Raw genomic sequence first — 263,653 nt, 5'->3', positions numbered from 1 at the left:
TTGTTAATGTACAGTATTTGTCAACAATTATAACTTCTTCTGTGAAGACATTTTACTATATAATTATTCATAATTCATAATTACTATAACTGTGATATTGTCATTTATTATCTATTTATACACCAGCTTCCAGTTATGGGCACCCACAGGAGGAGTTATAGTTGTTGACAAATGCATGAATAAACACATCTGCATCTGCAGCACAGTTTGTTATAAACCATTTATTAACTCTTTATATACTGCTTATAAAAGCTAAATTGGGGGCTTAAAGTAAAGTGTGACCAATTAATTTTAAGGTGTCACCAGTAAAAAAGGTTGAAAACCACTGTTGTACTTTTTACTCCATCGGTAGTTCGCTTGTTTGTCACTAGTATTTGGAGAATAAACAAACATGAGTGCAATATATAAAGTAATCAGATTATTAATCAGGTTACACATTAATGCATAAACACTCTTGAAAGGGTTAATTCTTTGTAATGAACTTATTTACTTTTGGTGTTAGAAGATCGAGCTGTTTATTCTGTAATTAATTTGGTGTATTTTTCATTGTGTTGATTCAGGCTATTTTCATAATGAGGTTGTTGTTACTTTTACTTTGCATATTTGTAAACAGTTTGCGACAACATTCGGTGGTAAGAGATGTGATCCAATCGGAGGGAACTTCACGAGTGTTTGGTGTTTTGCTTTTCATGCAGGTAAAGTGGCCAAAATACTGCAGAGAACAGTTTCCATGAGTCACACTTTCATAACTAAATACCTTTCATAAAGAGAAGGAGGCTCCTCATTTATGTGAACCACATAGTCCTTAAAAATCCTACTTTTACATGATTTTTTAAATTAAATTCTGACCACACTTTAAATTAAGAGTGTTTCTGTTGGATGATGACATCATTTTTATGATGTAATATTTGTGTGTATGATGTAATACTATATTTTTATGCTGTCCTAAATGCCCTCTTAACTTGGCTGCTGCTTGATGTAATGATAATTTGATAAATATAGAAACTTGTCATTAAACCGACCATAGTCTGAAAATTCTTTAATTCTCAGTTAAATAATTAAATAAAATTAAATAATGATTAATTTCTGTGGAGACTCAAAGTGTTCAATATTAGATAAAAAAATAATACATCAGGCTATGATGGTGATGATGATGATGACTAATAACTATCATAATGAATAATCTTATGAATAAATGCAAAGTAAGAATACATTTATTTATACAGCGCTTTTGTAAAAGTCTTAACATAGATAAACAAAATAGCAAAACAACAACAACAACAGAGCAGCAGGAAAGACACACTGTTAAAAATAGAAAACAGATCCAGTAAAACAGAATAACAGACAAAAACAAATAAAAACTTAAAAATATATTCACCGAATAGAATAATAATAGTTTTGAAATGGGATATAAAACTTGAAATGAAATATTGACTGTACAGAGGAAATATGGACTGAATGAAGTGTATGAAATATATGAAGGTGACAAGTGAAAAAATTAAATATGACATGTGCAATAAATAATCAAATTATATAACAGTGGAGGTTGAATGCAATGCACAATGTTAAATCCAATTTGATGAAATATATGAAAGTGACCAGTGCAGGGATTAAAACAGGGATGTGAAATGTCCAGTTTAGTAATTGAACAGTTATTTAGTAGATTAACAGCTTCTGTGTCTGCTGGTGGAGGTTTTTATGGATTCTTTCAGACGAAACAACAGCCAAAAGTAATACTACTTGAATAAATGATAATATATGTTGTACTTTTTGGTAAATATCAGCTTTTTGTCCTAAAAAACACAAATTAAACAAGTGACAAATTCTGAAACGTGAAGCCAATGCGGAAGTGATTTAAACATGAATTCTCTCTATTGGCCAGCAGAGGGCGACTCCTCTGGCTCCAAAACGAGGTCTGATTGTATGGAAGTCAATGAGAAAATGACCCAATTTCTCACTTGATTTATTACCTCTGTAAACAGTTTACTAATGAGTTTATGGTTTTAATCGCTAGTTTAAAGCCTTATTTAGTACAGCATGATGTTCATTTAGTAAATTATGGTTCCATTTAGAATAAAATAGACGATAAAGCAGTGTATGCGTCAGGGCGTAACTATAATATGATTGACAAATCGTTACCGCGGCAACAACGATGGTTACGTACATTACGTATCGTAATCCCAGATTAGAATAGGAGTGTAGGCGTCGTCGTCGTTTTTTTATTGTGTCTTCAGTTCATGCAAATTAATTGTAACATTTGGTCGCCTAAAAAAGTCTTGAGGAGGAGTCGGATATTGGGTTTTTCCGGTAAGTACATTTTATTCTGCCCGGTTTTCACTAGCCAAAATTAGCATTAGCATTGTCACAGCTAACAATAGACTGTAACCGATATATATTTCCTAGGATGGCGAAGTCATGACCCGCCCTACTCTGCCTCTGATTTGCTTACCCTGATATTCTTACCCTAACCCTAACCAATCTCAATCCTCATGCAGAAACCTAACCAATCCAACCAACGAAGGCAAGGAGTACTAGCCAGCCAGAGGCAGAGTAGGGCGGGTCATGACTTCACCATCCTAAGAATTATTTTTTCTGTCAGACTGCAAATGCACCGTGCAACCCAAACTAGCAGCTAGTGGGTGTCGTTAGGGTCACATCCACGGTGGAAACTCAGATCGTGTAGTAACACACACGTCCAAATATATCACTTTTGGCTCCAAAAATCAAAGATGGCTACGGTCAAGGTGGCGAATTCGAGGCTTCGAAACGGGAGTCCAATGGGTGACATCACGTTCAAAATTTTTTTTACAGTCTAACGGCTTTATTTTGAAAATCTCGAACCGGAAGTGCTTGTCTCGGTTCGGGTCTCTTGACGCAGCGAATTGAAAGTTGCTGATCTCATTTCACTTCATGAAAACACAGAAGACAGAGCGGTGGTTTCCAGCCTCACTCCTCCGGGCTGTCTGTAACGGAAAGCAGCGTCTTTAGCTCCACGATGTCCGGGCACGGTCACGGTCACGGGCACGGTTGCGGCTGCGCGGGGGAGCACGAGCCCGCGGAGAGGGGCCTGGAGTACGGTCTGTACCGGCGGATCGACCTGGAGAAGCTGCAGTGTCTGAACGAGAGCAGGGACGGAGACGGAAAGCTGGTGTTCAAACCGTGGGAGGAGCGGAACCAGCGGGACAAGGTAACGGCCGTCCACAGCCTCTCCCCCGGTCTGTTATCCTGCGTGTGTTCCCGGTGAAACACAGACTCACTCCCGCGGCTCCTGGCTGCATGTGACCCGGGTGAGAGTGTAGGTCTGCGGGGAGTGTCTCTGCATGCGGAGCCTCACTGCGCAGTTACAAAAACAAACAACAACTACAAAACAACTATAAGACTGTATCAGCAGTTTGAATCTTCTCTAAATGAACTCTTAGTCTAATCTCTGACCTGTAACGTTAATTTATTTTACTAATTTGGGGTAATATGGTTAAAATCGTTATCATAATGTTGATAGTTTTATTTTCGAATACCGATTTATAGCACGATATGCTACAAAATGAAGTGATTAAACTGATATTTAAAGTAGACCTGCAGCCATTAGTCACCTAATTGAATAGTTGCCAACTATTAAATTAATCGCCAACTATTTTGATAATCAATTAATCATTTTGAGTCATTTTCTAAGCAGAAAATTGCTAAATTCTCTGATTCCAGCTTCCAAAATATGGAATATCTTTGGGTTTTGGGTTGTGGACTGTTGGTCAGGACAAAAAAAAAGACATTTGAAGACGTCATTTTGGGCTTTGGGAAACAGTGATCAACATTTTCTGACATTTAATAGACTAAACAACTAACCAATTAACTAAACAAAACTTAGACATTTTCAGTTTTTGTTGACATTGTCAGAAAGGTGATGATTCTCCTTCATGTTTATTATTGAGGTCATAGTGGGTGGTGGTGGTGGTGTATTGGAGTGCATTATATTGAAATGTGTTCCTAATATTTTGTCCACCCCAGTAACATAAATGTTTATGCCATAGTCATGTAATAAATATACCTGCATTGGATTATATCTACAAAAACTTTATCAGACATAAAAAGCTTTTTAGACTCTACTGTAACAGGTAAGTGGCCGACATGACAAAGCTTAAAATTGATATCCTGCTCGTACGTTGGTCAACTGTTCAAGCAAAAAATCAAATAATACTCAGTAGACATGATCAAACATACGAAAGATGAAACAGTAGCAAAAACAGTTACGAGAATTACAAAAAATAATGCATGTAAGAATTAACACGTTTGTCTTTCTTCTTAGTTTGTCGAGAGCGACGCAGATGAAGAGCTGCTGTTCAACATCCCGTGAGTCCTAAAATTACACATCATCATCATCATCATCATCATCAGTAGCCTCATCTTTTATCTTTTCGCTTGCATGAACACAGAATATTTAATGTTTTGCTTCGTGTACGCACACTGATTTTAAAGTATAAAAAGGTGAAGATACTTTGAGCACAGCAGTGCTTCTCTCCTGGGTGCCAGCTGGTGCAGTATTCCAGCTGCAGCAGGATACTAGAGATGACACTTTTTTTTATTAACAGATTATGTTAAAAACAAAAAGCGGCAAACTACATGTTTCACATGTTGCTTCGTCAGATTTGCTCTGTGCTTGATTGCCATCAGGTGCTGATTAGAGGAGAATACAAACAGGTTCACATTCACCAATACAAATGCACTTCTAGAAGTCAACAATAGGGGATAGCAAATATAATTCTACTGTACAAAATTAGATATAAATATAGCCGCAAGCAGCAATTCGCAGGTTCAAACCTTTTTGCACTCAACAGAAGGAAACAGCTCAATTGTCCAAAATTAAAGCCGCGAGCAGCAAACAATCGGGTTTCAGGATTCACAAAGGTGAGCAAAGTCAGTTCAGCTACTTTAATTCTGTTTTAAAGGAGTGACACCAATCACACACTTGTTTCATCATCACAAAGCCTGCAGTATTTCAGTATTTGTGCACTCGAAGTTCATTTGTCCCTCCGTCATCGGATTTGAATAAAACTCGGCATGTAAGTTCAAGAGACAATGCAGGACATCTCCAGTGAGTTTAATCAGGATTGCTCAAAGGCATCTTGAGTTATGGGCAAATATTTGATAGGCCACGCCCACTTGCACCAATCAATATTGCGCTTCAGATTTTGGTTAATTCTTGCCCCCGGAGCATGCACACCAGTTTTCATGAAACTCTGTCCACCAGGTTTTCAGATACATGTTCAGGGGTTTGAACCCTAAATATTATAAGTCAGAGTACAAAATACATAGTCTGGCTATTCCACCTCCAGTACTACAGAGGATGAGTTGATCCAGAATGCAGACATTTCCATAAGATAAATATAGAGCACATGAATTTCCTCATAACAAGATACATATTAGAAGAAAGGGTACTATACATAATACATAATACATTCCACCATGATACATTACAAAAGTCGGAGGAGTTATTACAGAGTAGATATTAAATCAACCTGTCTTAATAAGGGAGAGGAAGGAAAGGGGGTTTGTGCCAGGAGGAGTTTAGTAGCTCAACTTTACCTACATACCAGGTTACCTGTAGGCACAAAAGAACAATGTAGGTTAGATATACATGCACAAGTTACAAACATGGACTCAGGTCTAATGCTTCATTCAACCCATGTGGCTCCAAGGAGTTGAGAACATATATCAAATATGTTTCCCCTTTCAATAACTGATCTATGATATTGCCACCTCTAGTGTTAGGAGTGACTCGCTCAATCCCTGTGAATTTAAAGGAGGCAGCAGAGCGGTGTCTTTCCTTGTAGTGCTTCACAACAGCATAATCCATGTTTTCATTTCTTATAGCTGCTTTATGTTCAGCTGTTCTCAACTTCAGATTACGCTTAGTTTGGCTTACATGTATAAAACATGGACACTTCAGCATATAGATGACGTGTAGACAGACAATTAACAAACTCTTTCTACCTCTGTGAGGGTGGCGTCATAAGTGTGAACATCTACCACATCTATAGTTTCCATATATCTCCTCATAGGTTCTCTATACCAGTGGTTCTCAAACTTTTTCACATCAAGGACCCCCAAACTGGCACAAATTAGACCACAGATCCCCATCTGATAAGATTTTTGCTTTTAGATGTTTTATTACAGAGAATGTATGAAACACATGACCAAAGTAGTCACACATTATGTCATTGTGTTACTTATGGATGAAATTATAGTGAAAATAAATTATTCCTCTTTTTGGTGGGGATACCCTGGAACCACCTCAAAGAACCCTGGGGATCCCCAGAGCCCATTTTGAGAACAATTATGTTGTAAATGTATTATGTATTTTGTATAGTATCCTCTTTCTCCTAATATATATTTTTCTACTTTTTTCTACTATTTTCAGATGCATACGGTAGAATGCATCTTATGAGGAAATTCATGTAGTTTGTACTCTGCGATATTTATCTTATGAAAATGTCTGCATTCTGGATCTCCTCATCCTCTGTAGTACTAGAGTAGCCAGACAATGTATTTAGTACTCGGACATTAATTGTATCTCATTATCTTATGGAAAAGGATATGTAATATTTATATCTAATTTAATCTGCCTCCATCGAACTGAGACATGTACTGTTCTCTCTAAATGCACTTTAATGCACTGTGCTGCTAATTGCTCGTTCTTTTTTTGTTTTTTTTTCTCTTGGGATTTTTATGTTTTTATCATTTTTTTAAAGGGAATTTTTAGATATACAGTATATCTTTATCCTTTCTGTTGTTGCCCTGCTGGGAAGAACAGCATTTCGGGGTTTTTTTGTGTGTATGCAAATACACAAGAAAATGACAAACTAAATCTTGAAATCTAATTTTATATGGTAGAATTATATTTGCTATTTCCTGTTATTGTTGACTTTTTGAAGTGCATTTGTATCTGGGAATGTGAACCTGTTGTATTCTCGGCTAAACAGCACCTGATTATTTAAAGACACCTGATGGCGATCGAACACAGTGTGAATCTGATGAAGCAACATGTGAAACTTGTAGTTCGCTCCTTTTTATTTTTAATGTTATGTGTTAGTAAAAAAAGTGTGAATCCTAGCATCCTGGTGTGCTGGAATATTGATTTATTTTTTGTTGGTTTACAGTTTAAAGTATAACTGTAGATGGCAACGCACAGTAAATCAGCGATACCTTGTATTTTACTACAAAATGTTGTTGTTAAGGTACTAATAACACTGAGATCAGCTCTTTGAGTTTGTCTTTAATTACAGATTAAAGTGATTCTGGTTCTAATTTCACTTTTAGTTTTCACATCTCACCATTCGTCTCTCGTGACGGCTTCTGCTTACTTTCCTTTCGCAGCGTCTTATTTTTTTGTCCTGTTGGCGTCTCCTCTCTGTGATTTCGCCCCGTTTTGTCCAAGATAGTAGCAAAAAAACTCTGTGTCATCTCTTTCAGTTTTACAGGCAGTGTGAAGCTGAAAGGCGTCATCATCTCCGGAGAAGACGACGAATCTCATCCAGCCGAGATACGACTGTGAGTGTCTGATGCCGCTTCTTTGATCAGGGGTCAGAGAGGTCATGCAGAGTAAACATCCCCAAAGTTGTTTTACACAACCATATGTGAAAATCTTGCTCCTATAAATTAATTGTCTCCATCGAACCTTATCATGTCACCTGATCATCTCTAGACTTTAAGGTTTTAACATTTAGGAAGGTAACAAGTCAAAATCACTGTGTGACTTTTATCTCAGATCAAAGTGTTGTGAGAGAAATGTGTTTAAATCAAATCTTTATCGTCATATGTTACAGAGAACAGTCAGTTGCACAGTACTTTGCGCTCCCTTCTGGTCACCATAGATAATTAAACAGAGTTGAAAATTAAATATAAAACTATGAAAATTTAAACTATGAGCACAATATATAAAAAACTTTACAATATAAAAATAGAAAATTAGACACAAAGGAAAAAGAACACTTGGATAGCACATTGGTGTGTATATCTGTGCTACGTCCCATTTTTTTTAAAAATAAAAAGCTAGTAGAGGCTAACGTAGCCTCGAGCAGAGATGAAGAGCGGGCTCCAGAGGTCTGTAACCTTTCTTCTCTCTAACTCCACGTCCACTCTTTTTTTTTTTTTTTCCTTTTTCAAACTTTTTCAGCTCCGACCGACACTGACTCAAGTGACATCACATGAAGCAATTTATCAGACTTCCTGCAGCTCTCTCTGGAGCCATAAAAGGCTTTATACTACTTTTTCACATATGCAGTAGTATTCCCCAAGACCTGTAAACAGATTTTGATGTGTAATATCAGTGAAGTTCCCCTTTGTCATCCTGTTTGTCCGTTCTGTAATTTAACTTTCTTTGTCTGTTCTGTACACATCACATCTGTCTGTCTTAGAAGAGAAATCGAATGGAGAATCGAGGGTCTAAGGATTAGAGGATGTTGTATTGCTGTACAGATTGTAAAGACCCCCATGGAGAATTCACAAGTTGTGATATTGGGCTACATAAGTAAAAATTGACTTGACTTTAAAGTACTGTGTGCGTGTTCGGGATTGCAGTACTCCCACCCTCTCCCTCTCTAGAGAGAAGTAATTTCATGAATTTAACCTTCTCTTGTTGTATTTTTTTTTTTTCTAGGTACAAGAACATCCCTCAGATGTCCTTCGACGACACCGGCAGAGAACCTGAACAAGCCTTCAGACTCAACAGAGACCCTGCCGCTGAGCTGGAGTACCCGACCAAGTGAGAGCACAAGCAGGAATACTTTTTAATTTCAGTGTGATTCAGTCCCTGCGGCTGCCGGGCTGATGCTGAAAGCCGCAACCAGCTCACTGCTGACCACCCTTACACTAGGAAGATGAAGACGTTTAGGATGACAGACAGACATTTAATACATTTTATTAATTAATCGCACAAGTGTTGCACAGTTATTTATTTCAAAATTTAATAAGAGGATAAACCCCTTGAGATGCACCATCTTGTTTTCAAGAAGGTCCTCAGGCACAAAACATGAAAGTTAACAAATATTTAAACAATAAACAAACAATTAATACATAATAATAATGATAATAGACTAAACAATCCAACGACACAAAACCATCAGCATGGACATACACATAAGGGCTCTCCCACCATCCCAAACACCCAGTATTAGTTATTAACTCAGATATTAGATATTAAATCTACCTGTCTTAATACCTAGTCTACTTATAAACTAAAATTGAAGGTACATAATCAATCAAAAACAAGAACAAATAGATTTAAGGTAAACAAGCAAAGAAGTCTTGAAGTCATGGAAAGAAGTCATCGATCTGAGTGGTGTGTGATGGTGCTTTAAACTTAAAAACACACCTCCCGGTTCCTTTAAAGATTGTAGGCATTATAAAAAGGTTGTTGAGTGTGTCTGAGTGAATATGATGATCTGAATGGAACTGAAAGCTGCTTTAAGTATAAATGAAAGTTAAAGTAACCGCATTTGAAAACAAAGAGCAGCCGATGAAAACGTCTCCTCGAGTGAAGTGGCAGCCAGTTAAGTGTGTCGTACAGACAGATGTTCCCGGTGAAAAATTTAAGTTTTCTCACTTAACTGTCGGATCCTGCAAAGTCGTTTTTGGAGGGTTTTAAATTCGCCCGCACAAGAGATGTAGAACTGATAGTCAGGATCATTTTCAGAGGCGGGACGAAATATAATCTGGTCAAAGAAGCGTTTAAAAGACTAATGAAACCAAGCATGTGTTTCTCTTTCTGTTGGAGTAATATTTACATACACACACGCGCCATGACTCAGTGTCAACATGTTTGCAACTTCTTAACAGCCTTCCAACTCAGTGTGATGACTCCATCCTGGTTCAGTTTTTCAGAATACACAGTTTTTCTCATATACAGACTGTTTCTTATCGCATCTTTTCCTGAAGTGTCTCTTGTTCTTTCATGATTTCCAGGATCGCTCGTTTCTCCAATGTTCAGCACCTCTCCATCCACGTCTCCAAGAACTTCGGAGCAGAGAGCACCCGGGTCTACTACATCGGCCTCAGAGGAGAATACTCAGAGGTCAGTCTGAACTTGAAACGTCACCAGTGTGCTGAAGCGACTTTTATTTTCTTGGTCTGATCATTTGAAACGTGAGAATTTGTAACATTACTAAAAATCTATCACGTATGTTGTGTACGTGTGCGGACTTTGTTATCTTGACCAGTATATTGTCCACATATTGTCCTCGGTGCGACGGGGCAAACGAGTGTTTCCAGGATTCATGGTTGATTCGCTGTGTGCGTCAGATTATTATATTGAAGAGAAACATTATTTTGTTGCGTCTTTTATCCCGAAGGCAGAAGAATCTTCCCCCAAAATATTGTTGTATCTCTCTGGTGTCTCCCTTTCATCTTCAAAACAGTCTCTGCGTGTTTGTCAGCCAGTGCGATGCTGATATCCATTTCTTTAAGTGAAAGAATCAAAACATGACATTTTTTACAGTATTCTGAAATAGTTGCATCATGCCGCATCGTCCCGTAGCTCAGAGTTGCTGAGATTGTGTGTGTTTTACGCCGGCGGCCACACAGCCGTGCGGCTTTTTAAAATCCTTCATGACTGATCATCTGCTTCAGAGGATCAGTTTGTTCCATATTCGCTCCAATTCTAGATTTTAATTTTCACAATTTTCCAAGCTGTATTTAAGGACTTTGAATCGTTTTATCTCTCAGAAGCTTGATGCCCGAGGTTTTCTCTTCAGCATCAGTAAAAACTGTTTTATTTGATATGGTTTACATCAGCCCAAGACTGGATGGAGTATTTGGGTTTCCCAAGATGGGGAGGTGTAGAGTCATTGCTTTGGGATTATGCATGACCACGGGGCAAAACATTTAAGCAGAGTAAAAGTTAAATTAATCTATAAATGAATGAATAAACAAAGCTGCTCTGATGCTATAAAATTAAGATTTTAAAAGTTTTTGTACACACCTTCCCATTCCCTCAGATGAGAAAGTGTGTCCAAATGTTTGACTGGCACTATAGATATTTAAAGTACACAATGGACAGATTTTAGACAGTGAAGAAAAGACAAACAAGTGATAATCAAATTCCATATGTTGCATATATCACTGTTTAATATAGTGGGACAGCCTTGTGACCTGTTTTGTCTTAAAAACTCTGACAGTTTTGCCAAACTTTTTGTTTTTCATTTACAAAACTTTAAACTTATGAGAAACTTGTGCAAAGAAATATGCAGTTAATGTTCTTGATAATGTTATTTAAATAAAGTTCTACTTGGCTCATTTTATGATGAGTTATTGTCACTAGTTGATAAAAATCAAAATCGATTTACTCGTCTGGGAGAAGCATGAAAGACAAAAAGTTTGTGACGTACTGCTCCAAGGCAATTAAAATGACAAAACATTAAAAGTTATATAGAACATATTTTGTACATCCTGCTATATTCTTAAATGTTTCCTCCATGAGCTCAAACAATATGATCTAAAGCTGAGAAAACTATATTGACATTGAATTAATTGTTTAATTTTTTAAGTAACATGCTGAACATATTGTGGTTTCAGCTTCTCCATTGTGAGGATTTGCTGCTTTTCTTTGTCTTATGTGATACTCAATTGAATATATTTGGGTTTTGGATTATTGGTCCAACAAAACATGCAATTTGAAATTTACCACTTTGAGCTCTGGGAAATATGATTGTCAAAAATTGTTGAATTATTTCTTTTTTATTTTTATGTAAATTTTAGTGCGAATTACCATTTGTTGTAGCCTGAGTACAGTCAACTTTATAGTAGTGCTTCCAGTCCTCTTTTGTGCTTCATTTATAAAGATAACATGGGAACAAATACACTAAATTTTAAATTAAAATTCATGACTTTCTTTGAGTGTAGAGCAGCTCTGCCTCTCTGTGAATGTCCTCGATTTTAACCACAAACACTAAATCGATTAACGTTTGTCCTTGCTGGAAGTCAACCTGTCTTTCTCTCTGCCTTTTCAAGGCTCACAGACATGAAGTGACGATCTGTAACTACGAGGCGTCAGCGAACCCTGCAGATCACAAGGTGGAGAGCATCATCCCGCAAACCAACTTCATTTCCTGAAAGCTTCAGAGAGACGGGAGGAAGAGGAGGAGGAGAGGTTTCAGTGGCGTCTGCTGACTGTCATTGACACAGGTCCAAAAAGTCAAAGATGAGTTCAACGCTGCGTATTGGCAGGTTGGTCGAGCTCGACCGGGACTGAGCACTGAAATCTGAAGACCAGAGAGCTTCAGATGTGTCTGGAAGTGCCAAGTTGTCGCTGTTTTTCTGTGGCAATAAAGAGTGAAGGCTTGAAGAATGTCGGCAAAAAGCTTAATAAATGCATGAAACATTTGACACTCAGATTAAGTCTGTTGTTATCAGTATAACCTGTATACTCTGATTCATGTCAAAAGATATCCACCTCTGCAATAAAGTGACAGCTAAAATAAAACACTGATAGCTGAAAATGAAACTAAGCAATTGTACTTTTTGATTAATTTAACTCAAGACTTTGGTTGTCATGTTTAAACTCTGGATGCATAATCAGCTTCATGTAAAACATGTAAAGCAGTGAAACAAATAGCAGCTCATGGGCCAAAATATGCATGAATATAACTTTGTTACATCGAATACTGTCCTTATATGAACAGGGCATTAAAACCATGGTTGCACCGTGCTATTTGAACAGTGCACGGTGCTGAAATTAAGTCTAATGAACCTGCCAAAATTGAGTTTTACTGTTTTAATTCCACAGTTTAAGATCATTCAATCAAAACAGATTTGTTTTACAAACACAAATAGGTGCTAATCTGAAGAAAATGCTGTGTTTATACCTAACAGTACTTTCAATCAACCATAAATGAAGCAGGCCACTTTATCATGTGGATAACCAGTCAAGTACGTCTGTGGTTTTTAGCCAAATGAGTTTTAAAATAAGCGGTAACTCTGTTAGCTTTCACTTACTAATGTGAAAAACCACATTTGCCCTCAGATACAATCCTAAACAGCATTATAAATCAATTTGATTCTTCAATTAATTAAAATAAATAAAACATAAAGGCCTGTGTTTCCACTGCACTGGTTAACAGCCTCAAATAAATTATTCTCAAAAAACTTGCCTGTGGGCTTTAGGATCTTTCAGTGGCACTTAAACATTTGCAGAAAAGTATACAGGAATGTAAATATACATGCCAATATAATTTCATTATTCATGCCTTTTGTAAAACCAGAATATTGTCTACTAATGTTTGCTGGATGCCTTCTGCCACCTAGTGGTTCATTGTGTGACTGATGTCCAGTCTGAGCAGGACTTGGATGGGTTTCCATAGTCCATAGTGCTCTATGAGTTGATACAGTTAGTTAAATAAATGTGCTACTATTCAGGGAAGATGGAAGTTTTCTAGATAGAGTGTGGTTGAGGTATTAATATAATTTAATATAATATAATATGAAATATTGGGATCAGGGCTTGGACCAAGTCCAAAGTCTTTTGCAGCACAGGTCCGCTCTTTGCAAAAACACTTAAATACAAACATGTCACATTCACATCCATATTGTCATTTTTGAGCTTTTGAGCCAATATTTACTAGTATAAACTCACTGAAAAGCTTCCCGTTAACTCCTCACCTTCCTGTTTTCCCAACAAAGGGCTTATGTCATTCTTGATTTCTTTGCATTAGTAATGCAGCATGACATCATGCAGTATGTGGCAGCCTGCGAGTGCATTTACGAGAATGTGTGCGCTCAGTATGGAAGACTATATGTTTGGAGGGTTTAGAAAATAGGATGTTTGAGCCCTCCAAAAAGGTTGCTATATTTAAAAAAAAAAAAAATCTCACCTGTAGGTGTATGTAGACAATTTTGCTGCTCAAAGCATTTACAAATGATATATAGAGAAATCAGGACCAGTGTGTCTTTACAAAAACAGTCTCCCAGTTTCTCTGGATTATCTACAGGAGCCATAAATACTATTTTCAATGCTGTCAGTGCTAAAATTAAAATGGAATTAAAATGCAACATTAAGCTACTGTATAAACTACAGTTACATTTAGCTTTACAATATCCATGTGTTTCAGACACTGGACCTGTTTTACTAGTTATTGTCAGTACTACTTCAAGGACTTTGTGTAAATTAAACAAAATAAAAAAACTGAAATTTGGAGAACAGTAAAACCAAAATGATCATAGATTTTGAAGTGGGAACATTAAAAATCAAAGTTAGCAATCAATGTCTTTGTTACTTAAGAATATATTGTAACCTAAATGACCTAAATATTCCTCTAAATCTTTCCAAAAGGTAAATGAAAATTCACAATATAGAATAAGTCTATTAATACACTTACAGCTATTATTAAGGTCAATAATTCTGGAAATCACACTGTTACAGGGATACATTGATCATATTGACAGCGGGGGAAGAAGTATTCAAATCACTTACTTATGTAAAAGTAAAGAAGATTTACTAACAAAATGTACTTAGCGTATCAAAAGTATAAGAATTAATCATGTAAAATGGCAGCCAAACATGAGTCAAATGTCAACCCATCAGTGTATTATTGGCTCATATTGACTTTGTTTTGTATACAGCAATGCTGCGGTTGGTCACTGCCTATATATATGTTTGGGTACTTTAAATAATGCATCATTATCTGTACTAATATTATGTTTTTATGTATTTATGAATGAGTCTGAAAAGTAACTACTAAACTATCAAATGTAGTGGAGGAAAATGTACATTTTCCTCTGAAATATTAATATTTCCCTCTAAGTAGTACAAAGTGGCATAAAATGGACATATAGTCAAGTAGAATACTTAATAGTCATTTTCTACCATTTAATATTGATCATATTTGACTATGAATATATATATTTTTGCTACTTATAGTTTTATTTCTTTTTTATACACAAAAAAAACAAAAGACATGACAACTCAAAAAGAGGAAAGTAAAATTTATTTTATTTTTTTTTAAAGGAGGAAAAGCAGGAGGCAAGGGATTAATTTACAGTAAGATTCAATTTAATTTCAATTCAATTTAATTTACTTTAAACACTTTAAATAACTTTACTTACAGTATTTGATATATATGATTATATATTGATTATATATTATATTTATTTTCGTATTCATTACCTCACCTATATAACATACAACTTTTCTACTTTTACAATCCGCAAATCAGGTCATGTTGCCTAAGTATTATAATGTATATAATGTTTATGATGTATATAGATCAAATTCCATGTACTTGACTTTACTTTGTTGTATTTATTACTCCTAGTTGGTTCTTATCTGTTAACTTGTTTCCTGCACTGCTGTAACATCAATAGAGATAGATCAATAAAGTCTTATCTTATCTACTATATGTATATAAAGTAACATGTCTTTTCTTTTCACCATTTAATATTTATCTCAGCACTCCTTGCACTCTTCTTTGCACTGTTTGTATCCTGTTTACAGTCCACAGAAACTGTTTCACCTGTATACAATCATCCTTTGTGTATGTTTCTGAGGATTGTCGTGTTTTCTGTGTAAGTACATCTAGAGCCATTAAACCAGAGTGAAATTCCTTGGATGTGTAAGCATACTTGCCCAATAAAGATGATTCTGATTATCCCATTTAGTCAAGAAACAAACAAACAAAAAAATATCGGGATCTGGGAGTGGGCGTGGTCATGCGCCGACGTCACTACGCGCAGCCCCCGCCCCCCCGCCTGTGTGCGGACAGTAGCGGAAGTTCCGCTCCGTCGTGAACTGGGACAGCAAGCGGTGAGTGTATGAATCTGTATTAGCTAGCGGGCCGCGGTTGTCATTTTTTTAACCACTTTATCGTGATCCAAAGTGACTCTTTTTGGGGTCACTTTGTCGTTAAAGGGGTCACCTAAAAAGTGGGCCGTGTTTGACGTTTGAATTCGAGCCGTAACCTTAGCTTGAAGCCGGCGAAGCGAGACGCCGGTAGAAGACAATACAGTTAATGAGACGTTAGCTAGTAGCTCCGACGTTACTACTAACGTTAGCTCCGGTTATTGTGTGTGTGTGTGATCGTGTGTGTGTATGTGTGTGTATGTGTGTGTGTGTGTCGAGCTAAACCGGGATTAATCCCGACGGTTGGGATGCGGTCAGTCTGTCTTTTTTGGGGGCAGCAGAGGCTTTACACCGCTGAATGCCTTCACTATACTGAGGATGATGATGATATCAACCATTCATTGTCGCCTTCCTCTTCGACACCCGCTTCCCTCTGCTTTAGACTCACTGCCTTTTTTTTTAGCTAACGGGTTTCATTTGGCTCTGTTTGACTGCAGTGTGTTTTAATAGTCGAGCTATTAACCTCCATCAGCAGGCGGAGAGCAAGGTTAGCTGCTGGTGTATGGTGTGAGGAGGAGGAAGAGGGGGAGGAGGACGAGGAGGAGGAGGAGGGGATGCCTGCCACTCACTGCCGCATATTATCCTGTTGTTTGCCAGCCATCCGTAGCCATTGAGCAGAGAGCTGTCTGAGTGCAGGAGCCTGCTGTTTGTGTGTTGAACTGTTTGACAGACTGCAGCTCGCTTTTTTTGTGTGTGTGTTTGTGTTTGACTTAAATGTAATTGGAGTCATGCAGGATGAAGACTCGTGATGTGCTTTAAGTTGGCTGCAACACAAGCGGCATCTTTCTCTCTTTCTTTCTTTCAAGTACTCAGATACTTTATTTAAGTAAAAGTACCAATACAGCAATGTAAAAATACTCCATTACAAGTATAAGTCCTGCATGAAAAATCCTGATTAAGTTAAAGTACATAAGTATTAGTAGCTTGATGTAGTTAAAGTATTGCAGTAAAATAAGTGGTTTTGTCCCTCTGACTGATATATTATTATATATGACATTAGATTATTAATACTGACGCATCAGTGTTAGAGCAGCATGTTACTGTTGTAGCTGCTGGAGGTGGAGCTAGTTTCAACTACTTTATATACAGTTAGCTAGTTTAGTCCAGTGATTCCCAACCTATGTGTGGAGCCCCTCCAAAGGGTCACCAGATAAATCTGAGATGATTAATGGGAGAGGAGAGAAGAAAAAACAAAGTTCTGATACACAAATCTGTTTTCAGTTTTTGGACTTTTTCTCTAATCTTTGATTTTTGCTGAAATATTGGATCATTTGAACATTTATTGAAATGAAACCATGTAAGAAGTCTAGAAGGAAAAAATCACTATTTGGTGGAGCTGTTAACAACTCATAGACATCTGAAATGTGACCCCGACAACACACTGCTTTTGTAAGACGTCAAAAGCCAAAAAGGTTGGAAACCACTGGTTTCATCTTTAACAATGTGTTGTATTTTAAAAGCTTGTTATATTATCCATTGTGTCATATCTTCATCTGAAAAAGTAACTAAAGCTGTCAAATAAATGTAGTGGAGTAGAAAGTACAATATTTCCCTCTGAAATGTAGTGGAGTGGAAGTATAAAGTAGAATAAAATGGAAATACTCAAGTAAAGTATAAGTACCTCAAAATTGTACTTAAGTATAGGACTTGAGTAAAAGTACTTAGTTACTTTAAACCCACGTTTTCTTTCCCTCTTTGTTCCACTCAAAAGTAAAGCTGATAACTTACACTTTTTACCCAATCTGGTCTGATAATTCTCTGATTGCAGCTTCTCTAATGTGTTTTCTGTAACATATTCTTTTTAAACTACATATCTTTGAGTTTTAGGCTGTTCATTAAACAATTATTAATTATTATTCATTTGAAGATGTCACCTTGTCCTCTGTGAACTTGTGACAAACATTTTTCACTTGCATTTTTCTGACTAATCAATTAATCATTGACAGATAATGGAAATAATAGTTAGTTACGGATGGTCCTAATAACAGCCTTTGACACCAGGAGAAGAGTTGATGATATCTCAATGATCAAAATCTGAGATGATGTCCAGTTTCATATCATAGTATTGATATTAGATCATCTGTATCTACAAAATGTAACCATAAGTTTTGAAAGCTTCCCTTCAAATTGAAGACAGCTATTGGAAAGAGTCTCTGAAAATCAAGGAAACGTAAATATGCAGGTTGTTGCTGCATCCATTTAGTGGTGCTGACAGAAGATGTATGCAGTCAGAAATTACATTACGTGACAAATTGAATTAAACTGAATTAGTAAATTGGAACAAGCCCTATTTTCAGTTGTTTTTCAGGCCTAACCTGAATTGGACTGGAAGCTTGTGCACAGCATGTCACTATTTTTAACCACCGGCCTCCTCCAGAAGCGTAGAGAGTGAGCCATTGTTTCTTAGAGCGTGTATTGAAAACCCACACTGTGCTTTATGCTGGTAACTCTGGGTTGTGGATCATTGTGAATCCGTTGAACAATAACAGGTGGAGAGAAAAAGGGGGTATAAAAGTGATTAATCACCTCTTTGCATACGCTACCACTTTTAGAGAGCTTGTCCTACTTTTCCGAACAGATTGTCCAATGTTCCTGCACTCCTCCTCCTCTTAAACCTCCGTGTCTTTTCTTGTTATCTCTTTATTTTCACTCCTTGTGCTCTCTGTTTTCAGTCACAGCGTCTCTCTGGATCTGTGTGTTCCCTTTATTGAGTGCAGCTAAATTACATTTGGTAAAAGAATTTGCCTCCAACACCGAATTAGAATTTGGTGAAAATTAATGCAGATCTTGTGATGCACATTTTAATCATCTCCTGAGTCACATTTTGTACCTGTCGTTTGCTTACAGGACGGGTTCACAGTTTTTCCATGTCTGTCTTAAAACAACAGTCAGGTGCCCATATGAATACCGAAACAGGTTTTTCTTGTTTTAATCATTTCTCCTGTTCATACTGGCTATTAGAAGATCCCTTCATAATGCACTTACAATGTAAATAATCCACAGTCTTCCGTCTGTGTAAAAATGTATTTAAAAGTTTGTCTTAAGCAAATATGAAGCTTCAGTCTTCCAAATAAGTCAAATCAAGAAGTTATCTTTCAATGTTACAGTCTTTTTAGCGCCAAAGTCCCTCTTTTTGTTACTATACTTCCTCTGCAGCTCAACAAGGAAACACAAAGAGGAAATTTGATGATAAAATGACTGTAAATGTGGCAGATATCCATCTGATATGACAAACTCAGACTGCTGAAGCCTTATGTAAGCTTCAGATAAACTTTTAAATGCATTTTTGTGTGGACGCACTGTGGATTTTGGCCTCCATCACTTAAACATTGAAAGCACATTTGAAAGGGATCTTTTAATAGCCAGTATGAACAAGAGGAATGATTACAGCGAGGAAAACCTCTTTCACTATTCATATGATCACCTGACTGTTTTAAGAAGGGGATGCACCGATCCGACTTTTTCAGTCTGATACGAGAGCTGCTCGATAATGCTTCCATTTTAATGAAATGTTTCAATCCACACAGACACGCGCGGGTGATGCTCATCTCACGGAGACCCCCCCGCGTTTTTTTTTTAAAGCTCCCAGTCTACTTCTGTCGCATTTAGTGAAGCGTAATCTGCACAGACATCTGTTTAAGTCACACAACTATCCTGCTGTATATGTGTTTTCAAGGTATTAACGGTATCTACGTTGATTGATCAAAGCTCCCAGTCTGTCTGTGAGCTGCCTGTTTCACTACAGGCTGATTCCCCTCATTTGCTACAGTGGGAGGAGGGATAAAATCAGAGTCAGTATCAGACCAATATCTGATCTCAGTATTGGTATCGATGCATCTCTAGTTTTAAGACAGACTTGAAAAATTGTGAACCCGTCCTTTAAGCAGAGTAAACCTGCAGGGTGTGTCTCAGCTTAAAATGTCTGGTAGAAAACGTGTAAGAAATCTTCCTCCTGACATAGTTTGATGCTTAAAAATGAATGCCAAAGCACGAGACTGTTTCCCAGCGCTTAACGCTGCCCAGTTATTATTCAGCTATTACTCATTTATCAAAGGTCAGGGTGCAGGTTAAAAACAAACTCCCTTTGTCCACACGCTTTAGACTCTTAAATCACACAGTCTACCTTCCACTTCCATGTGCTTTAGCTGCAAATATGACCTTCAAGTGATAATTTGTCACCAGCCAAAGAGCAAACACACAAGCCACAGGCCGATCTGTGCAGAACTTAAGCGCTCGCTCATAGCAGCGGTGGAATTTTAACACCCGTCGAGTATAATCCCGCTCAAGGTTTACACATTAACCTTTGCGTTTCAGACATTTCCCTGTCTCCTCACCGCCTATTTCCCAATCAGGCAGCTCGCCGTCTGACCCCCCTGTCCCGTCTTGTTTCACCCTGTCCCACATCACAAAGTCAAAGGGCATTAAGGAGCTTTTTACTGCTCAACTTTACTATAAAATAACCTGATCTGTTATCGGCGGCTGACTCACTGCAGCAGGATGGATGTTTGCAGCGGATTTACTGAACACAGCGGAGGGAGGGAGGGTGTGTGTTTCATTTAGTTAATGAGTCCCGTCACTTGCTGACTACAGAAACCTGCCCAACACACACAAAGACATACCTCATGACTGCTCTTTTAGGTTCAGCAGCAGGTTCATTATGTGTGTGTGTGTGTGTGTGTGTGTGTGTGTAGAAGCGGTATGTCCAGTTCCGTTGTTCCTGTCTGAGGGCTGAATTGCAGCACTGATAACAAGCCGGAGCTGATCATTGTCATCGCTGGTGTCTAAAAAAAACCCTGTTTAGTCCTCCTAAACTACGTGACAGATTCCACTGTATGTACAGGACGCTGCCCATTACTTGTGTCTGCAAATCCCTGTTTTTAATAAGCTCTACCTGGTTCAGAATTTGAACACATCCTCGTGATTTAACGTTTGATTTTTGACTTTTGTGAAAGAAAATTGTACTCCAAATTCTTTTTAAAGCTACCACATGTCAGGTTTTTGCTTTCAAGGGTGCAGGTTTTGTTTTAGGGGTGCAGGGGTTGTCAACGCCTTAAAAATCCCTTATTTCCAGCATTTATTGCATTTAAATACATTTACATCAATCTAGCAAATGAAACATTAAGACAATGGTAATCATGCTTTTCATAATATTGGTAGCTAGAGCTTAGATTAGTCCATTAGTCGATCGACAGAAAATTAATGTTTCAGCCATTTTTCAAGTGTAAATGCAGAACCTTTGATGATTTCAGCCTCTTACATATGATAATTTACTGCTTTTGCTTGTGTTAAATTAGAGTAAACTGAATATCTTTAGGTTTAAACTGTTGGTCGGACAAAAGAGGACATTTGAAGACGTTACTGTGGAAATTCTGATGGCTGTTAATGAAAATAATTGTTAGTTGCAGCACAACAAAACTTTGAAATTCTATTTAAATGTATGTATTACTGATGCACTAACCTGACTTAAAAGCACATTCAGTTTGATTGAAATTGATTTTATGTTTACGTCTTTACCAAAAGAGCTCTTTACAGCTTTTGATTGATGTTCAATTGTTGTGCCCCTAACTGTAACTAAAAATATAGATTAACTAATTTTCATATACATGAAACACATGGCACAGGAAACAGCCTCCTCCAATCGGAGCGTACGGCAGTCTGTATGAAGCCTGACAAGCGAAACACGGTGCATAAAAATCCACATAGTGCTGACTGCTGCTGTAAAGCTTGTTGCTCTGAGTTTTTATAATTAAAGGCAACTCAGATGAGCATATTAACATTTTTTATCTCCTCTCGTCTGAGTTTTGGCAGCTTGACAGTCAGAGGACGCTGCTTAGAAAGGATTTTAGTGAATACATCAAACAGAAACTGTACACGTATCTTAAAAAATGTGATTTTTTTAAAAGTGAGAGAGATGTTTCCAGAGGAAGTGATGCCCTTGTGAGCTTTATTGAGCTCGCACAGTTCGCTTGTCCTGCAGCTCTAGAAACCAGAGAACAATCTTCCCCAATTTAATGTGATGTAATCAAATGACTCCGAAGCCTGGAGCTGATACATTAGCAGCAAAGTAGACTGGACTGGCGGATTATTTGCGTATGCTGATATCTATTTGTAGTATTAAAAAACATCTATCATGCAGAAACTGCTCCTGAAGATTGTGGTCTCTGTACGAAAACACAGGACTCAAAGATTGAGCTGATTTTAAATAGTTCCAGTTATATCTGCCATGTGAATCATCTCGTGATTAGTATGTCAGGCCTGAAAACTCAAACTGGAGAATCATGTGGAGAAGAAAAACAGGAACATTTAACCAATTGCTCCAAATGTCTGAAAATATATGAGAGTTTAAATATCTTTGTTTGGCCCCAATGCACATGACAACATATTATGTACTTAATGATAATATGTACTTGCAGACTCTCGGATCTGCAGTCAGCTGACGCCTTGTTTTTCTGTCCTCTCTGACTCCAGCACCTCTTACAGTGTATGTGTGGCAACAACATGTCTGTGCCGCTGCTCGCCGAGGCCATGACGGTGTCTGGGGAGGAGAAGGAGACCGCAGTGGTGAGTTAGACCACAAAACCAGACACACTTTTCACTTTTTAAGTCTTTCATGTTATTGATGCTTGTATTTAGAGAGTCTTAACGATACTGAGAAAGACATTTTCAGAGGGAAACATGGGCAGCTGTTGGTATCCAACATGGTGTTTTGGTGATGAAACGTCGACATGGGTCACTGTCCGGTTGTGCTTGATATTAAAGGGATATTACAACTAAAATTCCTTGTCATCCACTGGCCATTTACTTCGGCTACAGCTGATTTATTTCAGAAAAGGCACTTTTAGAAGCCGGACAATCCTTTTCTCAGAGACTTTCATTCATTCAAAGAAGTTTTAATGTCCCTTTATTTGCCTTTGAACATAACTGTCTTATTGTCTGCCTCATTTTAGCGGATATACATTTTGGTAATATTGTGATACTACTGCTGCAATGAGTAATTGATTGGGTGATTAATAATAAATTAATCTGTAACTTTTTAAATCATCGAGTAATAGATTTTTCAAGCAAAATTCCAAGTATTTGATGGTTTTTAAATGTAAGAATTTTCTGTTTTTCTTTATCTTATATTGCTATAGATTGATTATTCTTTGCTTTTAAAAAGTTTGTTATAAGACACCTGATGACATCACCATGTTTAAGATATTGTGATCGCCATTTTGCATGTGATACTGATTTGATTTTTGTCTAAATTGCTAAATCTGTTGTATTTAAATGCTGACAAAATCAGGTGTGATGTTGAAAAATGAAAATGTTCGAGGAGTGTTTAAAATTTAGTTTGACATCAGATTTACCATCAACAGGACTTTATATCGAACTTCAACACTGATCGTAAATGTGTCTCTAACACCCAGTTTGAAAACTGTTAAGTACTTAAAGCTGGCATTTAATGTCTGATAAGATTAGTTGTCTTGTTTACTCATTCTTTAATCAGCTCGTTCTTGATTTAAAGGACCAATGTGTAGGATTTAGTGCCATCTAGTGGTGAGGTTGCAGATTGCAACCAAATGAAAACCCTTCACCCTCCTCCTTTCATATGTAGATAGAAAGGCCTCATTCTAAGGTAACGCAACAATTCTTATTTTCAGGTGATTATACATGAATTAAAACATAGGTATGAATATTATATTCCATTTATGCCAATAGATTTCCCTAAGTCTTACACACTGGTCCTTGAAAATTAAAATTATTATATCATTTATTGTAATAATTATAATAAATTATAATTAAATTAATTATATCAATTTTAGACATTTTTTCTGTTCTTTTATGGCTTCTTGTGATCAGATAATATTTAATATTTGATCATTTTGGCTTCTTTTGTCATGTTAGCAGAAAACAGTTTTTTGAAAAAACATGTTTATATGAAATAATTCATTTTGGTAGTAAAACTCAGTTATCTTATTGGCAATAGCCGTGAAACATTTCAAATACCAAATAAATAATAAATACCCAGCCCTTAGTTAAAGGAACAATCCATAATTCAAAAGCAAGCTAAAGGGTTTTCCCACCAACATAAGACAAAATTGAAACCTGCTATGAAATAATTCACAGCTCTTTTAATGCCTTTAATAGACTAACACTGAACCACTGCTAAAGCTGAGATATTGGTTGTGTCCAGAATCACTATCTGAAATTTCTGCTCTAATGATGCCAATAACGGTATGAAAAGGTTTTGTCCATGACCCGTTCACTACTGTCTGTTTTTTCGGACAGAAATTTGTAATTTTGGACACAGATGGTAATAAGAATTTGTTTACATCACTAATGTTTTTGAACAAAGCAGTATTTTATTTTGATAAGTTAAACAAATTGCTTACATTTCGTCACTAAATCCAACTCTTCAGTTGTCTTTTCACATAAACCTGGAATTTATTTGGTCACAAATTTGCAGATTGGACATTAATATGCAATGATCACAAATTTCATCCTTAAGTGAAAATTTTCTATCATATTCAATTTCGACTAATACAATAGAGATCCATATGATTATCGGACCAACGATTTAAGCCACATTACAAGTCCAAAGTCTAAGGAGTAAGTCCGTTATTCCTTTGTAATGAGAAGTCGCACCTGTAGCTGCACCTGGCACATTGTGTAGATGCTCAGCTGGAGCTGTGTGTAAAAATTAAACACGTTTTTCATTGAGCTGTTGTCAGGTACAGTGCAGGGATTTGTTTAACACCAGGATCAAAGCAAATTCACTGCTTCCAGCTCTGAACCTCATGTCCAACCTTACATGGAAGAAAGTGTTTTGATCTCGGTAAAGATGGCTGAATCTTTGATTTCAAGCCAACAGGCAGTGTATTGCCAGTTCTCTAAATTGTTTTTATTACCTTTCATAGTTTCTCTGCAGGGGAGTAGCGTGTGTGCATACTGGCAGTGAGTGCTTACTTTGGCAAGATCGGGAGTTTGGCATCTATTTTTCCCTGTTTGGGAACAAGTATGCACACTTACCAGTAGGACATTGTGTGCACAAGAAAAGATACAATCTGATAAATTGGCTCAAAGTTCAAAAAGGGTTTTTTGTTCTTTTTTTTTTTCTTGTCATCTGTAAAGTGCAAGATGGATATGAACATACTGTACTGCTCACAGGGAGATCACAAGTTTCCTCCCTTCAGCAACGAATGCGTCCAATGTGATCGATCAATATCAGGAACATATTAAAGTCTTTGTATTTGGATTTAGGGGGAAATGTTAAGAAATGTTCCCAGTTATTTTGGGTGTAGTACGAATATTTATGAGTATAAATTCTGAAAGTCTTATCTGCTGTTTTTATGTTACAGGTGATCTTCCTCCATGGTTTGGGAGACTCAGGGTGAGTGATGTTTGAACATTTAGTCTTCAGTGAAGACTATGAGCCTTACTTCCTTTTCCTATTGCACATTATTGTCAATATTTTAATGTATATGTGAACAACATCAAAGAAGATGTGCTGTGATAGTATCTACATCATCTGGTTCTTTTCATACTTGTTCTCGGCATTGGCAAATTATTTTCCCTGCTTCAGATATTGTAACCGATACTTTTCATGAAAGGTTGTCAAAACTCAAAACTTATTTAGTATCAAAAATTTTCAAATGATACCCAGCAGTATTCTTGAGTATTAAAGGTACCTTGTGGAATAAACAAAGTTTCTGTTTAAATTTAGTGTTGTTGACCTAAAAGCGCCCCTTCCTGCATAGTAGCTGCCATTGGTGTGTGAGTGTCTGTGTTAATGGGTGAACAAGCAGCAAAGCTTCTGACAAAAGCGCTATATAGATGCAGCCATTTACCATTTAGTCTATTAATCAATTAGTCGATCGTTAGAAAATTAATCAGCAGTTATTTTGATAATCGATTACCTGTACTGAGTCATTTTTTAAAGAAGAAAATATAATATAATATGAATGAATATTTTCTGGTTTCTTTAGTCTTCTATGACAATAAACTGAATATCTGGATTGTTGACTGTTGGTCGAGTAAAAATGGGTAAAAAAAAATCTTTCAATTTTAGACTAAATTTGACTGTTCATGTAAAACAAAACAATAAAATAAATGGGATTTTCTGTTGTCCACCAGAGTTACATAGTGTACATGATGCCAGAGTGTAATGTAGGGAGATAAAATTCACAAAAGATAGAGTTAAAAAGTTAAATAAATAGGTAAAATGTGGAAATATGTGATTTTTTTCCTCCCAAAAAAACCAAAGAAACAACTATTTTAATAGGGTTTTTTTGGAGGCTTGAGTTGTGCTGGTGGACTCATGACCACAGTATCTTTACGTAGCTTTCTTTTTTTGTAAGGAAAATATATAATCTGCCCAAGATACACAAAGTGGCAAAGTGTAAATGGGATAATTTGTGCCTACATTCATGATACACTACTGGCAACACCATAAATGATTCATTTAAAAGTACTTGAATCAGTACTTGAAGTCAGATGATTCACTTTAATCAGATGTTTGGTTCTTCGGTTAGTTCTAAAAATAAAATGTGGTAACAGTGCGTATAAATAAAATATTCCCCTTTTTGTGAGTGTTTTTCTCTTTAAGTGCCTAATTGTATCTCAAAAGCAAACATTTGTAACGAGCCACTATGATACTGTACACCGTATTATATATTATACTACACTGTCATACATCTGGGATTGATGCTCTGTGTATCAGTAATTCTGCTTAAACTGGATTAGAAACAAAGAACCTCTTTCTCTGCTTTCTGTCAGGCATGGGTGGGCCGATAGTATGAGGTCGATCCAGCTGCCTCATGTCAAGTTCATCTGCCCCCACGCGTAAGTCTTTTACCTCCCTGATCCGTCTGTCATATTTTATACTTCCAAGGCTATCACTTGTCAGCAGGGAGGAGAATTAAAATCTTCTTACTTTGTGTGGGGAAAAAAAACTTATCACTTTTTTTTCAGAAGGCAAAAGCAGCTTGAAACCAGTAGTTTATCTCCCATCCTGTTTGGCAAAGCGAATAAATCATTTCAGCTGCTGGTGACTGTCATGTTCTCGTTTCTTTCCCTCCCTTTTCCCCCCTTCAGGCCCCGGATTCCCGTCACTCTCAACATGAAGATGATGATGCCCGCGTGGTGAGTTGGCGTGATGAAAGAGACAGCCTTTTTGCTCAACACTGGATGCTATTGTTTCCCTAGAAACCACAATAGGCTCCCATATTGCCAGTGACAATCCTGTGATTATATCTATTGATTTCCTTACTCACTGGCCTCTGCATATGTACAGGTTTGACCTCATGGGTCTCAGCCCCGACTCCCCAGAAGACGAATCTGGAATCAAGAGGGCGGCAGAGAACAGTGAGTTTTTAAATGTCATAGAAATGGCATTTCTGTGGATCAATGTCAGTACTCTTAACATATCAGCTTGAAATGTCTGTTCCAGTTCAGAGTCTGGCTGGGGACCTTAATCACATGTCCATTCCACACTTCCCCTCATGTTTCCTGTCACTCTCTGCTGGTGATCAGCAAATGCAGACAAACATGCCACTAAAAAACAGATATCTGTCTATTCCAGTAGAGCCCAGTCCGACCAGTGTTTTGTCACTGCACCATAAAGATTTAGTACCTCTAAAGTATCAACTTTTTAAGGACTAATAAAAATATTGTATACGTTAACATTTGACATTAAAGGGCTTCAAATAATGTGAGACCATGTAAAGCGGTATGCCTACGCAAGCACTTTTCAAAACCTAAATTATTATGTGCTTTACAGAATGAAGAAAAGAGAAAGAAAGAATATGCAAGCAATATGTAAAAAAACAAAAACAAACAAGGAGAATAAAGTGTACAAACCACAAATTATAAAGTTCTAATCAGGAAAAGGCCAAAGAAGACAGGTGGGTTTTCAGCTGCTTTTTAAAGATGTGAACTGTGCTTCTCAGCACAATCAGCGTCAGTGGATGTACAGGCTGAAAACAGCCCTGCATTAAAACAGTGTAAGGGGTTGTATTGGTGGGGTTGTGTTGCTTCAGACACATGAGACATGAAAAACAATCCCGGAAGTCCGAGTTTGAATAACAGATACATGAGTTTATGCGCAGCGGTTTATAAACTCTGAGACAGGATTTCATAACTCTAAAAAGTTATTATGGCAGCAATTATTTTTAGTTGCCGTGATTGGGAGGTAAACAGTAGAATCACAGTGAATGTGTGCTCGCACGTATTTGATTTGCACAGCAGAAATGAATTAGATTCAGATTTAGATTCAGATCAACTTTATTATCCCACACAGGAAATTCGTTTGGTCCAACGCTCCAGACATAACAGCACCATAGAAACCACAGTAAAAACAATAGACTACCCAGTAAGACCATAGCATAATCATAATAAATAAAACACATTTGATCACACTGAGACAGAACAAAAACAATAAATCAAATAAAAGCAATCAATCCAACAACATTGAATGCAAGTTGATATAAAAGTGTAAAAACAGTGAGAACAAACAAACAGTGGAACACGGACCATGTCGCCGCAGGCGCCACTCGAGAATTACATCGTGGCAAGAGCCGGAGGCCTTTGTATCGGTGCCCGATTGCATCACTGGACTGGCCTCATTTAAATACGTGAAAGACATTTTTCACAAGCTGCTAAAGTCAGTCTGAACGTAGCCTTAGTTTTCGATCTTGAAATAGGACGCAATCCCTCTTCTGACGACCTTTCAGCATCAATACACTTCAAACGAAGTGCTTGTTGGAACGTCGAACAGTGTCTGAAATCTTCTCCTTCTTCAAACACCTTTCTGACTTTGGAAATGGTTGGTAGGATTGTGGGTTTCACAAACTTTTTTATAGGTTTCTGAAACCCACAATCCTACCATCACACCGGCTTTATGCAGAAATTGGCCCGGTGTGCATAGCTGAGATGGTCTTTAGTGTTTAAACTTCTCTCTCACATTAAATCTGTCACTTTTCGTGTTCACAGGTGATTGCAACACTATGAACGTGTTTGAGGAGAGTTTGTCCAAAAAATTTGCTCAGTCATCCTGTGGCCCTTCAGATCAGATATCAACACTTTTGCTTTCAGACGGTTGAAACTTGGTGCGAACTAGTTCCTTTTTAGTTTAGTTTTCAGCTTTGACTCTGAAACTGCCAGAAATGTATTGAAGATCTGAGGCTCCTCCCAGTGGTCAGAGGGCACAATGACTCCTATAAATAAGACACAACAAGTTTATTTATATAGCACATTTCAACAACAAGGCAATTCAAAGTGCTTAACATAGAACATAAAAGGCATCAAGACAGAATATAAAAGCAACACAAGGCAATATAAAAAGACATTTAAATACTATTAAAAAGTTTTATATTGGAAATAAAAAATAAGCTAAAATAGAAGACAGATAAAACAGGAGAATAAAAGTTATAGTGCAGTGTAAGATATTAATCAAAACCCTCAAATTTGGTTTAAAAAAAGGCAGCGGCAAACGGAAAAGTCTTCAGCTGCGATTTGACAGGAAGTCAAACGGAGAGAAGCTAAAACTGGTGTCGTGTCCGTGATCTACGATTTGTTTGTATGCACTCGCCAAGTAAATCCAGAAAAACATGCTTCTTTAGTATGACAGACATTTGTCTTTCCACCATTCGCTCCCCAGTGAGCCAAGTTAGCGTTTAGCTACCTCCCCATTATCACAAATCACTCCCTATTCATAACATCTGATGGTTTATTTGACAATCTGCATAACGTGGCTTCTTTCCACTGAATAACACATAGTCCCTCTTGCTTTCCTCCAGTCAACGCCATAATTGAACATGAGGCTAAAAACGGGATCCCCCCACACCGTATAATGCTCGGTGGCTTCTCTCAGGTAAGAATTTACATCTTAGTTTTCTTTTGATGTTCATATTTGCAGCACAGCATATTAGGAAATGCTTGTTAATACATGGAATAAACTTAGTGTCCTCTTGTTTTTTCTCTCTCTCTGTCTGCTTCCTCCATTCCTCCTCAGGGTGGGGCCTTGTCCTTGTATACCGCCTTGACCTGCCAGCATCAGTTGGCTGGTGTTGTGGCCCTCAGTTGCTGGCTACCACTTCACAGGAGTTTCCCATCGGTACAGTGACAGTTTTATCAGGAACAAGTTATATGGGTCTTCTGCCTCCCTAATTCTAACTTTTTTTAGATGGACTGCCTTTAGTTTCTGTATTGAAATAGTTCCACGCTGCAGAAACCTTGAAACTTTATCATATCACGCTGCCTGAAGTTTTAATAATGTGTGAGATTTAAAGTCCCTCTCCACTTAAAAATGTTCTTCTTATTGTTTCTTCACCCACATGTTTGACCTTCACTGTGCAGAATGATGTATGTCCAGTTTGTTTTTACATTCATCTGTTGAAGGGAAAGTGTCTCTTTGCTCACCTTAAATTTGAGTTTAAGACGCGCACCTACAAGCAGGATTTGCAACATCACAGCTAGTTTGAGGCCAGTCGTGGTCCAGTATGCAGCTTACACAAGTGTGATGTGGAAACTTGAAGCCCTCAATGCACAAACACTTAAAATGGACAGTGAAGTAGGAAACAACTCGTAACCAGTAGTTAAAGTTTTGAAATGAAAAACATTTGTATATTCATAGATTCTGGATTTTTCAATGAAGGAGAAGGACGAAATGTCGTTTAGATAATTTCTAACTAGGAACCTTTTTGTGGAAAAACCATAAATGTCTTAAGACATTTTTGGAAAGGGGCTTTAAGAATACTCCCACACCCAAACAAAAACACTGTTCACATGTAGTAAGAAGAAGAAAAAAAAAAAAAGGACGTTGGCCCATACTAACATTTTTAGTTTGTTTTCATAAAGGTCTCTGTCCACACTAAATGCCTGAACCAAGTAAGAAGGAGAAATATTTTCTTCTTCCTCTCCTTCAGTCGACAAACTTAAAAACTGGGCATCACAGCCGACATCTGAGAGTCCCGTTACTCTGCTGAGTCTCAGCTGGTTAAACCTCCGTTCTGTCTCCACCTGATCTCCTTCATCACTTAAACTGTGTTTGAATACACAGTTTTAACACAGTACTCATGATTTAGTTGTCGTCATAACATACTTTTCTGTTTCTGTTGTCAAGACAAGTGGACTAGCGTTGATTTGATCTCTGGTAATAAATGCTAATTGTTAACCAGGCAAATCATTGGTCATTTTATGATCATGTCTGACAAAATAAAAATAAATACAGCTTGATAAAACCTTTATTGTATGATTAACTATCCAGGTTATAGGTGACATAAAGTTGTCTTTTTATGCCATTGTTTTCCAAAAGATCAGCTTTCCACAATTTATCCACTCTAGAGACTGTTTGTGGGAAAAAGCTAAATTTTTGGGTAAGAAAAACGTTGTCTTAAATGTGGACGGAGGGCCGCGGTCTAAGTCTGTTTTGTCTCTGCTCTGCAGGCGTCTAGCAGCAACAAGAACATCCCGATCTTGCAGTGCCACGGTGAGATGGACTCCATGATCCCGGTAAAGTTTGGTGCCATGACGGCGGAAAAACTCAAATCCATAGTCAACCCTCAGATGATCACCTTCAAATCCTACCCAGGGCTCTCTCACAGCTCCTGTCCTCAGGTACTCTACCACTGTGCGCTTAAGCACGTGTACGAAATCAAAGCCGCATTAAGAGATTTTTGGGTCAAATGACATAAAAGAGTTATTCGATTTGGTGTTCATATCAAAAATATTGCTTAACGCAGGTTTAAATGTTTTACTATTGCTAGTATGACCTCCTGGGTCCAGACGTATTTCCCACAATGTAAATTCCCATTTTAAAGTTTTATTTTAAGGCTCAATATTCCTCAACATAGAAGCCCAGGAGTCTCCTGGATAATGTAACAGTATTATGGGTTTATGGTCAACTTTATATCTGAGAAATCACGTTTTTTTTCTGTTCTTTTTGGTATGTTGGGTGGCTCTAAATACTACAGTACCCATCAAAACCCAACCGAACTCTGCCTACTGAGGTCAGACAGGCCACATCTGTAGTGTCTTTTAAATCTTTGTCTTTATTTGTTTTTTGATAATTATTTGTTCTTTTTCTGTAAAGCACGTTATAACTTAGATAAGAAAAGTTAAATAAAATAAAGTTTATTATTATTATCATGCTTATACACACCTTGAAAGTGGCCCACCCGCCTGACCTTGACTTCCAGAAATCTGAACAGTGGAAGTAATTCCTCCCACTTTTCAAATCAACAACTAGATTTAACTTACTTAAGTTCATCCTGAAAACTTAACTTTTTTCTCCCCTTACTTATGTAGACAAACAGGTATTTTCTTTTTAATGTAGGCTCAGTATTTTTGTACTTTCCATAACAGATAAGACAACATGGCATCCATTTTATTTGTCCACTGTACCAACATCTATTTTTTTCTTCCCTGCAGGAGATGGCGGCTGTAAAGGAATTTATTGAGAAGTATTTGCCCCGGATCTGACCTCACCTCATCCCTACTGTGACCCCCCTGAGACACTGACCTCTCACCCCCGATCTGCCATTCTCCCACAGGAAACAGCCATGAGCACCCCACCCCACCCCTCCCCTCCTCCCCCAACTCCCCCTTTCTTCCACACACATCGACAACATAACAAACACACGCATGATCACGCACCCACATTTTCACAATAAAGATTGGATCCACACAACTAAACAAAACATCTGCTTCTCATGCAGTCCAAGCCAACAACACTCATACTGAAAACAGATCTGTCAAACACACTGATTTGATAATAACATAATTAAGTGCTTGCACTTACAAGTCTTAGCCTTCGGAGGGAGAAACACTGACTCACACAGAACATTCCCTTTGGATTTATTTAAAAACCTGTCTGTCGCCTCCATCCTGACCCTAGTTTTACTCCACTTTTACCTCATTTTGCTTCACCTTTCCTTTTTTTCAGCTGTCACATCCTCCATTGCTTCCACTGCCACGCCTTTCCTTCTCGCCAACACCTACCTGAAACTGTCTGTGACCATACTAACTATGTAACTCCAGTAGAGTTAGTGTAGTATGGTCCCACAGAGTCTTGCTCAGGTGCAGTGAGCGCTGGTTTTTAAATGGTTTCAGATCTGGAGCAGCTGGTTTCCCACCAACCCATCCACCCCACCGCCCTAGCACCCCATTACAAGTACACCGCAGCCTGTCCTGGTCTTGCATTGGTAATCTATGAAGGCTCCTTTTTACTGAAATATCTACAGGAGCCTGACATTTCTTTTTTAAAATGAGTGTGATTAAAATTTACTGCATTATATGAAGAAAATCCAATTGAAATAAAAGAAAACTAATCAATCGATACTTTTGTTACCCTGCGCTGTTTATTTCATAAGCTTCCACACCTGCATGTTAGTAGTTTCTTTCTGCTTTGATTATGTGATTCTTTATGTAAAAGTACCTCAGTTGATTTCTTTTTCTTTCTTTTTTTTTAAATAAGATTGTAGGCTTAAAGGTGAATGACTTTACCTGTATGAGATGCATGAAATAATGCATCACTCCAGATGGTTGCAGACCCGCACAGACTGCACACCACGAGTCTTTTCACTGTTCCTCCCACCAAATTTTCCTCATTTTAAATATTTTTCCCATTCAGGTGCTTCTGTTTCAGCAGCAGCCACCCTATGAATAGCCTCCTCTTCATCCAGTCCCAGTTGATTTTTTTTTAAAATGGTTTTGGTTGTTTTAAACATGCTTATGGGTTGTTATATTGTTCCATATCTTTATCCACAACACCAAAGCAGTTTAAAACTGATGGAGACCATTTATTTCCACTGTAATAAAATAAGGTCACCTCCCAGCTCCCTCCGTTTGGCAACTTATTATACTGTAACCCATTAATAAAACATAGAAGGTCAGATTTAAAGTGATACCCCACACTATTAATGTTCACTTCTTTTAAACAAAACAAAAAAAAAGGCTAAACAATGGGAGAGCTTTGGCAAGAAGCTGTTCCAACATAACTGAAGAGTGATTTTACAAATAAAAAAAAAGTTAACCTTGAACAACTTGTGATCCTTGGACATAGGAGTGTAACTCTGAGGAGTCGTGTGTGCTTAAAAAACAAATATATATCAGGTGTTCTGCATTTTCCTTTGTGAATGTTAATTTTTCTCTCCTCATTATTACCTGTTCTATATTGCTGTTTTTCAAACCTGATTTAAAAACAGTGGAAAAGGAAGAAAGACATCTGATTTGATTGTTGTTCAGAAATCAATGAATGTCTCTCTTATCTCCTTGAGTGCTTTTATATTTTCCCGTTTCTCTAAATCTCTGATGCAGCCCTGTGTTCTGTGCTTAACTTGATTTAGCTTTTTTCTCCTCTTTGACACCTTCACCTTTTTTTTTTCTTTTTTTTTTAATTATTCCAACATTTCCCCCTGTGTGACAACGTCGCACTGTCTTGTATGTTTTCCTGGGTTGTATGTTGTCATTGGTTAAACTTTTTACATATGTGTTTTTGTTTATTGGATTTATGTTTCATTGTGTTTTGTCACCGTTGTCATCTCATCCTCTTTTGTGTGCGTTTATAATGATGACCATTAATTAAACATGTTGAGGTGAGACAAGTGGTCTCTCCACTTATTTTGTTTCCAAAACACCTGTATGCGGAATAAATGACCAAAAAAAAGTCCATATGAGTCGAGTGTCTTTTATTTTCCATTTTACATATTTTCCTTGATATAGATCAGAAGATCAATAAACAGAGTGATAGATGGGTATGAGGAAAATTTTAAAAAACAAAAAAAGCAAAACTATAATTCAGTAAACACCACAGGTTTCCTTTAATTGAAAACAGTGTAATCAGTGCTTCAATTAACATTGTCAAGTGTTTTTAACAGGTAGGAACAAGACCTTGTTTTTTTAAATCAAAAAAGTCCTAAATTTCTAAATCTGTTTGGTGCCACTTCAGCACATTAACACCAAGAGACTAATAGTGAAACATGAATGCAAATCATGAAAAGAAATAAATTTGTGTTTATTACTTCCACATTTATTCCATAACCGTGGCAGGGTATCAGATTTTTAAAGTCAAAAGGCACATGAAGTCCAAGTGGAAGTCATCACATTTGTGATTGGCTGCCTATTGGTCTGCAGTCAATTTGCATATTTCAGGTTTACCCAATATAAAAAAGAATGTACAAAAGGATAGCAAAAAGTTGAGTTGAAATGGGAACACTCATTATTAAAACTCTGTTTACTCAGATGACTTAAATATTTATAGTTGATCATTTTAGTCACGATGATGGACATTGATCACAGTGAGGTATTCTGCCCAATTCAGATAAATGTTACAGCAATTTTCATGTTTTGCACTGTTTCACTACTAGTCTTTTGGTATTAATATGCTGAAGCAGGAAGACAGTAAATGCTGAGGCTCCTGCTGAACGAATGGTTCATTTTGAACAGATATTTTGGCAAATGTAGAAAATTGTTATTGTTGTATATCTTAAGCACCAAGGTGACAATCTCGATAAGATCACAAGTACAAAGCCAAGCCCAAAGTGAGCTGTCTTAATATTTCAGACAAAGTACGCTGGACACACTTTTTGTTCATATGGGGGGAGGAGGGGGCGGACAAAGAAAGCCAGGTATAACAGTTTCAGTGGAGGAGGCCAAACGAACCGATTCCTTGAAAAGACTGTAAACGCCCGTGGCCGCTCCTTCCGCTGAGCGGACCAATCAGCGGTGCCGGTGGCTCTCATTGTGCTGGAGAAAGAAGGACCCTTCTTTACGCAACCGTTGATCGCCATTTTGAGACGTTCGAGCTGCAGTACACAAGCACAGGCGGCTGTTACGCAGCAAAGCTAGACCGTTTTTTGCTATTTTAATCATATTTTTCGGTAATTAAAGAATCAATGTCTCGATTTAACAATAATCGCGGCGGCCTTGGGATGAATCATTTTCAGCCACGCAGAGGAGGTGGACCCGGCGGCCCGATACGGGCTGGGTTGATGGGAAACCCAAATTTCAGGAATCATCCTTTTCAGAACCAAAATCGCAGGGGAGGAAATAACTTTAATAGGCCTCCTCACCAGGGGGCTCAGACGACTCCCCAGAAGCCACCGCAGAACCAGGGATTACCAATCATCCCTCCGCCGACTCCCGGCCCGGCGCTCACAATGAAAGGCCCGATGCAGCAGCAGAAGCCGGCGCAGGATGAGAAACAGACACCGGCAAGCCCCGCGTCCCAGCCGAAGATCCAGTCACCACCGCCGAAACCAAACATGACCTCTCCCCAGCCTAACCAGGATAACAAGAACCAGAACCAGCAGCTTAAATCACCAGCAGGTAATACTAACGGACAACAGCAGAAGCCGCTTCCGAGCCCCAAGTCAGGGCCCCCGCAAGGCCAGAGGACAGGCCCACAACAAGGCCAGAAGACAGGTCCGCAACAAGGCCAGAGGACGGGTCCCCAACAAGGCCAGAAGACAGGTCCACAACAAGGCCAGAGGACAGGCCCGCAACAAGGCCAGAAGACAGGTCCGCAACAGGGCCACAGGACGGGACCACAGGGGACTCAAAACAAGTCCAAACAGGACCAGGAATCGGCCTCAAACGACAACGCAGACGGAAGCCAAACGAAGGTCTGTAGTATTATTTGTGACACATTTTCTGCCCAGAAATGTGTCGACAGTCATTGGTGTTAGCCAGCATTAGTCACCTCGGCTATCCGCCATCTTGTGTATAACTCGTGCATTCGCAAAATTTGCATATAATAGTAAAATCTGATGAAACAAAGGTAATGCAGTGTGTAGTGTTTGGTGAGCGCCGATGTACAGCGGCTTTCCGCGTGTTTGTTAGTTGCCCGAAGATTTACCTCAAAATGTAGGTCAAGTTTTTTTTTTTCTTCCTGCCAGCACACGGAGCTGATGGGGGATGGGCGGGTTGGCCAGGGAGACGAAGGCTGAATGAACGCTAACGTTACCACAAAAAACTAGACATAACAAAAGTTCACATTTTCGTTAGCTCTTTGTCTTTTGTTCTTAAAGGGCCCCTGTGTGTTTTTGTCGTCTGAATCTAAATAAAATTATTTGGTTTGGCGTAGAAGTGAGATTTCTAATCCATATTGTTGTTTATTTATCATTTAAAAACAGGAATTCAGGGCGACACTGTCCATGTTGCTGAAACCCGGGGAGAAGACGTACACACAGCGGTGTCGCCTGTTCATCGGCAACCTGCCCAACGACATCACGGAGGACGAGTTCAGGAAGCTGTTCGCAAAATATGGAGAGCCAAGCGAGGTCTTCATCAACAAAAGCAAAGGCTTCGGGTTCATCCGATTGGTAAGACTGTTTATCCAGTGTCGAGATGGACACGAGTATCATAGTTGTGGTGTTGGAGTAGTAATTGCTACAGTAACTGAGGTTCAGTTTTACATCGACCGACTGAGATACTGCAGCTAATCATTAAATTAACCAAGTTAAAATAGTGAAATGCTGCTTACTTGGGATGAATGAATCCCTAAATATTTTTGATTTCTTGCAGGAGTCTCGTGCACTCGCAGAGATAGCAAAGGCAGAGTTAGATGATACACCAATGAAAGGGAGACCCCTGCGTGTCCGATTTGCCACACACTCTGCAGCTCTGTCTGTGAAGAACCTGTCACCGTTTGTTTCTAACGAGCTCCTGGAAGAAGCTTTCTCACAGTTTGGAATGGTTGAAAGGGCCATCGTCATTGTAGATGACCGTGGGCGATCCACAGGCAGGGGCATTGTTGAGTTCGCTTCCAAACCCGCTGCCAGAAAGGCCCTGGATCGATGCAATGAGGGCGTCTTCCTGCTCACAGCGTAAGTTCAGAGTTTGGAAGACACACATTTGCATTGAACATCATCAGTCAGTACACCACCATAAAAGACACTTTGCTTATTCCTCTTCCTTTTTTGTGATCCCGTTCAGGTCACCCAGGCCAGTTATTGTGGAGCCTCTCGACCAGTTTGATGATGAAGATGGTCTTCCAGAGAAATTGGCACAGAAGAACCCCAGATATCAAGCGTAAGCACACCATTTTTTTCCTTTTCCTTGTTTTGTATCGTTCTGTTAAGTCGATGCAATGCTGTTAGATGAGATGTCTAATCATTAGATTGAAGACAGCTGATAAAGGGTGACCGGTTGTATTGACTCCCCTTTTCATCTTTATTGTACAAATGGTTTTCTGAGCAGCAGATGGTGTAATGTGCAAGTGGGGGTTTTGCAGTGGTAGTGGGGGAGGTGGTTCAAGGTTTGCAGCTGTTAAAATCAATCTGCTATGTGGAGTGGCAGATGTTAACCTGTGTGAGTTAAGGGGAGGAGTAAGAAAGTAGCCTTAAACACCCCACTGACTAATGATAGACTGAAAACGAATTATTGTACTGTTAAAAGAAATTGTGGTGTTTTCATTTGACATGGCCATTGCTACTACTACTTTATTTTTTAACCCTGGTGCAAACACGATCGCGCAAGCCTAACATACTGTATACTTTGCTGATTTTGTCCATAGAGAGCGGGAGGAACCCCCTCGCTTTGCTCGTCCAGGCACTTTCGAATTCGAATACTCCAAGCGCTGGAAGTCGCTCGATGAAATGGAGAAACAGCAGAGGGACCAGGTGGAGAAGAACATGCGTGAGGCCCGCGAGAAGCTTGAGAGCGAGATGGAGGACGCTTACCACGAACACCAGGCCAACCTGCTCAGACAAGGTAAGCACTGTGGTATGCAGCTTTTTCTGTGGGAAGGATTTGGTGCATCTAATGTTGAAGATCCACAATTAAAACCGGTTTCGCGTTTCCTTGCAGATCTACTGAGGCGACAAGAAGAACTGAGGCGCATGGAGGAGTTGCACAGTCAGGAGATGCAAAAGAGGAAGGAGATGCAGATGAGGTATTTATGTTCAACAGAATTCTGTTTGGTTGTTGATTGAGAGAGATGTTAGTCACCATGGCATCTTCTTATAAACACAATACTTGTTTTTTCCCCTGTCCATGGATGGTACCTTACAGCTGCTCTGTGTCTGACTTTTTTCTCCCCCTTTGTGAACAGACAAGAGGAAGAGCGTCGCAGGCGAGAGGAGGAGATGCTTCGCAAGAGAGAAATGGAAGAACAGATGCGCCGCCAGCGTGAGGAGAACTACAGAATGGGCAACTTCATGGATGTGAGTTAAATAGGAACAAAACATATGCCATGCATGTAATGAAGTGAGTAAATGAGATATTGATTATCATATGTTGTCTGGTTTAATGGTTATTGTCTGTTTTCTTATTACAGAGGGACAGAGAGATGAGAATGAGTTCCGGCGGAGGATTGGGAATGGGTGGTAAGTTATCTACTCTTTATTTAATTGAGATTATTTAATTTTTTAAGACCATGAAGGTCACAAAGGAAAAAAATAAGGCACCAGGAGTGGGCTCCACTCGATGTAAATTAATGACTCTCAGTGATCATTTACTAAATATTAGAAACACTTGTCAGTATAACAAAATACAATTAAACAGCTCCACAAGCTATGGGCTCTAAACTGATCATAAAGTTAAATCAGCACCTCTTTCAAACATCTTCAACAAAATTAACATTATAACTTTGATAAAGGTAGGATTTATTACAGGGCTGTAGTATCAGACTGCGTTACTTTTAGCTACGTGGACCAAATGAACTGGCAAAGGAGTATTTATTTCGAATACTACACCCATGTAGTTTCTCTGTTTAACAGTTGTTTGATTTCCTTTTTTAAATGTGATTGTAGTATTTCCTTTATAATTATACTAGGTAAGCCTTGCCGTCAAATGATGTGACTCAACTGATATTAGTATTTTGTCTTATATGTCAATTTAAAGTATGGGTACTTGACTTATTATGGTGTTCTGTTAGATATGCCCTTCGGTGGGTCCAACCAGAAGTTCCCTATGGGTGGACTGGGCTTTGAGGGACAACAGGGAATGGGACCATCTTCAGGAGGCTTGATGAACAACGAAATGGTAATGTATCCCACTTTGTGGAAGATCAGTAGTTGATGTACATTGTGTCTGGCTTTCCCTTTTGCTGGAAAGTCTCCCAGCTGATTTTAACCTTGAAGGCCAGGTGGCTAAGCAATGATTTGTGTTCCCAGCTGTCTCCGAGTGGCTTGCTGTTTGTTGACTGCGACAGATATGCTGCCTGCCTGATAGGATTTTTTTCAATGGCAAGCCAAGCCCCCTCAGTTATATTCACCAGAGTTTACCGCTTCCAGCTAACAAACCATCAACCTGCACTAAATCATATATTGTTCACCAGTGTGCTCTCGACAGACTTCAGTGGCTCTACTCTCTCCTCACACATTTTGTGTAGTGGACTGCTATTGCAAGCCCTGTCTCATGTGAGCTGGACAGGCACTTTTTCTTGACCGGAAGCAGAATTTCACCAACCAGTGTTTTTATTCACTTTAACTGTTGACATTGTGCTTATGTACCCTTTTAAATCACTTTTCCATGCAGTGCGAGCAGTTTCAAGCATCATCCGTCATGAGAAGAAATCAAGCTGTATATGAACAGGCTGTATTTTTGGGTGGAAGTGTGAAATCCTGTGTAAAGCTCTTTTTTTTGTGTAGGGATTTAGTCCATCTTCTGGACCAACTATTACCTTATCAAACTTTTTTTTTGTATGTGTGCATTTATAGTCCATTTAGTGCAGGTTGATGGTCTAAGGCATTAAATCATGAACCAAAAATTCTGAAATTATAGATCACTGCAGGATTAATTGATGGGGGCAGGCACAGCCTTGTGACTTTGTGTTTAGGTGAATACTGGACTATGAAAGTTCTAATTTCATGTACAGCTGGAGATCTATGCCTCTGGCAGGCTTGTAGTCCCAGTGTTTGCTTGGTACAATTACAGTTGACAGAGTGGCTAGATGTGTGTTAACACTGTAGGTCCTCAATGAAAATAATTTTTGCAATACATTTTTATCAGGCTTTATTCTTAAATATGAAATTTAAATGGTATATGTTGTATATACTCTGACTTATTGAATTTTTGTATTTGAAATTGTTTGCGCGACACATTTGTAGCTTTTGATAAATCAACCAATTATGTTTACTCATGCAAATATTAGCTTGGCATTATTCAGTTTTTTGGGTTTAAAGCAGCATTTTCTCTTAAACTGATTTTTGGAATACTTACTTAGAAAATGTTTTTTTAGGTTTAAGCCTAATGGAAAAAAAATCTTGTTTGTTGTTGGCAATGCAACAGTCCACAAAGTTGCATTAAGTGTGCACCTTGATGCACTTAAGTTTTAAAGTCACACCTGAAAGTGAAGCTCAGTAAAAGTCTTAAATTAATTTACAATAATTTAGTTGGCTGAGCAGGTTGATGTTGAGTATATCCAGTCTCAGACACAGTCATCATCTACATTTTATATTCTATTTCTACTTATATTGTTTCATTGTAGCCTTGTGTCGTAAATCAAAGCTGCTCTCCATTGTTGGATTTTTGTCCTTGAGACATTTACTCTTTCTCACGTAATTCTAGTTTGGCAAAACTTGCCGAATTAGCATATGAAGCGCATTAGGGCTGCTCCCTAATAGTTGACCAAACATTAGTCGATGAGAAGAGGCTAGTCGACCAAGTTTTCATTGGTCGGTTGGTCAAAGGAGGAAAAAAACCCATTCGGGAGCTGCGCCTTGTCAAAATTGTGAAAACTTGCTAGATGGACCATGTATGAAATGCTAGAGGGCTTTTAATTTAACACAGGAAGTGGTGACACTTAGCCAGTCAGGGACAGACTTTCGCGTTTACACGCCTGGTCCCAGCGGTTATTCGTTACTATGTCAGACAGGAAATCCAAAGTGTGGGATCATTTTGAGAGAGTAAAGGACAACCCCAAGAAGGTGACTTGCAAACATTCGCCTATCTTTCATCAACTTCAAACATGACCTATCATTTGAAACACGCAAGTAACGTTAGCCAATTAGCATGGTCATTCTAACGTTAGATAGCCTAGATAAATAATATATATATATTGACCTTAAATGTGTGACAATTGGTCGACTAATGACGAATAGTAATGACAACTAGTCAACCAGGAAAATCTTTAGTCGGGGGCAGCCCTAAAGTGCATATTGTTAACCAAATTGCTTCCTTGAAAAAGGTTGGAAATGTGTGCTGAATGTCTTGTAATGTTGTTAATTTTGTTCTGCCCAAGTCTTTATTTCCACACATGTATTTGTAGTACAGTCCCTGTACTTCTAGATACTGGACATAATAGGAAACATAGTCCATTTAATCAAGTGCCATAAGGGGTTCTGTGTCATTTGGTCCACAGATTGATAGACCATAATTTCTTTTCAGGAAACTTTTGAAATTCAGTTAATTCAGAGTTTGTAACACTGACACATTCCATATTTTTAACATTTTTCCAAATTTCTAAGGAAACATGAATCATAGATATATTTTGTAAATACCTCATTCATAAAGAGGTTCGGGCATTTATCTGTTGCCATAGTCAATGATCATAAAGAGGTAAATTTGGTTAGCATTTACAAATGCTAGACCTGATAATCAATAAGGACTAAAGCCTAATCTTGGCATGCACTGGAGAGACCGTACTAGGTAGGCACTGACTAACGAAAGCATTACCCTCTCTTCCTTTTCCGTATGTAACCTGTGGCACCTGTGGATCTTCATATTGGAACGAACGGTTTCTTCGGATGCGTCTCCTGCTGGTTTTGTTGTAAATCTGCTCAAAATATAAAAACCCTCTATTGCCATACCTATTTATACATCTCCATATGGACATGAACTTTGTGCTTGTGCACTGACGCCATCCCATTCCTAATTCCCCACCCTCCTATCTGCCTCCATGGGCAAATTGACCCCCATAGCGCAATGAGCGCTTCGCCCCAGGCGGTCCTAGGGGAATGGGTCCTGGTAACCCTGGGTACGGCAGGGTCCGCGAGGAGTTTGATGGTCCAACTAAGAAACCCCGTTTTTAAACGCTTCCCTTTGATGCTCTTAGCAGCACTATTTGTATAGAGTCTCCAAAACAAATATGTTGAGCTACATTTCTTGTATTTAAGTTTAAAATGTTGCTACGTTTTAGCCTGACAATTTTTTCTCTTTTTATTACAAAGTCAATATTTTCATTTATTTTGTATTGTCAGTAGTATGGAAAGATAGGTCACACTCGTGTGATCCGTTAGTTCTATTTAACCCCTGTATAATTTACTTTTCTAGATGTATTATGATCTGTGAGTCGTCGTGAAGTGATAACTGTAAAATTTTTCTCAACTTTCTATGGCTGTGTTTTGTGCCATACATTTGGAGTCAAAGCATGTATTATAATAAAGAAACATTGGTTCTATCAGGACAAACCTTTAACATTTATTCTTAAAAGCTGAATTGTTCAAAAACAACCAAAATCCAACAATTGGTTGTTCACACTCAGGAAAAGAATGTGGATAGATTTTCCACATTAGGTCTTAAAGGGTCTATGTGTTATCTCTGCCACAATCCTGACATCTTTTGTTCAGCTATGTGTTTAACAAAATCTAAAAACCAAGGCATTGCTCTGCCTCAAGCTATGTTCGCTAATGCTCCACCATCTCCTCCATTTTTCCATTTCCTTCCCTGTAAAAACCAAAATAAATACAAATGGGATAACTCGCAAATACCAGTTTCAATCAGGCAGTATTGTAAAACTGCTGTTGGTAGTGCTTTGTCAAAATTTGATATTTTGAGCAACATAGTAATTGGTGACATTGGTAATGTGAAATGACAGATTTTTAGTACCTTTTGTGATGTTGCACCCAGTACTTATGATTGCATTACAGGAGGTGGAAAGACTTATATATTCATAATACATAATATTGCAATTTCACACCACAGATGAAATGGAGCCCTATGGAGTTATTTTCCATATTTTACCGGGTTCATTTACTTGTTTCATTCACTGGTATCCAGTAACTCTTTTACAGTCATACTTCAGGAAAGCAGGAATACTACACATAGAACCTTTAAGAAAGCATGTGGTAGAGTGTGTGTGGTTGTGGGTAACCAAGCTGGGCACACACTTGTTTACGTACGATTACGTTCAACTAATATCACATATTTAGTCCACATTGTGTATGTCTGTGTGCATGCTTGGAGGCTGGAGTTACCGACTACGTTTACATGCAGTCTTAATATATAGCAACCATGATAATAAACCACGCTCACCCTTGTTGCACATTTAAAGCAGCAAGAGCTCTGCTATCCAAACAGGTTGCCACCTGAAGATTACATGCAGTGAAATCTGCATTCACATTAGAAGTGATTGCAATGTGCGTGCACTTTAATATCCTCTCACAAGCTACAAGCACATTGATATTGTAGTAGATGGACTAAGGGCATCGAAACAACAGTTCCTTGTAGTGTCTCTGCTTTTATGGAGCTGAATTACTTTTTTTTGTGTGTGATGAGATATTAATTGTAATGATGCAACCCAGTTGCTACTGGGCTACTTATTATACCTTGATTACCTGGTTTGTGTTGGCCATTATCCTCCTTTGGATAACAGGACATTATGCTTTTTAGTCTTAGGCAACTGATGCTTAGTAGTAGAGGAGTTGAGCAGAAACGCAATGGCCCATAACCTCATTTCCTTTAAATGGCTAATAAACATGAACAATAAACAATAGCTATGTTAGTTGGCATCCGTTACAAATCTGCATGTAAACGTAGTCATTTTCAGTTGTGAATTATTTCTGGGTACAACAGAAGTCTGTAGAGTTGGAAATGAACACCTAAGGAAGTCTTTACTGATGGAATTGAAGTAAATTTCCATGCTGTAGTTAAATATTCTGTTGGCATGAGTACGTCTGACTTAACATTACTGACAGAGGCCCATAGTGGTCAGTTTTAAAAGCATGATAAGCAGGAATTTAACCAAATATGTTTCTAATTTGTTAATGTATGTGGATGAAAATGTCAGACCAACATCTTTATTTAGCTAAAAAACAAAAAACAACCAAGAAACAGACCTCTCCTCAGACGGATGTCAAAGTGACTTGTGCTCCTTTATGACTTTTCAGTAATATGTTGTGCGTACCTGACACAGATGTGATATAAGTCGGCAAACATAGCCGTATTAACAACCACAAGTGGTACCGCATTCAAGAAGACAAGAACATCACTCCACAGGAGATTCCAGTCTCAATTTTCATGGCATAGTCCTGGCTGACTTGTAACCAGTGAAAACTGCATGGAGATGACCTGCACTGCAGTGGAAGTTGTGGCTCATCTCTGCCGATGGTTTCCATTTTTGTTACTGACTGGTTAGTTTTCTTGGTTTAATAATGTATAAACCCTGCTTAACATTATGCAGTTGAATTTCTTTGTGTTGCTCAGATGCATTGTCTGGCTGGAGGCACATACCAGCCATATGTCTGAAACAATGTTTTCCTACGCGCCCTCTGTTGGTAACAGATGAGCCCTAGCGGGCTACTGCAGTGCTTTCATTTTGTTGATTCTCCCCATAATCTGGCTGAGATATGGGGGGGAGGGGAGGTCAACCTTTGACAACCAACACAACTTCTAAAACTGCCTCATATCATTATTGAAATATATTCAGCAGTACCTTTCTGCATTTCAGGAGATGTGCTTATCTGCAGTTGCATTAATATGATCTGTGGCAAAATTACAAGAAGGACCAACTATCAAAAGAAAACAGAACATTTAACAACCATATTAAACACACACATCATGGCTGTCTTCTACCCAGGAACTTGATGCTTTGAATTAAGTACCTTAAGTAACATTTCCAAACCTGTTTTGAATTTTGATTGGAGGATTTTGACATTTGGATCACGGATTGTGATCTGTGACTCTGCAAAAATGATAAGATGCCTGTTAAATAATGAGTCACATTTTTAATTTTAACATTTTAAATTGGTATCATACGACAGGAAAAAAAAGCTCAAAACCCTAACTGTTGATGTCACTTAATGATGGCATTTGAAATTCATATTTTTGCTCTGGCCCCACCCCAATGGAGGCATCTTTGGCATCAAAACTTTGGAAACCTTCCCTTCATTCACTGTCTTGCCTCAGCAAGTATTTTCAGAGTTGTGTGGTAGGTGGAGACGGGCTGAAACCATGAGTGTAAGTAATCTTATATAAATTACAACTTTAACTTAACTGTCATAAATCTTGACTAGTATACTTGTTGCACTTTACTGCATTTATGTTAAGGAAATGGAAAATATGCTTGATAAATGAAGCAAATCCAGTTGTAGTCCACAGTGTTCATTTTCCTGAAGAACTGGCTTGATTCTGACATCATGTGGACTATTGGTGGTGTATTGACATTTTTTGTCCTCAGATTAGCAACATACATCAGTGTACTTTCTGACTTCTTTTTTTTCCTCACACAACATTCTTTTTCACATTGTCAAGATGAATGATGAGTGGCTTTCCAGCTTACCTTTGGAGTCACATACGTATTCTTTTCTAAACAGTTGTAGTCCAATGTTGGACAGCATTTTGGATATCAATTGGATTCTCTATCCCATGATATTTTCTTTTGTCTAATAGCATTTGAAAAACAATGGGAATACATTGGAGTTAAGACCTCAAGACAAATTACATATTCAAGTACTTACAGTGTTACTTTTGTGTACAGAGAGAGATTTCACTCTGTATGGCTTTAAATTTAAAAGGGTATTAAAGAATTTTTGCTTAGTCATAACAATTACCCAGTAAAATTTCCTGGTTTATGTAGCTTTTGAGAATCCCGCACAGCTGACATCACTGCAAAATAGAGGATTTCATCCACTTCGATGAATTTGGTAATGTTATTAGATATCATGGAGTGTTTATCTGAAATGTTACGTGTGTTTGTGTTATGTACATTTTTTCTTTAACAGGTTTGACCAGCTTTAAAGATTATGGACTATGGAAGGAATTTGTTGCTGTATAGCAAGGACTCAAGAATGCTTGTGCAAAGAGACCTAAACACTGGACTTGAGTCCTAAGTTAGTAACATTCAGCTGGCACTGTGCAAAAGCTTACAAAGGAACCATAAAAAGGTTTGGAAAAAGGCCGCCATTTGTCGTCAACATATATTTAACATGAGTTGGTGTACTACGGATAGGAAGTTGGTGCATAATGCTGATTTAGCCATGTTCGTCAAGCATGACAAGTTCCTATGAAACCTGTAGATAAACTATCACACTGGTAAACCTTCAATATTTTATGAACACAAGAGCATAGCTGACTTTTTTTGAATTTTCAACTTAATGGATTTTGTAGAAATCTTTCATATAATTTGGTAATATAAATGCAGATCCCCGAATGTTTCATTAGGTGGCACTTGCATATCCAATGCCCATTTGTAGAAAATAGAAATGATATTTGGCTCTTGTGGCTAAAAGTCAAGTGATGGGGATCAGTGAATTTTATTATTTTCTTGATTATCATACTGCAGTCATCAATTTCACTAATAACTGATTTACCTAATATTGAAAGGCATACAGTAGTTGCAAAACTTGTGGGAATAGACTGTGTAAAGAAGGCCCATTGTAGTCTACAGAACCAGGTCTGTGTCGGTGTCAAGTGCCAAATTTCTTCTGGCACATGTTTACAACCGCTGAATTTGTGGAACACTGCCTGTGTATTTATTTTTCAGATCTCCATCTAAAGCTAACTATTCATGGAACAGCTGACTGGGGATCTGTATATACCTTGGCCAAGATCACCCTTGAGGGTTATTCCAGATTTGCTTTATTCCTGGAAGAGTCTTCTCTCACTTTATCAAGATGGACAAGAAATTTCTAGCTTGACCACTCTTTATGTAGTGCTCTTTTGTAAACAGCAAGAGGCTGACTTTTTGGACAACACTTGGATTTTCTAATTAAAATGTATCCCCTTGAAGTCACATAGCAAATTGAAAATAAGAGGGAAAAGGTAAATACCCGCCAACACTTGAGTAAGATATTCAGGTATATTTTTTGTACCTTGACGGTAAAAATCAAAAGGTGAATAAAGATCTCGCAAAGCTTTAATTACTTATGTAACGTACCATTGGTGTAAAGTAAGTTGATGTGGAATTTGAAATTAGGCAATGTATTACTAAATAATATCAGGTTAATTTAGGGTTTGCTAGTGTAAAAACAATGTCATCGATTTTCCTTCTGCAAGCAGCATCTGAACATCCTGCAAATCAGTACTTGAAATACTCTGGATTTTGTAATACAATTGGACCTGCGTTTAAATTTGAAAACTTGTAATGTTATGTCTGTGTGTTGGTGTTGTGTACAATTTGTTTTCTTTAACAGGTTTGACCATCTTTAAAGGTGTTGGACTATGAGAAGGAACTTTCCATACCAAGAAATTCAAAGTCAGTGGTAACCACAGATTTAGCAATTTAAACATTCAGCTGAAGTTACGTTTAGCTTCTGTTGGAGTGGAGAAGCAGTCGCTTTCGAGGACCCAATAATTTTGAAAACCTTGGATTCATTATTGATGATGATAGGTGGTTGCTCTGTAGCTTCTGTTTGAAAGTTGGAAGATGGACATGTTAACATTTGGCCATTCTTCTGGCACAAGTAGAAGTGATTGAACTCACTGTGCTGAGCACACTCAACATACTGCATGGTAGCTTTATTCCAAAGGTTTGGAACAGGCATTTCCCCTGTTGCTAACACATTGCAAGCACATGACTCTGCATTATTTAAGTAAAAGAAATCATATCGTAAACAGTAACGCTCTTAAATAGAATTTCATAAGATCTGTTTAAAAGTAAGGTCAAGTGCACTTCACATATTACACAGTAACAATATTGCGGAGGTTTGGAACAGGGATATCCCCTATTTCCAACACATTTTGAAAAAGAAAAATCAAATCATTGATGCAGACATTCTTTAAGAGAAGTTCTTTGTCAAAATTTGTTTAATGGTGGCGCCTAGCATACTTTTTTTTACCAATATATTTATTGGATTTTCTTTTTTTCATGTATTTCTTTATATAAGACAAGCAATAATAAAACAAAACAGCTCAGTTCCCAAACATGTACAGGAAATGGCCTATATTGCAGGTAAGTCACAGAGTTCAGGTTCAGGAGACTCCTTGTAAAATAACGGAAGAAAAATCAGGTCCAAGATAATTCAGATAGGGCTGCTAGAACTTATCTGTTTTGTTGTGTAGAATACTTATAAGATATTCCAAAGGAACCAGCTCAAATAAAACTTCACACTAGCCCTTAATAGAAGGGCCCTAATCATTAGTCCACTGTAATTTTTTTTAAGCAGCAAAAGTAAGAATGTTATAACCTTTTGCTAGCTACAGTAGTTATATTTCCACTTGGGAAGCCCAAAATCAATGACACTGGATCCATTTCTAAGCCTTTGTCAAATACCTTTTCCATTTCACTCAATGGAAAAGGTCTCGTCTAGCACACTTAATTTGATTACAAAATAACTACTGTGTATTAATGAAGTTCGGAACAGGGATGTCCCCTGTTTTCCAATACATTTTGATTTTGTCATTGGAATAAAAATGGCAACCACCTTGAATGCTCACATTCATAATAGAATTTCTTAGTTAGTATTTGTTTAAATGTAACGTCAAGCACAGTTAACAAACCACTCAACAATATTACAGAGGTTCGGAACATGGAAGTCCCCTCTTTACCCAACACATTTTGACTTTATTGGAATAAAAATGGCATCCAGCTTGGACATTTAAATTCGTAAATAGAACTTCTTTGTCAGATTTTTTTAAAAGTATAATGAAGCGCACCGAACATACTACTAAAAAACAATATTATAGAGGTTTGGAACAGGGATGTCCCCTATTGCCAACACATTTTGACTTTGCCTTATTAGCAGAAGAGTGGAAATCAAAGCTTAGACACTGACATAAAGAGAATTTCCAAGTCGAGATTTGTTCAAAGGTAGCCTCATGGCATTTATTAACCCTGCACCACAACCTCACCCCAACAATATTGTTTCTCTTTTGTGAAAAATTCTTGATGGAAAAACTACACTACTAGACCTCGCCTCCTCTATTCACCAAACTACCTGAGGCAGGAAGTCCCATGAAGTCTGTAACCTTGCGTTTGGGGAAAAAAAGAGTGGCGTGTTGTGCTGTGTGATTGTGTGTGTTTCATGTCTTTGGGAAAATGAGAGGTGTGTTAGCTGCTGTCAGCCAGCTTGTCAAAGACAGGCTGCCCCAGTCCACAATAGAGGCTCTTCTCTGCAATTGGGTTACATTGACGATGAGTAGTTCTGCAGAAGTCAGTGGACAGTAAAGCCTGGACTTGTTTGCACTGCAGCCAGAGGTATGCTTACACAGATCAGCTGAACAAGTAAGGTAAGTGTCCCATCCATGTTTATAATACAAGATGCACAGTTCTCCCATATCTTAACTCTTCTCTCTGTCCTCTCAAACCATGTCACTGCTCAAGGTGACATTTACAGGGCTTCTGGCATCACACTTTTAAAGAATGGCATCACAGTGCAGATCTTTGTTCCTCTACCCTTTTTGTGTGTGGGTGTGGCAAAGCATTATAGCCCGTGCAGTGTGTGTGTGTGTGTGGTTGTAGTACTTGGCTTCTATGTACGTATGCATGAAACAAACTATGTATGGACGGCTGAGTCACTGGTTCAACACTACAGTTTCCAACCACCGATGTGTGGAATATAGTGCTGAAACCTGACACGAAATGTTTTACAAGCAAATAATGGACTCGGAAGTGTATCTGGGTTCAATTTTTTTGGAATCGCTTAAAGTACAAAAGCAAAATTTTCTTTAGGAAGTTTAAATTTTGAACCAATGGTCATTACTGTCTTCCTCTTTAGGTATTTCAGTAGTTTTTTCCATTCATGCTCTGCTGTTTTCTGTGATGGTTTTTGCTTTTGGAACCTTTTGTTATATTTGAAAAGTGATCTGCAGTGCAAAAAGGCAGGTTGTGTGCAACAATGACGCCCAGCTCATGTGACAGCAGTTTCTACTTAAAAGCTATAAGGAAGCTCTTTGGTTTTCTCTTCTTTGTGTCTATCTTACGTCTTAAACTGTCAACTTTCTCTTTAAGCAATGGTGCAGAGCACAAAATTCTCAGTTATTGTAGTTTTTTTCATGTTTCATATTCATATATTTACCATATTTTACACATTTATTACTTTAAGCCACATTTTGAAGATTTTGTCATCTCCAGAAACACTATATTTTGAAAAGTATGATCTACAAATAGTCACCTCAAACCAATTTGTCCCGAATTAGTAAACTAACAAAAAAAACTAAGAGCACAGTAGTCAAGAATTTACTGAAGCAGTTAAACATTTAATTCTGATTAACTATGCAAAATTTGTATTAGTTGGTAGTTTTGTTTACAGTAGTTGCACCGTCTGTTATCATTATTCCTGACCTTCTTCTTCTCTGGCTGAACAATGTCTTTACTATGAACATGAATTTATGGTATTGGGTTGGGGTGTCTTTGCAGTTCGGAAGTGAAGTGTGTCTCATACTATCTGGGTTGTTCTGGGTGGGATTGTAGAAAATAATAAAAAAAAAACATGTTAATAGACACATGTGCCACGCATTGTGCCTGTACCTTAATCTTTGCTCCACAACCTTTGACTTTTGTGCGTTTTGTGTAGACGGGGTTTGGGGTGGATTTCATCTTTCTGTTTACAAATGCAAATATTTCAACTCAAGCGGATGATAATTGGTTTCCTCAGTTCATGAACTAGATTTTCATGTATTTGGAGCTCAAATTCATAGATATATTTGATAGGGCTGTTGGTGTTTGATTGGAGAGTCTCACTATACTTAATATACAACATCTGTCTCTTCAGTTAAGAGCTGTAAACTTTATTTGCTTGGCACCTTGCAAATTGTCTACACTCTGCACTTAATTTTTAAACCAGAGTCAAATGTAACAAGGCAGCTATTTAAAATGAAAAATACTGATGTGTATTAAAATCTGCGAAACCCTTGTAACAGTCTCAGTTTAGTAGTTGGTTTCAGAGTTTTAATCACCGCCTCACAAACAGCCACAGATCTCAACACTTCACTTGTAACTTGTAGACTCCTCAAACTGAACAGACATTGAAATTACAGTTTTCTTTTGTTCATAACACTGAAGAGGTTTGTAGAGAAGATGTGTAATGTGACACGTATGTACCAGAGAAAATAAATGTATGAACTTTGAAATGCTGCTTACTTCATATCTTAAAGTTTTGCAGTAGTGCTCGACTGAACAGTTTGTCAGTAATGGGTTTACTACACTCAGTGCTTCAGTTATGAGCTGAAAACAGCACTTGCTTTCCTTTCCCCTCTCCTCTTGGTGCTCAGTACCTCTTACTGCTCATATTTTGTCGTTCTGCCTGTTTCACTTGAATGCCATATCATGCCAGTGACCAGCCAGCCATTTTGAAAAAGTACAGTACATCATGACTGTGGCATTTTTCCTTCTGTTGCTTGTATGTAGAGTTGTCTTGTAGCTGTAAAGGACCGTGGTACCTGGAGTTTATGGTTCTCACAAGCTCTGACAAGCCTTGTTCAAGAGGAAACTACACTGTTCAGCCAACACAATGAATCGAGCCTTCGAGGCTGTCGAGATGTATCTGTCTGCACTGTGATCCATTTTCTAAGTCCTCAGTCCTGATTGGCTAAACTCTTCTACGTCCCGTCTCAGAGTGTGATGCCAGAATTACCCTTGTGGCCTCTGACGGCCTCGTCTAAATAAAAGGGCTCTGCCCAAAGTCTGCAAGACTGACACAGCAAATGACCAGGTCTACCTCTGTACAAGGTTACTCACCTGTTATGGAACAGCTCCAGCTCTGTTTGGGGTTTTGCAGCAACACCCCTGATGTGTCAGTACGAAGTCAAGCTCACATGGCTTTGTAACAGAATTACATTCCCCGAGGATTGCATCAGTGATGAACGTCGTCGTCATTAATTTGTCTCGTCCCCCCTGCAGTTTCTGAACAAATGAACCAGTTTGCTGAGATGCCTTTTTCTAAAACTCTACCTGTATATGAACTTTGTCACACAACTCATACTACATATTTGTACTTCTCTTCACAATGACATACACATTAACAGTTGTGTACTTGTAATGCATGTTCATATCATAACCTCTATTTGAAACGTGTTTGGTTTTCTTTTAATCTCTAGTTGGTCACTGCTCACACACACAACACGCACACATACAGTACATATAGAAGCACAGGTTGTCATTTTGTCTTTTAAGGATGGCAACTTCAAATCAGTAATGTCTGAGTGATGCTGACCAGTTCACTGTCAGGCTCTCATTGTTTGTCTCTCGCCACAGGAGCCTCGACCAGTCGAAGGAGGCTGAGAGTCCACACCGTTAACCCACGGTAAGGTTTCAGGAGGACCCAGTATTTTTTATATAAACTGTTCTTTTAAAGCTTCTACTAACTCATGGGCCTGATTAGACCTATAGTCAGGACTCTGTGAGCCTGTGTAGTCTGTCCTTGATATTTATCTCAATTTCCTGTTCATACTAGCTTTTAAAAGATCTCCTTCAAATGTGCTTTGGCCAAAGTGATGAGGCCAAAATCCACAGTGTCCACAGCCATTTTGTGCAAAAATGCATTTAAAGTTAATCTGAAGCTCACAGCGTGTAAAATGTTCAGACCCCTTTTCACGGTTTTATGTTGCAGCCTTATGCTTAAATCATTTAAATTCATTTTTTCCCTCATCAATCTACATTCAATATCCATAAGGACAACGCGAAAAGAGAAATGTCATTATGGGAACAAAATGTTTGATTTCTATACTAGTCAGAAAATCATAATTCCAGTAATTGATATGACATGAACATGACATAACCAATCATGATAATAGAAAACACCTGTGCAGGTTTGCAGGGCCTTTAAAAAATACAAAATATTGTCTCACTATTTTAAAGAAACACATTTCATGTTGGTTCGGTGTAGCTAGATAACCATCTGTCCTTTCTCTTTTTCTTCCTGTTTTGTAGGTAAATGAAGACTGATATCTGATAAAATGCCAGAGCTGCAGGAGACCGAGCCACCGCACTGTGGTGACGCCAGGATGACCTCCATGTTAGTTCCTTTTCATCATTCAGACACAGTTGTGAAATATATCTGTCATAAAAATAGTTTGTCACATTAACAGTAAAGAAATGTAGAAACTATTGGAAATGTCTTGTATTAAATAGGTTGTGACATATGTTGTATTTCAGACTACAGTTTGACTAGAATAATAGGATTTTAAAGGTGCAGTGTGTAGAATTTAGTGGCATCTAGCAGAACAGACTTGGCAGAAATGGAATATAATATTCATGAGTATGTTTTAATCGGTGTATAATCACCTGAAAATAAGAATCATTGTTTTCACTACCTTAGAATGAGCCCTTTATATCTACAGAGGGAGCAGGGCCTCTTCTACGGAGGCCATCATGTTTCTACAGTAGCCCAAAATGGACAAACAAACAAACACTGGCTCTAGAGAGCGCCCTTTGCATGTTTCATGGCCACTGTAGGTTCTTCTACATGCTTAGAAGGGGAGGGTGAGGGTAGGGTGAGGGGAGGGGTATCGAGTTGGCTGCAATCTGCAACCTCACCACTAGTTGCCACTAAATCCTACACACTGGTCCTTTAAATAATCTCCAATAAATAAATTAATCTATTCTGCTTTTTCTTTTGCAGAGCTGCAGGTTGTGATGCAGTAGCATGAGGCAACCAGCAGAGGACAAACAGTCTGCAGTCCAGAGGATGGATGCACTTTTCTTACTTTGAAGTTTCTAAATAAAAAATATAAACCTGAGTTGTTTTGTTTGTATTTTTTTCATGCCTGCTGCTGCTGATGATCACCTCCTTTGTGTAATTATGAGCAAAGTGTCATTGAGAACCAGAAGGGAAACAAAAGAACATACAGACACAAAAACATGAGGAAAATATTTCTGCCTTTTACACATTTATTGATAATCCTCTCCTGCGTGCAACTGATCAGTTGATTAATCACCAACCCAGTCTGCCCGCCTGCTGACTCGCCTCAGTGCCTCTGCTCCGATCCTCCGATGCTCCCTGAGGCCAGTCCAGTTACAATTAAGAGTAAAGGTGCAATGTTTCTAGATCACACTTGTATCCTGCGGGTTGGCTGTCAACCTTGGAGGAGATCCAGCTCAGAGGGAGCAAGATGATCCGGAGGAGTCTGAAGGCACGAGCCGACCGAGGGAGGCTGAATGTGTGTCAGGTTTGCGTTGTCTGACCTGAGCTGCATCCTGGCACTGAAACACTGACTGTAAACAGGCTGTTAGCAGGTAGAGAGGTGAGAAAGGAAACAGCAGAAGGGAGAAACAATGAAATCAGATGCTTCGAGACAGGACCTCAGAGGTTAATGAATGGTTTGTGAATTATTTGTAAGTTACGCTACGGCCTTCAGTCTCCACATCTCAACCTAATTGAAAACTTTTGAGCTTTACTCCTCCAGTAGAGCTCTAAATTTCTGAGCTTTAAAGCTGTTCTGGAAGCCTGACAACTGTTTTTAGTGCAAAAGATTGATTTTTTTCTATAGAAGGTAATCATAAAACATGCTTTTAGATTACTTTACAGAGGATAAGCCTGTGTAAACCAAACAAAATCCAGTGTGTATAAGTGACACAGTAGCATGTTGGAAACATAAAACTCATCAAACGCACTAATCTGAAACCCTCCATTTTAATATTATATGAGTGTGTTTTATAGGTAAAATAGACTTTAGTTGGTTTACTTACAATTCATTGCACATTAGCTACTTTTAATTAGTAGCTAATGTGTAAACTAGTGTTGGTGTCAGAGCACAACAGATGAACCGAACATGCAGAAATGTGCAATTTGTCAACAGACAAACAAAGTATTCAGCTTTAAGAAATAATAGATTCATAAACTTTTACTTGGGTTTAAAATGAGGTCTTTTAAGGAAATTCCAGTGGGTATAAACAATTGCTTTTAAATTTACCAAAAATGACTAAAATAACAGTCTCAGAACATTGTTTTAGTTTTAAACTTAAATTATTTTACTGAAACAGTAATCCTCTACTTGGAGGAGACATCAGGACCAACAAAAAGAACCCAAAAAGATGAAGGTTGATGAGAGCACAGCTGCAATTAATGATTATTTCCTCAATTAATCATTTAGTCTATAAAATGTCCATAAATAATGAAAAATGCCTGTTCTAATTTCTTAAAGCCCAAGGTGATGTCTTCAAATGTCTTGTTTTGTCAGATCAACAGACCAAAACCCAAAGATATTAAGTTTATTATCATTTAACATAAGAGCTTTCAATCCTCACATTTGTGAAGCCCCAGCTGGCAAATGTTTGGCATTTGTCCTTAAATAATGACTAAAACTATTTTAATTATCAAAATAGTTGCAGATTAATTTTCTGCCAATCGATTAGTATTACAAATAACAGTGAAAACACCTTTTCTGGTGGTTTTAGATATTTCTTATGTGGAAAAATTAGTAAAACCATTAAACAACTGAAGTGTTTCGCAGTAAGAGTGAACATTTTCACATCTTTAACCAGTGAACGAGGCTTTCTGTTTAAAACTCACTCTGTTTGTGTTTACCACCTGTCTGTAAACTGACCTGAGCAAGAGGGAAAGGGAGAGAGGGAGACGAGGTAAAGTAGGTGCCGTCCACCTGACCAGCCTCAGCCATGCATCATTAATGGACATGCATCATTGATGACGTCCGCTGCCCACAGGCAGAGCGTTACTGTCCCCCTCTCCAGTCACCCCCCGGGGCCTGTAGCTCAGCAGACGGAGAGATCCAGGTCTTTGTTTCATATCTGTCATCCTTTAAGTGATTATGCTTAGAGCTGCACAGGTGTGCCAGGAGAAATCACTCTCTAGTTTAACCATCAGAGGGCATTTTCAGGTATATTCTCCTCCAGGTGCGACAGACTCAAGAGATCCATGAGTGGCACCGCTGGATCTGCACCCCCGACAGCTGTGCTCGGCCTGGGCATGGACGTCAGTGAGCCCCATCAGTGGCACCAGAGAGCCGCGCAGAAGAGCAGAGCTTCAGTCCAGACCTACCTGCTCACCAGCACTGTGCTCCCGCCACCCACAGCAGGAGGGAGCAGCAGGGGGACCAAGACCCCCCTGAGGCTGCCCTCCCTTGTAGCCAAAGGGCCTCGCAGGCGAAGCACCATGGCTCGTCTCAGGTGAGCTGAAGTTGTATATCAAGAAAGAATTTCACAGAATTTAGTTTTTTGGCTAAAGAAACAGGTGGATTCAGTTTGCTGCAGGGGTCTCTATGTGTATGTGGACCCTCTTCATGTCCTGAAGAGCTACAACGATTAATTGATTAGCTGATAAGTCGATTGACAGAAAATTAATGTTAAATCATTTTAGTCATTTTTCAAGCAAAAATGCTAAACATTTTCTGATTCCAGCTTCTCATATGTGACAATTTGCTGTATTTGTCATATATGACAGTGAATTTAATATCTTAAGGTTTTAGACTGTTAGTCAGACAAATTGAAGACATCACTGTGGCCTTGAAGAAATTGTGAATGTTATTTCTTCACTATTTTTTAACATTTCGTAGACCAAACAATCAATTAATCGAGAAAATAATCGTTGTACTGTCATTCCTACTGCGTTGTTCAAACATTTCTGCTTATTCAACAATACTTACTGCTGTTGTTAAGGTATTTCTAGACTCTTCTAACCATCTGTATGAAAAGCAATTCAATCTACTACTCAATAAAAAAAGATTTTAAAGTAATTACCAAAGTTGTGACCATATTTAAAACTATAAACATGTAATTGTGTATGAATGAAATATAAAATAAAATAATATCAATATAGAGAAATATAACTTTACACTGTGTTTCAACGTCATACAAGCACTGACAACTTCTGGCTACCATCTTTATTTGGATTGGGAGACACGGTTTTGGAAATGGGTTCAAAATTTCTACATTTTTTCATCCTGATCATTAGAAGAATCTTACAGGAAACTGGGAATACTTTCAGGTCAATGTTTTTCAACTCTGTGACTCATTGATAAGAGGCAAAAAACCAAACTGGGGCTGGTAAAGGTGGTCGGTTTATTTAAAGGTTTCTGAGAGTGACAACATCAAGCTGACTTTACTCAGATTGTTCTTATGTGGTAAAACCCAATGTGAGACATTCAGAAGAGTTGTAGGATTTCACCTGAAAAACTTTGTTGTAGAACTGAAACGTTTTGTCGATTAATTAGATGATTGAAAGAATTCAAACTCTCTGGTTCCAGCGTCTCAAATGTGAGGATGCTTTACTTTTATATATATGATACCAAACTGTATTACTTTAAAAGATACATCAAGATTTATTTACAAAAATGTTTTGATCTTGTCCTCAGTGTGTCTTTGTTTGTAAAAATGATTGAAATCAGTAATTGTAGATCAAGTATTGTTGCCTGTGTCTGCTTGAGGATCCATCCCCATGGATTAAATAAAAATAAAAATGTCAATGTAAATGCGGCCAAAGTCATAGTATGATGATCAAATGTTGGCGTGATTGCTCAAGCTGTTAATTTGCTCTAAAGGACTGTTTTTCCTTCTCCGAACAGAGGGTCTAAGGACAGAGGGTGTCGTAAAATTGTCCAGATTGTAATTTTTTGTTATATAAATAAAACTGACTTCACTTGACTGGACACTTTCATATAATTGCTATGCCAAGTGTGCATTAAATGACTGAAATATCACAATTAGTATCTTAAAAAAACACAAAACAAAGGGTAGAGTCAGTGGTGTGTTCAGATAATTGACACCAGGATATCCTGGTGACCTACAGTAACTGCATCACTGCGGATTTGAATGTGATTAATCCCCTGTGTGTCATCTCCTTCCCCCTATCTCCACTGTCTCTCCTATTCATTTCAGCAAAACTGCCTGCCAAAGCTTAGTTTGAGTGCTTGACTGGAATTACACTGTAATTGTTTCCTCTTGGGTCCGTCCCCATTTGATAGCATTATGTAGGCCGCTTCTACGCTCCCCCACTGGTTTGCTTTGAGTACAGAAGGCCAGGGACCAGTGTGCCATAAATCTCAGGTGTGGAAATTGATCCGTCGCCTGATGTAGCACCCAGTGGTGCCACGCTGGTTTCACTCAGAGGAGGGAGAAACCTGAGTGAGGCGCGCACACACACACACACACTCTTCAGGCTCTTAAACACACACACACAAACACACTTTTGTCACTGTCTGAGTGATTGATGGCCACCACAAGCAGAGCCGGGTTTGAATGACTATCAGATAAATGAGGAGGAAGTAGGGAGGAGTTCTGAGCTGATGACTATCGGATAGATCGTGATGAAATTTGGGTAAGACATCAATGTTTCCCACAGGATGAATCGTAATCACAGGCAAGCCCTTAACTTTGAATATAGCGCCAGTGATAAACTTTATATCATGCAGGATTTCATTTCTGTTTCTCGTTCTTTACTCAAAATGTCAATTTATCTCAACTTCAAATACATTCGTTCATGTTCAAGCCTGAGTCCGATCTGAAATATGTGACGCAAACAGCCAGCAGACCAACCTTAGCAACAAAGGCTACTGAACAGACGGCCGTTTGTGGGAATGCGTGAACGTTCTGATAACATCAGAAGGAGGTAACTTTGCAAACAGGGCGTTTGGAGAAGACTGAAGCCCTGACTTTTGACTTTCAGGGAGCCTTTTTACAAACATTCACCATGAGTTTTGGTACTTTGACCATGTTTTATATCTGACAATATAACAGTATACAAATGATAGAGAATCACAAAAAGCATGTTACGTTCCCTTTAAAGCACTGCTGTGCCTCGACATAGCTGTAGACTCTGAGTCTTGTTATCAACATACTGTTTATTCCTGAAAATGTTTTTACAACTAAACCTTCCATTTCTGTCTCCACAGCCTCAGTGAGCCATCCCTCCTCACCCCAAAGGAGAACATTATATTTGAGGGATTCTCCAGCAACCGTCGCCCCAATGTTTTACAAAAACGACCCCCACCTCCTCCATTTTGGAAGAGCAGCCAGCCTCGTCAGCAGCAGAGGCACCAGCACCAGGTACAAAGCTGCAGCAGGTCGGCCTATATTCACTTCTCTCAGGCCATCCAGCCCAGCTCCAAGCCAAGACCGGTGAGGCGTCATTCACATAACCCAACCCTGAGCTCAGAGATGGCACAGGGTGGCTTCCGACCTTTAGCGATGCAGTCTCAGGCTGAGCCTCTGTCTGTCGTTGGGAAGCCGTGTCTTCTGAACTGCAGTCAACGCCCTGCCATGGCCACTGGTCCAGGACGCACCCAGCTTCATGTGTTTCTGCCCACTGAGGCGGAGGGAGAGGAGGTGGACAGTGAGTCTGTGGATGAAGGCTTCATGGATGAGTTGGACAGTAAGATAACTTCCCTGAAGCTCCAGCAGGGAGCGCCAAAGATGGTTGGCGACTGAAAGACAAAAACAGACGAATCTTTGTTACACTATATGGCCAAAAGTATGTGGACACTACTCTTGTGGAGCTGTTTTTATGGTTTGGGTTAGATTTTGTTTTATTTTTGTTACCTTTCATTTTACCAGGAAAACCTCATTGAGATTAAAAATCTCTTACAAAAATGTTCTGACCAAGACAGGCAGCAACATAAACTTCAAACAACATAAAATAATAAAATTACAATAAAAGAGAAAATAAAAATACAACCTTAATACTAGAATTGGACTGAGAAACAGCAGCAATTTGACACATTAAAAACCTCCTAGCAAGCATTCTGACATTGGCAGATAGATGATGATGCAGCAAACCTTTAAACCTGCCCAGAGAAACTAGTGACTGTAATTTTTATTCATTTTGTAGAAGATTCTAAGTACAGGGAGCAGCATACATGAAAGCTCTTTTACCAAACTCTGTCCAAACCTTATCTACAGTCAACAAAAAGAGCATAATTGTTTGCAAGTTTCCTTTTCATGTAAACACATAGATATGTAGACACACAGCTAGCCCAGGAATGGCTTCATAGATAAAATAATGCCAATAGTAAAAGGAAACTTATTGCAACAACATAATGATATTTTAGACAATGGTGTTCTTCTGACTTTGCGGTAAGTTTGGGGAAGTCTATTTCCTGTTTCAACATGAAATGTTGCTGTGCACAAAGCCAGGTCCATAAAAAAAATGGTTTTATCAGTTTGGTGCAGAAAAACCTGCCTGGCCTGCACAGACCTGCAACCTCAATACCATCCAATCCTATTTTTTTAAAACTATCTTTAATGTTTTCTTTTTACTGACAGAGGGTAAAAAAGAGAAAGGAAATAACAATGAAATAAAATAAAATAAAAGGTGAACGAACAGGTCTAAATTCTTTTTAAACAACATTACTATTTATTCCTTTTTTAAATTTATATATTAACCATTTTCCCCAGCGTTTTGCAAAACATTCTTCCTTCATTTTTAACCTATATGTGAGATTCTCTATCACTAGGATATCATCTATGATGGTCAGCCATTGTTTGTAATCTGGTACATCAGTCTTGAACCAGTTCTTAGTGGTTAGGATTGAGAGATTTCATAACCCCCAATACCTCACACAGAACAGAACATACACCATCCCAGAAAGGTTGTATTTTCATGCAACACCAAAAAATGTTTGTGTGGTTTGGTTCGTTGTCTCAAGCATGGTTGCTGAATATCCATTTGTTTACTCTTAATTTTGGGTGTGATGAAGTAACGAATTTGATTCTACCAAATAAATTGTCTCCATCTCTGTGATTGTGTCGTGGTCTGGTGTATTTTCCACGTATCATACCACATTTTTTTCTGGGATCTTCTCTTTATTCAGTTCTCTTTTTCATTTAGCCTTAACATATAATATATTGAATCCTTTCTAGATTCCATCCAAACAAAAGTACAGGATTGACCCGACTCTGGGAAAAGCACTGCAGCATGCTGTTATACCCAATGTTCTGAAGTCAGACCTTCCTGGTTTAAACTCACCATCAAAAGCAATCAATTTTAACAGTCCCAGTTCCTTTCCCAATTTTAGCTGTTTAACAATGGAATACCATGTATCTAGATGTATATGATAATAGTGGGCGAGGTATAGGGAGAACTTTGTTCGCAGGTGATGGGGCACTGTGGAAAAAGAGGTAAGAATGTTTAATAGGTTGTGGAACAATTGCAGGAAACAATTAAAAGAGTGGAGCAATGGACTTTGCAAATTTTCCATTGAGAAAACAAATACGCTTTTCTTTATGAGGAAGAATTTTAATGCGTGTGGTTTGATGCTGGACTTACTTGGAAAGTGCATACTGATAAAATTGTAAATAAGTGTAAGAAGGTTTTAAATGTGATGAAATGTTTAGCGGGAAGTGCCTTAAACCTGCATTCTCTCTGATGGCCAGCAGGGGGCGACTCCACTGGCTCCAAAAAGAAGTCAGATTGTATGGAAGTCTATGGGAAAATGACCCTACTTCTCACTTGTTTTATTACCTCTGTAAACAGTTTCCTAAGAGTTTATGGTCTCAATTGCTTTTATCAAGTCTTCTTCAACACAACATGATGTTCATTTTGTAAATTATGATCCCATTTAGAGTAAAATAGACGATAAAGCAGGGTATGCTTTGAAAATGTTGATTAGGTAACGTAACTATAGCGTAACCCCAGATTCACAGAGTATAGGCATAGCTGCCTCTATTTCACAGTGTCTTTTCAGTTCATGAAAGTTAATTGTAACATTTTGGTTGCCTAAAAAGTCTTGTTCACCATTTGGTTGTACTAAAAGACCCTCTAAGGAGTCAGATGTTCAATTTTTTCGGTCAGTACGTTTTGTTTTAATTTAATGCCCATAGAGCAAGCACACTAGGGACTTTCGCTGGCAGAGTCGGCTGCTTCCAGTTTAGCCCTCCAGCTAACTTGAATGGGGATAAAACAATTCAATCATGCGGCTCCTCTAGGCTTTTGAAATGTGATCGGACCGACCGAACGGATTTAATTCTGATAGTGAGACAAGTCGTTTCGCAGGGGTTGTGACTCTCAAAAAAAATTATCCGCTGATTTACAGACGTCTCTTTCACAATGTAAGTCTTTGGGAAAAAGTCTTTTTGGGCCAGCGTGCATCACATGACGTTGTAATTACACGGTTTGGCCACTATGTCAAAGTTACTTCAAAGCCTGGCGCTCTTCCTGTATCCAATTCTTTTTATACATCCATGCACTGAACGTGCATAGTGGTGTTTCCTCCGCTGGCCCCGCCCATGAGTTGCCACTCAGTCCATAGATTTTACATTGTGATGACGTCACATAATACATCCATGGTGCTAACCAAGCTAGCAGCTATCCTTAGGGTCAACTCATGGATGTATAATAAGAACTGGATAGGGCTCGGCTGCTATTGCAGCGAAAAATACCCCTGTGGCCCAAAAAGCATTTTCCCCATAGACCACCACTGTAAAAGAGACGTCTGTAAATCTGTTAACAGAACACCTTTCTATTATGTATTTTTGATCTGTGGAGGTTTTATATTTGTAAAACTTTCCTCGAACTGAGTTAAAAGTGTTTTCAAAATCAGTAATGTCATCACTATGGACCGAGTGGGAACTCGTTGGCGGGGCCAGAGGCAGAAACCCTACTGTGCATATTCAGTGGGCTGCACAATGCGAAAGCAAACCCTGAAGCTAGAAACTTTTCTGGTGTATGTGCCAGCCAAGCAATTCTTATTGGACTGAATGGGCGCCATTTTTTGTCCGGTATCCAGCTCTTATAATAAATCCATGAATCAGCTCCACCCTCTTGTCCAAATATGGTCATTTCTGGCTCCAAATATCCAAGATGGCGATGGTCAAAATGCAAACAAGGCTTCAAAACCATGGATGTATAAAGAGAACTGGATACAGGAAGAGCGCCAGGCTTTGAAGCCAATTTGACATAGTGGCCAAACCATGTAATTACAACGTCACGTGATGCACACTGGCCCCAAAAGACTTTTTCCCATAGACTTACATTGTGAAAGAGACATCTGTAAATCAGCGGATACATTTTTCTGAGCGTCAGAACCCCCGCGAAATGACTTGTCTCACTATCAGAATTAAATCCGTTCGGTCCGATCACATTTCAAAAGCCTAGAAGAGCCGCATGATTGAATTGTTTTATCCCCATTCAAGTTAGCCGGAGGGCTAAAGCGGAAGTAGTCGACTCGGCCAGCGAAAGTCACTACTGCGCATGCTCTATGGGCCGCACAATGCGGAAGATCCAGGTACTTTCATACCCGGAAGTCGATTTTTTTTGGCTTCATGCGCCACTGAGCAACTTTCATAAGGATGAACGGGCCCCGCCTCCGACGCTGTATCCAGTTCTCTTTATACATCCATGTTCAAAACTCCGACAAGGGTCTATCTACAGTCTTGGAGACCTACACGACACACCCACTTTACTACATGACACGCCCCATTGACGTGCATCATTATTATCTACGTCCATTATTTTTTCGGTAGAAATACTAGAGAGAGGGTTGAACTTTAGTCCACACTCCATATCAATGGGTGGCGGTAGTGCACCTGAAAGCTGTTTGCCAACCGCCCATTAAATAAAAAGAAGAAGAAGAAGAGGGAATTATTTACAAAATCAGGATTTTGGCGCAAACATGGCGGCTACGGAAACTAGCGACGGACACCATCGGTTGGCCAATCAAGTCTCGTCCGTCCGAGACGCTGGCGCGGTAATTTTCTGCACGTTGTTACGGCTGTATACATTCCTCATAACGCTGCTATATGAAAACATTGGTATAGCTAGCATTACACCAAATAGACAAGTTATTTCATGAGTGTTGTGGTTAGTTATTGCATCGTGTAGACGTATTTACACGATAAAAGACCAGCTAACCGTAGCGAGCTAACAGGCAGGCAGAGCGCTGTGCAGATGTGTTAGCTTAGCAAACGTTGAGCTAAGTTCTATTGTTTACAGGTCATGAAATTAGTCTCCTAATATCAACATAACATGGCTGAATCCAGTGAAGCGACCCAGAAAGAGGTAACGAAACCCCGCATTTTAGAAGCTACGCCAGGTTGTAGCTATTAGCTGTGCAGCTGCAACGCTGTAGTTGTGTTTACATTGCGAGAGCAGTGTTGCAACAAGCTAATGTAGGTCGTGCATGGTTAAATCTCCCCCAGAACAGCCCTAAACTGACAGATTGTGCACATGCATGCCAACGTTATTGTATATCTGTACAACCCGTGTTTTATATAGCTATTCTTTTCATACATGCTTGTCGGCTATGACTTTTTTTATTTTTTTAGATCCATTGTAAAGTTGAGTATCACATTGCAACAATCCATAAAGGTTTCAAAATGAATCCGAAACCTACCCTTTCAGAAGAAACAAAAACTTAAATCCCTTAAATATAACTTTTTTCTACTATCAGCGGCCTTTATTTTAGCAGCACTGGGCGTTTTGTCAGCTAATCATTTGACGTCAATTTCTATTTTCTTCAGCAGAAGTGGTTAGTAGTTTTCACAGTTTTTTAAGTCTGTCTTAAAAAACAGTCAGGAGCACAAATGAACATTGAAACATGTTTTCCCGGCTGTAATCATTCCTCCTATTCATACTGACCATTAGAAGATCCCCTCATAATGCACTTGCTGTATGTGATGGCGGAGAAAATCCACAATCCTCCTGTGCAAAAATGTATTTAAAAGTTTATCTGAAGCTAATATGAAGGTTCATCCGTCCAAATGAGTCAAATCAAGTAGGTAAGTGGCCGATATCCACTTGATATAATTAACTCAGACTGCTGAAGCCTGATATAAACTTCAGATAAACTTTTAAATATATTTTTGCACAAAATGAGTTTGTGGACACACTGTGGATTTCGGCCCTCATCGCTTACATTGAAAGTACATTTGAAGGGGATCTTTTAATAGGAGGAATGATTACAGAAAGGAAAAATCTCTTCCACTGTTCATATGGACACCTGAAATATTGTGAACTCGTCCTTTAAGGACACTTCAGTAAAATGTAATGTACAAAATCGCGAGGCAGAAGTTGTGGTTACTTGTGAACATGTACTTTAACACCAGTGTCAGAGACAGACTATAATGACTACAGCGACCATTTTGTAAGTGACAAGTATTGTGTAACTAATATTTCAACAATACCTCAACACTTTCAGCACAAAGTTCATTTTAAGTATGGTAACGTTGGTATAATAGCAGGATAGTTTCTAAACTCAATGGTAGCAACTATTTTGATAATTGATTAAGGATTTGGAATATTTCAGGAGAAATGCTAAAATTCTCTGGTGCCAGGTACTTAAATATTAATATTTTCTTTGTGTTGTGGACTGTTGTTCGGGACAAAACAAAACATTTTAGGTTGCATCTTTGCTTTGTGAAACGGTGTGGATGGTGGGAATTGTTAATGATTAAAATTTCTTTCTAGAACCCCTTTTCAATAGCAAGATAAAAGTCAGCGTCAGTGTGCAGTATGTCAATTGTTCATTGTTCTATGCAGGTAACAGAGGGGGCAGACGGAGAATCCATAGAAGCAGCTGTGGACGCTGGTGCATCAGCAGATGTTGGAGACACAGAGCTTGTTCCTGGATCTTCTAGACTGTCTGAACATGAGGAAGACAATAACTTTGTTGCTGCTAAAGAAATGGAAAGTAAAGAGTTAGGACATAAAGAAACTGAGGCTGAGGTGGTTCCTCTTCCCGTTTCTGTATCTCTGCTAAATCCATCCCCTTCACACTCATCTTTCTCTACACAAGAGACAGTCAACACAGTTCTGGTTCACAGTGGTGGGCCAGATAGCACCTCAGAGTCTGAAAAAGAGGGTACTGAGGTGAAAACTGAGGAAGGATTTGAGTCAAATGAAGAAAATGTGACAGTAAAAGGCAAGAGCTTAGAGGAAAGTCCTGCAGGACCAGATGTGAGTGAAGATACAAATATGGACACAACTCCCAGTGGCCAAGAGGAGAAAACAAACACTGATGAAAAGATGGACTCAGACACTGACACTAAGGAGAACATTGTCGCACAGGAGGAAAATGAGTCCCTCAGCTGTAATCTGAGGGTTTCTACAGCTGATGATCTCGATGAGATGATGGACATTGGTACAGTGGATGAGGTGGAACAAGAAGCACAGATGAAAGAGGAGGAACAGAGTAATTTGTCGGATGGGGATAGAAGAAGTTCACCTGCCATTTCAAATACAGGTAAAATACAGGTTCTTCACAAAGTTTTTGTGTTGATGCAGAGAAATGTTTTCAAACCAGCAGGAGATTCATGTTGCAAAGCAAAAGTCACATTGATGCTGGAGGAAAATTTTTGGCAACACTTTATTTTACAGATCCCTTAATATACAAACTTTCCTGGAAATTTTAATGTAATTTGCAGGTAACGGTCAGTTTTATGGACATTTTGCAAAACATTTGTTGCAATTTCGTACAAATTATTTTAAAAAATGGAAAAAAAAGTTGGTTTAGTGATTTTAAAAAAAACAAACATTTAATTTGCAAAAAAATGTAATCAATTAAATTCATAACAATTTCTTTAACAGACTGAAAAAAACTGCTTTTCAGTGTGTAGTTTTGTGTGTCAAACAATATATTAGCATATTAGGTTGTTTCTTAAAAACTCTATAATGACTGAACTTCTATCAGCAATTTCAGTTGCACTTTATTTTGCAGATTCCTTACTTTCCTATTAATCAATAATTTCCTGAAAGTAGCTTCATTGTAACTGTTTGTTCTGAGGGCAATTCTTTAAAAGGGTTATGTAATTTGGTAGTAAAAGAGAAATGAGCTCTGTATAGTTTTTAAGAAACAATCTTGTATGCCAATATATAGTTTGAAACACAGAATTACACACTGAAAACTGAGTATTTCTGTCCATTAAAGAATTGTCAAGAGTCTAATTTATCAATATTTTTGAAAATTAACAACCCAAATGTAATGTGTGGGCACTTACCAAATAAACTCTGTTTTTCATTTAATTTGTACCAAATTTCACCACCATTTCTGTAAAATGTCCTAAAAATTAACCGTTGCATACTGGCAAATTACACAGAAAATTTCAAGGAAATTAGTATAAAATTAAGGGACCTGTAAAAAAATTTTCAGAAGGTGACAAAGTAGACAAGTAATTACTAATTACTAACAAATAGCCCTGGCTTTACATCATCACCCTTTACTTTATTGTATTTTTTTCTATGCAGGCTTCACATTCAGCCGTACTTCTGTTTGGGGGAAAAAACTGCTGCTATACATCACATTGTTTATGGAGCTCTTTGTAATGAATGATACACATATATATATATATATATATATATATATATATATATATATACACACACACACACACACACACACATGTAATCACAAACTCCAAAGATCAAAAATCACAATCAGTTTTAGTTCTGACTTTTTCTGGCTTATTGGTCACAAAACACAGTGACAGGTAATCAATTCTACATTACATCCCCATACATTCTGTTATGATACGTTCACATTACACATTAGTTCAAGTATTGTGGTATTTTCTCCGAGGATACTAAGGTGTTTTTCACTACAAACATTTTTACTGAACTGTTTTGTCTTCTGGCATCTGTTTGACATCTGTAGCTGTTTAACATTTGAATAACTGCAAGTGTTGCACCTTTCTCTCTTTTGCTCTTTATTCTTTTTTTTAGGGCTGCAACTAATGATTTTTTCATTATCAATTAATCCGTCTGTAATTTTCTTGATGAATCCATTAGTCAGTTGATGAATAATTCATCAGAAAACACAGAAAAATGCCAGTGAAAACATTTCTAGAGCTCAAGGTGAAGTTTTTTTCCAAGCCAGCCGTCCAAAATTACAAAATATTAAATTTACTATAATGTAAGACAAGGAAAAGCAGCAAATTCTTAATCCAATCAGACATTTGTGCTTGAAAAATAACTAAAACAATTTATTGATTATTGAAATAGTTGCCAATTGATTTTCTGTTGATCAGTTAATCAACTTATCGTTTCAGCTCTGTTGTTTTATTTTTTCACTTCAGTGTTCTACCTCAATAAACAGACTTTTACACAAAATATAAGCTATAATTTACAACAACATAATACACATTGCATAATTGAAGGAGCAGAGAGAAGAAAAAAGTAGTTAATAAAGTAGTAAATAAATATATTTCATTCTTTCTCATGTACAGTTTTATAGTTAATTCCAAGTAGGGCTGCAACTAACGATTATTTTCATTATTGTTAAATCTGCTGACTGTTTTCTTGATTAATTGTTTGGTCCAACCAACAGTCCAGAACCTTTAAATATTCAATTGACTGTTATGCGTCGAAGAAAAACAGCAACTTCTCACATTTAAGAAGCTGGAACTAGAGATTTTTTGGTATTTTTTCTAGACAAATTGAATAAATGAACTATTTAAATGCCCAATAATTTACTGTCTGATTAATCAACTAATCGCTGCAGGTCCAGTTCCAAGTGTTGTATAGTACAGTTGATAATTTTTTTATTAGTCAATAGGAAGAAAATGAAATTTCTAACAATAATTAATTAATCTTTTTAGGTAATTTTTCAAGCAAAAATACCAAACATTAATTGGTTCCAACTTCTCAACTGTTGATCTTCTGTTTTCTCTCTTTTATATCAATGTGAACTGAAGTTCTTTGGGTTTTTGTTTGGTGGTCAAACAAAACAAGCAACTTGAAGATGCCACCTTGGTCTATAAGTAATTGTGATGGGCATTGTGCAGCAATTTCATGGCAGTATTGAGTATTCAAACGTTTACTCATGCTGTAAATTTTAAATAATGAGGAGCTTCAGTGTCTCCCCAACATACTGCAGTTACTTGAATCCTGCTTCTCCAGCTACAACACTTGTTTTGCAGTTATTCTACCCTGATCTTCACCATCCCAATAATTTATTTTCATTTTGAATTTCCCTTTCAGTCTCTGTGGCAGAGGACGGAAACTCTTTTGAGGATGAAACTGATGTGAAACCCACCGTGTTACCACCACCAACAGAAAACGACCAGTCTGAGGACGTCAAAATGTCTTTGGATTTGATGCAGTCCAGCTCGTCTCCATCGTCAGAAGCCACAGCCAGTACAGGTGAGCTCAACTTTAGAGGAGTAGTGTTCGGGATCTGTGTGTAAGATTATTATCATCTTGTACACATTAAATCAGGACTGGCAATTCAGGAGAATCTTCTGTAAGATGTCTTAAAAATTAACCGTTGCATACTGGCAAATTATACAGAAAATCCCCAGGAAATTTGCATAAAATAAAAGCATTACCAAAATGAAATTGGAGAACAGAAGGTGACAAAGTAGACAAGTAATTAGTAATAACTAACAAATTAGTCCCCATCATCCTTGATTGTGTTTTTCTCTTTCAGTCTCGGTGGCAGAGGACGGAAACTCTTTTGAGGACGAAACTGATGTGAAACCCACCGTGTTACCACCACCCACAGAAAGCGACCAGTCTGAGGACGTCAAAATGTCTTTGGATATGATGCAGTCCAGCTCGTCTCCATCGTCCAAAGCCACAGCCAGTACAGGTGAGTGACCTCAGAGGAGTAATGTTCAGGATCCTTTAAGAGTCTTTAACTATAAACAAGTGTGTGATTAAAAATTAAATTCTTATCCCATGTGTACAATTCCTCCTACAAGTCACAGTCGTCTTCTAGTTCATCTTCACAAAAAAGCAAACATTTAGGTGCATTTTGGATTTAATAATTAGCTCTGCGAGATGAGGGTGGAGTGTTATTGGATCACTGATCACTCTAGCGCTAATAAACGAGAGTGACTGACAAAACAAAAAACATTTAACCAGTGATGTTTGTCAGTAAATTGCACTTTCATTTCATTATTTAGTTTTTTTTATTTTCATACAAATAAAGCAATTAACTTAAATAACTTAAAGAAATAATCTAAATAAAAAAAACACACACACATATGTACATACATGCAGTGTTTCCCTTAGGTTGACTGCTTTGGGGCGGCAGGGTGGTGGGGTGGCTGATCAAAAACTCAGCTGCCAGACATTTCTCCGTTCTCTGTATAAGAGCGGCTGAGATTGACACTAAAATGGAAATTGCTGGTCCACCTTAAAGGTCAGTCCACCTTAAGTGAACCCGGTCAGGTTAGGCTAACTTTTTGTCGCTAACTTCAGGGCTAATCCCCTTCAATAGACGAGTCTTTTCTTGGTCATGAGAAGCTGCAGCATTTATTAACCAACACGCTGTAGTCTGCTCTGTACATTTACTGCCAGATTGACAACTTATTGCTAATCTTTTCCTTTGCTCCGCTCGCATATAAAGTCACTTTACGCTACGCTACTCTTCTAACAGTACCTTTCATGTAGATGTCCTTTGAAGAATGAGGAGAGGGAGGATGACTCAAAACAATTACATGGTAACGTAGGGTGCTATCGTGCTCGTACAGTCGACGAGTGAAAATCATTAGTAGCCCATTGATACTGATCCTGACTTGAATCCTTACACTAAGAATCAGATCATTGTTTCTCAAAGATTGACACTCTTCTCATCTTATACACTTTAAATCAGGACTGGCAATTCAGGAGCATTTTAAGGTGACACAACCTGCAATTAAAAAATACATATTTTACTATTTAAACTCATCACTCAGAGTTTTAAACTGTCTGGTTATCGTTAAATTTTGAAATGCAAAGATTAATCGAATAATCGTTTGTCATTTTCAAGCTTCAACTTCTCAAATGTGATGATTTAATGCCTCTCTCTGTCATACATGATAGCAAACTGATTATCTTTGGGATTTGGACAGTAAGTCGTACAAACTAAGACATATGAAGACGTAAATTTTGACTCTGGGAAATACACGGGACGTTTTTCACTATTTTTGGACATTTTACAGACGAAACAATTAAATCAATTAATCGAGAAAATATTTAATTTTCTAACGAATGGATGATTATTTTGTGCTTTTATGTTGTTTTTGTGTTTCTTACAAATCTTCATTTTCACTCACATTTATAGTTAATTAATTATTCATGTTCCTGCAGGAAGGGAAAGCTCATCACCAGCGACCACAGTGAACGGGACGAAAGTAGTAAAGCTATCAAAACCAAGATCGGACAATGTAAGTATAAATGTGAACACCTGCTTCAGTGTGTGAGTGAAAAGTGCATAGAAAGTTATTTATTATGACGGGAAGTTGACACAAACTCTAATCATCAAAAATCTACATCTGCTACAATCATAGAAGACCAAACAGGCAATTTTTTTTGGTCTTTATTCTTTGTGGTAGGAGAGATCGCAGGCGGCAGCTCAGCCAATCAAGTCGTCTCCTTCACCACCTTTGGTCAAGGTGAAGGACGAACCCATTGATGAAGACTACGAACAAGCTCTCATATCCTCCACATCCACAGCAAATGTGAAGGATGAGCCTAATACTGCGAAGGTGGGTCACACACTTCTTTTCACAAGCATTTTGAAAGTTAGACAGCTGTACGGACAAAGTATTTTTGTGAGAGCTGTGGTAAGTGCAACGGCGCTACAAACACCTTTGGGCAGAGCAGATGGGACACAAATCACATGGCAGGAGAAGAAAACATCCACACAGCAAAGGAAGTTTTCTGCAACTTAGTTTATTCTTACTTTATGGTGATCTGAGCAGAAGTTTGATACGATCCTGAGTATTTTAGAAATGTGTGGGTAAATTCTGAATCTGAATGATCAGCAGAGGAATTGATTGTATTGATTTTAAATAAGCCAAACTGCTTCCTCCAACAGAAATACTTTGGTTAACATCAAGAATTTGTATAGACAAGTTTTAAGCTGAACTCTGCATGAAAGCACAGTATAGATCTACTTTACTGCTGCCGGTGAATCAACTAAAAACTGTGATTCTAGTCAAATGATTCTCGTTTTGTACAAAAGTACAAAATAATGGATTGGACTTAAATTTAAAATGCACTGCCAGACAGTTGGTATGTCAGCTGTGGGAATCAACAGTTGCTGGTTAAAAATGACAAGCCTGCCTTTTGTAAATCAGAGCATTTGAGACACAGTAGGAAAGCTGAGAATGATGATAAGTATTGTATTGCTCCAAAGATAAGACGGAAAAGGACTTTTCAAAGATAAGACACACTTTATCAGAAGAGTCCTGCTGTGAGGGTTTGTCTGAGATACTGTTAGTCCGAGGATAAGATGATCCTCATACTTTAATCTTTTTCTCTCAGTAAAGCGAAACATGAATATTTAACTGAAAGTATAACGAAAGTCCCACATTTGTATATCTTGTCCCAGTCTGTTTTCAAGTGCAGCTGTTTCTTCATTCTGTCTATTAGTCACACACTCTCCTATAACACTGTTAAACTCTTTCTGAGCTCCTCATTGTGATGATTGAGCTATTCTGTAATTTTAAACTCCTGCTGCATTAAAGATTCATTTTCACGTCGAGAATTTTTTTTCTCCGTGGCAGCAACACACTAAAGCTACCAGAAGCCCACCAACTTTAAAAGACACCCTATAAACGGACTTGAGAAAACTCAACAGTCTGCTGTAGCAACATTAAGGCTACAAACAACTCATAATGAAATACAACATAGGGACCAGTGTTCAATTTATTCAAAGAGGAAATCTGCTGTTTTGAATATATAAGTTCCTAGTCCTTGAATATAATCCAACCCTTCTTCTTCAACTTTTAATATCCAGAAATAATATCGTCTTATTCCAGATCTTCAGTATTTAAATTGAGTTGATCAGTTTTGCACAGAGTGAGTCCAGAATAACTGGACCATCACTGGCTCATCATTCTGTTGTTGACAGGAGGACTTGAGGATCGGATCGGTCTTCTCCGTGACTCCTGCTGCTGAAACACAGACGCTGCCGATCGTCCACCCGTCGTCTTTGCACATGTCCTGTTCGCACTGCAAGAAGAACCTGATGAAAGGACAGACAGCTTTCCAGAGGAAAGGCTCCCCGGCGCTCTTCTGCTCCACTACCTGCCTCACCACGTCGCTCCCCACGGTCAAAGGTGTCAGTAAGATCTGCTTCAACTGCCAAAAGTGAGTTCATTAGAAACATGTTGTTTTACCTGTTACCTCAACATTTTCGGTATGCTGAGGTAACATTCTGTTACCTCAGCATTACCTGTTACCTCAACATTTTAGGGCTGCAACCAAATATTATTTTCATTATCGATTAATCTGGAGATTACTTTGTTGATTAATTGATACATTTTTTTATCTATATAATGTCAGAAAATAGTGAAAAATAGGTTATAATGTCCAAGACTCAAAGTTGATGTCTTTAAATATCTTGTTTTTGTCTGATCAACAGTCCAAAACCCAAAGATAATCAGTTTTAGTATAATGAATGACAAATAAAAACATTACATTATCACATCTTAGAAGCTGCAATTTTTTTTTTACATATTTGGTTAAAAAATAACTGAAGTGATTACTGGTATTCAATTCCTAAAATAGTTGTTGATTCAACTAATCAATTAACCAAGTAGTCTATGCAGCTATACAACATTTAGACATGGGTGAGAAAAAGCAGAGTAATCAACTTCATACCTGACGATTAACTTCATTACTCATTTTTGGACCTTGTGTCGATCTTATCCGTCTTTATTCTCACAGAGTGATACTTCGGCCTCAGGACGTCATCCTGGCTCCAGACAGTAAAGGAGCTATGAAGGAATTCTGCAGCCAGAACTGTCTGACCTCCTTCAACTACAAGAAAAATAACTCCAACGTAAAAAAAATCCCCCCCCCTCAAAAAACAGTTCAACCACAATCACTCTGCAGCATGTGCACCAGATACTGCACTGTAAGTCTTTTTCCTCTTCTCATAACTTAATGAGAAAGTCATAATCTTTAGTTGTAGAGCTATGAAACTGACAAACAATAAATAAAATCAATACATACTTTATGTATGTATTTTTAAAAAAAAACTATTTTTCATAATTTTACTTTAATTATTTGTACTATATAAAATAGTGCACATAAAACCTTTTATTCATTGTATCTTTTCATCTCTGAAATAACGTGCTACTCTTGTCATCCCTCCTCCAGAGCAAACATGAGGTGATCTTGAGTGGCGCCGTTCACAAGATGTGCAGCGACGCCTGCTTTAACCGTTTCCGTACTGTAAACAACCTGTCCATGGCTGGATGTGCAAACTGCGGCTCGTACTACCACAACAAACCGCTCTTGCTGAAGATGGAAGACAGCAACAAAACTCTGTGCAATGCAGCATGTCTGAACAAATACAAGGAGGTACAGGAATGCAAAGTGTAACAAACAATACAAGGTCAAAACCTATTATATGACTGGACCATGTACGAAACACTAGAGGGCTTTTAATTGGTACGTTGCCTGGTTACCATTAGACATGGGCATACCCATCATTTGTAAGATGTTTGCTTTTATGTAAGTTTATTTATTTGTACAGCACTTTTCATACAGTAGTTGTAACTCAAGGTGCTACACGTAAGAAAAACATTAAAAATACTTAAAATACGTTGCACCAGATTTTGGGTGCAGACTATATGATGCTGTAGAAGTGTCGGAGTTAAGTGTAAATGACCTCAATACGGTGTGTTTCATGTTGTTTTATCGTTTTTATTTTATGTACTATAAACACAAAGTGCTTCATTTTGAAAAGACACTAGACACATGTAACATGAGGAAATTGACAGTGCACAGATCCTCTCTTCTCATGTAAATGTCATGACAGAAATAGGCGTTATTTGGATGAACTGACCGCATATTAGGAATCTAAATGGTTACTTTCTCACCTGAAAAATATTAAGATCTGATAAAGTGACGTTAACAGTCCTACAGCACCCTGTTTACTAGTTTGCACATGTGAAACATGACTCTGTCAGTGATGAAGCCTTCGGTCAGTAAATGTGTGTTGTTAAAACTTATTTAGGGGCTGCGCTCAGTCCCACTGAGAGGCTGAGTGTCTGCGGACATGACTGTGTAATTGCTGTAAATGCCCCCTGATGACATAATAGAAACTGTTCACGCCAATTCATTTTAAAAGAGCAAACGCCAATGGGGAAAATCACTCAATGAGTCAGTGACAGACAGACAGTCTCGGTTATAGTACTGGTCTGTGGCCAGTCCAGCCAAAAATAGACACAGGAATTTGTCCCAGCATACATCACAAAACATCCTTCAGAGACTTTCAGCTAAAACTGTAAAATGAAAAAGTGTACTTGGGATGTGCCTCACATTCTTATTTTCTGTATCTTTTAACAGAAAACAAAGACACCTCAGCCGTGTACGATGTGTCGAACGTCCCGGCCACTGACAGAGATGGTTGACCACAGAAACCTTGACGACTCGGTGAACCTCTTCTGTAGCAGCAGCTGTGTGATGGCATATATGGTCCAGACTGTCAGTTCATCAGGTACTTGACAATAAGCTTCAGGGTCTTTTCAAGCCTGTAGTTGGTTTGCTTTGGTTCGAATCAGTCGATGAGTTGGTAAACTTGTTGTGTTTTCCCCCTTAGTGTGGTTAAATATGTCTGTGGCGGAAACGAAAATGTAAATACAGAAAGGAAGTCCTGAAGAATTAATCAGTCAAATTTGATTTGCATAGCACCTTTCATAGAGGTTAGTGCAATTCAAAGTGCTTCACAGATGACTGACAAGCCAATAATAAGATAACAGTAAACACTAAAACCATCTTACATTAATGCACATGAGAAATAGATAAAACATAACAATAATTAAATAGAATCAAATAAAAACTAAGTAAAATAAGTTAGAAAAACAATGACAAAGAAAAGGAAAGGAATATTTTTAAACACAAATACAATAGAATAAGTGATTGAGATAAAATAAGGCCCATGGAGCATTGCATTGAAGCATGAGGTCTGATCTGCCCAAATATTACTCAAGGCAGCAGACTTTGGCCTTGATTCTTTCTCCGGCTCGCTGCAACTGTTGATTTCGCTCATCCCAGCATGCCATGCACTCGTGGCTACAGGAGCCAGTTAGCTTAAACTTGCAGACTTGTAGCTGGCTCAGATCGAGGTCGGATCAGGTTCCCGCCACAAACAAAACAAGGGACCGGACCTCCTCCTCTAAAGGGTGTTGGTGCATTTTTGGTCCATACATGAGTACGATTGCTGTGTTCAGATCATCCCAAATGAATCGTACCAAGGGGGAAAACTAATCCGAGTCCAGTTCAACCGGATTTAACAGCTCAGGCTTGAAAACATCTATAATTACAGACTTTTTTGATGATTGCTTTCAACTTCACATTCTTGCTTTTGTCTCATGAAACTTTTTTTTTTCTTTCTCACAGGCGCTCGGTTGAATTGTGATAACTGTGGAAAAAACACAGTACCAGCCTACCACTTAGCTATGTCAGATACTTCCATCAGGAACTTCTGTACTCTCCAGTGTGTTATGGCATTTCAGGTAACGAAGCCTGTAAGATGTAAAACCGAGACTCAAAAGACAGAGTCTCTGAGTTATTTTACACTCTTCACCACCCTAAATTACATCTGCATAGTAAAGCACTGATAAAAATGTTGCCTGTACAATCTGCAGTCTATTGCTAAAAGAGAGGCCTGCTTATTTCTAATAACTGAACAATTAACACAAAGACATAGGAATTGAACTGGGTATTTTTTCCCACTATGTCTCTAAATGTTATAACTTACATGATATAACTGTATTTTCCCAGCTCAAATCAAAGTGCCTATCTGTTATCGAGTGCTCATCCTTCATGGAGAACATATTAAGTGTTGACGTTGTTGTTTTTACAGTCATTGTTAACTCAAAACTGTCTTTTTTTGCAATGTTTTTTTTTCTCCATTCTTGTCTTGTTTTTCTGTTCTATAGGAAAAGTTCAAGAATTCCCATAAACAGGTGAACATTTTCACCAAGTTGCCAATTGGAACCACTCAAATCCAGTCCATCATCCCTAACCAAACCGTGCAAGAAGTCCCCAAAGCACCCGCCGTACTGAACTGCTCCCAGTGTTCCCGCAAAATCACTTTTAAACCTGAACTCATCCAGATCAAGGTAACTTACTTACTTCTTCTATTCCCAAGTCAAGATGATTTTTTTTATCATTACAGCACTGCATGGGAATAGCTTTTGGATGCATTGATCAATATTTCCATTGATACAACAGGAAAGTAGAAAGTCAGAGGACAGAAAGTTCCAATAATGCCTCAAGAAAAAGTCCTGTGATAATGAGAGTTCATAAAAACCCAAAGAGATCCCCATGGCAACCTGTTAGCACCCGTGAGGACTCCATGGTTTTCCCCTGAACAGCCACTCTGTGATACTCCAACTCTCTTGTCCTCAAAGCGAAATTAGAACAAAAAACACACACAAAGTGCAAAATCTAATAATTGTTTTACCAATGATTGCTCAAAGGCAACGGTGTCTCTTGACTGGATGTTTTCCTCATTTTTTGTAATAACAACATACTTTTGTTAAAGCAACAAAAGTTAGATTTTGTGTAATAACAGGAAATATATGGAGAGTTGGAGAGTGTACATTTACAGCATTGTTGTATTTAATGGGACCAAGTACAGTGTGAAACATAAATGTTAATATTTGATGTACTGCACCAGATTTAGCTTCAAGCTAATTTTCATCTGCAGTCCCTTACAATCTAAACACATAACAGCACTATAACAAACAGTACAAAGCAAAAAAACACACAAAACACATACAAAATACAAAGCTACACACAACAGCACATCACATACCCCCTCAATGTCAACTAGAAATTAATAATGTAAGCTTGTCAAATTAAAAGCAATGCCAACTCTGCATGTGTGCAGGACAAGATGGTTTTCGTGTGTAGCGTGGACTGTTCTCAGGAGTTCAAGAAGGTCAACTTTGTGACAAGCCTGTGTGAATACTGTAAGATCGAAAAGATCACCAGAGACACCAAGAAAATTAACAACAAAGACTGCTACTTCTGCAGCGATGGTAAGTAGACAGATGTCTTATTTCAGGAATAATGCAGGGTTTTTGTAGGCTAGATTGCTTACTGTGAGCAGAACCTACAAACACACAAGCACCATCAACATGCATATAACTGTTTACATGCAACACATCTGGATCTTCTCCTCTTCCTCCTCTCAGGCTGTAAGCTGCTCTTTAGACACGACCTGTCAAAAGGCTGGGGGAAACACTGTCACTCCTGCTCCTACTGCCACTCTGTCTCCAAGAAGCTGGTGACGGCACAGTATGGAGGCGCGACCGAGGAGTTCTGCTCTGAGGAGTGCAGGTCCAAGTACACCATGCTCTTCTGTCACGTAAGCAAGGCTCATTGCAGTTTATTAAACTCACAGTTTTACTAAAATGATGGTGATAATGATAATCTAGCTCTGCCGTTCTTTCACATTTACTCTGCTTTCTGTCAGGTTGCAAAGTGCGACACCTGCGGCTGCAAAGGGAAACTAAAACAGAGTCTTCCTATGCTGGGAGAAGTCAAACACTTCTGTGACATGAAATGCCTGCTTCAGTTCTGCTGTGATAAGGTGTCGACACAGGGGGAGGTGTTCAAAGGTGTGTATTGTTGTTGCCATTTCATGATGTAATTTCTAGTGTTGTTGTTTTAATTGTGACTCTTTAATTAAAATGTTATGAAACTAATCTGTAATTTCTCCCACTGTCTCTTCTGTATTTTTGCTGTGTTTCCTGCAGGTACAGAAGAGGCCACACCCATCATTGCAAATGTCGTCTCGCTTGCAGGAACTCCAACAGGGAAACCCACTGCTCCCAACAGAACTGCCCAGCAAAGTACAAAACAAAACACACACAGTACTTATGTACAGTATTTATGTACTGTACGTCAAAGAAATAAGAGAGAAAACATGCTGTATACACTTTCAGTTAATCACTAGTGTTGATGTCATTGTCTCCACAGGTACTGTCACTGACTTTCAATCAAAGAACTCTGGACATGTAAGTTGGTGTTTATTATATGTATTTAATATACAGAAAAACTAAATAATATATATAAACAGATAAGGGACAAATTTAAAGGAAAAACATACATAAGTTTCGTTACAGGGATACTACATGATACTATACAGTTAATAATTCACACGCGATTATGTCCTGTGATGTATAAAAATGCTGAGCAGACCTCGTTCACCTCGGTCTTGAAGATATTACGTAATCTTGTGGTGGCCCAAAACCACACTAAAGATCTTTAGACAGTGCAACAACAATAGAGACTGCTATAATAAAATCATTGTCATCATCTGTCAGACAGTACGGCATCAATTTAAAGCTGCCGGATCTAAATCGGTCGTTGGTGGACGAGTCTCTCAATGCGATCTAGGACCACCGTTTTGAATTGATGACTAAAGATTTTACCACATTTCTCTCACAATTGTCAACTCTTGTCTTAGACAGCTCAAAATTGCACAGTGTAAAGGGGACTTAATACGCTTAATGTTGGCATGTGTAACTCCTCTGGTGCTATTGATTTGGTCAGGTTATGCTTTTAGAGACCAGCCAGTTGTGTAGATCTCTCTGCAGCTGCTTTTTAGCCCAGTAATAATCAATTTGTGGTTTTGAAAATGATTAGTTCTGAAGTTGTATTTTGGGTTTTTATTCTTTTTTTTGTCATTTGTGTATCATTCAGATAAGTATTCAGACAGATACAGTGAAGCCTCATCCTCCCTCTGGCCCCAAAATTCTGAAGAACAAGGCTCTGCTCTGTAGACCGCTGGTGCAGAACAAGGGGGTCTCCTGTAAAACGCAGACAGTCGACGTCGAGGCACAGACGGGTAAAAATCTTATAGTGCTTCCATGATAACGAGATCTCTGCTCTGTAGTCGTCTGTTAACTTGCAACCAATATACAACACTCTGTCTTTAGAGCTCATAGCCACTGATTTTCACAACTGCTGTACGTACCGTCTCCTGTTTATGTTTATTCAACATTCACATATAAATACTTGCCATGTTATGATTTAATTTTCAACATTATCGTTGCTCAAGTTGAAAGATTTCCTCGGTCATAAACAAACTTTTATTTTTTCTTTCTCATAGATGACGTCTTGCCTAAAATCTTGGTCCTGCCTGTCCCAGTGCCAGTTTATGTTCCTGTACCTATGAGCATGTACAGTCAGTGTACCCCTAAACCTGTGGGCCTGCCGTTTCCGGTATGTGAAACACCACAACCACCTCTGAGCCTGGATTCACAAAAATACTGTTAAAGGATACTTCTGTTTAATTTGAACTATGACGTCATTTTCCTGACAATGATGAGCTGTGTATTCAAAATAGCGATCTCCTTGTAGAGCTCCACATATGCTTAGTTTAGCAGCAGTGAAGGCTTCTCTCTTTGATACACCTGTAGGACTGCTCTGTTCTCAACATCTTTTCTGAAGTGTGTTTTCAAAGTTAAATCTGATCCAAAACAGATCCTCTTATGATCAGGATTTCAACATGAAAGGTGTATTTTAGACAACACTAGTAAATATTCAGCCTCTTTGTCCTTATTAAGACTCAGCTCACAGGATGTTATCAATCTGTCTACCACAGCTGCCTGTGCCCATGTTCCTTCCTGTGACGATGGACAGCGCCGAGCGCATCGTGGAAACCATCCAGGAGATCAAAGAAAAGATCCCGTCGGACCCTTTCGAGGCAGAGCTCATCCTCATGGCTGAGATGGTGGCGGAACAAGAAGAAGAGAAGAATGACAAACAGGAGGAACCAAAAGAGAAAGCGGTGGAGAAAGAGACAGACAGACAAGAAGCACCGGCTCCAGACGGTAAGAGGGGGTGGTAAGGGAGGGAAGTCATGGTTTTGAAGCCCTACTGTTTGATGACATTGTAGTAACCCAAAATAAAGAGTAAAGAAATGAAACTTTTTGAAAAACTTAAAAAAGAGGAGAAAGGGATTATATTTAATTTTGCTTTGTGAAAATTTTGAGGTGAAGAAAACCAGTTCACCATTACTACAGTGGGAGAATTCAAACAGGAGACAATTGGCAGTTTGTTTTTCCAGTAACATGTAACAACAGTGTACATTAGGGCTGTGATGGTCAAGATGATACCAGTTCATGTTGCTCACCTAGTGTTGAGGAAATATTTGGTCCATTTAATGAAGCAATGACCTTTTTTTTAAATGATTTTAATCAGGTTTTTAAAGATTCCAATTTGTGTGCTTTGGTCATCCAAATATTTCCAAATATCTTTTTAATATTTTTGAATTATAAGAACTCCTATTGCTTCTTTGGAGAAGTGTATTAAAAAAACTCAACAATCAAACTGTCATTCTTTTTATAATATAATATAATTTGTGGTCCTTCTCATAAATATTTCTGTTTTTAATATCAGAAAAACGTGTGGTGACTTCCTCTTATGTTTAATTTATAGACCACGCCAGTAACTACAGCGACGATTTGGACACAGATGACTTGGACAGTTTCCTCAACAACTGGGAGGAACCTTCCCCTGATGCTGGTCTCAGGTCGCCCAGTCGACTGTACGCCCATGAAAAGCTCAACCCAATCATAGACATTCCTGTGGGCATGCCCAGTGAGCCTTTCTCCGAGCCCCCACCTCCAGCCCCGCCTCCCATGGACGTCGAATCTGACTTTACTGTTGGTGAGGGGACGAGATGTACAAATGTGTTTTATAAAGTTGAAAATTAGTTATTGTTGTTATTCCTGCATCCAAACTTAAGGGTCATTTTAATATCCACCTTGATGTGTGTTTAGGTCTGTAAGAGTTTAATTGGAGACTACAGTGTGAGTGTGAGTGACATCAACAACCAGGGAAACTTTGGTTGGGTTTCAGCATTAATGTGTCATGTTGTGTCATTGCCAGAAACTCTGGAGAAAATGTCCAGGCTGAGAGAGGAGTCCCAGCGATCCCCGAGTCCTCCGCCTGCCACTTCACAACGCCGACGACGACAAGTTCATAGGAAAGCCCGAGAAAAGAAGGTAACTGCCTGGGAGAAGAGTGAGGGTGCTACTTGTGCATTTAAGATTAGAACTGATGTTACTTGCAAAAATCATTTACAGTTAAGATACTGGGAATGTCAAAAATGTGCTGGAGAAAAGACTGGCTCGGATTTGCACACTATCACTGTTGGTCTCACCCTGATCGAATCCATGATGCAGCCTCGTCTCTCCTTCTCCGCTTCATTCAAGGGTCGTAAATCACAACGGTTGACAAAGGCAGCTGAGACGACATCTCAAAAAGACTCCCCTGACAAAACAGCAGCTGCAGAGATCCCTAAACTGAAGAGTCAATATGGAGTTGACGCCTGGAAGCGATGGATCCAGTGGAGGCAAACTCAACCAAACCTGGAGAAGCCACGCTTCGGTTGTAAGTCTGTGCATACACTAAATACAACCACTAAAGCTGACCATGTGGAGGACATTTTGATTCAAAGCACCTTTTAAACAGTAAATTTAACATGTTTTTGTGATTCTGGCTTCAGGGAAAATCAAACCTATTGAGCCACAGAGAGAATGAAACCACAAACTCTTAGTGTCAGTGAAAAATTCTATTGATTTATAAAGTTATAGATAATTGAATCTTGCATTTATCTCAGCTAGAGCTTCATCTCAAGCTTACAGAGGTCTGAAGAAAACTTGCATTAACAATATTTGGAAAACTTGTCTCGAGTTTTTACCACTCCCGCACAAGCAAATGTTTACTTTTAATTCATGTACAGCTGAATGTATGGAGGTAAAAGTGTGTTTTTATAATACAGGAATATCTTTGTGTACAAATCAAATATTCTTTTAGTTAAAAAATGTTTTAATGTGCAAATAAAAAAAATTGAAAGGCTGTTAAGTTTTAAACATCAGCTTGCAGAGACGGCACTTTTTGATTATTTTTGAGACAAGTTTTTGGTTTCAGTTAAATGATCACAACTTTCATCCAGGTGATCTTGAGCTTCATCAGACAGTGTTCTCATGTTGTTTGTTTGTGCTCTATTTGTTTATTACATGATGTATTTTTACACAATTATTTTGTATGATTCTCATACATGAAAAACAAGCTTATGAAGATTGTTTTGCCAATGATCACCTCTGACTCGTTTTATCTGACTCTCAGCACGTCCCATGGAGTTGAAGGAGGATATTCTTCGCTGTACAACGGCTGAGCTAAGCTACGGCCTCTGTTGCTTCATCACTGAGGTGAAACGACCCAACGGAGAGCCTTACTCCCCCGACAGCCTGTTCTACCTCTGCCTCGGCATCCAACAGGCAAGACTTGTGTTTCATACTCACACAAATACACTTAACACATAAGAGGTAGGGCCCACAGCGCTGTTTAAACATGTACAGTTGAGCACACAACTAGCAAACATTGGTAAAGGTGACGTTGAGAAAGTCATGCATATATGAACCATCCCCGTCAATAACAGCATCAAATATCTCTAAAGTCAACAACACCACCCTGCAAGTCTCAACTTTAGCTCTTGTTCACAACATTAGTGTCTAAACTTGACAATTGGATGGCCAACACTTGTCCTCCAGTACAACTAAAAAGTAGTGTACTTACTAAAGTAAAATTAATGACTGTGCTACTGTTTGTCTGTCTTTAGCACCTGTTTGAGAACGGTCGTGTGGAGAACATATTCATGGATCGCTTCTACAACAAGTTTTCCACTGAGTTCACCAATATGCTGAGAGGTTTCAAACCCTTAATCACAGCCAGTGGTGAGTCAGCATCCAAGTTCTAGTAATTATTTTTTATGTTAATCATTCACTTTGTCAGTTTCTGTCTCGAGAAACCAACATTCGACCACATTTACATCAACCCTCTCTCTTCTCCTCTCTAGGTTATATCCATTCCCGTGTTGAGGAGGAGTTTCTTTGGGACTGTAAACAGCTGGGGGCGTACTCCCCCATCGTCCTCCTCAACACCCTGCTCTTCTTCTGCTGCAAGTACTTCGGCTTCACCACGGTGGAGCAGCATCGCCAGCTGTCCTTCGCACACGTCATGCGCTGCACCAAAACCAACCAGAACAACACCAAGACCACCTTCCTGCGCTTCTACCCGCCCATATCCATAAACGAAGCAGAGTCAGGTACTGTCATGGCTGGGGGTCAGAATGAAATACCGATAAGTTCCATACCAACCCTTGGTACTTTTAAGATAGTAAAGCACATCAACGGTCCTCTTATACTGGAATCATCATAATTGCATCTTACCAGTCACAAAGTTTGAGCTTTTATAGGAATGTTTTGAGGATATCCAGCAGTTAGCATGCAGAAATGTTTTGCAAAAGACCTGATTCTGTGCTGAAATGCTACAAAAATGATCATGAAACTTGTTTTCATTAGAGATATTAGGGAATAGAATATGTTATTTTAAATCCGTGTGAAATCTGTATTATCTGAACCACTACATGTTACTTAAAGATAAACAAATTGGCATCAAAAGACAGCACAAAATACAAATGCAGCTACTACATTGCTTAACTTTTCTAGTTTTAATTGTCTTTGATGAGTTCTGGCCCAAACTGACAGATTTAATGAGCTTGAACCTAATTAAATTGAAGTTGTTTGCACTGTAAACATATGAAAACACATTACTGTCTGTACAAACCTCATCTGTGTCTATTATTTAGTATGTTAACTTTTGTAATCAAGGGCAAGTTTATTAAACAGTGATACACCAGGCAGTATTATAGAAGTCACATAAGTATGAGCCTCTATGTAATTGTACTGTATATTCACATACTTGAAAAGCACCTTAGTGTTATTCTAAATGTTGTGTTATATAGTTGTTTTTTTTAACCTGCAGTTCTGTGTTAAATTGTGCACCAGAGCACTGAACTGTGAAATGTCTTTATATTAGGGATGTTGTAATTTGTGTGTGTTTTTGTGTTTGTGCACTGTATCCTCTTCAGATCCTGAAGGTGTTCCGGCAAAGAGGCGTAAGGAAGAGGAGAGTAAAGAGGACATCCTGGAGATGAGGGAGAACACAGAGAACCCGCTCCGCTGTCCGGTCAGACTCTATGAGTTCTACCTCTCCAAGTGGTGAGTATGGTAACTCCCCAGCACTCTTTATATCTCTAGCTGTTTGTTAAATGTCAGTTAAAATCACAAAAAGTATTATCTCACGTAACCCTAAAAGAGTTTGGGGTTTTATTTAGCCAGGTTTCCCAGATTTTTCTCACCACCCCAGTGCAGTGAAGGTGAATGGAAAAATGTTTGTGGTGCTCAAAACATTCAGAAACTACATTTACAACACGTCTTTCCAGAAACAACGTCCTGGTTATTGTGGATAATCAACAAACCTCACTGTTAACAGTTATTTATAACTAACGTCTATCAAATTAATAGTCACTACAAATATTGCAGAACTGAATCAGACATAGAAATATGGTAATAATAACATCCCAAATAGAAATAGCTTTTTCATGGTCACAAGCCAAAAAGTTTGGGAACCACAAATATCTTTGGTTTTTGTACAATTAGTCAGACAAAGCAAGCAAATTGAAGACAGTGGCCTATGAGAAATTGTGAATGCCCTTTTTTCACAATTTCACAAAAAACAACTAAATGATTAATCAATTATTCAAAAAAAATAGGCAGATGAATCAATAATGAAAATAATTGTTAGTTCTAGCCCATTGTTACTGCGCACTGCTGTTAATGGTGTTGAATTTCAGTTTTGCCTAAGCCCAATATTGACTTTGAATCTATTGAATGTCTGGTACCAAGTCCTCATTAAAAGGTTTCTATTGTAGATCCTATTCACCAAATTAAATGTCCTCAGTGGCCACTTTAGTCTAAAATGAACCTTGTGTCGCTAGATGGTCTCCTTAATCCAACAACTGTCTTCCTTCCAGCTCGGAGTCGGTCAAGCAGCGCACCAACCTGTTCTACCTTCACCCAGAGCGTTGCTGCGTCCCCAACAGCCCGCTGTGGTTTTCATCCAGCCCACTGGATGACAGCACCATGGAGGCCATGCTCATCCGGATCCTCACAGTTCGAGAGCTGCATCTCAAGACAAAGAAAGACGAAGGGACGGAGCAGCAGACACCCGAAGACCCTCCATTTATACCTGAAGAGGAGGAAGATGAGGAGTCAGAGTGATGAAAACAGAAGTGACCTTTTAATTGGGGAAGCAGCTTGTGGTGTAAATATTTGTAGATGAACCGAAATGTTCATTTAAACACAACCCAATAAACTGAAATGGACAGAATAAATCTCTCACACATACGTAACTAAAATGTGCTGAACTGTAAGGAAAGTCAGACTACCTAAACAACATGTTGATCAGGATTTATAGATCTTCAAACGCACAGTGTTTGTGTAGCTGGGACTTGAGTAATGAGATGCAAGATTCAGTTCAGCATTCAGGCTGTTTACTACTGCTCGGTAGGACACATAGCTGTCCTGTGTTTTGTCTGCTAAATGGTTGCTTCTCATGGACAATGCTACTCTCATTTCGTTCTGTTTTTGTAAGGCATGTACCTTTCTTATTGGGGGATGGTGGTCCTTGTTTGAAAGAGCTACAATGAAAAACAATCTTGATTTCTGTTGATGTCAGTAGAGAAAACTTTGACCTCAGAAGACAAACTGAAAATAATTTTCTGCTATGTAGATGTAAATGACCAACCGTCATGTTGAGTGGCAAACCTGCAGTATAACTTTTTATTTTTACACAATTCATCAGAAAAAAGGCCACAATTAGTTGTCAGTCTCTCAGTCAAAGAAAAAATACTCATGAACAGAATCAATATTTTTTGCACAGATATACCCTGAAGGTTATTGGAAAGTCAGTCTTGGAAATTTAGGAAATCATCTGAACTTCAGCAAACACACAAAAAAAAAATCACAAATGGAAATCACAAATTTGATTATACCAAAGTGTGACATGAGGGTGGAGCTCTCCTTATTAATAACATGTTTTAATTGATGTTCCAGAGGCCTCTCCAACTTGCCATGGCAAAATGAGTAGCAGATGAATTCGTACAATAAGCTGTTAATTCATATTTGTGTTTCATATTCATTGGATAATCTTACTTTGAGAGGTCTAGTCACTTGATTGTGAGATTAAACTGACTTTTTTTGTTATCGTTGTTAATGAAAGACTCAAACTGTGCTTTCTATATTTTCTCTTCAGTGGACATATTTTGATCATCAGTGTCCAATTAATGGGATGAAGAATGTTTGTGTGAATGTAGCCGATAAAGCTGAAAACTCAATTTTATCCCTTTTCTTGACTGAACACTGAAATAAACAGTCTGATGTTGAGGACATTTTGGACATGTGTGTCATCCAAAACATCTTCTGAGACACTGACTTTTTGCATATGACCCTGGTGTTAAGTGTGTAAAAATAAAATACTATCCCTTCATGTATACCTTGGTTATGTTAACCCCCAGTCTTTAGGGTATCTACCAATATGGTTCTCTTGAATATTTTCTATATTGTATGTTCTTTTTGAATAAAAATATAAAACATGTCTTAGTTGCAGAGCTTTAAGTTATTGAATGTCTGCGTGCGGTTGTATTATATACTGTGTGTGTGTGCGTACCTGAATATGGGGACAGTATATGGGAAAATGGAAGTCTTCTTCGCGTATGTCCCCGTAAACCATATATGCCAGTAATTCCGTCTGTTTGATGGTACTCCGCTGGCATCGCCAGTCAGTGACGTTGCAGTCACAGATTGGTTGCAAATACCGCCGCTCGCCCTAGATCCTACAACGTCGTCGTCACGTGACCTCTCTAAAAAAGACGAAGGAAAAGAGAGATGGCTGCTAATGTATTAGCTACTCTTGCTACTGCTTTTGGAAATTGAAGCAAAGGTAAACGTTATAAATTACATTTATTTGTGTCAAAATCAATTGAAAAGGTGTTGGTAAAACCACTACTAGCTAGTCAATGTTAGTGGGATAGCAAGGTATATGCACCTTACATTTAATAACAGTTAGGTACAACTATCTTACCAAGCTGGTTTGATATAAACACAATTAGATAATACCTTTTACAGTAGTGCAACAGCCAATTTAACCAGATAGCTAGATGTGCTGTTATCTTTATTGTTATAGTTTCAAGTCAACATAAATTTATGCTCATATCCACGTGAGCTATGGTCTCTGTTGCTTCATCACTTCAAAAATGTCAGAAAGGTGTGAAAAATATTAATCATTATTTCCCAAAGCCCAAGATGAGTCCTCCAATGCCTTCATTTGTCCCCACCAACAGTCCACAACTCAAATATAATCAGTTTACTATCATTAAAAAACACATTATTCACATTTGAGCTTGCTGGAACCAGAGAATTTGGACATTTGCTTTTAGAGAATGACTCTAAATGATTCTAAATGAATCGATTATCAAAATAGTTGGTGATTAATTTCATAGTTGACAACTAATCAATGAATCGATTAGTTGTTGCAGCTCTAGATGTAATGTTTTGAAATATGTTTACATTGTTGTCAGCCATGGAAGATCAGCAAGTTAATACAGTACATCAATAAAACTCAGCTACAACTCTATTGTCTGTAGTATGCTCACCAATCTCATATATATATTAATTTAGTATCTTTGGAAAATTTTCCAGCTGTCATGGAAAATGAGAGAAGACAACTGACCCCTGAGCAAGATGCCCTGGAGCACATAGTTGCTTGTAGAGATAAACCTTTCCTGGAAGGAAGGTTTATAGACCTCTTTAAAGGTAGGTATTGCATCTCCCATAGCAGGCAGATCTCTGTATTGACATTACAGGGATCTTAGGCTGCAGGGTCCCTGACACTGTATCACAGTGATGTGTTATGGTGTTAGAAGAATGACTCATGAAACAAAATATCATCAATGTTTGGGTTAGAGGAGAAGTTGGAGTGAATTAAGTGTCTTTCAGGTATTATGTATGAAACTTAACAGTATTATAGATTTACTAGAAGAATATTGTCCACTTATGCCCATATACACCCTCTTATAATTGTTAAAGGGGAACTCCACTGATTTTACAGTTTTTAGGGAGTACCACTGCATATGTGAAAAAAGGTATATAAAGCCTTTTGTGGCTCAGAGTGAGCTTCATGTGGAGTTAAAAATAATTGAAGTTACCAGAACTCTGAAGCCTGCTCCTCAAATCTGCTTTTGGCTAGTGGCTCAAGGCTACATTAGCTGCTACTATCATAACACGCCCAAATCTGTACAGTTAAGTAAATCAAGTTAAGTTGCACTGTGGGTAATGTAGGTGCCAGGTTTTGACAAGAAAGAATGGAATAAAAAAGACGATATCTGTGGTGATTTTGATCCTTTTTTTAAAAAAACAACAACAACTGTCCATCGTGAGTAATGTTTTAGGAGTGCAATGCTAAATCAGTGGAGTACTCTTTGTAACAGCCACGTATATTCATGTTCTTTGGGAGTTAAGACATGTTGGAAAAATGTACAGCATCACAGTTTAGAGTTAGATAAGGCTGACTGAGGGCAAATGTAATAAAATAATGATAAATAATTTCTGGAACGCTTGGATCATAAATGACTGTGTAGTGTGTCACAGTAATTAGCATTTAATAACTGACATTGAGGGTCACAGAGAGACAGAAAAAATATTTTTTTTACACACTATTTATTTGCATTTAGTAAACAGGCAGTATACAGTATAAAGGCAGAATACTAAATGCGAAGTAATACAACCATCATGGTCACATCATGACTCCAGTAAGTGTCTCAGATTAAACAACAAAGGACAGGAGTTGTATGATAGTGGGCAGTGGAATGGTTGACCAGGATTAACCTGCTGGACTAATTTTTAATTAAAATTTTTATCTTATCATTTTATAGGGAGAGGTGTGTTCACCTGGGAAACCATCGAACCATCCACCTTTGTTGTTGAATATCAGGGAAACATCTTTTCTCACAAAGGAAGGCCTCAGAAGAAATATGGTGATTCGCTGAACAATTACTTGTTTGAGTTTTCATGGATCGGAACACACTGGTGGTAAGTTATCTAGCTTGTTTTTCACCTTATCATAAAGGGGCCTTGATGTTAGATAACTTACAGTTTATTAATATGTTCTATAAGAAAACAATGTAATCAACTGTAGTAATTTTAAGGATGGTTGACATTTTATTAAGAGTATTTTGCTTGCAGCATTGATGCTTCAACAGAGGACGGGACCCTTGGAAGACTTGTGAATGATGATCACATAAGTCCCAACTGTGAAATTAAGAAAATTGTTTATGAAGGAAAGCCACACTTGTGCCTATTTGCAGTGAAAAAAATATCTGCAGGTGAGGAGATAACTTACAACTATGGAGACTCCTCTTATCCATGGCGCTCAAGGGTAAGTTAATATTATAAATGGAACCTCACATTTGATTTTGTATCAGAATTAAATGACTCTTTTTTTTTTGATTAAATCAAGTTTTTGACTTGGATAAAATTCTCTATCATGTTATATTGCAATATTGATATTTATAATTCAGTTAAGTTTCTGAAAAAAGCTATTAGAACAACTGTTAATAGACACAATAAACAGGAATAAATATGTTAAATAAAAATAAATAAAGGTACATCAATACACTGATGCGAAATTAGATAAAAAATGTAATATAGCCATTAAGTATTTCTGCTCATTGATTTGCAACATTGCCCACAATAGTCTAATACACAGAGGTGCTAAAGTGATAGATACCACAGTAGACAAATGTGTATTGTCTGACAGTATATATTGTCTTGTCACCTAACCCACAAAATCAACATATGCACAATACAGCCCTTTAAAGAAAATCCTAACACATATTTTGCTAAACCAGAGTATATTTTAATTAATGCAGTACACAAAGTGATTCAGGAAAAGTGTTATGTTTAGGGCTGCAACTAACAATTACTTTCATTATTGATTAATCTATGTAGTTTTTTGTGATTAATCTGTTAATCATTTAGTATATAAAATGTCAGAAAACAGTAAAAAAAAAAGATGTTGTGCACAAGTTTCCTGAGTCCAAGATGATGTCTCCAAATTGCTTGTTTAGTCTGAGCAACCGTCCAAAACCCAGATATTCATCTGACAGTGATTTACACTGATATAAACAGAGAAAAGCAGATCCTCACATTTGAGAAGCTAAAACCAGCAATAAAGAAATTATTTAACCATCTAAGTTGTTGTCCATTAAATTTTTTATTGACTAATTTATTTTTTTATTATGTTTTATATTTTTTCATGTCTTTTCCATCTCCGTTGATATTTACAGGAATCATATGATGAATTAAGTTCTTTCAACATGGACTTATATGCTTCCTCATCAACAACATCAAAGAATGAAACGGTATTTAAAAGACAACATTTAACGCTTTCACCTCCTGTGAACTTTGTTTTTTGTTGCCACTCCAGCAAATACACTTGTACTGCAATAATAGAAATGTATACACATTGCTCCCAGCCTACCTCAGCTCAGTGAAAAAAATTAGACCAGGACAAGATGAGACAGAGGAGATTAAGAAAAAAATTCAAGAATATCAATGGTTATTATACAATTTATACAATTTTTTCCCCAAATTTTTAATGGCATACTGGCAAAGTAGTAGATATTAGGTTTTATTATTATATATATCATTATTATTATTATGAGCTCTATAAAATTTCTTAATCATATTTTCCAGCTTCAGGACTCAGAAGCTTCCAGTTCTGATGAATTCTACTTTGATGATGATGACGAATGTGTCAGTGGGCCAAGTCATGACAATGACAGTTTCACCAACATCACCAGTCATCTGGATTTCAGGGACAACTCACCTTTTACAGAGTCAGATTCCTTTAAAGACATGACTGCTTCATGCAGCTGGCAGGAGGACGAGGCTGCTTTCAGCTCTGATGAACTCAGCTGGGATGGAGATGATGGACCTAGTGAGGCTACACGAAACCCCAAATTCTCTACTCGCAACAGCAAAAATTATTGTTATGTTTGTGGGAAAGGTGTGATTAAGAGTGCTCGACACCTTTTAACACATGCTGATGAAGAGCCTGAAATCGCTGAAGCTTTTGCATTACCCAAAAACTCCAAGGAACGAAAGAAGTTGCTTGATGATTTGCGGAACAAAGGAAACTACAAACATAATCAAGACGTGTTGAGGAATAACAGTGGAGAGCTGAAACTGCGAAGACGTCCGACATCTGTGTTAATCAATGCTAAAACATGCATGCACTGTCTATATTGTAAAGGCATGTTTCAGCGTAAGGAGCTGTGGAGGCATGTGGCCAGATGTCCTTCTAAGACAACAAACTCTGCGACAGGTGGCAAGACTAGAGTCTTAAGTGAGATTGCTCTTGCAGAGTCACCATTCTCTGAAAAACTTACATCTGATGTGTGGGAGATGCTTTTGACTATGAAACCAGATGAGGTTGCATTGGCAGTTCAAAATGATTATCTCTTATTACAGCTGGCTCAGTATCTGTCCGAGAAGTATGTATATAATCCAAATAAACATGATTATATCAGACAGAAGCTGAGAGAAATGGGAAGACTCTTGCTAGCTCTGAGAGAAAAGTCAATATTTACCATTGAAGACGCTGTCAAACCTGAAAACTTCTACCAAGTTGCTGAGGCTGTCAAAGACATTGCTGGTTTCGATGAAAAGATGCAGTGCTATAAAATACCAGGTCTTGCTTCAAAAATAGGGCATTCACTCAAAGCAATCGGCACCATTGTCCTTGCTGAAGCTTATGGCGATGAGCAGATGATGCAGGACACAAAGAAATTCATGAAATTGTGTGCAAAACAATGGACAGAGCTTTTCTCTCAAACAGCCCATGCTTCTCAGAGCGGACAAAGAGTAAACAACCCATCTACCATACCATTCACACATGATGTGCAGCTTTTCTACAAGTACCTAGAAACAGCATCAGCTACTGCCATTGAAAGCCTGAAGATGTATGAAAGCCCACAGGTCTACAACGCTCTTTGCAGAGTGATACTTGCACAGGCATCTGTCTTAAACAAATGTGCACCCGAGGTTTCAAAAATGACACTAAAGACATTTCAGGAAAGGGACGACACTACCCAAGTGTTGTCTAAGAACTTCATCAGAATAAATCTTCTGGGCAAGAGTGGCCAAAACATTGCTGTCTTGTTGACCTCTGAACTTGTCAGTGCAATAACGCTGCTTGTGAACAAGAGAGATGCATGTGGGGTGCACAGAGACAATCCCTTCTTATTTGCAAGACCTAACTCCTCTGCTACAAGCCACTACCACGGAAGGAACTGCATCAGGGCTTTTTCAAGTCTGTGTCGTGCGAAGAACCCAGAGCATCTCAGGTCGATGCAACTTTACAAGCACATTGCAAGAGTGTTCCAGATTCTCAATCTCGAGAATGACGAGCTGGATCACCTCGCTAAATTGCTGGGCCATGACATCCGGGCTGACAGGGATTATTATCGGCTGCCAGAGGCAGCTGTTGAACTTGCAAAAATCGCAAAGCTACTTCTGGCAATGGAAAAGGGGTCTCTTGAAAGATTCAAAGGAAACTCTCTTGAGGAAATTGAGATTGAGGGTATGTTTCCAGTGTAATATAACCTGCCAGTGCTTGTTTGGAAGAGACAAATCACTTCTTAAGCTACGTTTGTATATAAAATGTATCTTGCTTTTTATTCAAGATGAATTGGAGTCAGATGTGGAGCAGGGCATTCCTGATAACGCTGATGCTGAGGAGGACAATGAAGAATCAGATTGCTTTCCTCAGCAGAGTGGTACGTGATGAAGATAACCACATCCACTACCTCCTGATCTGTAATATTCATTCTTTCGGGACTCTTCTTCTCTGTTCAGGTTGCCACAGTCACTGAAGTTGATAATGCATATTGCTATCCTCATTGGGATTTCACTGCATGAAAGGCAGATAGTAAAAGAATAAACAGAAAAACAGAATCATCTCAAAGGTGATGCACTATAACTGAATTGAAATGGATTAAACAGAATTAAAAAGAATGGTGATGAGGCAACCAAAATGCCATGCCGGTGACCTGGGGCTGGGGCAAAATACAATTCATGTATTATAGCACAGAAAAAAGTAATGATGTAATATTATGGTGTATAGGATGTGCAAATGTATATAAGGTATGAATAATTGCCATTGGACCTTTCATGATTGCTTACAACTGCATAATCAGTAGTTCTGTCGTTTCCTTAATATTAAAAATACCAACCAAACTTTTTTTTTTTTTTAACTAGTTTATAGGTATTTTTAGAATTGTGTGACTTCTTTGTGATCAAACTTAATGTTTGTAATCACTATTCAGTTGTTTAACAGTTATAAAAATGTCTTTGGGTGAAATATCGTTACATGTGTAGAATTTAAAATGTGATATCTCAACTTTAAAGATTTTTATTTTTGGATCAAACCATGTCCAGAATGTTATAGAAAACCGTTTTTTTTAAACTCACCAGAAGTGACAGAACTGCTCGGGCAGTGGTGAGTTGTAAAATAAAGACACCACAGAAGAAAGGTGTTATTGTCACACAAGTGGACTAAGTGAAGTTTGCTAATGCTATTTAATATTTTGGAAAATTTTCCAGATGTTGTGGCACAACAGGGGAGTCAACTGACTCCTGAGCAAGATGCCCTGGAGCACATAAAGGCTTACAGAGACAAACCGTCCCTAGAGGAAAGGTTTATTGACCCGTCTAAAGGTAGGTGATGCATCTCCCATAGCAGTCCATTCATTCATGTTCCAGGTAGTCATTTACAACTGGCAGGAGGAGTCAGTTTTAATCATTTTTTTGTGGTATGAGAAGCTACGATGTACACTGATGTCATTTACACTGTCATTTTAAACATATGCATCACTCCAGGCTCTAAGTGCAGTTGATACTCTAACCCTTTTTTCTGACCTGCTTATCTGCAAAAGCACATCTAGAAAACAAAACCTTGCATCACTCTGGTAGCCTAAAGATGCATGCCACATAACCACAACGTGTGTGGTTCAATTCCGGTAGCGGACCTTTGTTGCATATCAACTCCCCGGCTCTCTCTCCCCATCGCTTCCTGTCTACTCTCTCTCTAATGCACCCCCACCCCTAAAAAACCAAATACAAAACCACACACTTAAAGTTTTCTTAAAAACACTGTCAGGTTGTGACCATATTAGCAAGAACACAGAAGACACCTTGAAAATCCTTCTATGTACACCACCTAACAAATCCAGGCTAACATGATGAAATGATCTTCAGTTTTTTCTTCAAACACAGGTGAAGGACTAATTTGTTGATTTTGAATGGAGTAGTCTTGAATAGCTCACTCTTATCTTGGAATTAAAACTACATGAGTAGAGTCAAAACCTTGATCAGCACTCAAAAAGTAATTGTCTGGTTGGGCAGAATGGCTACAAACTTTTTTTTACTAGAGCGTCACAGCTACAGTTGACTTAAAGTTGAGGATCATCACTTACCTACCTCTGCCACATCCTGTAATAAAAGACAGATCTCTCTGTAGGGTAGGCATGTTTTATGATTATTGTTTAATTGCTACATATAACAAGGACTCTGTTTCACCCATAATGCTTTTGTTTTGGGGTGTTTAATGTTTTATTAGAACAAGCTATCAAGGGGACAGTTGTATAATAACTGTTTTTATACCACCTAAACTGTTTTTTTCTTTTTTCTTTTGTAGGGAGAGGTGTGTTCACCAGTGAATCCATTGCACCATCCACATTCGTTGTTGAGTATCGGGGGAACATCTTCCCTCACACAGAAACCAGGAAAAAGAAATGTGGTGATACACTGAACAGTTATTTCTTTGACTTTTCGTGGAATGGAACAAACTGGCGGTGAGTTTACTGATTGTTTTTTAGTTAGTTTTTTGTTTTTGGTAAAAGCAGGTATCTTGTCTCTAAATGATCAATATCAGTTTATGTTATAGGGAAAAATTCACAGAATCCCAGTTGATGTAAAAAAGTGTAAACAAGCATGCATACATAACTCACTTGTTAAATTAAGTTTTTTACCTCATACGCATACTGCATGATTTTCTTATGTGTTCAATTTATTAAAAAATTAACGATTTATTAAAGATCAAATAGTTCAACATTCATTAACAAGTGTGCATTTGGACAAGTTGCACAGAATGGGAAAAGATGTAAAACATTTAAAAAATATTTTATTCACTGATAAGATTGAGTTGTTTCACAGAATGACAAAATCTGTTGCTACCATCAGTCAATGCGATAAAAAGCAGCAATTTTAAGAGTATTTTTCTTGCAGCATTGATGCTTCTAAAGAGGACGGGACCCTTGGAAGACTTGTGAATGACGATCACATAAGTCCCAATTGTGAAATGAAGAAAATTGTCTGTGAAGGAAAACCACATTTGTGCCTATTTGCAGTGAAGAAAATATCTGCAGGCGAGGAGATAACTTACAACTATGGGGACTCCTCTCATCCATGGCGCTCAAGGGTACGTTTATGTCAGATTATATGCCTTGCTTTTGAATTTGGCTTTAAATATTTTTATTATTTATTTATTTGCCCAGTAAAACAAAGCAGCAGAAACAATAAGAACAAAAGAGAAGAAGCAAATTGTGCAGGTGAGATTTATAAAAACCCGTAGAGGCTTATAGAGGGAATGTCACCTCAGTATGCATTATAAACAAATACAAAAGTCATGTAATCCACAAAAATAAGCAGTAAAGTAGCCAGCATAAATCAAGCAAAGACGTAAAATAAATATAATAATGTAATGAGTGTGTGTATACAAATGTGTGTGCACGCGTACACACTTGTAAATATATCCCTTATTTTTGACAGAAATAGGTTGTTTGTTTTTATTACCTCCTCAGCAACTCAAGTACATCTGTTGACATTAGTTGCAGACATGTCAACAAATGTTTTTACTGTTCTTTGCTCCTCTGTATATAAATGGGTGGACAAAATGTAAGAAAATCTTCTCAATATAATTCAGTCCAATACAACACCTCAAAAATTACCAAAATCTATCTAACATATAACAGATACTGAACATTATAAGCTTTGCAGAGGTAGGATTTATAACAGAGAAGTTGTACTGGATTGAATTACATTGTATAAGTGTACCTAATTAACTGTTAAAGCCTTTGGAAATTTGGCTTGAAATAGTAAAAATGCATATATGATATCAACGGAAAATCTGAGTGAAAATAAACGTTCACAACTCTAAGAAAACCTAGTTCAGCGCAGTTTGCTGATTAGACCATTTAAGTCTATGTAGGCGTGGTAGATCATGTTTGGATTGGCATCCGTACCGGCCACTGGGGGTTAGCTAACGACTGGGTCTTCATGGAGTAGAGCCGCGCTTCCTACTCACTGAGCCTTACCTCCAACATGGTAAACATACTGCATTTATTACATGTACCATTATTACTAAATGAGGCAGAGCAATAGCTAAACATAAGACTGACCGGGCAAGAGAGAGCAGGAGAGTAGGAGGGAGGGAGGGAAGCCATCGCTAGCAGCTAAGCTAAAGTAACTAGCAGATCTGAAAAGCGTGATAACAACTGTTTTAATAGCGAGAAACTCACTAAAAGAAGGACAAAGCTGAGAGTGCTTGAGCAGAACTGATGTACTTTTAAATGTACAACGGGTAATTAGTCGCAGTAATGAAGAATATAGAAAAATTGACAGGGTAGAGATGCAGGAACGCTGTCAAGAAACACAGAAACCGGAAATAAGACTTTACGCTTACGCCAGCACGTCACGTCGTGTTCCATTGGTTCGTGGAATTCTTCTTCTTCTTTGCATTTATTGGCGGATTGCAATACCAAGTTATAGGCGCATACCGCCACCTACCGCACCAGAGCATGTAGAACGGGATCCAGTTTACAATAGCCTACTCAAACAAACAAACAAAAAAACAAAACTATACTATATTCTGTTAAATAAGCCAGTGCTTACTAAGAATTCTACTACCCCTCTCTGAATTTCCCTTAGCTTATCACCACTAGTTCCTACTATCCCCTCCAAATCCCATCCCCAGTTTGGCCTCTCTTACCCTTTGTTGTAACTCTCTCTTCATTATATTTGACACAGTGCATTAATAGGTGTTCAACATTTTCAGTTATATTACAATGTGCACTTTTCCTAATAGAAATAGTGTCTTATTTAAACCAGTGTGATCGAATCTCAGTAGGATAGCACCACCTCCTTTCTTCTATTTCTTCTTTTATCACTCAAACTGTTTTTGTATCCTATAGTGTGTTTCACCTTTACTGTCCTCATCTCACTTTTTCTGCCAAAGTTCTAATAATTAATTTCTTTTTAATTAGTGCTTTCCCTTCTCCTTTTCCAAACAGAACGTCCATTATGTCTCATATTTAGTGCTCTTTTTGTCATCCTATCTGCAAATTCATTACCTTTTAATCCCATATGTGCAGGTACCCAACAAAATTCTACCACTATTCCCATTCTCTGAAATTTTAAATTAACTTTAAATAAACATCTCAAAATTTCAAACAATAAATCTTTCCTGATTGATTTCAAGCTTTGTAAGCTCATAAGAACTGCAGCAGAGTCAATACACAGTACACTACTCTATCAGGTCTTACTTCTGCTGCCCACTGCAGACCAATAATCACCGCCATCGTCTCAGCTACATAAACTGATAACTTTTCTGTAAATCTATTTGCTAAATGAATAGGTTTGTAGAATTAATTGAGTAATTTTTGTAATAAACGCCCAAGCATAACCACCCAATGTCAGGAAAGTTTACAAAAATTTAAATAACAATATTTCGAATTTGGATTGAAACAAATTTCTAATGCTTTTTAGATGCTTACTATTATGTACATAAGACCCTAAATTACATAGTTAGAAGGCTATTGTGGATTTGGGTTTCCAGTGGTGTAAAAAACGTGTACATTTCAGCCTTTGTAAAGAATATATATGCACATTCTTGCTGTCACAGGGCATATTAATTCAAGTTAATGCAAGACAACACACAGGACTATGTGCAGGACATATGTTATGATTGCTGATTTCTTCACGACTTCTTCATCTTCTTCATATTTACAGGAATCTGGTGAAGGACTGAGTAGGTCACAAACAGACCGAAATGCTGCTGTGTCTTCACAAAGGCATGAAAGGGTATGTGTTGAATGGATTTTTCTGTATGAATCTGTAGCTAGATGTTGCATTGGTGGGTTTAGCTGTTATACACTGACTGCAAACCTTAACATGTCAGTTTGGCAATTATTTAAATCAATGCAAGTTACAAAATTCATATCTTAAAAGTGCTTCTATAGTTCATAAAATTGCTTATTTAGTCTGAGCAACACAAAGCCCAAATTTATTTTACATACATTTCTGGATATGAAATTTAGTGAAGAAGCAAATATTCTCCTCTAAGTTCACACTCAATTCAGTTTCCCAGCACAGCAGCAGAGAAACAGCATTGGTTAAGTCTGTAACAGACCAGAGCTAAAACACTAGTAACTATTTGACTTACACCAGTCAGGTAGTCAGAAAGTGGGCTCCAATGGGATGCCCATGATGCCATGTTTCATGCTGGGCTTGCTTCTGTTTTTTGAGTCTCTCAGCCCCCTAGTGATCAAACATTGCTTTAATACATTAACTGAAGTGTTAATGTGTCTCTGGCTACAGCAGCATCAATACAGCTGTAATAGTAGCACATGTACATTAATTGATGAAGCCTAATGTCAGTGGGACAGAGAAGTCAGAGAAAGAGACGAGAGCAAGCTAAAGAGTGAAGTCTAAAACAGTGAACATAGAATACAGCTCCCACATTGGGTATGTTAAAAAGTTTAAAATGTGAGCAGTTAATATTTTATGGTATTTTGTGAAAGTACATGATTAGCATGGTTTTGTGTGTGGTTACTTGCTCCAGGTTGAGGACTCAGCAGCCTGCGGCTCTGCAGAATCCTGCAGTGATGGAAGTTTTATCAGCAACACCAACCAGAAGAACAATCCAGATTTCACTGAGTCTGATTGTTATAAAGAGCAGAGCGTTGTGCAACAACCCACAGATGCTTCATGCGTCCAGCAGGAGGACAAGGGTGATGACAGCCTCGATGGGTCAGACTCTGATGGCGACTCCACACACAGTGACGCTTCATCACAGTTGGAAGACCCTTACTGTTCCAGTAACAGAAATTTCTGTTACGTTTGTGGGGAATCTAAGACCAAAATTGCTCGTCACCTTTACACCCACAGAGATGAAGAGGCTGATATTGCTGCAGTGTTTGCATTACCCCGAAACTCCAAGGAACGGAAAAGACTACTGTATGAGTTACGAAACAGAGGAAATTACAAACATAATCAGGAGGTTCTGCAGAGTCACTCTGGACAACTGAAAGTGAGAAGGAAAGCGAGCATGTTCAACACTGATAAAAAAGTGTTTGCAGTCTGTCTCTATTGTAAAGGCACGTATGTTCGTAAGGTAATGTGGCGGCATTTGCAAAAGTGTCCTTCAAAGAAATGTATGAAATCTCCATTAGGGGTCAGGGCTAAAATCTCAACTATGGTAGCTGTTGCGGAGTCAACAGACTCCCAAGAACTTTCGTCAGATTTGAGTAGCATCCTCAATAAACTGAAGAAAGATGATATTGCATCTGTAGTTCAGAGTGATTTCCACATATTGCAGATTGCACAGTATTTGCTCCGCAATACTGAAAGTAAAGCAAAAAATTATACATACATCCAACAGAGGGTGAGGGAGTTGGGAAGACTCCTGTTAACATTGAAAACAAAGTCAATATTTAGCTTTGAAGAAGCTATCAAACCCCAAAACTTCAGCAAACTTCTTGAAGCTGTCAGAGAGGTCACAGGTTTCAATGAGGAGATGAACTCCTTCGAGAGACCAACTGTCTTCCAGAAATTGGGAGTTTCACTGAAGAATATTGGTGACCTTAATTACGCTAGGGCTTTAAAAGAAGATGCAGATAAACAGACAATACATGAAGCGGAGGCATTTGTAAAATTGTGTGCCGAAGAATGGGTATCCACGTCCCCATCTAAACCAAAAATCAACAGCCCATCAACTGTACCGTTCATACAGGATGTTCAGCTCTTCTACCAGTGCATGGAAAAGACAGCATCTTCTGGAGTTGGAAGCCTGACGATGTATGAAAGCCCACAGGTCTATAATGCACTTCTCAGAGTCACGGTTGCACAAGTGTCAGTCTTAAACAAAAATGCGTTAGAAGTTTCAAAAGTAACACTCAAGTCATTCAAGAAATGGGACGAGACTGAGCCTCATGACAACGCTGCTGTTTGCCAGTCACAGCTTGAGCAAATTCTGACCAAGGGCTCCATGAAGATCAATGTTACGAGCAATGGTGGCAAAAAAGTAGCTATTATGCTTACCCCTGAACTGCTCAGTGCAATAAAACTGCTTGTGAGCAAGAGAGAATCATGTGGTGTACATGAAAATAATCCCTTCTTATTTGGGAGACCTGTCGCCACTTATATGAGCTTCTACCAGGGACACCAGTGCGTCAGGACTTTTACAGATCGGTGTAAGGCAAAGAAACCCGAGCACCTCAGGTCTGCGTATTTTCGTAAGTACATTACGAGAGTGTTCCAGATTCTCAGCCTCACGAATGACGAACTCGATCAGCTAGCCAAACTGTTGGGCTGTGATATTCGGACGGACAAGGACTACTATCAGTCACCAGAGGCAGCTGTCGACATTGCAAAAATTTCAGTGTTGCTGTCGGCAACGGAGAATGGATCTCTTGAGAAATTCCACGGAAAATCTCTTGAGGAAATTGAGATTCCAGGTATGTGTCCAATTAAATCCTTACAGAATATCTAACCTGCCAAGACAACAGTGTGTTTTTTAGTCAATAAGGGGTTAACATCAGTAAAATCAAAATTAGTTATTTAAGTTTTCTGTTTTAGCTGAGGGTAATATCAGTTTTGCAGAAGAAATAACATTAGTGCCTTGATATTGATTACGCCCAGCCCTATTAGCATGACACATGTATACATATCTTGCTTTCCTTTGAAGATAAATTGGAGCCGGAAGTGGAGCAGGACAACCCTAAAAACAGTGATGCTGAGGATGACAATGAAGAATCAGAAAGTTCTCTTCAGCTGAGCGGTATGTCATAGACATGAACTCTCCATGTAGCCACTGATCTGTATTATACATTGTTTCAAAGTAGTTTTCCCCAACAGAGATTTCCAAGGGCATCGAAGCTGAAAATTCACATTACATCACTCTACATTTGTTTTACTGACAAAAGATTATCCACCAATAAATCCAAAATAAGACAGAAAAATTTAAAACATTTAAAGATGGTGTTACATGTAAAGGTATTTTGTGCACTAATGAGGATTAAATTCAATAGATTTTCTCATCTCTACCTAATTTAGGTCTCTTTTTACAAAATTGATATTAGAAATTTCAGTGCTACTGCACATGAGAAAGTGGAGGATTAGTTTAAAAGTCCACATCAAAACAATGATGCTTGAGATAATATATGTACTCTCTGGCTTAAGTCTCAAGCTATAAATTATAAGTCTTGTTTTCTTTAAATAAAACAAGGTAACTTGTATCTGTGTCAGTGAATCTTACAGTTTATGAAGGTGGAGGAAAAAACATTTCGGTCAACCGATAGAGATGAGGAGTGTTTACAGTAATATAGTCGAAGATGAAAGAAAAATGAAAATGTAGCTGTAATTGATCTACAAATAAAAGATCATTTTTTACTTTTTTACTGTCCGTCATTTAAGCTTTTCAGTGAATGCATCACTTTGCATCACGTACAAAATGCAACAGAAATTGCTCAGGACGAGGCCACTACCTCCAAAGGTAATGCAAAGGCAGGTAATAGATTTAGCTATTTCTACTCTTAACATTACTGAGACCTGCTCCTTTTTAAAACTACATTACACATAAGAGAGATTGCTGAAAGGTGCAATCAAGCCATTTAATGAGAAGTCTTGTTATATTAGTTGTGTGGTGACCATGGAAGTAGTTTCACTTTTTTGTGTTTCCATTTTACTAAAGTTGTAACATCAGTAAGAAGCAAATTAATCCATTATATTACATTACATTTTATCAGATGTGTGAGTGCTCAAATACAGTATACATGTAAACAAGATATGCTGATTCTTTACTCAAATTACTTAAAGTGCGAGTTTGATTCAACAAAAGATGTGACCTTTATTAACTAACAAGGAGTTTGGTGACTTGATCATTATCGGCACTTGGTTACTGCTGAAGTCAGGTGACTTGGTCTAAGAGATTTGATCATATAATGTCAAAATCTATATTATTTATAAGATCTATGAATTTGTAAGAAACCCAGTGGGAACAAATTGAGAGGATTTTTTTTTTACTTCACCAGCAGAATGGAAATAAAACCCATGAATAAAAAGTAAATCGTGAACAAGAACAATAACTTCTGCCTTTATCTCTTCCAGCTCGTTCCTCTTCAAAACGCTCCTTTTCAGCTCCTAAAAACCCCCCTGGCAGAGCTTGCAGAGTTTCTTCTTCAAAGAAACGTGGCCCACGCAAGAGCACTAAGCGTGAAAAGGTGTCTTCTGGGCTGAATAAAGAAAAAAGTGACGAGGTGAACGCAGAGAAGGATGACAGGTCAGAGGAAATGTCTCCGAGCTGTGCTGTCAACACACGTGAGGAAACACCGTCTCGTAGCAATGACAACGCATCAAACGTTTGTTTTAGTGATGATGATGAAGACATGAATGTGGACTTTGACATGGACATAGACACTGATGAGGACACTGTCAGAAATGTGGAAAATGATGGAGATGGTGACACAAACAGCCCAGCAGCAACTCCTGTGAGAACAGATGTTAAAGTTACGAGAAAGAGGGACAAACACAGCAGTGATAATAAGAAGAAAGGCAACAAACACACCCCTGACATGGACCTGGAAGACACCATGGACACTGATACATTGAACAATAAGGAGAAAGAAGATCAAAAGAAAGGAGGGGAAGAAAACAACTGGATGGATGTGGATTGCAGGGATTCTTCTGCCATCTTAAATAAAGGTAAAATAATCTGAAGTTAGAATACAATCATTGCTGTGCTTCTCAGTTGTATTGTGTTCTCATGAAATGATTTGTATGAGACATATAAATAGGATTTATCTTAGTGCTGGTTATGATTCAATAGATTTATGATTTGAATTAGTTTTTGCTCCTCTTCATGTTATTTTCCTTAACTCCAAACAGGACTAAGAGTTTAACGCCATGCTGTCAGCACTGTGGGGCTGTACGCACAGTGGTGCTTTAAGCTAAATGCTAACATCAGCACACTAATATGCTCACAATGACAATGCTAACATGCTGACGGTTAGCAGGTAATATTTACCAGGTTCGCCATCTTAGTTTTTCCATTTATCTGTTTGCTAACAGTTGCTAATTAGCACTAAATACAAAGTTCGACTGAGGCTGGTGGGAATTAGTTTTACAGGTATTTTTTGTCATAAACTAAAGTATTTGACAAATTTATGTTTTGACCTCATGGTGGCGCTTGATTAAAAAGTGAAGGGATTACCAAAGTCAATAGAATTTATCCTCTAGGGACTTTAAATATCTGTAGCAAATATCACAAGCAATCCATCTAATAGTTGTAAAGATATTTCACTCAAACCCCAAAAATTTCAACCTGCTGGTGGCACTTGAGGTAAAATCAGCGGATTATCAAATCCAGTTGGATACGTCCTGAGGGACACATTCATGGAAAGCCATCCAACAGTTACTGAGAAATTTTACTTTGACCAAAAATAGCACCAAAGTCTTTAGAATACATCCTCTGGGAACCATTAATGTCTGTATAAAATATCATACCAATCCATCCAGTAGATATCAAGCTTTTTCACTGAATAAGTCAAAACTTTGGCCTGGTGATGAAAAGTCAGGGAATCAGTATCAGGATTCATCCTCTGGAGACCATGAATGTCTGTACTGTCACGGCAATCCAAAGAGTAGTTGTTTAGTTGTTTCAGTCTGGACGGGGGGGTGAATACTTTTTATAGGCACCTTGTGTATCTGTAAAAAGAAATTAGTAGTGAAGGGACCTTTTTGTTTTGTTTTTTAAAAAAATGGTGTATAAATTTTGGTGTTCTTTGTGGCATTGGAACTGTTTCTCATTTCTCACTTTTTTTTTAATCAAATTTTCTTACAGGAAAGAAGAAGAAATTATTGGCTGCACTGACCGGGACAAAAGAAGTGAAGATATTAATCCCAAAACTGGACATTGTGAGTCTCCCAATTTCTTGCTGTTTTCTGTCATAACTAAAAAAACTGGTTCAAAGTATGAATTAAAACTTTATTTATATTCACGCTTTTGACAACCACATGACTTTTCTACTGTGTAATGGCTGACGTGACTGTGCTCACTTTTAGCTGTGGATTTATTTTCCTCTGGTTTTTCCAGGTTATTCATACTGTATACAGTCGAAGAATAAAAAAAATTAATTTTCTATTGTAATATAAGGTGTAGTCTTCAAGGTACACATCCTTTGCTGAACAAGCATCACAGGCTGTTTTTGTTTTTTTGTCCTAGGAGAAGTTACAGGTTCCAGTCCACATGTCCCAGTTACCATCTTTGTGTCACTCTTTCAAGTCGCCATTGAAAGATCTTCCCATCTATGACGAGGACAACACCCACGCTAGCTACACAAAGGTAGAGCAACGCAGTTCTGAGTCTTTGGTGTTTGCCTCACATTTCAACTACTGCCGCTAGTTGTGTTTTTGGGTGAAATGTCTCTAACTGTAGGATGATCTTCCATGATTTGATTCATACATTCATGTTCGTCAAATGATAAACTGTAATCACTTCAATGTAAAATACCTACAAAACTAATTACATTCCCATCAGCCCCAGCTGTACTTTGTGTTTAGTGCTAATTTAGAAAATGTTATCATGCTAACAAGAGATGAAATTACAAATAATTTTTAAAAATCTTTTGCAGTTTCATATTTCTCACATTTCTAATTTGGACATGTAATTATTTAGCCTGCTTTGAGGCCAATGTGAACCATTTTTAATCACTTGAGTGCAAAGATTTAAAAAAAAAAACATGAAAAAGTACGCACTCTATGACAGTATATCAAGTATCAAATCTTTACAAAAAAAACAAGGTTTCACAGCTATTAAGTGTTGTATTACTATTTTAATGTCATGTCTTTGTTTGCCTTTAGTTCATTTGCATTTGTGTATATAAAACCTACCCAACAAAATAAGATTAATCAAACGAATCATGTTTTTTTTAAATCTGTTCTTTTGTATATCAGGCCATGCAGATGACCTGCTCCCACTGCAAGAAGAACATGATATTAGGCCAAACGGCTTACCAGAAGAAAGGATTCACAGACGTCTTCTGCTCAAAAAGCTGCCTATTAGAAATGTTCCCTGTCGTCAAAACAGTCACCAAGACGTGTCATTACTGTCTCAAGTGAGTCTGTGAAATACATCACCTAATCTCAAAGGACTAGACTGGTGTTCTTGTATGTACTGTAGTAGCCTGTGCAGTACAAAAGCATGTTTTAGTGGTTTCAATTTTTGAAGAACTAGTGGAGGCTTAAAACTTGCTTGGTACTAAATCTATCATGGTGAAAAATGTGCACTGTTTTTTTTAAGTTGCTGGTTTAAACCTCCAGTGATTCCCACCTTTGACAACAGTAAAAGCACACAATGTTCACAGCGATGGATTACTTATCAGTCTGTGTATTTCAAGTTTCTATGAGTTGAATTTCATAATGTTCCCAAATAAATTGAAACCAATGGCTGCCTAGAAGGTAGCAAAAATGCAATAAAAATCTAATAAGGGACTGCACTTTGGAAAATGTAGACGTTAAACCTAACAATGAGCTGAAAGTTGCTATAAAGCTCCGTGGAGCTGAGCGGAATCACTATGAGTGGCCGCTTTCACATTACACATCATCATTTGATTCATTATTATAAAAATATTGATCATAGCTGCTTTAAATAGATATCAAAGTTTGCTATACTGTAGAAAAACACATCCTTCAAAGTTATTAAATTAGCTAATCACGCAGGCCTCTAAACATCTTCTTTTCCCTGATTATCTGATCAGATCCTTTTGTACACAAATCATTGCGTCAGTTTATTCACCATGTTAAAGGCTGACATTGTAACAAACCGCTTATCGTCTCCCCTCTTCATTCTGTCAGGGCGATATCACAGCTTTTGGACCTTATCATGGCTGCAGTGGACATTAATGGAACTATGAAGGACTTCTGCAGCCAGACGTGTCTCTCCTCTTTCAAGTCCAACCCCGTGTCCACCCAAACGCCACAATCAATCTGCAGCAAGTGCAACAAATTCTGCACTGTAAGAGAAAATATATATATTCAGAATTTTCTTCAACTTTTGAAATCATTGCCAATAAAAAAGTTTGTTTCCGCTATTGTCTTTGTTGTACTCATTCTTCTTTTATCAACCTTTTTGTAGAGCACATGTGAGCTGACTCTGGACGAGGCTGTCCACAAGTTTTGCAGCGACGCCTGCTTGGAGAGTTTCTGCAGGGACAACATGGTTGTCTGTGAGAACTGCAGCTGCTACTGCCACAAGAAACCGCTTGTCCTGAAGATGGAGGAGGGCACCAAAACCATCTGCAGTGACAATTGTCTGAACGAGTTCAAAGAGGTGCAGAAAAAAATGAAATTACAGACACCTAATTTGACAAAGACAGAAAACACGTATTAGAAGGACAACAGGGCCTCATATAAGGCAAGTTTAGAGCAAATTATTTCATAGATGAAAGTATAGGAGACTTTACATATGCAAATACAATTAAATAAGGTTATAGCTGTAGAGAAGGTAGTAGGCTTAGTGGAATAATTACCAGAACAAATATAAACCAAACATATTTTATACATTTTTGGTCAGATTTAGTTTTGTTTTAGTTTATTGTTTAGTTCTACAGCAGTGAAACAGAAGCAGAGTTGATGGAAAACCACTAAAATATACAGAAGGTAAAATAACAAAAATCGGAATTATCTGGTTGAGGTTATTCTACCTTTATCATATAATAAATAGAATCAAATCAAAACCAAATCACATTTAACTTTATTATCTAAAGGAAACGGGGAAGAAAATTGATTTAATCAAAGGTGCAAAAACATGCAGATGGAATACAAAAATACAACGATGGAAACAAATCATAAAAAGAATCAATACCATAAAAACGCTGCACAACGTTATCTGAGTGCTATGTTCTCCCTCCATAACTGCTGGCTCCCTAAATAAAAAATACACCCCTCTAATCCCCTCACACACACAAAACTGTTGCCCAGAATACTGCAGTTATGACTATAGAACTTAAAATAAAACATAAATACAGTAAAACAAATAAGCAAAATAACAAAATGAAAGTGATCTGGTGAAATACACTTAAAGGATAAAGCTGTGGTTATTCTACATATTTTTTACTGCCAACAAATCCCATAAAAACACCAAAACCAACAATGTCTTTGTTAGTCTTTCAACTCTCTCCTACCCTCTCTGTGGCACTCAGCCAGCCAGCAGCGAGCTAATATCGTTATTAACCCACAGAGTATTTACTGAGATGGGATTAAATGGTGCATTTGTTAGGCACTATTCTCAGCCACAGATTAATACACATTTGGGTGTGCTAGTGAATATTTATGGTACAAAGATCGTCAGCCCAGTTGCTGTTCAGATCCTGTTGCGCATCTATTTCTGCAATTATGGTAACAAGCAGTGAGCGGCCAAAAAGCACTAATGAAAGTTTACATATCTAATAAAGACTATGTAGAAACCTTGAAGCTCAAATTATATACAGTATGACATAGACCTTGTTGGAAATATGCACCATTTATTTATTATTTATTGGAGTGCATTATATTTCAAAGTGTTCCTAATATTTAGTCCCCCTCACTTTTCAATATAAAACATGAAAACATTCTTATGAATATTATATTCCATTTCTGCCAATATCACCCTAAATCTTACACATGGGTCCTTTAAAACTCCTTTTTGGTCTTGGAAAAAGCAGTTGACAAAACAATCTCACCTCGAGGTCCATTTGGTAGACCTTGTGAGATAGTTTTGTGCCTAAAGTGGTCAGTAAAAAATGGAAATTTGAACATCTAGCGTGATCAAAAAGCTCCTGAACAGCCATTAAATGCATCTTAGGGTGAGATTATTTCGTCAACGTCAGATAAATTTTTTATGATATGTCAGAATTTGTTGAGTTTCTCATTTTTATTGGTACTTTTTGGCTGCTCGCAGCACCTGTACCGTAATTGCAGGAGTATACGAGCAGTAGCTTCTAGTGGGCGGTTGACTTCACCGTGCTTTACATGTCGGGTCCGATGCTGGTCTGGTAGTGTTTACATGGTCCGCACATAGCGAAGAATCTCCGACTTTTCTTCATCTTTGCATCTTCTCCGAGGCCAGCGCTGGAAAATGAAGTGCTCTGTACCGGGCTGTGGAAATGTCCGCACCTCGAGATTATCCACACAACACAAATTTCACGTTTTTCCCTCCAATCCGGCGCTTTGCTGCGAGTGGCTGGAAGCCATCAAAAACCCCCGTTTCGATCCGAAAGTTACAACCACGTTCATGACCAGGATCCACGGGCTGCGAGTGTGCAGTGACCACTTCAGACATCAGGACTACATCGGAGGGCAGAGAAGTTATTACGCCGCGCTGAAGCGAGGATCTGTCCCATCACTTTTCTCCTGGCCAGAGTCTGAATCAGACACCGTAACGTTACCGACAACAAGTCTGTCCCAACAGGAGGTAACTGTAAATCTGCACAGATTAGCAGTGAATCAGGGCAACTGGCTGATATGTGTTTTTTGGGGTTTTTCTAACATTAACATTTCCTGGATTACGTGTAATATAATGCATCTGTAGCTTTACACATTGCATTATATTAATTAGATTTAGTTCCCCTGTTTTTTCCTGATAGTAGACTATCACAAATCCAGCTGTTGATGCAGCACACAAGGTAATGTTTACATTTCAGCGCAATGCCACGGAAACGCTACTCCGAGCATGCGCAGCGGCGCCTACCCGTCAAACTATTTACAAAGATGGTGAATAAGGCCACTATTATTAGTCTCTGGAACTGTCTCAAAATAAACTACAGTGGGTGTACTCATGGTTATAAAAGAAACATGTCATCCAGTGCAGCAGCAGGGTGGTGTGTGTTTGTTAGTGTTTGGGCAGAAATAGAAGTCTGTGGGCACAGAGGAGTAAGCTATAATAGGCTTTGGCTGCACAGGTGGTGCTTGTTATGATAAATTCATTGTTTACTTTCGTCTTTTAGTGGGATTTTATTGACAGTAACAAAATATATCGACAGCTTCATCCCTATCACATTAAAACTCAAAAGAAGCAATTATGCTGTCAAGTGATAATTGTTTGGTCTATAAAACGTCAGAAAATTCAAAAATATTTCCTTCGAAAGTTTTCAGAGCACAAGCTGACTCTTCAAATGGCACTGTTTTATGACTGTCTAACCAACAGTCATAAAACAGTGAGAAGTAGCAAATCGTCATGTTTGAGAAGCTGTAGCCACAGAATGTTTGACATTTTCACCTGGTAAATGACTAAAATGATTATTAGCATCAACATTATCAAAATTATATACAATAACTTTCTTTTCTGTGTTCATAAACAGAATTACAGAATAATTTACACTGTATAGTATGTATGACGTGTTAAAAAACAACCAGAACACCACCACCAGCCTTATAATTTAAAGAATAAACTATATGAAAATGTTCAAAATGGGCAGTTTACAAGAAAAGAGTAAAATTGGGTAACTTTCACTATATGGACAAAATTAATTCACTCATATATGATAGTTGAACATCTCGTTCCATAACCACGAGAATTAATCTGCTGCAAAAACAGCCTCCACTCTTCTGGGATCCACAAGATTTTGGAGCATGGCGGCAGGGACATGCTGTCATTCAACCACAAGAACCATTAGAGAGGTCCAACACTGATGTTGGGCGATAAGGACCGGCTTGCAGTCGGTGTTTCAGTTCATCACAAAATTGTTGTTGAATGAGGTTGAGGTCTCAGGTCTGTGAAGGCCAGTAAAGTTCTTCAACACCAAACTGGGAAAATAATTTCTTTGTGTTTTAAGATAACGTTTCATTTGAAGTAGGCAACTTAGCCCAAAGCATTTAAAAACAGCCCCAGCCATACTGTATAGTGTCCTCTGAGGCCATTCATTGCAGCAGCATCAACTCTGATGGTGACATTACAGCATCTGTGTACTTAACTACTTAGCTTGTAATAGAATAGCCCTTATCTAATTTCAAAACACAAAACCAAAAGGGACAAAGAATGAAGTATTTGTCCTCCTCCAAATGAAAAACAAAACTCATGTATGATTCTCCCCAAATTGATAAAAAGTAACAGCAGACTTACCAAAACCCAAATGCCTTCAAACAAATTGAGAAAACTCAGTCATCACTGGAGGAAGCAAAACCAAAAGCGGGCCAAATAACCATAAAGGCTGAATTTCATCTTACAAAAATGGTTCGTTTGATCCTGGACGAGCCCCCATATGGTCTACCATCAGTATTCAAACTAACCGTAAACAAGACACAGAGACGCCTGCTCACTGATCATCCTTAGATGTCCCTGACTCTCTGTCTTCTGTTTTATTACTTGGCAGAAAATCAAGACACCTCACAGATGTACCATGTGCCACACATCTCGACCGGTGTCAGACATGGTTGACTACAAAAGCAGCGAGGACACAGTGGAGCTCTTCTGCACTCGCACCTGTGCGACGTCATACAAGCTACGGCCTGCAATTGTTTACAAGCTTCAAGGTAACAGACAACAAGTTTGTCAAGATAGCATTTTTGGTTTTTTTGATCTCTGTCCTCTCTGCCCTTTTTTCAAGGTTCAAACTGAAAGTAGGACTATGTTAAAAAAATTATATGTACCAGTGAGATCAAGATCCAGGAAGGATTTATTATAACAACTTCATTAGACATATCTCACACAGTGTGATAAGACATAAGCTTTGTGAGATTGTTGTTATTGCACAGTCAAAGTTTGCTCTCTCTGTCATGGTTTGGAAGCACTGAGGACCAAATGAGGGTAAAAAAAGATGGAAAGATCTACAACTCACAAATCATGTTTCTGATTCTCACATCAGGAAAGAAAGGCAAATCAGGTCGGTTGAAGAAGTGGAGAAGAGGCAGGCGACCAAATGCAAAATCAAATACTGTGAGTATATTTCAACAAATAAACAACAACAAATGTATTTCACACAGTGACAATAAATGTTAAGGTATGAGATAAATCTGTAACAGATGACAGCTACGTAAAGCAGAAGCGTTTGTGTGTTGCTGCCTTTGTTTTCATGTTTTTTTATGAAGCTTTCTTCTGTTTATTTACTTGATTTGAGAGACAACAGGAAAGCAGTGAAAGAGACAATGACATGGAAGAGAAAGAGACTGAATCAAGAGTGAAAAATACAAAATTTTGTCAATAAATTACAAGATTTCATGAAAAAATGTTGAATTAAAAATTTAAATTCAACAACAAAGTTTGTTGGATTTGATCTTTGTCAGCAGGGTTACATGCACGGCTCCTAATCAAAGGTCAAAGTTGCTTTAATTGTTTAACGAAGAAGAAAATTATTGTGGATTTAAGGAATTGCGGCATAAAAACAGACATGCCACTACATACTTGTAAACACTACTTACAAAAAAACATGTCACTACATTTTGTTTGCTGTAGAACATAATCACTGTACCATAACTGTGTGTTCTCTCACAGGAGGACGTACAGGTGGTCTCAGACTCCGCTGCAAACCAAAACGACGCGTCTCCAGCTGCGGCGTCGGAGACCCTGCCGACATTAATCATCGCGGACTCGTGTGTTGTCTGTTGCCACTGTGGAAAGAAGCTGCCGAGAGGACAGACACTTTACCAGCCGAGGAGCTCACTGGAGGTTTTTTGCTCTGCCTCCTGCCTCTCCGTTCGGCATCCCCACATCAAATTAGTCACCAAAAACTGCTACAACTGCTGTCAGTAAGTCCAGGATGCTTTCTTTCATGCTTTTTCATCTCTCCTCCTTTTCTTAGGAAGATTTCTAAGGATGAGTGACATCTTAGGACCACATTGGTGTCTCTTATAAATCCATAAATAAATCAAAAATGTTATTTAGTTTATGTGTGCAATTGTATGGAACTAAAGTTAATCAAATGTGAATCAATACAATTTTTTTCAAGTAATTTTTCAAGTAATAAATAAGTTTGTAATGTAACTGTAAAACAACAGTAAAAACACAGTTCTTGTTCCCTTTCTCCATAACAAAGATTAGGGCCACAGCTGCAGGCCAAAAGTCATAACATTTGAAAAAAAACTCATCAAAATAGAAAAAAACATTTTGCTTTGAGAGTAAAATGTCATATGTTGTGAATTAGTCTCCCACAGTCTCAATGTTTCCCGTTTGAAAAGCACTTGAATGGACATTTGTGTGGAGCCACACAGAGGTGGGATTTATCTGAAGTGTTTGCAAACAGTTTTTAGTTTTCCAGGAGAAGTGGCGTCTTATAATCTCAGGTTATCAGCACCACTCATTTGACTGAGTATTAAAATCTCGTAAGATTGCGACTTTTTACTCTAAAAATTGACTTTTTATTCTCATAAATTTTTAACTTATTCTGGAAATATTTCATCTTTATTCTCTAAATCTCTGCTTATTTTTTCCCCTAACAGTCTCTCTAATACTCATTGTGTTGTAACAAACCTCCCGTTCTCGTCTTGATCTCATTCCTCTTCGTTCCCTCAGGGTGATAATGCGACCTCATAACGTCATCCTGGCTCCGGTGGATGATTCGGGAACTATGAAGGAGTTGTGCAGCGAGACCTGCCTCGCTTCTGTCAAAATCAAGAGGAACATGGCCGCCCCGAAACCTCCACCGCTGGAAGGACCTCGGTCAGAGTGCCGGATGTGTGCCAGATTTTGCTTTGTAAGGAAAAAAGAAATTGAACTGACTATTGCCTGATGCTTTTAATATTTTACAGAAGGGATTGTGCAACAAATGTTGATCTGATATGATATTTAAAGAACAAAATTGGTTGAAAAGGCTGTTCTCTATTTTTCTTATTGTTAACAAATCCCATGAGAAGACCAAAACCAACGAAGCCTTTGTCTTTCAACACTTTCCGACTTCCCTCCTCTGTCTGTGACTCTCATCTCAAAGCAAATATATTGTTTTATTAGGAAAAAAAGTGTAAGTAATTTCCTAAAACAGTGAAATACTGTAGTTTCTGGGAAACGTGACTGAAACAGCAGTAAATAGTGTATTTATTGGGGACTGTTTTCAGCTGTTTAACTGTTACAAGTGGTGAGTATTTCTGGCAGCAGAGTTAGTGACATTGACTCAAAATAAACAACACTTTCCATGTTTATAATGAAGAAATGTTTCACCCAGTTCAGTGGTGTGGCTCATATACACACATACACAAACATCTCTGTAATTAAACACAGCAGTCTAGTGGTTATAATGGATTACTAAATTGATCCCTAAGTTACAGAAAGCCTGGCAGTGAAAGGGTGAAATGTGAAAACATATTGATCAAGTTTGTTCAACAGAGAGTGTGTGACCCTCTCAGCCAGCTGAGCCATTGTAGTTGTAGTCTTCTCCTCTTAAAGCTGTGGATGTTTTTTTATTTCAAGGTCTCAGCAGCATCCAGTCAGTTGTAGGAAAAGTCCTAAAGTTCAATGTTTCATCCCAGTTTGCTGAGACTTGGAACTGCTAGGACAGGAAGTGCTGGACGTGTCCTAATCTGAATGTTTATGTAGCATAGAGGCAACAGTTTCTTCACATCTTGACTCATCAAGAGTCCGGTGCTAATAATTTCCATTTGTATAACTGTTGTGGTGTCAGCTGTGATCTGTGCGTTATTTTCAGTTGGATAAACGTGTTGCCATTTCTTTATACATTGTATTAATATTAGATCTTTGGAGAAATGCAACTGCATGAAAAACTAGTAATCAATTCTCATTGACGTGTTTTTAATAGTTTTTGGACAACACTGGGGCTCTATGGCACAGAGTAATAAGATATCAAGGACTTACTTTAATAGGATCAGTTCATTAAATTATTTTATTGAACTATTTTATTTTATTTAAGAAAAATAAAGATTACACCAGGCTTATCCTTTAAATAATATATATTACCACCTGTTTTAAGTATAAATGTTTTTTTTTCTCTATTACTCAATAATTACATGCAGTAACCAACACCTGCTCCTTTATCATCCTCAGTGCAAATACAAGCTGACCGTGGATGGCGTGCTCCACCGAGTCTGCAGCGACGCCTGTTTCATCAGCTACCACAAAGTCAACAACTTGCCGTTGTTAACGTGTGACATCTGCAGCTCCGTCTGCCTCGACAAACGGCTCATGTTGAAGACGGAGGACGGCGGTAAAACGATCTGCAGCGGAGAATGTCTGGTCAAATTCAAAGAGGTGCAGAAAACAAACGCAGAAATCACGGTCACTTAATCTGAGTCCGTTTTAATTTACAGTAGTCGGTTTATTTGTACAGTAAATAAAATGCATTGATGGCAAAAAAAACCCAAAATGCCTTCAGCTTTCTTTGGGAAAATAAACGTTGGTTATTTGAAAAATATTAATAAACATTAAAAGAGAAAAAGGTACGCTTTCAATAACACTTCAGGTATAAAGAGGGATTTGAATATTTAATAGAAGAAGAAAACATTTGCAGCTTATATGCAAACAGCAGAATAATCTTTTCTTTTTGATACATTCAAAGAGAAAAATTGCAGCTTATAAATAAAATTTAAAAGTTTCAAGTTCAATCACATCTCTAGTTAGTTGGTTAGTTAACCCTGCGTGATTCTGCTCGGTGTCTGACGTTGTTGTTCTTCACTCTGCAGAAAGTTGAGACACCTCAGCTGTGCATCATGTGCCAGACTTCCCATCGGATATCAGACATGGTTGAAAACAAAAACGATGAGGGCAAGTTGGACTTCTTCTGTAGCAACCGATGTATGATGGTATACAAGGCCCAGGTGTTCACTGTGGCGGGTAACGTACAGATCAATCTTTTCCCTTCCTCACAACTTTCACTCTTTCCATTTCCTTTATGCATCGCAGTTATTACCTGTTGACTGAATCACAGAATAACTTAATCACGTTGACAGCAGTTAACAAACATAAGATAAGGAATAGTTTGTCTTAAGCTCTGTAATAGTTCTCAGTGAACATGAATAACACTAAAACCTGAATGTTAAAATCTCTTGCTTGTGCTCCCATTTCTTCAGTGAAGCTGACCTCACTTATACTAGACTTGACAATGTGTTTCAAGTGTCTCCAGCAAAGAAAATTCTCCTATAATTGTCCTATAATTTAACAACATATCAGATGATTCCACACTGAATGAAAACTAGTTTGTGTTGTTTTTTTTAACTTTTTTAGCCTCTTTGCAATAAACATAATCACACGTTTTGTTTCTATAGGGAGGAAAAGTCCATCATACACCGAGAATGACATTAAAGAAGTGAAGCCATTAGTACCAAATTTGGACTTTGTGAGTATCATGTTTAATTTAGTCTTCCGTAACAATTGTAAAACACTGATTCAAGGTTATTACTTTATAATTACCGAGTTTCTGATTTGAGCAGCCACATCATGAGTATGGTGTTTACTGTTTATGTAGAGATGGTCCTGATGTACAGTGTAGCTGATTATATAGTAAAACTAGAAAGTTAGACTACAGCAAAGTCTTTCACATGACAAACAAAATGAATCCACTTGTTGTAAATGAAATGTAAACCTTATGGTTTTTTCAGGTATCTGCAATCATTACTGTGTCTGTTTCATCAGAAAGTAGATTCCCCAAATTACACACAAGTTAGAATCATCGTAATACTGAACACAGATGTCTGTCTGTGATATTACACAGCTAATCCATCTCTCTCTTCACTCCTCATCAAGATAAAAGAAGAGCCTATTGATGAAGAGTACAACCAGAACCTCCCATCATCTGTATCGACAGAAGACATCAAGGATGAGCCAAATATGTCAAAGGTAGGACAAACACGGCCGTTCATAAGCAACTGGGAAACATTTTTTACAAGCTGCATCAACCATGGCTCTTGGAAAAAATGAGATCACTGTTGAAATAAAGTAGGACTCTCTCTTCCTTAGTAATCAATATTTTTATATTAATAATGTATCATATGACTACTTGTATGTGAGAAGATGTCGCTTGTAGTGATGAAGCCACAGAGAATAATCACCTGACTCTGTAGTTCACGTCTACGGAGCTTCATAGCAACAACAGACACAGTTGGAGACTAGCTGGTGAACATAGTGGAGCATTTAGCAGCTAAAAAGCCAGATATTTCCCTCAGGAGTGGGTGGAGACTAAAAACAGCCAAAAGGAGAGTGAATATTTGACTTACTGTAGATTCACCAGATGGACCGAAACTCAATGCCAAATGAATGATAATGTTGCTCTGTGTCTGCTGGATGTGTAAATAAAGCAACTGTTTGCTTAAAAGTTGAAAAAATGAGTTAATGCTGGTTTAAAATATCATTTGAGCTGATTACATGATTTCCACTGTTCACTGTTAATATCCTGAGTCCTGCTCAAGCTCCCTGCTTTAAATGATAAAGGCTGGTATGTCAGATACATGTATGTTCCTGTGTTTACGTTTTGCTGTTGTCACTTAGCTCTGCAGTAGATATATAGAAATGTTGTGTTGTATCTGAAGCCAGCAGGGTTAAAGTTCATATTCTCGCTGTTCTGTTGCTGACAGGAGGGCTTGAAGATCGGTTCAGTCTTTTCCTTGATGGGAGACTCCACGTCTACAGCTCCCACTTTCACCCACATGGATTTGCCTGCGTCTTGCTCCTCCTGCAAAAAGGTCCTGATGGACGGAGAGACTGTTTACCAGAGGAAAAGCCACACAGACATCTTCTGCTCCACCTCCTGCCTGTTACAGTTTTACCAAATGAAACCAGTTAAGAAGACCTGTTACTTCTGCCTTCAGTGAGTCTTACGGTCATGTTTTTTACTGATCCATCTCATTTTCAAGAAATGTATGAAATGTATTTATTTATAAATACATTTTGGTATCTGACGAAGTGTTGAAACAATTTAGCAGTTGTTAGTTGATCAGTTAGTGGACTGACTGTAAATTAATCACAAAAAATGTTGATAATCGTTAAGTGGTATAAATCATTTATTTAGCAAAAATTTGGTTCCAGTTTCTTTCTGTGAGGATTTGCTACTTTTCTCAGTTTTATCTTTGTAAATTGAATATCTTTGGGTTTTTGAGTGTTGGTTGGACAAAACAAGACATTTTAAGATATCACCAGGTGCATTTATTACTATATTCTGACATTTTATAGACTAAATGATTAATCGAATAATCAAAAATAATCAACTGATTAATGAATAATAAAAATAATAGTTGCAGCCTTCATTTGGCGTTGAAAGAAAGGCAATGCAGTTGTTTTAAGTGCACGTCCACCTACATAATCCTCTTTGGGTTAAAAGCACTTATCCTGCGGATATTCAAACAGTTGCCGACGTCCTTCATCTCAGCTGCATCTAAACAGCATCGCTGTGTAAAAGACTGTAGATTTTGAACTGGTCTCATCCTCCCTCGTTCTCTCAGGGCGATAATGAAGCCTCGGGACATCCTCCATGCCCCGGTGGATAACGAGGGGACGATGAAGGACTTCTGCAGCCAGACCTGTTTCTCCTCCTTCAACTACAAGAGGATCATGTCCACCAAAATACCCATCGTGCCACTCGGGTCACGTTCACAATGCAGCATGTGTGGCAGATACTGCATTGTACGGGACAAGTGAACAGATTCCCAAATATCAAATTATGTTTTATTATATTGTAATATTGAATAAACACTGACTGTTATAGGAATGATTCATGATTATTATTTTTTACTCCTTTTTAAGCAACATTTTAATTGTAGCCTTTTTTAACAACATAACTACAATGCAAATCTTCACTTTTTGTTACATATAAACATTTTAACTCTGTGTCCTTTTGTTATATTAGTTTATATGAATTGAAATAAGAATATTTTAGCGTTAACGCTGCCCTTTGTTAATCCTCCTGCAGAGCAAACATGAGATCATACAGCAGGACACAGTCCACAAGATCTGCAGTGAACCCTGCTTCCTCCGTTTCTGCAACCTGTCCATCTGCAAGAACTGTAACGCCCGCTGCAACACGCCGCTCAGGCTCAAGATGGATGACGGCAGCAAAATATTGTGCGGCGCAGAGTGTCTGGCACAATTCAAACAGGTAAGGAAATCTGAAATAATATCGAATTAAATGTATGAAAAAGATTTGCACATATTTTTCTTAAGTTATGTTACAACTTTTAAAGAAAAGCAGAATCTAGTTTAGTTTTTTGTTTAGTTTATGATGATGAGACAGAATTATTTAAGTAATGGAGATGATAAAATATGAAATGAAGACAAATGTTATATAAGGTTTATGCTGGCTAAAATAAACATGTCTATCCACTGCCTTTTGTTGAATGTCTCCTTACTCTACAAGTTGCTCTAGATGATGTGGTCATCTAAATTCCTAAATGTAAAATGCTCTGTGTATTTATTACTTGGCAGGGGATCAAAACACCGCAGACATGCTCCATGTGCCACATCTCCTGTCTGGTTTCAGACATGGTGGAAAACAAAAACAGTGAGGATGTGGTGGAGCTCTTCTGTACCAGCAGTTGTCTGATGGCATCTAAGATTCAGGCGGTCAGTGCATCAGGTACTGGACATTTATCTCATCAAGACAGCATCTCTTTGTGTTTTTATGCTTTGTCTCAATCTGCTGCTGTCTATAATAAGTTTCCAGCTCTCAGTGAATCAAGTAATTTTGCTGGTTTTGGTCACGTTTCATTAGACTGAAGGTTGTACAGGTTTTCAATCACCTGAAATGTAAGGGGATCTAAAAGCTCAAAGCAGTGGAGTTTGTCTGTTCCCATGAAACCTGAGAGACTTGTTTTCACTTTTAGATTTATTTCTGTTTGTGACATACTGTAAGTCTCCACGTGGGCCATCATTAAACCTCTCTTTCTCCACAGGTGCTGCATTGAGTTGTGGTAACTGTGGTAGGACTACAGTGCCGGCCTGCCACCTCGCCATGTCAGATGCCTCCGTCAGAAACTTCTGCACTCTAACCTGTGCCATGGCTTTTAAGGTAATACAGCCTTTAGACTAGGAAACATTTTGAAATTTATATATAAGAATATGTCATACTCTTTTTAATACACATGCAATGTGGATAAGGCTGGCGATTTTCTGTATTTTACAACAAATTGACCAGCCATTAAACTTTTAACATCCACCGGGTTGCCGGCAACCCGCTTAAGCCAGTTGTAAGCGGTAGCATCACGCAGTAATGAGTGAAAGCAATCAGCACAATTTGGCCAATTTGAGATGTTTGGAGAAGTTCGGGGACACCAGTGACACCACTAACTATAAATTCCCTAGCTCCCATAAGGTTAGGCCCACAGGTCTGGAATTTTATACAGGTTGACAAGATGTAGAAGGTTTATGGTGTTCTGCATAGTTCAGGTGTAAAGCATGTCCTCATTATTGTTATTCAAATAAGACTCATTGTAGACGAGGACCAAAAACACTTTTTTGAGCCTTATTTGAACTGATGTAGTTTTGTTTGTGTTTTAGCCACATGCTAAACAAACACATTTCCAGAAACTAGAAGATGTCACTTGTCAAATGAAGCCTAATACATGCGTCACGGCCTTACAGTTCTTCAGTTCAGCAGATGCACTATTTACTCCCGATTCACTGTTTGTCAGAAACCACAGTGCCTCGCTGTTCGAGGAACTTACTGAGCCTCATTTAAAACATAAAACTACAATATATATTAGATTCTCCCATTTGTAGCCGTGCTACCAACATTGTCGCTCTGTCTGTCGCTTGGTTGGTTCATCACTTTGGTCCAGACTGAAATATCTTTACAAATATCACATTTTATACAGATATTCATTGAATCTTATCCACTTTGGTGCCTGACTTTACCTCTAGTGTCACCAGCAGGTTGACATGTTTAGCTTTTAGGGACATTAAAGAGCCCAACTGCACTGGGAGACATAGTCCTTCATTACAGTTAACGTGGTACTTTGTTGCTGATGGCAAGTTTAGTTCATTACCATGTTCTGCAAATACCAGGTATTTTATCTGTACACAATTAAAACCTTAACATATTCTTTGCTTTTTTGTGACACAGGAGACTCAGAAAGACGTGAATGTTGTAACAAACCCCGCAGGAGTCCCCGACCAATCACAGTGTGATTCCCTTAAACCACCAGAGAAACTGCCGTGCGCCCAGTGTCGCCGCATCATAAAAACGGCTCCCAAAGTCGTCCAGAAAAAGGTTTGTTGCGTCTGTTTTTAAAAAAATAAAAGAGGAATCATTCATTGAATGTGATCTGAGGTCACAGTTGGCATAAGTTGTTTTAGAGAATGATAATGTAAACACAACTATGATTTGACAAAGAAAGCAAGTTTATTAACTAGCTGGAAAGATCTGAGTGAAGCTTTTTCTCTTTTCTCTTCAACCACAATGGTTAAAATGCCCCTTGAACACGGAGAAATCTCACACTTTGTGCATTTATAGTTCACAGTTTTATGATGACATTGTTTACATGTCAACTTTTAACTCTCTCTTATTGCATTAGCTGTTTATTAAAACACATTTTCTGTGTGTGTGTGTGTGCACAGGGCAAAATGAATTTCGTGTGTAGCCCGACCTGTTCTCAAGAGTTTAAGAGAGTGAACAACATCATCGGCGAGTGTGAATACTGTAAGACTGAAAAGATCATCGGAGAAGCCCAGAGAGTCGACAACAAAGACTGTTACTTCTGCAGTGACGGTAAGACGACATGGAAATATTTCATGCAGAATTGTGTAACACTGTTTGTGTTGTGCACTTGTTATTGCTTAAAATAATAGTAAATAATATTCAGTTATGGAGTGCAGCTGTTATGGTTCAGTTCCCTTGTTTTGCCTTTTATTAATGGAGGATAAAAGTACAATAAAGAAAGAGAGTCAAGAGTCTTACATCTAGAAAAAGTGTGTAATTCAAAATGAGGAAAAAAAAACGATCCTGAGCTTCTTCTTTCTCTCCTCTCAGGCTGCAAGATGCTCTTTCAACATAATCTGGAGAAGAAGTGGGGGAAACACTGTCGCTCGTGTGCTTACTGTCTCTCCATCTCCAAGTCGGTGGTGACAGCGCAGTATGAAAATAAAACCGTGGAGTTCTGCTCTGAAGACTGCAACTTAAATTATAAAATGCTCCACTGCCGCGTAAGTAGAGGTGAAAATTACCTGCCTGGCTTGAACAATGTTGTTTTCAAGCTTCCAGTATGTGTGTCCTTTTCTGTATCTCATATTTTGTGTTTATGATATTTTTATGAGTTCAGTATAAGCAATGTAGAGCTGGCAAACCATTGTTTAAGGTTATATACGTACATTGTATTTCAATAATATGTTTTTTAAAAATAAAATCATTAAGCTGAACAATGACATCATCGATGCAGAGGTGCTAATAGTTGTTGAACTCAGTAAAAATAAAAAGTGCTTTAGAGGTGTCTCTTCCAGAGGTGGCGGGTCATTGTGGTGGTGCAACTGCAAAAACACTCAATATATTTGTTTTTCAATGAGTTTTGTTCATTTAATTGATCACATTGACTCTCGTTTCAATGTCAATCATTTTATGCACTCAGCTGCTCCCTAAATCACTGCCAGCTTATTTTTGTGTCCTGCTTGTAAGAAAGCCTGAAAATGTAAGTTATTAAAATCACAGAAATGATGATGATGATGATGAACAAATCCTCTGTACTGCTTTCTCTCAGGTTGCCAGCTGTGACACCTGCGGTCGCAAAAGGAAACTAAAGCAGAGTCTTTCCATGCTGGGGGAGGTCAAACACTTCTGTGATATGAAATGTCTGCTGCTGTTCTGCAATAAAAAAGGCCAAATGGTCAACACAGGTTTGTATCGTTGTTGGTATTTTATATTTTGTCCAAACCAAACACAAACTGTATAACTGTAACACTACCTGTACATGAATTTAATTATAAAACAAAACAGACTGAAACCCAAATGGACTCAACAGTTACTGGACCAGAGACCAGTCAGACCATCAAGAGATGAAACTGGAATAGATCTCCATTTAGTTTGAAGCCAATGTAGAGCGCTTGCGTCCCGTTACTTTATCCAGTAGCTGATTTTCATTTTTTCCTGTAAAGAAGTGTGCACAATTAGGTCTAAAAATCCTACAATTACGTTAATTTCACAGAACCAGAGGTGGTTAGATTCCTGTGTTTTCAAAGGATCAGAACTAACTAAAGACTTCTAGTCTGACTTTAGTTTTTATTTACTGAAGTAAAATGCTGTGGGATCCTGCTGACGACTCTGTTTCCTGCCTACAGTCTCTTCACCTCCTGGATCTGCAGGTGCAGCGGAGTCCTCTCCCGTCATCGCTAACGTTATTTCGCTTGCTGGTGCTCTAAAAGGGAAGCACAGCACCTCGACCAGCACTTCACATCGAGGTATACACACACAAATACTCTCTCACACTGTAGATAAACAGCGTTATTATGCACAAATATACTGTTGAATAGATATTAGTGTAATTGTGAGGAATTAACATGCTGCAGATATTTTGGTTCTGTTGACTGCACAGATTTAATTTATGTGGACGTCAGTTTTGTTTTGGGTTTATTTGTTTGTTTTCTTCTGTCGTATCTTCACAGATTCTGTCTCTGACATTCAAACAAAGGTTGTCGGACATGTAAGTTTAGGAGCTGAATACACTCATATCCACATATCAAGGCCTCCACACAGTTATCAGTGTTCTGTTTATCGATATATTGATTTTGTTGACAAATTGTAGAAAAAAAACTATAATTTAACATAATTGAATCAGCCAAGTTGTAACTTTAAGAAAACAACCAGATGTTTACAGCTGGTGTTTTATGACTGAGGTTGAGGACAGACATGGCAGCGGGTCATTATTCCTTTTTAGTGCCAAACTGATCATTCAATAAATCACCTTGATGATCCTCAGAACACTAATTAACAGTTTTGATAATCGATTGATTATTTAATCATTTTTTTAAGCAAAAATGCGAAACATCATTTGTTTTGAGCTTCTCAAATGTGAGGATTTGCTGCTTTTTTGCTGCTTGATTTCCTCAAAAAAAAAGTCCCTAGAAGGTATAAGAAAGGTTTAATTTAAGAATATGAATATTTCTGTTGTAGACAGAAACATTAGTTATAACTTTTTTTTCTACGTGGTTGTGGGCTGACGGGAGACATAATGCATCTATAAACTACATGAGAGACTGGTGTGACAGTGGATTGTGCTGCAGGAAGCTGTTTCAGGCAGCACCATCAGACCTGCAGCAAACACTGTCGCTGCTGCTTCCTACTGTAGCTCGGAGGCTCATCTGCTCATAATGAGGAAGTGTCAATTTGACCAAAAACTTAAATTGTATTATTTTTAAATTGGTAATCCATCCATTGATGATTGAAATTGTGTTAACTGATTAATGATATTAATAGGAATTATTATTGTATACAGCTGGAAAGTTCTGGCAAAAATGTGATAGAAATGTATAAATAATTGTAGGTTTTAATGTTTTCAGTTATTCTTTAACTGGTATGGGTGTGAAAAAGGTATTTAATTGTATTCTATGTAGTGGTAAAAAGGTCTTAAAAAATCAGAAATCAAATTTGATGAACACTGCCGAAAACCTGTAATCAATAATAAGATTAGTCAAGACTTACAGCCCTATTCATTTAGATGTTGGGATAGTGGTTGTTGTTGTTGCTGGTGTTAATCATTATAATTATTATTTGTCCGTTCTACAGGTCAGCATCCAAACCGTCCCCAAGGAACTGAAGAACAAGTCCATGCTCTGTACGCCGTTAGTCCACAACAAAGGAGTCTCCTGTTCAACACAGACAGTCGATGCAGAGGCACAAACAGGTAAAACCGTCATCCAGGTGTTTTAAACGCTCAACTCTCTACAGTATGTCGATAAGTGGACAGACAGTTGTGATGCATTGACACAAACTCTTTCCTGAAGTAAAAGCTCTGATATTGTTTCTTTTTTCTTTCTCTGTTGTGTGAAGACAACTTTGTACCTAAAGTCATAGTCATGCCTGTGCCGGTGCCGGTTTACGTTCCTGTGCCGATGAACATGTACAGCCAGTACACACCCAAACCCGTTGGCCTGCCGTTACCGGTACGAAAATCACCTCTGACGCCCCTCATGAACCTTGTTTTTACTTAACACCCAGGCTCTACACTAAAAGAAAAATGCTCTCATTCTTTAAATTTGTACATTTTCTTGAATGTTGATTTGTTAGATTGAGGTTTTGCCATCAGAAAATCAGCACAGCACTGTGCTTGTCAAGAAAATCACTTAAATCTGAAGATTCTCTAAAACAGTCACATTTTTAATTAGTCTCTATTCCTGTAACTCTGAGAAAGGAGCCTCATTACGTGTTACGCTTTGTTGAAATTCAACACATCATTCAGCTGCTTCAGACTTTCAGCCATGCCATAAATTAATTCACACTAACTCACATTACATCAACATCAAATCACTCTCATGTACCCTTGATTCTGGTGAAGTTTTGATTTATGACATTTAGGCTCAGGACTCAAACAATACAGGTGAAAATACTGCAAGAATCAGAGGCTCTAAGGAGTGAAATTACTCAGAAGTCTAAGAAGTGTTTATATCTTTGCTTTTAAAAATGACTTAAATCAACTATCAACATAGTTGCAGATTGGTTCTCTGTCGATTGGTCAACTAATTGATTTACCTCTAATTTTATGTGGAGTTACATCATAACTACTTTAGTTTTGTTTTTCGTACTATGTGCAGTGCCGTTTTGATATTGATGCTGACATATGTTGCTAATTTTCTGTTTATATTTGGGGAAAAACCTACAGAATATTATTTGCTCAGTCGTCCTGGTGACTCAGCCACATATAAGACACATATAACATGTAACGGCTAAATCCTCAATTTGAGTTCAGCCAGCAACCTTTTCCACGTCATCGACACTCTCTCCACCCTCCTGATGGTCTCGGTCACTCTTTACTGTCAAAGTATCTAAGAAAGGCTCAATGACATAAAAAAATAACGGCTCAGGTGTTTCTAACCACTGTGGTCTGTTTGGGTTTTCTCTATGCCTGCTGCAGCTGCCTGTGCCCATGTTCCTCCCTGTGACGCCGGACAACTCAGAGTCAATAATAAAATCCATGAAGGAGAGGATTCCTCCCGACGGCTTCGAGGGCGAGCTCAACTTCAAGGCTAAGATGGAGGCGAAGCTAAATGAGAGGAACGAGAGAGGTGACGAGCAGAAGGACGAAGATGTGATAAAAGAAGGAGAAAGTCAAGACACTCATGCCCACAAAGGTAACAAAAAGCTTAATTATATGAATTAATTCTACTGGTATAATAAAGGGGAGAGGTTATTTGGGTTTAAAGAGACGCTGGATTAAGAGGGCATATTGTGGGAACTCGTCCAGCTCTTCATGTAGTCTTTACGTTTGTCATATGAGAGTTAAAGCTGAGCCTGGTACACAAACGTGTGCATTGATGTCTGCCAACAAACCTTCACAGGGCAGCATCTAGTTTACTCAACCAAAGTATACAGAAAAACATGAAATTAACACACAAAGACACACTGTGCACAGTCTTGTGAAGTCACGTGATACAGATGCAGCAGCAGTCTGTTATTGGATGCACTGAAGCTGATTTTAATTGTCTTCTTAACCAATCAGTGTGATTTTGACACCACAGTTAAACTCCACATTATTTTAGATTTCAGGAGTGTCCTTCTCTTCTGCAGAGCTTTACATCCACTGTTTCAGGAACTTTTAATCTTTGTAGAGAACAAAAGAAAATGCAAACTCTATGTGGTCTCTGTTGCTTTATCCTTACACATTTCCAGGTCTATATTTATACTCTGGGGCTCTACGTGAATATCTTTGCGTAATTTACAGTTCAAAAAACTCCTTATTTATCTTACACTGTCTCTTTATGCAGCCCCTCGGTTCAGCCTCTGTCTGAAACTGGCAGTTTTCATTCCTGTCTCTGTAAGGTCCGCCTCCCAATGAGCACACTCTGTTCTGATTGGCCAGCTACCGTAAACTGGCCCTGGGCAGACTTCTGGAAGCTACGTTAACAAACTATAGTAGTCAGATCTCACTTTTTCTTGTTCTTAGCTCAAAATAGAAACTTCTTAAGTACATCTGTAAATGTTTGAGACCGAATGTGATCTGAAATACAGTACCAGTGAAAAGTTTGGACACACCTTCCTATTCTCTTGAATGAGAAAGTGTGTCCAAACTTTTCACTGGTGCTGTATGCGAGTGGAAAATGCAAACAACCGATAGAACAACCTTAACAACAAAGACTGCCGTCAGTTTGTAGAGGCAACACTGCAAACAAAGAGTTCAGAGCAGGCTGAAGCCCTGAGTTTTGACTTGCAGGGGACATTTTACACACATTCACCCATTCACACATTAAAGTTTCAGACCTTTGATCATGTTTAACAGAGAGATCCCACATTATAACATTATAAAAATAACAGAAAATCACAAAAAGCATGATATGTCTCCTTTAACTTATATCATTCATTATTTTCAGACCACACCAGTAGCTGCAGTGATGACCTGGATACGTTCATCAACCAAGAAGTCTGCTCCTCTTTCATCAGACTCAGGTCGCTCAGTCGACCACATGCCCACAAGAAACCCCCTCTGGTTTTAGATGTGGGCACGTCCAGTGAGCTTCCACCTCCAGCTCCTCCTCCTCTCGCTGTAGAGATGAAAGAGGATCCCCAGAGCTCACTGAGCCTTGTGCCGGCCCCTCCACTACTGCAAGAAACTGTGGGGAAAGTCCACAACAAGAATAAGGTAACAAACCACCTGGAGTTCAAAAACTGCCAAACTATAGATCAGATTATATTTGCAAAGAGAATTTTTAAATTAAATGTAAGATTAAGATACTGCATGTGATGTAATTCAGTCTGTCCTCTCTGTTTAAGGGTCGTAAGCTGCAACAGTTGTCTAAGACAAATAAAGAGGAAACTTCTTATAGAGACTTTTCAAAGGCCACGTTTAACCAGCCCTGCAAACTGAGCAGTCAGTACGGGATTGATGCCTGGAAGAGATGGATACAGTGGAGGGAATCACAAACCAACCTGGACCTTGTTTCTTGTATGTTTTTTTCTGTCTTCCTCCCTTTTTGTTCCTTGAAGTCGGCTTAAACAATAGCTCCTTAAACTCGATGCGTAACAATGTCTTATGGCTCCATGTACAATTTTAACTTTTGCGTTGTATTTATTTGCAATTTTCTGCCTTTATTCTGTCATTTTATAAGCTTTAGTAATGAGATATTTCATAAACATTGGATGACTGTATTTCTGTCTTCATCTAATAGTTTTTTTTGCTGCGATAATAAAAAAAACAAAACAACACCATATGTCTAGCCATTCACATGATTAGCAACAGCATTATTATTCTGAATAATAAAAGAACAATTAATCAAGTAGTTGATTTAGACATTTGTCAAGCGAAAACATTCAAATATTGTGAAGGTTTGTTGCTTTTTTCTGTTTTATATCATTGAAAATTAAATCTTTTGGTTTTGGGCTGTTAGTCCAACTAAACAAGCAATTTTAGGATATTATCTTTGGCTCTGGGAAATTCCGATGAGCTTTTTTTTCATGATTTCTTCACATTTGATAGACTAATCTAAAGAATCTGAAACAAGTACAACATGGCTGACATCCAGTAAAACTTTCCCCTCACTTCTTTCTTCTTTTAGCACACAACACGGCGTTAAAGGAGGACGTTCTTCGCTGCTCCGCGGCTGAGCTGAGCGACGGCCTCTGCCGCTTCATCACTGAGGTGAAACGACCCGACGGGGAGCCGTACTCACCTGACAGCCTGTTCTACCTCTGCCTCAGTATACAGCAGGCAAGATGACCGACACTGTACACACACACACACACACACACACACTGAATACACATACTGTACATACTGTATAGTATCTCTGACTTTATGTATCAGGGTGAGATTTGATCTGTCTGCTTGTTTGTCTTCTTGATTTCTGTAGCTGCCCTTAAAAAACAGGCAAATTTCATTCAACTCTTAAATAAGTCATGTATATGTTAGTTACTTGTACTTTTATACTTTTGGAAATTGCATATTTATTATTGTGATTTTTGCAGAAAAGTCAAAAAGTGAAAAAGCCAATTAATCAACATTTGCCTCAATTCTTAATTCATAATGCAACAGTACTTTTTTAAAGTAAGTAAATAAGTAAAATGTATTTATATTGCACCTTTCTAGAACAGACGTCACAAAACGCTTCACAATTGAAGACGACAGAGACTTTACACTCCTCACATCAGCGTTTGCAGAAGAACGTTTTTTGCAGTTTATTCTTAATTTTCACCACAGTTTACATACAGTGTTTGTTGGCATGTACAGTATGTATTTTACATCATGTCTTTATCACAAGGTGTTTGAATTGGGGCACAGGTTATTGATTATATGAACACTGAGACACTGATCAATGAGTTTCCAAAATCCAGTGCACCGTACTGTGAACTAGGGAGCGATCTTTAACAGACTCTGACAGCTTCAGCGCCACCTACCTGCAGTGTTTATTCACCACATCGTTAACAATCCCCTCCACATGTTTAAGACATATAAATAAACCCTGTTTTGAATAATAGTGTGTGTATGATATGGTTTATCCACAAATAAGTTCAAATACTTAATTAAAAAATCTCCTTTTCTCTCATTGAAAAATTCAGAATCTATGAATATGTAAATATTTTTCATTTCAAAAGTTAAACTGCTGGACACAAGATGTCTCCTTCTTCACTGAGAAGTCCGTTCTCAGTGTTTGGCTCCCAAACTAGTTGTGATGTCATCAATCTTAAACTCAGATTTAAGGTGAACACCCCTCCAGCAGATGAATGTGGAAACAAACTCTGCACATAATCCTTCTGCACAGTGAAGCTCAAACATCCGAGTGAAGTATCAATAAGCAAAACCCACTTTTGAATTGACGAGGACTTTAAGATTTCATTCTCTTTTTCTTATATACACTAAACTGTAGTGGATACACCTTCAGAAATCCTTTGGGACAACAGTGTAAATGCTCACACAGTTCTTGTTGCTCATGTCTGACTGTTAATTTGTCTCTTGTAGCATCTGTTTAACAACGGCCGAATGGAGAATATATTCAGTGATCTGATCTACAGCAAGTTCTTGACAGTTTTCACCAAAATCCTGAAAGATTTCAAACCTTCGATCACAGCCAGCAGTGAGTCTTCATCCACGTTTTTGTCTTCTTTTTTTTTTCTGACTCTAACCGACCACATTTCTAACAAGTCTCTGTCTTCTCCTCTGCAGGTCATATTCATTTCCGTATTGAGGAGGAGTTTCTGTGGGACTGTAAACAGCTGGGGGCGTACTCCCCCGTCATCCTCCTCAACACACTGCTCTTCTTCTGCTGCAAGTACTTCGGCTTCACTACGGTGGAGCAGCATCGCCAGCTGTCCTTCACACACGTCATGCGCTGCACCAAAACCAACAAGAACAACACCAAGACCACCTTCCTGCGCTTCTACCCGCCCGTATCCATAAACGAAGCAGAGTCAGGTACCGTTATAGCTGTGGGTCAGAATGAAATACCTGACAATACTGTAATAATAATGAAAATTATGTCAAACATCTTAAATTGGAATCAGTGCGGTTTGATTATTACAGTCACACTTTGTGTTCGTACTCGATATGAATGTCTTCATACAAGTCAGATAGTTTTGTCTAAAAAGAAGTTGGCATGCGGAAGATAACTGTCACATGATCATGTACCTAATTACCTGATTGAAACACACACACAGACCTTTCCTGGCCTTCTCCACTGCATCATAAATAACATGACGAGAAAATGCATTAAAAAGCTTTGTCACGTGCATGTTTGTGTCATAGTTTTTGACATTAAGGATGTTGTGTGTGTATGCATCTGTGTGTCTTCTATAAATGCAGACGGCGTCCCGGCTAAGAAACGTAGAAAAAATGAAGAGGAAATCCTGCAGATGAAGGAGAACACAGAGAACCCTCTTCGCTGTCCGGTCAGACTCTACGAGTTCTACATCTCCAAGTGGTGAGTGTTAAATGGTTTTATGCATTTTTAGTGGTTTGGTTCACTCTCAGCACTCTCGTAGTGTCATTTTCGGCCGCAGCAGGCAGCTGTCTTTACACTGTCTGCTCAGCACCAAACAGTTAACAGACACAGTTAGCTGTGGACTAGCTGGTGAACATAGTGGAGCATTTAGCAGCTAAAGAGTCAGATATTTCCTTCAGGAGTTGGTAGAGAGCTAAAAGAGAGTGAATATTGGACTTACATTCACCAGGTGGACAGAAACACGACTCCAAATGAATGATAATGTTGCTCCGTAACTGCTGTTTGTGGAAATAAGCAACTGTTTGCTAACAAGTTCAACATATCAACTTAAAAGGTGATGATATGTCAGTGTTGTGTCGACATGTTTCCGCTGCCCTCAAGTGGCCAAAAAAATAATCAGTGAATGCGGGTTTAAAGATTTAATTAATCATCTGAAATTGAAAGAAAATAGATCTTTGTAGCTTTTACCATCAGAAAAGACAATCAGATCAAAACAGATACAGTAGCACCAGATATTTCAATGTTAACATTCTAACCTAGTTTCACTTTTATAAACACTTTTAGCAAAATGTTATTATTCTACAGAGATCTAAGTAGTATTATTATCAGTTTCCAAGTGTTGACACATAGTCTAAAATACATAATATAGTGCACATACAGAATGACACATTTAAAAACACTGGATCTTGTATCAACACAGATAGTTATAGAGTTGATGACGTGTGTCGTGTGATTTATCATTTATTCCACAAGAATTTAGAACAAATGTCTAAACCTAATGACCATCTAAAATTTAAACGTTTTCTCTCCTTCCATCCAGCTCAAAGTCGGCGAGGCGGACCTCTGATCTGTTCTACCTTCAGCCAGATCGCCACTGCGTCCCCAACAGCCCTCTGTGGTTCTCCTCCGAGCCTCTGGATGACCGCACCATGGAGGCCATGCTCGTACGAATCCTCACCATCAGAGAGCTGTGGAGGGAAGACAGAGGTGGTATGGACCAACAGACGTCAGATGACCCACCTTTTATACCTGATGAAGAGGATTCAGAATGATGAAGGGAGGTTTTTTGGAGGACTATGTTTACATTCAGGTATCGAGTTCTGTTAAACAATCTGTAAATGGTCTGAAAACTCAAGAGAAATGCGTTCCATCAAACAGAAATAAAGACCCTAAAATGTGTTTAACTGCTGAAAAGACGCTTCTTTCATCAAGTCATTTGCAGGTTTTGACAAAATGTATTTATTTTTTACAAATACTATAAATTCACATTCATGTTTTGTGATTCCTTCAATCTATCTGCAGCCCCAGACTCAGATTAAGTAAACGGTTTTTTGGGGGGATTTTCGCACACTTCAGCTGTCTTTCAACTGTAAAGAGAAAAAGAAACTCTGAGGAAAGAAACAAGTTCACATTAGCTGCTGATTTGTACAGTTTGGTTGGTTTTTGTTTCCCTTGTGACAGTTGAATGTTGATGCTTTCAGTTGTGATTTGAGATTTTCTATTTTGATTTTCAATTAAAAAAAAATATTTTAAAGAAATCCTTGTGTTACCTCACTTTCTATGACCTTGCAATTTATCTTTCTAAAATGGAAAAAGAAAAAAAGACAAAGACTGATGGGTATCATGTTGCATATTGTAAACCCACTCAGGTGTTTCCAGTTCTGTTCCCTCCCTGTGACAAGTACACACACACACACACACACACACACACACACACACACACACACACACAGGTCTAAAGGTGCGACCACATGACATTTCTGTTCACCGAACTTTCCCCGCCTCGGCTCTGAAAAAGGATGTGATGTCATATTTCTGATGCAGGTAATAAATATTGATCACAAACAGTTTGCAGTGTGATAGTGTCCAAACACAGTGCAGCAGTGTTTCTATTGGTCAACCGAGAACATCCGCCTGGTCGAAGCTGAACAAAGGTGAACTCGCATGGTGGAAATGTAATGTGACAGCACCTTAAATCAGACAAAATAAGTAAAAACACCCGTGTTAGTGCTGAGAAACTTTTCAGGCCGCTTTAAGCAACAACCTGACAAATGCTTGTTATTGACTCTGACATGAACTGAAGAGTCCTCATAATCAACATGGTGGTTCAAAGCTTATTGATCAGGATTTTGGTTGTGTATTTTTGAAGTCCCCCTCTACTGAAAAATGTTTTTCTTCTTGTTCATACAGTTGAATGTTTGAGTTTTACTGTACAGAATTACGTATGTGCAGAGTTTGACACTGAAAGGCTGTTCATCTGCTGAAAGTTTCTCTGTGCTCATTGAAAATCCAATTTTAATGGGCGGGTCTACAAGCATAATTTGTGACATCACAAATAGTTAAGATGCCAATCCTGGTTCAATATTCAACCAAACAAGTGTGATGTGGAAACCTCTTGTGCACAAACACTGACACATCTTGTGTCCAGCAGTTAAACTTTTGAAATTAAAAATATTTGCATATTGAGAGATTGTGGATTTTTAATGAGGGAGAAAGAGTAGATTTCATTTTAAGGATTTTAATAAGATAATTGAATTTTTTTTTGTGGAAAAAACATATCAGAGATACTTTTATCTTAAAACATGTCTGGAGGGGATCTTTAAGTCCAGATGTTGAAATGTTGCCCCCTTGTGGTCCGTTTATGTTTGAGTTTTTACTAAGTAAATAACCAAAAGATAAAAAGATTTCTTTCCTGAGCAGATTTTCTCTTCCTAAAGTGAAACTGACACCAAACACTTGTTTTGTCATTGATGGAGAATTAATTCTGTCAATTGTAACAGATTTTTACAGCAGATGTAAACGTATCACAACATCTGTAGAACTTTATTAAACTTTTCTTGCAGCATAATCCACATCGATGCTGTTCGTCTGTGTTCTCAGTAGTTAAGTCTGAAATATTCAAATACACTGTTGTCTCTTGTAAAACACTAACATCAACAGACCAATACAACCGAAATTATTCAAAGGAGTTTTTTTTTATTATAATCATTTTTATTATGAATTCATCCAAATACATCACAGAATGTATATTCTTCACTCATTAACTGTAGACATTAGATCAGGCTCATCAGGAATAATTGAAGACTTAAAAAAAATTTAATTACAACCAATCAACAACAATACATGTTTACATTAAGCTAAAAAAAAAAAAAAAAAGCAAACATACACATTACACGAAGTAAAAGTTTTTAAAGTTAATTTTGTCTTTTTAAAATTAAATTATTAATTTAGAGACAGAACAAGGAAATTTAGTCATTATTGAACATGTTTCTGATCTTTTTATACATACATTTTATCTTTAATGTATCAGTGCATCATTTAACTACTTATTTAATTGATTTATAATAGCTTTTTAAATGTAATTAATTTATGTTTATAAATTGTAAAAAGCTTTACATTATTTATCAAAAAAAGCAGTGCTCTTCATCCTGTACTGAGATTGTTAGATGAATAGGCTGAAAATTTAAACTCAAATGGATTTGAGACACATACCACAAACATACACTAACAAAGTCCAGTTTCTGCTTGTTTCTCACAAATACTTTTGTGAGGCTTGTTGCAGGATTTATCAAACCAGCTATTCAAGTTTTTGGCTCCTCCGTTCCGTCCCATCCTCACACAGTCCTCTCCTTCTGAATTTTCCTGTTTCCAATTGTCCGGCTCACCTTTGCTCCAGAAAGACAAACTAAAGGTTGTAGAACAGAAAGCTTAAATAAAAACAACTTTAATTTTTGGGAATGGACAAAAATGTTTTCACAACAATCAAACCTTGTGTTCAGTGGTGAGTCGTCCACCCAAAACCATTCGCCCTCTTTCTTTGAGTCTGTCAGTCCGATCCAGAACTTGTCCTCTTTATCGTTCATTTTGTCACTCAGTTCCTTTGTCAAGAATATCTAAAGAGGAAAAGTTGATGAAAATTATGATATGTAACTTTTCTCTGCTATGTTGACTGCTTCAGAAACATAAGGATGTGATAAAATGCACAAGAACACAGTCAGTGTGCTACATGAACCTGCTGCCGTGTTTTATACCTGCTCATCCCTGCTGTCTATCTTCACCAGGTCTCCTCCTTGAATTTGGCAGAAACGTCTGCTCTCTTCCCAGGATAAATATGACATGGAGAAATAATAGCAGTTTCCTCTAAGTTGCTCCCAGTCTTTGTCACATTTCAGGCATGAATCACCTTTAAATAGATTATAATGAAGACCTCAGTCAGGTCTAACAAGTTTATATTTGTGTAATTTGGGGGCAGCAGAAACTTTGAGGAGGAAGAGTTTGAATCTGAGAGCAGCTGAAACAATTAGAACAAATTAATGAACCTTCATAGATACAACATGCTGCCTTTGAGCAAGGCACCTACCTTGCAACTTACTGATGCATACAGTATGAACTGATGCAGAATAAATAATAAAATCGATCCCATCTGACTGATTGTATCTGTTGTTTGTGTTTGGGTCTGTTTGTAGTATTATTAGAGGGTGTAACAGCATCAGAGAACAAATGTGAAGGGAAATATGCATTACTTATTAGAGCCTGTCTGTTATGAAAATGATTTAGAAAATCAATTTCAGTTGTGTTAACAAAACTGTTCACACTATTGTCAACATAGAAAGAGAAATTACATAAAAATACATTAATAACTGGGATCATTGGCCTACTGAAGTTAGGAGGACAATCCAAGTTAAATCCAAAACTGCGCATTTTAAGATGACATTTTTGTGTTAGATTTGTGGACAGTTTCAAACCCAAACTCTGACAGTCTTACCATTGAGATGTCTTTGTACTTCTTCATACTTGGTTTTCAGCATTTGGAGACTTTCCTTGGTTTGCATGTTGACCATAGCTGATGGGGGGAAAAGAAACACCTCTTTTTGTTAATCAGTGCTTGATAATGAGCAATGATGACAATCTAGTTTCACTGAAAGACAAAACTCACTAATGTTACAGCTTTTCTCAGTAGCTTTGGCACAAATAACTCTATAATGATAAATTTCATAACTCTTAAAAAATGAAATTCTTCAATTCACAGGTTTTTAATTTTTTCTTAATTTAATAATTCATGCTTGCATGTTGTACACCCACAACAATTATTGAATTATTAAATTGAGATCATGAATAATTTAATAAATTATTAAATAAGTGCTTATTTTTGTGGACTTGTTAAATACAGGTTCCATCAATAGTGAAATAAGTGACCTGTGTGCATGTACTATAGAGGTAAAGGGACTCTGGTCATAAATCCTTCGACATTTAACTGTCTTGACCTGAGCAAAGACAATAAGAAACATCACTTGCTGGCAGAGAAGCACTGATTGATGAAGTTACTTTGACAATAAAGATAAATATCTTGAGTTGGTCTTTTGCTGGACAGTTGAAGTGCAGCACAGTATAAAATGATGTGGTGATTTATTTCTTAGTGTTTTGAGAACTGCAACATTGTTTCAGAAAATGTGCTTTAAGCAACTGAGAAAAACTGTAAATGAGGTGATTAAAGTTTTTCAGGTAAGTTTAGTTATTTTAGATCAGCCACCTGATTGTTCTAAAAGTAAAACTACATTGATAAAACTGTACAAACTTACAGACACGATAAATAACAATGACAGCGGCAACCAAAAGAGCGCTGAGAACCAGCAGGGCCACTCTCTCTGATGTGACCTTTGACCCTCCTTTTGACACTGCATGTTGTTGGGAGTCAAGAGCTTCACCTGTTACAGTTAGAAGAGACTGAGATGTAAATTAGACTTGAGTTTGGGTACAGAGTATTGACACAATAACATGCACACCTGTACAATATAATGCAGCCAGACTTAAAGGACGGGGTCCCAATTTTTCAAGTGTGTCTTAAAACAACGGTCAAGTTTTACATTTACATTTACATTTACATTTTTCATTTAGCAGACGCTTTTATCCAAAGTGACATACATATGAGACTGATACAACACAAGCAGGGATCTAGTCAGGAGACAACAACACGAGTAAGTGCCATAAAGCTTAACAGGCAGTGCAACAAGGCAATGATTAGAGTGCATAGAGTGCATAGAAGCATGTTTTTTTTATTTTTTGGTTTTTTGGGGTTTTTTTTTTGGTTTTTTGTTTTTTCTCTCCCTACAGTTCATCAAGTGCAGAGGTGTTTATGAAAGAGCTGGGTCTTTAGTCTTTTCTTAAAGATTGAGAGGGACTCTGCAGATCCAACAGAGTTTGGTAACTCGTTCCACCACCGGGGAACTACAGAGGAGAGGAGTCTAGCTAGTGACTTAGGGCCCTGTTGCGGTGGTGGTACCAGGCGCCTTTCATTGGCAGAGTGTAGTGGGCGGGAGGGAGTGCAGACCTGAATGAGGGAGTTCAGGTAGGCAGGAGTCGTTTTAGTTGCTGTTTTGTAAGCAAGTGTCAGGGTTTTGAATTTGATGCAGGCAGCAACTGGGAGCCAGTGGAGTGATATCAACAGCGGGGTGACATGTGCTGTTTTGGGCTGATTGACGACCAGATGTGCCGCTGGATCGTCTGCAGAGGTTTGAAAGTACATGCAGGGAGGCCTGCCAGTAAGGAGTTGTAGTAGTCGATGTGTGATATTACGAGAGCCTGAACCAGGAGTTGTGCTGCATGCTCAGACAGGGCGAATCGACACAATCGAGCGACTGAGGCCACGTGAACCTTAAAGGTTAGTTGGTCATCAATCATGACACCCAAATTTCGGGCAGACTTTGTGGGCATGAGTTGGGTTGATTCGAGCTGGATGCTGATGTTTTGTTGTATGGAAGGACTGGCTGGTATGACAAGGAGATCGGTCTTAGAGAGGTTAAGCTGAAGGTGGGGTTCTTTCATCCATGCTGATATATCGGCAAGGCATGAAGAGATCCTAGCACAGACTGAGTGGTCATCCAGTGGGAATGACAGAAACAGCTGGGTGTCGTCAGCAAAGCAGCGGTAAGTTCCCAAATGAACATTGAAACAATGTTTTTCATGCTGTAATCATTCCTCCTGTTCACACTGACCACAAGAAGATCCCTTCATAATGAACTTACAATGTAAGCGATGGGGGACAAAATCCACAGTCCTCCTTCTGTGCAAAAATGTATTTAAAACTTTTCTGAAGCTAATATGAAGCTTCAGCGTCCAAATGAGTCAAATCAAGTAGATATCTTTCAACGTTACAGTCTTTTTAGTGGCAAAGTTCCTTTTTTTGTTACTATACTTCCACCGCAGCTCAACACAAAACACAAAGAGGGAATTTGACGCTAAAAAGACTGTAAATGTGGCAGATATCCACTTGATATGACTAACTCAGACTGCTGAAGCCTCACATAAGCAGATAAACATTTCCATAAATGTTTGCACAAAACAAGGACTGTAGATTTTGACCCCACTTACATTGTAAGCATATTTAGAAAGGATCTTATAATAGCCAGTATGAACAGGAGGAATGATTAAAGTGAGCAAAACCTGTTTCAATGTTGTGTTCAATGTAGCAGCCAAGACGTGGTCCTCTGAACTGGGCACTTATTGTGTTTGCTACATGTATTGACATATGAATATATAATAATTAAATATAACAACAAACATTCAGAAAAATAACACTTTATATGAGTACTGCTATCACTATAAGAACATGTAAACATGGTTACAAACCTTATTTAGAGATAATTTAATTTGATTGATTTCAACATCAGAGGTAAACAAGGCCAGTATTTATCCAACTGCTAATAGTAAAGTTTTGAACTGAATTGAAAGATAAAAGTAAAAATCCTTCACTTTTACTCCTACTCACAAACTAAAGAATAAAAACTATTTATCACCTTTTAACTTCTTTTGCCTTAAAAACACTCCTGGTTTGCCGTTTCATCAACTTAAAACTGGTCATCAAGAGGATCTTGCAGCACGAATGACGTGTGATGAACTGGTAAAGAAATTTAACCACAACCTTGGCTTACTTTGTAAAAACGGGAAATACTTTGCTAATGTTAATATAAATTTATAGGATACAACAATGAAGATGGTTTCAAGCACATTAAGATAACATGAGGATGCAGTCTTTTAGAAGAAGAATACAAGTTTTTCTCTTGGAAAAACAACAATTTTGTTTAGACTGGTGGCTGTTTGCCTGATGATGACCTCTGGGGTCTGACTGTAGGGGTCAGAGGTCATCGTTCCCCTCCAAATAAATTTACCACCACCTCTATTTCTAGTTTTTACCTTCTGTGTGACTCATCATGCAGAGTTTTCAAGATCCTGGCTTCAGAGTAAAGGGTGACAGTCACTGAGGAAGCTTTCTCTGCAACAAAAGAACACAACACTAAACTGCTGTTGGGTCCTTTTGAAATAATCTGTGAAGATAAAATTTCCATTTATTCTGTAAATGTTCATATTTTACTCAAGTTATAACATAAAGACACCTTGTGGAAGTATTCGGTATCTTTTTGAAAAGCTTTGGCATAGATAGATAGATAGATAGATAGATAGATAGATAGATAGATAGATAGAGCATTGTATTTAAGACTCACCATTGACCTTTCTCCACTGCTCTCTCTTTAGGGTTGTGAGCTTCCACATTAATCTCTGGTATTTCACCACTGTGTGAAAAACTTCCTGTTACCCAAAAATGTTTTCACAACAATCAAACCTTGTGTTCAGTGTTGAGTCATCCACCCAAAACCATTTGTTCTCTTCCTCTGAGTCTGTCAGTCTGACCCAGAACTTGTCCTCAGCATTGTAATTTCAGCCACTAGGAGTCTCTCAATCGAAACAATAACAAAAGACTGAGTATGATGACGGTGTGAAGTAGCGTGGGATCATGGGAGTTGTTGTCTTCATTGGTAAACAACGAGCTTCTCCGGGATAGGATTACTCCAGTGTTCATCGTTCAGGATGACGCCATTGACAGGCGGCCAAATGAAACGGTCCATTACCTTGATTAAAATTACTGATTTCACTGCGTTTGAAAATTGTTGGAAACATTTGGGATAATGTAAGTACACAACTCAACAAAACATATAACATAGGTCTAGTTGTTGTTACACATTTTAATGTGGAATAGTTACATATTATAGCTTTAAGAATAAAAACTATTTATCTACTTTTAACTTCTTTTGCCTTAAAAACACTCCTGGTTGCATACAAATAACAATCAGCAAGACAAGTAATTTAGCAAAAGGTAAAGAGACAGTTAAGAAAAACAGGAGAGATTAAACAAGAGATGACATGTACAAATAAAGCTGCACAAACACGGTCTGATTAAAAACTTAAAGTTAGATTATATTTACATTAAGGTTTGGTCAAACTTGGAAGTATGTCTATATTTCATTCACAGCAGCTGAAGCCTGTGTGACGAACCTCTTCTGCTGCTGTTGAAGCAGTAAATCAGGCCTACTTCCTCAATTATAATCCAAAGTACACTAAATACAAATACGACTTTACCTCAAACTATTTAATTAGCATATCTGTAAATATACCTCAAATTTATGTGGAAAAAAAATCTGATGTATTTGAGAATTCTGAAGTTGCAGAAAATTTCATCAACTTGAAAGTGGTCATCAAGAGGATCTTGGTGGTGTCTCTGGTAAAGAAGTTTAACCACAAACTTGCACAAACAAGTTTACTTTGTAAAAACAGGAAATACTTGTGTTGAAATACTAATGTTAATAAATATTTATAAGGTACAAAGCTGAAGCTGGTTTCAAGCACTTTGAAATTACTTTAAATTACAGTCTTTTAGAAGAAGAATACAAGTTTTTCTCTTGGAAAAACAACAATTTTGTTTAGACTGGTGGCTGTTTGCCTGATGATGACCTCTGGGGTCTGACTGTAGGGGTCAGAGGTCATCATTCCCCTCCAAGTAGATTTACCACCACCTCCATATCTAGTTTTTACCTTCTGTGTGACTCATCATGCAGAGTTTTCAAGATCCTGACTTCAGAGTAAAGGGTGACAGTCACTGAGGAAGCTTTCTCTGCAACAAAAGAACACAACACTAAACTGCTGTTGGGTCCTTTTGAAATAATCGGTGTAACTGCGGAAGATAAAATTTCCATTTATTCTGTAAATGTTCATATTTTACTCAAGTTATAACAAATGAAAACACCTTGTGGAAGTATTTAGTACCTTTCTGAAAAGCTTTGGCATAGATGGATAGATGGGTGGATGGATAGATATATAGACAGAATTGTATTTAAGACTCACCATTGACCTTTCCCCGTATCATTGGTTCTGTCCCAGTCTGGCTCTACGTCCCTCCACCAGTCCACCAGGTTCCCTCTGACTTTTTCCCAGTTTGTTGAACTGGACTGAGTGGCAGTAGGCCCTGCAGGTTGACACTGAAGTTTGCTTTCACACTTATCTTCAGGAAATGTGACTGAAGACTGTTGCTTGCTACACACTGACCCTCATAGATATTATGTGTGAAAGTGAACTGAAACTCAGAGCAACAGTTGTCTTTCAGTCCTATTTTATTGTTACATGCAGGCCACTCCTCTTGACAAACTTGTTGTCTGATGTTTATGTCAACAGCAATGTATGTTTGAGTTCTTTAAGGATGCTAAGGTTGTCAATGTTATGTTGAGGTGTTTGTGCTGTTTCTGCTCAGTGTGACTTGTGTATTTAAGTTATATTCATGTGTATGCTGTGTTTTTAGTTTTCAGTTTGCCCTGTGTTTTTCCTCCTGTGTTCCCAGCCTGCTTTTCCCTCCACTCTTCCCTCTTCACCTGCCTTGCACCATCTTCATTAGCCCTGCCCTTTTCTCAGTATCTTCCCCAGCCCATCAGCTTCTTTCCTGTTTGCTGTTTTATCCCCTTATTTCTCCGCCCATCTCCCCCACCTGCACCTCATCTCCTCATTAGTTCAGTTAGTATTTCAGTCCTGTGTTTCAGGTCAGTCTTGTTGGATCCTTTGCTCTGTATTGTTCAGTTTTGCTCTGTTCTGTCTGTTTTTGTCTTGTTCCATTTTTCTGTGCCGGCACATCTGGATCTTTATTAAAGAGACATTGTTCAGTTTGTTCTGGCTGTTTTGTCTTGCATTTGGTTCTGTCTCCTGCTACTACCCCTGACACCCCGCTGCTCTGTTAAGGGTTGTGAACTTCCAGGTCAATGTCTAGTATAGGAGGAGGAGGATGTTTTTATGTTTTAGCTAGATGAGATGTTGGTCTATTTTTAATTAATATGAGACAATATGTAACATTTCATATTCATGAATGCAAATTTAGAAGTACAGCAGATGTGGACGTACTGCCCCCTTCTGGATGTATCTTTACTGTGAATCTTTGCTTGCAGAATATTTTTTTTAATCTGTTTTATTGCTGTGGTCTTTTTACCTTTTTTTTTATATATTCAGTTGCAAGTTTCTTTAGTTACAACATATTCTACAGCAGGAAAAGAAAAAGTTTTGTACTACTACTGTACTAATTGGAGCAGGAAACACAACAAAGAAGACAGTTGAAATGAGATAATAATACATTTTTATTGCCATGCAGACCCCTTTGAAAACAATATGTAAGATCATATTTAGCACAAATTATGCACAATCACTGTCTGTCATGATGAACATTTTACCACTTGAACTGAAATGTTCATCTATTATTATATTTTTGAAATATATGACACATGTATGTTTGAAAAGTTTGGACAGTTTGCTGCACACAATGAACATTTTGATGTTCATGTCTGACAGTTATACTGTTCAGTAGAGAGACGTGAGAGTAGAGACACTAATTCAATGCATCACTGGATCATCTGAACATATTTGGACTCATATATTTGAAATGACAAACAAGAAATGTGAATACAGTTGTGAGAAAATGAACTGCAGGTTTGAGAATAGCACACTGTGTTGTAAGAATCATGATTTTTATTTGATAATTGTGCCAAAGCAACTGATAAAAACTGTAAATAGACTGAGAAGTCTGAGCTCAACTGGATTTCAGAAACACATAACCCTACTAAATCCTTTTTCTGCTTGTTTCCCACAAATAATTCTTTGAGGCTCGTCACAGGATTTATCAGACCAACAGTTCAGCTCTGCAGGTCTTCCTTTCTTTCCCATCCTCACACAGTCCTCTCCTTTAGGATTTTCCCTGTCCCAATTGTCCGGCTCACGTTTTCGCCAGAAAGACAAACTAAAGGATGGAGAACAGAAAGACTTGGCTAAATAAAAACGAGTTGATTAGATTTTTTTGATTTTTAGAAATGTTTTCACAACAATCAAACCTTGTGTTCAGTGGTGAGTCGTCCACCCAAAACCATTTGCCCTCTTCCTTTGAGTCTGTCAGTCCGATCCAGAACTTGTCCTCATGATAGTTCATTTTGTCACTCAGTTCCTTTGTCAAGAATATCTGAAGAGGAAAAGTTGGTGAAATGATGATATGTAACATGACTTTTCTGTGCTGAGACACCATGTTAACTGCTTCAGAAACATAAGGATGTGATAAAATGCACAAGAACACAGTCAGTGTGCTACATGAACCTGCTGCAGTGTTTTATACCTGCTCATCCCAGCTGTCTATCTTCACCAGGTCTCCTCCGTGACTTCGGCAGTAACGTCTGCTCTCTTCCCAGGATGAAGTTGTGATGGAGAAATAATAGCACTTCCCTCCACGTTGCAGCCAGCCTTTGTCACATTTCAGGCATGAATCATCTTTGAAGAGATTACAGCAAGGAATTGAGTCAGGTGGAACAAATAACTGTTTATCTAACTTTTGTTACCTGTCAATCTATTATAGCTTCTATAATCAGCATCAGAGGTTAAAAAAGTGTGAAGGAAGAATCCATAACTTACTTGGTATTATTTCAGGAGGTTGTGGACAGGAAGGTGGCACCATCTTTCTAGAGAGTGTCTCTGTTGAAAAAGAAAGGATAAAAAAGAAATGTCACTTTCATCATTCTTATTTAGAAATGTTGCTCCCAGCCTCTCTGACATTTCAGGCATGAATCACCTTTAAAGAGATTCTCATGAAGACTTCAGTGAGGTTTAACAAGTTTATATTTGTGTAATTTGGGGGCAGCAGAAACTTTGAGGAGGAAGAGTTTGAATCTGAGAGCAGCTGAAACAATTAGAACAAATTAATGAACCTTCATAGATACAACATGCTGCCTTTGAGCAAGGCACCTACCTTGCAACTTACTGACACATTCAGTATGAGCTGATGCAAAATAAATAATAAAATAGATCCCATCTGACTGACTGTATCTGTTGTTTGTGTTTGGGTCTGTTTGTAGTATTATTAGAGGGTGTAACAGCATCAGAGAACAAATGTGAAGGGAAAATGCATTACTTATTAGAGCCTGTCTGTTATGAAAATAATTTAGAAAATCAATTTCAGTTGTGTTAACAAAACTGTTCACACTATTGTCAACATAGAAAGAGCAATTACATAAAAATACATTAATAACTGGGATCATTGGCCTACTGAAGTTAGGAGGACAATCCAAGCTCCGCAGCTAAGAAGATGTTGGCTCTCCACCGGCAACTTCCTCACACACTTACATGAACACAATGGCTGAACACATTTCTCAATGTGATCATTGTAGAGCTCTCAGTGGCTAGAATGCATGGTGCAAGTGAGAGAAGTGTTACACAATGGACAGGAGCCTATGATAAGGTCTGTCTGTCTTCTATCTCTTTTTGATGCAGGTATGATGCTGTAATGTCAAGTTAAGTCCAAAACCTCACATTTTAAGATGACATTTTTGTGTTGCATTAGTTTGTCAACATTTACAAACCCAAACTCTGACAGTCTTACCATTGAGATGTCTTTGTACATCTTCGTACTTGGTTTTCAGCATTTGGAGACTTTCCTTGGTTTGCATGTCCATAGCTGATGGGGGGAAAAGAAACACCTCTTTTTGTTAATCAGTGCTTGATAATGAGCAATGATGACAATCTAGTTTCACTGAAAAACAAAACTCACTAATGTTACAGCTTTTCTCAGTAGCTTTGGCACAAATAACTCTATAATGATAAATTTCATAACTCTTAAAAAATGAAATTCTTCAATTCACAGGTTTTCTAGCATCAGAGTATGCATTTATTGTTGCTTTTACACATCATTCAAAAGTACAATTATGTTAAGCGGATCACTCTACTGTTTCATTAGAAACTTTGTTCCTTTTAGATGAGTTTATGTTCATTGTGTGAATCTTCACAGGCATTATTTTAAGTTACACAATTCACTGTAAATCTTGACTTTTGTATCAGAAGATTTCATGGGTCACATTCAGTTGGCTGTAAAGGATATTTGATTTTACTGTTGGGTTAGTGTGTGTTAATGAGATTATGCATGTCTCCAAAATGAAAAAAAAGACTGATTAGTATTGTTTGATTTAATAATTCATGCTTGCATGTTGTACACCCACAACAATTATTGAATTATTAAATCAAGAGCACAAATTACTAATTTGAGATCACAAAATGATTAAATAAATGATTAAATCAAGTGCCCAAGTACTTATTTTTGTGGACTTGTTAAATACAGGTTCCATCAATAGTGAAATAAGTGACCTGTGTGCATGTACTATAGAGGTAAAGGGACTCTGGTCATAAATCCTTCGACATTTAACTGTCTTGACCTGAGCAAAGACAATAAGAAACATCATTTGCTGGCAGAGAAGCACTAATTGATGAAGTTACTTTGACAATAAAGATAAATATCTTGAGTTGGTCTTTTGCTGGACAGTTGAAGTGCAGCACAGTATAAAATGATTTGGTGATTTATTTCTTAGTGTTTTGAGAACTGCAACATTGTTTCAGAAAATGTGCTTTAAGCAACTGAGAAAAACTGTAAATGAGTTGATTAAAGTTTTTCAGGTAAGTTTAGTTATTTTAGATCCGCCACCTGATTGTTCTAAAAGTAAAACTACTTTGATAAAACTGTACAAACTTACAGACACGATAAATAACAATGAGAGCGGCAACCAAAAGAGCGCTGAGAACCAGCAGGGCCACTCTCTCTGATGTGACCTTTGACCCTCCTTTTGACACTGCATGTTGTTGGGAGTCAAGAGCTTCACCTATTACAGTTAGAAGAGACTGAGATGTAAATTAGACTTGAGTTTGGGTACAGAGTATTGACACAATAACATGCACACTTGTACAATATAATGCAGCCAGACTTAAAGGACGGATTCCCAATTTTTCAAATCTGTCTTAAAACAACAGTCAGGAGCCCAAATGAACATTGAAACATGTTTTTCTTTCTGTAATCATTTCTCCTGTTCATACTGACCATTAGAAGATCCCTTCATAATGAACTTAAAATGTAAGTGATGGGGGACTTTGATGCTAAAAAGACTGTAAATGTGGCAGATATCCACTTGATATGACTAACTCAGACTGCTGAAGCCTCATATAAGCAGATAAACATTTCCATAAATGTTTGCACAAAACAAGGACTGTAGATTTTGGCCCCACTTACATTGTAAGCATATTTAGAAAGGATCTTATAATAACCAGTATGAACAGGTGGAATGATTAAAGTGAGCAAAACCTGTTTCAATGTTCGTTTGAAAACTGACTGTTGTTTTAAGACAGACTTGAAAAACTGGGAACCCGTCCTTTAAAACCTCTCTGACATAATCTCCACAGAAACAGAATATTATAAGGTAGCATTTTTTGCAGGACTGGTGTATTAGAGGATCACACAGATGTTCATATTACTGTACCTGCAGAAACCTTAACGTTGAATTATTTTCTGTGCAATTTTGGATTTTCATCTTTGCATCGTTGAAAAATCTTTTATTAAAAAATACTACCAAAGACAGTCAAGATTTCAACACTAAGGCCAGTATTTATCCAACTGATGAGAGTAAAATTCTGAACTTAATTGAAAGATAAAAGTAAAAATCCTTCACTTTTACTCAAACTAAAGAATAAAAACTATTTATCTCCTTTTAATTTCTTTTGACTCAAACACACTCCTGGTTGCATACAAATAACAATCAGCAAGACAAGTAATTTACCAAAAGGTAAAGAGACCTTCAGACTTGATACTTTGTGTGTCAGATAACTTAAAGTTCTTCAAAAATGTTCTTCATGGGCTTTTTCTTTGTTGACTGGCAGGTAACAGTTAAGAAAACAGGAGAGATTTAACAGGAGAATGAGATGACATGTACAAATAAAGCTGCACAAACACGGTCTGATTAAAAACTCTTAAAGTTACATTATATTTGCCATAAGGTTTGGTCAAACCTGGAAGTATGTCTATATTTCATTCAGGCAGCTGAAGACTGTGTGACGAACCTCTTCTGCTGCTGTTGAAGCAGTAAAACAGGCGTACTTCCTAATTATAATCCAAAGTACACTAAATAGAAATACGACTTTACCTCAAACTATTCAATTAGCATATCTGTAAATATAGCTCAAATTTATATGGAAAAAAAATCTGATGAATTTGAGAATTCTGAAGTTGCAGAAAACAGTTTCATCAACTTAAAACTGGTTTTCAAGAGGATCTTGTGGCACGAATGACGTGTGATCAACCGGTAAAGAAGTTTAACCACAAACTTGGCTTACTTTGTAAAAACAGGAAATACTTATTTATAGGTACAACGCTGAAGATGGTTTCAAGCACATTAAGATAACATGAGGATGCAGTCTTTTAGAAGAAGAATACAAGTTTTTCTCTTGGAAAAACAACAATTTTGTTTAGACTGGTGGCTGTTTGCCTGATGATGACCTCTGGGGTCTGACTGTAGGGTCAGAGGTCATCATTCCCCTCCAAGTAGATTTACCACCACCTCCATATCTAGTTTTTACCTTCTGTGTGACTCATCATGCAGAGTTTTCAAGATCCTGACTTCAGAGTAAAGGGTGACAGTCACTGAGGAAGCTTTCTCTGCAACAAAAGAACACAACACTAAACTGCTGTTGGGTCCTTTTGAAATAATCTGTGAAGATAAAATTTCCATTTATCTTGTAAATGTTCATATTTTACTCAAGTTATAACATAAAAACACCTTGTGGAAATATTCGGTATCTTTTTGAAAAGCTTTGGCATAGATAGATAGATAGATAGATAGATAGATAGATAGATAGATAGATAGATAGAGCATTGTATTTAAGACTCACCGTTGACCTTTCTCCACTGCTCTCTTCAGGGTTGTGAGCTTCCACATTAATCTCTGGTATTTCACCACTGTGTGAAAAACTTCCTGTCACCCAGAAATGTTTCCACAGCAATCACACCTTGTGTTCAGTGGTGAGTCATTCACCCAAAACCAAAATGATGATATGTAACATGACTTTTCTGTGCTGAGACACCATGTTAACTGCTTCACAATCACAAATATGTGATAAAATACAAAAGAACAGAGTCAGTGCTCTACATGAACCTGCTGCAGTGTTTTATACCTGCTCCTTCATGCTGTCTATCTTCACCAGGTCTCCTCCATGACTTCGGCAGAGATGTCTGCTCTCTTCCCAGGATGAATAATTGGTGGAGAAATTATAACACTTTCCTCTAAATTGCTCCCAGACTTTGTCACATTTCAGGCCTTGAATCATCTTTAATAACAACTTAACAACAAACATATAGTTGATACAGAAAAATAACACTTTATATGAGTACTGCTATCACTATAAGAACATGTAAACATGGTTACAAACTTTTTACTTTGGAAATAATTTAATTTGATTGATTTCAAACTAAAGAATAAAAACTATTTATCACCTTTTAATTTCTTTTGACTTAAAAACACTCCTGGTTGCATACAAATAACAATCAGCAAAACAAGAAATTACCAAAAGGTAAAGAGACCTTCAGACTTGATACTTTGTGTGTCAGATAACTTCAAAAATATTCTTCATGGCCACTTCCTCATTTGTTATCCGCCTTCCTGTCTTCACTCCTTTAATGGTATAATTGTGGATCTCCTCACACCCAGTGCCTGCCTTTCTTTCTTTCTTTCTATTTTTCTGTTTTTCTTTGTTGACTGGCAGGAAACAGTTAGGAAAAACAGGAGAGATTTAACAGGAGAATGAGATGGCATGTACAAATTAAGCTGCACAAACACAGTCTGATTAAAAACTTAAAGTTACATTATATTTGCCATAAGGTTTGGTCAAACTTGGAAGTATGTCTATATTTCATTCACAGCAGCTGAAGCCTGTGTGACGAACCTCTTCTGCTGCTGTTGAAGCAGTAAAACAGGCGTACTTCCTCAATTATAATCCAAAGTACACTAAATACAAATAAGACTTTACCTCAAACAATTCAATTAGCATATCTGTAAATATAGCTCAAATTTATATGGAAAAAAAATCTGATGAATTTGAGAATTCTGAAGTTGCAGAAAACAATTTCATCAACTTAAAAGTGGTCATCAAGAGGATCTTACAGGACGAATGACGTGTGATTAACTGGTAAAGAAGTTTAACCACAAACTTGGATTACTTTGTAAAAACAGGAAACACTTATTTATAGGATACAACAATAAAGCTGGTTTCAAGCACATTAAGATAACATGAGGATGCAGTCTTTTAGAAGAAGAATACACGTGTTTCTCTTGGAAAAACAACAATTTCGTTTAGACTGGTGGCTGTTTGCCTGATGATGACCTCTGGGGTCTGACTGTAGGGTCAGAGGTCATCGTTCCCCTCCAAGTAGATTTACCACCACCTCCATATCTAGTTTTTACCTTCTGTGTGACTCATCATGCAGAGTTTTCAAGATCCTGACTTCAGAGTAAAGGGTGACAGTCACTGAGGAAGCTTTCTCTGCAACAAAAGAACACAACACTAAACTGCTGTTGGGTCCTTTTGAAATAATCTGTGTAACTGCGGAAGATAAAATTTCCATTTATCCTGTAAAAGTTCATATTTTACTCAAGTTATAACAAATGAAAACACCTTGTGGAAGTATTTAGTACCTTTCTGAAAAGCTTTGGCATGTATAGATAGATGGGTGGATAGATAGATATATAGACAGAATTGTATTTAAGACTCACCATTGACCTTTCCCTGTATCATTGGTTCTGTCCCAGTCTTGCTCTACGTCCCTCCACCAGTCCACCAGGTGCCCTCTGACTTTTTCCCAGTTTGTTGAACTGGACTGAGTGGCAGTAGGCCCTGCAGGTTGACACTGAAGTTTGCTTTCACACTTATCTTCAGGAAATGTGACTGAAGACTGTTGCTTGCTACACACTGACCCTCATAGATATTATGTGTGAAAGTGAACTGAAACTCAGAGCAACAGTTGTCTTTTAGTCCAATTTTATTGTTACATGCAGGCCACTCCTCTTGACAAACTTGTTGTCTGATGTTTATGTCAACAGCAATGTATGTTTGAGTTCTTTAAGGATGCTAAGGTTGTCAATGTTATGTTGAGGTGTTTGTGCTGTTTCTGCTCAGTGTGACTTGTGTATTTAAGTTATATTCATGTGTATGCTGTGTTTTTAGTTTTCAGTTTGCCCTGTGTTTTTCCTCTTGTGTTCCCAGCATGCTTTTCCCTCCACTCTTCCCTCTTCACCTGCCCTGCTCCATCTTCGTTAGCCCTGCCCTTTTCCCAGTATCTTCCCCAGCCTATCAGCTTCTTTCCCATTTCCTGTTTTATCCCCTCATTCCCCTCACTTGAGTTTCTCCACCCACCTCCCCACCTGCACCTCATCTCCTCTTTAGTTCAGTTAGTGTTTTAGTCCTGTGTTTCAGTTCAGTTTTGCTCTGCCTGTTTTTGTCTTGTTCCATTTTTCTGTGCCTGCACATCTGGATCTTTATTAAAGAGACATTGTTCAGTTCGTTCTGGCTGATTTGTCCTGCATTTGGGTCCATCTACTGCTACTCCCCCTGACAGAAAGATCCAAGCAGTCATGGACCCAGCAGACATTCACCAGCGCTGCTTGCCTTTTTCCTAGCATGATTCTGGAGTTACACAGGATGTCTTTTTAAATGAATAGCCAAACTTCCTTAAATCACCTTCTGTTTACTGGAAGAAGGACCCTGAATTTTCCCAAGAAGTGACTTCCTTCAGGTGGAAATACAATTTAAATCCTGCCCTCCCAAGTCCATCATTCCAGTCTCCCATGTTTCCCTGGGGTCTCCCAGTTCCTCCCTGGAGCAGCTGTCTCCCAGTCTGCTAGCTTTGAGCCAGCTAGCCAGCAGCGGATCCTGTATTCCCTCATGACACTTAGGTGGAGCAGCTGAGGAGCCACCTTGAAGTCTAGAGCCTTTTCATCTTCATGGGGTACTGAGGAGTCTCCAAAAGGAGGCATGGTCCCCTTGGCTCCTGATACTCCTGGACTCTCTCAGCAGTCCAGTGCCACAAGGTCTCTGCTACTCAGCACAACTACTGAGGTCCAGTCTGTCTTTGCTGACCTGCAGCAACAAAGTGAACAACAGAACATCATCAGAAATGATTCTGCACCCTGACTGGCATAGCTTAACCAAATATACATTAAAATAACTTAAGCACAGAAGTAACACCTCTCCTACTCAGTCCAGTCTTCACCAAACAGAGAAAAAGTCTGAGAGCATCTGGTGGACTGGTGGACAACGGCAACTAATGAATATAGAGTCAGACTCTCTAGAGCAGGGGTCGGCAACCCGCGGCTCTTTCAATTCTCTGCCCTGGCTCCCTGTGGCTTTGAAACAATAAATAATAGCTATTTAATTTTAATTTATTTTATTTTATTTAGTTAGTTTATTTTAATGTAATATTTGTTATTTTGGAGAGTTAGGTGATCTTGTAATATGAAAATAAAACGTGTTTTAATATTTTGTCGATCGAAATATACGTCACCTGCCGGGCCGTTGCCGGGCAACAGGTAAGTGCATTTTTTGAGCGGTCTACCCCGGTAAGCTAACGATGGAAAAATCCTAAAAAAAGATCAAGATTTCTGATGAAAATAGAACTTTTAATGCTTTTACTGTTGACGAGAATGGTTGGCAATGGTTGACGAGAAATTGGCGAACAACAACAAATGAAACCTTGAGAGACATTTCCAAAGCAAACACTCAGCTTTCGCTGAAAAATACCCAGCTGGAGATGATCGAAAAAGAGCAGTTTCGGAACTGCTGCGGAAAACTGACCAGAGCAAAAACACTTTGAGGAGGTGGATGAAGTCTACAAATTCATGCACTTCGGTTAGTTTTGTGGCAGCTCAGGAGATCACCAGGCACGGGAAGCCGTTCAGCATGCTGCTTCTGATCTCCTTTGAGGTACATCGTACATCCACACAGGTTGGAGTTTTGCATAACATATCTTAAAACTATCTTAATGACCTGTCAGGCAGATTTATGATTAAAAATACTCCTGACCTTAATGACAGTGCTGAGTCTAACGGGGGACTATATTAGCCTCACAGTTTATAATACCCCCGTTAAGTTTCCTTTATATCGCTGATAATAGTGACAGCCTACAGTCTCTGCGTTGTGTTGTGATGATGATGATGGTGGACTAACGGCTGACAGTTAGTAACATCAGTTGACTCCAACGAAGACACCCAGACAGCTCCGATGTCGATTCAATGATGTCTGTTTATTGCTTACAAGCACTCCGGGATCTGGGGGATACAAGCCCGGTCTCAGTAAAACTATTTAACATAAATAAAATCATAATCAAAGGAAACTTACAATACTAATAAATGATTTCTGTGACGAAGCTTAATAACCGTTAAATAACAAATTACAGAGCCAACGGTCTAACCTTGACCAGGATCAAAAACACTATATTACAGATTACACAAACACACTATTGATACAGATGAATCAGTTCACATAGATAATCACTCTGAATGTCAATATAATTATAATTAGTAATAAAGTCTATCTCAGGTCAGCTATACATTATTATTTACAGGTTTCCATTTAATAGTCACACACTCACCTGGGGGATACAAGCCCGGTCTGACTTGTTCCCCCGGTGATGGGCTTTATAGCTGCATCGTTACCTTGGATACTATGTAGCCAAGTATTAAATATAAGATAACAGCATAAAATAATGAAAATAACACAAATATGTACACCTTACAAATATTAAATAAAGGTAAAATTACTGACAAAATTCTATTCTATATTAAAAGATTTTGCTGTTAGACATAGTGACCATTTAAAGCACAACTAATTTATTTAATGTAACATGCAAGAGGCGTATGTTACATGAGCATATCACTATTATATCTGCAAAATATTAAATTCTTAAAAATAACTTTAAAAAAATCATTGTACATATGGCAGAATAGCAAAGCATTTAGTCAGTCTGTAATGGCAGACAGGTTGTCCATAACGAAGTTGACAAACTAACTAGCAAAAATATGTTTTCCCTTAAAATATCAAAAAAGTTGTTAATGTTGAATGAATGAATATTTTAACTTAAACCACTGATTGTTTTTTTGTTTTTTTGAGAAAACACAATACATTCATACGTTTTTGTTTATGCGAAATATGCACCCCTAATTAGATATTCACTCATAAGTGAAACTATAAGTGGTGTAATCGTCATTTTAGGGATCAAACAGATTTTGCAGCTCCAGGTGGGTTTTATTTGGTGGGAAATGGGCTCAAATGACTCTTTGTACGCTGAAGGTTGCTGACCCCTGCTCTAGAGTCTCAAGAGTCAGTAACAAAACATTTCATATTCATGAACACAAATTTAGAAGTACAGCAGATGTGGACGTACTGCCCCCTTCTGGATGTATCTCTACTGTGAATCTTTGTTTGCAGAATATTTTTTTTTAATCTCTGTTTTTATTGCTGTGGTCTTTTTGACTTTTTTTATATATATTCAGTTGCAAGTTTCTTTAGTTACAACATATTCTACAGCAGGAAAAGAAAGAACTGGAGCAGGAGAACACAACAAATAAGACAGTTGAAATGAGATAATAATGCATTTTTACTGCCATGCAGACCCCTTTAAAAACAATGTGTCAGATTATATTTAGCACAAATTATGTGCAATCAGTGTCTGTCATCTGTTACATGTGATCCCTTCCTTTGTGGAGCATCTTGAAGAAACTACATTTTACTACATTCAACACAGTGAAGCTACACAGCATCACTGTGTTGAATGATGTGTGTGCAGAGTTTGTATTCAGGGGGAAAAGTCTCTCTGTGCTCACCTAAAATCTGACTATAAGGTGTGTATCTACAAACATGATTTGTGATATCACACTACCACTACCACTAGTTTGGGAAACCAATCGTGGTCCAGTATGAAACAACACAAGTGTGATGTGGAAACTTGAAACCTGCAGCACACAAACACTGAGAATGGACTTTTCAGTGGATTACGAGACATCTTGTGTCCAGCAGTTAAACTTTCAAGATGAAAAATATTTACATATCCAAAGATTTCCCAGTGAAAGGAGTGGATGTCATCTATCAAACAAGTCAACTTAAATCTGCATTCATCTTTTTTGCCCCTTGGTGGCAGCAGAACAAAAAGTGAACAGGATATTAAAGGACTGGTTCACAATTTTTAAAGTCTGTCTTAAAACAACAGTCAGATGCCCAAATGAACAGTGAAAGAGGTTCTCAGTAATCTGTAATCATTCCTCCTGTTCAAACTGGCTGTTTAAAGATCCCCTTCAACTGTGCTTTCAATGTAAGTGATGGGGACCAAAATCCACAGTGTGTCCACACAGTCATTTTGTGTGAAAATTCATTTAATAATCATGTGGAGCTTATATGAGGCGTCAGCAGTCTGAGTTAGTCATATCAAGTGGATATGTGCCCCAACCTGCTGTATTCAACCTTTACTGGAAGTGTGTTTAACTCGCTGCAGAGCTGTGCACCTACACACATAGTGAGGGCAGAAGAAGTCACACTGAATGATGTTGATTCACGTTTATGTGAAACATGAACATGTATTGATATTCTTGGCTTTTTGCTCTGTCCTGCTGAATGTCCATGTCTATTACAGGCCATATCCTGTCATTTCCCTACAGTTAAAATGCTGTCAGGAACCATTAAAGAGAAGCACAGAGAATATTTCATTCCTCACCTCCTCCTGTGATGTTCATTCTGTCTGAAAGGAGCTTTAATCTTGTTTAAATCATAACTTAGAAACATAATATTTGATAAGAGAGCCTCTACTTTCTAACATTCCCAGTACAAAGTCATATATTTGTAGTGATATGTTCTTATTTATGGAGGCAGACACTATCAAATTTTTTTTTATATTTGAATTTTAATCAGGTATTTTGTTCAATTCGGGGGCAATTCAGAGTTTCCAATCAGCCTAACCTGCATGTATTTGTGTTGTTGGAGGAAACTGGAGTGCTGGGAGAAAAGCCACACAGACACGAGGAGAACACGCAAACTCCACACAGAAATAAGCAGCTGGTCAGGTGGAGGTGTTTCTGGGAGGCTGCAGTGCTGATAACTGAGCCAATGTGCCGCCCTGAAGAGGGAAGGAGGTTAGAAAAGATAGAGGGAGGACTGGAGAGAGGGTGGGGGTGAGGGAGGAAAGGAGGGAGGATAGAGAGAGTGAGATGGAGGGAGGGTGGAGAGGTGAAGGGGGGAGGAAGAGGGAGCTACTGCTGTCCGGCCTGTGCTGAACAACCAGCAGCTTCCTCCACGTTACTGTCGCTGTCACACTTCTTCTTCTTCTACATCCAGCTCCAAAAAGCTTTTTTCTTCTCAGTCTTCTCCTCTTTTTCTGTCTGTTTCTTTTCTTTCTTTTCCTTCTTTGTTTTTTCCTCCTCTGTCTGTCTGTCTTCGCCTTCTTCTTGCGAGACCAGGAACATCTGAACATCTTCTTCTTTTTCAAATTTCCTCCAGTTTCTTCTTCTCCTCCATCTGTTTAACTCTGGCCTCCCAGGTCTCTTCTTTCTCAGCCAGATCCTTTGTGAGTTTCTCCTCCAGAGCGTCGCACTTGTTCTGCCAAGTTTTCTGGCTCTGGAGGAGTTCAGTCTCTTTTCTGCTCAGCTGGATGGAGATCTCCGTCAGCCTCTCGGACAGATTCTTCTTCTCTTTCCTGAGCGTCAGGATTTCAGTGTCTCTCTGGTTGAGCGGCTCTTCCAGCTACTTCACCTTTTTCTGCCACTTATCCTGAATCTGCAGCTTCACCTGGAGCGTTTCATCTCTCAGCTCTGAGGCCGCTACTTTGCCTGCCTCCCATCCTGCTGTCATGGAGGTGTACTCCTCCTTCCAGAAGTGCTCCATTTGTGGGGTCTCCAGGGCATTCTTTTGGAGACGTATCTCTTTAAGATGATATATAGTTTCTCTTTTCATGTTCCTCTTTTGAGTTCCTCTTTGCTTGCTAGATCTGCCTCCAGCTTGTTAATTGTTACTTTGGTGTTTCGTAACTTGCGTTTAACTTCCAGAGGCTGAAAACATGATCGCTATTATTAGTCTTTGGAGCCGTCTCTAGACAAACTAACGTGACCAAACCCTTGTAATGAAGGAACATGTGACCCAGTGCAACAGTTTGCCTAATTGACGTGTTTTTGAATAGTTCTTGGGCAACAATGGAGGTCTACAGCACAGAGGAATAAGATCAATTAGGCTTTAGATACACACACAATACTTGTAATTAGATCAATTCATTGTTGGTTTGACTCCAAACATGAGATTTGTTAACAATAAGAAAAATGTAGAAAATCGCCAGCCTTATCCTTTTAACCATTTTCTGAAACACTGTCAGAGCTCTGTGAACACTAAGAGCAATCACCACACCATTTTCTACTGAGCACTCAAAACTTTTAACTTGTGTTTTTAAAGTAAATAACTTCCTTGACATGTTTAGTATGTGACAGTGTGACAGAATGTAATTTCTTATTGAGACTTACACACACAAACCAAATAATAAAGTCAAACAGCCTCTATAGCCAACTGAATAAACTCATGTCATACAAACACCGTTTTCAACTGTTTATTTACTGTCACGGTTCACCTTTCTGTCATGTCCCCCTAATGACAGTAAGTATATATGTAACAGTGATATAAAAAAAGACAATACATAAATGAAAGTACAGTAAAAACAAAGGCCTCAGTACAGAAATGCATGTGCATAAGTAAATATTTATTTAAAAAGAAACATTGTAAATGTCCTCCAGCAACATATTTTTGTCATGGTGTAACCCTCCCCTCCATATCACATGGGAATCCCTGAGATACTCTGTAAACTACATTTAACATGTGATAAGCTGCACTAAAACGGCAATGTTCATTTGTTATTATAATCTTGAAATATATGTCACATGTATATTTGAAAAGTTTGGACAGTTTGCTGCACACAATGAACATTTTGATATACACGTCTAGTGTAGAGAGACTAACTCAATGCATCACTGGATCATCTGAACATATTTGGACTCATATATTTGAAACGACAAACAAGAAATGTGAATACAGTTGTGAGAAAATGAACTGCAGGTTTTAGAATAGCACACTGTGTTGTAAGAATCATGATTTTTATTTGACAATTGTGCCAAAGCAACTGATGAAAACTGTAAATAGTCTGAGAAGTCTGAGCTCAACTGGATTTCAGAAACACATAACCCTACTAAATCCTTTTTCTGCTTGTTTCTCACAAATAATTCTTTGAGGCTCATCACAGGATTTATCAGACCAACAGTTCAGCTCTGCAGGTCTTCCTTTCTCTCCCATCCTCACACAGTCCTCTCCTTCATGATTTTCCCTGCCCCAATTGTCCGGCTCATGTTCTCGCCAGAAAGACAAACTAAAGGATGGAGAACAGAAAGACTTGGTTAAATAAAAACGAGTTGATTAGATTTTTTGATTTTTAGAAATGTTTTCACAACAATCAAACCTTGTGTTCAGTGGTGAGTCGTCCACCCAAAACCATTTGCCCTCTTCCTTTGAGTCTGTCAGTCCGATCCAGAACATGTCCTCATAATAGTTCATTTTGTCACTCAGTTCCTTTGTCAAGAATGTCTGAAGAGGAAAAGTTGATGAAATGATGATATGTAACATGACTTTTCTGTGCTGAGACACCATGTTAACTGATTCAGAAACATAAGGATGTGATAAAATGCACAAGAACACAGTCAGTGTGATACATGAACCTGCTGCAGTGTTTTATACCTGCTCATCCCAGCTGTCTATCTTCACCAGGTCTCCTCCTTGACTTTGGCAGTAACGTCTGCTCTCTTCCCAGGATGAAGTCGTGGTGGAGAAATAATAGCACTTCCCTCCAAATTGCAGCCAGTCTTTGTCACATTTCAGGCATGAATCACCTTTGAAGAGATTACAGCAAGGAATTGAGTCAGGTGGAACAAATCACCGTTTATCTAACTTTTGTTACCTGTCAATCTATTATAGCCTCTATAATCATCATCAGAGGTTAAAAAAGTGTGAAGGAAGAATCCATCACTTACTTGGTTTTATTTCAGGAGGTTGTGGGCAGGAAGGTGGCACCACCTTTCTAGAGAGTGTCTCTGTTGAAAAAGAAAGGATAAAAAGAAATGTCACTTTCATCATTCTTATTTAGAAACGTTGCTCCCAGCCTCTCTGACATTTCAGGCATGAATCACCTTTGAAGAGATTCTCATGAAGACTTCAGTGAGGTTTAACAAGTTTATATTTGTGTAATTTGGGGGCAGCAGAAACTTTGAGGAGGAAGAGTTTGAATCTGAGAGCAGCTGAAACAATTAGAACAAATAAATGAACCTTCATAGATACAACGTGCTGCCTTTGAGCAAGGCACCTACCTTGCAACTTACTGACGCATTCAGTATGAACTGATGCAAAATAAATAATAAAATAGATCCCATCTGACTGACTGTATCTGTTGTTTGTGTTTGGGTCTGTTTGTAGTATTATTAGAGGGTGTAACAGCATCAGAGAACAAATGTGAAGGGAAAATGCATTACTTATTAGAGCCTGTCTGTTATGAAAATGATTTAGAAAATCAATTTCAGTTGTGTTAACAAAACTGTTCACACTATTGTCAACATAGAAAGAGAAATTACATAAAAATACATTAATAACTGGGATCATTGGCCTACTGAAGTTAGGAGGACAATCCAAGCTCCACAGCTAAGAAGATGTTGGCTCTCCACCGGCAACTTCCTCACACACTTACATGAACACAATGGCTGAACACATTTCTCAATGTGATCATTGTAGAGCTCTCAGTGGCTAGAATGCATGGTGCAAGTGAGAGAAGTGTTACACAATGGACAGGAGCCTATGATAAGGTCTGTCTGTCTTCTATCTCTGTTTGATGCAGGTATGATGCTGTAACGTTTCAACTTATCCTGAGATCTGTATTTTATGTGTATTGGTTGTAATTTCATTGCTCTCCTTTGAGAAAATTAAAAAAGAAAACAACATTTTATGACAAAAGAAGGATGACAATCCAAGTTAAATCTAAAACTTTGTATTTTAAGATGACATTTTTGTGTTAGATTTGTGGACAGTTTCAAACCCAAACTCTGACAGTCTTACCATTGAGATGTCTTTGTACTTCTTTGTACTTGGTTTTCAGCATTTGGAGACTTTCCTTGGTTTGCATGTTGACCATAGCTGATGGGGGGGAAAGAAACACCTCTTTTTGTTAATCAGTGCTTGATAATGAGCAATGATGACAATCTAGTTTCACTGAAAGACAAAACTCACTAATGTTACAGCTTTTCTCAGTAGCTTTGGCACAAATAACTCTATAATGATAAATTTCATAACTCTTAAAAAATGAAATTCTTCAATTCACAGGTTTTCTAGCATCAGAGTATGCATTTATTGTTGCTTTTACACATCATTCAAAAGTACAATTATGTTAAACGGATCATTCTGCTGTTTCATTAGAAACTTTGTTCCTTTTAGATGAGTTTATGTTCGTTGTGTGAATCTTCACAGGCATTATTTTAAGTTACACAATTCACTGTAAATCTTGACTTTTGTATCAGAAGATTTCATGGGTCACATTCAGTTGGCTGTAAAGGATATTTGATTTAACTGTTGGGTTAGTGTATGTTAATGAGATTATGCATGTCTCCAAAATGGAAAAAAAAGACTGATTAGTATTGTTTGATTTAATAATTCATGCTTGCATGTTGTACACTCACAACAATTATTGAATTATTAAATCAAGAGCACAAATTACTAATTTGAGATCACGAAATGATTAAATAAATGATTAAATCAAGTGCCCAAGTACTTATTTTTGTGGACTTGTTAAATACAGGTTCCATCAATAGTGAAATAAGTGACCTGTGTGCATGTACTATAGAGGTAAAGGGACTCTGGTCATAAATCCTTTGACATTTAACTGTCTTGACCTGAGCAAAGACAATAAGAAACATCACTTAATGGCAGAGAAGCACTGATTGATGAAAAGTTACTTTGACAATAAAGATAAATATCTTGAGTTGGTCTTTTGCTGGACAGTTGAAGTGCAGCACAGTATAAAATGATGTGGTGATTTATTTCTTAGTGTTTTGAGAACTGCAACATTGTTTCAGAAAATGTGCTTTAAGCAACTGAGAAAAACTGTAAATGAGGTGATTAAAGTTTTTCAGGTAAGTTTAGTTATTTTAGATCAGCCACCTGATTGTTCTAAAAGTAAAACTACATTGATAAAACTGTACAAACTTACAGACACGATAAATAACAATGACAGCGGCAACCAAAAGAGCGCTGAGAACCAGCAGGGCCACTCTCTCTGATGTGACCTTTGACCCTCCTTTTGACACTGCATGTTGTTGGGAGTCAAGAGCTTCACCTGTTACAGTTAGAAGAGACTGAGATGTAAATTAAACTTGAGTTTGGGTACAGAGTATTAACACAACAACATGCACACCTTTACAATATAATGCAGCCAGACTTAAAGGTTGGGGTCCCAATTTTTCAAATCTGTCTTAAAACAACAGTCAGGAGCCCAAATGAACATTGAAACATGTTTTTCTTGCTGTACTCATTTCTCCTGTTCATACTGACCATTAGAAGATCCCTTCATAATGAACTTACAATGTAAGTGATGGGGGACTTTGATGCTAAAAAGACTGTAAATGTGGCAGATATCCACTTGATATGACTAACTCAGACTGCTGAAGCCTCATATAAGCAGATAAACATTTCCATAAATGTTTGCCCAAAACAAGGATTGTAGATTTTGGCCCCACTTACACTGTAAGCATATTTAGAAAGGATCTTATAATAACCAGTATGAACAGGAGGAATGATTAAAGTGAGCAAAACCTGTTTCAATGTTCATTTGAAAACTGACTGTTGTTTTAAGACAGACTTGAAAATCTGGGAACCCGTCCTTTAAAACCTCTCTGACATAATCTTCACAGAAACAGAATATTATAAGGTAGCATTTTTTGCAGGACTGTTGTATTAGAGGATCACACAGATGTTCATATTACTGTACCTGCAGAAACCTTAACGTTGAATTATTTTTGTCTGCAATTTTGGATTTTCATCTTTGCATCGTTGAAAAATCTTTTATTAGTAAAATATTATTGAAGCCGAATGACCACGACAGCCAAGACGTGGTCCTCTGAACTGGGTATTTATTGTGTTTGCTACATGCATTGACATACGAATATATAGCAAATATAACAACAAACATATAATTGATAGAGAAAAAGAACACTTTATATGAGTACTGCTATCACTATAAGAACATGTAAACATGGTTACAAACCTTATTTAGAGATAATTTAATTTGATTGATTTCAACATCAGAGGTAAACAAGGCCAGTATTTATGCAACTGACAGTAAAATTTTGAACTTAAGTGAAAGATAAGACTTTTACTCTTACTCACAAACTAAAGAATAAAAACTATTTATCACCTTTTAATTTCTTTTGACTTAAAAACACTCCTGGTTGCATACAAATAACAATCAGCAAGACAAGTAATTTACCAAAAGGTAAAGAGACCTTCAGACTTGATACTTTGTGTGTCAGATAACTTAAAGTTCTTCAAAAATATTCTTCATGGCCACTTCCTCATTTGTTATCTGCCTTCCTGTCTTCACTCCTTTAATGGTATAATTGTAGATCTCCTCACACCCAGTGCCTGCCTGCCTTTCTTTCTTTCTTTCTTTCTTTCTTTCTTTCTTTCTTTCTATTTTTCTTTGTTGACTGGCAGGAAACAGTTAAGAAAAACAGGAGAGATTTAACAGGAGAACGATAAGACACATACAAATAAAGCTGCACAAACACGGTCTGATTAAAAACTTAAAGTTACATTATATTTGCCATAAGGTTTGGTCAAACTTGGAAGTATGTCTATATTTCATTCAGGCAGCTGAAGCCTGTGTGACGAACCTCTTCTGCTGCTGTTGAAGCAGTAAAACAGGCCTACTTCCTCAATTATAATCCAAAGTACACTAAATAGAAATACGACTTTACCTCAAACTATTCAATTAGCATATCTGTAAATATACCTCAAATTTATATGGAAAAAAAATCTGATGAATTTGAGAATTCTGAAGTTGCAGAAAATTTCATCAACTTAAAAGTGGTCATCAAGAGGATCTTACAGGACGAATGATGTGTGATTAACTGGTAAAGAAGTTTAACCACAAACTTGGATTACTTTGTAAAAACAGGAAATACTTATTTATAGGATACAACGCTGAAGCTGGTTTCAAGCACTTTGAAATTACTTTAAATTACAGTCTTTTAGAGGAAGAATACATGTTTTTCTCTTGGAAAAAAACTCAATTTCGATTAGACTGGTGGCTGTTTGCCTGATGATGACCTCTGGGGTCTGACTGTAGGGGTCAGAGGTCATCATTCCCCTCCCAGTAGATTAACCACCACCTCCATTTCTAGTTTTTACCTTCTGTGTGACTCATCATGCAGAGTTTTCAAGATCCTGGCTTCAGAGTAAAGGGTGACAGTCACTGAGGAAGCTTTCTCTGCAACAAAAGAACACAACACTAAACTGCTGTTGGGTCCTTTTGAAATAATCTGTGAAGATAAAATTTCCATTTATTCTGTAAATGTTCATATTTTACTCAAGTTATAACATAAAAACACCTTGTGGAAGTATTCGGTATCCTTTTGAAAAGCTTTGGCATTGATAGATAGATAGATAGATAGATAGATAGATAGATAGATAGATAGATAGATAGATAGATAGATCATTGTATTTAAGACTCACCGTTGACCTTTCTCCACTGCTCTCTTTAGGGTTGTGAGCTTCCACATTAATCTCTGGTATTTCACCACTGTGTGAAAAACATCCTGTCACCCAAAAATGTTTTCACAACAATCAAACCTTGTGTTCAGTGGTGAGTCATCCACCCAAAACCATTTGTTCTCTTCCTCTGAGTCTGTCAGTCTGACCCAGAACTTGTCCTCTTCATAGTTCATTTTGTCACTCAGTTTCTTCTCCAAGAATGTCTGAAGAGGAAAAGTTGATGAAAATGATGATATGTAACATGACTTTTCTGTGCTGAGACACCATGTTAACTGCTTCACAATCACACATATGTGATAAAATACAAAAGAACAGAGTCAGTGCTCTACATGAACCTGCTGCAGTGTTTTATACCTGCTCCTTCATGCTGTCTATCTTCACCAGGTCTCCTCCATGACTTCAGCAGAGATGTCTGCTCTCTTCCCAGGATGAATAATTGATGGAGAAATTATAACACTTTCCTCTAAATTGCTCCCAGACTTTGTCACATTTCAGGCCTTGAATCATCTTTAACAACTTAACAACATACATATAGTTGATACACAACAATAACACTTTATATGAGTACTGCTATCACTATAAGAACATGTAAACATGGTTACAAACTTTTTACTTTGGAAATAATTTAATTTGATTGATTTCAACATCAGAGGTAAACAAGGCCAGTATTTATGCAACTGCTAATAGTAAACTTTTGAACTTAAGTGTAAGATTAAAGTAAAAATCCTTCACTTTTACTCCTACTCACAAATTTAAACACACAATATGTAATTTCAGCCACTAGGGGTCTCTCAATCAAAACAATAACAAAAGACGGAGTGTGATGACGGTGTGAAGTAGCGTGGGATCATGGGAGTTGCAGTTTAGTGTTGTGATGTGCCCGGTCTGACTTGTTCCCCCGGTGATGGGCTTTATAGCTGCATCGTTACCTTGGATACTATGTAGCCAAGTATTAAATATTAGATATAACATAACAGCATAAAATAATGAAAATAACACAAATATGTACATCTTACAACTATTAAATAAAGGTAAAATTACTGACAAAATTCTATTCTATATTAAAAGATTTTGCTGTTAGACATAGTGACCATTTAAAGCACAACTAATGTATTTAATGTAACATGCAAGACGTGTATGTTACATGAGCATATCACTATTATATCTGCAAAATATTAAATTCTTAAAAATAACTTTAAAAAAATCATTGTACATATGGCAGAATAGCAAAGCATTTAGTCAGTCTGTAATGGCAGACAGGTTGTCCATAACATAGTTGACAAACTAACTAGCAAAAATATGTTTTCCCTTAAAATATCAAAAAAGTTGTTAATGTTGAATGAATGAATATTTTAACTTAAACCACTGATTGTTTTTTTTGTTTTTTTTGAGAAAACACAATACATTCATACGTTTGTGAAATATGCACCCCTAATTAGATATTCACTCATAAGTGTAACTATAAGTGGTGTAATCGTCATTTTAGGGATCAAACAGATTTTGCGGCTCCAGGTGTGTTTTATTTGGTGGGAAATGGGCTCAAATGGCTCTTTGTACGCTGAAGGTTGCTGACCCCTGCTCTAGAGTCTCAAGAGTCAGTAACAAAACATTTCATATTCATGAACACAAATTTAGAAGTACAGCAGATGTGGACGTACTGCCCCCTTCTGGATGTATCTTTACTGTGAATCTTTGCTTGCAGAATTTTTTTTTTTAATCTCTGTTTTTATTGCTGTGGTCTTTTTACATTTTTTATATATTCAGTTGCAAGTTTCTTTAGTTACAACATATTCTACAGCAGGAAAAGAAAGAACTGGAGCAGGAGAACACAACAAATAAGACAGTTGAAATGAGATAATAATGCATTTTTACTGCCATGCAGACCCCTTTAAAAACAATGTGTCAGATTATATTTAGCGCAAATTATGTGCAATCACTGTCTGTCATCTGTTACATGTGATCCCTTCCTTTGCGGAGCATCTTCAAGAAACTACGTTTTACTACATTCAACACAGTGAAGCTACACACAGCTTCACTGTGTTGAATGATGTGTGTGCAGAGTTTGTATTCAGGGGGAAAAGTCTCTCTGTGCTCACCTAAAATCTGAGTATAAGGTGTGTATCTACAAGCATGATTTGTGATATCACAACTAGTTTGGGAAACCAATCGTGGTCCAGTATGAAACTTACACAAGTGTGATGTGGAAACTTGAAACGTGCAGCCCACAAACACTGAGAATGGACTTTTCAGTGGATTACGAGACATCTTGTGTCCAGCAGTTAAACTTTCAAGATGAAAAATATTTACATATTCAAAGATTTCCCAGTGAAAGGAGTGGATGTAATCTATCAAAGGTCAACTTAAATCTGCATTCATCTTTTTGGCCCCTTGGGGGCAGCAGAACAAAAAGTGAACAGGATATTAAAGGACTGGTTCACATTTTTTAAAGTCTGTCTGAAAACAACAGTCAGATGCCCAAATGAACAGTGAAAGAGGTTCTCAGTAATCTGTAATCATTCCTCCTGTTCATACTGGCTGTTTAAAGATCCCCTTCAACTGTGCTTTCAATGTAAGTGATGGGGGCCAAAATCCACAGTGTATCCACACAGTCATTTTGTGTGAAAATTCATTTAAAAATCATGTGGAGCTTATATGAGGCGTCAGCAGTCTGAGTTAGTCATATCAAGTGGATATGTGCTCCAACCTGCTGTATTCAACCTTTACTGGAAGTGTGTTTAACTCGCTGCAGAGCTGTGCACCTACACGCATAGTGAGGGCAGAAGAAGTCACACTGAATGATATTGATTCATGTTTATGTGAAACATGAACATGTATTGATATTCATGGATTTTTGCTCTGTCCTGCTGAATGTCCATGTCTATTACAGACCATATCCTGTCATTTCCCTACAGTTAAAATGCTGTCAGGAACCATTAAAGAGAAGCACAGTGAATATTTCATTCCTCACCTCCTCCTGTGATGTTCATTCTGTCTGAAAGGAGCTTTAATCTTGTTTAAATCATAACTTAGAAACATAATATTTGATAAGAGAGCCTCTACTTTCTAACATTCCCAGTATAAAGTCATATATTTGTAGTGATATGTTCTTACTTATGGAGGCAGACACTGTGAAATTTTTTTTAATTTGAATTTTAATCAGGTATTTTGTTCAATTCGGGGGCAATTCAGAGTTTCCAATCAGCCTAACTTGCATGTATTTGTGTTGTTGGAGGAAACTGGAGTGCTGGGAGAAAAGCCACACAGACACGAGGAGAACACGCAAACTCCACACAGAAATAAGCAGCTGGTCAGGTGGAGGTGTTTCTGTGAGGCTGCAGTGCTGATAACTGAGCCAATGTGCCGCCCTGAAGAGGGAAGGAGGTTAGGAAAGATAGAGGGAGGACTGGAGAGAGGGTGGGGGTGAGGGAGGAAAGGAGGGAGGATAGAGAGAGTGAGATGGAGGGAGGGTGGAGAGGTGAAGGGGGGAGGAAGAGGGAGCTACTGCTGTCCGGCCTGTGCTGAACAACCAGCAGCTTCCTCCACGTTACTGTCGCTGTCACACTTCTTCTTCTTCTACATCCAGCTCCAAAAAGCTTTTTTCTTCTCAGTCTTCTCCTCTTTTTCTGTCTGTTTCTTTTCTTTCTTTTCCTTCTTTGTTTTTTCCTCCTCTGTCTGTCTGTCTTCGCCTTCTTCTTGCGAGACCAGGAACATCTGAACATCTTCTTCTTTTTCAAATTTCCTCCAGTTTCTTCTTCTCCTCCATCTGTTTAACTCTGGCCTCCCAGGTCTCTTCTTTCTCAGCCAGATCCTTTGTGAGTTTCTCCTCCAGAGCGTCGCACTTGTTCTGCCAAGTTTTCTGGCTCTGGAGGAGTTCAGTCTCTTTGCTGCTCAGCTGGATGGAGATCTCCGTCGGCCTCTCGGACAGATTCTCTTCTCTTTCCTGAGCGTCAGGATTTCAGTGTCTCTCTGGTTGAGCGGCTCTTCCAGCTACTTCACGTTTTTCTGCCACTTATCCTGAATCTGCAGCTTCACCTGGAGCGTTTCATCTCTCAGCTCCGAGGCCGCTACTTTGCCTGCCTCCCATCCTGCTGTCATGGAGGTGTACTCCTCCTTCCAGAAGCGCTTCATTCGTGGGGTCTCCAGGGAATTCTTTTGGAGACGTATCTCTTTAAGATGATGTATAGTTTCTCTTTTCATGTTCCTCTTTTGAGTTCCTCTTTGGTTGCTAGATCTGCCTCCAGCTTGTTAATTGTTACTTTGGTGTTCCGTAACTTGCGTTTAACTTCCGGAGGCTGAAAACATGATCGCTATTATTAGTCTTTGGAGCCGTCTCTAGACAAACTAACGTGACTAAACCCTTGTAATGAAGGAACATGTGACTCAGTGCAACAGTTTGCCTAATTGACGTGTTTTTTAATAGTTCTTGGGCAACAATGGAGGTCTACAGCATAGAGGAATAAGATCAATTAGGCTTTAGATACACACACAATACTTGTAAGTAGATCAATTCATTGTTGGTTTGGCTCCAAACATGAGATTTGTTAACAATAAGAAAAATGTAGAAAATCGCCAGCCTTATCCTTTTAGCCATTTTCTGAAACACTGTCAGAGCTCTGTGAACACTAAGAGCAATCACCACACCATTTTATACTGAGCACTTTTAACTTATGTTTTTAAAGTAAATAACTTCCTCGACATGTTTAGTATGTGACAGTGTGACAGAATGTAATTTCTTATTGAGACTTACACACACAAACCAAATAATAAAGTCAAATAGCCTCTACAGCCAACTGAATAAACTCATGTCATACAAATACTGTTTTCAACTGTGTATTTACTGTCACGGTTCACCTTTCTGTCATGTCCCCTAATGACAGTAAGTATATATGTAACAGTGATGTAAAAAAAGACAATACATAAATGAAAGTACAGTAAAAACAAAGGCCTCAGTACAGAAATGCATGTGCATAAGTAAGTATTTATTTAAAAAGAAACATTGTAAATGTCCTCCAGCAAAATATTTTTGTCATGGTGTAACCCTCCCCTCCATATCACATGGGAATCCCTGAGATACTCTGTAAACTACATATAACATGTGAAAAGCTGCACTAAAACGGCAATGTTCATTTGTTATTATATTCTTGAAATATATGTCACATGTATATTTGAAAAATTTGGACAGTTTTCTGCATACAATGAACATTTTGATATACACGTCTAGAGTAGAGACACTAACTCAATACATCACTGGATCATCTGATCATCTGAACATATTTGGACTCATATATTTGAAACGACAAACAAGAAATGTGAATACAGTTGTGAGAAAATGAACTGCAGGTTTTAGAATAGCACACTGTGTTTTGAGAGTCATGATTTTTATTTGATAATTGTGCCAAAGCAACTGAACTTTAAATAGACTGAGAAGTCTGAGCTCAACTGGATTTCAGAAACACATAAACCTACTAAGTCCAGTTTAATGCTTGTTTCTCACAAATACTTTTGTGAGGCTTGTCGCAGAATTCATCAAACCAACAGTTCAGATCTTTAGTTTCTCCTTTCTCTCCCATCCTCACACAGTCCTGTCCTTCACGATTTTCCCCTTTTTCCCCTTTCCAATTGTCCGGCTCATTTTCTCGCCAGAAAGACAAACTAAAGGATGGAGAACAGAAAGACTTGGTTAAATAAAAACGAGTTGATTCGATTTTTTTGATTTTTAGAAATGTTTTCACAACAATCAAACCTTGTGTTCAGTTGTGAGTCGTCCACCCAAAACCATTCGCCCTCTTTCTTTGAGTCTGTCAGTCCGATCCAGAACTTGTCCTCATGATAGTTCATTTTGTCACTCAGTTTCTTTGTCAAGAATATCTGAAGAGGAAAAGTTGATGAAATGATGATATGTAACATGACTTTTCTGTGCTGAGACACCATGTTAACTGATTCAGAAACATAAGGATGTGATAAAATGCACAAGAACACAGTCAGTGTGCTACATGAACCTGCTGCAGTGTTTTATACCTGCTCATCCCTGCTGTCTATCTTCACCAGGTCTCCTCCGTGACTTTGGCAGTAACGTCTGCTCTCTTCCCAGGATGAATTTGTGATGGAGAAATAATAGCACTTCCCTCCATGTTGCTCCCAACCTTTGTCACATTTCGGACATGAATCACCTCAAAAAGACAGGATAAAAAAAAATGTCACTTTCATCAATCTTATTTAGAAATCTTTCACACTAGTCAAAAAAGTTGAGAATAATAATTGACAACAACTTGAAAATAAATTTATATCATGTAACTGGTCAGCTGAAATGAAAATATACTATAATCTAAAATATGTAACGTAACGTGTAAGTTACATTGCAGTGTTGCATGAAAAATGTGGACAGAACCTCGTAGAAAGAGTCAAACTCAAACTCTTACCGGTGAAATTTTTCTCCAGATCTTTACACTTGGCTGTCAGTGTTTGGTGCCTTTCTTCCAGTGTTTGGTACTTTTCCTTGGTTTGCATGTTGACCATAGCTGATGGGGGGAAAAGAGACACCTCTTTTTGTTAATCAGTGCTTCATAATGAGCAATGATGACAATCTAGTTTCACTGAAAGACAAAACTCACTAATGTTACAGCTTTTCTCAGTAGCTTTGGCACAAATGTATATCAGAATTCTCAAAAATGAAATTCTCAAATCCACAGGTTTTTAAAAATTTTTTTAATTTAATAATTCATGCTTGCATGTTGTACAAAAATTATTGAATTATTAAATTGAGAGTACAAATGACTAATTTGAGATCATTAATAATTTAATAAATTATTAAATAAGTGCTTATTTTTGTGGACTTGTTAAATACAGGTTCCATCAATAGTGAAATAAGTGACCTGTGTGCATGTACTATAGAGGTAAAGGGACTCTGGTCATAAATCCTTTGACATTTAACTGTCTTGACCTGAGCAAAGACAATAAGAAACATCATTTAATGGCAGAGAAGCACTGATTGATGAAGTTACTTTGACAATAAAGATAAATATCTTGAGTTGGTCTTTTGCTGGACAGTTGAAGTGCAGCACAGTATAAAATGATGTGGTGATTTATTTCTTAGTGTTTTGAGAACTGCAACATTGTTTCAGAAAATGTGTTTTAAGCAACTGAGAAAAACTGTAAATGAGGTGATTAAAGTTTTTCAGGTAAGTTTAGTTATTTTAGATCAGCCACCTGATTGTTCTAAAAGTAAAACTACTTTGATAAAACTGTACAAACTTACAGACACGATAAATAACAATGAGAGCGACAACCAAAAGAGCGCTGAGAACCAGCAGGGCCACTCTCTCTGATGTGACCTTTGACCCTCCTTTTGACACTGCATGTTGTTGGGAGTCAAGAGCTTCACCTGTTACAGTTAGAAGAGACTGAGATGTAAATTAGACTTGAGTTTGGGTACAGAGTATTAACACAACAACATGCACACTTGTACAATATAATGCAGCCAGACTTAAAGAACGGGGTCCCAAATTTCAAGTCTGTCTTAAAACAACAGTCAGGAGCCCAAATGAACATTGAAACAATGTTTTTCTTTCTGTAATCATGTCTCCTGTTCATACTGACCATTAGAAGATCCCTTCATAATGAACTTACAATGTAAGTGATGGGGGACAAAATCCACAGTCCTCCTTCTGTGCAAAAATGTATTTAAAACTTTATCTGAAGCTAATATGAAGCTTCAATCATCCAAATGAGTCAAAACAAATAGATATCTTTCAACGTTACAGTCTTTTTAGTGGCAAAGTTCCTCTTTTTGTTACTATACTTCCACCGCAGCTCAACAAGGAAACACAAAGAGGGAATTTGATGCTAAAAAGACTGTAAATGTGGCAGATATCCACTTGATATGACTAACTCAGACTGCTGAAGCCTCATATAAGCAGATAAACATTTCCATAAATGTTTGCACAAAACAAGGATTGTAGATTTTGACCCCACTTACAATGTAAGCATATTTAGAGAGGATCTTATAATAACCAGTATGAACAGGTGGAATGATTAAAGTGAGCAAAACCTGTTTCAATGTTCGTTTGAAAACTGACTGTTGTTTTAAGACAGACTTGAAAAACTGGGAACCCGTCCTTTAAAACCTCTCTGACATAATCTTCACAGAAACAGAATATTATAAGGTAGCATTTTTTGCAGGACTGTTGTATTAGAGGATCACACAGATGTTCATATTACTGTACCAGCGGAAACCTTAATGTTGAATTATTTTCTGTGCAATTTTGGATTTTCATCTTTGCATCGTTGAAAAATCTTTTATTAAAAAATACTACCAAAGACAGCCAAGATTTCAACACTAAGGCCAGTATTTATCCAACTGATGAGAGTAAAATTCTGAACTTAATTGAAAGATAAAAGTAAAAATCCTTCACTTTTACTCCCACTCACAAACTAAAGAATAAAAACTATTTATCTCCTTTTAATTTCTTTTGACTTAAAAACACTCCTGGTTGCATACAAATAACAATCAGCAAGACGAGAAATTTACCAAAAGGTAAAGAGACCTTCAGACTTGATACTTTGTGTGTCAGATAACTTAAAGTTCTTCAAAAATATTCTTCATGGCCACTTCCTCATTTGTTATCTGCCTTCCTGTCTTCACTCCTTAAATGGTATAATTGTAGATCTCCTCACAGCCAGTGCCTGCCTTTCTTTTTCTTTCTTTCTTTCTTTTTTGACTAGCAGGAAACAGTTAAGAAAAACAGGAGAGATTTAACAGGAGAACGAGATGACATGTACAAATAAAGCTGCACAAACACGGTCTGATTAAAAACTTAAAGTTACATTATATTTGCCATAAGGTTTGGTCACACTTGGAAGTATGTCTATATTTCATTCAGGCAGCTGAAACCTGTGTGACGAACCTCTTCTGCTGCTGATGAAGCAGTAAAACAGGCCTACCTCCTCAATTATAATCCAAAGTCCACTAAATACAAATACGACTTTACCTCAAACAATTCAATTAGCATATCTGTAAATATATCTCAAATTTATATGGAAAAAAAATCTGATGTATTTGAGAATTCTGAAGTTGCAGAAAATTTCATCAACTTAAAAGTGGTCATCAAGAGGATCTTACAGGATGAATGACATGTGTTTAACTGGTAAAGAAATTTAACCACAAACTTGGCTTACTTTGTAAAAACATTAAATACTTTGCTAATTTTAATATAAATTTATAGGAAACAACGCTGAAGATGGTTTCAAGCGTATTAAGATAACATGAGGATGCAGTCTTTTAGAGGAAGAATACACGTGTTTCTCTTGGAAAAACAACAATTTTGTTTAGACTGGTGGCTGTTTGCCTGATGATGACCTCTGGGGTCTGACTGTAGGGGTCAGAGGTCATCATTCCCCTCCCAGTAGATTTACCACCACCTCCATTTCTAGTTTTTACCTTCTGTGTGACTCATCATGCAGAGTTTTCAAGATCCTGGCTTCAGAGTAAAGGGTGACAGTCACTGAGGAAGCTTTCTCTGCAACAAAAAAAACCCCACAACACTAAACTGCTGTTGGGTCCTTTTGAAATAATCTGTGAAGATAACATTTCCATTTATTCTGTAAATGTTCATATTTTACTCAAGTTATAACATAAAAACACCTTGTGGAAGTATTCGGTATCTTTTTGAAAAGCTTTGGCATTGATAGATAGATAGATAGATAGATAGATAGATAGATAGATAGATAGATAGATAGATAGATAGATCATTGTATTTAAGACTCACCGTTGACCTTTCTCCACTGCTCTCTCTTCAGGGTTGTGAGCTTCCACATTAATCTTTGGTATTTCACCACTGTGTGAAAAACATCCTGTCACCCAAAAATGTTTTCACAACAATCAAACCTTGTGTTCAGTGGTGAGTCATCCACCCAAAACCATTTGTTCTCTTCCTCTGAGTCTGTCAGTCTGACCCAGAACTTGTCCTCTTCATAGTTCATTTTGTCACTCAGTTTCTTCTCCAAGAATGTCTGAAGAGGAAAAGTTGATGAAAATGATGATATGTAACATGACTTTTCTGTGCTGAGACACCATGTTAACTGCTTCACAATCACAAATATGTGATAAAATACACAAGAACAGAGTCAGTGCTCTACATGAACCTGCTGCAGTGTTTTATACCTGCTCCTTCATACTGTCTATCTTCACCAGGTCTCCTCCATGACTTTGGCAGAGATGTCTGGTCTCTTCCCAGGATGAATAATTGGTGGAGAAATAATAACACTTTCCTCTAAATTGCTCCCAGACTTTGTCACATTTCAGGCCTTGAATCATCTTTATTAACAACTTAACAACAAACATATAGTTGATACAGAAAAAATAACACTTTATATGAGTACTGCTATCACTATAAGAACATGTAAACATGGTTACAAACTTTTTACTTTGGAAATAATTTAATTTGATTGATTTCAACATCAGAGGTAAACAAGGCCAGTATTTATGCAACTGCTAATAGTAAACTTTTGAACTTAATTGAAAGATAAAAGAAAAAATCCTTCACTTTTACTCCTACTCACAAACTAAAGAATAAAAACTATTTATCACCTTTTAATTTCTTTTGACTTAAAAACACTCCTGGTTGCATACAAATAACAATCAGCAAGACAAGAAATTACCAAAAGGTAAAGAGACCTTAAGACTTGATACTTTGTGTGTCAGATAACTTAAAGTTCCTCAAAAATATTCTTCATGGCCACTTCCTCATTTGTTATCTGCCTTCCTGTCTTCACTCCTTTAATGGTATAATTGTAGATCTCCTCACACCCAGTGCCTTTCTTTCTTTCTTTCTTTCTTTCTGTCTTTCTATTTTTCTGTTTTTCTTTGTTGACTGGCAGGAAACAGTTAAGAAAGACAGGAGAGATTTAACAGGAGAATGAGATGACATGTACAAATAAAGCTGCACAAACACGGTCTGATTAAAAACTCTTAAAGTTACATTATATTTGCCATAAAGTTTGGTCAAACTTGGAAGTAAGTCTATATTTCATTCAGGCAGCTGAAGCCTGTGTGACGAACCTCCTCTGCTGCTGTTGAAGCAGTAAAATAGGTGTACTTCCTAATTATAATCCAAAGTACACTAAATACAAATACAACTTTACCTCAAACAATTCAATTAGCATATCTGTAAATATACCTCAAATTTATATGGAAAAAAAAATCTGATGTATTTGAGAATTCTGAAGTTGCAGAAAAGTTCATCAATTTAAAAGTGGTCATCAAGAGGATTACAGTACAAATGACGTATGATTAACTGGTAAAGAAGTTTAACCACAATCTTGGTTTACTTTGTAAAAACAGGAAATACTTATTTATAGGTACAACGCTGAAGATGGTTTCAAGCTCTTTGAAATTACTTTAAATTACAGTCTTTTAGAAGAAGAATACAAGTTTTTCTCTTGGAAAAAAACTCAATTTCGTTTAGACTGGTGGCTGTTTGCCTGATGATGACCTCTGGGGTCTGACTGTAGGGTCAGAGGTCATCATTCCCCTCCAAGTAGATTAACCACCACCTCCATTTCTAGTTTTTACCTTCTTTGTGACTCATCATGCAGAGTTTTCAAGATCCTGACTTCAGAGTAAAAGGTGACAGTCACTGAGGAAGCTTTCTCTGCAACAAAAGAACACAACACTAAACTGCTGTTGGGTCCTTTTGAAATAATCGGTGTAACTGCGGAAGATAAAATTTCCATTTATTCTGTAAATGTTCATATTTTACTCAAGTTATAACAAATGAAAACACCTTGTGGAAGTATTTAGTACCTTTCTGAAAAGCTTTGGCATAGATGGATAGATGGGTGGATGGATAGATATATAGACAGAATTGTATTTAAGACTCACCATTGACCATTCCCCGTATCATTGGTTCTGTCCCAGTCTGGCTCTACGTCCCTCCACCAGTCCACCAGGTTCCCTCTGACTTTTTCCCAGTTTGTTGAACTTGACTGAGTGGCAGTAGGCCCTGCAGGTTGACACTGAAGTTTGCTTTCACACTTATCTTCAGGAAATGTGACTGAAGACTGTTGCTTGCTACACACTGACCCTCATAGATATTATGTGCAAAAGTGAACTGAGAGCAACAGTTGTCTTTTAGTCCTATTTTATTGTTACATGCAGGCCACTCCTCTTGACAAACTTGTTGTTTGATGTTTATGTCAACAGCAATGTATGTTTGAGTTCTTTAAGGATGCTAAGGTTTCAATGTTATGTTGAGGTGTTTGTGCTGTTTCTGCTCAGTGTGACTTGTGTATTTAAGTTATATTCATGTGTATGCTGTGTTTTTAGTTTTCAGTTTGCCCTGTGTTTTTCCTCCTGTGTTCCCAGCCTGCTTTTCCCTCCACTCTTCCCTCCTCATTTGCCCTGCATCATCTTCGTTAGCCCTGCCCTTTTCCCAGTATCTTCCCCAGCCTATCAGCTTCTTTCCCATTTCCTGTTTTATCCCCTCATTCCCCTCACTTGAGTTTCTCCGCCCACCTCCCCACCTGAACCTCATCTCCTCGTTAGTTCAGTTAGTATTTCAGTCCTGTGTTTCAGCTCAGTTTTGCTCTGCTCTGCTCTGCCTGTTTTTGTCTTGTCCCATTTTTCTGTGCCTGCACATCTGGATCTTTATTAAAGAGACATTGTTCAGTTTGTTCTGGCTGATTTGTCCTGCATTTGGGTCCATCTACTGCTACTCCCCCTGACAGAAGGATCCAACCAGTCATGGACCCAGCAGACATTCACCAGCCCTGCTTGCCTTTTTCCTAGCATGATTCTGGAGTTACACAGGATGTCTTTTTAAATGAAGAGCCAAACTTCCTTAAATCACCTGCTGTTTACTGGAAGAAGGACCCTGAATTTTCCCAAAAAGTGGCTTTCTTCAGGTGGAAATACAATTTAAATCCTGCCCTCCCAAGTCTATCATTCCAGTCTTCCATGTTTCCCTGGGGTCTCCCAGCTCCTCCCTGGAGCAGCTGTCTCCCAGTCTGCTAGCTTTGAGCCAGCTAGCCAGCTATCTGGATGTCCTGATCCTGTATTCCCTCATGAGACTTATGTGGAGCAGCTGAAGAGCCACCATGAACTCCAGAGGTCACCCTTTAAAGGGACTCACCTTTTCATTTTCATGGGGTACTGAGGAGTCTCCAAAAGGAGGTGTGGTCCCCATGGCTCCTGATACTCCTGGACTCTCTCAGCAGTCCAGTGCCACAGAGTCTCTGCTACTCAGCGTAACTACTGAGGTCCAGTCTGTCTTTGCTGAGCTGCAGCAACAAAGTGAACAACAGAACATCATAAGAAATGATTCTGCACCCTGACTGGCATAGCTTAACCAAATATACATTAAAATAACTTAAGTACAGAAGTAACACCTCTCCTACTCAGTCCAGTCTTCACCAAACAGAGAAAAAGTCTGAGAGCATTCGGTGGACTGGTGGACAACGGCAACTAATGAATATAGAGTCAGACTCTCTAGAGCAGGGGTCGGCAACCCGCGGCTCTTTCAATTCTTTGCCCTGGTTCCCTGTGGCTTTGAAACAATAAATAATAGCTATTTAATTTTAATTTATTTTATTTTATTTAGTTAGTTTATTTTAATGTAATATTTGTTATTTTGGAGAGTTAGGTGATCTTGTAATATAAAAATAAAACGTGTTTTAATATTTTGTCGATCGAAATATACGTCACCTGCCGGGCCGTTGCCGGGCAACAGGTAAGTGCATTTTTTGAGCTGTCTACCCCCGGTAAGCTAACGATGGAAAAATCCAAAAAAAAGAGAAAGATTTCTGATGAAAATAGAGCTTTTAATGCTTTTACTGTTGACGAGAAATTGGCGAACAACAAAAAAATCAAACCTTGAGAGACATTTCCAAAACAAATATTCAGCTTTCGCTGAAAAATACCCAGCTGGAGATGATCGAAAAAGAGCAGTTTCGGAACTGCTGCGGAAAACTGACCAGAGCAAAAACACTTTGAAGAGGTGGATGAAGTCTACAAATTCATGCACTTCGGTTAGTTTTGTGGCAGCTCAGGAGATCACCAGGCACGGGAAGCCGTTCAATATGCTGCCTCTGATCTCCTTTGAGGTACATCGTACATCCACACAGGTTGGAGTTTTGCATAACATATCTTAAAACTATCTTAATGACCTGTAAGGCAGATTTACGATTAAAAATACTCCTGACCTTAATGACAGTGCTGAGTCTAACGGGGGACTATATTAGCCTCACAGTTTATAATACCCCCGTTAAGTTTCCTTTATATCGCTGATAATAGTGACAGCCTACAGTCTCTGCGTTGTGTTGTGATGATGATGATGATGGTGGACTAACGGCTGACAGTTAGTAACATCAGTTGACTCCAACGAAGACACCCAGACAGCTCCGATGTCGATTCAATGATGTCTGTTTATTGCTTACAAGCACTTCGGGATCTGGGGGATACAAGCCCGCTCTCAGTAAAACTATTTAACATAAATAAAATCATAATCAAAGGAAACTTACAATACTAATAAATGATTTCTGTGACGAAGCTTAATAACCGTTAAATAACAAATTACAGGGCCAACGGTCTAACCTTGACCAGGATCAAAAACTCACTATATTACAGATTACACAAACACACTATTGATACAGATGAATCAGTTCACATAGATAATCACTCTGAATGTCAATATAATTATAATTAGTAATAAAGTCTATCTCAGGTCAGCTATACATTATTATTTACAGGTTTTCATTTAATAGTCACACACTCACCTGGAGGATACAAGCCCGGTCTGACTTGTTCCCCCGGTGATGGGCTTTATAGCTGCATCGTTACCTTGGATACTATGTAGCCAAGTATTAAATATTAAATATAAAATAACAGCATAAAATAATGAAAATAACACAAATATGTACACCTTACAAATATTAAATAAAGGTAAAATTACTGACAAAATTCTATTCTATATTAAAAGATTTTGCTGTTAGACATAGTGACCATTTAAAGCACAACTAATGTATTTAATGTAACATGCAAGAGGCGTATGTTACATGAGCATATCACTATTATATCTGCAAAATATTAAATTCTTAAAAATAACTTTAAAAAAATCATTGTACATATGGCAGAATAGTAAAGCATTTAGTCAGTCTGTAATGGCAGACAGGTTGTCCATAACGAAGTTGACAAACTAACTAGCAAAAATATGTTTTCCCTTAAAATATCAAAAAAGTTGTTAATGTTGAATGAATGAATATTTTAACTTAAACCACTGATTGTTTTATTGAGAAAACACAATACATTTGTACGTTTTTGTTTATGCGAAATATGCACCCCTAATTAGATATTCACTCATAAGTGTAACTATAAGTGGTGTAATCGTCATTTTAGGGATCAAACAGATTTTGCGGCTCCAGGTGTGTTTTATTTGGTGGGAAATGGGCTCAAATGGCTCTTTGTACGCTGAAGGTTGCTGACCCCTGCTCTAGAGTCTCAAGAGTCAGTAACAAAACATTTCATATTCATGAACACAAATTTAGAAGTACAGCAGATGTGGACGTACTGCCCCCTTCTGGATGTATCTTTACTGTGAATCTTTGCTTGCAGAATATTTTTTTTTAATCTCTGTTTTTATTGCTGTGGTCTTTTTACCTTTTTTATATATTCAGTTGCAAGTTTCTTTAGTTACAACATATTCTACAGCAGGAAAAGGAAGAACTGGAGCAGGAGAACACAACAACTAAGACAGTTGAAATGAGATAATAATGCATTTTTACTGCCATGCAGACCCCTTTAAAAACAATGTGTCAGATTATATTTAGCACAAATTATGTGCAATCACTGTCTGTCATCTGTTACATGTGATCCCTTCCTTTGCGGAGCATCTTCAAGAAACTACATTTTACTACATTCAACACAGTGAAGCTACACACAGCATCACTGTGTTGAATGATGTGTGTGCAGAGTTTTCTATTCAGGGGGAAAAGTCTCTCTGTGCTCACCTAAAATCTGAGTATAAGGTGTGTATCTACAAGCATGATTTGTGATATCACACTACCACTACCACTAGTTTGGGAAACCAATCGTGGTCCAGTATGAAATTTACACAAGTGTGATGTGGAAACTTGAAACCTGCAGCACACAAACACTGAGAATGGACTTTTCAGTGGATTACGAGACATCTTGTGTCCAGCAGTTAAACTTTCAAGATGAAAAATATTTACATATTCAAAGATTTCCCAGTGAAAGGAGTGGATGTAATCTATCAAACAAAGGTCAATTTAAATCGGCATTCATCTTTTTGGCCCCTTGGGGGCAGCAGAACAAAAAGTGAACAGGATATTAAAGGACTGGTTCACAATTTTTAAAGTCTGTCTCAAAACAACAGTCAGATGCCCAAATGAACAGTGAAAGAGGTTCTCAGTAATCTGTAATCATTCCTCCTGTTCATACTGGCTGTTTAAAGATCCCCTTCAACTGTGCTTTCAATGTAAATGATGGGGGCCAAAATCCACAGTGTGTCCACACAGTCATTTTGTGTGAAAATTCATTTAAAAATCATGTGGAGCTTATATGAGGCGTCAGCAGTCTGAGTTAGTCATATCAAGTGGATATGTGCTCCAACCTGCTGTATTCAACCTTTACTGGAAGTGTGTTTAACTCGCTGCAGAGCTGTGCACCTACACGCATAGTGAGGGCAGAAGAAGTCACACTGAATGATATTGATTCATGTTTATGTGAAACATGAACATGTATTGATATTCTTGGCTTTTTGCTCTGTCCTGCTGAATGTCCATGTCTATTACAGGCCATATCCTGTCATTTCCCTACAGTTAAAATGCTGTCAAGAACCATTAAAGAGAAGCACAGTGAATATTTCATTCCTCACCTCCTCCTGTGATGTTCATTCTGTCTGAGAGGAGCTTTAATCTTGTTTAAATCATAACTTAGAAACATAATATTTGATAAGAGAGCCTCTACTTCCTAACATTCCCCGTATAAAGTCATATATTTGTACTGATATGTTCTTACTTATGGAGGCAGACACTGTCAAATTTTTTTCTAATTTGAATTTTAATCAGGTATTTTGTTCAATTCAGGGGCAATTCAGAGTTTCCAATCAGCCTAACCTGCATGTATTTGTGTTGTTGGAGGAAACTGGAGTGCTGGGAGAAAAGCCACACAGACACGAGGAGAACACGCAAACTCCACACAGAAATAAGCAGCTGGTCAGGTGGAGGTGTTTCTGTGAGGCTGCAGTGCTGATAACTGAGCCAATGTGCCGCCCTGAAGAGGGAAGGAGGTTAGGAAAGATAGAGGGAGGACTGGAGAGAGGGTGGGGGTGAGGGAGGAAAAGAGGGAGGACAGAGAGAGGGAGATGGAGGGAGGGTGGAGAGGTGAAGGGGGGAGGAAGAGGGAGCTACTGCTGTCCGGCCTGTGTTGAACAACCAGCAGCTTCCTCCACGTTACTGTCACTGTCACACTTCTTCTTCTTCTACATCCAGCTCCAAAAAGCTTTTTTCTTCTCAGTCTTCTCCTCTTTTTCTGTCTGTTTCTTTTCTTTCTTTTCCTTCTTTGTTTTTTCCTCCTCTGTCTGTCTGTCTTCGCCTTCTTCTTGCGAGACCAGGAACATCTGAACATCTTCTTCTTTTTCAAATTTCCTCCAGTTTCTTCTTCTCCTCCATCTGTTTAACTCTGGCCTCCCAGGTCTCTTCTTCCTCAGCCAGATCCTTTGTGAGTTTCTCCTCCAGAGCGTCGCACTTGTTCTGCCACGTTTTCTGGCTCTGGAGGAGTTCAGTCTCTTTTCTGCTCAGCTGGATGGAGATCTCCGTCAGCCTCTCGGACAGATTCTTCTTCTCTTTCCTGAGCGTCAGGATTTCAGTGTCTCTCTGGTTGAGCGGCTCTTCCAGCTACTTCACCTTTTTCTGCCACTTATCCTGAATCTGCAGCTTCACCTGGAGCGTTTCATCTCTCAGCTCTGAGGCCGCTACTTTGCCTGCCTCCCATCCTGCCGTCATGGAGGTGTACTCCTCCTTCCAGAAGCGCTTCATTTGTGGGGTCTCCAGGGAATTCTTTTGGAGACGTATCTCTTTAAGATGATGTATAGTTTCTCTTTTCATGTTCCTCTTTTGAGTTCCTCTTTGCTTGCTAGATCTGCCTCCAGCTTGTTAATTGTTACTTTGGTGTTTCGTAACTTGCGTTTAACTTCCGGAGGCTGAAAACATGATCGCTATTATTAGTCTTTGGAGCCGTCTCTAGACAAACTAACGTGACTAAACCCTTGTAATGAAGGAACATGTGACCCAGTGCAACAGTTTGCCTAATTGACGTGTTTTTTAATAGTTCTTGGGCAACAATGGAGGTCTACAGCACAGAGGAATAAGATCAATTAGGCTTTAGATACACACACAATACTTGTAAGTAGATCAATTCATTGTTGGTTTGGCTCCAAACATGAGATTTGTTAACAATAAGAAAAATGTAGAAAATCGCCAGCCTTATCCTTTTAACCATTTTCTGAAACACTGTCAGAGCTCTGTGAACACTAAGAGCAATCACCACACCATTTTCTACTGAGCACTCAAAACTTTTCTTATTATTAAATAAATTATTATTGTAATTTCTTATTGAGACTTACACACACAAACCAAATAATAAAGTCAAATAGCCTCTATAGCCAACTGAATAAACTCATGTCATACAAACACCGTTTTCAACTGTGTATTTACTGTCACGGTTCACCTTTCTGTCATGTCCCCTAATGACAGTAAGTATATATGTAACAGTGATGTAAAAAAAGACAATACATAAATGAAAGTACAGTAAAAACAAAGGCCTCAGTACAGAAATGCATGTGCATAAGTAAGTATTTATTTAAAAAGAAACATTGTAAATGTCCTCCAGCAAAATATTTTGTCATGGTGTAACCCTCCCCTCCATATCACATGGGAATCCCTGAGATACTCTGTAAACTACATTTAACATGTGATAAGCTGCACTAAAATTTGAGGACAAACATTTTACCACTTGAACTGAAATGTTCATCTATTATTATATTTTTGAAATATATGACACATGTATGTTTGAAAAGTTTGGACAGTTTTCTGCATACAATGAACATTTTGATATACACGTCTAGCGTAGAGACACTAACTCAATGCATCACTGGATCATCTGAACATATTTGGACTCATATATTTGAAACGACAAACAAGAAATGTGAATACAGTTGTGAGAAAATGAACTGCAGATTTGAGAATAGCACACTGTGTTGTAAGAATCATGATTTTTATTTGATAATTGTGCCAAAGCAACTGATGAAAATTGTAAATAGTCTGAGAAGTCTGAGCTCAACTGGATTTCAGAAACACATAACCCTACTAAATCCTTTTTCTGCTTGTTTCTCACAAATACTTTTGTGAGGCACATCACAGGATTTATCAAACCAACAGTTCAGATCTTTAGTTTCTCCTTTCTCTCCCATCCTCACACAGTCCTCTCCTTCAGGATTTTCCCCTTTCCAATTATCCGGCTCAGGTTTTCGCCAGAAAGACAAACTAAAGGATGGAGAACAGAAAGACTTGGTTAAATAAAAACAAGTTGATTAGATTTTTTGATTTTTAGAAATGTTTTCACAACAATCAAACCTTGTGTTCAGTGGTGAGCCGTCCACCCAAAACCATTTGCCCTCTTTCTTTGAGTCTGTCAGTCCGATCCAGAACCTGTCCTCATGATAGTTCATTTTGTCACTCAGTTTCTTTGACAAGAATGTCTGAAGAGGAAAAGTTGAAATGATGATATGTAACATGACTTTTCTGTGCTGAGACACCATGTTAACTGATTCAGAAACATAAGGATGTGATAAAATGCACGAGAACACAGTCAGTGTGCTACATGAACCTGCTGCAGTGTTTTATACCTGCTCTTCCCTGCTGTCTATCTTCACCAGGTCTCCTCCTTGAATTTGGCAGTAATGTCTGCTCTCTTCCCAGGATGAAATTATGATGGAGAAATAATAGCACTTCCCTCCACGTTGCAGCCAGCCTTTGTCACATTTCAGGCATGAATCATCTTTGAAGAGATTACAGCAAGGAATTGAGTCAGGTGGAACAAATCACTGTTTATCTAACTTTTGTTACCTGTCAATCCATTATAGCCTCTATAATCATCATCAGAAGTTACAAACGTGTGAAGGAAGAATCCATCACTTACTTGGTTTTATTTCAGGAGGTTGTAGGCAGGAAGGTGGCACCACCTTTCTAGAGAGTGTCTCTGTTGAAAAAGAAAGGATAAAAAAGAAATGTCACTTTCATCATTCTTATTTAGAAATGTTGCTCCCAGCCTCTCTGACATTTCAGGCATGAATCACCTTTGAAGAGATTCTCATGAAGACTTCAGTCAGGTCTAACAAGTTTATATTTGTGTAATTTGGGGGCAGCAGAAACTTTGAGGAGGAAGAGTTTGAATCTGAGAGCAGCTGAAACAATTAGAACAAATTAATGAACCTTCATAGATACAACATGCTGCCTTTGAGCAAGGCACCTACCTTGCAACTTACTGACGCATTCAGTATGAACTGATGCAAAATAAATAATAAAATCGATCCCATCTGACTGACTGTATCTGTTGTTTGTGTTTGGGTCAGTTTGTAGTATTATTAGAGGGTGTAACAGCATCAGAGAACAAATGTGAAGGGAAAATGCATTACTTATTAGAGCCTGTCTGTTATGAAAATAATTTAGAAAATCAATTTCAGTTGTGTTAACAAAACTGTTCACACTATTGTCAACATAGAAAGAGCAATTACATTAAAATACATTAATAACTGGGATCATTGGCCTACTGAAGTTAGGAGGACAATCCAAGCTCCACAGCTAAGAAGATGTTGGCTCTCCACCGGCAACTTCCTCACACACTTACATGAACACAATGGCTAAACACATTTCTCAATGTGATCATTGTAGAGCTCTCAGTGGCTAGAATGCATGGTGCAAGTGAGAGAAGTGTTACACAATGGACAGGAGCCTATGATAAGGTCTGTCTGTCTTCTGTCTCTGTTTGATGCAGGTATGATGCTGTAACGTTTCAACTTATTCTGAGATCTGTATTTTATGTGTTTTGGTTGTAATTTCATTGCTCTCCTTTGAGAAAATTAAAAAAGAAAACAACATTTTATGACAAAAGAAGGATGACAATCCAAGTTAAATCCAAAACTTCACATTTTAAGATGACATTTTTGTGTTAGATTTGTGGACAGTTTCAAACCCAAACTCTGACAGTCTTACCATTGAGATGTCTTTGTACTTCTTTGTACTTGGTTTTCAGCATTTGGAGACTTTCCTTGGTTTGCATGTTGACCATAGCTGATGGGGGGAAAAGAAACACCTCTTTTTGTTAATCAGTGCTTGATAATGAGCAATGATGACAATCTAGTTTCACCGAAAGACAAAACTCACTAATGTTACAACTTTTCTCAGTAGCTTTGGCACAAATAACTCTATAATGATAAATTTCATAACTCTTAAAAAATGAAATTCTTCAATTCACAGGTTTTCTAGCATCAGAGTATGCATTTATTGTTGCTTTTACACATCATTCAAAAGTACAATTATGTTAAACGGATCACTCTACTGTTTCATTAGAAACTTTGTTCCTTTTAGATGAGTTTATGTTCATTGTGTGAATCTTCACAGGCATTATTTTAAGTTACACAATTCACTGTAAATCTTGACTTTTGTATCAGAAGATTTCATGGGTCACATTCAGTTGGCTGTAAAGGATATTTGATTTTACTGTTGGGTTAGTGTGTGTTAATGAGATTATGCATGTCTCCAAAATGAAAAAAAAGACTGATTAGTATTGTTTGATTTAATAATTCATGCTTGCATGTTGTACACCCACAACATTTATTGAATTATTAAATCAAGAGCACAAATTACTAATTTGAGATCACGAAATGATTAAATAAATGATTAAATCAAGTGCCCAAGTAATTATTTTTGTGGACTTGTTAAATACAGGTTCCATCAATAGTGAAATAAGTGACCTGTGTGCATGTACTATAGAGGTAAAGGGACTCTGGTCATAAATCCTTTGACATTTAACTGTCTTGACCTGAGCAAAGACAATAAGAAACATCACTTGCTGGCAGAGAAGCACTGATTGATGAAGTTACTTTGACAATAAAGATAAATATCTTGAGTTGGTCTTTTGCTGGACAGTTGAAGTGCAGCACAGTATAAAATGATGTGGTGATTTATTTCTTAGTGTTTTGAGAACTGCAACATTGTTTCAGAAAATGTGCTTTAAGCAACTGAGAAAAACTGTAAATGAGGTGATTAAAGTTTTTCAGGTAAGTTTAGTTATTTTAGATCAGCCACCTGATTGTTCTAAAAGTAAAACTACATTGATAAAACTGTACAAACTTACAGACACGATAAATAACAATGAGAGCGGCAACCAAAAGAGCGCTGAGAACCAGCAGGGCCACTCTCTCTGATGTGACCTTTGACCCTTCTTTTGACACTGCATGTTGTTGGGAGTCAAGAGCTTCACCTGTTACAGTTAGAAGAGACTGAGATGTAAATTAGACTTGAGTTTGGGTACAGAGTATTGACACAACATGCACACCTGTACAATATAATGCAGCCAGACTTAAAGGACGGATTCTCAATTTTTCAAGTGTGTCTTAAAACAACAGTCAGGAGCCCAAATGAACATTGAAACATGTTTTTCTTGCTGTACTCATTTCTCCTGTTCATACTGACCATTAGAAGATCCCTTCATAATGAACTTAAAATGTAAGTGATGGGGGACTTTGATGCTAAAAAGACTGTAAATGTGGCAGATATCCACTTGATATGACTAACTCAGACTGCTGAAGCCTCATATAAGCAGATAAACATTTCCATAAATGTTTGCACAAAACAAGGATTGTAGATTTTGGCCCCACTTACATTGTAAGCATATTTAGAAAGGATCTTATAATAACCAGTGTGAACAGGAGGAATGATTAAAGTGAGCAAAACCTGTTTCAATGTTCATTTGAAAACTGACTGTTGTTTTAAGACAGACTTGAAAATCTGGGAACTTGTCCTTTAAAACCTCTCTGACATAATCTCCACAGAAACAGAATATTATAAGGTAGCATTTTTTGCAGGACTGTTGTATTAGAGGATCACACAGATGTTCATATTACTGCACCTGCAGAAACCTTAACGTTGAATTATTTTTGTCTGCAATTTTGGATTTTCATCTTTGCATCATTGAAAAATCTCTTATTAGTAAAATATTATTGAAGCCGAATGACCACGACAGCCAAGACGTGGTCCTCTGAACTGGGCACCTATTGTGTTTGCTACATGCATTGACATACGAATATATAGCAAATATAACAACAAACATATAATTGATAGAGAAAAAAAACACTTTATATGAGTACTGCTATCACTATAAGAACATGTAAACATGGTTACAAACCTTATTTAGAGATAATTTAATTTGATTGATTTCAACATCAGAGGTAAACAAGGCCAGTATTTATGCAACTGACAGTAAAATTTTGAACTTAAGTGAAAGATAAGACTTTTACTCTTACTCACAAACTAAAGAATAAAAACTATTTATCACCTTTTAATTTCTTTTGACTTAAAAACACTCCTGGTTGCATACAAATAACAATCAGCAAGACAAGTAATTTACCAAAAGGTAAAGAGACCTTCAGACTTGATACTTTGTGTGTCAGATAACTTAAAGTTCTTCAAAAATATTCTTCATGGCCACTTCCTCATTTGTTATCTGCCTTCCTGTCTTCACTCCTTTAATGGTATAATTGTGGATCTCCTCACACCCAGTGCCTGCCTGCCTTTCTTTCTTTCTTTTTTTTTTTCTTTCTTTCTTTCTTTCTTTCTTTCTATTTTTCTTTGTTGACTGGCAGGAAACAGTTAAGAAAAACAGGAGAGATTTAACAGGAGAACGAGAAGACACATACAAATAAAGCTGCACAAACACGGTCTGATTAAAAACTCTTAAAGTTACATTATATTTGCCATAAGGTTTGGTCAAACTTGGAAGTATGTCTATATTTCATTCAGGCAGCTGAAGCCTGTGTGACGAACCTCTTCTGCTGCTGTTGAAGCAGTAAAACAGGCCTACTTCCTCAATTATAATCCAAAGTACACTAAATAGAAATACGACTTTACCTCAAACTATTCAATTAGCATATCTGTAAATATAGCTCAAATTTATATGGAAAAAAAATCTGATGAATTTGAGAATTCTGAAGTTGCAGAAAATTTCATCAACTTAAAAGTGGTCATCAAGAGGATCTTACAGGACGAATGACGTGTGATTAACTGGTAAAGAAGTTTAACCACAAACTTGGTTTACTTTGTAAAAACAGGAAATACTTATTTATAGGATACAACGCTGAAGCTGGTTTCAAGCACTTTGAAATTACTTTAAATTACAGTCTTTTAGAGGAAGAATACATGTTTTTCTCTTGGAAAAAAACTCAATTTCGATTAGACTGGTGGCTGTTTGCCTGATGATGACCTCTGGGGTCTGACTGTAGGGGTCAGAGGTCATCATTCCCCTCCCAGTAGATTAACCACCACCTCCATTTCTAGTTTTTACCTTCTGTGTGACTCATCATGCAGAGTTTTCAAGATCCTGGCTTCAGAGTAAAGGGTGACAGTCACTGAGGAAGCTTTCTCTGCAACAAAAAAACCCCACAACACTAAACTGCTGTTGGGTCCTTTTGAAATAATCTGTGAAGATAACATTTCCATTTATTCTGTAAATGTTCATATTTTACTCAAGTTATAACATTAAAACACCTTGTGGAAGTATTCGGTATCTTTTTGAAAAGCTTTGGCATTGATAGATAGATAGATAGATAGATAGATAGATAGATAGATAGATAGATAGATAGATAGATAGATAGATCATTGTATTTAAGACTCACCGTTGACCTTTCTCCACTGCTCTCTTTAGGGTTGTGAGCTTCCACATTAATCTTTGGTATTTCACCACTGTGTGAAAAACATCCTGTCACCCAAAAATGTTTTCACAACAATCAAACCTTGTGTTCAGTGGTGAGTCATCCACCCAAAACCATTTGTTCTCTTCCTCTGAGTCTGTCAGTCTGACCCAGAACTTGTCCTCTTCATAGTTCATTTTGTCACTCAGTTTCTTCTCCAAGAATGTCTGAAGAGGAAAAGTTGATGAAAATGATGATATGTAACATGACTTTTCTGTGCTGCGACACCATGTTAACTGCTTCACAATCACAAATATGTGATAAAATACACAAGAACAGAGTCAGTGCTCTACATGAACCTGCTGCAGTGTTTTATACCTGCTCCTTCATACTGTCTATCTTCACCAGGTCTCCTCCATGACTTTGGCAGAGATGTCTGGTCTCTTCCCAGGATGAATAATTGGTGGAGAAATAATAACACTTTCCTCTAAATTGCTCCCAGACTTTGTCACATTTCAGGCCTTGAATCATCTTTATTAACAATTTAACAACAAACATATAGTTGATACAGAAAAAATAACACTTTATATGAGTACTGCTATCACTATAAGAACATGTAAACATGGTTACAAACTTTTTACTTTGGAAATAATTTAATTTGATTGATTTCAACATCAGAGGTAAACAAGGCCAGTATTTATGCAACTGCTAATAGTAAACTTTTGAACTTAATTGAAAGATAAAAGTAAAAATCCTTCACTTTTACTCCTACTCACAAACTAAAGAATAAAAACTATTTATCACCTTTTAATTTCTTTTGACTTAAAAACACTCCTGGTTGCATACAAATAACAATCAGCAAGACAAGAAATTACCAAAAGGTAAAGAGACCTTAAGACTTGATACTTTGTGTGTCAGATAACTTAAAGTTCCTCAAAAATATTCTTCATGGCCACTTCCTCATTTGTTATCTGCCTTCCTGTCTTCACTCCTTTAATGGTATAATTGTAGATCTCCTCACACCCAGTGCCTTTCTTTCTTTCTTTCTTTCTTTCTGTCTTTCTATTTTTCTGTTTTTCTTTGTTGACTGGCAGGAAACAGTTAAGAAAAACAGGAGAGATTTAACAGGAGAATGAGATGACATGTACAAATAAAGCTGCACAAACACGGTCTGATTAAAAACTCTTAAAGTTACATTATATTTGCCATAAAGTTTGGTCAAACTTGGAAGTAAGTCTATATTTCATTCAGGCAGCTGAAGCCTGTGTGACGAACCTCCTCTGCTGCTGTTGAAGCAGTAAAATAGGTGTACTTCCTAATTATAATCCAAAGTACACTAAATACAAATACAACTTTACCTCAAACAATTCAATTAGCATATCTGTAAATATACCTCAAATTTATATGGAAAAAAAAATCTGATGTATTTGAGAATTCTGAAGTTGCAGAAAAGTTCATCAATTTAAAAGTGGTCATCAAGAGGATTACAGTACAAATGACGTATGATTAACCGGTAAAGAAGTTTAACCACAATCTTGGTTTACTTTGTAAAAACAGGAAATACTTATTTATAGGATACAACGCTGAAGATGGTTTCAAGCTCTTTGAAATTACTTTAAATTACAGTCTTTTAGAAGAAGAATACAAGTTTTTCTCTTGGAAAAAAACTCAATTTCGTTTAGACTGGTGGCTGTTTGCCTGATGATGACCTCTGGGGTCTGACTGTAGGGTCAGAGGTCATCATTCCCCTCCAAGTAGATTAACCACCACCTCCATTTCTAGTTTTTACCTTCTTTGTGACTCATCATGCAGAGTTTTCAAGATCCTGACTTCAGAGTAAAAGGTGACAGTCACTGAGGAAGCTTTCTCTGCAACAAAAGAACACAACACTAAACTGCTGTTGGGTCCTTTTGAAATAATCGGTGTAACTGCGGAAGATAAAATTTCCATTTATTCTGTAAATGTTCGTATTTTACTCAAGTTATAACAAATGAAAACACCTTGTGGAAGTATTTAGTACCTTTCTGAAAAGCTTTGGCATAGATGGATAGATGGGTGGATGGATAGATATATAGACAGAATTGTATTTAAGACTCACCATTGACCTTTCCCCGTATCATTGGTTCTGTCCCAGTCTGGCTCCACGTCCCTCCACCAGTCCACCAGGTTCCCTCTGACTTTTTCCCAGTTTGTTGAACTTGACTGAGTGGCAGTAGGCCCTGCAGGTTGACACTGAAGTTTGCTTTCACACTTATCTTCAGGAAATGTGACTGAAGACTGTTGCTTGCTACACACTGACCCTCATAGATATTATGTGCAAAAGTGAACTGAGAGCAACAGTTGTCTTTTAGTCCTATTTTATTGTTACATGCAGGCCACTCCTCTTGACAAACTTGTTGTTTGATGTTTATGTCAACAGCAATGTATGTTTGAGTTCTTTAAGGATGCTAAGGTTTCAATGTTATGTTGAGGTGTTTGTGCTGTTTCTGCTCAGTGTGACTTGTGTATTTAAGTTATATTCATGTGTATGCTGTGTTTTTAGTTTTCACTTTGCCCTGTGTTTTTCCTCCTGTGTTCCCAGCCTGCTTTTCCCTCCACTCTTCCCTCTTCACCTGCCCTGCACCATCTTCGTTAGCCCTGCCCTTTTCCCAGTATCTTCCCCAGCCTATCAGCTTCTTTCCCATTTCCTGTTTTATCCCCTCATTCCCCTCACTTGAGTTTCTTCGCCCACCTCCCCACCTGCACCTCATCTCCTCTTTAGTTCAGTTAGTGTTTTAGTCCTGTGTTTCAGTTCAGTTTTGCTCTGCCTGTTTTTGTCTTGTTCCATTTTCCTGTGCCTGCACATCTGGATCTTTATTAAAGAGACATTGTTCAGTTCGTTCTGGCTGATTTGTCCTGTATTTGGGTCCATCTTCTGCTACTCCCCCTGACAGAAGGATCCAACCAGTCATGGACCCAGCAGACATTCACCAGCCCTGCTTGCCTTTTTCCTAGCATGATTCTGGAGTTACACAGGATGTCTTTTTAAATGAAGAGCCAAACTTCCTTAAATCACCTTCTGTTTACTGGAAGAAGGACCCTGAATTTTCCCAAGAAGTGACTTTTTTCAAGTGGAAATACAATTTAAATCCTGCCCTCCCAAGTCCATCATTCCAGTCTCCCATGTTTCCCTGGGGTCTCCCAGCTCCTCCCTGGAGCAGCTGTCTCCCAGTCTGCTAGCTTTGAGCCAGCTAGCCAGCAGCTGATCCTGTATTCCCTCATGAAACTTAGGTGGAGCAGCTGAGGAGCCACCTTGAAGTCCAGAGGTCACCCTTTAAAGGGACTCGCCTTTTCATTTTCATGGGGTACTGAGGAGTCTCCAAAAGAAGGTGTGGTCCCCATGGCTCATGATACTCCTGGACTCTCTCAGCAGTTCAGTGCCACAGAGTCCCTGTCCCGCGGCTCTTTCAATCCTCTGCCCTGGCTCTCTGTGGCTTTGAAACAAAATATCTATAAATAATGGCTATTTAATTTTAATTTATTTCATTTTATTTAGTTAGTTTATTTTAATGTAATATTTGTTATTTTGGAGAGTTAGATGATCTTGTAATATAAAAATAAAACGTGTTTTAATATTTTGTCACCTGCCGGGCCGTTGCCGGGCAACAGGTAAGTGCATTTTTTGAGCGGTCTACCCCCGGTACGTTAACGATGGAAAAATCCCCCCCCCCCCCCCAAAAAAAGAACTTTTTAATGCTTCATGGACAGATTTATTTGTCTTAACTTTTACTGTTGACGAGAATGGTTGGCAATGGTTGACGAGAAATTGGCGAACAACAAAAAAATCAAACCTTGAGAGACATTTCCAAAACAAATATTCAGCTTTTGCTGAAAAATACCCAGCTGGAGATGATCGAAAAAGAGCAGTTTCGGAACTGCTGCGGAAAACTGACCAGAGCAAAAACACTTTGAAGAGGTGGATGAAGTCTACAAATTCATGCACTTCGGTTAGTTGTGTGGCAGCTCAGGAGATCACCAGGCACGGGAAGCCGTTGAACATGCTGCTTCTGATCTCCTTTGAGGTACATCGTACATCCACACAGGTTGGAGTTTTGCATAACATATCTTAAAACTATCTTAATGACCTGTAAGGCAGATTTATGATTAAAAATACTCCTGACCTTAATGACAGTGCTGAGTGTAACGGGGGATTATATTAGCCTCACAGTTTATAATACCCCCGTTAAGTTTGTTTTATATCGCTGATAATAGTGACAGCCTACAGTCTCTGCGTTGTGTTGTGATGATGATGATGATGATGATGATGATGATGATGGTGGTGGTGGACTAACGGCTGACAGTTAGTAACATCAGTTGACTCCAACGAAGACACCCAGACAGCTCCGATGTCGATTCAATGATGTCTGTTTATTGCTTACAAGCACTTCGGGATCTGGGGGATACAAGCCCGCTCTCAGTAAAACTATTTAACATAAATAAAATCATAATCTGTTTATACGAAATATGCACCCCTAATTAGATATTCACTCATAAGTGTAACTATAAGTGGTGTAATCGTCATTTTAGGGATCAAACAGATTTTGCGGCTCCAGGTGTGTTTTATTTGGGGGGAAATGGGCTCAAATGGCTCTTTGTACGCTGAAGGTTGCTGACCCCTGCTCTAGAGTCTCAAGAGTCAGTAACAAAACATTTCATATTCATGAACACAAATTTAGAAGTACAGCAGATGTGGACGTACTGCCCCCTTCTGGATGTATCTTTACTATGAATCTTTGCTTGCAGAATATTTTTTTTTTAATCTCTGTTTTTATTGCTGTGGTCTTTTTACATTTTTTATATATTCAGTTGCAAGTTTCTTTAGTTACAACATATTCTACAGCAGGAAAAGAAAGAACTGGAGCAGGAGAACACAACAACTAAGACAGTTGAAATGAGATAATAATGCATTTTTACTGCCATGCAGACCCCTTTAAAAACAATGTGTCAGATTATATTTAGCACAAATTATGTGCAATCACTGTCTGTCATCTGTTACATGTGATTCCTTCCTTTGTGGAACATCTTCAAGAAACTACATTTTACTACATTCAACACAGTGAAGCTGTGTGTAGCTTCACTGTGTTGAATGATGTGTGTGCAGAGTTTGTATTCAGGGGGGAAAGTCTCTCTGTGTTCACCTAAAATCTGAGTATAAGGTGTGTATCTACAAGCATGATTTGTGATATCACAACTAGTTTGGGAAACCAATCGTGGTCCAGTATGAAACTTACACAAGTGTGATGTGGAAACTTGAAACCTGCAGCACACAAACACTGAGAATGGACTTTTCAGTGGATGAAGAGACATCTTGTGTCCAGCAGTTAAACTTTCAAGATGAAAAATATTTACATATATCAAGATTTCCCAGTGAAAGGAGTGGATGTAATCTATCAAACAAGTCAACTTAAATCTGCATTCATCTTTTTGGCCCCTTGGTGGCAGCAGAACAAAAAGTGAACAGGATATTAAAGGACTGGTTCACAATTTTTAAAGTCTGTCTTAAAACAACAGTCAGATGCCCAAATGAACAGTGAAAGAGGTTCTCAGTAATCTGTAATCATTCCTCCTGTTCATACTGGCTGTTTAAAGATCCCCTTCAACTGTGCTTTCAATGTAAGTGATGGGGGCCAAAATCTACAGTGTATCCACACAGTCATTTTGTGTGAAAATTCATTTAATAATCATATGGAGCTTATATGAGGCGTCAGCAGTCTGAGTTAGTCATATCAAGTGGATATGTGCTCCAACCTGCTGTATTCAACCTTTACTGGAAGTGTGTTTAACTCGCTGCAGAGCTGTGCACCTACACGCATAGTGAGGGCAGAAGAAGTCACACTGAATGATATTGATTCATGTTTATGTGAAACATGAACATGTATTGATATTCTTGGCTTTTTGCTCTGTCCTGCTGAATGTCCATGTCTATTACAGGCCATATCCTGTCATTTCCCTACAGTTAAAATGCTGTCAGGAACCATTAAAGAGAAGCACAGTGAATATTTCATTCCTCACCTCCTCCTGTGATGTTCATTCTGTCTGAGAGGAGCTTTAATCTTGTTTAAATCATAACTTAGAAACATAATATTTGATAAGAGAGCCTCTACTTCCTAACATTCCCCGTATAAAGTCATATATTTGTACTGATATGTTCTTACTTATGGAGGCAGACACTGTCAAATTTTTTTCTAATTTGAATTTTAATCAGGTATTTTGTTCAATTCAGGGGCAATTCAGAGTTTCCAATCAGCCTAACCTGCATGTATTAGTGTTGTTGGAGGAAACTGGAGTGCTGGGAGAAAAGCCACACAGACACGAGGAGAACACGCAAACTCCACACAGAAATAAGCAGCTGGTCAGGTGGAGGTGTTTCTGTGAGGCTGCAGTGCTGATAACTGAGCCAATGTGCCGCCCTGAAGAGGGAAGGAGGTTAGGAAAGATAGAGGGAGGACTGGAGAGAGGGTGGGGGTGAGGGAGGAAAGGAGGGAGGATAGAGAGAGGGAGATGGAGGGAGGGTGGAGAGGTGAAGGGGGGAGGAAGAGGGAGCTACTGCTGTCCGGCCTGTGCTGAACAACCAGCAGCTTCCTCCACGTTACTGTCACTGTCACACTTCTTCTTCTTCTACATCCAGCTCCAAAAAGCTTTTTCTTCTCAGTCTTCTCCTCTTTTTCTGTCTGTTTCTTTTCTTTCTTTTCCTTCTTTGTTTTTTCCTCCTCTGTCTGTCTGTCTTCGCCTTCTTCTTGTGAGACCAGGAACGTCTGAACATCTTCTTCTTTTTCAAACAGAGTTCCTCCAGTTTCTTCTCCTCCTCCATCTGTTTAACTCTGGCCTCCCAGGTCTCTTCTTTCTCAGCCAGATCCTTTGTGAGTTTCTCCTCCAGAGCGTCACACTTGTTCTGCCAAGTTTTCTGGCTCTGGAGGAGTTCAGTCTCTTTGCTGCTCAGCTGGATGGAGATCTCCGTCGGCCTCTCGGACAGATTCTTCTTCTCTTTCCTGAGCGTCAGGATTTCAGTGTCTCTCTGGTTGAGCGGCTCTTCCAGCTACTTCACCTTTTTCTGCCACTCATCCTGAATCTGCAGCTTCACCTGGAGCGTTTCATCTCTCAGCTCTGAGGCCGCTACTTTGCCTGCTTCCCATCCTGCTGTCATGGAGGTGTACTCCTCCTTCCAGAAGCGCTTCATTTGTGGGGTCTCCAGGGCATTCTTTTGGAGGCGTATCTCTTTAAGATGATGTATAGTTTCTCTTTTCATGTTCCTCTTTTGAGTTCCTCTTTGGTTCCTAGATCTGCCTCCAGCTTGTTAATTGTTACTTTGGTGTTTCGTAACTTGCGTTTAACTTCTGGCTAAAAACATGATCGCTATTATTAGTCTTTGGAGCCGTCTCTAGACAAACTAACGTGACCAAACCCTTGTAATGAAGGAACATGTGACCCAGTGCAACAGTTTGCCTAATTTACGTGTTTTTTAATAGTTTTTGGGCAACAATGAAGGTCTACAGCACAGAGGAATAAGATAAATTAGGCTTTAGATACACACACAATACTTGTAAGCAGATCAATTCATTGTTGGTTTGGTCAAATAGCCTCTACAGCCAACTGAATAAACTCATGTCATACAAACACCGTTTTCAACTGTGTATTTACTGTCACGGTTCACCTTTCTGTCATGTCCCCTAATGACAGTAAGTATATATGTAACAGTGATGTAAAAAAAGACAATACATAAATGAAAGTACAGTAAAAATAAAGGCCTCAGTACAGAAATGCATGTGCATAAGTAAATATTTATTTAAAAAGAAACATTGTAAATGTCGTCCAGCAAAATATTTTTGTCATGGTGTAACCCTCCCCTCCATATCACATGGGAATCCCTGAGATACTCTGTAAACTACATTTAACATGTGATAAGCTGCACTAAAACGGCAATGTTCATTTGTTTTTATATTCTTGAAATATATGTCACATGTATATTTGAAAAGTTTGGACAGTTTTCTGCATACAATGAACATTTTGATATACACGTCTAGAGTAGAGAGACTAACTCAATGCATCACTGGATCATCTGAACATATTTGGACTCATATATTTGAAACGACAAACAAGAAATGTGAATACACTTGTGAGAAAATGAACTGCAGGTTTTAGAATAGCACACTGTGTTGTAAGAATCATGATTTTTAATTGATAATTGTGCCAAAGCAACTGATGAAAACTGTAAATAGACTGAGAAGTCTGAGCTCAACTGGATTTCAGAAACACATAACCCTTCTAAGTCCAATTTAATGTTTGTTTCTCACAAATACTTTTGTGAGGCACGTCGCAGGATTTATCAAACCAACAGTTCAGATCTTCAGTTTCTCCTTTCTCTCCCATCCTCACACAGTCCTCTCCTTCAGGATTTTCCTTTGTCCAATTGTCCTGCTCACCTTTTCGCCAGAAAGACAAACTAAAGGATGGAGAACAGAAAGACTTGGTTAAATAAAAATGAGTTGATTAGATTTTTTGATCTTTAGAAATGTTTTCACAACAATCAAACCTTGTGTTCAGTGGTGAGTCGTCCACCCAAAACCATTCGCCCTCTTTCTTTGAGTCTGTCAGTCCGATCCAGAACTTGTCCTCATGATAGTTCATTTTGTCACTCAGTTTCTTTGACAAGAATGTCTGAAGAGGAAAAGTTGATGAAATGATGATATGTAACATGACTTTTCTGTGCTGAGACACCATGTTAACTGATTCAGAAACATAAGGATGTGATAAAATGCACAAGAACACAGTCAGTGTGCTACATGAACCTGCTGCAGTGTTTTATACCTGCTCTTCCCTGCTGTCTATCTTCACCAGGTCTCCTCCTTGACTTCGGCAGTAACGTCTGCTCTCTTCCCAGGATGAATTTGTGATGGAGAAATAATAGCACTTCCCTCCATGTTGCTCCCAGCCTTTGTCACATTTTGGGCATGAATCATCTTTGAAGAGATTACAGCAAGGAATTGAGTCAGGTGGAACAAATCACTGTTTACTATCTAACTTCTGTTACCTGTCAATCTATTATAGCCTCTATAGTCATCATCAGAGGTTACAAAAGTGTGAAGGAAGAATCCATCACTTACTTAGTTTTATTTCAGGAGGTTTTGGGCAGGAAGGTGGCACCATGTTTTGAGTGAGATTGAGTGTCTCTGTTGAAAAAGAAAGGATAAAAAAAAGTCATTTTCATCAATCTTATTTAGAAATCTTTCACACTAGTCAAAAAAGTTGAGAATAATAATTGACAACAACTTGAAAATAAATTTATATCATCTAACTGTTCAGCTGAAATGAAAATATACTATAATCTAAAATGTGTAAAGTAACATTAAAGTTACATTGCAGTGTTGCATGAAAAATGTGGACAGAACCTTGTAGAAAGAGTCAAACTCAAACTCTTACCTGTGAAATTTTTCTCCAGATCTTTATACTTGGCTGTCAGTGTTTGGTAGTTTTTCTTGGTTTGCATGTGATGATAATCTGTTTTTAAAACAAAAGTAGTCAGTAAAGCTTTAAACACTTCTTTAGTAACTCAGTTAGTGCTTGATAATGAGCAGGAGTCGGTTTATCAGAGGAAACTTAACTCCTTTCCAAGATTAGACTGATGATGTTTATCTGATAATGTAACTATGAATAATAACTACTGCAGATATCTTATGAATTTTGAAGGTTAATCTACATCAACCCACTTTAATAAAACTGTTCAAACTTACAGACATAACAAAGAGCGATGACCACAACTGCCAAGAGAACACAGAGAATCACCAGGGCAACTTTCAGTGATTTGACCTTTGACCCTCCATTTGACACCGCTTGTTGGGAAGCTGTTGAACATTCTGTTAAATGCAGAAATTACCAGTTGAACCAACAGCTCTCTGATATCATTTTGACAGAAATGAAAGATTATAAATGTCATAAAAATGGTATTTGTTGCATTAGTTTACACAGATGTTAGTATTACTGCGTTCACACCTTCTGTCTGCACATAATAAAACAATTTTTGCCTGTAGGAACGTTAATGTGTCAATAAATAAAACAACTTTCAAATATCCTTACATTTTTTCAAGGAGTCAGATTCTTTGGCAAATCAGAAAAACAGGTTGTATGTACAGGATAGTTCAATTTCATGCAAAATAATGGCAAATTAACAAAGTACTTCTGCAGGTTAAAGACACTCACACAGTGAAATGTTAGTGGAGGCCCAGGTACATCTGGTGCATATTCACACACTCACACATCTTGAGCAGGCTCTAACTTCCCTTACCCAGAGCTCTGAGCTGTTTATTCTACTTCAACTTAATTCTTTTTATAGTACACATCACTCAAGGTGTCTCTGCACACATTACAGTTTAAGATCTAAACATCAGACACACAACTGTGAGTACTCGCATGTACTTATACATGAACACACCCACACACAGAATCTTAAAGTTGGATGTTAATAAAACAACAACAATGTAATATAATATAATATAATATTATGGTAAAATCTCACGTTGTTTACCAACCCAGTAAAATTATTAGGGACCATAAAAAGAAAAAAGAAAAAGAAAAAGACGAACAGGAAACACAAAGCTTCCACACTTTGAGTAACGGATGACTAAATATTTATGCACATATCTATAACCTTTTTTACGACCCTTATTTGTTGGCAGTTCCTCATTTTTGCTCTGCCTCAACTTCTTCTCTTCACAGCATTTTACAGTAAACTGACAGACAGACTTTCTCTTCACTCAGCAGTTTCTTTCATTGTTTCCTGATTGACAGTCTGTCAGTTAACAGTTAGCAGAGAGGCAGTAAAAGACAAACTGAAAGAGGGAGATTAATAAATAAAAACTATTCATGGCAGTGTTTCTTAAAGCACCCTAACTTTACTTGTAGTGCCTAAAACCTTTGCACAGAACTATAAATATATACTATAATCAGTAGTGAAAAACACACAAAATGGCAATTTTCCTAATTTACCTAAAATTATTCATTTACAACTGTGAATATATCAAATCTATCTTTCTTGAACCGTTAATGAACTTCAGAATATAGTTCATCCTCCTTTTAGCTGAACTAAACATTATTATACATTGCTGAAGGTGGTTTCAAGTTCATTAAAGTTACATGAGGATACAGTATTTTTAAATATCAAAAAAACTCAGGTTGGCAATTTGATTTCTTTGATACATTTTGCTGTACACAACACATACATTTTATTTTTACGTAATACAATTTATCAAAGGAATCAAATCTACTGCCTTGAACTTTTTGTATTTTTAATATAATCTTATGTTTTTTGTTTCGAGGGACTGAGCTCATCTTTAATGATCTAATGAAGAAAGCTCTGTACGATTGAACAGCAGCATTCGTTTAAAGCACCCAAAATCAAAAAGGCATTATGGTAACTGACTGGAGGTGACAGTTCACCCTCTAGTTTAGTTATCTCTGTTTATTACCTACCAGGCAGCTCGGTGGATGGCTGAGTTTTCGAGATCTTGACTTCAGAGTAAGTGGCTTCAATCGATGAGGAAGCGGTTTCTGCAACACAAAAACACAACCTCAAACTGCTGCTAAATGCGCCACAAACATGTAATAACTCATAAAATCGTCCGTGTGAGTGTGGAAGCTGTGAGTTCCATTTATTCTATAAATATTCACGTTTAACTCGAGCTCTGATAAACAAAAGAAACACCTCTTGGAAGCATTGCTTTGACAGCTTTCATAGCAGTCTTGGAAATGTAAGAGTGAGGAGAAATCAATCATTCATCATTAATAGTATTTAAGACTTACCAGTGGTGTCTCCTTTCTTTTTTGTGAATTTAACATCAGAGTAGAGTACTTCAGTTTCAGGCATTTTACCGCTGTGTGACCATCTGTGACTCTGAGAGAGACGAAGGAGAGAGAACTATATTTAAGTTTCACAAAAAAATCTTCCTGTCTAACTCAAGTCCGAGGAAGTGCTTTATCAAGATTGTTGCTCCTCGAAATTTGTGTCACTTCCCTTTTGTTCGGACTAAAATATTTTTTTTTATCAATGAAGTCAGAGATGGATGATGTGTTCTATTATGTAGTCTGTTTTTTTTTGGTTAAGTTTGAGGATTTCATGGAAACAGTGAGATAGTCAGGAATCTGAACTCTGACTAACGCTAACATTAGTTACTCTTAAGAGGTGAAAGGTTTGTCTTTGTGTAAAAGGATGATGCCAAAAAAAAAAAAAAGTAAACTAACCATGCTGTGTAAGTGTAGAGTATCAAAATTTGAATTAAAGTTATCATTTATTTTAAGATTATCTGCTATGGTATTGTACATTATTATTTCATCACAACCAATCAGAAACCTTCTGAAACTCTCCTGAAACATAATCAGTTTTTTTACTCCTCCTGCAAAAAATAGACGGAGCCTAAAAGGCACTTAGGAGCTTTCAAGTACATCTCAGATCAGTATATTATTTCCAACATCTAGAATGAACTTTCACGCTCAATAAAGATTACTTTTCCAGAGCTTTCAACCGCATTTCAGAGTCTTCATCAGTGGAGTTTTGTTTTTAATTAACTTTCTCGCTCAATAAACAAACAAATGTATTTAAACTTTGAGGGATTTTATTTCAAAGCCAACAGCAGATGGAGTTAACAGGTTTGCATGAAAATGTGGACAGAACCTTGTAGAAAGAGTCAAACTCAAACTCTTACCTGTGAAATTTTTCTTCAGAGCTTCATACTTGGTTGTCAGTGTTTGGTACTTTTTCTTGGTTTGCATGTGATCATAATCTGTTTTTAAAACCAAAGTACTCAGTAAAGCTTTAAACACTCCTTTAGTAACTCAGTTAGTGCTCGATAATGAGCAGGAGTCTGTTTATCAGAGGAAACTTAACTTCTTTCCAAGATTAGACTGATGATGTTTATCTGATAATGTAACTATGAATAATAACTACTGCAGATATCTTATGAATTTTGAAGGTTAATCTACATCAAACCACTTTAATAAAACTGTTCAAACTTACAGACATAAGAAAGAGCGATGACCACAACTGCCAAGAGAACACCGAGAATGACCAGGGCAACTTTCTGTGATTTGACCATTGACCCTCCATTTGACACCGCTTGTTGGGAAGCTGTTGAACATTCTGTTAAATGCAGAAATTACCAGTTGAACCAACAGCTCTCTGATATCATTATGACAGAAATGAAAGATTATAAATGTCATAAGAATGGCATTTGTTGCATTAGTTTACACAGATGTTAGTATTACTGCGATCACACCTTCTCTCTGCACATAATAAAACAATTTTTGCCTGTAGGAACGTTAATGTGTCAATAAAAAAAAACAACTTTTAAATATCCTTACATTTTTTCAAGGAGTCAGATTCTTTGGCAAATCAGAAAAACAGGATGTATGTACAGGATTAGGAAAAGTTCAATTTCATGCAAAATAATGGCAAATTAACAAAGTACTTCTGCAGGTTAAAGACACTCACACAGTGAAATGTTAGTGGACGCCCAGGTACATCTGGTGCATTTTCACACACTCACACATCTTGAGCAGGCTCTAACTTCCCTTACCCAGAGCTCTGAGCTGTTTATTCTACTTCAACTTAATTCTTTTTATAGTACACATCACTCAAGGTGTCTCTGCACACATTACAGTTTAAGATCTAAACATCAGACACACAACTGTGAGTACTCACGTGTACTTATGCATGAACACACCCACACACAGAATCTTAAAGTTGGATGTCAATAAAACAACAATAATATAATATAATATAAAAAGAAAAAAGAAAAAGATGAACAGGAAACACAAAGCTTTCACACTTTGACAAACGGATGACGAAATATTTATACCCTTTTATTACCCTTATTTGTTGGCAGTTCCTCATTTTTGCTCTGCCTGAACTTCTTCTCTTCACAGCATTTTACAGTAAACTGACAGACAGACAGACCTTTATTTATTTTTGTATTTATTTTGTACAATTTCCAACATCACAAATGATCTTTAACACTCAATGTAGAGAGATTTTTCTGGAGCTTTCAGCTGTACCCCACAGTCTTAATCAATAAATGAAGGTTTGCTTGAGTGGAACATGAGTTAAAGTCCCCCTCCACTCAGAAATATGTTTTTCTTCTTGTTCCTTCAGTTGGATATCTGAGCTTCACTGTGCAGAATGATGTATGTGCAGAGTTTGACACTAGAAGGTTGTTCTCACATTCATCTGCTGAAAATGGAAAGTTTCTCACAAGGTCACGTGAAATCTAAGTTTAAGGGGCCAATCTACAAGCATGTGTTGTGACATCACAACTAGTTTGCAAGCCAATCCTAGTGCACATACACTGATAGTGAACTTTACAGTGAACAAAGAGACTTCTTGTGTCCAGCAGTTAAACTTCTTAAATGAAATATATTTGCATATTTATAGGTTCAGGAATTTTTAATGAGGGAGAAGGAGGAGATATAATTTTAATGATTTTAAAGTGGTGATTATTGTGGAAAAAGCATATGAGACACACATTATTGTTCCAAGCAGTATACTCAAAATACTTTATAAATTCAATCAAGAAAAGTGCAAACGATAAACTTGGATTTATTGATTATGTTCCCAGTAAAATTAATAAATTGGCAGTCCGTTGAACTTTCTGGTTTTTGTTTTAAATATTTAACATTCCGGACTGAAACCTTTATCGGATGTTACGAAGGTAGGCGTTGCAAGAATTTTAGCCAATCGGCGCACAAAACAATTAACTGAACAGTCTGACGGCCAATCAGACGCACGCTTTCCTAGGAGGGGCGGGGTTTCAGCGTTGTAGTGAAAAAAGAGGCGGAGGCGCTTCCTCTCCTGGCCAACTTGCTGAACTGTCAGCAGGACACCGAGGACAGAGTTTGGTAAAGTTTCTGCCCCGGTGGTCTCCCGGTGAAGACATGGCCCCCAGTACGCAGCTGAAAGAGGCAGTAGCCGATATGCAGGAGGGGATCCGTGCCATTCTGCTCGGACCTCCCGGAGCCGGGAAGGGAACTCAGGTGAGCTAACGGAGCTAGCATTAGCTGTTAGCCGTTAGCGCATGGTCGCTAATACAAGCTAATGCTAATCTACTTGTTTCTATGAGATATCACAGCAGCAGTTAGCAGCTGGACTCATATATCTGCTAACTACAGTCGATATAGTTATTACTACTCACTATGGTTGCATTATTTCTCAATATGTTCTTCAGGTTTATGATTAATTTAATTAAATATCATAGTAACCAGTGGTGGAAAGTAATGAAACACCTCTTCTCAAGTATTGTAGTTAAGTACAAGTTTGAGGTACTTGCACTTTACTTGAGTATTTCCATTTGATGCTACTTTATGCTTCCACTCCACTACATTTCAGAGGGAAATCTTGTACTTTCTACTCCACTACATTTATTTAGTTACTTTCAGATGAAGATTTGACACAATGGATAATATAACAAGCTTTTAAAATACATCACATTGTTAAAGATGAAACCAGTGGTTTCCAACTTTTTTGACGTCTTACAAAAAGCATTGTGTAGTCAGGGTCACATTTCAGATGTCTATGACCCTTAGGTTGCGAACCACTGGACTAAACTGAGTACTTCTTCCACCACTAATAGTAACCTAATTTATATCAGGCACTCAAAACAATATGTGTACACCATATGTTTTTAGTTCCATTATAAAGTTACTACTTTAAACTGTCAAGACAGTTTAAAGTAGTTTCAAATGAACATTGAAACTATTTCAATGTTCATTTAGGCACGTGACTGTTGTTTTAAAGCAGACTTGAAAAACTGTGAACCTTTAATTGCAGAACTGGTTTAAAGGTTAGTTTCGTTATTGGTCAGCTATTGCTTGATAAGTTGGTTTAATCAGACTATAAAAACGTTTGTGATGCTTATCTCAGTTTATCAAAGCCAAATGAGCAAAAATTACAAGGCCATTTAGTTCAGAGTAATATAATGCAGAGATTGCATTGATACATTATTAAAACTGGCATAGATTGGTTATCAGACAGTCAACCTATAAATAGGTCGATTTATCATTTCTGCAGTATTAACTGTTCACTCTCAGTAACAAAGTGTTACTGTGGGTCTATTTGCTGCTTGTGTCTGATGTGGTTTTCACACTGAAGCCTCTTCGCTAGTCGGCTGAAATCAAACTTGATAACAACTTAATTTATCAAACAGAAATTATAAATATTTGCTGAGTGTTGGTTCTCAAATATGAGGATTTACTGTCTTTGTTTTGTATTAGAGCTGAAATGATCAGTTGAATCAAGTAGTTGATCAACAGAAAATTAATCTGCAACAGATTTGATGATCACTTAACTGTTAAAGTTGCAATTAATTAGATAAATTAGAAAATGACAAACACTCTCTGGCTCCAGACGCTGCTTTACTCTTTGTTATATCATTGTAAATTAAATATCTTTTGGATTTACAGTGAGTGGTGGTCACACAAAACAAGAATTTTCACTAAGACAATAAAAGATAATTGATAGTAAAAACAAGACTAGGTCAAAACCTAGTGTATAGCTGGACAGCGTGTGGTCAGTGTGTGAAATTGTGGCCAGTTTGTTACAGGGATAGTCAGTGGTTGTGTCTATAATGTGAACTCCTAGATATTAAATGTTCATCTGCAATTTTCTGTCATGGTCTCAGTAACATTTGTTGTTAAAGTGTACTGAAGTAGCATCACATGGCATGGTTAAGCACCGTTTGAGTAAAACAAAAATAAATGCAGCTGCAAGAACAATACTTTCCATTCATATGTTGGGATGTTTGATTTGAAAGAGAACTTCTTTTAATTCTAATTATAACGATTCTGATTATTTGTTAACTTCTGCCTGTTCTTTCATCTGTTTCACTCTTAAGGATGTTTCTTGTTTTTCACTCTGTATTGAGTGTTTTGTCAGAATGATGGTTATTTTGGGGGCTTTAACTGTGCGCTCTCCCTCATGCCTCTGTGTACCTTTTTTCTGCCTCCTTCATGGTTAAGGAGGCTGTGGTGGAAATTGTAAATGAAAGTTTTGACAGCATTTTGTTTGCAAATTCTGGAGGCTTATGTCTGCCTGGTTACTGCAGTTACAGTCAAATCAAGCGCACCTACAGAGCAGCCGCCCCACACTAAACTGATATAACCACTACATGAGTTTGCATGTTTTACCTGCAAGACTCGTGTTTAATGCTGTCTTTCAAATAAAAAGCTTGTGTCCTGGTATTAGTTCAGTTATAAAATCCAAACGCATTGCGGAGCATCTCTCCTGCCGGCTGCTGACGGCGCTGTCAGCCGGAGAGTCGATCACATTGGACGGTAGAGGAGGAGACGGTAGAGATGCTGGTACAAGACAGGATTTTAACCAACTTAACACTGGAGCTGAGAGCATCAGAGCAGGAAACCTCTAACTATTTATCTTAATGAAATCGTTCTGCTGACTGTTGATGCCACATAACACAGTGCCAGGACAGAGAAGGTACCTGTGACCAAAGCTGCATCATTAAGCATGACGGCTTAGCCTGCAGTTTTCCAGCATCATGTATGTGACAGAACACAAACACAAGAGAGATCTTGTTGTAGAGAACGTCCTGGTGGAAGTTCAGCAGCGTCTATTCTTGTCAAACCAGTGCCTCAGGTAGATCAGCTGGGCCTCTAATAATGTAGTAATGAACAGTGGGGATGAACCATTAAGTGTTTTAAAGCTGGTGGAAAATATCATGTAATTTCTGCAGTATATTAACTAATACTGATATGCAGGTCTGACTTTGACTAATATGAAAAATCCACCAGAGATCTACTAAAGACAGTGAGAGTGCCAGTTAGTGTAGAGGGCAGTGACTCGTTCCCAGTAGAACATGCTGGTCTTTTGCCTGTAAGAACCCTTTTCCATAATTACATAATTCAGATTAATCTGTGTTGCAACTTTGTAGGCCACAGAAACCCAGAAGTCAGTGAAGTGTTGTCACTAAAAATGTCAAAATGACCTTGTCTGTCCTCTCTGCTGCGTGTAGTGCTCTCAGATCAGTCACATGTGTGTGTTGAAGAGCACAGACACGTGTTCTGCATTTACTCCCGTGTGTTCAGTCTCTTGTTTCTTTAACCTGTGTTGTAATCTGGTTTGAATGCTCTGTACTCAGTACGTTGCTCTGTGGAATTCCTGTTATATGTTTTAAGTGTTCTGTAAATTAATTTGTCTTGGATAGATGGATATTCTTGACTGTAGTCTAAAGGTTAACACAACATTAAAAAACTGTTTCATATGGATGGGATAGTTTGTATTTTTTGAAGTGGGGTTGTATGAGGTTGTTCTCTATAGTCAGTATATTGCCTGCAGTAGATTTGGGTCTGCACGCTCCTAGTTTGCAGAAGCATACAGGAGTCCTGGCACGGAAGTTAAGTGATGTACTGCTGTGGACGGGGCCAGCAGCAAAATGTATTCTAGCCACCTAAAAAAAACCCACTATCAGTTTAAGTTTACGCTACATTTAGAATATTTTCACAGCTTTACCTTGCCGAAAGACAACCCTTTCCTTTAGCACCACACTTTCTTAACCATAGAACTTCCGTATTCCTACACACGCTGCGCTCTGTATTACGCCGCAGCAGCACTTTCTGACCAGCTCATCTGAGGCTTAATACAGTGCGCGGCACGTGTAGGAATAAGTTCTACAGAAGTACTCCTGCCTGCTTCTCCGAGCTGGAGGGTTGGTGACCCAAATCTAGTGCAGGTAATACACTGACTGTGGATAACTACGTCATAAAACCCCATTTAAAAAAATGCAAACTATCCCTTTTTGAAGAGCTGCTTTTTAATGCTGTGTTGTTGCATCACATCCAGCTTAATCTCTTAAGGATCCATAATTTCACCTGATCAGTATACAGAGAACATGTTCTAAAATGTAGTTGTCATCAACTGGGTTACATGAACTACTAGAAAAATACTAAAGCTGCTTTCATGCTTTAACCAGCCATAAATACAGATGTCTGTCTCTGTATAGCAGTAGAATAAAAGTTCAAATCCACAGCCACAATGTTCTGAATTTTGACTGGTTTGTAATGATAATTTCTAAGCTTGATTATTTATAAAGAGCTCTAACGTGAATGATCTCTCCCTCCCTGCAGGCTCCTCGACTAGCAGAGCAGTACTGCGTTTGCCACCTGGCCACTGGAGACATGCTGAGGGCCATGGTGGCTTCAGGCTCCGAGCTGGGCAAAAGGCTCAAGGAGACCATGGATGCTGGCAAACTGGTAACATTTCTGCATGTCTTCTTCTCATGACCTGAGTGTGTCTGTGTCTGTGTGTGTGTGTTGTTTTTCTTTTACTCTTTGCCCTCTTGGTGGAGCTGTTGACATTACAGCCCCTCATGCTCAGTCCCACATCGCTTCACATTTCTGATCTTTTGATTTGTTTCCTGTTACTGTTTACATTTGCCTTAATTAACTGACGCCGATGTTGAACACACTAGCATGCAGTGTGTGACGCTATAAGACGGCAAACTGGGTTTTTCCTTCTAAATTTCCCTTCCTCCAAGTTAGAAGTCAGCCATATATGAAGGAAATTAGTGGTATTATAAGTATTTTTGTTAACTATATAAAACGATATCTGCTAATGGAGGTAAAATTATATATAAAATGAATTAATTGAGCCTGCACCTTGTGTATTGTTTGTTATTCTGTTTTATTAAACCTATCCTTTATACGTAGAGGTGAAATAAATGAGCATGCTGATGTTTGTTGGCAGTGAGATTCGAGCCAACATAGACGGTGATCAAACTGAAGCTGAGAAAATTGTCTTTTGTCGTCTTGCAGGTCAGCGATGAGATGGTCGTGGAGCTTATAGAGAAGAACCTGGACACGCCGGCCTGCAGGAAAGGCTTCCTGTTGGATGGATTCCCTCGCACAGTCAAACAAGCAGAGATGGTTAGGATTTAGATTTGTTTGGTGTTTCTACAGTTGTTCCTCGCTGCTGTCATGTAAACTATCTTTAGTAGAGTTTATTTATGTAGAGAGTTTAAGAGCGCAGCAAAGGGGGCGCCCTGGTGGACTGAGGTTTTAAGACCATGTACTATAAACCCTGACCCCCTTTATCCCTCTCCTCATTTCCTGTCAGCTCATACTGAATACAATCCCAATTCCAAAAGCAAAAATGCCAAAGAAATCATTAAAAATATGGTAGGTTCATTTAAATCAAGTACAATAATCAATACCTAACTGTCAGAGTTAACTATCATCTCAAAGTTTTTTATTTAAATGGAAAGTTTTCAAAGTTCTGCACATGAGCAGAAAATCCTATAACCTTAAGTCTTATGAAACCTTCTCGAAATAGAAGAATAAACTCAATAAAAACCTGCATGGTGGTCTAACTTAAAACTAGTGTAAATTTGCAAATCGAAGTCCACACTCAGTAAAGACCGGGTCCTAAATAACAGATCCAGATGGTGTTTGTTAACGCCTCACCATCACCCCGAGATAAAATGCCTAAACACTGAATGGTCCAGGATGTACGTCGACAAGAAGAAAAATACATATCTAAAGCTTTAACTAGATAAATTGATAATAGAGGGGAATTTAGGGATTAAGGTCTGTTTGTAATAACGTGTCTCAAGCGACGCCACCACTCACCGTCTGAGAATTCACATTTTTACCTCAACAACAGGAATACATTATTATGGCAACATTTTCACCATGTTAGGCATTCGGCTGATGTTTTTGTACAATATGAGTCATCATATTGGGGAAAAAAAGAGCTGGGAAAAATAACCATCAGTCAACCATATGTGACTTCCTGTGTGTATTCGTCTCTTCCAGCTGGATAACCTGTTGGACAAGAGACACGAGAATCTGGACTCCGTGATCGAGTTTGCTGTCGATGACTCTCTGTTAGTCCGCAGGATCTGTGGCAGGTAGGAGCCGGCGTGACAGACGATTAATTATTCAACACCAGAGACATTCAATCTGTTTTATTTCCCCCAAGCACGTGCCCAGTACACAACACTGGTTTATGATTTTCCTGCTTTTTTTTTTTTTTTTTTTCTTTGTCTGAGAAACTCCTCGTTCTGTCCGCGTGCTTAAATCCACCCGGGCAGGTAGATTGATTCACGTGAACAGAGGAGTCTGGGACAGTGAGATAATGTTGGAGGGAAGTGGAGCGTGAATGAGTGCGATTAACAGAGAAGGTGGCCTGAAGGGGTTTGAGAGCAGTCTCGCAGCTGGAAGGTCGCAGGTTGAATCCTTGTCCGTCCCCGATGAAATGTGCTGCTTAATGTCCAATCGAGCTTTTAAACTGTGTGGTGAAACGCTACTTTTCATGAATGTCTACTGGGAAATGTGCATAGAAAAAAAAAAACCTCAGTGTGATTATTAGAACCAAGCTACAGCTCAGGAAAGACTCAAATTTACAGCGAAAAACACAGAACTTTATAGCAATTCATTAGTTTGATGGTTATACTATTAGAAGAAACTTCTAAAGTTAAAGAGTCAACAAGGAAACCAAAAGTCAGTATAGGTACGGGTGCTTAAAAGTGGATATTTCATGCTTTTTGTCATTTTTTTAAATACTATTAGTATGTCAGATGTCTGTTAAACATGGTCAAAGCTCCAAAACTTGAGGTGAACATATGTAAAATGCTCCCTGCAAGTCAAAAGTCAGGGCTTCATCCTGCTCTGAATGCTCCGTTTGCAAAGTCACTTCTACTTTCTCCTCGTGATGATGTCAGATTGTTTGCGCATGCCCACAAATGGCGTCCGTATTTTTAGCCACGGTTGCTAAGGTTGTTCCACGGGCTGTTCACGTCGTCCGCTCCGCATATTTTGGATCGAATTCGGGCTCGAACGTGTACAGATGTATTTGAAAAGTTTATGTTTTGAGTAAAGAACGAGTAAATGTGCGTTATACGTCCCCTGTAAGAAAATTGAACTCCTCACTCTCAGAAGCCAGACACTAAGGTGAATACACAGTTAAAACAATAAAGTTAAAATACTGATGATTAATGTTTAATAGTCTGAAAACAAGTCACACCAGTTTTTGTAATTATGACTCAAACCTGTTTCTTTTTTCACTGGAATCGCTGCGGATTCGCTCGCATAGGCAAAGTAAACTCACACATCGCCTCGGGACAGATTTCACCTGTTGTGAACTTTCTGACCTTTTGACAGAAACAAACAGTATCGCACCACCCAATTTTATAGAACTCTACTTTGCCGAAAGCAACGCCAGTTAGGGTTGTCACTTCTTCAAAAGAATTTAGTTTGAACAAGTATGAACAAACACATGAATCACTCTAATTAATTTGGAAGCCACACGCAGCCTGTTCCTAACCCGTCAATCACCCTTTTGTACAGGTTAGTGCATTGAAAGCGCTTTACAGATCACTGACAAGTTGATAATAAGACAGAACAAATGTAAACAGTGAGAACAATTTGAGACCAATTCATGCAACAAAGATGAAAACACAATAAAAGCAATAAACAGATTAAGATAAAATAACAACTAGATAGAACAATGATAAATAAAATGGATAAGAGGGAATAAAACATGTTGTAGAAGTGACATTGTTCTGTGCATTTGCGGAGCTACACGAGTGCTAACATGGGATTTGTAGTCATGGTGATGTTTCTGTTAAGTCGGTTAACCTCAAATTAGTCTGTGATTTTTCCATCCATGGTGACAAACCAAACGCTTCTACACAACAGCTTTCAGACTGTTTGCTGTCATGAGTAATTTATTTTTTGCTACATTGAAATAATAACACCAATAGAGCTTTCCTCCTTTAATCCATTTTGCTGCAAAGGAAACTTGCTGCATCCACCAAGATGCTCAAATCCGTTTTTATTGTGTAACTTTCTGGTCTGACCTGGCACCGGTTTATTTATGTAAGCTCTGCAGGATGAGGCCAAAGAACTGAAGAGAAAGTTGTAATTCTTTTAACAGCTTAATTGGCAGCAGTGTTGTTATTGTTATTTCTTGGTAGGTTTCCATCCCACCTGCTCCTCTGCCTCCGCTGAGCAACAAATAATGATTTACATAATGGTTTCAGAAGCGCTTAATATCACACGCTGACCCACACATGGAACAGGCAGACTTTCATCCGTACACGTGTTACCGCTTTACAAAAAAAAAAAGGGAGTTGTGAAATCGTTTATTGATGTTTGTTAATGCAGCGCAGTGTTTTGTCCCCTTTCTTCGTGATAACCGCTCTACATTATCCGCACGCCTTTTGTGAGGTGGAAGGGGCCCCCGGCTGCTGCCTTTTCAAGCCCAAGTAGGACAGGGGCAGGGAGTGGGATGTGAAAAAGGACAGTTAAGTAGTTAAGTGAGTCACCGTAGCCGTCTAACCCTCATCTGTTCTCCTCTTCCTCTGCTCTCACTCTTGATTTCTTTTCCGTCCTTGTCTTGTCCTCTCACCGTCTCTCTCCTCCTTTTCCCCAGACTAATTCATCAACCGAGTGGCCGCTCCTACCACGAGGAGTTCAACCCCCCCAAAGAGCCCATGAAGGATGACGTAAGTAGTTTCACTATCAACCCACTTAGAAACCACTTCTGGCTAAACTGCCACCTACCTAAAGTGACTGCCAGGCTGAGAATTGGTGACAGTCAGCCAGCTTCAGACTAAGTGCTTTGACGTATCCCGGTTGTATAAATCGCTCGGGACATTTCGCTTTCTGTTTTTTTTTTTTTTTTTTTAAAAAAACACTTGAGATGTGTCTGGTTAAAAGCCATCAGCCTTGGATTTCATTTGTGAAGATTGCTGGAGAAAGCGACTATTTGTCCTTGAGTGGGAGAGTAACAGGCCTTTTTCATAGCAGAGATTTTGACTCGTCGTAGCAGGAAAGCACACAAATGTTACTAAGAACAGAAAGGTGTAAAGTGTCTCTGTGAGCCAGCGTGCACAACACAAACAGCCTGAAACTGAAGATTAAATTTATTATTTACATACGTGTGTGCTTTTCCTACTGTGACGTGAAAAAGGTCTTTCGGTTAATTGTGTTTAGAGGTTGATGACCGATGAAGGTTTCCTGCAGTGTTTTTATGTAACGCCAGAGGAATATATTTATAGATCCCCTCCAGACATGTTTTAAGATTTATCTAAAATGCTCTACATAGAATAATAATTTATGTCTAATATGGGTTTTCCAAAAAAAGGTTCAGTTACCTTATTAAAATTCTTAAATGTACGTCTTCTCTCCTTCTCCCTCATTAAAAATTCAAGAATCTATGAATATGTAAATATTGTTAATTTTAAAAGTTTAACTGCTGGACACATGATGTCTCTTACTGCGCTGTAAAGTCCGTTCTTAGTGTTTGTGCTCTGGAGGTTTAAAGTTTCCACATCACGCTTGTATAAGTCAAATACTGGATCCAAACGAGTTGTGATGTCACATCCTGCTCGCTTTAAACTGAGATTTCAGGTGAGGTGCAGAGAAACTTTCCCTCCTTCAGCAGATGAAAGTGAAAACAGCCGTCTAGTGTCAAACTCTGCACATAAATCTGCACAGTGAAGCTCAAACATCACACTAAAGTGACAGGAAGCAAAACACATTTTTCGAGCGGAGGAGGATTAAAATAAAACAGAGCAAAGGTCATATATATCTAACGAGCGAGGTTATTGATTAGACCTTTATCTACCAACTACATGTACATTTATAATGAGATGTGTCCAATACCGGCTGACATACGGATCGGTTGGCACGCTGCACTTCTTTCCCTTCGCTGTAATCATTCAATGCAGCATGTCTCAATATCAGGAAAAATAGCAAACATACTCAGTGTTCTGGTTGGGAAAAGTGGAGGAAAATGACTCAATCAGTCACATTAAGCAATCAGGACATGTGAGGAAATTGAAGTTGACGTAAGTCTGAAGTTGATAATCAAATAATAGCCGTTCCAGCTCGACAAGGTCCTGCAGGAAACCCTGTAGATGAACTTTTCTTCAAATATGGAATTTTAGCCTCCAAGAGGTAGATTTGAAGGAGGCTCTGTGTAACGCCACATACACCGAGTGGTGTTTTTTGGTCGTCTAAACACAGTAATTTCCAAATCTTCAAATCTCTTCCACTCTTCACTAGTTGTAATTTGTTGTAATTTGTAAGTTCAATTGTGAAAATTGTCTTAATAAGCAGCCATAAATAAATATCTCCCATTTCCCTCAGTTGTTACCGTTTAGCTGGCAGAAGTTGTCACCGTGTTAGAGGTGCAATCTTGATTGTTTAGTTTTAATGCCAGATTTTAGCTTTGTTTAGTTGTATTGGCAAAGCCTTCTATAAATGAACAGAGGAACTACTTATCTCAGAGATCTCTGACATGTTTTAGACCCAGAAACCAGCCAAAGTCAGTTCCTGATTCATTTCTTGCCTGTACTTGATTTTTCCACCAAAGACAAATTGTAGTGGTGTTTGGAAGATTAATTTTGACTTGTAATTTTTAGGGAAATGTTAAAAATTTGATTTTGATTTTTCTTAGGCCTCCTTGTGAGGCCCCTGACGATTCCCCACTGGTGTATGAATTGCAGTAAAGATTTGTCTTTATAGTGTTTGTGTGTAGACATCTTGACAGCTTCCATAGAAATGCTACCAACTGTTAAATAAAGCTTCAGGTTCAGTTTGGGTTTGGTTGAGAGGAGAGGAGAGGCTGTAGCCAGTACGTCACAGGAGCCTGGTGAGATGTTGATCACTAATGGATGAAATGAAGCTAAAATATAGTCTCTGTACTGTATATGAATATATAGTCTCAACGTTTTAGTAAAGTCAGATCTTAAAGACACAAACAAGGACAGGGTTCAGGTCTCAGCAGAACTTTCCTCCACATTTCCCACATTTTATACTTTTAATCTTTGCTCTTAATGTAGATTTCCGTAAACACTGTTTCTGAGGGATTGTGAAGCAGAGACTTAATGATAAAAATGCTCTAATCGCTCTTGTTTTCTAATCTGATTCTGATTACAGATCTGATACAGGTGCTCTTGTCTTTCTCAAATCTAAAACCTATAAACCACTGGGATCATTTTTACATAAAGTAGCATGAGGCCAGGGATTATTGTGGTGCCGCTGTGACTGAATGAATGTAACCGACGGTGGAAACACTGAATTTCATAACAAAGAATCTGTATTTAATGTCTGGCTGATACCTGATTTGCTTAATGAGGTCGGTTTTGGTGCAGATACCGATCTGACAAACAGGATGGGTGCATCCCTACTTAGTGTGCTTTTACTCTTTGTGATGTTTACGTATGTAACATGTGAAGCCAAGCGGCTCGTCTGCTAACAAAGCAACATTCACAGCGACACACAATCCCCGAGCTTAGAAAAGAAGGCTGCGGTTTCTAAGAGCACAACAGATGTGACGTGAATGAGAGCAAAAGAAAGCGAGAGGCATAAAGCGACACTTGATTAGCTCGCCGTATAAACCACGACGAGATCGAAGTATAGAAACTGAAGAGCACTGACCTAATTTTAGACATGAATTGAAACTCGTTGTGCAGGTTTCACCACCTCAGTCACCTTGTTCGTGTTATTTGTCTTTTGTCCTTCTTCTCACGTGTTTCCTCCCTGCTCGTCTTCACCCAGGTGACAGGTGAGCCGCTCATCCGCCGCAGTGACGACAACGAGACGACGCTGCGGTCCCGTCTGGACGCCTACCACCGTCAGACGGTCCCTCTGGTGGATTACTACAGAGCCAGGGGGCTCCACACAGCCATCGACGCCGCCAAGAACCCCAACGTCGTCTTCGCCTCCATTGTAGCGGCCTTCTCAGCTGCCACGGAAACCCCGGTCCGCGCTACCGCCTGTAAAGACCAAGTGTTCTTCATTTAAAAAAAAAAAAAAAAAAACCTTTTCCTTCGTTCCTGTATCCCCTCCAGTTTCCCCTCAAGGTTGGAGATTATACAAGAGTTGATCGAGTGTCACGGTGGCAACAAAATGTAACTTCGCGAAGGTGTAAAGACGGAAGACGGAGACTCAATGTGGCGACATGATTCAAGAAATTCACAGCGTTCCGCCAGTGTGATCCCTGTTGTAGAAACAGAAAGGATTATTTTTGTTACTCGTTATCACAAAATGAAGTCTGAAAGAGAACAAGCCGATGTAGAAGTGATCAATAATCGCAAAACAAACTCTGCTGCTGCTGCTTCTCACCTATATAGAAACGATGAGATTTAAGGATTTGACATTTTAGCAGAGCGGAGCGCCGTGCATGTTCCTTTTTCACCAGAATGTGTTTGAAAATATTGACGTTTGTTGCATATTGTTTGCCTTCGCCGGACAGGTTTGCTCTTGTTTAATCGGTGACTCTGCCCTTTTCTCTTCCTCGTGCACATACAGTAGAACTGCTGTTTGTTCAATCTAGCTTATATTTCCTCCTCTTTTACTTCCCTACAGGTGGAAACACAATAGAAGCATTGGATGTGGATTGTCCCAATTTGCAAGTCATTTTCAGTGGCCTTTGACATCCTCAAATTGTTTTTTGATTTATAGCATTGAGAGAGAAACAAAGCCGTCGCTTTTCATAAGGTGACGTGACACCGTAATGACCGTTAAACAGTTTGGAAGGAAAAAGAAAATGATGCAACATTTTTATTTTAGGTGTTACTGCTAAAACGTCGGCTCAAAGAAACCATGACAAACCTGAGTAAATGCAAGTTAATGAAACCCAAATCCAAAATATAATTTGTGTAGTATAAAAAATGTGAAAATAATAACCAAATATGTGAACTAAGCCAAGGAAACTCAAAACAGAAGTGATGAAATGACACTTTCGTTGTTTCCTCTAACTCTCACTGGGGACATCCTTCCCCTTTTTTTTTTTTTTTTTTTTTATTCTTTCCTTTCTTTGTTTGTCCTGTTTTCTCCTCTTCCCTCCTTGTTCTCCTCCTCCGTTCTGCTTTCACGCTGCGGCACTCCATGAACGACCCTCTAGACGTCAGACTGGTTGAAAAATAACTCGGTGTTTGATTGATAGGGCTAATTGCTAAATCAATATGCGCTTCACAGTGAAACAGACTGTACTGTGTTTTCACTGAAGTAGCTGAATCATTACTTGAAGGCCTAAACGGTGTGACGTCGGCTCAGCCTGGTGCGACACCGGCGCTTGTTTTTGTAAGGTTCATAGAGTTTTGATTGCATTTTCCTCATGGCAAAGCATGTGACTTCCTGTCGCTCTTATCAGGAATTTAATGGGACGAAACTATTAATTGTTAATGTTGGTGATGCTGGATGTTTAAAGAAGCACTGACACTTTGTTCTCTGTACTGTAAGAACTGTAATAGAAATAGATGGAGACTAGAATTGAAATAAGGCCAGACTTCACAAAAAGAATACTTGTAGAAATATTTTTGATAAGTTTATTGGAACAATCTGGTCAACTTGACCTTTAATAGGGTCATCTAAGTCCAGTATGTAGTCTGCTGCGATGCATGCTGAACTCCTTTAGGACCTCGTAATCTGCAGTTTTAGGTTTTCCTACATGAAGGTTAATGATCGGTGAGAAATGTGGTGTAATATTTGGTCCTCAGTCAAAAACCGTTATCCTAGATCAGACTGAGTCCATCGACAGCCGACGTCAGAGCTTTAGCAACCAAACATTAAGATTCTGACGGTGTCGAAGTGTACACAGCCTGACCGATACTGGATTGTCGTGGCCAATATTGATTTCAGTATTTGTAGTTTAAAAAATCCATAATGGCAGATTGTTTTTGTTTTTTTAACATAAACACATTACTTGAAAAGAACACAAAGGAATCCCACACACTCTGTCCATCACTTGAACTCACTTTAATAACACGACGTAACATGAAGACCTGACGACAGAAACATCGTGTTATTAAATAAAGTGAGTTCAGGTGAAGGTCTGTGCGTGGGATTCTTTGGTTTCATTTAAGTCAAGATTTTTTGATCCCACACACCGATCACAAAAACCTCATGGTGTGCAGGAACTTTTCTGGCAAATTTAACATAAATGCACAATTACACTTACTTACTTATTTATTTATTTATTTATTTATTTATTTATTTATTTATTTATGTGACCAAGATACAGAGTGAGTGGACCATTTAACTGAGTAAAAAGAAACGTCTTGTCAGTGCTCTCTGGAGAGTTTCTAAATAATCTTAAACCTAGTTTGGTGTTTCTGTTCTGCAGTTTTTTTGCGTAACCGAGTCGATTTATCCGTCTAACTCTAGAAATTTAGAACCAAAATCCCACAGTGTGACTACGACCCATGTTTACAAATCAACCGATCAGGATACGACATGAAATGACCCGGAAGACACTGACAAGCTGGTTTAATGCTAAAGCTAAAACATATATTTCACTCAAACTCACTTTTATTTTGCCGTCTTTTCTCTGCTTCACACTTTTCTCCTCTTGAGGTTTTTTTTGTTAATGTATAGAAATGGCAGCACTACGGCCAAGTCTCGTTAATAACGTGTTTCTGGTTGCATTTTTTCTTTTTCCATTTACTTTGAAACACGACGACATTCAACACACAGTCTGACCTGCTTCATAACTGATATTTTACAGTCTGACACAGATTGAAGAAGGTTTTATTTGACGCGTCTCGCACAGTGTGACATAAAATGATCTTTAAAAGATTGTTGTTACGGCACAGTGTGGAGGCACCTTAAGATTTCTTTTTTATGCACGGACATGATCTTAAAAAAAAAAACTCTTGAAAAGCGGCTTATTTGCCTATAATTTAGTATTTAACACCAAGTCATGTAGAAGACTGGAGCAAAGATGCTTAACAAAGAGTGTCTTACTCTTCATGTACAAATCTGTCAAACAGTTTGCTTAAAAAAATGTAAAAAAAAAAAAAGGTTACAGGACTTTTGTGTTAGAATGTAAAACGCACTTTAAGTATAAGCACTTTAAAAGAAATTAAGTCTGTTGTAGCTATTGTGAAATGTGTTTTAAAACTGGGAAATGTAATTTTTTTGGTCATTGAGTGTTCAGGGGCCAGTTGTAAAAAAAAAAACAAAAACAAGTATTTTAAGACTGAGCTAAATTTAACTTTTTAAGGGTGAGGTTCGACCCGCCGGGTCTCTGACATCACAGTTTCTGTGGAGGGAATCGAGATCAAAGAGGCGAGCTCTGAAGGATGTTGGACGCTTAGACCTTCATAAAAAATACCTTCTCGGAAATGTTTTGAATTCAACCTTTTGTTTCTGCTGCTCCCAAAGGTGTCTTTTCACTTCTTGTTCCACTTGCACTTTCAGTACTTGCGCACTATGTTTTGTTCCAAAGACATTTCTTGTTTCATACAATGGGGAGTGGTGTGGGAAAACATTTCAGTTATCTTAAATTCCCAACAGAGAAGTAATTGATTTTTTTTATTTTCCCCTCCATAATAACTGACGTATTGGAAATCACAGCTCAGCCTCTGAACACTCCTATGACCTCATTCTTGGGGGATTTGTCCTTGACTCCTCTGTTCCTGCTTCTGCTCTGTAGTCACCTGGTGTTTGTGTTCAGTGGAAACATCTAGCATGCAGACTCTGTCACCTGCAGGTTCCCTTGAATACTGATGTGTTTCTTTTCTCTCGGGGGTTGTTTTGATGAAAAACAGTAGCAGATGTTCAGCAGTCCCAGTAGGCAGATTTCAGGTCTTTTTATTTAGCTTAGCAAGACTTTTCATGCTAAATATCCCTTAATATCTGGCTCCTTTTTTATTTATCACTCTTTGTAATCTGTGAATGTTTTGTTCAACCTAGACGAATGTGACTTTTGAATTTGCACTTTAATGTGAACGCTAATTGCACTCGCAGATGGACGGGAGTCATTTTTTTTGTCCAGTTCTCTTGACGGTTCCAGCATTTAAATGACCAAAAAAAAAAAAAAAAAAAATTATTAGTCGTGGTCGTGTTGCAGTTTCTCTGTAAATTCACTCTGTAAAGAATCTTCTTCCCCTCTCTCTCCCTTGTCTTCCAGCTGGTTGAATCGTGAGCTGCTCCATTCCCACCGAGGCGAAGGATTGGAGTTGGCAATGGAGCTCGGGTGGGTGGACAGACGGAGGGATGGGTCAGTGGTTGGAGGGAGGGAATCAGAAAATAAGAGGAATCCTTATGTTCCATAAGTTAAAGCTAATAGATAAAATAATGTGGTGCTGTCGGGCTCCCAGTTGGCAGCATGTTTGTATTTCCAGTAGATTATGACAGGAATGAGCAAAGCCATTTTATTGCCATATTCCTCATGTTTTCCCCTTCTAATAAATCTCATCCTTTTCTACAATCATCACACGCTTGTTCACAGTGTTTTGTTCAACACTCTCCCGCTGTGTTAGTCATAATATTGGGTTTTCCCTAATGTAGCCTCAGTTTGTTCCTCTCATGTATCACAGTTACATTAAAGTCACAGAGCGGAGCATCATAGCACTTCTAATCATCTGGGTGCAAAAATATTTGATTTTTAACTTGTTTCCCCAAATTGAGACTGTATTTCCTGATCCAAGAAGCCAGAAATTACATAAAATATGTTCTTGCTGTTGTTGTACAACACAAGAAAAGCATTAATGTTAATGAAAATATAAAATAACAGAAGCCTCAATACAGACAAATATATGTGATAGTAAAATTCCTTCATTTTGGTTCACATGGATGTGTCATTTCCAGCTACCTTCTTTGTTTGGGTTTGGAAAAAAAGGGATGTAACTTACGAGAAAGGGTTGAAAATCCAGTCAGCTGCACAACAACAAAGATTTTCAAACATTTTCCCCAAAAGTTTTCTCTCATATTCTGTCTGATGCATCTAATCTTGTATGATATTCCTGTTTCAGAACTAAACCTGCAGCAAATTAAAGATAAAGACTTGTTGCATTTAAAGCAACAAGTCAACTTGAATTTGCCAAAGTGTCAACAAACTGAAGGTCGTGCATTGATCAGTAGGTTTGCATCTTTTTTTGTCCAACATTGACTCATCTTTAGATTCTTGTAGCCCAAAATAATAAAAAAAAATGTCTCAAAGGGATTTATGACCTGCACATGTAACACCCTCAACCGTTACTATTATTATTGAAGGAAGTGCTATTGTGCGGTCGGCAGCGTATTGAGACCGTTTCAGTTTCTTCCTTCTTCCTGCTGTAGGTTAAATATAAACTTCAGTTCAAGGTATTTCATTTCTCCTTCATAGAGCTATTCAGTCTATTCACAGCCTGCAGATACTATTCTTATTTCAGAATGAAACTTGCAGCAGAAGGAAAATAAGCTTTTAAATAAAGACTGTTTTTTGGCTCATCAACATGATTTTACAACAAATTAAAGGTGATACACTGATAAAAATGAACGATTGCAGTGAAACTGGGGAAATACCAACGTTGATCTTGTCCAGTATCAACTAATCTTAATAAAATTTTATTTATTCAGCTCAAAATTACACATTTGTCTCAGCGCAGAGGACACGCCTATTTTTAAACTCTTCAATTGTTGGTAAAATTTTGAAGACAATTTCTGTTAAATTCAGCTAAAAACTCTCATTTTTTGTAATCTTAATAAAAACGCATGAACTTGTTTTCTCTCTAACTTCAAAGGAAAAAGATAAAGTGCTTAAGATTGTAGATTTTTCTACACCATCTCTTCTGTTATGTCTGCAGAAGATTTACCACGTCAGTGTGAACATGTCTGGCAAACAACAGGAACATGATGTTAGAGAAGATTTCTGATTGTCTGATATAAACATTACCAGAAAACAGACAAAAGTCAAACACGTTAAGCCATAAAGTGTGATTCAGTCGGTGGATTTTAAGGGTCAAACTAGTCAGACTGTTGATAAATGCAGCTTTAAAGCACAGTGACCTTTTAAACTGAGCACAATAGTTTCTGTTTTACTTCACAACAAAACAAAACATTTTCCAGCCACTTTTCTTTTGTCCAGTCTTTCCCGCACACACACACACACACACACACACACATGCACATTTGGCTTTCCAGTGAACTAGCTGAAGCTCCTGAGGGGAGGTCATGCCACGGGGTGGGGTTTCCGTAATTGTCGACGGCGTGATGTCACCGACCGGGGCTTTCCTCCATGACGTCAGGGGGGGCGGGCAGCAGCAAGCGGCGGTGGCGGCGGCGGTGGGGCTGCAGCCAGAGAGAGCGAGCTGCAGAGATTACAGAGCCTCAACGCCGAGCTCCCGTAGCCCCCCAAACCCGAGAGGAGAGAGGCGGGCACGGTAACACGGGGACTGTTCCCACGTAGAGATCCTAGACAAGAGCGAGAAAACGCAGGGAGGGAAGCCGGGATAGGTGCAGCCCAGCCTCTCCTGTCGAAGAAATCCGGTAAGTGCCCGGTAGTGAACCCTCTTGTCTGTGCTGCTGTATGTTAGAGATGTCATGGATTTCAATTACCTGGATTTATAGAAACAGGAGAGAGTGATGCAACCCCACAATAACTGATTATTTTTTTGTATAATTATTCACAAGCATTTATTATCTGCCAGTGAGGAGGCTCCATTCATGCTGAAAACAGCCAAATTATCATTACAGAAAGGACAAAAATCTCATAAAACATGTTAGCTATGAGGCTGTTACTGTACATGGAGGGATTATACAAATCCTGCTTCATGTCTTGAAATAACCAGAAACTATAAAAAAAACCAAAATGTCTTCATCTTCTGTACAGTCATTGTCCAAGTCATCCAGGATGTCTGAGAGTTAAACTGCTCCCCTAGCTTTTCCCCCTTAAAACATTCCTGTCTGCTCTGCCACTCCCCGGCTGATGTTTGGTCTGAGGACATGGTGTGTCTTTCCTATGAGGGGCAAAGTACATCTTTCAAACATGAATTTAATGAGAAAGCTGGATACACGAGCCAACAGCGGAGCCCAGAACAGCAGAGATATTATGATAAAGAAGCCTGTTAGAGGAGGTGAGGTAAAGGCACTGAGCACTGCTGACACTCAGGATGATTATGTGAATATTTTGGAGATTTATTTCTATTTGAGGCCAGATTTTGTATGTTTCAGCATAATAATATATTGTATTGTGTTCTGGTAGCGTTTATATAATGTAGGTTTCACGTGAACATCATTACAATACTATAAATTATTAATATTTCCAACTGTCTGGGTTAGAAAGGGTGAGGTCTGGCTCAAGTGTAATTAAATATCCATTAAAGAGTTGCACTGTCATAGGCACAGCTGTGAATTTTTGTAGTAAGTCGTAACAAGCTATTCTTTGTGTCCATGTAACCACTTTCATATAACAATAGACATGTTTTATAATTAAAGTATGACTGAATAACTCTTTATTGAACATGTTTGATTTAGTGTATAACAGATGAAAGTGTTAGATTTGTTTAGATTTAATAGATGATAAGTGTTTGTTGAAGGTGTTGACGGGTTTTCTGTTGGTTGTAATGCAGAACAGTAATTATAAATGATCATTATTTACCTTTGTTTGAACATTTTTAAGTGGTGAGGTGGATGGGAGTTGACGTCAGGGGCAGCCGAGTGCTCATTCTGTGACTAACTTAGTTGTCTGAAGTGTACTGATGCAATAACCCCACCCAACTGAAGAGTTAATATGCATCAGTTCCACTTTTACTTTTCATGATTTGATACCAGAACTACAGCTCGACCAAATCAGCATGGCGGAAATTATTCAGACACTATTATTTTATCACAGATATAACACATGAAATAGCAGCACAGCTAAAGATATGTTTGTGGTTGTTTGTTTGGAAACAGTTTCGCTATTAGATAGTTTGTCCACCATGAAATAAGAAGTTTCTTTTCCCCTTTGAGAAAAGCACATGTGAAATTCAGTCTTTCACATGTGAACTGAAACGTTTCACATGTGATGTTGTGATTTCACATGTGAACCTAAATTTCACATTCGGAAAGCACATGTGTATCTCAAAATTCACACGTGAAAAAAGACATGTTTTTAGCTTTACATGTGCAAAGGATAGTGTCACATGTGAAGTGAAACATTTCATATGTGAACTTAAGTTTCACATTTGGAAATCATATGTATAGCTTAAAATTCACGTGATTAAAAAGACAACATGTTTTTAGCTTTACATGTGCAAAAGATAGTGTCACGTGAAGTGAAACATTTGGAAATCACATGTGTAGCTTAAAATTCACATGTGATAAAAAAGACGTGTAGCGTAAAATCACATGTGTAGCGTAAAATTCACATGTGATATAAAAGACAACATGTTTTTAGCTTCACACGTGTAAAGGATAGTGTCACATGTGAAGTGAAACATTTCATATGTGAACCTAAATTTCACATTCGGAAAGCACATGTGTATCTCGAAATTCACATGTGAAAAAAGACAACATGTTTTTAGTTTTACATGTGAATGCAAACTTTACATGTGAAAAGGATAGTGTCACATGTGTTAAATGAAACATTCACATGTGATAAAAGACATGTTTTGAATGCAAACTTTTATATATGAAAATCAACATTTCACATGTATACTTGAGCTTTTCCCTCCGTATAAAACAAATATTTCACATGTGACATGATTTAGCATGTGCTAAAAGACATGTTTCAAGTTTTACATGTAACTTGATATGCACACATGTAAAATAATGTCACAAATAATTTAATATTACATAAAAGTTTGTGAAAGGCAACATGTTATATAATCAAAGTTGGGATTGTCTTTTAATGTGTACAATATTGGTCACAATTAATTTATAACCAGATATAAAGGATCTGTATCAACAATGTGTGTTTATGTGATGCATTTATATTAAAAAAATAGATCAATATTAGCACATGCATGATGCAGATTTTGCTGCAATAATTAATCAATTAATCGATGAGTCGACTGAAAGAAAATGAATCAGCAACTATTTTTGTCAGATAAAAATAATCATTAGTTGCAGCCCTATTCACTGCAGATACAATCTAGTCTCACCATATTGGTGCATCACTGAAAGTACAGGCTAAGAGTTGTTTGCAGATGCTAATTTAAGCAGCGCTGATGGAAGAACTGTACTGGAAACTAACCTTAAACCCTGGATATCTTAGTTCACATCTGGTTTCTGTGAATATTTTTTCATTGGCCCCAATTCTGCCTCAAAACAGCTCATAGAGTTGACAAGGAGAAGCCATTTAAGGTTGTTTCAGGACAGGTGCAGCTCTACAGCATATCAGATAGCTCACAAAACCAACTTTAATGTTTAATGATCTTAGGATGACATAATAGCATTTTCTCTGGTTTGTTTCTCAAGATTTTAAAGTCATCATTTGATAAACCGCAACATCTTTCCACATTTGCACTGTATTTGGTGTGATGGGGAAATAAAATCCTTCATATGATGATTGCAAAACATGCACCATATGTTATTATTTTGTTGAAAGTTAATCCTAACCAGACTGTCTTAAAAAAAACCAGCACATTTCATGCAGGATGTGAGGTCAAACAGTCTGATTTCTGTCCTCTCGGTTTGTGTCGGGAGCAGTTCCTCGTGCTCGTGACATGTGTTTGGACATTACCTCATCCAGAGGAGGGTTGGGTTCCCGTATCAGCACTCGTCTCAGGTTACAGACAATAGCTGGGAATTACACACTCAGTTGTCAAATGTACTGTCTGTATCCGTGCATTGTGCTGCCGTTTCCTCTCTGAAACCTGAATCTACACTTGTCCAGTTTACTACAGTTACTGCTGCTCACATCATCTGTCTCTGTGCAGGCCTCAGTATGTGTGGGTGGTGGTGGGGGGGTAGTTGTGAGTATGTGTGTGTTTTAATAGGTGGTGTAAAGGGGCTCAGAGGTATGCTCTTTGCGACAGTAGCGCCTGCAGGCCTGACATTAAACATTCAACAACTCAGCAGTATAGCTCCTGAATGCTCCCTCTAATTATAGAAGCTCCCAGCCTGATTCTCTCTACCTCCACCTTCAACTGCATCGCTCTGAACTCTCAATGTACCTCGTATGTGTGTGTGTGTGTGTGTGTAGTGGTAGGAGGCGGCGGGGGGGTGAGAGTGGTGTTAATGACACTCAATGTGAAAGAGAGAAAATGCTCCATCCCTCCATTTGTGTACTCATCTGCCTCCAACTGCATTTATTCCTTACGATTCAATGTTCAAGGTTTTCCTGATTTGATGATTGTTTTTGTCTATAAAACATAACAACAAAAAAAAGAACAGTGAAAAATCGTCATAACAGTATTTTAAGAGTGAGGGTGATGTCTTCCAAAGTCATATTTTGTCCAACCAACAATTCAAAACTCAAGTACAAAAAAAATAGACTGTAATGTAAGATGAAGAAAAGCAGCAAACTCTCAAATTTGAAAACCTGAAACCATCAAATATCTGGCATATTTGCTAAAAAATGATCTAAATGATTAATTGAATATTTACATAGTTACAATTAATTCTCTGTTGATCGACTAATCGATTCACTGACTAATCGTTGCAGCTCTAATAGATAGCGCTGTCCTATCTTGTCCTGTTTTATTGGTAGAATCAAACCTAGTATTTTTTTAATGTGTCTGTTGCACCAGAGTATTGAAAGCACTTAAAGTTAGCATTGAAGCTTTTGGTCAAGACTTCTTTGCATACTCAAAGATTTCCCGATTAAGTTTGCAAATTTTACATTTTTTGCCTGGAAACAAGCAAAAGAAAAATGTTGAAAACAGGAACGAGCGTGGATGAGATGGACACAGCTGTTGTTAGTCGACTTAACGCAAATAACAGCAGGTTACAGCAGGTTTTTAGAGCTTTTTGAGTGACATTTTTCAAATACAAGTAATTACTTGACCTATTATTGATATAAAACATATTGATTATAGCATATTTCTTCAATTAACATTAACTGAAACCAGAGCACGGTGTCAAACTGAATAATGAAGTGAAACGAACTTGCAAATCAGTTTGATAATCAGGCTACTGAAACTCAAAAATATCCATTGATATCCAGCCCTTCTCATCTCATCTTTGTATCAGAGAAATATTCACAAATATGCTTCCACTTCTTCAACAAGCACTAGATTTTAAGAGATCCTTCTGCAAATTCCTCTTAAATTGAATCCATTTAACCGATTACTCAAAAAAATTCAGTGACTTTTCGTTGACAAAGAGTTTCTTTCAGTCAGTAATAAACAGAAAGACAGAGGAGAGATTACAGACACACTAGTTTCTGCCGTCGTGTATGCAGCGTCATTACTGTGTCCATATGGAAATTGTCCGCCGTTCCAACTGTTCCACTTCCAGTGAAAAAGGGTGTGTAAACATCATCATAGATAACACATCTTCAACCACTTACTCACACACACACACACACACACACACACACACACACACACACACAAACACACATTTCAAATGTCTTTCAGATTCATTTGGTGTTCATTTTAGGGTGTTAAAAGAAACAAAAATCTTAGGGTGAGCAACATTTTGCCAGATGTTTGGATGGTTTTCTTGGTGAGAGGTTTGTTCTCTCACTTTCTCTCTCTCACACACACACACACACACACACACACACACACTGTGCATATCTTGTGTGTAGGCTGTATTCCAGGGAAGAGCGGACCATCATTTCTGGTTGTGAGCATGGTTTTTCCACAGAACGAAGGGCTGCTTCCCTTACGGGTGATATCATTCCATCAACTCGCCCACATGTACGAGCCAAAATCTAATCACTTTGCTTACAAAATAACAGCCTATATACAGCACCTTGTGTGGGTGGCTCTGCTGGTCGCAAAGTGTTTCTTGTCGATGTGTGAAATATTGACAGTAAACAATAAGTACTTCATGTTCTGTGCGAGAGTAACTTCAGCTCTCTTCAGGCTGTGTTTGACTAAATAATGATTCTAGTTTCATCCAACTAGATTTTTCCATGAACAAATACTGTTACTGGAAGTGAAACAGCTTAATTTTATGACCGTAACAGTCCACTTAAGCTTTCAACTTGAAAAGGCACCAGCAATGACTGATCATGGTATCTTGGACTTCTTGGTATTTTCTACAGACCGATAAGGTGTACTCTTTTTATCTACAGCTGCGTCTGGCACCATTCTGGTGGTTCAGTGGAGCAATTGGCTTTGTGAATTAATGTTTGAACGCATGATGAACGGGCAAGAGCATGAGACACTTGTAAAAGATTGTGGTGTTGTTGTAAACAGCATTCGGAAGTGTGAAACTTAACCATTAGAGAAGGATCTTTTGTAGTATTAATCACCACTAATTTAAGGCACCTCTCTGCTCACTTAATCCAATTGGAACTGTTGTGGATAGTTATTGCGTGTTCATATTACTATTATTATTACATCCAGCCGAGCATTAATATGAGTTGGTGAACACTTGTGGTTTTCTCTGGTGGGTTTTAGTTTCAATATTGGTTTTGTGCTATCGTGTGAATTCAGAAGACTTGGATTGTAGAGCATTGGCCTTTTTTTTTTGCTCCACTTGAAGACCATTAAAAATTTAGTTTCCTGTTCATTCCAGTCGCTTCAGAGAAAGGCTGGGAGATGTGCCAGCTAAGTTGCTGTCTGTTACCATTTATGCAAACATGAGGGTAAGAAATTTATTTGTTTTTAGCCACGCTAGCGGAGTAGTGAAGTCTAGACTGAAATATCTCAACAATGCCATGAAATTTTGTACATACGTTCATGGCGCCCCGAGGATGAATCCCACTGACTTTGGTCATCCTCTGACTTCCCTTTAGTGCCACCATGTGGTTGACATTTGTAGTTTTGAGTGACATTTCTTGACAGTTATTGGATGGACTTCCATCAAATTTGGTGCAGACATTCGTGTCCCCATCAGGATGAATTGTAGTAACTTTGTTGATCTCTTAATCATTCGTACCTGCAAAACTAATGACACTCCCATCAGCCTCAGCTGTACTCAGTGTTTAGTGCTATTTAGCAAAATTGTAGCATGCTAACATGCTAAACTAAGTTGGTGAACCTTGGTAAACAGCAGCATTTAGCTCACAAAGTCACTAGCATGGCTCTAGACTTGTTCATTTTAGTGTGAAAGTTCATTTTTTAATTTGGATGTTGAAGCTTGTGAAGTGTTCATCAGTCAAAAGCTAGTGAGTGGACCTTAAAGGTGCAGTGTGTAGAATTTAGTGGCATCTAGTGGAACAGACTTGGCAGAAATGGAATATAATATTCATAAGTATGTTTTAATTAGTGTATAATCACTGGAAAATATGAATTGTCATGTTTTTGGTACCTTATAATGAGCCCTTTGTATCTACATAGGGAGCAGGTCCTCTTCCTCTTCCTGGTTGGACACGAACCAGGAACATTTATATTTAGTTATATTTACCTGAAAATTTTCCTTTTACCTCCACTAACATCCTATCTAGGACTACAGTTGGACTGATCAGGTCTCAGGTGTGAAAGTGAATGTGTGAATCTGAGTATAACGTCTGGATGTTGAAACAGGGCAGGGCCGTTCTGAATTATTAATTAAACAAAAATGATCCTAAAGTTTTAAGGTTGTCTGATGAAGGCAGCTGTGTGGTAAGAGACTGCGGTGAAGTCACCCAGAACACTGTGAATCAACACTGACTCATGAGGCTAGCACCCAGTTCTTTCTGCTCTAATGTGTCATTATAACCCAGTTAATCAGTTGTGATATCTAATCTGTGGGACTCAGCCGGTCCTTCTGCTCACTAGAAGCAGCGTTAACTCGTGTGTGTGTGTTCTTGTATTTCTACGAGAACCAAATGTTCTCACAAATATACAGAGATCCTCCAAAGTGAGGACATTTCGCTTGACCTCACTTCTTTAAAGGGAACATTTTGCCACTAATAATGTGGATGTGCAATCTGTGCTGGTGATATTTGTGGTCCATTAAAACCCTAACGACCTCAGGGCTGGATGATGCCTGACAACAGAACAATGAGTACTTTAGTGTCCTCGGGAAAGTGCAGGTAAAACAATAAAACCCCATTATAACTGTGCTCACTAGCTTTCATTAGCTACTCCAACCAGAGCCGTCATGCATTCAGTATTTCTGAGAGGGCACAATTTTATAATGCAGATATTGTATATTATATTAATGTTCATACCAAGTTGTCACCAGTAATTATCTGCTTCGTGTTCTATGTTTATCATGAAACTGCTCCCCCTATCAGTACCTATCTAGAACTTCTAGCACTATAATGAATGACACTTTAATTATTCACAAAAATTATTTTCAGTAAAATGTTAATAAAAAGGCTTTAAACTCAGCAGTAATGTTAGCTGGTTCACTAACCAGCCAGATGTTGATCATTTCATGTTTCGTAACGACTGCTCACAAACATGTAGCTGTTTTACTTAAACTATATCACTCTTGACTGTTTGTAAAAATCTCTGTATGTAATTTTTTTTTTGTTGACAAAAACAACAAACAAGTCATATTGTTTCATGACATGAGCTGAGATCGGTTGAAGTGAATTATTCTGTACGACTTCCAGAGCTGCAGCTTAGCTCTACAAGCTCTGCTGCTACTGGAAGGAACCAAGTTGCCCAAACAGAGAGGGGGGACTTAAATACAGATCAAAACATACAGAAAAGCGACTCTTGTTTCTATATTATATTATAAAGGCCCGTTGTGAAAATAAACTTCAACAATTTCTAAAGCCATCCGATCTTAAGAATTCAAGTCGGCACGTGCTTAATCAAGATGAATGGGCACGACGCCATGAAGACGTGGGTCCCTATTGACAGCCTGGCTGCCAGTTTTAAGGTCAATTATTACTGTTTCTTGTATGAGTTTTTAATCCATGAAGGTTTTATACATATAAAACGCCCAGAAAAGTGTCTATGGGCCGACACACTATTGCCCTTCTGCAAAACACTACTATGCATATTCAGTGGACTGCATAACGCAGAAGCTAGAAAACTCTTTTTGGCTCATCAGTGGGAGTTACAGGCAGAGATTGAAGTCCTTATTAGATTATTAGCCACATAAAACCTTTGTCTTAGCTTAACAGTCTCCAAACAACCATTTTCACCTTTATACCTAAATATAAATATCATTTCAAAATAAAATGTTGTCCTAGCATCCTCCATTGCTCTGATGCTCCAGTGGAAGTTACGACTTTAGACATATTTGGGTTAAACCAGGAGTGTTTGCAAAATACAGGGCCTATTAGCTGATAGTCTCTAATTAGCTCTCCCCCAAATACACACACACACGCACACATAATGCATTATGGTTGAGCACGGGACCACCTGTTCTGGCCAAAGACTGTCGGCCCCCGGCTCTCTCAGATTAGCAGGGTTTTTACTAAGTATCACTACAAACAAGCTAAGAGGCTGAGCTGAGCCGTCTGCTGGACCTCAGCTCTCTCTGTCTGTTCATGTTGAAACAATGTCATCAGTCAATTTGGATCACAGGCTTTTAGCTGACGTTCCTCTCCAAAGTTGATAAGATGCTCTTGAACTCTGGGGGCAGCAGCAGGCTAATCAGTTTAGTCTGATTAGTTCTAAGATAACTATGTTTTTGTTTTGTGTGACTGTGAGTGACTGTATGTAAAGGCTAAATATAAGTTTTTGTTATTTGTGTGCTTTTGGTTGAGTGTTATAAAAGTTAATCATGTGAACATGTTTTATAACAAATACAGGCTGGTAAAGTGGTGTGTCAGGGCATGTTTTTCCATGCTTGGTTTGAATTAATAGCGGCATGTTAAATCTGTGCTAATCATAAATATACAGTATTAGCACCAAGTGTTTTTGTGTGTTTGTTGACAGTATGTACAAAGGTGAAGCAGCATGTTTGTGCATTTTGTGGGTGTGACATTTTTAGGTATTTAGTTGGTTTGAGGTATTTCGTTCCTGCAGCAGATCTGCAGCAGCTGAAGCGTAGAGCAGGAAGAGGAACAAAGTTTGGTGCCAGAGCAGCCTGTTTTCCTGGGAATCTGCAAAACGCAATAAACAGGATTGAAGTTCTCAGGAAACACAAACCTCAGAGCATTTAATTTTATTGCGTTTGGCAGAAATGCAGAATGAAGAAAAACAAACACGTGATGTGATTATATGAAGGAGACGTGACTGGAGAAAGGCTTGAGTGTGTAACTGTTCTTGTACTTTGAGTATAGAGCTGCAACGATAAGTCAGTTTAATTGATTAGCTGCCAAATAATAAATTAACCACTAATTATTTTGATCATTGATGAATCATTTTGAGTAATTTTTTAAAGAAAAATGTGTCTAAATTCTCTGATTCCAGCCTTCAAGTGTGATAATTTTCTGGTTTCTTTAGTCTTTTATGACAGTAAACTGAATATTTTCAGGTTGTGGACAAAACAAGGATGTTTGATGACGTCATCTCGGGCTCTCCGGATTAATTTATTGATAATGAAAATCGTTAGTTGCAGCCCTATCTGAATATTACTTTTTGTGCTATTTTATACATTTAAAGGGGAAATATTGTGCTTCTTTCTCAGCTGCAGTTCTAGTTCCTTTGAAGATTCAGATTTTACATCTAAAATATATGATCAGCTTATAAAATACGAAGCATTAAACTTCCTAAAAGCTTGAAAAGTAGTTAATATCATATAAATAAAATATAACACTCTGATAGGGGCCATTAAACATAATGAGAACTTTTCGCAGAAAATGCTTCTGTACTTTTAGGACAAAAAATTTGAAAACAGGAAATTTACAGAGTGATTTATTTACTTTATGAGTATGATCTATGAGTCTTTTGTTCTACAGCTCACTGCAACAGGTCAATGGATCTCTGTGTTTGTTTTCTTTCTTTCATTGAATACAACAACAAACAACCTACTTGCTTAAACCTCACACACACCTAGTTAAATATTTCAAGATATAAACAGGTGACAGAAGATGATGATTGACTAATGTTGTTGCATACTTTATCTGTGACTATGTGACAGAGTTTTTCCTCCATTACTTCACTAAATTCTTGTAAAACTGAATTGTTTGGATTGTGCCTGTGCATGTATGTGTGTGTGGACATTCACAAGCACATATATGTACTGTAGTGTGCACATGGTGTGTGTGTGTGTGTGTGTGTGTGCGTGCTGTCGTGTGAATCCTGTGCAGACGTGTCGACGCTGGCAGTGAATCAATCTGTTGCATAACAACAATCAGCCTTCACAGCAGCACACCTGTAGCACACAGCCGAAGCTCATATCTGTTTGTGTGCATGCGTGCGTGTGTGTGTGTGTGTGTGTGTGTGTGTGTGTGTGTGTGTGTGTGTGTGTGTGTGAGGCCAGTCTTTCTTCATTATTGCCTCTCTAATGTGGAGTAACCTGCCAGAGGAGCGTACACCAGCTCAGTCTGTTCAGTCTTATAAACTCTTATTAGATGTTTATTTGTCTTATTTAATCAGTTAAATGGCTTCTTTGATTCTTAATTTTTTGCTCATCCTTCATGGTTAATTTATTTAATAAACATTTTATTTCTTATTGAGACATTTCTAATGAATATCTTGTTTTTCTGTAGTTTTTATGCTCAGTAAAGTGCTTCTGAAACAGGTGAAGATGCTGCTACACTGATATTTCTCAGTGTTTGCAGATGCCTTCATTTACATACTCAGGCTGAAACTAACGTTCTATTAATTGATTAATTGTTTAGTCCACAACATATTGGAAAATAGTGAAAAGTGCCCATCACAATTTCCCAGAGCCCATGGTGACGTCTTTAAATTGGTTGAATTGTCCAACCAGCAGTGTGACGGATGTGCAGAGTGTGTGCAGCCAGTTGCAGCATGTAGGTTGGCCGTGCCCTGCAGCGAGAGACTCGAGGATCCCAAAGTGCTGAGGCACAGATTCACCGTCTAAAACAGAACAATCTGTCTGAGAAGAGATTACCTGCAGAACATATCGCCTTCTCTCTCTCTCTCTCTCACTCTCTCTCTCACTCTCTCACTCTCTCTCTCTCTTACTCTCTCCACCTTTCTCTCTCTCTTGTCCAATTCAGAAAAACTCATTACGAACTTGAAAATGGTCCATAAAGTTTCATTATAGTGGTTTAGAAACACTGAGCATTATAGTTTTACTGTAACATCCTATAAAGACACAAGATTAAAAGCCTCACTAGTGGCCTCTACAGGCTGCAGTGTTTAGTTCACTACAGAACGCGTACGTTGGATTAAACAAACAACATGCTGATGATAAAAAATTATCAGCAACTGTTTTCATAATCGATTAATCATTTTAGCAATATTTCAAGAAAAAAAATGCCAAAAATTCTTAGATATGATGATTTGCTATTTTTCTTTTGACATATATAACAGTCATTTGAAAAGGTTCTGGACGGTCAGACAGGCAAAAAAAAAACAACGAATTGAGAGCATCACAGAGGGCTTTAATTATAATTTTTCAACATTTCATAGACAAACAATTAATCAATGAATGGAGAAAATAATCCTCAACAGATTTTATTACTTCACAACATAACTTGTCATGGACAAAAATGTTGATCCAGTGGAAATTTAGACCTGTTTCGTGTCTTGGAACAAAAGCCATGCTGCCACCTTCATCTGTATGAATCATCCTCTGGGAATCATTAACAGCTTTACCACCTTTCATGAGCATTTTTGCCTGAAGTTTTCAAATTAACTAAAGTATTAGACAGCTTGAGCCAATCAGGAGAGACTTAGAAAAATCCCAACCTATAAAGCAGCATGTCTCTGCTTTGGGAACGTAGAGTGCTGCAGTTTTTTTTCCCCATCCTACCAGCTTGTTAATTGCGGTTAATTGCGTACACCTGGCACAGCTGGTTGGCAAAGATGAGAACCAGCAGGCACCTTCATCGTGAGAAAAACCAGGGAAGGTGAGAAGTGGTGTTATGACACAAGATTATCTGTGCATCATGGGAATTACCCAACTTTGACCAATCACCTCACTTGGAAGAAGCTGCTGTGAAGCATTCAGCAACAGTTTTATCTTGGTCCAAGTTAGGGTTACGTTGCATGATGTTTATCTTCAAATGAACACACACAGACTCATGAGCATCAGTTTATTTCCACTCAACTTTTTGTTGCCATGACTGAAAACTAAAAACTTGAGTTTTTGGATGAAGTGGAGCAACTTAACTGAATTTTTCTCTGAAGCTTTAATATAGAAAACAGGTCTGAGAGTGCGGGGGTGGGGGGGGGGGGGGGGAGCAGTGCATAAAAGCAGCCTTAGTAACGTTTGTTTGTGTGTGTTTGTATGTCTGTGTGTGTGTCAGAGAGAGACGAGAAAGAGTGAGACACTGAAACAAGAGAAAGGATAGAAGAAAGAAAAATGCATTGCAGTGCATTGCAGTGCATCGAGAGTGTGAAGAGGAGGTTTAGTATATGTGTGTTTGTCTGTGTGCACATTTGTTTCTGTGTGTGTGTGTGTGTGTGTGTGTGTGTGTGTGTGTTAGAGCTGAATTGAGCAGCAGTGGAGTAGGAGGACAAGTGTGGAACAAAGTGTGTGTGAGCGTGTTGATAACAAATCTAGTCCAGATTGTGAAGCTCTCAGGCTGTTCAGGCCCATCTGCCAAACCACGGTATGAACACACACACACACACACACACACACACACACACACAATTTAGCCCCCACTCATAAGATTTATTTATCTGGATTATTACTCAAAGCATCAGCATCATTATTCAATCATCAGCGCACATTTTACATCATGTGAATACCATCAGAGAAGTAAAACCTTCAGGGAAAGAACCAAAGAAATCTCTCATATCTAAAGACTGAGAATATATAATAATTCACAAAACATGGACTATATGAAGGAATATTATGTTTATTTAATTAACAAATGCCAGTTTGCAATTCCTACATGTTCATGTTAATGCTGGTGAGGTATTTCATAAGGAGATGTTTAGTTAAATTCTCTCAAGTGCAAAGATTTTCACCACTAATGCTGCTAAGTTTTAAACAGGAAGGACAGAAACAGAAGACCAACAAATGTTTTGACATATTTCATCACTAGTGGCAGCGTGGTGCCTGAACTTTTATATCGATACCAAAATGAAACTTTTTTGCGACACCTCACTTTGAGAAATATGAACATGTAATAATACTAATAATGTTTATTTATATAGCACTCATCAAAATCGGTGATTACAGTTTGCTTTACAAAGGCAAATATAAAACTGTAAAAATCGATAAGTGAACAGTTAAAAGTTTCTCATAATTTCAACAAAATCCTTTTTTTTTTTTCATTGAACAAAACAAACTACAGTTGAAATACCTAAAAGCAAATAGTCTGAAATTGGCTAAATGAAAAACTTTCTTTGGAAAGTTCCTTATTTAAATCAGGAACTATCCTGTGAAAGACAAGATTACAAAATCTGACCAGATATGTCAACTTCTGGTACTTTTTAGTTTGTTATGGGCACATTTCAATCGAAACCAGAAAAATATGAACCTTTTTCACAATAAAGATTTTGGCATTTCATGGCAGGAAAAGCACAGGTGCAAGTAATAACATTAATTATGGCTCATTTCAGTGAACTGCCCCTTTTATGTACAACATCTGGGCTGTGGAATCGATTCACCAGCTGTACGTATTATTAATGTTATAATAACATCTAAAATATAAACAATAAGGTCCAAAAGTCCAATTATCCATTCAAATGAATGAGAGTTTAATCTTTAAACATGAGAAATAAGCAGGCAGATAAAATAATCTAACAAGATGTGAAAATCTGTCTTTCAGATGTGAGTCGTTTGATGTTACCTACTCTGAAATGTGCGTGTGTGTGTTGTCATCAGAGACGTCTGTTAGGGAGAGAGGCGTTTCTTCATCAGGGCGTTTAGGCAACTTGTTATCATGAAACATTAACAAACTTCTGTTGAATATTTTGACACAAGATGAAAGTTTCACCAGTTTGATTCATGTATCAGGGGCCCAACTGAGATTTTGATTGCTGGACCAAATGGGAGTCCTGTATTGGAGTGGGATGAAAGCTTCACACGCACACACGCACACACGCACACACGCGCACACACACACACACACACACACACACACACACACACACACACACACACACACACACACACACACACACACAGATCTACTGTTTGTGTTTGTCAAACAGCGTTAAAATCAAAACTATGATCTCAACACAAAAAAAGCATCGAGCACTCAGCGGCTTGGTACTGTCCAAATATCACACAGCCTCACAGATGGCAGCCTTTGTGTGTGTGTGTGTGTGTGTGTGTGTGTGTGTGTGTGTGATGCTCTGGGTGCAGCAGAGGCGAGGGCTATTACAAACTCAGCTGGTGTGAAAGTACATTTAGGAGCTGTGGGCTTTTTTTTTTTTATACTTACACACATTTCGGTGAAGACCTAGTTTGACCTTGAGATGAAGGCGAGTGATGGTGGTTGCCAAGGTAACCATTATTGAATGTGTTGTTACAGTATGTAGGTGTGTGTGTGTGTGTGTAGACATAGATGATGAGTGAAAAAAAAACCCCATTATTTACTCGGAAAACCCCTCTTTTATTGATTTATGACTTCAACTCAGATGTATTTTTGCTTCCTCTTTCTGTAGCCAGCAGCGTGTTGGCACAGTAATGTAGGTTATCAGTATCTCATATCTGCTCGAAGGCTGTAGATACTGAACATAGCGGCAGGTTGACTACTTCTTTGTTTTTACTTCCCGGTAGAGCATCAGAAGCGTCTCTTCTATCTCGGTGAGGTATCAGGGTGAATCACAACGGTGAAACCACCAAAGTTAAAGTCAGTGTGAAGCTGACGATAATGAGCGGTTTAGATGAATATTCTGACTATAGTGAACGCTGGAAGTCTTCTCAGGACTCATGTGGATTTGCATTAAAATGCCTCTCATGTCAAAATTGCCCAAACTTGATCTTGGGATTAAAATTGGTCTCTGACATTGAAAACCACTTTCTCTTCCCATCATTAATTTAACTTCCTTGGGTAAAGTAAATGTTTTTTTTTAAGCCATTTTCCTTTTAAGCTCTATTCATGGTTTGTGGGTCGGTCAGTTTACAACTTCTGGTCCAGACCGAAACATCTCGACAGCTACTGGACGGATTGCCATGATTTTTTTTGTTTTTATTCAGACATTCATGACTTTTTCCTGACTTCTCTTCTAGCGCCACCATGAGACAGTTTAAAGTTTTTAGTGAAATGTCTCGACAACTATCGGATGGATCGCCATGAAGTTTGGTGCACACATTCATGTCTCCAACAGGATGAGTTGTAATAACTTTGGTGATCTTCTGACTTTTCATCTCGCACCATTTGTTTGTTCACATGAAAAGCACGTCTGAAGGAGTGTGCAGCCACCTTAAGTCAGTCAAATTCTACACATAGTGGCTTTAAAAATTTATAAAAACACCAAAGTTATGTAAAAATGTTTGTTAAACATCAGTGCCTGGGTTCTGTTTTCCTTATGAAATGGAAATTATCACAAACTTTTTAGCTTAGCTCTGTCTGCCTGCTGCTTAGTGATTGGTCGGATAATCTGCCAATCAACTGACGCTTTGACGTCAGCATTCCCCTCTGTTTGTGTGTGTGTTTGTGTGTGTGTGTTCATAATCAGATTTTTTGAACACTAAGTCAGCCATTTGCTGGTCAAAAAGAGAAAAACAGAAAACATCTGCTCCGCTGTGGGAGAGTGTTTGTTCATCTTGAGTGTTTTTGATTAAGTTTAGTTTCGATCATATTACCCGTAACATCATCTGACGTTTCCACCTCTGTTTAGTTTCTCTGCTCGTGTCACTGAAAACTTTTAACGTTTTTTTTTTCAAAGATGTCGACTTTTCAGGAATTTGTTTTTGCTCGACGACGATGATGATGATGATGCATTTTTAACATGTTATCTTCAAGCCATCGGCTGAATCTAAAACATGACAAACAGAAACACGCCAGCAGAAATACACGTACAATTAAAACATAACATGTCACTTAATAACACGTTGGAGCGTTTAAGTGTCTTGTACAGACACTTCTGACCTCACACGGCTTGTAATTGTAGTGGAGACACGGGATATAATTATCATGCGTAGGTGTTTGTATGTGTGCATAATTATCACTTTTCACTTGTGTGTGTGTTCATTCAGGGATGTGTGTGTGTGTGTGTGACTGATGATTTTTAGCTGTGTGTGTTCATTTACAGATGTGGAAAATGTCTTGTGTGTATGTTTCTGTGTATATGTGTTTATGTGTATGCTTGTGTGTGTGTGTGTGTGTGTGTGTGTGTGTGTGTGTTTGTGCATTTTGGGAGTGTATATTTACATGTGTATCTGTGTGTATTTACCAGTCTATGCTACGTGTATGTGTGTGTGTGTGTGTGTGTGTGTGTGTGTGTGTGTGTGTGGCTGATGGTTTTTAGCTGTTCATTTACAGATTTGAAAATGCCTTTTTATGTGTTGTATGTGTTTGTTTTCATATCTGTTTATTGTGTATGTGCGTGTTTTTGGATTTGAAAATGGGTTCATGTTTCTGTATATAGATATATACACATAACATGTGTTAGCATATGAGTGTGTGTGTGTGTGTGTTTGTGCATTTTGGGAGTGTATATTTACATGTATATCTGTGTGCAATAATTTGCTAGTCTATGCTCAATGTGTGTGTGTCGTGTGTGTGTGTGTTTTCATGTCTGTTTTATTGTGTGTGTGTGTGTTTTGTATTTTTAAAATGTCTGTATGTTTCTGTATATATAGCAAGAAAAAGTGTTTCTGTGTGTTTGTGCATTTTGGGAGTGTATAACAAGTATCTTTGTCTTAGTCTTTTACCTGCTTATTTATCGTACCTATGCTCAGCTTTAGGTGTGTGTGTGTGTGTGTGTGTGTGTGTGTGTGTGTGTGTGCGTGCGCGTGCGCGTGTGTGTGTGTTTACTTCTGTCTTTGTGAGAACAAATTTGAATTTTAGACCTGTTAGGGCTGTTTGAGGGTTAAGACTTGGTTTAAAGGTCAAGGTTAGAATGAGGTTTGCGGTTTAGTTGTGGTGGTTTACATTAGGGTGAAGGACTAGTGAATGCATTATATCAATGAATGTACAAACACGTGTCTTTTTATGTGTGTTTTCTTGTCTGTTTTTATTGTGTGTGTGTTTTTGGATTTAAAACTGTGTGTATATTTCTATATATGGAGAAAATATATCTTTCTTTGTGTGTTTATGCTTGTGTGTGTGTGTGTGTGCGCACTCATATTTAAACGTGTATCTGTGTGTACTCATTTACCAGTCTATGCTCAACCACCGTGTGTGTGTGTGTGTGTGTGTGTGTGTGTGTGCGCGTATACGTGAGTGCCAGAGTCACAGAGTAGGTCGCTGTTTGCCTCGCTCATAGTGAGCGTCACCATGGCAACGACACCAGCAGCGCAGTGTGAAGTGGAGGAAGAGCTTGTGGTGCTCAGCGTGATGGAGAGAGATAGAGAGACTGGTTTCACATAAATACATGATTGGTCAGGCTGGTTGATGATGTCATGTATTTAATTGGTGGTCTAACTCGTGTCCCTTTTATAGAATTTTGTCCTATTTAACCTTTTTTAATTTTGGAGCAAATATGGCGTAACATTTTCCTGCATGTATGTGTGTGTGTGTGTGTCTGTCTATTTAAATGTAATTAGCCCAGATAGATTGTCAGTTGAGGGTAACAAGAGTTAATGATCAAATCAAAACTCAGGAAGAGCAAAGCAGACAGAGAGAGACAGAGAGAGAGAGAGAGAGAGAGAGAGAGAGAGAGAGAGAGAGGCAGAGGGAAGAAGAGAGGTGTGTGTCATACTGAGCATGCTCTTTGTGCTAACTTCCTGCTCTCTTCTTCCTGACAGAAAAAAAAACGGATTCAGAGAGACCGACGTATAACAAGAATGAGAGGAAGACGAGCAGAGAAGAGGACCTGAACGCAGCTGAGGAGAATTAAATCCAAACTGAGGAATTACTGCAACATTCAGACTGAACTCTGGATTTTCCTGTTACATTTTTTTTTTTTCTTGTCGTCTCTTTTTTTTAAAGAAGGAGAGCCGTTCATTGAAACAGGCATTCATCTTTTTATTTGACAGTGAGAATCACAGTAATGTTTGACCTAGACAGCTGCCTGGGAGATGAAAGACTAGGTACTTTTTCTTCTTTGTGAACCTTTTGACCGCCAAGTTTGACAGAAACTCTGGGAGCCAAAAGGGATTTTTTTTTTCTCACTTTGAACTTGCGCAACCTCTTTCATTTTCTGTTTTTGCTTCTGCATTGTTTCACTCTGTCTTTTCCTGGTAACGTTTGCATTTTTCACAAAAGGAACAGAAAGAGGTAAATGACTCAAGTTTCTCTGTCAGGAGCCTGAATAGCATTTGTATTCCAGTTTGGCTTTCATAAGGGGACAAATCCTCCCTTGTGTGTGTGACAGTGTGTGTTTGTGTAGCCAAGTGTCCCTCTGTGATACATTAACGTGTATCAAGGGACAGTAACCTGCCCTGTTTGTCTCTTCTGGGAAAATGGGATCAGAAAAGGACTCAGAGTCGCCTCACTCCTCGGTGAGCGGCGTCCCCAACCCTAAGTGCCGTGCGGCGGGCAAACGCCAGGGCCGCATCTCCTTCCACAGCCTCTTCCACAGCAAACGGGGCTCACGAGGCAGCAGGGGCCCCAAAGGAGCGGCGGCCACCCCTTTATCCCACCATCACCACACGCAACAACAGCTTCTCCCCTCTGCCTTGAGCTCAGCGCCCGCCCAGGCCTCTGCTACGCCCACCACGACCACCACCACAGCCGCCACGACCCCCCAGGACGCTGCCTCCAGCACCCCCTCTAAGCCGCTCTCCTCCAGCCAGCCGTCCCTGGGTGGAGCTCCTTCCTCTGGGGAGGCCAACCTCCTGGAGTGCCCCCTGTGCCTGGTGCGCCAGCCCGCTGACCAGCTCCCAGAGCTGCTGGGGTGCAGCCACCGCTCATGCCTGTGCTGCCTGCGCCAGTACCTCCGCATCGAAATCACCGAGAGCCGAGTCCAGCTCAGCTGCCCCGAGTGTGCTGAGCGACTGGCCCCGCGGCAGGTGGCGGACATCTTGGATGACGCGGCCCTGCTGGAGAAGTATGAGGAGTTCCTGTTGCGGAGGTGCCTCGCTTCTGATCCAGACTGCCGATGGTGCCCGGCGCCAGACTGCGGGTAAGAAACATTCTAGGTGCTGGTCTGGATCTGATCTGGCTCATGTTTCTATAATATCATCAACTGCTCTTATCTGAAGTTTATTTATCCTGCTGCACCGCTGCAGTAAATAGCAGCCGGGCGTCATGTGTTCAGTGTAGAGCTGCAATTAAGGATTATTTCCATTATCGATTCATCTGTTGTTTATCTTCACAACTAATCAATCAGTCGTTTAGTAGTCTAAAAAAATGTCCATCACAAAAAGATATTTAAGTTTAGATAAAAACTGGAGAAAGCAGCAGATCTATAAATTTGAGATGCTGGAACAAGCGAATGTTTGAGATTTTCGCTTGAGAAAAAGACGGTTATTCGATTATCAAAATTGTTGACGATTAATTTTCTGTCAGTTGACCAATTGAATAATCAGTCTATTGTTCTAGCACAGGTTCAGTGGACTGTGTGAGTATGCAGGGGACATTCAGGCCAGACCTCAGAGGAAAAAAGGGCTGTTTTAAGGTTGGAAATGGGGTTAGAATAACTTCATGAAGGTTACTGGAAGCATTCAAGGTGCTGGTCTGGGATCTGGCTCATCTGTGCCACTTTTAGCTTTGTTTGTTTCCATCTTCCTGTTTCTTTGATATTATCAAGTGTCTTCAACTGGAGATTAAGCTGAAAAATATGAAAAAGCTTCAGAGGAGGTTTCACTGGTTTTTGTCCCGGAAATGAAATGAACTCTGTTGCTCTTTAGTGAACTCACCTTGTGCACTTTATATAAACAAAATGTAACCGTGAGAAACGGAAATGCACTGTACGCCTGAGATGAAAAGTGAAATGTAGCAGAGCCTTTATTATCAGATAACAGATGTTTAATTAAATGCAGGGAGTGTTCCCGCAAGTCATTTCACTTCTGTGAATTAACATGTTTTCATTTAGGCTGGATATATAAACAAAGTTATATATATTAAGACTGTGATACTTGAAGAAGTGACAGCTTTAACTTCTGGTTTTGACTGAACAAGGCTAGTAGCTCATGTTAGTTAATTTTTAAGTAAGTAAATCAGATAAAGTAGTGGTTGTTGGATATCAGGTCAACTCCTGATAAAAGTGTATTTTTACAGTTTTATAGAAATACTCCACACAAACTGTGCTCACTAATCTTTACTGTATACTTATTTGTTCAGTTTGAAGTCAGTTTTATTTATATAGCCTAGATAAAAAATTTGTAATGCATCTGTGCATCATATGACATCCTCTATCCTTAGATCCTCAATTCAGATGAGGAAAAACTCCCCCCAAAAAACCCTTCGACAGGGACAAAAATGGAAGTCGCAGTTGGGTTATTTCCTCACACTTCGTGCTGTAATTGCCTGGATTACAGATGAGCACTATTGCGTAAATGACCGTATATCTCTCTGTCAGGTCAAAGGGAACAGAAACCAGCGTGACCTGCTCATTTAGAAAGAGACAGACAGGTCGAGTAAGCTGAATGCGAAAGTTGAGAAGAGAATCCGTAACTGGGTTAGAGGGCTGCGTGTCGGAGGAGGAGGGGGGGGGGGGGGGGGGAGTCAGATGGGTTTGGTGTTTAGCTCGGGCTCTTGTTAAGGTTTCTGGAACAAATGCGAGGCGTTTGTTTCATCATAGAGAGCAGGAGTGATTCATTGTGTTTGTGTTTGTCTGCTTGTGTGTGTGTGTGTGTGTGTGTGTGTGTGTGTGGGAAGGAGAAACAGATATTCAGTGATTTTTTTTCACTGGTATGGTTTTGAACAGTAACTCAGGTATTGTCACAGGGGAAGACCGTAGCGTTTCTGCGGTATCTTTGCAGACATCTCGCTCTATAAGTGTGTCATCCCCCCCCACATAAAGTGTGTGATAGGTGAGAAAAAAAACTCAAAACTCTTGTATACATACGGGTACATTCAACAGATCTTTCATAACACTGGAATAAGGCAACACTAGAGGAAAGACATTAAAATCAAAAGGATTAATTTTACATAGTGAGACAGAGGAAAGTTTATGGAGTGTTTAAAATCATAGGAGTTCATCCTCTGGGGAGCATTAAAGCCAGGCTATGTAACTTTTGAAAAAAGAAATAAAACTTTTTTATTCTCACTAATGTAAAGATTAATTTATAAGGAATAAAAGACATCCTTGCTCAATCCTCCTCTAGCTTATGTTTGCTTGTGTTAGCATTCATGCTGACATCACTGAGTCAGTTCAGTGAATGTTAAACTCTTCTCTACTTGTGCTATTGTGTCACAGATAACCTTTCACTGTTTTTATTCTAATGTAAAACAGGAAGGTAAACCAGCGTAGCACACTGTTATGTAATATCACTTTGATGCAATGTCAGTTTCTTGGCAGTCTGCTCATTTGATTTTAATAGTCCAGATGTAGAAGTGGACATGTTTATCTGATGATTACGCTACAGGAAGGGAATCCAGGGAGTCACCAAAACATCAGAGTTCATCCTCTTGGGAGCGTGAATAACCGAAACAAATTCCACAGAAATCTGGCCGACGTTTGTTGAGATATTTTGTTTCTCAAAGAAAGACTTTTACAGTAACTCTAGACAAAAAGGTCTTCTATAATCCTTTGGGGACCATGAATATTCATGACAAATTTCATGGTGAACAACTGAAAAAACAACAGTTACCACACAGAAACGTTTTTGTAGTTCCTTGTTTTTTGAAAGAGCTGTTGTGTGCTTAGTTCAAGATTGAGCCTGAGCATAAATCTATGTGTGGGATCATTTTTACCCTCAAGTGGGATGAAAAAGAACCACCAGAGGCATTTATGATTGATGCTACAGGTTGTTTATCTCTCTATACTTTCTCTCTTTTACTGTATTGCTTTCTGTAGGATCATGCTGAAGACATTCTTGCCAGTACTCATTGAGAAAAATGGCAATTTTAGGGTTGAAGAAGGAATTGGTGATAGGTTTTGGGTAAAGGTTGTGGTTTTAAAGTGTGACGGTTGTGAGGGTTAGGGGAAAAACACAAGGGACAGATTGTAAGTCAATAAAATTTCCTTGTAATAAAAACAAAAAGCACAACCAAAGTGTGTCTGTGCGTGTGCGTCAGTAGTATCATAGGAGGGGAGGCCAAATGGTGACCTACATATTTACTGGGACGAAGCTTTTGTCTGACGCCAGCATTGACTCACCCCCATTTTAAATCAGATAAGTTGACTAAGTCCAAATTATTATTCACAACAAACAGCCTGGGCAGGAGGCAGACACACACGCACACACACGCACACACACACACACACCTGGGAGCTGCAGCTTCAGACTGTCAGCCACTGGAGAGGAAACTTCGACAGAAACAGCGCAATAGGTGTGAATTTCTTCGGTGTAAGTGTAAATGTAATGTTTATACTTATAGCTGAGAATGGGCTTATTGTGTGTGTATGTGCGTGTGTGTGTGTGTGTGTGTGTGTGTGTGTAGCATCTTTCCCTGCTTGTGGAAAGTCATGCAGATGAGACCTGGTTTTTGTATCTCATCTTTTTTGATAGTTATCCAGCAAATAATATATAATACAGTAAGAGACAGATGGAAAATACAACAGTCTTTCATAAACACTCAGCAAATCTATCTCTCTATCTGACACTGTTGATTTAATTCAAAATTTAAAGGCTGCCTTCTCCAGTACAGTAATATAAATAAATGACATTAGAGTAGATAAAAATTAATGGTTGTTTGAAGTTTACAGTAAATTATCTGAATTACACAGAACAGGACAGCATAGATAACCTCCCACATTATGCAGCTGTTCTGCAGATGATAAACTCCTAAATGATATTCATGTGAACTAAACTTTTAAAGCTGCACTATTCAATTATTTATGTATTGTCAGCTGATTAAATGACTGTGTTATGTGAAAGGTGTCACTTGTAACGATGGAAAAGAGAGTTTCGACCCAACTCTGTGATTTCCCTCAGCTAACAAAGAATGTTTTAGCATCTTTTGGCTCATTGTTTGTGTTTTACGGCCCACAGTTTCACTCTCACTGCTTTCAGAAGAATAGTTTCCACATGTAGGCAGCTGTTTTCAGCAGAAAAGGGCTCTAATAAACCCACTGTACACAACCTGCCAAACAGCAGACAGGGAAAGTTAGCGACTAGCTGGTGAACAGAGTGGAGCATTTAGCTGCTTTCTCATTTATTTGAGACATGTTATCTTGAGCTAAAGGAGCTTTTAAAAACTAAACCTTAAAATGGAATAACATAAAACCTTTTGATAAGCATCAGACAAACTCACTCAACTGAAATTACAGAGAATGTAGAGGGTTTTTTCTGCACAGCTGCTACTGATAGATATCTACAACCAACCGGAGGAGCAACACATAACACAGAACATACAAAACACTTCCTCTGTCTTTAAGGTTCAGTGTTTCTTCACTCTAAAAAAATAAACATAATCCTCTGACTGTCGCTCAGGAAAATCTACTAAATCTTTCTGACTTCTCTTAACCATCAGAGCACAGTTGTTCACCTCTGACCTGCTCTCCTCGTCCGGCCAATAAGGTCCCGGCGTGTATGGCAGGCACGTCTGAATATCCAGTGAGAACAAAGAGTGTCCCTCTGCCGTCTCCTCTGGCTGTCAGTTGCTATGGCGACTATCGATGTGGCATAGAGGGAACGTTGCCATGGGTAACAGGAGTCGGGACTTAATTAAACAGATCAATACGTACTAATTGGACTCAGTGTTCATGTGTGTGACATTGTCCTGTATTTTTGCGCTTTTCTTGCCGACTGACACGTAATGTGAGCTTGTGTTTTCCATGTTTCCGTGTGCACGCTCAGTTCATCCTGGTGTTAAATACAGCCTGCTATTAGTGCGCATCTGAGTGAGTGTGTTGTAACGTTGCGTTTACAGGCTCAGCAGGATTCCCAGGTGGTTGTCGGTGGAGCTGAACACCGACAGGACTGTCTGTGCACGTTTCCTCTGAACACGCAGCATGTCAGCACTCATAAAACTCCTCCGCCTCCTCCTCCTCTACCTCCGTCTCTGCCTCTATCTGTGTTGCATTTCACATTTTACATCTCCACTCTTGATCTCACGTTCCCCTTTTTAACCCTCCTTTTGTTTTACCTGTCTCTGTCTCTTCCTTTTTTTTTTTTTTTTTTTTTTTTTTTTTTTTTTTTTTTTTCTTTCCGCTCCTCCACCCTGGAAATGTCAGTCCAAATTGCTCTCTCGAAAAATCCACCAATCGTGAAGCAGCGCTGACGTGGGATGCTCTCCCAGGAAAAAGCTGTCGTGGCAACCTGTGCTTTGTACCGCAACAAGTCCCAGAGTTAGCCAGCCAGAAGAACAAGAGCACAAACATGCCATCTCTCTTCCTCCCTAGAATTTTTTTTTCTTGTATCACAGTGTAGATCTTAAGCGCATAATACATACATACAAATCCCTGTGTGACCTCACTGAAAATACAGAGGAATGTCACAATATAAACATTAAGAAATTGGACTTAAGATGATTAAAATAGGGTTTTCACATGATGGTTAGTTTGAGTTTAAAAAAATGGAAATGGTTTAAAAAATTGGATTTCTTGTGAAAGGCTTACTCATTACTCATTTAACACAGTTTTGTTTAGGAGAGGTTGAAGCAGGGAGCTGATGTTGCAGAAAAAATATAAAACTGGCACCTAAGTGTTTTTGTTTCACCCACTTAAACCAGAAGTTTATACAATTTATGTAAGCATTGAGTCAGTTTAGTGACCGTTCGTCCCTTGAGGCTTCTTGTGATTAAAAGCTTCTTTAAAAAAAAAACCTGGGCTGCTTTTTGCTGATGTATGTTTTGAGACAAAAGTGATGTTTATATCCTCACAGGCGCTGGGGTGAAATCTCTCTGCAGGAATGCCACTTCTTGTCTCATCTTGTCCCGAGAAAGCAAACTCTTGTCTTCTCTGTTATCCGATAATTTATTCCGTCCTCGGAACGGGCCTGTCACTGTGTTGAAAGAGGTGGTAATGAGGGACATGTTGGGGCTGCCGTGTTGGAGGCGTGCCAAAACAATTACAAGTTCGTCACGTTATCGTGTCTTCCACTTTTTTCCTCTTCTTTTAATAGTGCAACTCCGACATCCTGACTAACGTGCAGAAAACTGGCATAGTCTTTGTTTTGTCAGGATAGAAAAAAGGCAAAAAAAATGTTAAAATCCCTGCCTGCTTTTGTTTTTACTCCTCCAACATGTTTTCTCCCACTTAGCTTGGTGACAGTATTTCATGACAGGCCTCTATTGTGATTTCCTCAGTGAGTGACAAGCTCTTATATCTCAGCCTCTCTCTCTCTCTCTCTTTAATTTCCTTCTTTGTCTTTATTGTTACAAAGTGACACACTTTTTGCTATGTTTTCCATTTTTCGCTTAATAGTTCGCTAGCTTAGAGTTAACAGACAAAAGGTCTGCACTTTCAAGATTTCTCAGTTTTTTCCTCCACCGGGGAAGTTAGTTTTGGGTCCCATTTGTTTTTCTGTCTGTGTGGATATCTTCAAAACACAACAAATTTCAATGGAATTCGATGGAAATTAAGCCAAGACGAGGGCCGAGCAGGAAGCAAGAGGGATTTGCCAATGTTGCAAGATTTTGAATTTTTCTTTTTCTATTTTCTCATGAGTTTATCACCACAAAAATCCATAACAAAGTCATCTCGATTGTCACACTCAGCTCTCCCCTACATAACACAGTCAATCAATGCAAGTTGAAGGTTAACACAGAGACCCTTCTGGACTTTTTAATGTCTAGTTGCTAAGAATACTCCATCACAGCTGTATTCACTCTGCTCCTGTCTGTCTCCTTTCTCAATATTGAACTTTGTGAAATCCATATTGATTGTCCTCAATCCGCCTCTTTCTTCTTCTCTCTCAACGTTGTTAGGAAGTGAGTCCTCCATTGATCAGATGATCTCTCCTCTCAGTCCACAAAGAGCTTTCAGGCTACGTGATGTGCCCATTAGCGGTCGTATTGAAGGTTTTCAGTTCCTACAAACTGTGGTTGAGTTAACTGTTTGCTGGATTTCTAAACTTACGACTGGATTATGTAGTATGTAGCCAAATATGGCGTCATGAGGTTGAATATTTCACTCGCTGTGAGCATCATGTGTTGCAACAAGCAGTTACGTACTGTATGTGGTGCTTCTAAACAAAAGTTTAAGATCTAAGGCAGCAAGACTTTAAAATAAACTTTCAAGAATAAACCTTAATATTATATCATCTCACAGTGTTATCATTGGTAACAGGACAAAGTATTTGCTGAGTGTCAGGTCACATGACTTTGCATTTATTCGTCATCGATTCCTGTCTCATGACTGACTGCAAACCACGCTGCATCTCTTTTGCAGAACATTTTGTACTGTGTACTGCGCAGGGTCAAATTAATTTGGATGATGCAATACAGCTAATATGACAGCTCCATCCTTTTTGGATTTATCAAATCTCTCAAACACGAGTATTGCAGTTGGATCAATGGTGCAAATGAGGTTGTTAAAGTTCATCAAAATTCAATTTGTCGTCCTGGTTTTTCTTGCTGTATTTGTGTAATTCTGTTATCTGGTCTATTCTGCACACACAGCATCTGTTGCATGTCTATCTTTCCTGGAAGAGGGATCCTTCCTCTGTTGCTCTTCCTGAGGTTTCTTCCATTTTTTCCCCTGATAAAGGTTTTTTTTTGGGGGGGAGGGTATCCTCATCCGAATCGAAGGTCTAAGGATAAAGGATGTTGTATTGCAGTACAGATCATAAAGCCCCCTGAAGCAAATTTGTGATTCGTTATATTTGGTTAAATGAAATTGTGGTGACTTCTGCACGAAAGCTCCGCACTAAATGATTTCCCTCTGCAAGTTAATCAACTGATTGTGGCAACTGCAATGACATAATTTGAATTTAATCTGATCTTTTACTGTTACAAATTCCCCTTACACATTCAACAGAAGCAGGACAGTATCGGTATCCCATCAGAGTCCTCTTCCTCACCTTTTAGCTCTTGCTTGGTTTGAGAAAAAAATCTGGATCTCTGGCTTATTAGATGTTCTTTGTTTATTTGTTTACTTTGGCTCTTCCCAGTTTCCTGCCAGCATACCATAAGGCTTGTGTAAACTCATGCGGCTGCCCACTGTTTTATATGTGGAGGTCTGGGTGTTTAGATCAGTGCTGGGGTCTTGATTCTCAGCGGGATCAGCAGTACTGGCAAGCCTTTAACATTTTTGGAGTCTTTATATCTATAATAAATATGTGACTGTCTCTTCTGTTTCTTGCACTCAGGTTTGCAGTCATCGCCTCCGGCTGCGCCAGCTGCCCCAGGCTGGTGTGTCGCAGAGAGGGCTGCGGAGCCGAGTTCTGCTACCACTGCAAACAGGCCTGGCACCCCAACCAGACCTGCGACTCGGCCCGCCAGCAGAGGGCGCAATCCCTGCACACCCATAGTAACCACTCGCCCAGCTACACACAGGAGCAGGGACCCGGTGAGTATCAGGAGAACATAGACTCCTCAGCCTCCCTGGAAAGTGACTGGATCATAAGTTATAGACACCACAGAAGTACACACATACACACACACACACACACACACACACACACACATTGAGCAGATGTGTTCTCTCTCAGCATTTCCGTATCGAAAATACATTTTCACACCTCTGAGATCTATGGGGCTCTTCGTCTCTGTCTCTCTGTTGCTGCCAGTCTTTATCACATGTCTGTCAGAGTGCTGAGTCAAACTCGTCTTGCGTCTGTTGTAGCGGTTCCCTGATGTTCCCACCGCTGGGGGAAGTGAGCAGCACTCAACCAAGCATGTGACACTATTTATATCACTTGACAGTTTCATGACTGTTACACCCTGCATCCGGTCATAACAGCATTTTCAAATGTCACCAATCATCAATCATCAAGTTTTTTAATCTAAACTTTGTTAAGGCAGATTTTTAAAATGGCATGTTGATTTAATTTACTGACTAAAGTGGTGTTCAGTGTGCTTTTAGTTCTCTTATTCACAGGAAATTCATGCACATTAGTTCAACCACAGAATAACTTTGAAAAACCAGCTCTGTGGATGCTGCTTAAGTTTGCTACATGCAAACATCTTCCTCTTTTTGTTGTTTTTGAACAATGCGATTGCAAATAATCAGTTAAAGATATGTTTCTTAAAAAACTGACACACGGTTCTCAGTTGAGTTTCAGAAAATCAGCAAAGAACCAGGAGAAATATTTGGAGCTGGGGGGTTTTATAACAAAATCTTGGACTGTACTTGTAAATGCACATCATAAAACCCATCTTGTGACTGTGTGGTATTTTAGATCATCAGGAACTTTCCAAGTACTTTTAGACACAGACAGAAATATTTTTAAAATGTCAAAGAGACAAATAAAGTTCTGTCAGGTTTAATTAGAAAAGAGGGATTTCTATCATTGCATTCTTTCACTCATAAAGTGATAATAAATAATAGATAAGTAGTTTTTTTTTCCCTTTTTACATATTGGAACTACAACATATTAAACATTTTTCAAATTGTCAAATTGTTTCAAATAGTTTTTTGTCTTTTTTGACAAAACTGCAGAATTATCTTATAACTGAGCTTTAAGCTGCTCAGGTACAACACATGCAATTGTGTGTATAAAATAATGTGAAAATTTATAACCCAGTGAAATGCAATTATGCCTTAAAATGGTCACTAAATTTATTTACATCATCATAGTTAGACATTTTTTGGAAATACGGCATTTCTTGCAAAGATTTAAATGAGAAGATCGATACCATGTGACACTATGAGAATGGTATTAATCTTCTCATCTGACTCTCTGCAAGAAAGCAAAATGGCGAATTTCTCAGAATGTGGAACTAGTCCTTTAACACGCTAACTGTTGTGATGATAGATACAAACGTAAAGATGTCTGTAAACATCCGTGCTTTTGCATGCAAACATCTCGATGCACATTATGTGTGTGTGTCTTTAATCCCATTTTGATTAAAAGTCTATTAACTAAATCCCTCCGTCTGTCTCCAGTCAATCTTTTCTCTCTCTACTTAATTCACCACTTCCAGTCTGCCTCTCGCTGCCAAGTATTCAGAAGAACTGACAACAATCCAGAAGGCTGAAACTGAGTCATAAAAAAAATCCAGGCCGCTCCCGCTCCCTCTCCGTCTGCCTGTCTGTCAGTTCGTACTCGCTGCTTAGGCAACTGGATATAGACAGATATACAGAGACAGAGGAGGAGAAGAATGAGAATGAAAGAGAGATGGACAGATGAGAGGAGGAAAGACGAGGGAAGAGACAGAGAGGAGGAATGGAAAAAAGGAGGGGAGAGGAAAAAAGCGAGGGCGAAAAGACAGAGAGAAAGAGAGACAAAGAGAGAGTGTGTGGAGTCGTGTCTGCAGAATACAAAGTACACAGACAATAACAACTACTCCTAGACACACACAAACACACACACACACACACACACACACACACATTGCCTCGGCCAGATCTGCCAGAGTCTCTTTGATTTAAAATGCCAAAATGCCCTTTAAAGAGCAAAGAGCATTCCTAGCATCCAGAATTCAAACACACAAATTGACTTTTTTGTGGCTTTTTGGTTTTCTTTCTTTTAAAATGCATTATGGGACAAACTGCAAGACAAAGAGAGAGAACTTAAGTGGACAATTGCAGCTTTTTGACTTGCATGCATACATACAAATTACAGTAAGCTTAGGTTGTGTAGTCATTTGAACTGGTTACAAAAAAAGAAAAAGCAGCTTTGTGTTTGCAGAGTTCAATGTTATTTAAGGTGGCCTGAAGTATTAAAGATGTACTGCGTCTGTGGTGCTCTAAATTTCTCTCCCACGTCATTGCTGATGTTTCGAAAGTTGCATAAGTTCACAGCTGAGTTTCAAAACCACAGCGAGCTGCAAGACTTTGAGATTTGGCAGTGCAGAGAAAAAAGAATAGCCCCACATTTTGTGAAATACGCCTATTTAGTTCCTTGCAAGAGTTAGATGAGAAGATTGATGCCACTCCTATGTTTGTACGGTAAATACGAAGCTACAGCTAGCAGCCTGTTAGCTTACCATAGCATAAAAACTCTAAACAGGGGGAAACAGCTAGCCTGGCTTCATCTGACACTCAAAATCCACCCATGAGCACCTCTAAAACTCACTAATTAACATCTTGTTTGTTTAATCTACAGAAACTGAAGTGTTAAAATGATAATTTGAGGTTTACAGTGGGGACTATTTCTTGTCTGGGTGCAGTGACTTCCTAGAGTCTTGTCATCACTGTGAGGTTGCCAGGCAATTGATGGAGACTCTAGAAAGTCTGTGGAAACTATGAGCCAGGCTAGCTGTTTCCCTCTGTTTCCAGTCTTTATGCTAAGCTAAGCTAACCAGCTGCTAGCTGTAGCTTCATATTTAGATACAGACATAAGAGTGGTATCAATCTTCTCATCTAACTCTCAGCAAGATGGCGAATACACTTATATCCCAGAATGTCTAACTATTCCTTTAGCAACTCAAAAAAAAAGTGTTTAAATCATTCACGTCTTGATATGAGCGATGTCACTAAACCCTGATCCTGTTTTCTTTCTGTCCTCAGCTGATGACATCAAGCCGTGCCCCCGCTGTGGTGCCTACATCATCAAGATGAACGATGGGAGCTGCAATCACATGACCTGCGCCGTCTGCGGCTGCGAGTTCTGCTGGCTCTGCATGAAGGAGATCTCTGACCTGCACTACCTCAGGTAGGGAAATTTCTCATTTTACTTTTTTTTTATCAGCTTTGTGTTTGACTTTTTCAGCTTTTTCAAATATTTACATTTTAACCACATTTTCTCTCATCTCTCCATCTTTCCCTTCTCCCATCCTCGCACTTTCCCTGTCCTTCATCCCTCCCTTCTTCTTCCACTCTCCCTCTGTGTTTCCCTCCATCAGTCCATCTGGCTGTACGTTCTGGGGGAAGAAGCCTTGGAGCAGGAAGAAGAAGATTTTGTGGCAGCTGGGCACTCTGATCGGAGCTCCAGTCGGCATCACCCTCATCGCAGGCATCGCTGTCCCTGCCATGGTCATCGGCATCCCCGTTTACGTCGGCCGCAAGGTGAGACACCTGCAAAAGTAGAATAAGAAGCTCCAGCTGCTAGAGAAGTATGATAAATCTCTAGTGAAGAGTGCAGTACTACAGTATGAGCTTTGAATGACTTTAAGATTCCTTTTTTATCTTTTACAGTAATTTTTTCTTTTTGTTTTTAGTTAGTTTTAGTCATTTAAGTTACTTTTTTATTATGTTTACTGTCAACTTTTTAATTTTTCCTGTCGTTTCTGGTATTTTCTGTTTATAAAAAGGGTTTTCAAGCAAGCATTTCATTGCAATGTTTAATATAGACCATGTTTAAAAATGCACAATAATGGTAGAAACAACTTGTATGCTGGTATGATAGAGCATAACTAGTTAAAGCTTTAAAACAAGTCCTTGACATCTAGCATAAAAGCAACACCTTGTTTGTATACATGCTATTTTGATTTAGGATTTAAGTTTTAGTGACTTAATTCTGTTGAATTTTTATGTCTTGTTTCATTTTTGTTCATGATTTTTAAAATATGTCTTTTGGTCATATTCAGAAAATATGACGAATACTCACATTGAAACTAAATTCTTGGTAAAAGAGCAAAAGATTGTGAAAAGGAAACGGAAAATAAAACGTAAAGAGGGGACTTTTTTAGGAGGAACTGATAAGATGCATTATGAAACATTATCAACGTTTTCGTAATCTTGCTATCTTGATTCCACTTTCATAAAGATCAGCTTACATTGATGCTTCAAACATCTAATTTGATCTCTTTTTCTGTTTGAATCTGACTGATTGAGATGTCTTTCACACTGAAAAGACTAATCTTTATGGTCACTTACCTTTTTCCAAACTACTACAGAAACCCGAAGTAGAAAACCACAGACTTGTGGCAACACACACAAATAGCTTATAGTCCTGTCAGTCATTATTTCACAATCCTTCACTTATCTGGAATTTACAACAGTGTAGAGAAGAAAACCTGTCATGTCTTAAGTATGCCCTCCTCTTTGTTAACACATGTAAGAGGTTTCCTAGAAATGACAGAGAGTATTTTCATTTCCTCTAAGCAACAGAGACTAGTTTCTGTTTTGATCATTGATGACACTGACCTGCTGTCCATTAGACAGACTCCAGTGCCTCAAAACAAGAACCGTATCTGACTAATAAAGCACACATTTTTATTAAAGTTAGGATCTGTAAAATGTACAAAAACAATCATAAATTGTTATTGAATATGTACAATATATTATATGTACATTAATTTTGATGAAGTTTTCTGTTGTGTGATATTTAATTGAGGCAGAGCTCAAGTTTAAAGCAACTGAAATATAAAAAATGACCCGAATGGATTCACAAGAAGGAATATTACATTTCCTGTTGCTTTTTCTCCTTATTGGAAACAGTCTGCATTAGCTGCCTTTTGTTTGTTTCATCAGTTTGGTTGTTAGATTGGTTGATGAAAGTACTTGTATTTGCAGGATTGTGATAAAATCATGTACTTGTTGGCATTAAAACTGATAACGCTGGTATATTTTCAGTTAGGATTTTTTTGGAAACCGTTATAGACAAGAAAGCATTTGCTAAAAGCCATTGTGGTCGTGCAAGTCACTGCAAGACAAAGGGAATTAAAGAATAAAAGGCATTTGGTAGGAGTTATTATACTGTAGCACTCTCTTGTGGACAATAGTGAAATTTCATATTTCTGTTAAAGCCTGTTGAAGATCTGGCATCGTGTTTAGTGATGGAAGTGGTCAACAAGTTACATCAGCTGTGACTTCACCCTAACACACATTTTGTGAGCGGTTCCTTCATGTCTGCCCGTGTGTTTTAGAGATGTGGTTGTCTCGGTCAGGCATTAAAATTGTGTGAAACCTATATGTATGTAAATGTTTTTATTACGCTAATCGAGGTGATACAACCTTCTTCCTCTATGACACAGATGTTGTTCTTCAAAAAGAAGCTTTTAATAGGTCTGTGTGTTAAATGTAGATCAGTGATGACTCATAATGAATCCCTGCAGGAAGAACACACTATTTTATACCAAGTCTTTTTCTTTTTTTAAAACTCATGTTAAGTGTTTTAGTTAGAAGCTGCAGATTGTTTGGTTTGTTACAGAGAAACTATAGTTCCCATAGTGCCGAGCAGGGTCATTGAGGACATAGAGGTCATGTCATGGTACTGTTTTTAGGGAAGTTGTTTTTTTTAACAACCTCAGGAGGTGATTATGTTCTACAAATACACACAAATTACATAGGGTGTTTTTTTAAAGGGATATTTTGATATTTTTATATCTTTAAATTAACCAAAAACACAGTGGGATTCTCATGGCAGAGTGGAGATGGCTTTGAAACGGCACACAAATAAAGAAAATGTGGAAAAAATATTCTCCAGCATATTTAAAATCCCTTTTTTTAAACCATTATTTAACCAGGAAGTTTCTTAACATTATAACTTTTACATACCTGGCCAAAATGGCAGCGGGCAATAATGCTAGGCGTCACAAAGTCACATAAAAACAAACAACACAACAAAACCAGATCTGAGAAATATGAGCGAGATAAAACTTGACTATTTAAAACTGTTCCATTCATGAGACATTGTTTTTTAACATGATGCCTCTCCTCTGCTGCAGATCCACGCTCACTACGAGCTGAAGAAGACGTCTCGCCACAGAAGGAACCTGGCCATCACAGGGGGCGTGGCCCTGTCAATCATCACCGCCCCCGTCATCGCAGCTGTTAGCGTGGGTAAGAGACCCGACAGGACCGTCATCCGTTACGCAGTGTGGATTTCTGAAGCTTGCAGTCAAAACAAACTGAGCACACTTTGTTAATCACCGTCTAGACACTAACTGCTGTTCATCACTCACCGCAGAACACGTGGAGAGCTTAAAACACACCATGTTTTCACAATTCATGCTTTTGCATAATGACTAACAGTTGCAACCAAACCAATCATAAGGCTTCTTAGTGATACAGACTTCTGAATTTCAAACAAAAAACTATACAAAGACACAAGAAATCTGCCTTGTTTTTACACTTTAACACTTTCTCTGAGACTCTAAAAGTACAAATCCAAAGTACAAAGTGTTGGATTCAAATTTGAAAACTCCTTAACATTATTATCTCTTCTTCTGTTCCTCCACAGGCATCGGCGTTCCCATCATGCTGGCCTACGTGTACGGTGTGGTGCCCATCTCTCTGTGTCGAGGGGGAGGTTGTGGTGTGAGCAGAGGGAAGGGGAGGGGCGTCCGGATTGACTTCGATGAAGATGACGGACCGATCACAGGTCAGGACACCAAACTGATAACAACATTTTCTGCAAAGTGGAGAAACAGGATCTCTTTCATCAGATCTTCAGATCTGGTTATTAATGCAGTCACGTGTACAATAATGAATATTCTGATCTCATTCTGCAGTGGCGGACGCGTGGCGAGCCCTCAAGTCCCCGAGCCTCGGTGAGAGCAGCCTGGACGGGGCGGTCAGCGGTCTGAGCACCACCTCCCCCAGCGAGGGGCTCTCTGTGGCCCCCGGGGCTCTGGGTGACACGCCTCACTTCAACACCCTGGCAGGCGGCGCCCTGGGGACCCGAACCGGCAAGTACAGCAGGTGAGGATAAGACATGAGGCCACGCAAAGCCTCTCAAGTTCAAGTTCAAGTCATTCTGCTCTAAATAAACCAAAATGACATTATTACTCTTTTTAAAACACATTTCTAATTGTTTCATTGTTCCTTAAGAAGGAGGCTATATGGGTAACTAATTATAAACTAAACATAATATACTGTACTTGTCTCTCTAAAATGTTATTTTTCTTAAAGGCACCTTAATAATCAGGACTATTTTTATCCAAATACATCATTTGTTTCATTAGTTTCTTCACGCCGCAAACATACTTTTAGTGTATAAAAATCAAGTATTTTTTCAATTACAGAAAAAAGACAAAAAACAATAATTATCTAAATCCCAAATCTAATCAGTTGGTTCTCAGTTGCATTAAAATGTGTAAATAAATTGTTGATATATCTTGCTTATAAAAAGACATTGAGACAAAGTGAATAACTTGGGTGAAAACACAACTTGCGTCTGCAGAGGTGATAAAAACTTAATGCTAATAATAGATGTGTTACGTTTCTGACACTGTCTGTGTGCAGTGCAAATGATTCATAATAACTATTCATAGTATTGCATTACTTAACACTAAAAACTGATTAATATGTATGTTTGTTCTGCTCCAGGCTGGAGGTGCAGGCAGGGGAGCTGGCTAAAGAATCAGCCCAGAGGGAGACAGGCAGCCTGGGGGCAGGGAGCGACTGTGCCAGCACCCGAGGAATGGCCGGATCCATCATCTCCTCCTACACACTACCTGACAGGTGAGACCTCCGTCTTCTTCTGTGATATCTTTGATCTCCCTCTGCTTCCTATTTTTGGTCTTGAATTTTAATTTTTCTTATTGCATCACCTACTGTATGTGTGTTTGGCTTCTTCTCTGTTATTTCTTCTCTTCTCTTCACCTCTGCCCTGATTTGATTTGGATATGATGTGAACTTAATGTGTTGATTTAGCAGTTTGACGCCATCATGATCTAATGTGTCTCATGTCTCCTCTGTTGCACTGCCTAAAGCTCTTTATAATACTTTACTTAGCAGATACTTTGCAGTAGATAAACATATTTGCACTTGGCTGCTGTTAAAGGAAATCTTTGTTCCTCTTCTTGTTGATATCCTTGTTTTTTGTAATCACAAGAGCATGTTAACCATCTTGAAATAGATCACCATAGATACTTATTATACAACACAAAATAATCTTTAGTAAATACTCTCTTTTATCTTAACCCTTCACTGGGGAAAAATGAATTTAATCTCCAAAACAAAGTATGCTGTAGTCTTTTCCATCTCCTAATTCAAGTCCACTTAACACATCCATCCTTTAATTACATTTGCCATATTAAAAAAATCCTGTTTTTGAGAACAAATCTAATCCTATGGACTCTAAAATTGAACTAAGAGCATAAATGTCTTTATCTCTGTGTGATCTTTCCTCATTTGTTTGCAGCAGCATCAGACTCATTTTGTTGTTAATCATTGTCTCTGCAGGGAGTGCACCAACCTGGAGATCCAGGTGGACATCGAGACCAAACCCAGCCATCTCTGCCTGACCAGTGAAGAGGACCTAACCCCGCCCCCGGGCTCTGCTGCTATGGCGACGGCCTCCGGAGGCGAGGAGCCTCAGGACTGCAGCTCCAGAAGGGGCGGAGCTTTGTCTGGCTCGGCGCTGGGTCTGTCACCGGGCGCGTCAATCAGGGAGGGGCTGAGAGACGTCACCCTGGCTCAGCCGGAGAGCATCCGCAGTGACCTGGAGATGTCGGACACACAATCGGACGACATCGCGGAGCTGACGTCGGACGACTGTGACTCCCCTCACCCGAAAAGCTGTCACCCAGCGGCCGGCCAGCAGCCCCAGCTCCCCTCCTGCCGAGCCCTGAACCCCTCCACCGAAGGCCTTCACTGTCCCGCAGACAGCAACGTCATCCTCTACGTCTGAGAGAACAGCAGCTCTCAGGATTGCACAAAAAAAAAAAAAAACGAACCGACCCCCCCCCCCCCCCAGCATTTTCATTTGAGCTCTCTCTTACTTCATAGCTCTTTTATTTTTCTGTTGTCATTTCTCGTTTGCTGCTTTTGCGACTCACAGACACCGTCTTAAACACAGACAGCGTTTGTTTACTTTTGTCTGTCTGTCTTATCAATCTTCCTGTCAATCTCCTCACCGAGTAAATTGTCAGGGTTCTACCTCTGAGATTTATAAGATGATGATTTATGTTTACTCCTTGGTGCAAAATGCCTTGGCTACTTAAGCAAAAAAAAGAATAGAAAAGAAAAAAAACACAAGAGGTACAAATTTTCCACAAGAATTATTGCAAAACGGAAATGATGAAATAAGGTGAAATGTCACCAAGCTTAGCAAAGGGAGGAGGATTGTTGGGGAAAACAGGTTTGTGTGTGCTGAGGTCAAAGGGGACGTTTATAACACATGTGTGAATGAATGTGGACTTTGTACTCAACTATTGTGGCTTTATTTTCCTCTTTCCCCCCTTCTATTTATATTCAGACAACCTTGAAAGTGTATTATTTGCTGTGTGCATGTGTCTGCATGAGCCATGCCTTGTGTGGAAGGTTTTTAAAAAAGGCAGCGAGTTTCTGTTACACTGGTGAAAGTTTACTTGAGAGGACAAAGCTGCACTTGAATCTTACTTGCCCTGCACAGACGAGGAGGAGGAGGAGGAGGAGAAGGAGGAGGAGGAGGAGGACTGGGAGAGTGGAAATAGGGACGAAGAAATAAGAGTCCGTGTTTATCAAATTACAGAAATAACTGAATGAGTTCTGACAATGACGTGGCGAGGCTAAAGAGCTCTGCGGTCAAACGCGCTGAGCGAAGCCATTTCTTTCTCTTCTAGTCTAGTGTAGGGAAAGTATAGGACCTTTTTCACACTCTGGCCATTTTGAGTAGTTGAGGACAACCCAGTACGGAGAACAGGTTCGTCCTACTGAGATACACATAAAACTAATGCTTATCATTTCACAGATAATCCAATGATAAAGTTATATAAAATATGTTAATCTCAAGAATCCAGACACAAACAGTCCTGCTAGTTTTCTACTTTTTTTAATCTAAATAGGTAACTCTTTAATAGATAAGTCTTTTGAACTGTCTGCAACCTTCAACTATATTATAAAGTAACACTTTTAAACACATACTTCAATACAGAAAGTGATACAGTTGCTTTCTGGTGGCTTGAACCGTCCATACGAAAAAATAGAAGAAGTTACATTCATGGCAACACATTAACACAACAGTACAACTTCAATTTAATGTGAGGTACAGATATATTAACTCAAGACTATGTTAACATGTACAAACAATACAGTGAAGTAAATAAAATACTTGAACAGAGGCAAAACACTCTTCTAGAAGAAAATACCTAATTTTTCTCATGCAAATACTGTAAGAATATTAACTTAAATATAGATTAATAGGTTATGAAGTGCTTTGGCAAGTAGTTTTTTTTCCAATTTCTGACTATTCTTACGTTCAAGCAATGGGGCGTTTCTATTTCAGTTGTTTTTTGATTGGTTCATTGATTATTTCTTTGCAGTTATAGACAAAACATATAATGTTTTCAATGTTCAGCGTAAAATATAATCAGTCATCAGTCATTTGGCAAAAAAAAATGTTAACTCAAGGTCCACTTATTAGCTTTTTCCTGGAGATTTCACCTCCATTTCAAGGTACTCAGTCGATGGAGTTTGCTCAGTTGTCGTGAGGATGACAACTCTCGTTATGACGAGTCTCCATGAGAGCTGAACGAACTCCGTCAACTGAAGGAAGCTCTGAAAAAAAGATAAAAAGAGGACCTGAAGTTTTTTTATCAAATGTTTTCTAATCCTTTTTGTAACAGAAGAGATTCAATGTTAAAGTTCTTTGCTGTTGATAATATATAAGAAACATTGTTCTGTAACTGCAGTAATAATGTTTGTATCTGTGCAAAGGCTGCAACTAACGATGATTATCATTATTGATTAATCTGCCAATTATTTTCTCTATTAATCAAGAATCAATTTTTTCTATAAAATGTCAGAAAATAGTGAAAAAACACATTTTAATTTTCCAGAGCCAACTTATTCAAAATGCTTAATTTCTTTGACCAACAGTCCAAAACCCAAATATAATCAGTTTACTATCATATGAAGCCGTAACCAGAGAATGTTTGTAATTTTCTGGCTTAAAAAAATAATAAGGTTAAACGATTATCACTAATCAGAGTAGTTGATCGACAAATTTATGAATCGACTAATCGTTTCATCTGTAACGTTTGCTGGTGTTTGATTTGGTTTAAACTGATGCTGCTCACTCAGACAGGATTTTAAACTGTGCACACTGATGCCTGTCGTTGTCAGAACTCTCTCACTGTGTGGTTCTGGTGTGTGTCATGTGACTGGACCGAGGTTTAACAGTTGGCTGTCTGACTGCCTTATAGACACTCACTGACCAACACAACAACAACTACAACAACTACAAGTACAACAACAACAACAGACCCAACTGGTTTTTAGTTTCTGACGTGTTAACTGGCTGTCTGACTCACTTGAACATTGTGTGAATGTGTGTGTGTGTGTGTGAGAGAGAGAGAGAGAGAGAGAAACAGCTCCTACAGTGAATGAATGGACTCCTGATGAATGTATTTGTTTGTCTCACTTTGTTTTTTGAATGAGCACTTGTGCACTTTATCTGAATTTATCTTATTTATCTTTTTTTTTTTTTTTTTTTTGCTATTCATCATCTGTTGCTATACTGTAAGTGAGTTTACTTCATTTGCATACTAAAGTCTGTGGTACAACCAAAATGAATCACCTACCAGAAGGCCTTTTATGTTGGATATAACTAAAGAAGAGTTTGGTTCCAAAAGATCTTAAAACCATTTCTGAAAATAAAATGCTTTGTCAAGTTTATCATTCAGTATTTCTAATTTATAGGGAATCCAATGTGTTTTTTTTAAATCAATTTTGTGGTCCAAGGACTATAATGAACCTATTTTTTTATATTTTATTCTATTAACTTATGTTGTACTAATCAGCTTTTAAAAGTCAGTGTCATTTTTTTCCAAATGTACATTTTGGAGCCAAACACTTCAAATATCGATGCCGATAAGCTCTTCTTAATCATAATCACTAGCCTGAATTGTTTCTTAGCTTTGTATCACCTCTGTGCTTCAGTTTAAAAGAAAAGGTTTTCTACAAGGTTTTCCTTCAATCTACGAGGAAACCGCTCGGGAACCTTCTTCATCTCAGAGTAGCTTTATGGATTTAGCTGCTTATATGACTTGACAGTGCTTTGTTTGGTCTGCTGCACTTATCACTTGTTTCTGCCTGCCTGCCTGTGAGGAAACACTCGAATGTACCACGGGCAGAAACCCGAACTTCCTGAAAGAGTCTGAATGAGTGTTTATGGAAATGTCCCATTAAGAACACAGGTGGTCTTGTCTTTATTTGAAAAAGGTTTAGAGTATATAGATAGCAATATTTAAGTGTTATTAAACTGTTTGTGTATTTCCTGTCACTGTTAAAGCTCTGCCCTGTGTGGGGTTGTACATGCAGGACTGTGGAAGACATCTTGTGGACTTTTGGGGAAAAAATTAAATAAACACAATCTAATGTTGCACCAAAGCAAAGAGTTGTTGTTGTTGTTGTTGTTGTCACTTTTACTGGGAGCGAAAATCAAATGAAAGATGCTGAGTTCTCTATCTAGAAAAACAATTGTTTATAACTGCATCGTGAGTAAAATCATTGATGAAATTTTGCAATATTTGACACCCACGGAAGTCATGAGGATAAATAAATGTGCAAAATTATCCAGAGCAGTAGGAACTGAAGTTGTTTACCTTTTTTACAGCAGACATTTCAACTTGTTAAACACAGATGCAACTAATCACATTGTTAACTGCTTAATTGTGTCGTTAATGTCATTAGTTCCACATTTGCTTTTCCTGCTATTACAAGCCAAAATTTCTGCTGTGAAATAGAAAATTTGGGGCGACTGACAGAAACCACTGCAGAGAAATA

The 263,653-nt window shown here is 38.3% G+C and overlaps 13 protein-coding genes and 1 long non-coding RNA gene across 29 annotated transcripts; 8 read left to right on the top strand and 6 right to left on the bottom strand.

Moving 5' to 3' along the window:
* Positions 1-2,173: 2,173 nt before the first annotated feature.
* On the top strand, positions 2,174-12,494 carry pithd1 (PITH (C-terminal proteasome-interacting domain of thioredoxin-like) domain containing 1). 2 transcript variants are annotated; one of them, XM_042435048.1, is made up of 7 exons: positions 2,174-2,307; positions 2,923-3,187; positions 4,301-4,344; positions 7,465-7,542; positions 8,651-8,755; positions 9,955-10,063; positions 11,998-12,494. In XM_042435048.1, exons 2-7 carry the CDS (start codon positions 2,996-2,998, stop codon positions 12,097-12,099), a joined length of 630 nt encoding a protein of 209 aa, XP_042290982.1. In that variant the 5' UTR covers positions 2,174-2,307; positions 2,923-2,995; the 3' UTR covers positions 12,100-12,494. The 2 variants fall into 2 exon arrangements, with proteins under 2 accessions (XP_042290982.1, XP_042290981.1); XM_042435047.1 differs by lacking the exon at positions 2,174-2,307 and having other exon boundaries at positions 2,846-3,187.
* Positions 12,495-15,680: 3,186 nt separating this feature from the next.
* lypla2 (lysophospholipase 2) lies at positions 15,681-33,197 on the top strand. Its single transcript, XM_042435055.1, has 10 exons — positions 15,681-15,784; positions 22,349-22,441; positions 25,222-25,253; positions 26,639-26,704; positions 26,957-27,004; positions 27,156-27,226; positions 29,659-29,732; positions 29,874-29,975; positions 31,307-31,477; positions 32,291-33,197. Exons 2-10 carry the CDS (start codon positions 22,364-22,366, stop codon positions 32,339-32,341), a joined length of 693 nt encoding a protein of 230 aa, XP_042290989.1. The 5' UTR covers positions 15,681-15,784; positions 22,349-22,363; the 3' UTR covers positions 32,342-33,197.
* A 2,428-nt stretch (positions 33,198-35,625) lies between these two features.
* On the top strand, positions 35,626-54,637 carry sfpq (splicing factor proline/glutamine-rich). Of its 2 annotated transcripts, none has more exons than XM_042435005.1 (12): positions 35,626-36,483; positions 36,994-37,182; positions 37,385-37,686; positions 37,796-37,891; positions 38,376-38,572; positions 38,669-38,753; positions 38,913-39,024; positions 39,138-39,186; positions 39,738-39,844; positions 53,154-53,202; positions 53,829-53,913; positions 54,520-54,637. In XM_042435005.1, exons 1-10 carry the CDS (start codon positions 35,755-35,757, stop codon positions 53,178-53,180), a joined length of 1,893 nt encoding a protein of 630 aa, XP_042290939.1. In that variant the 5' UTR covers positions 35,626-35,754; the 3' UTR covers positions 53,181-53,202; positions 53,829-53,913; positions 54,520-54,637. The 2 variants fall into 2 exon arrangements, with proteins under 2 accessions (XP_042290939.1, XP_042290938.1); XM_042435004.1 differs by having other exon boundaries at positions 42,724-53,202.
* A 1,815-nt stretch (positions 54,638-56,452) lies between these two features.
* On the top strand, positions 56,453-60,375 carry LOC121912697. Its single transcript, XM_042435029.1, has 2 exons — positions 56,453-57,023; positions 59,744-60,375. The coding sequence occupies exons 1-2, from the start codon at positions 56,773-56,775 to the stop codon at positions 60,276-60,278; spliced, it is 786 nt and encodes a 261-aa protein (XP_042290963.1). The 5' UTR covers positions 56,453-56,772; the 3' UTR covers positions 60,279-60,375.
* Positions 60,376-64,318: 3,943 nt separating this feature from the next.
* Positions 64,319-88,245, top strand: zmym4.1 (zinc finger MYM-type containing 4, tandem duplicate 1). Of its 3 annotated transcripts, XM_042434989.1 has the most exons (29): positions 64,502-64,534; positions 64,780-64,845; positions 66,325-67,027; positions 69,760-69,921; positions 70,208-70,369; positions 71,854-71,930; positions 72,099-72,251; positions 73,622-73,860; positions 74,440-74,629; positions 74,875-75,078; positions 76,069-76,219; positions 77,122-77,237; positions 77,664-77,846; positions 78,620-78,770; positions 78,927-79,099; positions 79,208-79,352; positions 79,491-79,586; positions 79,714-79,751; positions 80,440-80,584; positions 80,849-80,961; positions 81,344-81,572; positions 82,180-82,410; positions 82,633-82,748; positions 82,959-83,136; positions 83,875-84,026; positions 84,368-84,482; positions 84,605-84,853; positions 85,679-85,808; positions 86,624-88,245. In XM_042434989.1, exons 2-29 carry the CDS (start codon positions 64,813-64,815, stop codon positions 86,868-86,870), a joined length of 4,881 nt encoding a protein of 1,626 aa, XP_042290923.1. In that variant the 5' UTR covers positions 64,502-64,534; positions 64,780-64,812; the 3' UTR covers positions 86,871-88,245. The 3 variants fall into 3 exon arrangements, with proteins under 3 accessions (XP_042290921.1, XP_042290923.1, XP_042290922.1); XM_042434987.1 differs by lacking the exon at positions 64,780-64,845 and having other exon boundaries at positions 64,319-64,534; XM_042434988.1 differs by lacking the exon at positions 64,502-64,534 and having other exon boundaries at positions 64,541-64,845.
* Positions 88,246-88,324: 79 nt separating this feature from the next.
* Positions 88,325-133,553, top strand: LOC121912676. Of its 3 annotated transcripts, XM_042434983.1 has the most exons (48): positions 88,325-88,590; positions 89,349-89,462; positions 90,581-90,737; positions 90,891-91,083; positions 91,994-92,068; positions 92,403-94,290; positions 94,394-94,486; positions 95,313-95,426; positions 96,406-96,562; positions 96,996-97,188; positions 99,777-99,848; positions 100,609-102,502; positions 102,733-102,825; positions 104,154-104,747; positions 105,886-105,959; positions 106,267-106,386; positions 106,998-107,158; positions 107,898-108,057; positions 108,178-108,372; positions 112,391-112,550; positions 112,883-112,953; positions 113,509-113,762; positions 114,526-114,706; positions 116,008-116,211; positions 116,643-116,793; positions 117,225-117,295; positions 117,703-117,795; positions 118,530-118,762; positions 119,394-119,574; positions 119,861-120,046; positions 120,373-120,523; positions 120,840-120,955; positions 122,009-122,155; positions 122,503-122,653; positions 122,915-123,087; positions 123,636-123,771; positions 124,213-124,332; positions 124,537-124,574; positions 125,657-125,774; positions 125,921-126,033; positions 127,002-127,218; positions 128,455-128,723; positions 128,855-129,026; positions 129,637-129,788; positions 131,037-131,151; positions 131,241-131,489; positions 131,877-131,994; positions 132,836-133,553. In XM_042434983.1, exons 2-48 carry the CDS (start codon positions 89,354-89,356, stop codon positions 133,065-133,067), a joined length of 10,914 nt encoding a protein of 3,637 aa, XP_042290917.1. In that variant the 5' UTR covers positions 88,325-88,590; positions 89,349-89,353; the 3' UTR covers positions 133,068-133,553. The 3 variants fall into 3 exon arrangements, with proteins under 3 accessions (XP_042290917.1, XP_042290918.1, XP_042290919.1); XM_042434984.1 differs by lacking the exons at positions 90,581-90,737; positions 90,891-91,083; positions 91,994-92,068; ... (1 more) ...; positions 94,394-94,486; positions 95,313-95,426 and having other exon boundaries at positions 88,330-88,590; XM_042434985.1 differs by lacking the exons at positions 88,325-88,590; positions 89,349-89,462; positions 90,581-90,737; ... (5 more) ...; positions 96,406-96,562; positions 96,996-97,188 and adding an exon at positions 97,987-98,093.
* Positions 133,554-135,439: 1,886 nt separating this feature from the next.
* Positions 135,440-142,764, bottom strand: LOC121912703 (CD209 antigen-like protein E). Of its 2 annotated transcripts, XM_042435045.1 has the most exons (8): positions 141,880-141,950; positions 140,514-140,582; positions 140,206-140,284; positions 137,595-137,720; positions 136,781-136,858; positions 136,047-136,198; positions 135,784-135,908; positions 135,440-135,700 (listed from the first exon to the last, which is right to left on the bottom strand). In XM_042435045.1, the coding sequence occupies exons 3-8, from the start codon at positions 140,222-140,224 to the stop codon at positions 135,520-135,522; spliced, it is 681 nt and encodes a 226-aa protein (XP_042290979.1). In that variant the 5' UTR covers positions 140,225-140,284; positions 140,514-140,582; positions 141,880-141,950; the 3' UTR covers positions 135,440-135,519. The 2 variants fall into 2 exon arrangements, with proteins under 2 accessions (XP_042290979.1, XP_042290978.1); XM_042435044.1 differs by lacking the exons at positions 140,206-140,284; positions 140,514-140,582 and adding an exon at positions 142,189-142,764 and having other exon boundaries at positions 141,880-141,958.
* Positions 142,765-143,441: 677 nt separating this feature from the next.
* Positions 143,442-149,086, bottom strand: LOC121912700 (CD209 antigen-like protein E). 2 transcript variants are annotated; one of them, XM_042435033.1, is made up of 8 exons: positions 149,062-149,086; positions 148,750-148,828; positions 146,880-147,005; positions 145,739-145,813; positions 144,775-144,834; positions 144,482-144,633; positions 144,207-144,331; positions 143,442-144,115 (listed from the first exon to the last, which is right to left on the bottom strand). In XM_042435033.1, exons 2-8 carry the CDS (start codon positions 148,766-148,768, stop codon positions 143,920-143,922), a joined length of 753 nt encoding a protein of 250 aa, XP_042290967.1. In that variant the 5' UTR covers positions 148,769-148,828; positions 149,062-149,086; the 3' UTR covers positions 143,442-143,919. The 2 variants fall into 2 exon arrangements, with proteins under 2 accessions (XP_042290967.1, XP_042290968.1); XM_042435034.1 differs by lacking the exons at positions 148,750-148,828; positions 149,062-149,086 and adding an exon at positions 147,954-148,019.
* Positions 149,087-150,622: 1,536 nt separating this feature from the next.
* Positions 150,623-153,532, bottom strand: LOC121912713. Of its 2 annotated transcripts, none has more exons than XR_006100136.1 (3): positions 153,016-153,532; positions 150,939-152,301; positions 150,623-150,708 (listed from the first exon to the last, which is right to left on the bottom strand). It is a non-coding gene; the product is annotated as an uncharacterized LOC121912713 (long non-coding RNA). The 2 variants fall into 2 exon arrangements; XR_006100137.1 differs by having other exon boundaries at positions 153,244-153,532.
* Positions 153,533-157,503: 3,971 nt separating this feature from the next.
* Positions 157,504-178,722, bottom strand: LOC121912698 (CD209 antigen-like protein E). 2 transcript variants are annotated; one of them, XM_042435030.1, is made up of 13 exons: positions 178,243-178,722; positions 177,174-177,321; positions 175,925-176,045; positions 175,616-175,694; positions 174,206-174,914; positions 173,811-174,054; positions 173,483-173,561; positions 171,302-171,427; positions 160,339-160,416; positions 159,267-159,326; positions 158,974-159,125; positions 158,699-158,823; positions 157,504-158,608 (listed from the first exon to the last, which is right to left on the bottom strand). In XM_042435030.1, the coding sequence occupies exons 7-13, from the start codon at positions 173,499-173,501 to the stop codon at positions 158,413-158,415; spliced, it is 756 nt and encodes a 251-aa protein (XP_042290964.1). In that variant the 5' UTR covers positions 173,502-173,561; positions 173,811-174,054; positions 174,206-174,914; positions 175,616-175,694; positions 175,925-176,045; positions 177,174-177,321; positions 178,243-178,722; the 3' UTR covers positions 157,504-158,412. The 2 variants fall into 2 exon arrangements, with proteins under 2 accessions (XP_042290964.1, XP_042290965.1); XM_042435031.1 differs by lacking the exons at positions 157,504-158,608; positions 158,699-158,823; positions 158,974-159,125; ... (3 more) ...; positions 177,174-177,321; positions 178,243-178,722 and adding exons at positions 169,005-169,698; positions 169,790-169,914; positions 170,065-170,216; positions 170,466-170,564.
* Positions 178,723-183,042: 4,320 nt separating this feature from the next.
* LOC121912699 (CD209 antigen-like protein E) lies at positions 183,043-191,845 on the bottom strand. Its single transcript, XM_042435032.1, has 10 exons — positions 191,122-191,845; positions 190,813-190,891; positions 189,126-189,250; positions 188,678-188,756; positions 186,473-186,598; positions 185,329-185,406; positions 184,256-184,315; positions 183,963-184,114; positions 183,691-183,815; positions 183,043-183,600 (listed from the first exon to the last, which is right to left on the bottom strand). Exons 4-10 carry the CDS (start codon positions 188,694-188,696, stop codon positions 183,405-183,407), a joined length of 756 nt encoding a protein of 251 aa, XP_042290966.1. The 5' UTR covers positions 188,697-188,756; positions 189,126-189,250; positions 190,813-190,891; positions 191,122-191,845; the 3' UTR covers positions 183,043-183,404.
* Positions 191,846-196,590: 4,745 nt separating this feature from the next.
* Positions 196,591-201,231, bottom strand: LOC121912696 (C-type lectin domain family 4 member E-like). The gene is made up of 8 exons (XM_042435028.1): positions 200,856-201,231; positions 200,526-200,603; positions 198,791-198,913; positions 198,480-198,557; positions 198,164-198,229; positions 197,868-198,019; positions 197,593-197,717; positions 196,591-197,502 (listed from the first exon to the last, which is right to left on the bottom strand). Exons 1-8 carry the CDS (start codon positions 200,917-200,919, stop codon positions 197,325-197,327), a joined length of 864 nt encoding a protein of 287 aa, XP_042290962.1. The 5' UTR covers positions 200,920-201,231; the 3' UTR covers positions 196,591-197,324.
* A 2,649-nt stretch (positions 201,232-203,880) lies between these two features.
* ak2 (adenylate kinase 2) lies at positions 203,881-220,281 on the top strand. 3 transcript variants are annotated; one of them, XM_042435040.1, is made up of 7 exons: positions 203,881-204,077; positions 208,179-208,304; positions 208,866-208,976; positions 209,865-209,959; positions 212,485-212,557; positions 215,619-215,822; positions 219,976-220,281. In XM_042435040.1, exons 1-7 carry the CDS (start codon positions 203,979-203,981, stop codon positions 219,988-219,990), a joined length of 723 nt encoding a protein of 240 aa, XP_042290974.1. In that variant the 5' UTR covers positions 203,881-203,978; the 3' UTR covers positions 219,991-220,281. The 3 variants fall into 3 exon arrangements, with proteins under 3 accessions (XP_042290974.1, XP_042290973.1, XP_042290972.1); XM_042435039.1 differs by having other exon boundaries at positions 215,619-215,838; XM_042435038.1 differs by lacking the exon at positions 219,976-220,281 and having other exon boundaries at positions 215,619-218,293.
* A 1,832-nt stretch (positions 220,282-222,113) lies between these two features.
* rnf19b (ring finger protein 19B) lies at positions 222,114-263,272 on the top strand. Of its 4 annotated transcripts, none has more exons than XM_042434998.1 (10): positions 222,114-222,314; positions 240,708-242,026; positions 250,263-250,462; positions 253,568-253,712; positions 253,903-254,065; positions 256,669-256,783; positions 257,184-257,324; positions 257,455-257,644; positions 258,272-258,406; positions 259,130-263,272. In XM_042434998.1, the coding sequence occupies exons 2-10, from the start codon at positions 241,365-241,367 to the stop codon at positions 259,575-259,577; spliced, it is 2,199 nt and encodes a 732-aa protein (XP_042290932.1). In that variant the 5' UTR covers positions 222,114-222,314; positions 240,708-241,364; the 3' UTR covers positions 259,578-263,272. The 4 variants fall into 4 exon arrangements, with proteins under 4 accessions (XP_042290932.1, XP_042290934.1, XP_042290936.1 ...); XM_042435000.1 differs by lacking the exon at positions 222,114-222,314 and adding an exon at positions 234,621-234,741; XM_042435002.1 differs by lacking the exon at positions 222,114-222,314 and adding an exon at positions 234,844-235,039.
* The last annotated feature ends 381 nt before the right edge of the window (positions 263,273-263,653 follow it).

The sequence above is a fragment of the Thunnus maccoyii genome, chromosome 15 (genome assembly GCF_910596095.1).
Source record: "Thunnus maccoyii chromosome 15, fThuMac1.1, whole genome shotgun sequence".
In the NCBI taxonomy this organism is placed as follows: Eukaryota; Metazoa; Chordata; class Actinopteri; order Scombriformes; family Scombridae; genus Thunnus; species Thunnus maccoyii.
The sequence above is the reverse complement of the archived record's forward strand: the minus strand, read 5'-3'. Positions and strand labels throughout refer to the sequence as shown.

Coding starts and splice junctions, on each gene's coding strand:
- pithd1 (XM_042435048.1), top strand. CDS start 2,996: ATGTCCGGGCACGGTCACGGTCACGGGCACGGTTGCGGCTGCGCGGGG. Junction 3,188..4,300: donor AGCGGAACCAGCGGGACAAG/GTAACGGCCGTC, acceptor CTTTCTTCTTAG/TTTGTCGAGAGCGACGCAGA. Junction 10,064..11,997: donor TCAGAGGAGAATACTCAGAG/GTCAGTCTGAAC, acceptor TGCCTTTTCAAG/GCTCACAGACATGAAGTGAC.
- lypla2 (XM_042435055.1), top strand. CDS start 22,364: ATGTGTGGCAACAACATGTCTGTGCCGCTGCTCGCCGAGGCCATGACG. Junction 26,705..26,956: donor AAGTTCATCTGCCCCCACGC/GTAAGTCTTTTA, acceptor TCCCCCCTTCAG/GCCCCGGATTCCCGTCACTC. Junction 31,478..32,290: donor CTCACAGCTCCTGTCCTCAG/GTACTCTACCAC, acceptor TCTTCCCTGCAG/GAGATGGCGGCTGTAAAGGA.
- sfpq (XM_042435004.1), top strand. CDS start 35,755: ATGTCTCGATTTAACAATAATCGCGGCGGCCTTGGGATGAATCATTTT. Junction 37,892..38,375: donor AAGAACCCCAGATATCAAGC/GTAAGCACACCA, acceptor TTTTGTCCATAG/AGAGCGGGAGGAACCCCCTC. Junction 38,754..38,912: donor AGGAAGGAGATGCAGATGAG/GTATTTATGTTC, acceptor CTTTGTGAACAG/ACAAGAGGAAGAGCGTCGCA.
- LOC121912697 (XM_042435029.1), top strand. CDS start 56,773: ATGAGTGGCACCGCTGGATCTGCACCCCCGACAGCTGTGCTCGGCCTG. Junction 57,024..59,743: donor AGCACCATGGCTCGTCTCAG/GTGAGCTGAAGT, acceptor CTGTCTCCACAG/CCTCAGTGAGCCATCCCTCC.
- zmym4.1 (XM_042434987.1), top strand. CDS start 64,460: ATGGCGGCTACGGAAACTAGCGACGGACACCATCGGTTGGCCAATCAA. Junction 77,847..78,619: donor CTGAACTCATCCAGATCAAG/GTAACTTACTTA, acceptor GCATGTGTGCAG/GACAAGATGGTTTTCGTGTG. Junction 85,809..86,623: donor GAGTTCTACCTCTCCAAGTG/GTGAGTATGGTA, acceptor TCTTCCTTCCAG/CTCGGAGTCGGTCAAGCAGC.
- LOC121912676 (XM_042434983.1), top strand. CDS start 89,354: ATGGAAAATGAGAGAAGACAACTGACCCCTGAGCAAGATGCCCTGGAG. Junction 123,772..124,212: donor AGGCCAAATGGTCAACACAG/GTTTGTATCGTT, acceptor TCCTGCCTACAG/TCTCTTCACCTCCTGGATCT. Junction 124,575..125,656: donor AAACAAAGGTTGTCGGACAT/GTAAGTTTAGGA, acceptor TCCGTTCTACAG/GTCAGCATCCAAACCGTCCC.
- LOC121912703 (XM_042435044.1), bottom strand. Junction 136,859..137,594: donor CATTGTTATTTATCGTGTCT/GTAAGTTTGTAC, acceptor TCCCCCCATCAG/CTATGGTCAACATGCAAACC. Junction 135,909..136,046: donor TAGACAGCAGGGATGAGCAG/GTATAAAACACG, acceptor TTTCCTCTTTAG/ATATTCTTGACAAAGGAACT.
- LOC121912700 (XM_042435033.1), bottom strand. Junction 144,332..144,481: donor TAGACAGCTGGGATGAGCAG/GTATAAAACACT, acceptor TTTCCTCTTCAG/ATATTCTTGACAAAGGAACT. Junction 144,116..144,206: donor GACTCACCACTGAACACAAG/GTTTGATTGTTG, acceptor TCCATCCTTTAG/TTTGTCTTTCTGGCGAAAAC.
- LOC121912698 (XM_042435030.1), bottom strand. Junction 159,327..160,338: donor AGTACAAAGACATCTCAATG/GTAAGACTGTCA, acceptor CTTTTTCAACAG/AGACACTCTCTAGAAAGGTG. Junction 159,126..159,266: donor ACCTCCTGAAATAAAACCAA/GTAAGTGATGGA, acceptor ATCTCTTCAAAG/GTGATTCATGCCTGAAATGT.
- LOC121912699 (XM_042435032.1), bottom strand. Junction 185,407..186,472: donor CATTGTTATTTATCGTGTCT/GTAAGTTTGTAC, acceptor TCCCCCCATCAG/CTATGGTCAACATGCAAACC. Junction 183,816..183,962: donor TAGACAGCAGGGAAGAGCAG/GTATAAAACACT, acceptor TTTCCTCTTCAG/ACATTCTTGTCAAAGAAACT.
- LOC121912696 (XM_042435028.1), bottom strand. CDS start 200,919: ATGCCTGAAACTGAAGTACTCTACTCTGATGTTAAATTCACAAAAAAG. Junction 198,558..198,790: donor CATCGCTCTTTGTTATGTCT/GTAAGTTTGAAC, acceptor TTTTAAAAACAG/ATTATCATCACATGCAAACC. Junction 197,503..197,592: donor GACTCACCACTGAACACAAG/GTTTGATTGTTG, acceptor TCCATCCTTTAG/TTTGTCTTTCTGGCGAAAAG.
- ak2 (XM_042435038.1), top strand. CDS start 203,979: ATGGCCCCCAGTACGCAGCTGAAAGAGGCAGTAGCCGATATGCAGGAG. Junction 204,078..208,178: donor GAGCCGGGAAGGGAACTCAG/GTGAGCTAACGG, acceptor CCCTCCCTGCAG/GCTCCTCGACTAGCAGAGCA. Junction 208,305..208,865: donor CCATGGATGCTGGCAAACTG/GTAACATTTCTG, acceptor GTCGTCTTGCAG/GTCAGCGATGAGATGGTCGT.
- rnf19b (XM_042434998.1), top strand. CDS start 241,365: ATGGGATCAGAAAAGGACTCAGAGTCGCCTCACTCCTCGGTGAGCGGC. Junction 253,713..253,902: donor TCTGACCTGCACTACCTCAG/GTAGGGAAATTT, acceptor TCCCTCCATCAG/TCCATCTGGCTGTACGTTCT. Junction 256,784..257,183: donor CATCGCAGCTGTTAGCGTGG/GTAAGAGACCCG, acceptor GTTCCTCCACAG/GCATCGGCGTTCCCATCATG.